This window comes from Ciconia boyciana, chromosome 1, assembly GCF_034638445.1.
Source record: "Ciconia boyciana chromosome 1, ASM3463844v1, whole genome shotgun sequence".
In the NCBI taxonomy this organism is placed as follows: domain Eukaryota; kingdom Metazoa; phylum Chordata; class Aves; order Ciconiiformes; family Ciconiidae; genus Ciconia; species Ciconia boyciana.
The window spans coordinates 9721216-10009573 of NC_132934.1; the positions used below are offsets into that span (position 1 = coordinate 9721216).

At 38.7% G+C, this 288358-nt stretch overlaps 1 protein-coding gene across 2 annotated transcripts; it reads left to right on the top strand.

Moving 5' to 3' along the window:
* Window positions 1–46691: 46691 nt before the first annotated feature.
* On the top strand, window positions 46692–200565 carry SEMA3D (semaphorin 3D). Of its 2 annotated transcripts, none has more exons than XM_072858402.1 (18): window positions 46692–46959; window positions 91497–91687; window positions 109850–110010; window positions 122849–122911; window positions 124650–124769; window positions 128964–129057; window positions 132359–132487; window positions 138556–138698; window positions 159224–159338; window positions 159760–159829; window positions 161163–161307; window positions 173496–173718; window positions 176786–176874; window positions 178717–178758; window positions 180002–180159; window positions 182344–182408; window positions 184671–184810; window positions 194656–200564. In XM_072858402.1, exons 2-18 carry the CDS (start codon window positions 91573–91575, stop codon window positions 195067–195069), a joined length of 2286 nt encoding a protein of 761 aa, XP_072714503.1. In that variant the 5' UTR covers window positions 46692–46959; window positions 91497–91572; the 3' UTR covers window positions 195070–200564. The 2 variants fall into 2 exon arrangements, with proteins under 2 accessions (XP_072714503.1, XP_072714494.1); XM_072858393.1 differs by lacking the exon at window positions 46692–46959 and adding an exon at window positions 46972–47267 and having other exon boundaries at window positions 194656–200565.
* The last annotated feature ends 87793 nt before the right edge of the window (window positions 200566–288358 follow it).

Consider the following 288358-nt stretch of genomic DNA (forward strand, 5'->3'; position numbering starts at 1 on the left):
TGCAGTGAAGTCAGTTTGCTGCCCTACCTGCAATATGGGAACCATGGTTCTTGCTTAAAGTGCTCTGAGATCTGCAGCTAGCTGTGAATGATTGATTTCTTTGTTCACTGCTCAAAAGAGCTCTTTCTCCCATTTCAAAACAAAATATTTTTTCTCAGATCAGCAAGTCATTTTTTGGCTCTATCCCCCATAAAATTCTTTTTGGGGGAGATTATTATTTATTTTCACTTATTCAAACACATGAAACGTTATATTAAATCTTTTCCAGCTCATCAACATTCAATAAAGTTTTTAAAATAAATTTAATTTACCTGAAGAGTCACTCCTTAATACAGTATTTCTATAGAAAATAATTTATTTCTTTAGAAAGGACAGGTGATATTTTATTTCTTGCCTCTCACTGACATTTTGACACTCTTCCTTCCCTCTACTCTTGCATAACATGGAATAACGCTTAAGAAATTACAGGGGATTTATTTACACTGAGTGATGAATTCATCAGTGAGGTGGCAATAGCCGCTCTGGTACTCATTGCAAATATAAGAGCTTAAACAAATTCCCAAATAGACAGCTGTGATGCCTACTGTCTCCAGCTGTGCTGCCCATGACTATTTTAAAGTTCATTTACAATATTCATGTAACAGCAAACTGTCACAATCTGCATGCAATGTAAAGGTTCCCTGACTAAACTAATAATATTCCATTACAATTCAAAAGTTCTATCAATGGTAGGGATTTGCATATTTTAAAATATCATTGTATGCTTAATTTGTCTTTCAAATTACTCCAAACATACAGTGCATCAGTAATGACCCTTTTTGACCCGTTTCTGCTATCTTGCTGAATTAATCCTGACAGCTTCATCACTGTACGAAATCATAGATTAGTTAGTTGGAGAATTGAATCTGTATTTAGTTGTCATGACTGCAGCTGAACACTTTTCAAATGTTTAAGCCTTTCTGTTACCTCTACACCTTTTCAGAAAAGCAACCTCTCAGTGTCCTCCAGAAATTAGCTATCAAAGCAAAGACAGTTACCATAATCTGGGGAATCATTGAAGCATCAATCAGGAAGCCTTTTTTCCCCTTTATTTACTTGTTACCTAGGAAGAAACCCCACTGTTTTTATGTTATTGATTCTTCCTTGATTGTTATCTCGATAAATAGATTATACACTAGTGCTCTGTAGGGTCATGCCATTCCTGCTGCTCATAATTTCCAGTTCTATTAAAAAGATACCGTCAGTTTTGTTCTAACTCACTAACACATGTGTTTCAATTTAAAACTGAAATCATCTCACACAGATGCAAATCTTCTTGTTGCCACCCCAGGGATTGTGTGAATTGGCATACACAATTTTTTTCCCCCATTGTAACCTCTCCAGCTTGTGTGTTCCCTTAGAGCAGCCGCTTAAATTCCTCCTTCCACCTGCAATATTATTCCCTTTAGAAAGAACTGCTTTCACTCCACTGGGATATGTCAGAATTAACTTAATGGAGGCCAAAGGAGTCTTACAAAATATTTATTATATTTAGATTTGAATAATAAAGGCTTCTATGTAAAACTGCAGAATATCTACAGTACAATTAGAGGAGAATCTCTTTAGCATTCAATAGTCATTTAGGCAGGAACTCAGCCACCTAAAGAAACTCCTTTCCACTTCATCATCATTCTGGGAAGCATGCCCTGAGACCTGTCCAACAGCCTGAACCCATGGAGTTACTTCTACTGGTGTAAAACTGGTGTAAGAGGAAAATCAGACTCAGAATTTTCAATTTTTCCAGCTGTTAAATGCCTTCGAGTTAATTTCCTTTTTACTATTAATACTGAAAAATGTCACTTCCCTGAACTTTTTTTCCCCCCTTTTCCATTTGGATAATGAAAATAGAAGGGTAAAACTCATGGCAACATTACAGAAATGAAATATTAGCACTGCTTTCAGTTTCCCATTCCTGAGCACCATGCTTCACTAGCTAATTTGTATATATCTGCTAAAATTATGTAAATAATATTAACACAGAATCCCTTTTTCTTTTTTTAAACAAAGTAATATGGAAACACTTATCTACTTTCAGAAATAGCTCACTTGATAGATTTCTTACTCATAAAAGCTCTTTAGAAACTTGACTGACTTTGAGAAAAATTAAGGAAGGATGAATCAGGATTGGGTCGTAGCTAAACTAGAGGTTTGTTTTCTACAGATCAGTTTAAAGAGGTTTTTTTTACATTTTTACATCAGAGCTCCTACCTATGCTGTTGATGATATGTTATGGGAGTAGCACAGGTGTTTGACTTCTGCTTCATTGAAACACAAGAACCATTTCCTTCTTCCTCAGGCCAATTATCTCATATACTTCCCATTTCAAAACCTACCAACTGAATTTACTTGCAAGAAAATAATCCTACATTAAAGGGTGTCCCTGTGAGTAAAGGCTACTCTGTGTAAGGCAGTGCAAAATCTGAATCCTTAAATTATAATGTTGGCATTTCAGCTCTTTGGTTTCAGACTCCCAAGAGAATGGTATAAATGTAATTTTCTTTTTGAGGTGGAAATATTAGTTTCTATTAGGATGTGGTAACATAATTCCATATACAGTGCATCTCAGGGAATTTTTAAGAAATTTGTGCAAAATCTCTTATTTGGGTCAGTAGGCATTGGGATGCTCTGATGCTCACTTTTCATGGTTGCTTGGAATTATCTATGACAGGGAGTTCTATTTTTTTTTCTCTTTTCTCATTGCAAACCCATCCTGATGGGTTTTGCAATGTACGCTACCCAGAATTCTTCTGCTGATTTAACATTCTCTGCTGCTATGCAAACAAGTTGAATAAACTGTAGCAATGGTATGCAGACAAATGTGTTCCTTTGTTTATAGCAATCACATAAATCTGTGTGTAATGATACTGGTGCAGAGGTCTCTGATGATTCTGAAAGAGAGAATTTGGGCAGGATATCAATCTCTTATGATCCTTAAATAATGCCATGGGATCTTTAACTTCCACTTGAACAAGCGCTAAAGGCAGAGAGATGGAAACTTGGATTAACTTCTTATCCAAGTGACACCTCTTGCAATGTTTTTGACCCTTACTTTAAAGCTGTCACCGTTTGCCTTGATTCATGGAAACACTATCCTTTTAAATCCTCCTCCCTCTTATCTCTGCAGGCAGTTTCCTGATTTGCTTTTCTTTTTCTTAGATCATCTATATTATTTCTTGACAGGGGCTGTGTGGACAGCCACACTTTCGATGGTACTCAGAAAGAAAAATGATTCTCTGTTTTCCAGAACAGAAGATATTATGGACATTTTTAGTAGTTTCACTCAGAAGACTCAAAGACTTTTTGTTTCAGGTTACAGAAAGAAAAAAAATAATAAAAATTTTAAAAAATGCAGAAAAAAATCACTGCAAACTCCATTTCATCTTACTCTAGTTTCACAAGCTAAGTTTCCCAGAAAAATCAGAAGTGTACTATAGTAATAGGATACTATTTCCATCATTCCAAAGAGCTTTCGTCAGTAATAAAGAACCTGTTGGGCTAATGCTGTTTCACCAACAAAAATAAAAGCTGGTCCCAGCTCCAGAGATTATGTCTATACTAGTAAATAGTCTAAAGAGCCATGACTAGGGAGCAAGTTGGAGCATGAGCACACCAATATCTATTTTATGTAACAGTTGCACTGCTCCCTCCCAGTGTTTTGCCTTGTGCCATTTAGTGTTCTCCAGACAATACCAGGGCACAATTCAGGAGACAGCACATGTCTGTGTTTCCTATGGGCAGTTTGGGTATTTTCATCCTGGTTTTCTTTGGAGAGAAGCTAGATGAAGTGTGTGAAGGCAGGCCATGCCATGTCATTGGAGGTCAGGAGCACAGAACAGTCTTTGTCCATTGTTTGTATCACAGATGCAGCCAGAGAGTCTGCAGCTGAAGCACAAGAAAAGTGGCAACAGAAGAACGCAGTGGAGTATCAACCTACAGGAAGAAAAATCCGGGGGACAGTGCGTCACCTGGAGAAACATTGTCTATATTGGCATAGCCTTGACAGTATTTAAAAGGAGCTTTTCAAGAACATGATGGTCAAGATGAAAGAAATAATGAAGCCTGCTTTAAATACTGAGAATAGGTAATAGGGTAGGATTGCTAGCTTTGCTTTTGGGGCAGAAATACACATTAGTTTAAAAAATTATAAAGAAACTACCATTGGCCATATTGTTATTATCCACTGCCCGTACTGGCGGCTTTCACATTTTCCATTGGAGAGCAGACACTCAAAAAGTTAGTTCAGCTCTCGTACAAAAAAAGGAGTGTTGAGGTGGGACAAGAATGGAGCAAAGCACATTTCTCCTGCTCCACTGGTGGCTGATCTCCCTTATGGAAGCCTGACCTTTGCTGGACACTCATTCACGCACACCCCATAAAATGTTAAATACTCTCTATTATGTTGATTTTTGTGCCATGGGTTGGGAAAATCTTAAAACAATGCCAGAAAGGTAATTTTGCAAAGAAAGATGGCTACTGGTAAATTGTTTACCATAAAACAGCCTTACGGTAGAGACTGACATCTCCTTTGGGATGTGAGAAACTTTAGAAATATACTCATAAGAGTTTGAAAATATGAACAAGCAAGTTGTACTTGGCAAAATTCTGAAAAAACATCCACAAAAGGAATAAAACCAGCAAAAAAGTGTAGAAAACAGTAAGTCAAATATATCACTTGAATTTGGACCAGTGGTCTTGGCAGAGTAATAACTTGAATGACAAAGACATTAAGGAGAAGGGTCAGACCCCTGCAATGTGAAAAAGAAAAATAAATCTACCTCCAGCAAAGTAATTTTCTTTCTGATATTAGTATTGCAATGTTCTTCTGCAAAGAGATTGAAACTGTACCACCATAAATATTCTACATAGAAAACAAATTAGGGACTTGTGGCCCAAAAACTGTAAGTGGATTCATAAGGTTTTTCCTGTTTGTTTGTTTGTTTGTTTGTTTTTAACATGAACCTGGAGTAAGTTTCCTTTCCTTTCTCCTGCTGCCCCAAACCAGCCAACTTGGGTAAGATCACAAACAAACAACCCAGTCCCAACAGGCCCCAAACATCCTGAACTTCCACTCATTAAAACTGGGCCTTAAGACAATACAATATGGCCTCCCCTAGAGGTATTTTTTTCCAAGAAAAAAAGAATAATACACTGAATATTTTAATTTTATTTTTTACTCTGTCTTGAGACTTTTGTGATAAAGCAGAGAAAGTGCAGCATGATTTCATTATGTCTTGAATATATATATCTATATGTACAGTGTGAATATTGACTTTTTAGCCATTAAAATGTAAACATAGCTTGCAGATTCCACAAAGCTTCAATACATGACCAGCATAGTTACTCAGTCTGTGGGTATTTTAAGAACATGCCAAGATTACAGCTATCAGGAGCAGATAATTTTACTCAATATATCTATTGTGGTTTTCTTAAATGACTTAAAACTTGCAAAGTTGAAGTCCTCTTTTTCCCAAAGTCAGTTTCCACAAAGCTATGGGAGAAAAGCATTTTTTTCCACATGAAACCCAAGTTCTTAAGCTCTGTTCACACAGTTGGGCATGCAGAATCAGCAAAGCTCTTAAAAATTCCCCAGGGTTGGCTTAGACCTCTGTGACTTAATGACAGTGTAACAATGGGATAGGGCTTGTCACAGTCTTCCCAGTAACTTACAAATAAAATAAAATAATAAAATAAATAAAATGAAATGAAATAGCCATTCAATCTTCTCTGACAGAGATAGTAGTTGCAATGGTATTAACTGGCAAATTTGTTCAGACCAAGACGTAACCCTCGCTGTGTTTACTGCACTGAGACCACTGCCACAGTCATTGGAAGTGTAGTATGTGAAAATTCTTCATTGTTTCTGCACTACTTTGTTCTGCTACAGTAGCTGAGGCAATTTAAAGGCCAACTCGTGGGAATTACTGCAGCACAAATGTGTAATGTGAACATGATGTTAATATCACAAGCCAGTCTACTTTAGCACTCTGCATCTCTTGAAGGCATAGTACTAGGTGGCACGTTGTCTCCTTTGAACTAAAGATATCCCTTTTCTTAATGAGGGGACAATTTTTAACTGATCACTGAGAGACATTTTGGCTGAATATTTTACATAATTTTATGGTTCTTACAATCCTGATTCTTTTTAATAGAGAAAAACTGGCTGGCTTCTTCATATGAATCGTTCTGGTATTGGGAAAGGGAAAACAGCCAGTAAATGTTACATAAAAACAGGAAGGGAATTGAGTTACAGAAGTACCCCAAAGCATTCAAAACAGTAAAACATATCACATATTATTCTTGAACAGTGCAGCCTCTTCAGAGGTACTGGACTGCTTCTCTGACGTCCTGTTTTATAGGTAATTGACAAGAAAACTACACCCCCTTATCTTGAAGCTGACTTGACTACTGAGAGTCAGGCCTTTGGCATCCACGGAGAAGCCTCCTTTCATCCTACCAAGACTGAGCATAGACAGGTCATCCTGTATCCGTTATCTCTTTCCTGCTGTCAAAGCATCAGCTTTTTCCCTATTTAGTTTGTGTTTCTGTTGCCTATCAGTCCAGTCACAAGTGACATAGCCTGGGGCGACGCTCTGTGCCACCCTTGTGCATTGATGGACATAGCTAGTATTTGCTCTCTCCTTTCTCCAGTCTCTCCTACGGTCATCTCAACTGTGAGGCCCACAAAAGACTTGATAACTATTAGACAGCTGGCATATATTGTGAGGGAGCTGTGAAAATAATAGAGCTGTAATTTGTTTATTTTACTTCCACAACAGAATCAAAAGGAGACAAAGAAGATGATATATGACTAGGTACAGGAGAAAAATCTGTTCAGAGCTGAAAAGGAAAAAAACTGAAAACTTGTTCTTTTGTCCAACAACCCAACCTAAACAAAAAGAGACAGACTTAGAGTTCTTCTGAAAAAAGTTACTACTGGAAAACAGTTTGACCCTCCTTCTGATTCCATACCCTGTCAGTATAGGCTATCAAACCCTTGGGCAGGATTCAAGGGTTTTTTAGGGTCAGGGCCACTTTCAGGTTCAATCCATCACTTTGCCTGAGGACATTTGAACCTACTTCCTCCCCCCTAGAAGAATGCAGTAAGTGCAGCTTCACGGCAGCATCATGGTTGAGCTCTTCCACTTTCTATAAATAAACCTTCACAAGAGTGGAGCACAGTTATCACTTCTCAGGTGAATGTCTCAAAAAAAGTGGGTGGAATAACTACTGCTAATATTTTTATATGGGATAATGTATATTTAGCTCAAAGTTCTCAAAGGAGAAACTGGAGGACACCTTCAAAATTTCTGACTTTATAAGATTGCCATATTCACTTGAAATCATACCCTGGTTTATTGAATGGTGAGAGGATTGCTGTGGGAGGTGAAATATTTGAATTAGTTTTTGTTAGAAATAAAATTTGATCCTGTGCTTTCCAAATTCTGGATGAATTCTGTGATTACTGAGTAAAAAGGAAACTGTTTCTCTTTCTCTTTAAGGCAGATTTAAGAAACTAGCCCTTTTCCTTCCAACCTCATAAAATTTTCTGGACACAGAACTCGAGAGAGCTACCATTTGTCAGAAAAGAAGAAGAATAAAAAAAGAAATTTAAAATTGCCCAGCTTTCACTGTAAATCTTGTTCCTAGGTTTACTCTAACCTAACCTAATCCAAGCCTCTCAATTCTCTCAGATTTCACACAGTTCAGGGTCTCATTACTGTGTCCACACATCAATATTTTGCCATTTATTTATTTTGAAAAGTCTCTGCATCTTCTGATTCATATTGTAGCCATGTATTTGATGCATGGGTTTCCTGATACAGTGAGGCAATAATTCCTGTTGGGAGGCACATCAGGATTTTCTGGGAATGCAAGAAGGGAGAAATCTGAAGAAGACCAATCAGAGAGTGACAAAGTATATATTGGATAGAGGCTTTTATTCTTACTGCCTGGTGATATCACAGTAAGACTGTGTTCTGCACTGCATCTTCTGTGATATACTTTATTTGAAGAAATACAACTCCCATGGTACAATGTTTCCTAAAGCCAAAATTGAATATACATATAGAACTCTGTTAGAGAGAAGCTTAACCCCAGCTGAACTAGAACAATGACCTACAATAACTAGGTGTTCCTAGATTAAATACTTGAACTGCTTATTTTGGAGATCACATCCCAAAGTAACATAGCTGCAGATCATGTTTTCCAAAAAGTAACGGTCTTGATCTGTCTTGGCTGGGCCATAAAATTGTTGTGGGAGGTTATTGTGGAGCACGTTCTTTCGGCAAATGTGTTCCAGGTTAGATCATTGGACTCTGAGATGAAACCTCTGCTTTGGCAGTTGGCAAATGTTTGTGTTCTTCAAAAAGATGCAAGTCCAAAAAAAAGCTTGAGGAAAGGCATTGGCCATGGCTTAAGAATCTCTTCTCCAATTCCTTTTTTTATGAGGGGCAGAAGGGAAGGCTGGAGGCACTGCAGAGACAGAAGGAAGTTCGATTGGGAGGAAGGGAGGCAGCAGAGCCAAATTATGACTTATGAATAATCATTTCTTTTGTTGTCATGAGGTTTTATTGCATTTGGCACTGAATGGCTGTGTTGTTATAGGAATTTATGTTCATGCCTCAATCAAATGAAAAAAAAACTGAAGAATTCATTTTAAAATAAAAAGAACATGCAGGACCATCCAGAAAGGAAAATGACCTCTTTCATTTGATCCAGCTTTAAAAATGTGTAAAAGGGGGACTTTACTGTCCAACTAGTTTGGTCAAATTCTGCTTGGTTGCCCTTGAGTTTTTTAGTTAGTAAAGCAGAAGAAGAAACCTGTTACTCATGTTTGAAACTGAACAACCATGGGTAAGTAAGATTTTAAAAACTCAGAGTACCTCCAAAGACTTTTTCACACAAGCTTTTGGTGCTGGTACTAGAATTAACTACAAGAATTATCCATCCCTATCAGAATTTATCTAAAGACTCCCTGAGAAATAAACACTGGGCAGCTTGTATTTTTAGAAGGGTTAGGTACACAGACTTGAAGAGCTAGTCAAGTGGAACCAGTGTCTGTGGAGCCTGGGGTGAGAAAACAAGATATCCCACCTCTGCCTAAGCTGGATGTTGTATTTGCTTCTTTCCTGTCTCATCTCAGAGGTGGACCTATCCAGTGGCTCCACATGTTTCCCCTGAACCTCCTAGGTTGCTTTTAAAGCTGAGTGACAGCAACATTTGCACTAAAAAGAACTAGAGTTAGGATTTGCTGAACCAAAGTCCAGTGTATGTGGGTGTTCTCCCCGTTAGACACTTGTGTGCCCATGGCAACTGACTTCTCATGATGTCCACTTTTTGTGTTGTTCTTGGATGGCTGAAATAGAGAACGCTTTTACAGCTATTTGCTTCACTTGACTGAGGATGGAATGGTTCCAGTTGTGTAAATAGCTCCTGGTGCTCTTCCAGTTTTTCTCCTCACTACCCCATGGAGATGCGTTTGCTTAAGCAGGGCATAGTATGAGAAGAAGATCTGCTGGATTCCTCCTTCCAAACCTTCCAGCACATCTCAGGCCTGAACTACACTATCTCTGTCAGTACAGCCCTTGACCTCTCTTTGAACAAAAAGAACCAGTTTTACCACATTAAGTCATGGTTTTGTCTAATGGACAGTTAAGAGGGATAACTAAATGTATGGGACTCTTGGTAGGACTTTAACTTAGGCCTCCAGAGATGATCAGTTAATATCCCAATCAACTACACATTTGTCTATTCTTATACAAGTCCCTTGAGATAACAATGGTATAAAAAGCAACATTATCTAATTAACACATGCAGTTGGAGTCTGATCTTTCATTTTCCCTTGGAATGTCAGCTGAAACAGCACTCACATCACTACAGGATTTATGAGGATTGCATAAAGTGCTTTTTCCCATACACATAGAGAGTATGAATTTCATCCATCAATGAAAGCTTGCATAAGCCCTGTGAATGAAAGGTTATGCATGACTTTGAAACCCTATCTCAAGCGGCAGACAAAATGGAAAATGTATAGAATACAATATACAATGTGTGGATATGCATTTTTTCTCACATATAGTTGTAATCTGTAATTTATGTATATTACATTGAGGCTGGAAGGTATAAGGTTTTGTATAATATAGTTTTCTTTTGTAAGCTTGATAAACTAAAAAGCATGGCAATTACAAACCATGTTTTGACATTCTATGTCTGAGTAATAACATCTGAAACTTACTGCTGATTTTAGAAGCTTACTTCCCTCAAAATATCCAAAGTTACAGAGGAAAAGAGTGAAAATTAGTACTTATAAGACCCCGGCTCCTAGTTTTATGGCCAAATGATTAGATGCTTCCTGGAAAAATGATGGAGAAAGGAAGGTGTCTGAGTCCTGGGCTGATAAAAATTCCTGTAGTTAAATTTGTTTCTGGAGCTGTGCTGTTGATGTCTGCTGAACATATGACACACTGTTAAAAAAGTGTTTAACAAAAAAAAGCATTCACTGCTGACTGGCAAAAATGACCCTCCTTCTCTACAGATATCAAACAGCACAGTGTGTTGAACCTGAAAAATCAGGATGTGAAGTTTACCATTACAGATCAGACAAAAGGTCCATCTAGCCTTTCCTCATCCAGTGACTATTGCGTGGAGCAGATGAAGAAAAAAAAACACCCAAAGAAATAGTACAAATACAAAGTGGTCCTTGCCCTTTTATAGCCTTTTAGCTTTGCCAAGGTAAGGTCTCATCCATACCTTTGAGAGAAGTGGAAGATACTCAAAGCTTTAGAGTAGACACCATCTTTCCTTGTTCTTTCTTTCTCAGCATTAACTTTCTTCTTGAGCCCTTCAGTACTCTTAAACCTTATTCCCCAAGGAAGTAGCAGTAGCAACAGAAAAAGGTCAGGCAGAAAAAAACATATTCTAGAAGCCACAGAGACAGGGTAGGCAATAGTATTCTATTCATGAACTGCTGATCTTTGGCATCCTTTGGCATTTTGTAGTTGCTTCTTCCATAGAGGTGGAAATTGTACCAGTTCTTGGATTCTTTACAAAACAGTGTAAAAGAAAGGCCAGCAGTGTCCTTGCTATCTTTAGAGGAGCTGTCTGAATGCAGAGAGAGCTGCTAATCATAAAATCAAGATGCCAAAAGAACTAGGTTTTGAGTCCAGCTTGTGTAACTTTAATGGAGTCCTAATTTGAAGGAGTGCTGAGCACTGACCTGGAAAATCAATTGCCAACACAGGTATCTAAGAGGTGGCACCAAAAATCTCCAGTTCGTTTTAACAGTTGAGGCTACAAAATGGAAATTGCATTGCCCAGAGAATCTCTAACAGATAAAAATTCCTGTCTCCTAGACTAGATACTGGTCAGGATGCTTTATTTGAATAATTTCTGAAAAATAAGACCCTATATAACATAATATATTTCCTGGTAAAAAGATATTAATTCTATTTGTACTTCATTCAGTCCAGCTGAATTAAGTTCTTGCTGAGCACATCAGACAGGTTTTATTTGCTTCTTGTCATGCTAAGTAAGAAGACATTTAATATTAGAAAATGGCTTTAAAACTATATAAGTCTTTGCAGCTGAAAAAGGACCTGCTCAGACTGAAAGTCCTTGCTTTTTAAAACAAACATACTTGCTTAAAGTGTTTTCAATCCAAATATCCAAAGTAACGTTTAACCTTTGTTGTCTTTTCTCCCCTCTTCACACATATCCTTGTTCAATTGTTGCAGTATAATTGATTTAAATTCCAGCTCTTCACTTGTTGCTCAATATGCTGAGTTTTAAGCATGGTAAAGTCCCATTAAAGCAAATAAATGTTTAAACTCCAAACCACACTCCAGCTTTGGAGCTTTGTGTGGCAAGAGAACTGATGCATGTCTCACTGTGGAGTGCTGTATAATAAAAATGTCTGGAAAGTTAAATGGACAAGCCTGGATCAGATATCCACTCCAAAATGCCATCATTCTGCAAACCTGGGAAGCTCAATAAGACACTTTACATGTCAAAAATTAATTATTTAAATGCATTGGGAGCATAGCCTAGACTTAGACAAGTCCAGGCTTTAGAATTTAACAACATACTGTATTGTTTATAACAATATATCTGACAGATATAAATTTGCATCTGTCTATATTTCTCATATATAGATGTAGACTTTATATTTTATTTTCATAATTCAGTTTTCATCATGAAAATGCTTCTGGATCATATGATCATCTAGTTCAAATATCATACCTCCATTAAAGAAATGTGACTCCTCATTTTAGAAAATGTGGAAATTTTGTGTGTTTACAAAGTCCATTAGTCTTAGAAATTTTTTTGACTATCCACAAATGGAATTACAGACTATATTTTGAAGAAAAAATCATGAATCATGAGGAAGAAGGATTGATTTAGCAAACAATTCAGTCACAAGTACTAAATGAAGAAAGAGGAGATAGTATTGCATCTGGAAACCATGTGTGTTAGAAAAGGATGCTCATTCCAAGACTAGGCCTCTGGCTAGGTTTTTCTGTTTAGTTCTGTTCACCCTTGAGGTGTAACAGGCATAAGCTTCATTGTTAACTCCAAATGCAGATACCAGGATTTATATAATCTGTGTGCAAACTGAACTACCAAAAGAGCTGGTTACTCCATTCCTAGAAAAGGTTTGATTACCTGAGTACTTGCCTGCAGTGATTTCTCATTCTCTATGTTAATGGAGACCCATGACAGCTGATTTCAGGTTGATTATCAGCCATCACCCAGCTTTTCTACTTTGATGTCACAAATTAGTTTTTCTGGCTGATATTAATCTAGGACATACCTTTCAAGTAGCAGCCAAGATTAAACAGCTAATCTAGTTTGTGAAAGTGAATTTAAGGAAAGACCCCGTTAGAATAAATAAAGAGAAAATGTGTCCTGGTTTTGGCTGGGATAGAGTTAATTTTCTTCCTAGTAGCTGCTCTAGTGCTGTGTTTTGGATTTAGCATGAGAATAATGTGATAACACACTGATGTTTTGGCTGTTGCTAACCGGTGTTTACACTGGTCAAGGCCTTTTCAGCTTCCCACGCTCTGCCAGGTGCACAAGAAGCTGGGAGGGGGCACAGCCAGGACAGCTGACCCCAACTGGCCAAAGGGATATTCCATACCATGTGATGTCATGCTCAGTATAGAAACTGGGGGGGAGTTGGCCGGGGGGCAGTGATCGCTGCTTGGGGGTGGGCTGGGTGTTGGTCAGTGGGTGGTGAGCAGTTGCATTGTGCATCACTTGTTTTGTACATTCTTTTATCATAATTGCTATTATTATTATTATTATTTTCTTCTCTTCCTCTGCTGTTCTATTAAACTGTCTTTATCTCAACCTGTGGGTTTTTTATGATTCTTTCCCCCATCCCACCTGGGGGGGTGGGGAGGGCGAGCAAGCAGCTGTGTGGTGCTTACTTGCTGACTGGGTTTAAACCACGACAAAATGTCAGGGGCACCTGTATACAGAATGAAAATTAACTACCGTGCCAGCTTCCTGCTGAATTTGTCTAAATATTCCTATATCTCCAATTGTTTTTAATTTGAAGATTTGAATTTCATTTGATGGGTGTTGCAATGTCATCTGTGTAAAGCTTTATTCATACAGCCTTCATTTCATGTCTGCTTTGCTCAGTCATGGCTTAGAAACAATGAAGAAATTTTTAAAATTAACAGGAACAAATTCCAAGGATGAGAAGATATCCCTCAGGAGTTTCAAAGGAACATGAAATGAGTAATATTAACAGGAATTCTATAGGCAAAATTAATTGTTACCATTTCCAAATACTTGAAAAATCAGTCATTGGCTTATGTGAGAGACTCAAAATACACAATGTTTTCCAAGCATGGTCTTCAAATATCTTTTATTTGATTTCTATTTTTTAAGTTGCTATGGTTTGAATTTCCAAGCTTTTCTCTGCCACAGGCTGGAAGCTGATGTTTTATCTACTTTTAATGGAAATGGATCTCACATGAATGCAAAGCTTGGAGCTGAATTTTCAGAAAACCTTCAACTGTTGTAAGATTTGAGATAATATGATGAGACTTGGTATCACAGAGACAGGTAAGAAGCCACCCACTTAACACTGAAAATCTACTGTATACAACATGCCATGTTATAAGATCAGTAAGACTGCATGAAAAAACCTTTTACAAAGTGCAAGGCTTTTCTGTGCAGTGTTTTGATGGTTTTCACAGGCTGGTAAAATGCCAAGAATGTCCTAAGCTTTTGGTAGCTGCATTCAACTCTCTTAAAAATATCCCCAGGTCTCTTTCATTGACCAAGTGAATAACTGATCCATCAGGTTGGCATTTGGTAGTGGGAAGCAGCATCTCATTTTGCTTCTCTGATTCAGAGATGGCTTGAGAGGTTCCCTTCCCAAATGACCCCAGTGTGTTATTGGAAAATCTAAGAGCTGTTCCACAAAAGGCTTGCTCAAAAGAGAGGACCATAAAAGTTTGGCAAAGAAGGGCCCAAGAAATCTTCTCTTAGAATCCTTTCTCAGACCTGGGTGCTTCTACATTGTGCGGGTTCTCTTACTGCAGTCTCACACATGGTTATTCAGGCAGCTCTAGCTGAGGGAGACAGCAGAAACCATGTTGTTATATAGTGCTGTGTCAAGGTAAGCTAATAGCATCACTTGCTCTCTCTCTCTAAGAGAAGAAATAAAAACCAGAATGTGTGAGGTACTACAGCAGAGTACTGCAAGACTGATGCTTGAAAAGCTCATTATATATGAAATGCATTGCACTTCCTTCATCAGATTGCAAGAACTGAGAATTTACAGTAATTATATGATGTCTTCCTTATCACACAGTCTTCATGTATTTATCTTCTTGACAATTTTCGGGGAATTGGTATTAGACCTTCCTGTAAGCTGGGAGACATGACACAGATTAGATTACCTTGGACAAGTCTTCAAAAGAGTTGGAACCTGGGCCATCACCAGACCACACACTTCCTCACCCAGCCAGGTGGAATTCACTTTTTGTTTCCATCTCACAAAAATAGAGCTCCTTATAATTACACTTTGAGTTAAACTGCACTTTTACTTCCTCTCAAAGGAGACACTAAGGTTGTAGAAGGAGTTTAATATACCTTTTATTTCTATCAGGAAAGTAGCCTGACTTTTTAAACTGACCTGCTGTGATTTCTAAGTTGAAGACAAACACAAAAGGATTTTATTAAAACCAAACTACTTAGCTTTTTTGAAACACCCCTGCTTGGTATTTGCTTTCTACACATAAAACCTGTTTTTCTTTTATCCATCCAAAACAGTTTGATGAAAAAGACCCTCAAGCCTTACTATTCAGCAATTGGGCCTTTAAAAACAAATTTTGGGTAATATGAGTTTTTCCAACACATTTATATATTTATTTCTTGGATTAGTGTATTTTAAGGGCTGTAAGGAGTTGAGGGGACTGACTGCTTTTTCTAAACCACATGGGGTTTTTTGGCATTAGCAAGGAAGCTGTTCTATGCCAGATAACTAAGGCTTATGAACAAAGCTTCTTTAAAAGTTCATGCACTGGTTACAGAAACACCGGTGGTGTGAGCAGGTTTTTTTCTCCTTGCCTCTTCTAAACCCTTAAACACCTACTTTCACAACCACAGCTAACTCCAACTAAGGGGCATATATATCCCTGAAGAAAGCAAAATGCCCGTGCTCTTGCTTCTCCAGGTGTGCTCAGTAAACCTGGACACAGGTCCTGTGGCAAGCCCTCATCTACTGCTTAATTCTTTTTACAGGCAGCAGGTATTAAGCAAGCTTCTTGCAGCAGCTGTTCTGGGAAACACTGGCACAACTGTAATCCTCCCAGCTGAAATACTCCTAGGTATTTACTGATTCTCACTGCTCACAGTTGAAGAGGCTCCAAGTCACTGGAGCCAAACTAACCCTGGGGTCTTAGTGTTAGTAGCCAAATGTAAAAATGAAGAAAAATGTATGTTCAGGATCTGAATTTTAGGTTAAATAGGAAAAATACCCAGATCAAAAACCTCTACTGCGGGGCACCCAGGAAGGTTTGGTTTAGCTCTTGAATCTTTTTCAAAACCTGTTTTTTTTCTTTAAATTTAATTCAGCTTTTGAAATGTAGAACATAATTTCAAACTGGAATTAGAAACATATTTGCTTATGCCTCAAAAAGATAAATTGATGGGGTTTTTTTCCTCTGGTTCTTTGTTTTAGTTGAAACTACTTTTCAGATTCTGTTTCATACTTTGGTAACCCTGAAGTTCATTTTCTTTCTTAATTTATTTTTAAGTAACCATAGAAATAAAGTATTTACTGAAAAGCATCACCCAGCACTGGTAAATTGCTTTGGAAGCAAATACAATGAAGAATGTTGTCAAAGAAAACACCGAAAAAGGAACTAGCAAATATCCTACTCCAAGGTGAACAGAAATATAAAGAATATAGACTTCAGCAGACAGATCAGTTCCTCATAATAGCCTAATCTAATAATCAGGCTGACTGATTTGTATCCTTTGGTGAAAAGAAGGATATAAGAAATAGCTGCATGCTAAAGCCCTGGTTCACTGGCTTCTCTCAGACACTTAAGTTTTATATTACAGCCTCAGGTGATTATTATTATTATTATTATTATTATTATTATTATTATACTAGGCTGCTTTAGCTTCCTTACCCAAAGACTAGAGTTTTATCGATTGAGCAGACAGTGTACTAGCTGCTGAAGTTAAAATTCTTCATGTCTTATTTTATAGAAAATCAGATCATTTTGAATGGAAAACTTTTATAATCTTTGTAACTAAGAAGGGCAAGGTGGACCTCAATATTTTCCATCCACAGGATAAGTAAGATGTTTGCATTTTTCTGTCTAACTTGCGAATGAACTAGAAGCAATTCTGATAGGAACATAGAGATGGTTGAGCTTTCAAAGACTGGATGGGATTTCAGGCAAGACTGGAGTGAACTGTTGCTACATTAATTCACTTATTTTTATGGAGTCAGATCATACCAGATCATACTGCTGGATATAGTAAACACATAGACACAATGAGGTTGTGAAGTAGCTTGTACAGAAAATCTCCCAGCGAAAACTATTCGGAGATTAACATTCTTTTTCAGCCTTCCCTGATTATTCTTCAGCACGATGTGGTACCTTTGAAGAAACATTAATGATCAGTGTTTCCTTAGGCTCGCTGTGCTATTGGATGTGCTCTTACTTGGCCATGGTTCTGCTATAACACAGAAGTTATCACTGTCACAGGCAGACTATGAATAGTTTGCCTTTCACAATAAGAAACAAAGTATAACCAGTGTTTGGAAATTTTCAACTTACTTCCATGCTATGGTGCTGCCTGACATTTCGTTCCCATTTTAATCCCTCTTTCTACTGTTTGAGTATCAGACTGCGTGCATTGCACCAGATGAGGTCTTACCATTGCCTTGTACACAGGCTTTTTTCCCCTCATTCTCTTTGGATCACGTATGCCTTTACACAGCTCTAGAACACTAGCGGCTCATAGTCATGCTGTGAGTCTTTAGCATTCTTTTCTTCTTTGTTACTTTCAAGCCCTCAGCATCCAACCCCTCCAGCAGAAAGTTTTAGTACTGCCTAAATGAATGTTCTCACTTTTCATATACTGAATTTTCTCCCATTTCTGTCTCTCTAACAAAAGGCCATCCAATTCTTTCTCTATGGCACCCCCATCTTTCACTACAGTGACAATGACTTCCAACTCTGTGTTGTCATGTTTCATTAGATCACTTCTGGGTTTCTGTGCCAAAGTCATAATGAAAACATTACATGAAGTTAGTCCAAGTTTGATCCTCGAGAAATTCCACTGCAATGTCCATATGATCCAAGGCTTCCCATTTAGATACAGCTTGTCATCTCCCATTTAAGCAAGTTTTTAGCCAAGTTCCAGTTCTTGTATTAATTGTCTACAGCCTGAGAAATTTCCCCTGTGACCCAGTCTCAAATACTTTACTGAAGTTCAGATATGTGACTATATTTACTGCATTTTCCTCATGAGAAATTGAAGTGTTTTATCAAAAGAAGACTGAGGATCTTTAATACAAGACATTTTGGACACTGTGTTTTTGTCATATTTTCAATTGACTTTTTTTCATTTTAATTTTGTTTGGATTTTATTTTGTCTTTTCTTCAAAACTTTCTTTAAGCCTTGAGTAATACTATTAAGAGTATAATTACCTTATATCTCTTATTTTTTTTAACCTTTTAATATAGTACTACTAGGTTTTCTAGTTTCCCATCATACGATAACATTCCAAATTGGCAAATGCATTAGAACTCCTTCATATCAGAGCTGTTATTTTATCAGCATTTTCTTTGTTTGGTTGGTTTTCCAGAAATCTTGAATGCATATTATTCTTTCTCTGCTAACTGCTCCTTCAGGTCAAAACACTGAGTTTTCCTTCCACTTCACATGCTATTTCCCATTTCAACAGTTGTACTCGATGATTGTAAGGGTCTTTTCCAACCTAAATGATTCTATGATTTCACTCTTACTTCCATTAGTCACTCCACCTTTATGAACACTGTCATCACTGAAGCATAAAGATTCACAGGGTTTGGGGTACTGTTCCTTTAATGTCAACTTAGTCTGCCCTGCACAGCTACGACTGTTCTTTCTTTGTTCCTCTGCATGGCTGCCTTGTGAGATTGATGCTTTTGCTATATCTTTGTTTCTTTTTTTTTTTAAGGTTGGTCTTACCCCATCCTTACATATTCTTACCTCCATGATTTAGCTTCTTCATTCATTGATCTTTTCCCCCACTCTTTATAGACTCTTGTAACATTTTTTTCTATAAAGTCCTAACAACTTCTACAATGACTCTGCCACTTTTAAAATCACAGTTATTTCTCTCTTGCTCAGTGTCTACTCTTAAAAACATCTGTTCACCGGAACAACTGGAACATACCAATAACATCAATAACTGTTTTCCAATCTGTATGGAAAATTAGTCTCATACAGGTGCAGTATTAGAAATTATGGCATTATTTAGAATAGAATAGAATATTCTCAGTTAGAAGGGACCTACAATGATCATCTAGTCCAACTGCCTGACCACTTCAGGGCATATATTTATTTATATTTCATATGACTTCTGGACTGGACTGCTGTTTTAGGGTAAACAACTACAGCATGAATACAACCAGACTTGTGTCACCAGTTCTCTGAGAGAGGACATTCAACTGGAAGCCTTGAGCTCTGCTTCTACTTGACAGCAGAGAATAACAGGAGTCCCAGCTAACTCATTTGTTTTAAGAAGGAATCAATACAACAAATTTTTGTGCCAAAACCTGATGCCACACAAACTCTTTTTGTGACTGAAATCCCGGCCTCCTCCTTAAGCCTCATGTGTATATTTTTTATTGTTGTCATAGGGCACCCCTGAATTTTCCGTCTTCATCTGGCATCAGTAAACTAAAATGATATTATAACTTGGCAAAACCAAAACACTACTGTTAGTGAGTTTGTAGATGAAGGATTTCCAGTCATGGGAAACTGGAAATTGTGTACTCAGCTGTAACACAAAAAAGGTCATTAGGTCACTGTCAGCAGTGATGCAAAAGATGGCATAAATTAGATCTGGGCTTTGGTAAAAATGCAAAATGAGCGTAATGTTACATTCAGAAGAAGGCAGTAGATATTCTTTTTACAATACACAGTATAAAGCCCACTTGTGATCTTTCTACTTTGGTTTACACAGATGGAGCTCAGCTGATTTAACTACAGAATTACTTTTGACCATCACCTCTCATGAATGCCCTGACCATGATAGGCTGCATACTTCTGATCAGATAGTTCACCCTCCTTACAAATACATTATTGAAAATTATACAGGTTTACAGAGATTCAGTATCAGTGAATAGGCATTTTTTCATCAAAGTATCCTAACCTAGTTTCTTAGAAAATTTGTGATTCAGTTCTTCTGGCCCACTCAAAACATAGACTAGAGAGGCACTTTCCAAGCCATCACAATAGTAACTTTGATGTATTTAGTTTGTTTTTATCCTGATGATGTCTCATTTCTTGATCTGCTGTAGAGAGCAGAGCACATGTCTTCTTGTATTGGGGAATCAGGAGCTGCAACAAACTCTTGGTCATTTTAACTCCTGTTAAATTGTCTGAAACCCAGAGCTAGGTGAGATGAATCCCATTCTTAATTTCTGATTCTAAACATTGCTGTTAATATGGAATAAGATTTGTTATAAAAGCTCATTTTAGTGGGCTTTGAGGATTTGAGGATATCACCCACCTTCACTGCCCTAGCAACATGTGTGTGATGACAGGTATGAGGTCATCTGGGTAGAATATATAGTGATATTTAATATCATAGGAGCCTAAGAGAAGAATTAATAATTTTAAAAAATCGGTGCTGCAGTGAAAATAAAAGAATGTTATGAATCTATTTTAGGGCAATTGATATTAGATTAGAACTAATCAATTAACTGTGCAGAATACATAATAGCCACTATACTAAGACATCATATAAAGGCAGTAGATGGATTTTTGAAAAGTACCAAAGAGAGTACCCAAATACATTGACTTCCATTATCTCCTCACTAAATCTTTTTATAACCACAGAGTAATTTCCTTGGCTGGCATACATTGACATGGTTCAGTTGAGCTGAGTGGAACTAAACAGATTTATGAGAGCTGACAGTTAATTCCTTACACCTCTTTTTCCCCCCCGTTCTGCTTACACAACTTAGCTTTTCTTGCAATTGCAATTTCTTTTGGGTGGCCTCTACATCTTATAAAAGGAAATTCCATGCAGAAGTTATCTTTTAAAATAAGGCTTTTTACTATAAAAGTTTCCTTGGTTGAGCATCTCCTTCCTCCTTTACACCTACAGTTGGTGATCTCTGAATTTTTTCACATCTGCCTGTAAGGTGAGGAGGGGACATTATTATTTTTTTGGTTTCCCTTCACAATATGTCATTTTTTTTACATTTTCTCTGAACGCTTGCACATGTGAGTGGTTCTGCTGACTCCACTATTATGTGGGAGCAAAAAGGCTTGCAGAGAACCAGTCCTCTGTGAATAGTGAAAAATGCTTAAAAGTACATTATAACCCCTAGTCATTAGACTCAAATTTCCGAATGAGTCAACTTGAAATCTAATGTGAGCTTCCAGATTTCTGCATCTAACTTTGATAATTTTAGCTGACATTCCTGCAATGAGGTCTTGCACATTCAAATACTTTATATAGCCCACCATTGTAGAATTGTTTTTTCACACATTTTCTCAATTCAAGCAGTGGGAAAAAACCCAGATTTTAAATTATTGATTTATTTAATGTTTCCCAGCATTCCTTTACTACTTCTTTATATACCAAACCATCACTAGAAATAGTGGGAAAAGTTTAAGACAATCAAAGGTGATTAAAGTCCTCATGGTAATGTAGCTATTGGTTTTTATGAAGCTGTCAAAAAACTACTGGCAAATGCAAAATTTCAGTATTAATGTCATAGCTTAAATAATTTTTTACTCTTTATTGTAACTCAAACACCTTTTGGATTTACATATCTACCAAAAAAAGGCGAATCTCTAATCTGCATTATGAGTGACAATTTATAGTTCTGTACTTTCATATAAAATTGTTTAATATATACATTTTAAAATAAGGAGTGCATTCTCCAGTGTTTGAGGCTAGTAAGAAAACTGTCAAACAGTGAACTATTAAGTCTGAGGAGCACTGCATTCTTTGAACATTAAAGCTGCCACTGGGTTTTTACATAGTGGTTTGCTTTAATCATTCTTAGCAACTATGTCTTGGATTGCTTAACATGATTTTAATTTATAATGATATTAACACATCAGTTTGTTGCATTGTTACTTTTGGGAACCATGAAATGAAACATGCGAGTTACTGGATTTGTTTGCACATGGGAAAATTTCATCATCACAAAAATAATTCTCTTGAGACTGAACAGTTCAGACTTGGATTTTTAAACTAAAACAGGATAGATATTTCAGTAAAAGTCTGTTTTGTATTGGAGCTTCTGTGGGAAGAAGAACCTTGAGAGGGTGAATTTGAATTTAAGTTTTATATTTGTTGTTTGTATTGATACAGAAAAATCGCAAGTGAGCACTGGGATCCCACTGACAAACCTAGATCCTCATATCAATCATTCTATCAGCAAAATATTTTTTCTTATTTCTCAGCCTGTGGAAATAGACTGCAGAATAAATCAGAGAAGTGCCCTAAGTACATCATGAGTATTGTGTGCAACTACAAATACATCTACAGCATTTCCTGCAACATAGGGACTTTCTGATATAAGGGTCATTTTTATGATTTGTTTTTTCATTTGTCTAATCCCTATTTTAATTCCTGTAGGCTTTTGACATCCACTACAGCCTGCTACAGTATATACCACAGTTTAACACTGCACTGTGTGAGCAGGTGCTTCCCTAACAGTTGGGACCTGACATTGGGTAATTTTTTTGATGTTTACTGTCTATTGCATCACAGGAAAGAACGAATAGTAATTTCCAACATGCTGTGATCAAGAGTAGCACAGCTAAACTGCGTGATGTGCAGATGCGATAAAGAACCTAAAGGACAACTGCTAGCTTCAAAAGTAACTAGCAAAGGACATTGGCAACCTCGCAGCTTATCTTTATGCCAGCAGCCTCACCCAGAAATATTGTTTGTTCAAGCTATTTGAGATTTTGTCACACTGTTCATGACCTCCACTTCCCTATCCCTTTATTCTGTCAGTACATTTACTTGTCAGAAAGAGTCTGTTCTTCTCCAGCATCATCATTCCGAAATTGTCTGCAACACAATGGCCTAAAGAGCTGGAATTCTTGGATCTTCTGCACACTGAGAAGGAGGTGAAAGGAAAGATCTATAAAACACATGGAATGATTTTGCGGTGTGTAGCAGAGAAGAGGCAGGTGGATGTTTTGGCAGTGGCATCTGGATGTTGTCAGGGACATGGGCTAGGTATTCCGCTCACAAAGACCCATGCCAGCTGGGTCAGCATGGCAGGCATATCACTAATTTCTATGAACATACACTCTGAATAATTTCCAGATTGTCCAGCCTGGCAAAGTGTAAGCACTTAGTGATGCTGAGTAGTGTTCATTCATAACATCTCCCCTGCCATTTTCATCCCTGTTGGGATGTTCCACTTGTCACTGTCAATGCAGAGGGCTACAGACAGGCGGGAGAGTCCTGAGAGCTTTGTGTGCCTGGTAACGGCTCTGCTCTTCCTCAGCTCAGTATGTCTCACAGGTTACCTGTGACAAATCTATGTGTATGCTGCAATATGTAAACAGCAGCATTGCCTTTCTCTAGAAATGTTCAGTATGTATCTGTTATTAGGATCAATTTTTCTTCACACGTTTTCCAATCTGTTTATTAATCTGTTGCTCAGGATACTTTGAAAACAGTAGTGTTTCTGATAGCAAAACACCCTATCATTATGAAACTTGACAAGATGCCAGTTTGACATGAGAATGGTTACAAAATGTTTTAGATGATTGTCATTGTAGCCAATTTGTTGTATAATCTATTATCTAGGCTTCTTGTTTCCCATTGCACGTTCTTGTTAAGTGCTGAGAACTCCACATAATTCCTTCCAGTACAAATTAAACTCTCTCCTTCTGTAGCAAAGGATTCAGTGTCAATCCTTCATGATAAATAATGTGACTACTTATTGACGCTTACTTGCTACCTAAACTGTTAGGATGCTTATTCAGTATCCTTACTTAATGTCCTATACCTAAGGAGTTAGGATAATTAGTATCTAAAATATAGGTAGTTATGTTTCCAAATTGGAAAACTTTGGATAAAATCTAGGCAAAGCTAATTATTTTGTCTCTCAGAATGAGATTCAGCTCATGGACTAAACCTAAATTTAGACATCTACATGTAGATACCTACTTGTGAAACTATGTGCTGAGGTTGTCACTGTAGCTGTACATGCAGATGTATCCTAGGGCACCTCAGATAGCACTGAATTCCTACATTTAAGCAGCTGTATTGAGTCCAGAGTACAAAAAACCTTGCAGATTATCCTACAATAGAGGCCTATATTTAATTTTACAACACTAATAATCGTGAAACTTGACAGTTCAAATTAGAAAGATTAGTAAGGTTAGAAGGAAGCATTAAAAAAACCTCAATTATAGCTTGTTTACAGGATGACGACACAGTTTAAAAGAACATGTTAGGAAATGAGCATTGTGTTCTATTATTTTGATACTTCTTTTAGCATCTGAAAATGGAAGTGTGATAACACGATGGTGCACTGGGACACAGCAACTCTTAGAGCATTTTAAGAACATTGAATAAAAGCACTGGGTTGAGTAAGTGAAAACATGCTGTCTAATTTCTGCTTTGATAGCTTATTTTGTAGTACTGCCGGGCAATATGTTATTTATAGACTTAAAACATTTTGAGAGAAAAAAGTTGAGATATGTTCCTTTCATAAGAACATCCAGCTACCTTTGCACAGCAGAGTGTGTTGTTTGTAGATGTGTAATACTGGAAATGCAATGGGCTCTGGACACATATAATCCTCCTCATGAAGTCTTTCAGGCTGTAGTAATAATCCTCACTGACTTAGATAAGACATTTCTTAAATAAGAAACATCTAAAATGATTTTGGCATTATATGGGGTCTGAATTTGGAAAATAAACTGCATGTTCAGTGTTTCTTCACCTATGTGATTTAGATGTAGGCTGCAGAAGGGGTCCTAGACTGAAGCAGATGAGCATAAAAGGCAGTTCAGGCTATCTGATAAGGGCAACTAAGCCAGCTCTTTCTGGGTTAGCACACCCTGCATCCTTGGACTGAAGATGTTGCTTTTGGAAATGCTGCTGCAGAAATGGGTGGTGTTTGCCTAGTGTAACAGTCTGCTTTGCACCTGGTGCCATCCACTCACAGCAGCTCCCATGCTGCAGCAAGACTTCTGCATTTAACAGCTTTATCTGCATTCTCCCTTTATCTGATGGAAGGAGACATTTTTTACATAAGAAAGCTGTTAATTAGTTCTTGACAAGATTAATAAGGACTTGTTTTGACATAATTAGAGCTAATTCCATTACTCTTGAGGCTAAGGCTGTGCTAGAACAGAGGCTGGCAAGCTTTATAGGTAAACATAGATTCAAAAGTACTCCATAAACAAACCTGTTTTACGAAGGTTTAGTAGACATATGCATGCAAAAGCTGTGTATACAAAGTGTGTTTTACAAGAACGTATTGTATAAAGGAAAAACAATTTTTCATAGGGTGTAATGGAGTATAGTGATAGATGTTATTTCTCACAAACTTCTATATTTCTAGGCTAAATCCCCTGCCTTTATACTTTTGCATATTCAGTGCTAGAAAGAAAGCAAATTAGCTTTTCTGTGGAACTCCAAAATTAACATTTTGCTAAGGTTAAAACTCTGCCTTCGAACCCCTATGTAAAACTGCCATTTGCTTGACTAGGTTATTTGGATGATTAGAACATATCAGGAGGTATTTATAGGTAAGTCAGAAAGAGGAGTAACTATCCATACCCTTTAAAACATAAAAATAATTGTTTAGACTCTTCCAATGATTTTTGATAAACTCCACAAGAATAAGTGCAAGGCAAGCCTTCATTTACCAGTTCTCTGAACCATTGCCTCTTCACTGGAGGAAACATGGACTTCAGAATCATAGAATGGTTTGGGTTGGAAGGACCCTTTAAAGATCACCTAGTCCAACACCCTGCCATTGTCAGGGACATCTTTCACTAGGTTAGGTTGCTCAAAGCTCCATCCAACCTGACCTTGAACACTTCCAGGGATGGGGCATGCACAACTTCTCTGGGCAACCTGTGCCAGTGTCTCATCACCCTTGTCATAAGAAACTTCTTCCTTATGCACAGTCTAAATGTACCCTACTTCAGTTTAAAACAGGTGCTCCCTGTCCTGTCACTACAGACCCTGGTAAAGTCTTTCTTCTTTCTCCATCTTTCTTATATGCCCCCTTAAGTAATGAAATGCCACATTAAGGTCTCCCTAGAGCCTTCTCTTCTTCAGGTGGAACAGCCCCAGCCCCAGTCTTTCCTCATAGCAGAGCTGTTCCAGCCCTCTGATCATTTTTGTGGCCCTCCTCTGGACTCACTCCAACAGGTCCATGTCTTTCTTGTACTGGGGACCCCAGAGCTGTATGCAGTACTGCAGGTGGGGTCTCACAAGAGAAGCATAAGTGAGGTGTGAATTAAATACAGAGAAATCATGGACCCAGTATACATTTGCTGGATTAAATTTATATGACTTAAAAATAGATACCGAGAACAATAACCACTATCTGAGTTTTGATCTGGTAAAAACTTGTTTCTAAAATTCTATACCAAAAGAGTATGTCATTAGGAATCTGGTCCAAACTTCACTGACTTTAAGAGAAATAAACATCACTTAAAGGTTTTCTTGATCTGAGAAGAGTGAGGTTTGGGTTTAGACAGCTGAATCTTTCCAAATTTAATGTACTTTTTTATTATGAAGTAAAAGAGATTTTTTGAATGTTTAAATCCATTTACAAAGTGCACATTCTAGATCCATTTCTAGATCTAACCAGCCTGCAAAAAACTTACTTTATTTATGTTCCTATTCCATGATCTCTTCTTACTTGCTCATCGTCTCTGATAGACCATTTACTTGAAAATGGCTGCAAAAATGCTTTCTATCTGTAAGGTGTTACCATAAAAATAAATTTTCTTCCTGAGACATAATTACCACTCATGCAGTTACTTAAAACTATGCTCTATTATACACTCAAAAGGTATAGGATATATTGAACATAATGTCAAAAGAGATATGGTCATACTAGAAAAAGTACAGAAAGGGACAGCTGATGATCATTCATTTCTGTATGAGAAGTGTCTGAACCTATTTGTCATGAAAAACAGAACACTGAAGGGAAGATTATCACCAAGTTCCGCAAAACGGTAATAGTACAGGAAAAGGTGAACAGGGAGTGACTGCTGACAAGTTACCATGATACATGAGCTTTGGGGCATCAAATACTTTAGCAAGATGCATGCTCAAACAATCAAAGGGAGGTGACTATTAACATATAATTAAACAATGGAACTCATGAAATGTTGTGGACAATCAGTTCAAAAAGCGCAACTGACCAATTCATGAAAGGAATGGACCGTAGGAGGTTTTCTCACATGAAGACACCACGTCAAACTTGAGGATGCCATTTTATCTGTGAATGAGGTCTTTGGCATTGGTTCTTCAAGAGTGTTCGTGCATAAAAGTACCACCTGCATGCCTGTTTTCCTGTGACTACCCACTGTTGGAGACCAGATACTGACACAGATGGGCCTTTGTTCTGTTCCAGGACTGTTGTTCTAAGGTTCTGGAGAGATTCTTTTTTTGTAATTAGAGATGGTATTCAATGTATTAAATCATAAGAGGCCTTCCTGTTCAGATAAGGTATGAAGGGTGGAACTTAAGCAGGGAAAAAGTCAAAAGTTTCCTTGAAATTCTGACTCCCTGGAGCCATATGGTAGTTTAACCCAACCTGTGAACTAAGTAAAACAAAGCTAGCCTGGATGCGGGCTGTTTGGTAGGCCAGACATGTCCTTGGGAACCAGCCTGAACAGATGGCCACTATGCACTGATGCCAATGGAGGAAGCTGGGCATTTAGAAAAGTTTCCTCCTGCCCTTCTTCCCAAGCTTGCTAGTATGTTTAGAGTTGAAGGGAGTAGGCCTTCTGAAAAGTCCCATTTTTGCATCCGTGGAACAAATAGCATGCTCTGACCACTTAACTATAATAGCTTATAGGTTCAGTGCTCCAATATGAACCACCTCATCCGGTGCTTTAATCTCAGTGCTAGAATAGTGCATTTGGCTTAGAAGGCAAGAACAAAAGAAAGTGTCTCGAGAGTCTGGAGCTAGGAAGTAACCACATGTAACATTTCTGAAGTGAAGCACATTTGTAAAGCTTCAGACTGACCTCTTGCTAAAAAGAGAGCACATTCTTGTACAAACAGTATTCCCTTCTTCTTAAACTTGAGTACAACTGTCCCAGCCTTGACCTTATCCAACTGTATAGAAAGTTTTCTATGTGATAAATATGACTTAAATTCAGATGTTAAACATTTCCCCTCTATTTTTTACAAGCCTTGTTTTTAACCACATATATGAAATATTAAATCTTCAAAACTTTATACCAAAATTCTGAGAGCAGGTCATTTTCTCATTAAATGGTTATAAGGAAGCACATACTCAGATTGAAAAACTGTGTGCCAGGAAAGTCTCTATGTTACTTGAAACAAAAATTTTGCCTGAAGTTAGTATTCACAGCCACAAAGAGATGACAGGTGATCTCAGAAGGCACTTTCAGCATCTGAATGCTGCATTAAGGATCCCAAGCCATCATTTAGGTGCCACTAACATTCATCAAATTCCCACCTAACCCTGTAGGTATCTTAAGTGCCTAATTTAACAGATTAAGGGGTTAGTCACAGAACTTTAGCATCGTGATGTTTTTTCTGTTCTTAATGGACAGAAAGTAGCTCCTACAGCCTGAATCCAAGTGGCTGCATTAGGCTTCTGCTCTGAAAAGCCCTGCAGGGCAGATCCTTTTTCTCAGCAGGGAATAAAAAAGGAATGGTGGACATTAGTCTCCCTCACGTTATCCTTTGTGATTATTCCACATAATTTCTCATGTGACATCTAAACTGAGAAACTCCAGAGCAGAAGAAGGTTCCTGATCTGAGAGTAAGTCTTAGCCTGTCCTAACTCTGCACAAAAGTGGGATTTAAGCAAACCCCAGACATCTCCCAAATCTTGTTTACTGGGAAAAGATAACCGAGGCACAGGCTGGCTGTCATCTATGGTGAACTTCTAAGAGGTCTTTGTTTTGAAACACTGCAGGGTCTTCTGTGGTGCAGAGCTAAAGGTCAGTTTAGGAGCAGCCCAGGACATTTGAATTTCTGTGGCAGGAAATGTCTATTTTGAGGATGTCCAGGAGCAAGGTGCTAAACTCATGCCTTCATCCTCCTGCATGACTTCATCCTCTTGTCTTGCCTAGTCCACCTGCATGACCTGACCCCATAGACCTGCTTACAGCATGTCTAACTCCAAAATAGAGCAATAAATACAATGTTGGTACCTTCCCACACACTCAGTATACTCTAGGCTGTAGATTTCCTTCTTCTGCCTAAGATTAAAACTCATTTTATATGAAATACTTGACTATTCATTTGAGCGGCAAGTGGAATGTAGGTTTCTGTACAATTCTGTCTGTGTCTTTGTTAGAATTGGCTATAAGGTTAATTAAATAATGAAGAGATGTGTCCTCAAGGTTTTTCTTAAAGAAAATTTGTTATTTAAATCAAACGGAAAGATTTCTTTTCAAAATTTCCTGCATGCTGGAAACACAAAGAAAGTTTTTCTAAAATTATTTTTAAGAAAACCTAGGGTCTTTCTAATGCTCTTTTTTTTTTTTTTTTTTTCCCAGAAAAGGGAAAGTTTCCTGAAATTTTGAAACTGCTCTTTGAAATTAGAAGGGGCAAAACTAGCAGCCACCTCTCCCCTTCCTCAGCACCTCCTAGGTGCCAGAGCTATTCCCACCACCCTCAAACCCCTCCCAAACCCTTTCCCCTTCCTCACAGGAATGCTCCAATGCAAAACTGTTGCTTCCAGGGTGTGCTGGTTTTGGCTCGGACAGAATTAATTTTCTTTATAGTAGCTAGTATGGGGCTATGTTTTGGATTTGGGCTGAAAACAGTGTTGATGATAACACACTGATATTTTAGTTGTTGCTAAGTAATGTTTACACTGGTCAAGGACTTTTCAGCTTCCCATGCTCTGCCAGATGCACAAGAAGCTGGGAGGGGGCACAGCCAAGACAGTTGATCCAAACTGACCAAAGGGCTATTCCATACCAAATGCTGTCATGCTCAGCATATAAAGCTGGGGAAGAAGAAGGAAGCGGGGGACGTTTGGAGTGATGGCGTTTGTCTTCCCAAGTCACCGTTACACGTGATGGAGCCCTGCTTTCCTGGAGATGGCTGAACACCTGCCTGCCGATGGCAAGCAGTGAATGAATTCCTTGTTTTGCTTTGCTTGCGTGCGTAGCTTTTGCTTTCCTTATTAAATTGTCTTTATCTCAACCCACGCGTTTTCTCCCTTTTACTCTTCCAATTCTCTCCCCCATCCCACCGGAGGGGAGTAAGTGAGCGGCTGGGTGGGGCTTAGTTGCCGGCTGCAGTTAAACCATGACACAGGGTGGGTTTTCCTTCCCTCTGCCCCTTCCAGGGTCCTTGCCATGAGACGTAAGCTGTCTCTTTCTGCTGGACTGGGGTGGCCCAGCCAGCAAGGTGGGCTGATCCTGCTTTGCCCCACAGCTGAGCGGACAGGGTGCTCAGCAGTGAGCTGGCTATTGCTCAGCAGGGAGGCTGAACAAGGAATTTTAATATTGAAACTTAGTGGTCCAAACATGCTGTTTGATGAACCTGAGCTGTTAATAAACTGTGTGATGTGCAGTAGTGAACTGGATGACTACCCTGGGTCTTTTTCTCTCCTATTTTCAAATATACTCATCCAGAGACAACTCAGCTTTTGCTGCTACCAAGGGCAAACCTGATGACAAAAGAACTGAGCAGCATTCAGGATGGGCTCCAGAGAAGTCAGGGACACCACAAACCTTGCTTGCTTTGAAAATTAAAAAATTTTACTTACCTATATAACAAACAGAACAAAGAAAAACAATGCAAGAAATCACCTGGCAAAACATTGCACAGGGCTTTTCATTCTCCACCTTGGCAGAAGACAACGGTGGAGATGACTTGCATATGAAAGCTGTTCATCATATCTAGAAATGGTTATAAAAATGTTGTCAGCACATTTTCATCTGAAAAGGCTGTTTCAGCAACAGTGATATATTTAAGTACAACACGTTACACTGTTTCCAATAGGAGATGCTTTGATCTAGAGAAACGAACATTTCATTTATCACTACATTAAAAAACATCCTTAGTAAACTGCTATGATTTTTCATCTTGCATATTAGTTTTGGCATAGCATTTCACACAATTTTGTAACTAACACATATGTAATTATGTAAAAGGTAATAATAAAAATTAAAAAAATCTGGAAAAAGTATTCAGGATCTTTCAAAGTTCCATTCAGGTCTAGCAATGCCCTTTAATGCACTTAGTGCATAGTTATCCTCGTAACTATACCTATATACAGGTAGATAAATAGCTTTTCTTATAATTGTAAACAAGTCTTCTACCACTGATTTTCCACCTCTTCCAGATCTTTCTTGAAACTTGAAAACTTAAACTCAATTTATCTTCTATCAGGTTTAGCTCCTAAAAAAACTTCTTGGAGAGGTTTATTCCATGAGGCATCAACTCTTGTATTTATAGTGATTTAAACTATATATTTTATAATTTTGTATATACAAAACTTCCTGCTTCTATTTGCTCAATTTCTTAAAGTTTGAATAGCTTGCTTTGTCTTTTATCCCATCATTTTCCTATGATTTACTTAAATTTAGTTAATATACTCTCTAACTTATGCCTCAGAGTAAAATCCTGTCACAGATTTCTTTTCTTATGGAGGAATTAGATGTCTTTTATGTGCATAAATTTAAGATATTCAAGAATCATCTTTCTTATAGGATTAGATTGAGAAATATAGAGTCTTTTCTTTTTCCCTTTCAAGGTAAGAAATAAACTTATCTCTTAGCAGTGAGCCAATAAGTTGTCCTGTTCTCATTGTGCTCACACATAATGAATTTTTAAGGTTTTCAATAATAATCTTAATGAACAAGTCAGGAAATTAGTTGGCTGTACAAGTGACTGCCATCAGGTCACTTAAAGGGTAAGACAATCTTAAAATTAGTGAGGCACTGGGGAAGGCTATTTAGAACATTTCAGAATATATGTATTGAGATATTCAGGAAACCTTTTTAACTCAATCTTTTGCTATAAAAAGAAGGTCTCCCACTGGCTAAAAAATGACAAACCATCCATATATAATTTAATTTGTTTTGTATAATTTTACACATTATTTTATTTGGAATAAAAGACACAAGTTTGCAGGGCTTCTCAGCAAGTCTCTACTTTATTTGAATTTCTGCATTTTGGTAGTGCACAGCAGGATAAATATATGCAGAGTTTCTTTCACCCTTTAAATAATGGAGACTGACAGTGGATTGGAAAAGTATATATCTATGAATAGTGCTTGGTGCAAGTCTTTTAGTCAGGCAGGTCAGTGGCATAGCAGAGTGACAGCTGATAACACCTGGTTGTGATGACAATAACATGCACAGCGTATATGTATGTCTTTCCCTCTCGTGGCTGCTGAGTCCACAGATGACAACCTACTGCTGCTACCCATGACTGGAACAAAATTGTGGCTTCAGCCAGTGAAGACCTCATTCAAAAGTCATTTTCAGACTCTGACAGCTTTTTTTTTCTCATGATCAAAACGAAATGAGAATCCTCAGGCTACATTTAATTTAACATTTTTTCTAGTTTTAATTTTTATATATGCTATGTCATTAACTATCAGGACAGAGGGTTAAATGTCATAAAGTATTTACATAAGAAAACTTCTGTGTGTTACATAGAGTTTTATTCTCATTAGTGGTATGTTTTTATGTTCCAATGGTCTACAGCAGAAATTCTGAGTCTTGTACACATGTGAGTGTGTGATCATAGAAAAATATAATGACAAAAGGCAAAACTGAGATGACAGTGTGGGTTTGTCTGACAAACAGAAGCAAAATAAAGCAAAGATAGGATCAAACTGGTATGTAACAAAAAACCATTATGGCTGTGAACACTTAAGAAATGCTTTTATAGGAACAAGAAATACATTGTAAACACAGCTGATATTCCATAATTGATTCTGTCTACTCACAGCTTGAAGAGGATCTGTGTAGAATGAAGGTGGTTCAAATTCCAATTCATTAATGAGGATGAAAAGCCAAAGGCTAAAATCATCCCAAGGAAGTTAAAGTTTATCAAGGTAAAAATGTTTCTGAAGTTTGTGTTTTCATTTGTTCTGAAAAAAAACCCAAACCAACCACCACCAAAACCCCTCTCACAGCAAAATGTTGATGCTTTTAAAGTACTTTACTGCTTTCACTTCCCATGTCAAACAAGGTCTGCCTACAGCTAACACAAATTAACCGTTCTGTATTGAAACTGATCTCTCTTAAGTTATGGCTAGTAACATAGAAGACTAACATGTTTAATGTACTTTAGCTCTAACCCACTCTTGCAATGGAAAATGAGTAATTTATATATATTTTTTAAATAAATCATTTCACCACTTGGTTTTTCAGAGAAAACACAGTGTATTACTTGGCATAAGCGGTAGGATATTGTGCAATACACAACAGAGTTCATACTTTCAGTCCATTGCAGTGTTTCAGCATAGCTTCACCGAGGTCAGTGCTGCTGCAAAGAATTACATCAGCCAAGGATCTGCTATTGAACTGAGCTGCAGATTTAGTGTGTAACATACAGAGACAAAAAAATGCCCTATTCATAATGAAAAAGTAAGAACAAAGGCTTGAGTCCCTAGTCAAAAAAAATCCTGCAACCAACAAATTTTACAGTTATTGTTGATTTCAATGGCTCACAATTCACTCTTCACTAAGCCATACTAGATTGTTGTTTTGGGGTATTTTGCTTCTATATACCAGATACAGAAAATAACATAGCTTAGGGGTCATGGAAGGGGCAAAGTGACATAATGGAACACAGAAATAGAGAAATCAGCAGAGCTACCTGGGAGAGCAAAAATACAACAGAAAACCTCACAGAAGTCTATTGTTCATGTCAGCAGAAAGGTTTGACATGAAAAAAAAGAAAAATTACAAACATTTTCCTTCTATTTTTTAAATAAAAAAGTATGTTTTCTTTAATCAGATCTAAGAATGTAAAGCACCTAAGCAAAATCCCTCTTTCTGGTTCCAGCAGTGTAAAAAGAATACAACTGTTCAAAGCAATAGCAAATCTTTTCCTCATTCTGGCTCCAGCAGATGCCACTTTCCTCAAGTTTCAGAGGAATGTGCAAGAATTCCTCTAAAGGATACATGCAAAATAATCTGCTAGAAGGGAAGCTCTGCTTGGAAAAATATATGCCATTTTTGAATGGTGCCCTCATTGAAAAATGGTAGACCTGAACCTTAAGTCTACTTTCACACATCATCTTTCAAAACATATATCAGACTATGAATGAAAAATGTTAGTGCCATTGTGGGGTATCAGTTAAGAAAAATATGTGAGATTTTTATACTACAGTTTCCTTCACAAATTGGTGAGTTTATGTCTGCCAGAAGATTATCTGCCTTTTGGAGAACATATGTAATATGACAGTTGTAAATTCTATCACATTTTTCTTCTTGAGTGTTCACGGACAGGATGCTGCACTTTAAAGAAATACTGTGAGACTAAAAATTTGAGGTCAATGGGTCTGGTTGGCTATAACTGAGTGGATTTTCTATATATAATTAAGTGGCTAATCCTGAGAGAATAATCATCTGCTGTTTCCACTAACCTGAAGATATGACTACTCAAGACTTTTAGAGTCACTCCCGAAAGTTGAGATTAGCAGTTGAAGAATCCATCCTGTCACTCATGACACCCCAGATTCAGCCCACCACAAGTCTTCACCTCCCTTGTTTGGCAGGGTAGTAGTGAAATTTGTCTGGTTATGGGTATTTTCCCCAGAGGTTTCTATCTTGCCTTAATTACTTTGCAGACTTCTAACCCCTCCATGTTCCCCTTCGGACTGCACAGGACTAACAGTGACATTCTGGGGCTATGGTACTCCCTGCTTAAAAAAAATCTTGAGGGCCCTTATCCCTCTGCTGCAGCTGTATCTATCTATGGTGAAAAAGTGCTATGCAGAGGTCTTGATACAAGGCAAATTTCTGCAGAAGCCTTGAGGGGGTCTCATAGTGCAGTGATTGCAAGGCAGAAATTCCCACCTTCATCTCTGTCCAGCTGCATGGTACACATGCTCCTTCCCACAACCATGCCTTTCAGTTAGTCCTTCTAGATTTGACTTAGGTGTTAGTGCATCCCCAGTTTACCACTTTATTGCAATGATGTGTTCTTCCACACATCCTTTTTCCTTACCCTCAGTACTATTTGTTACTTTACCCACTGCAGCCCTTGGTGCAAGGTAGATCGTTAAAAAATGAAATTAAGAAAACATGTCCTAGACTGAAAAACTACAGAGTGCTAAAGTTTGAATCTCTGTAATTGTTCTGTTTTTCTGGTGTTTCTTATGGATTAGGATGAAAATCTGGCTTTCTTGATTGTCCCTAGATGACAGTAAAATATAAAATTCTGTTCCCAGAGGGATCTTCCTTGGTTGTTTTTGTGTGTGTTTGTTTTTGCATTGAAAAATGATTATAATGACTTCTGCTCATTCTTTTTTTGTGTAGGGTTTGCAAAACCTCTCATTCTTCTATCCCAGAAATAAGCCTGATGTGCATGAGCTGCTTCTCTTGATGCACAGGACGTGATTCTGATGGCCACATATGAAAGGAGTGGAACTAATGGGCATTGTCCATTACAGAAATACTAGTTTGATACATGGGTTGTATTTTGCCTCGTCAGTGGTGTGGTATCACAAAACCAGGCTTAGTTTTTTTCAGTGAACTCCACGTTAACTGTTTTGGAAAAGGAAGAATGTATGTCTGTATAGGCATCCAAAGATATTCCATAAAGCCATGAGCACAGAACCCGTTTCTGCCGCAAGCACCACAAAACCCAGGAGTAAGTTGCTTCAGATCACTCCAAAAACCACCTAGATCCTTGCCAAGTCTGTTTTCCTTTATAGTTTAATTCTAGATTCAATAAACACAAAGAAAAGGCCATCAAATGAACAGAGGCTATGTAATTTACAATTAGAACATGTAACTGGTGTTTCATAAAAATATGGATACAGTTATGTCTCTGGGCTGAACTGAAAGAACCACAAGTTTTGACAACTTGCACCTGCAAAATAAATTTGCTGGATTTTTAGAAAAGTAAAATACTACATTACATGTACACAAAGTGCGTATTCCTTAGCTATGGTCCTCTTTTGAAACCTAGCTCCTGAACACTGTTGCCAAAAGAAACAGCTTTTGTGCTTTCAGACAGCCAACATCTTATAAAACCGGGCAGATGAATGATGTTATGTGTAAGGGATGAATAAAAATATCAAAGATCTGAAGTTCCAAAAAGGCTTTGCAGGCCAAGAAAACTGTATTAAAATTCACCCCATAGAAAATAAAAGCAAATAACATTGGGACCAACCTGAGCATTTAGTCCTGCTCCAGGAGCTAAAGATTTGTGAATGTTCCTGAGGCAGAATGATCTCTCATTCTGAAGTCAAATTTCCTGAGATTTTTGAAGCGTGTTGCTACACTGACTTTGTTAATTGAAGATAAAGATATGAGCCTATGGTTTATGAAAGTTGTATGTTGAATGGGTATCTTTATTCTTATCTGAGACTGACAGCATTCAGAACCATGTCTTGAATTTTGGCTTTTGAATTGGGGGGGAGTCTTTTACCATCAATGGCAGAAGACTGGGATTTCATTCACAATTAAAGCCAGAAGAAAGATTTTGATAACTCAGACTGACCACCTTCATAATTTAAATTACAGAAATGTATGCAAAAAAATCTATGCTTGAGTTAGCACCTCATAATTCAACTGCATGAATGTAATTCCTCAGTGATCTCTAGAGTTATGTCAGTGTACAACTTAAATAAAAAAAAAGAATTCCCTAATTTATGTAAATGAAGGAATCGAACCCAACATTAAATAGGCAAAGGCACACACTGCTTTTTAACTTTCTCACGTCAGTAAAATATGCAGGTGAAAATTTCCTCTCTGTTCTTCAAAGCACTTGCCAGTTCAGTCTGCTTCCACTTACATGTATGTAAAACATAAATATTGACACCATAACTAAAGACTTCAGATAGAGTTAGATCTATTTATCAGATGTTATACAAATGCACAGGAAAATTCATTCTTTTCCTAGGCTACACCTGATTTTAATCAGAAACTAGCTACTAACCATCAAAAATGATAAGAAGAATGGTAGTATACATAAAAAGGGCACCTGTGGGTTAGTTATGGGTGAGAGTTATCTCACCTGATTTTATATATCTGAAGATTAAAGTTCTGACAATGAACTAGTCACCATAGGTTGCCTTTGTGGGGCTCTTCCAAAGAAGAAGTCACCTGACCTCTCTAGAACAGGATCACGTATTCTTTGTAGGTGCCTATTTCCCTTCTTGGACTAATTGGTAGTCTCAGGTGACTGGATCATAATTAATGCCTTACTTTTCACTCACACTTGCATGATTTATCTTTCTGCATGACCAAGGAGTATCCCAAAGAGAGGAACAGAAGAAAAGAGGTCACAAACTGAATAATAGGAAGTGAGGAAATGAAAGTGTACTTTCACCAGTATTTTTAAAAAATGCCTTATTTAATGAGAATATTCCTCCTTTATTTTATTTTTTGGTCCCCACTAGAAAAGGGCTGGCCTAATACAGAGTGATTCTGGCAGTAGTCCTCGCTGTTACAGTATACATCCTGGAAGAATGTAGGAAGCTGGATCAGTCTCTGTCCCTCAGTCACATAAGTTACAGCTTGGATATATATTTGAGCTCTTTATGACCTTGCAGATGCTTCTATTGTGAACAATCACTTCATTTGTTTCACTCATTCTTTTTTATTTGTGTTTTATTATTTTCTATAGAAGTCCAGATTTTTAATCATGCTTTTTTTGTCTTTCTCAAAAAACAGTTTCACAAACAGCACAGTGTGATTCTTTGATCCCTTTTGACATTCAAATATAGGGTAGATGTAAAAACTCTCAGGTAAACTCAAAAGTTACCAGGTGTTTTGGTACTGCTTAGACATAACCTGGAGTTCCCCAACCTACATCTGGATCTGCTCTGTTTTTTGGTTTTGCCGACAATACATTAATGTGTGGTAAATGGTCTACAGGGTCTCATGTATTCAGAGACCTTAACATGCCAAAATAATTTGCTGTTGTACCTTTGCCTTCCAAAAATCAGGATGATGAAACATACTGCTACAATGGGGTTTGCTCTAACACTACTTTTAAAATCAGTCATCTTGATAATGATCATGGTTATTAGACATTGGAACAATTTCTCCAGGGATTTCTCTTCCTTCTAGTTACTTAGCTCAGGACTGGCATTTTTTCTTATGTATCTGTTCTAGCTCAGCCCGAGGTTGAAAGTTGAGCTCAGAGATCATCCACTAAAATTCTTGAGTCAGGTCAGAGATAAGTGATCAAATTGTAGTTTTGGCCTTAAAGACTTTCTTTATGTAAACTAAATCTTCTCATCTGACTGACACTAATGTGTAGCTGTTAAATAGCTTAGACTGCAATAATTAATAAATAATAATACATTATGGAAATATGTCTATTGATATCAGTGAGAGAAGGTAGCAGTTAAGCTTAATTTCCAATTTTTTTCTGCTGTCAATCTAATCAATATTTAACTATGGAAAAATTAAACTGATAATTTTTTCCTATGCTGAACAAAACTGTTGAAAAGTACCCGATTTGTAAAAATTGCAGTCTTCCTTTTTAATCTAAAGCACTGTTTTCCTTTTCTATTACTTTTACTTATGTTTTTTTGTGAACTGAAAGCACCTGGAGCTATGCATTGAATTGGTAGATAGAGCAGCTTTCCACATATAAATATACTTGGTGTGTAAGTCTGTTTTCAAAAGCATTCACTCACTGCAGCTTCTTTTCCATGGCCTCAGGTTCTGCTCTCATTGCAATCAATGACAAAAGCCCTCATTTACTGAAAGGAGAAGTCTGAAAGAGAAAATGTTAAAAGCTAACCAAACCAATCTATACACCACATTTCACTTCACATCTGCAGTTTGCTAGGACAGAAGATATCTACCCAAACCACAGTATCAAATGCTGACTCTTGAATGCACTGGGATCCTTCACATTTAAGTTCAAGTTACAGTCTTCTCAGCTGATAGAGCCACTGAATATATAAGCATTTTATATAGATGCACATGGTTTCAATGATGCTAAACTTATTAGTTTGTTTTTCTTTTTTTGTTTTTTTGAATTTTTTAAGCCATAGCCTTGAAGACTGAATGGCAGCCAGGCATAGCCACATCTAGAAATGTTGCTGATGTAAACTGAATTAAATCTAGTATAAAACCGAATAAATGATTTATACTGAAAGGAGAAATAAACAAAATTAATTAAAAATCTGTTTGTTTAGTTTGAATAAAATATCTTTCTGTAAGATTCTGAAGGTAATTTTGTTCAACAAGAAACACCAACATGTGGTCACTCTGCTTCCAGGTTATAATGCTGAGATGAATAGCACCTTTCATAACAGAGTCCTCAATAACCTCTGGACTTGATCCTGAAAACACTTTGTATGTAATTATGTTGGCTTCAGCTGTACTACTTCAGGGTGGGTTTTACTCACTTAACGTTAGCCATTTAGAAGTAGACATGTAGGCTCCCTCTGCAGTCAAAGGAGAGATATAGAAAGCATTAAGGAAGAAGTTGTGTTCCTTGTCTGAAGTTTGGGTTTTTTTTTTTTAAGTGATGGGATGCATCATCATAGAGGGAGATTGGCATCAATCTCTATTGACTGCATAAGAAGCCTCTCTGATTAGAAACCTAGGTTTTAGGAAATAAGTTTATTTGCAAATTTGAGTGCATACGTTTTTGATGAGCAAAGCCTGGGATCCGTACATCAGTCAACTGAGCTACTTGTGGAGAGAACCAATCAGTGCAATATTCATCACTTTATTTGTGTAAAGCATATATTGGTAATGACTGATGCCTCCTTTGGCTAGAAACGTGGTTATCTTAAGGCCATAGAGATGCTATAGTACAATCAAACCTGGATGCAGTTATGATGTGAATAGGAGTAGTATGCAAGAAGGACTCACTTCATCATATGGACCAGAACGACGGTAATGGGGTGAGGGGGCCACAGGTCCCATAGAAACCAGTTCATGCTGTAAGTCTCCACCTAACAACGTGGGCAACTGTGAGTTGTGCTCCTGTAAAAAGTGCCATTGAATTGTGAAGCAAAAAAAGACAAGAAAGTAGTACTGGGGTTTTCCCAACAGCTCCCCACAAAATACACTTCTAATTCAAAACGTAGCTAGCTGTGGATTGTCGAGATACTTAAAATATGACGATGTGTGCTGCAGGGATTTTGCTAAGCTTTTGGGATTTGGCTTCCATTCGCTGGGATTTAGATGCCTCACTAACCTCTTTTGGCTAGGCTAGGTTCCTTGTACAGAGAAACCCAGACCTAAACTTTGAAGTTTCCCTCCAGAGCTCCCCAAATCCACAACTTCCATGAATATATGCCTGTCTGCATTAGAAATGATGGGGCGATCTTCAAATTAGGAGTCCATTTCCTTCAAATCTGCTGCACAGGTACAACATGAAAGGATTTAACCAGAATCTTAACACAGAACAGAGGAGGTGTGTAAACAAACAGACTATACTGTTACTGTTTTCAACCTTCTGACAGTGCTGATAACTCCCATCTTCCAAACGAATTTTGTACTGACTTGGCCAGTAGTATATTATCTTAAGCTACTAACAATAATCTGTTCTGGCTGATGAAGCTATAACAAATTTAATGTTTACAGTTTAAGGGAGACAATCTTTTAATACAGTCAAAATAGCTATTTATTGAGGACAGTGAACATGAGCCCACATAATGTATGCTGTAAATCATTAAGGCATGTGGTTCCATTTAACACTATTTTGCTTGCAAAGTGATCACCTAGAGTTAAGGTTTGCCCTAAATTTGGTAGGAAACAAAAATATCCAAGAATAAATAATAAATAGGGTGTGTTTCGGACAAAGCTATGTTTTAGAGCCAGAAAGAACATTTCTATCTATAGAACCATTGCTTGGATGTTTGTCTTCTGTTAACCACAAGTACATATTTTCACTAGAAAAAAGTGACTTTCAGGCATTCACAAAGATTTGTTCAGGCTAAGGATAAACAGAACTAGATATCCTGTGTTCTGAGATAAGAAAATACATGGAACCATTTCTTGTAATAGCACTCATGTTTTATTAAAATGAGGGGGTTTTTTTATTATTGCTACAGCCACTGCTGAGGGGAACTGGAGTTCTCTGGGCACAGCTCAGAGCTGGTTTTATTCTTACCTTCCCCTTCTTGGTGCTGAAGCCAATAGATCAATACAGCAGTTGTTGCTATTCAGTGAGAGCAGGGTAATGCTTTAAACCAATTAGTTCAACCACTGGTTTCAATGGAAGTGGAGACAGGAGGTAGAAATGCCCTTCCTTAGAAATATAGAAGTTTAATTTTTATAAAGCATGAAAATGAGCTTTAGTTAATTTTTCATGGAAATTAATTTCTTGTCTGACTCATAAAATACATAGAACTGTGAGCTCTCAGGGGTTTCTTTCCTTTCCTATCCAGGACATACGTGGAAATACAACAAACCTTTTTCTTGTCATACTATTTATTTTGTAGAGACTGAATTCATATCCCAACCGTGATCTGTAGACAAAATTTTTATTCTCACCATATTTGGGTCAGATCCCACATGCGCTGTGCACCAAAGCTTGAACTAAAGTCAGTGGAAATTGTAGGTGCTTCATGAGATAGTTAAAGTCTTGAGAGGACAGAGACTAAATAGTGACAAGAAGGTACCTGGGATGTGACATTGCTTAATTCGTACCTAAGCCTGTGACATGCTGAACAAAGTTAAACATTGTGAACTCCAATGGAGTTTGAACGTGTTCAGTAATTCAGGATCAGATCCTTTATGACTAAGCTTTAATAATTAGCCAGGAATTTGGCAGCAAGATATGTTACTTTTACCTAATACTTTTAAGGAAGGTTTTGTTCCCTTTTAAGTAATACCTTAGACTTTTCTCTGCACCTTTCATAAAAGTTTCCCTTTGTCCCTTTTTTTTTTTTTTGGAATATCAACTCAGTGGAGACAGATTCTTTCTTACATCTTATAGCAATGAATGAAGTGAAATCTGCTCTTATTTGGGAGCTGTAAGGGCTAGAAATGCCTCCCTTTATGCACTCTCAGCCCCAGTAAGATTTCTTCTGATGCAATCTACAGTGCATGCTGAGCTTCTTCATGAACTGGTAGACTGAAGGAGCCTTGACCTCCTCTCTCTGTTCTGACTGCTTCTTGATCTGAATGCTTCAGATAGGTAGAACTTGGCATGATCAGGTAAAAAATAAAATTAAAGGGCTTACAGAAACCCTTGTCAGTAAGGGTTTGCAGGCTCAGTCAGTGTTTGCAAATGTACATTCCTCAAGCACAGTATGCAGTGGAAATAAGGATGCAATACAGATACCTGGTCTTCTGTGATGACCTGCATATATTTTTCCTAAAGGAAAAACCAAAACAAAAAGCTATTTAAGAAGAAATACTGATATGAATAAATCAGATTACAACTGCACTGTCGAGGCTCTCTCCAAGCTATCTTATAAAGAAAAGAAAGGAGCAGATCCCAGTCCTGGCTTTAAGGCTTGTTGGGGTGGCAGAAGACATGAAATCTGTGTGCACTACTCTGCAGGTGCTGCATTATGTTTACCAACACTGGAGTAAAACAGTTCTCCTCAAATTGGTGGGAGAGAGAGTGAGCAGAGTCCCTTGTCTTGCTCTGGAGACCCCTAAAGGTCAGCCTAGCTGAATCAGCACAGGGCAATGGGCAAACTCTGGCTACTCCCGTTCAGACAAAGCAAAAATCTGAGTTGCAGAAAGAGCACAGAAAAAGAGCCTTTACCTCCTGATGGACTGCAAGGAGGCAATTTGACGCCTCACTAATACTATTCTGTTTCTTACTCATCCTCTTTAAAACACCTGACTTTTAGTAACTCTATGACATATATATACATAATTCCCTCCTTCATCGATCAGTGCAGATCTCATTATTGTTGGTGGAAAAACACCTACTGTCTTCGGAGAATATTGATCCAGATTCTTGGATAGTGTTGGAGTCTGAATTTGACTGTTTTGCAAGTGTGGGACCCAGTCTGCCAATACACTTGCACAGTAGCTGTAGGTGCTTAGTGACCCAGTCCTCCTCAAGGAGGGACATTTGGTGGCTGAGTCACAAATACAGGCACTTGAGGTTGACTGGATGAGGTGGTTTCTGCCCCCAGCTGATTGCTCTCCACCTCATCTTTCCAAAGGCTTCCCCACTTGTGGATGAGCTCAACTGCACATGCAGCAGCTCCTTCACTGTTCCAGTTCACAACCCAGCAGATGAAAAGTCTTTATTTAACATGCCAGGTACAGAAGTTGCTCCATGTTTGACACTTTCATGTCTGCTGCAGAGAGCAGAGGCAGGGATGGGTGGCTGGCAATAAGCACTGCCAGACTTAAGCCGTCCAGGTTTTTAAGTCAACACCAAATTTCTTGATCTTGTTAGTAAAGAGTGAGAGGTTCCTTTGAAAATTTTCAGAGATGGACATGAGTTACAGGACCTTCTCATGAAGGACCTCAGAGACACCAAATGCATAGTTGTTCAATTGGAAAGGATTCACTAGGTGCAATTTAGCCTTACATTTGGAAAACAGTCTCTGTCCTTAAGAGATTTAGGCAACATCATTGCATTGCATAGTGCTGCAGGCATTTCTGTCACTACTTACAGAAGGAATAATAGCACTCAGCATAAAAATAAATGCCTATACTGTGGCAGCATGCTGCTGTCTCATGTTTTCCTGCAGCCTTTACTAAAAGACCATCTATCTGCTTCGACAATTTATCTCAGATGAAAATAGTTTTCTCTGAAATATGCCAGTTTGGCATTACAGCCTCTGGACAGTGTCCAGGCTTATGATCAAGGAGAAAAGGAAGGGAATAGAAAGTAACAAAAACAGCTTACCTCTCTTCCTGATTTTAATTATTTTCTAAAGATCTGTTTTTGTTATTTAATTAATGCTTATATTATTGTTTGATGAGAAAAGAAAAATGCAGATATCTGATGTTCAACTTCGGCTCTTTTATGAGCCACCAAGCCTTACAGGAAATTTGAACAGTTGCCCAGGGCACTGGGTGTGGAATTTGGTCTTAGAGGAACCTCAAATTAGCTAAGAAAGACAAAAAAGGAGAAAAAAACACTTTTCAGATTCATGTTTGTAAGAACCTGTTGAACATTTCTTCCACACAATATTCAGTGCCGTTTCTGCAGGAAAAATAATGTCATCATTATCGCCATCATTATAATCTTCACATCTTCAAAACATTGAAAGGAAACCTTCTCTTCCTATTAAACCTTTAGACAGTTTCTGTAGATTTGGCAGACATTCCTATAACTTTTGGGGCATTTCGAACACCCTGTAAGGGGCAAATGCAGTCCTGACCAAAAATGTCACTCAAAGAGGTAGCATTAATGCAGACACTGAGAAAAGTAAAATTCCTTCTAATGTCTCCCAGTGAAGCTACGCTTATCTACTCTGGAATTTTCTGAACAGTGTTTTAAAATACAATGCCAAGGAATGCATCAACTGATCATTTCAAATGATACTGTGCAGATGGTGAACGTCTCCTCAGCCTGTGTCCATGGTATGACCTTGTGTAACCTTGTTTTACAGCCTTAGTAACAAGGAATAAAAAGGCATGTTCGTTCTGTGCCGTCTGCGCAGAAATTTTATGAACTTTCGTAGTTTTCATTCAGCAAACAGCCACAAGAGGGCATCTTTTTTCTTGGTTTCTTCCACTTCAATAAATGAAGAGCTTAATTATTTCACAAATTCGTTTTTATAATTCTTGAAAGATGAATCTTCTGCTATATATTCCACCAAAAATATGTGTTCTCATGATTTGCAGGAAGAAAAAGTAGCTACTAAAATAAAACAATTTCCAAAACCATTTCTTTTACATTTCACAGAGTGCAGACTGGTTCCACAAATGAGGAAAGGGGACATTCATACTGATTTCTTTTTCACAGGAGTCTGAAACATCTCCAACACATGAAGCAAGCAGTACTTTTCAGCATGTTTTCTTTTTACCAGGATTCATGTTTTCAGAATACATCAAAGCCCAATGCTGTAGTTCTAATGAATGCTTAAAAAATCAACAGGGATTTCTCTTCCATCAACGTGCTCCCCATTTTCTCTTTTTTGAGCTTCTTCTGGTGCAGGAAGTGGTTACCAGCAGAGCGCCTGTGACGTTCAGTGAGTATCTGGGAACAAGGTAAAGTGCAAGAATCATTCCACAGGAATTTAAAACACAAACTGGGCTCTAATCTGCATCATGCCAATCACAATGATATTTTTATTAAACAGTGCCATCCAGGGATTAAAGCAATGGAAAGTTTTATTGATGATAATGAAATGAATGTGGAAAATCAGGTATAAAATCCCCTTTTGAAGGCCTTAAAACAGCAGAAGTCAATGGCTACTATGAAACAACCTGTCTTCAAATTCCTCCGTTTATTTTGTGGGAATATAAGACACATGTAGACAAGTAGAGTCTGTGTAACTGTGTGGGCAAAGTTTATAAAAACAACATCAGCTTGGTACTGTAGTAACAAACTGTTTTAAAAACCTAGATAAAAAAGTATAAAGCTGGCTTTTGGTGAACTTAAAAAAACCCCTTACTTAGATCCTGTCCTGGATACCCAGACCACCCATCTGACTTCTATGTGAATGGTAGGTGAGGATGAAGTTCTGCTGAGGTGGGTAACATGGTGGAAACTCCAATATATTCCTCTGGACTTCTTTGGTTCTCCTGTTATTTCATGGGAGCAACAGTCAGGGTCTGTTCTGCAGCCGAGTCGCCAGCTGAAGACTTTCAATCTGATCTCTTCATTAAGGGAAACACAGTTTTTGAAAGAGCCCCAGTGTGTCTTGTCTGGAAGTGTCTGATATTATCTGTGCCATGTGTTCAATGGCTCTCAGCCTGTGGGCAGAAAGGCTCTTCCTCGGGCAGCCACAGAAGGAAATATGTTGGAGAGAAGGGTTTGGTGTGGGAGTGGGTTGGTCCAGAAGAGAAACTCTGTCTTAGGAAGTGGTCTGCAGCATGCGAAAGCTGGAGAACCACCGATGTAGCACATTCCACGGGCAAAACAAATAAATGCAAAGGCAGATGTATCCCTGGCAGCCTCAATTTTGCACGTGGGCTACTCTTAAACGTGCACCAACCCCTAGCTATGGGCCACTGCCCAGCTGCTTTCTCCTTACCAGTAAGTGTGGGGAGCTTGTTTTTTTTTTCCACTCTCAGTCTACCAGGCAGTGGCCTGCAGTTCAGCCCCAGTGGGAACGTGTCAGGGGAACAACGTGAGTGGGCCTGAGGTTGCTTTAGACCTTACGATCTGGACAAGCACCTGTGCAGGACGACCACGATATTAGGTTGGGATGCCCTCCTGTGCGAACTCTGGCAGCGCAGGAGAGGTCTGTGGTCCAGAGGAAAGTACATGAGAGCAGGGTCCCTCTGTGCCCGGTCTCAGCAGGGTGGGCACGCTGCCGCCACAGCCTGTCTGTGTGCTTGCGGGTCTGTGTGTGCGCTCCGCTACTTTTCACGGAGTTAATGCTTCCTGGTGGCCAGGGCTGTGACCTACGCCGGCAGAGCAGCAGTGGGTGTGGGTCTGAGCTGGCTGACACACACACACACACACGCACACGCACACGCACCCGAAGCAGCCCATTTGCTGGAGGGGTGTGCATGTGCGTGCGAGGGAGTGGAAAGGGGTGGCGGGGATGGAGGAAGGGAAGCCAGGGGAAAGTCTGACACTCCGCGCAGAAGGAGCGAGACCCTCCGCCGCTGCCGCCGCCGCCGCCGCCGGGGAGGAGCCCGCCTCGCTCGCAACGCCTCCCAAAACCCGGCCACCGGCCCCGGCCCCGCACCGGCCTCACCCCGCACCTCGCCGCCGCTCCGGCTCCCCGGCAGGTACCAGCCAGCCCCCGCGGGGCCCCCGCGACTTTGCGCCGCTCCACTGCGCGCTGGAGCACTTTTCCGCCGCCGCGGAGAAAGGGCGGAGGGGGGGGGTGTGGAGAAGTGCGCGGGGTCCCCCCTGCTTGTCCCGGACCCTCCGCTCGCCTCGCCTCCGACAGCCGCCGGGGCTGCCGCGGGGCGGGTGCCGGCGCCCGGCACCTGGCGGCGGTCCCCGGGCCACCTGCCCTGCTGTCATCGAGGTGGTGAGCTCGGTGCGCTGGCTTCGGAAAATCCCTCGGCTCTGCCCTGGGAGCGCAGCAGAGGTGGGTTTGGGGGGTCAGGGGCGAGGAGGCGACAGTTTTGGGGAGCAGGGGTTAAAGGCTGGGGAGGTGGGAGCGGTGCGGGCGGAGGGAGAGGTGGTTCGTTCCCTCAGCCCCGGCACCTCTGCGCCTGCTTCTGCTTCGCCTAGGTGTCTCAGGGCGATGGGAAAGGCAGCATGGCCATAATCAGCCCATGTCCATCAGCAAAACTGTTGCGTGCTGGAGCGGTGGCAAAATTCCTCCTTTTCCACATAGTCCTCCAGCACTGCCATGAGCACGACTCCGCTGAACGTGCCCATCACTAGGAACCGCAGAGCACCTGGTTGGCCTGGGGTGCTCACTGAAATGGGATTATTCGTCTTCTCACACTGACAACCTCTACTTTGCTTTGTGCAATAACACAGAGGGTGGTAAAGCTCCTTGTTTTGCAGTGAATATTACAAAATGAAAGTTGTTGCTTCTAGAAGGGAGACATTCCTGAGCGCCTTAGGTAATTGGTGACTGTGTACTGAAGAAGCACAAAGCAGCCACCTATGTTTCCTTTAAAAAAGCCTCACTTTGATTTGAAATGGGAAAACTTGTCCAAGAACAATAGAGATCAATGAGGCAACAGCCTGACCATAAACAGAGCACTTTGCTGAGAAAGCAGCAGCTAAACGCTGCATCTGTGGCTCTGACAGAGGCCGTGAAGATGCAGGCAAGAACTTTTGCAAGAATTTTAGCATGTTGCTTTTGCTTTTTCTTTTTTACTACTTGCAAATCTACGGAACAAGTAAAGGGACTTGACTTCACTGTTTACCATTAAGAGGTGTTTAATACTATATGGCACAACATTTTAATACTGTTTTTCAAACCCTCATTAGTATAGTTGTTGTGATTTTCATCTTTGCCTTTTAATTAGTTTGTTTAGCTTATTATGGGCCTGATCCAGAAAAGCACTACTCAACATCTCCTGCAAGGTATGTAAGGGCCAAGGTCTTTACTAAATCTGTGAAACCTAGGTGTCTAAATAGCTTTCTAAAGAGAAATTGGGGTATTTTAATCCATAATTGTAATGCTACTATCAGAGGTACCCAAATTCTGCAGGTGTCACACCTCTTTTTCTTAAAGTTTGCAAGACAAGTCCTGCTCTCAGATGCTTCATAAATAGAAGCATTTCAGCCTTGATCAGGCTGAGCAGCTTGGCTTCACTTTTATTTGAACTTTATTTTGGCTTGGACATCCAGACTAGCCTAAGATCCAGGAACTAAATTTACTTTCCCTCTTCTTACCACTGGATCAATCCAACAGGGATTCTCAGGGTACGGGGAACAGAGCAGACTTCCCATTAGGTGCAGTGCTGAAGCACAGAAAGACGTGCTCCAAACTAGGCAGAAGCATTTTGAGCCAAAGTCTCCCACAGCCAGTATGTGGGCTCTGCCCATGGAGCGCTTTAACCAGAAATGGAAATAGCAGCTTCACCAGTATCCTCTGCCGCGTCTCAAAAACATAAGAATGACCGCAGTTAGAAGAACTGGTGTAAGATGCTTTCAGGACAGTAATCCCAGGAAGAGAGAAGTGCCTCCCAGTAGTGCTGAGTAAGGTGACTAAATCTCAGGAAGATACAATTTTGAGTTGTACTCCTGTCCTCAGCTTTGGTTTCGTGGGTAGCTGCTGTCAGATTACCTTGAAGAATGATACCCCTTTTGGACCCCGCTCTCAAGTACCAGCCTCCGCCTGCTTCTCTCCAGCTGCAGGTTGTGCCTTCAGCCGACCTTCCAAAACACTGTTCATAATAACCCTCATCTCACTCTACTTCTCAGTGGGTTTTTTTTCCTGAGAGGTGATGTTTTCACTGTAGATACCATTGTGTTCATTATACAAATTATACTGCACCCTTGAAATTCTATTGGGATTTTGCATTGGAATTAAATGAAACAAGGCCCTAGGAAAAAGAAGGTTTTAATTAAGCTAGAATATTAAATGGAAATAGATGTTGTTCATTGGAAAAGAGCCTTTTGAAGTGTTGGAGGATACTGCATCAGTATTACTCAGAGAGTAAATAATGATAATTAAGTAAATCAGCACTGTAAACACCAAGATATTAAAAAGTGAAGTCAAAGAATGAAACACTCCTAACAAAACCTGTCCCTATTTTGGTCCTAGCAGAAGGGATATACTCAGCATCTCTTTCTATGTTCTGTCACAGAACAAGTGGAGGTGCAAATGTCTCGCATAGTCAGGATCTTTACAGTTTAATCTGCAGAAGGCCATAATCATTCAGCGTCCCTCTGTGAGCATGCTGTCAGCTAGGGTGGTCAAAATAATGATTTATTTCTGGGTTCTTTTTGAATCCCTGTTTTGCTTTTTCTCTCATTCTTCTTCTTGCCTTTAAAAACACAGAAGTTGTAAACTCAGGTGTCTCTTCACTGTGCACCATTGCAATGTAGACATACCAGTTGCCTGTGGCTCCGGAGAGGCTGATTCATCAGCTGGGAATCAGCTGAATTCCCAGCACATGCCGGCATTTCTTTGGCTAAAACCCCCGGTGCTGGAATTGGCCACTGAGCCACCTCTATACTCTTTGAGGTTTCCTACATGAGGGAATCCTTCGATGCTGGTTAAGCAGGCTTTCCCACCGCACTCTCCTGGCAAGGCAGACTGCAGGATAGCTATATTTGGCCCATTGTCTTTTTAACCCATGGAAAATGCTTAAGGTGCATGCTAAGTGTCGTTAAATCAAATAGATGCAGCAAACGTGTGATGTGTTTGTTTTCCTTGCTTTCTGGATTTTCTCCAACTACAAACAAGCAACAGAGAAGCTCATAGTAAAGCCATGCCCGTGAGACGTGAAGCGTGGCAGCTGTATTTAAACTATGTATGAAGCAAATTTTTGCTCCGTGGGTGTGCTATTTTTATCTTTTTTATAGTGCTGCACCTCTGTTGTACTCCTTAACACAATCTCTCCCCCACCCCAACATTTCTGTCTGGGTTTTATGTATTTTATAAACCTAGCAATGGCAATGAGTCAGTGCTTAAATTATCCTTGTGTAAATCTTTAGTCCTTTTATCTTCTCCTTTCTATCCTTGTGTATTTAGAAAGGCCCCTCTCTGGTATTGTTATTTTTCACATCCTAGAGACATGCTGTGTGAACATCCACGTGTTGTCTGACAGTGAGTGATTAAAAAAAAAAGCAAAAAAAAAAAAAAAGCAGCCCTTCCATTCCCCTCTCCCCAGCTTTGATGCATCCAACGTCACATGGAGGGGATCCAGGATGAGTCAAGGAGCAGTGCTGTGGTCCAAAATTCCAGTTTGCATTACAGCTGAGAGGCAGCATTTAGCATTGTGTGGATTTATTTTCTTTTAACAGGAACTCCAAAATAATTTATGGAAGCCATATAGCCTAATGGGCAGAACAGATAACAGTAAGCCAAGAAGAACCTGGATTCCCATCTGGGTTGAATCGTTGACTCAGTTTGACTATCAGGGTGATGGGTATGGTATTTAAGCCTAGAACATTATACTGGCCTTAACTAAATCATTGCACTTCCCTGCAACGTAACTGGAAAATGTGATTAAGGTTCAGAGCTCTGCTGGTACCTAACATTATACCTAATAGTCAGCTTCACTGGTCAGACTAATCACAGTACACTAAAGGCATTTATTTGCAACCTTAATTTGCAGCACAAATCCTAAAGAGCTCAGGATATATATGGCTAAAGACAAATTCATGCTCTAGAGCTTATATGTACATGGAGACCTGTAACTCATGAGGACCTTCAGCACTGCATGAATTTCACACTGTATATATTACTCAGCTTTCAGTAACATGGATCCTTTTTGTACATCTTTGCATATTTTTCTTCCTGTATTATTATAAACAGAAAGAAGAGTTGTGTGAGCTTTTTCTTTTAATGTGGTCAGTTTAAAAGCAGAACAAATATCCATAATTAAATGGTTTCCAATCTAGTTGGTCAGTGAATCAGGAGACTTGCAGGAAGCAGATGTCATGCAGGAGAAGAGAGGCTAAAAAGTTCTGTAACATCTGAGCATACTCCAATGATATGCTGAGGTTTTGTTGTTGTTGTTTTTTTACTTATTTTTTTCCGTGGATGGGGAGGAGTGGATGGGGAGGAGAGAAGTTACCAATTTTCCTGGAATGTCCCCTTCCAAAAATCCTGGAGGCACTGCAGCCCTGAGTCTGATCTCATCTTGTGTCAGCATAACTCAGGACTAAATGCACTGGAAACAGAAAGCCTAGGATTAACTGAAAATTATACAAAACTAAGGCTGTCATGAAATGAAAGACTTGCGCCTGTTCTCAGTCCATCTGTACTTAGTGACTTCAAGGGACTTAAGCGCATGTTTAAAGATAGACTGCTGTGTAAAATGCTCTCTTGAAAGAGGGACTTTCCTGAAGTCTAAATCTAGAGTCAGATCAAGTCTTTTAAAAGTTAACTGCAGTCCTGAGGGCTGATGTGGCCAAATATTCTGGCTTAATCTTGGCTAGAATTTTAACATTTTGAACAGCTAGATCTAATGGTATGTGCCTACCTAGCTTCTTATATTCCCCTGGAATTTATCAATGACACACTCCATATAATTGTGGTTACTTTTTGTCCGTCTAAAATCCTTTTTTGGTTTTGCAAGGGAGAGACTGCAAAGAGGGAGTATGTAAAAAATTCTTTCTCAACCAAAAGCAAAAAGTTGATTTTTTTTTCCTTCCACAATGAAGAATTAAAACAATGTCTGTTGCTCTCATGCTTAATGTCAGAATCTCTGCTAAAAAACAGTAAGAAGAAATATGATGAATTTTTCATATGGAACTTATTCCCTGTAATTTTATAATGCACATATGTGAGGTTTTATGAAGACTTATACTAAAAGGCTTTAGAACAGCGTAATAAAGGAAAACTGTTCATAACATCCTTTGGTATCAAAAGAGCTAAACAGCTCCACTTTGAGAGAAGGAAATAAAATGAAGGGCAATGACAAGTAGTGATAGACTGTTGCAAATGTTTCTTGAAGATTTACAGAAAGAACCAGCCTTGACTGTAAGGTTCTCCACACTATTTTTCTGACTTTCTTCATAATCTGTACCTTTGAAAGATGTAACATTCCTATATCCATTCTCTGATTTCTGAAAGACATGTTCCACCTGCATGTAAAATACTAGTAATTTACTTAATTTCATGACTTATTTTCTTAAGCAGGTGACTGAAAACCTTTATTAAGGACATATATAAATCTTCAAAGCTGCTACAGTATGTCTTACTAACAGCGTGATCACATGTTACATCTCTGAAGATCCGTTGTTGCTTAATAGAAATCAGAGGAGACACATGAACAAATTTGTTTGTGTCTGTCTTCCATATTTCTTAAAAATCTTTTTTTTAGTAGGAAGCACGTATAAGATATGGATAGTCATGATTTATCACTTCTGTGTGTATAGTCATCAGTTACAAGCAGTGGACCTTTTCTCATTCAGAGAAGTTCTTATTAATTTATTTGCTATATTGCAGTAGCATCAGGAGGTCTCAGTCAGAAATGAAGGTTCTCTTGTGTTTGGCACTGGTGATGTATCCAATTAAACAAAAAACCAAAACCCACTTTCAACCATAATGTAGGGCAAGAGTCAGCAAGCACAGAAGACTAAGAGATGTGGGTTCCTCAAGAAAACAAGTAACAAAAACAATTTTATTTCATAGAATAAACAGAAGTCTCAGCCTGTTCTTCTGTTGTTGAATAATATAAGCATCAGGGCAAAGTTGAGTTTGTAATGGCATTATGAGATCCCCTATTGTGAAAGATAAATAGCAAATTTGGCCTAATGCCTCAATAACTTAATTACATTGAATTAACCTGACTTTTGGTTCCTATGATCTCCTTAGTTTAGCAGATTAATTTATGAACAATGCAGCTTCAAAGAATCCACTTTATTCTGGGGAGGTATATTATAAGGAAGTTAGAGGATTTTCTAGAGGCACAAAGTCTCCACATGAACAAATCTGGAATTCTTGGATCCATTGAGCCATGTAATACTTTGAGTCGGAGACTAAGCCTTTGTGTTTCAACTGGAGCAGAACTTTTGTCTTCAAAAGAAGGAAAAAAAAATCTGCTAGAAATACTGTGCAGAAACACAAACTTGCCAAGAAGGAGAAAACGTAATTCAGGTATTTTTCATCTAGGGAGCAGGCATACCTATTTTTACGTGATCTTCATGTATATCAGCACGTTAATAGTGGAGACAGTTGGTGTCATCCAGTTTGCTATCTAAGAGCAAAATATTATAAGCCATTAATTTGTAGAAACAGGTCAATTGAAAGGAACAGAAATCCAAGCATAAAGGGTGAGCTAATAAAAGCAGATAGCTCTATTACATCTATCCCCTTCCTAAAGCCGAAATGTAATACCGTTTTTTTGTAAGGAGTTGTTTTTGTCAACGGATCTTTAAATCTGCATGTCTTCATTTCACAGTTTTAAGTTAATAAAGTATACTTCCTGAATGGGATCCTTCAAAAGTAGTCCTGGGTGAGGGGTTTCATAATGATCATTTTAATGACAGGAAAATCATCCACAGATGGGTGCGTTTTAATTTAGCACAAGCCACTGTACACATCCCATTAATGTGATGCACTGTGGAGCTGAGGGGCAAACGTCTGCTACACCTTGTAGATAAAACTACTGCACCAAGGAAGTGGACAGTGTCCATGGGAATGATGGTAGCACACAACAGTTGTTATGTTAAAAAAAAAATCAAATTATAACAAGCTGCATCTTCAGTTGGTGTAAATTAGAGATGCATAACTGAAATTAGTGGAGCGATTTGTAATAGCTAAGGGCAGTCCTATGTCTTTAGAAGAAATGAGCAGCTCTAAAAGCTGAAAGAGGAAAGCAGAGTTTTAAGTTAGCGGTATGCACTGAAAGCATTTGGGGAGAAGAGTTGTAAAGAAGCTGGAGACTGAAGTACTAAGCAAGTGCTATTGCTTCTTGTGCACTGACTGGGTGATTGTGGTGGGATCCCCAAAAGCCACAAGTCATGAGGAAAGGCTGTGTAAGCCAGCTTGCAGAAAGTTAGGTGGAGCACTCTGCAGCTTAGGCCCTGAGCTGCAGATTTAAGCGCCTAAATTCATTTGGGATCCTCAGCCACGAGGAGATAGATACCTATCTCCCAGCAGATAGGTATCTGCGTAGGGTCAGCCTTTTCCTTGTGTCAAAATTAAAATTAAAATTAATTAAAATAAATTTTAAAAAATCTCTAGCGTATATTTCAGTGGTTCAGGTGCCTGCTCTCTCCTAAGGTGACCTGGAAGTGCAGTCTTTCCAGCGCGTGTCTCAGCGGTGTGTTGCTGGTGCTTGGGAGCATGGCTTTCTCAGCCAGCATGGTTCGACTTTGTTGTGAGTGCTGTGTTATCAAAGGCCCGACAGAAAGGGACTGTGGCTTGGCGTGGTTAGAGCATCATCTTTCAGGATAAGATTTCTCTTACTGGACCTGCTCCAATTAATGTTTGGGTATCAGTGCTGATATTTCCTATTTGATGCTGAACTACACTATTGAATTACTCATTAGGAGTCCAATCCTACCTGTTCCTGAAGGAGTGCGCTAACCTTGGGGCTGCTCGATAAAAGGTGTTGAGAGAGGTAGATCTTCTTCTGGTTTCAGTCTGTGGGAGAACTGGGCACGCTTGGAGCCCACCCTGGCTTTGCAAGTAAGGTGGGCAGAGCAATGCCTGTTCTTGAACACCAGAGGCACGGAACTGGAATAATCACGACTTTGTCGTATGTGCACCCAATGGCCCAGGTGCCATGGGGGACATCTTGTTAAGCAGGTTTGGCTACATGCAAAGCCTGGTAACAGCAGAAGACAGTTTTTATACTGGTCTCTAATGCTGAACCTGGGTGACTGAAGAGGCAGTTAAGATCATAAATCTCTGTTATTAATCTAATCTTTTGGCTAAAACAATTTTAATAGACAAGTATGCTTTACATAATTGCTGCCTGAATCATTGTGGTCTGTTGATCTGATGCCTTCTACAGTATATAATGTTGCCAGAACTGATGAAATCCAAGGTGTTTATTTTAAGACTCAATTTCTTATTTTGCAAATTGAACTCAAAGTTTTAAAGGCCTTAAGAAAAAGCTGACTGGATGTAATTTTTGGAATGTCAGTCCCACCTAACTGAGGAAAAAGTGAGAGAATTGATGCATCTAAGAGAGCTACTAACATTGTTCAGGCTTAGGGGTCTTTTAGGTCCTCTTTCTAGAAGAAAAGGTGCATTTACCTCTGCTGCTCTGTGCTGTCTATCTTTTTAAGATGAGTGTCCTGGGTAATACCATTTGCAGTGTACAGATTTGTTCTGGAGTTATGACTTGGTGTTTATAGTCCTCTAGTGACATCTACAAAAAGCAGACATATATTATCTCATAAAGCTGCGTCAAGTTGAAAAAAGTAGAACATGAATCTATGGCAAAGAAATATCTTTCCCAATATAACACCCTGACAACCCGTGTACCTTTCAGTGAAATTAAGAGAGTTTTCACATGGGAAGATTTTCCACCTTTAGATAAAATCATTATAGACTGCTTAGGCTGAAGATTGATTAAACTCACAAAATAAAATATATGTGAGAGGGGAAATGGGAAATATGGGAGAGGGGAAAAGACTGATATTCTTATGGTATCCCTCTGAAAATTCATATATCTGTGTTTTTTTGTTTGTTTGGTTTGGGTTTTTTTCTGAAGAGATTTACACTTTTAGGTACAGAGCAATTATTATGCAGACCTCATGAGCCTGAAGCTCCTGTGTCCTTTGCTTCCTGTGACTTTGCTACAGCTCATTGCCCTCCTAAATGGCAGCACGAGCACCGTTATGAAACTCATAACACAGACATTGATCTCCTTGGCAGTGCTTAAAATCAAATCCTGGCTACTTCGTGATAGATGAGTTATTGTGCTTTGGCTCTTATGATGATGGAAGGGTTGGGTTTTTTTTTCCCAATTTGTTGCTTTTGTACATTGATGTGTAAGGATGAAGAATAAATACTTAGGCACAAAACACTGCTGAAAGCTCCAATGCCAATTTCTGTACCTTTTCACAGCCTGACAGAAAAGCAGGAGGTACGTGCAGCAAACAGTGCAGGGAGTTTGTCTCTCTTAATCCCAAACATCTGGTTTCAAAGCAAAAAAAAAAAAAAAAGGCAGAATAAAATCATCTTATTCAGTTTAACACCCAAGGTGCGATTCTGCTTCATTTATGCCTGGCTTTTCCATTGTGCTGGGTCCATGCCGGCTGCTAGCGTGTCCTGTGGCAGAAGGACTTAGTCTGTCCTAGCCGGAATTGCCATCCTCATCTCTTTGCTACAGCAGTTCTCCAGGTGGTTTCAAGGCGCAAGACAAGCTGCTTCTGCCTCCAAATTCTTCTCCCCTTTGAAATTTCATCTCTTTCCTACAGTTTAACTCTCTCTTGTGCTTTAGTACAAACGCCAGGCACAGTTATCCTGTATCCTGTCAATTCCCAGAAATGGTCCTGACATGATGAAAAAACTTCCCTCCCTAGGGGTACTCTACTCAGCAGCAATCTTGCATGTGGGGTGTTAAGCTGTTAAAGGGAGAGAACTCAGACAGATTTCAGGTCTTGTGTCAGGTTTTCAAGGCAATGGTAAAAACGCCTCTGTGAATAGCATTTGTACCATCAATACGACAGGCACAGCTGTTCTGCAGTTGGTCAGTGCTGAAATATAGATAGTAATTTTCTTTGTAAAGACAGGCTTTATTTCTATTTTTATCCTAGGATATCACCCTGTTTTAAGGATAATAAAATCTGCCTTAATGAATAGTATTAAAAAAAAAAAAAAAGTACTTTCCATCCTTTCTGTCCTTTCCTTCCTTCCTTTCCGTGCAAACAAGGTAAATGCCACTAAAGTGATATGAGAAGAGCATTTTGGAATGTATTTGGATTCATTGTGTTTTGTTTTCCATGCAGGAATTCAAATGACACAACGGAAAGTGGGATCTGACACCTCCAAGATAAACTACTAGTTTATCTTGTCTATATAAAGTGATACATTCACCTTTATAAGTGAAATTGTATGTGAGGCCAGAATAACTGGGCCACAGTGACTTTGAATATAAGTACCATTATTATCTTTAGTGCAAACATCAGCAGAGATTACCATGGTCCGTTGTGATGACCCTGGGCGAATCTCACAAGACCTTGCAGTAGGCACTGTAATATCCCTACTGTCTATTTGTTTTCATTCTCTTCTCAACAAAATAGCACTTTGATGCTTGGAAGGCATGACCCATTTTAAATTGTGCTGTCTCTCTTCATTCTGCTTTGAGCCACATGGGAGAAGAGGTGTGAGCACAAGTGGTTAGAAAAGTTGAAAAGGTGCTGGTAGAGGATGGAAAAATTAATGACTAGTACTGTGGAAACAAAGGTTGTTCTATAGAGCCACCAAGATTCTGCAGGTGTTATGTTCAGATAGATTCAGCATCCTCACTAAGTGTCTCCAGTGCTTTCCCTTAGAAGATCAGTAGTTTTTTTCCAACTAGTTTTATTAGATTCCACTAACGGGATCTGGTCTGAGCTACAAATATGTTGGGTTACAGAAAGCTTCCCAGGCTTACTCTGTGTGTGCCACCACTCAGAAAGAAACCCGGTGACACTGTGGAGGCAGCAGCAATTGCTCAGAGCTCTTTTTGGACATGCTGATGTTGAAGATGTGACCTCAATCCCATGGATGTCTTTTCTTGTGTAGCTATCATTTCCACCTCCTCTTTTCTGTTAGGCTGGGAGAAAGTCCCAAAATAGACATTTGAGTTTTTTGGCAGTGTTTGCTGCCTAAGTACTTATTCTTCATTCCCTACAGAGATATGGTGGTGCGTGGGATTCTCTGGTTTGTGTAAAATTTCGAAGTAGCGTGTTCCTCCTGTGGTTCACAAGACGTAGGCTGGAAACCCTGACACAGAACAAACATGTTTCCTTGTTCTGAAGCTGCGTGATTGGGCAAAACTTTCTCATTTTGGTGTAGGAGTTTTATCTTTTTCAATTTCGGAAGATGAGCAAGGCAATTCAATGGAAAGGATGTTGCAGAATCTCATTTTCTTGATGTCCCCAGAAACCGAATCCTATTTGGACAATAAGGGCTAGTCCATAAACAAGCTATTGGATCCAATATAAGGGTAACTGTGTAAGGTTTCTGTGGTCTGTTTAACACAGGAGTCGATCAAATGTCCCTTTAATAATCTGAAGTCTGTAAAACCTTTTACAATTATTTAAACATGTTTCTTGAATGATGCATAATACTTCACCTGCATGTTTTCCACAAGCTGTGTATACTTTGTGCTTATAGTTTTAAAACCAAAAACATGGATAGCCTTTGATGATAATTCAAAGTTGATATAGGATTGTTTTGATTAGTTAGAGATCAAGGCTGCTGTCCTAGAAAGGGAATACTGCACTTGTGGAGTACCAGCAACAGTATTTTATCTTGCCATTTGTTTGAATAGTGTGAGACTGTCACCTCTCTCTCCCTACAGAAACTTGCTTTTCTGTGTCACCATACTGAGATAATTTCAAAAAAATTATCAACACAGATGAAAGGAATTGAGCCTATTTTATAAATTGACCCTTATTGCGACCCAGGTGCAAGTCTCAGGGAATTCAGAGGACATGCTTAGCATTCAGCAGTTCTCCCCAAGATTATTCTAAGAAACACATATCGCCCAATACTGGAGCCTGCTCTGGTCTGATAAGGTTTGTCTACATGCGGAAGTCAGCGTGCTGTTAAACTAGAATAACAGCGTGCAGTGTGGTATCTTCTTCACACTAACTCTCTGCATGATCAGTCGCAGGGTATATGTCCTAAGTCTGCTTTCAAAGTGAAGTAAGCTGCTTTCTAATTAAAAGCTTTCATGTATACACTTATGTGTGATGGGATTGCAGAGCAGTCAGTATGCTGCTAATTCACATCCTACTGTATGTGGACTCTCATGTTGACAAGCCCTAAGTATTTCAATTTTAAGGTCTTGGTCAGTTATTTCTATAAGTGCAACAGGCAATATCAGTGCACTGTACTGTGATAGGAATTGCTCAGATGCTACATTCCAGGGTAGGACTCTGTGCTCATTGAAGTGAATATAATATTTTCACTGATTTTAGTGAAAGATCCAACTTTATGATGGTGTTCATGTGTTTACTTGTATCACAGTGACACGTAAAAACCCAACCTGGGATTTTGGCCTCATTGTGCTATTACTGGTAAGTTAACATCTAAGGAGAGCTTAGAGAAGACCAATAAACATGAGAAGGGAGTCTTTGAGTCAGGTTTGATTTATGAGGAAAAATTAAAGGATCGGAGCATGCATAGCTTGTTTGAGTTTGACAAAGAAGAAGACATGACTGTAAATACTTCAAAAGTTTAATTCCAAAACCAGCAGAGGATTTGCTTAATGTTAAGGACATTCCAGCAGCTCAGGAGACCTGGGGTTAATTCCATGACATACGTCCTTAGGCAAGTAATTTCTGCTTAGATCCTAGCAAATTCCTAAAGGCACCCAACTGCCACTTCTTTGTCTACATCATTGAGTGTTAGTCAGCTGAGACTGAAAACCACTTAATTTAGACAATTAACGTGCTAAATACCTTTGCAGGTCTGGATCTTGGCCTCTACCTGTCTCAGCTATATATGTCTGTAAATGGGTAAAAACTACCCTGTGTCATAAAAAGAGTGTGAGAATAATAGATTTGGAAAATATGGGTGTTCAGATGTTGTAACAATGGAAGCCATGCAAGTATACTGAGTAGAAAAGCTAATTAAGATGGGATTTATTTCACTTGTCTGTAGTGTAAGGTGGTCACCTAATCTTCCTCTGTTTTCAGTAGAGATGAGGTACTCCAAAGGACAATGCACTCTATTCGGCGACAGTATCTGAGTTGGGATATGAATTCACCCCAGCACCCTCTCTGGAGGGATAGAAGACAATGCCTGAATTTTAGATGGTTGAAATTCAGCAAGATGAATGTTATCTTAAGAATAAAAGGATTAAATAAAATCAACTTAGCTTGATTTTAAGGGAAAAAAGTCTTTAATGAGTGTATTTGCTGAAATGCTCTTTTAAAAGTATTACAGAAACCTCCTCAAAGAACTTGTGTTTTTCTCCTGTTATTTCTCATAAACCATTCACAAAGTCTTTTATTAAAAACTAACTGCATGATAGAGCTCCCACTTCTCCTCTTTCTGTGAAGCAGTCCTTGTGCAGACTAGCAACATCCCAAAAGTAATATGGTGCACATACTACCAAAGAATGTCCTTGAAAATGGCTGATCCTCAGAGAAAATACAATTGTGGGCACTGTGAGTTCAAAGAAAAAAAATTATGTAGGGAAATGAAATTTATTCAGAGAAGAGCTACAAAAATTCTGGAAGCTTCTATTAGAGGTGCTGGAGATCCATGTGCAAAGCAACTGTAGGATGCTGAGGATCTAAGGAAAGGTTGAGCAATACAGGCTCATGAGGAAGACTGAGATGACCTATCTGAGGCCCCTGCTAACCCATGCAATTGCACAAGTTTGCATTTCAAAGAAAGATGAGCTTAATTAATTTATCCTGCTGTAAGCATGACTCAGTGATAGAGTCCTCCCTTGTATTATTACATTCGATACCCTGCAGGACAGCAACATCTCTTTGTGACTAGTTTACTCTTTTTGGTTTGCACTCTTCAAAGAAAAGGCCCGCTTTCAGGCTTTGTCCCTCTTTTTTGGTAGCTCCCACCTCCAGCGTCACCAGAGCTCATCTTCACATAGCTGGCCTCTTATTTCCCTCACAACTGCTTGTTACTTGCCTACTTCACGGGCTCTGCAGGGAAGGGAAGGAGAGAGTCCCTTTGCTATTCAGCCCTCTGTCTTCTGGCTCATCTATTGATGAAGAGATGGGGATGAGTGAGCAATCAGTCACTTCAGGGACAGGGACCTGGGGTCAGAAAGCCTGTGGCTACATCCGGTACTGGAATAGACTTATGCTTGGGAATGTCTAAAATATGCCGAATTCAGAAGAGCAAAATGTGTTTGCAGGAGTTCACGTTTATTGCTTTTTCTTGATCTTGCAGACCCAACACCTATTGCTTTGGGAAATCAGAGCTGAACTGTCCTAAGAACTTAGAGGGGGATTTAGTGTTCGCACAGGGGATTTAAACATGGTGGGGATCTTACCTGGGTGTGGAGCAACCCTGACTCAGATCAGGACATGAAATAAGAACTCCCAAATTGAAGAGGTGTATTTGGGTCACAAGGCTATAAGCTTAAAAGCCCATCTTCAACCTGACTGAGACTTAGCCAGTGAGTTAGATGGGAGATGCACCTATCTCTGGTTCCCCAGAGAGCCTGGACTTGAACGAGGTACTGTGTTACTGGACACTGTAAGGACTCTTGGCTGTTCTTGCTGCAGGAATGCAGATGCCCGAGGCACTTATATTCTGCACTGTCAATGTGTAAGGGAATAAAGGTGGAGATTATGTGAATTGCACTGAGACCAGCTTCTTGCTGGGCTTCCTTGACACCCCAAAGTCCTAATCTTTCCCATGAGTGCCTCCAAACCTGTGAATTCACATCATCTGCTTTATGCCCTAATTCAGGGGCTCTGCATCGTCCTCTGTAAGTACCTACCTCTTTCCTCTGGTTTACATCCTTGGAATCTCACCTAGATGCCTGATGTGGGCAGTGAAAGATACTTCCAAGTGCCCAGTGCTTCAGACACACAGAGGATGACGCTGTGCATGAGTGCTTGTCCACAGGTCACTGCAAGTTGTAAGACGCAATACAGAGGACAGAGAGAAAGCAGACAACAGTGACAGGAACACCACATTGCCTATATATAGATACGTAGATGTTGTGCGCTGCCTGTTACTGTTATTAACAACTATCTCACTTTTTGCTCCCTCTGACTTTTATCCATCTGGTGTCATTCATTATATACTTAGACTATAAGCTGCAAGGAGGAGAGGCTCTTGTATCCTCCTTCATAGTATGTGCAGCACTATGAGGTCCTGTCCCTGACTGGGGCCTCTAGGCACTATCCCAGTATAAATAATACATAAAAATAGATCAGCAGTGTAACATCCATCAAGAAAACCATACAGAGACCTAAACAGTGCTTTAGTATTGAATTGTTCTACTGTCTAATGTGGGGTTCATGCAATAGCTTGCTGTAGTTTTCTGAATTAGAAGACAGATCATACAAAGCCTTATATCTATGGGCAATATGCAGGGAGCTTGGGGGAAATCTATAACTACTAAAATCGGGAAGTGTGCCAAAGATGATTTACAAGTATGGGGAAGAATGCATCTTTTGTGATGTTCAGGACTTTATCAGGTTTATTTTGGAGGCTTTCCAAGATTAATAGCAAAAAACAGCCAAAAATTTTGAAGTGAAGCAATCAGACCAAATTTCAGCTGCAGCAATAGCTGCAATAGCCCAGGGGTTTGCAGCAGCTTCCGCTCTCTTGACACAGCACTGATTGTTCATGTTGCACCAGGTAGGATCACATTAAGCAAAACAATTTAACTGAGTGATACAAACAGCTATTGAGATGTGCAAGGCCAGTACACAACAGAAATGGGTATTATTAATATTGTCACCTGTATTACAGCCATTGTTGTAAAGTTCATCTGCACTCAGAGCCACACTGTGTACACAGAGCATGAGTTAAAACTCTTCTGAAAAAAGTTAACAAGTATGTTAGAGAACAAAGATGTACCTCAGAAATGAGGTATTACTATTCTCATTCAGCTTGGAGTCATGATGGTGTAATGATTTGCTCTTGCATAGTTGTAGATAATTGTTCCTTGCAATCAATTTGATGGGATTGCTGAGGGGGTTTTGGAAGGCGGAAATGGACAAGTCCATGGCCACTGAGGATTGGCTTCTTGTGGCAGCAAAGCATTGGACCTGGACCAATTCTCGGATGCTTTTTGAGAGAAATTGATTATAGTTATTATTTTCAGGCCCCCGATCCACTTTCATTTTAAAGATTCTTTTTTGCAAGTACTTTTCTATTTGACCTGTGACTCCACCTGTTGGAGGTTCATGACCATTTGGTAACCCCGATCGAGGGCTCTAAGGGGCAAGATCTAAGTATCTCAACTAAGATAGTCATATAGGTTCTCTGTCTAATCAGCAGAGAGGGAGACACCCAGCTTCCCATCCAAGAAATCTGAAGTGGTTTGGAGTATTCAGTCCCTAAAGTGTCTGTTTCGCTCTAATGACTGTAAATAGAAACTAGATGAACTGACACCTAGTTTTCAGATGACTAAATTTAGGATGAAGGAATTACAGTATTTCTTTAATTCATTTTAGCTGCTTTTGCAGACATTGGGATATCAATGACAGCAAGAGCTTGGAAAGCAGCATCTCTGACAGCAAACCCTGGTCCAAAATATGTAGTTCACTTAGGTTGCAGTGCTTTGAGGCAGTGAGCTGGGGTGAATCTCTTAATTGTCAACACGGGAGCCTGTTTCAGTGCCAGAAGGTTCAGTCAAATAACCTCTGTGCTACATTTCTTTTTTTTTTTTTTCTTTTTTCTCTCCCCTTCATCTTTGGAAAAACATGCTGTTGCAAACTTGGAGCAGACGTAGCATCTTCAGTCTCTGGTGCTGAACCAGGATGGGCTTCTATGCTGGTGGACCGGAATGGGCTTCCATGCTGGTGGCTGGTGGCGGCTGGAGCCGATCTCCCCCATTGTTCACTGACGGTGCTGCAGGAGTGTATGGTATTTAGTATAGGAAAACCACATAGGATTTGATTTAGGACTATCACCGCCACGGCTGTTGAGCATCTGGGTGGCTGTTTGTTGAAGGCAGTATAACAGCTTGCTGGGTGCTTTTATGTCACATCACAAATGACATTAATAAGTGAATCAAAAAGAATGTGATTGAAGAGACCGAGGCATTTCCCTTAACTTCAAAGAGTTGGATTTGGCCTATTAAATCCAAAATTGTGTCTACAGGCACAATATATACCTACAGGAAAACAAAGACAAACCTTCTTATTTACCTGCTTTCCGTAGCACTTGTGTTAGTCTTTTATGGTTTAGCTGGAGCCGTGGTGGCCATTTTCCTGCTGTCTTTCTACCCAGGTTGGAAGAGGGAAACTTCTCTGTGGCATCATATAATTTATTTTTGTTAGCTTTTTGGAGGTCCAGCATCCCTGGAGGTGTAAGTGCTGAGAACTGTGCAAGTCAGACTTTCTATATGAGACAAACTGGTGGCTCCTGATTTCAGAGTTTCTTCATACTAAACAAAGTCCTTCAGTTGTGCAGAAGACTTTATAAATGCATGTAGGGAGACTAAAAGTCTTTGGTTTCCACAGATCCAAATAAACCCATGAAAAGAGAAAGGTTTCTTTCATTGCTCTCAGGAAGAGTTAGGCAAATAACTTGAGCAGCAAGAGAAGAGGTAAGCAGTTGCGCAATCTCCATTCATATCATTCACACTCACGCGTTGGGAAAAGAATTCCCAGCTCAAGAGTGGGCTCAAAATTAAAAGAGAAACATCCTCAAGGCTTTTGGAATAGGAAAAAGAAAAGAAGCTGCAGAAGCTCAACTCTCATGAATTGTTAAAACAAAACAAACAGCTGGATGGCAGAAGGGCTGTTCTTTGCCATAAAACATTTCCTGAAACTCTTTCTTCCAAGATCCATGCTGATTATTTATTTGTTTTAGTTTTTCTTTCTCATGAATTGATTTGATTAAAAAAAATTAGGCATCTCATCTTCTGAATATGACAAGAGGTTGCTAGCAATAATTTAGCTAGTTTCTTAAGTGTGTTCAGTTATTAATCCCTTCTTCTGAGCGTGTGGTGGAAGAGAGCAAGAGATTCATCACCTATCCTTCTTTGTCTGTGACTCTATCATCTTAAAAGTTCATTTCCCATTTCCACTCTCATTTCATTGTGAGCCTTCTGTCCTCGGTCCTGCAGATCCATTTCCAGCAAGTACAGCAGCACTGAACTTAGGGTGTTTAAAGTAAACCAGACAGTGTGACCGCAGCTGAGAGTGACTCCGTGAACGGGTCTGCTGGCAAAAGGGAAGAGGTGGTGAGAAGTGGCACGAGGGCCGTGACAAGCACCGGAGATCAGTAGTGTCCCCTTGTCACAGTGCTGCCTGCATGGCTTTTATCGCCTCTCTTTCTTTTGGAGGTCTGTATCTCATGGAAGGTGAATTAAGAAGATCTGTGGAGAAGTCGGTGAACTTCTGCTCTAAAAGCATGTCCCTGAGCAGGATCTTGTAGGGGACAGTTGTGTGCACTGTAGTGGATATCAGCTGTTTGCTGTTTTTTTCCAAGTTTGTCAAAGCTTTTCTGAAATCAGAGAGTTTCAGTGATCATAAAAAACAGCTGATGTTTTAGCTTAGCACTGCCTTTTTTAAAACCAGATTTAAATTTCACAGATTTCACCTGTAATTTATCTGCCCACACCCTCACAAAACCTAGAACCCCCTTCTCTTTTTAATTTCTAGCTGATGGTCATGTTAGCCTGATTTGGACATCTGTATTCACACTGTGGAATATTTTGCATGGTTTTGCCATGTCTCATATTTTCCATAGAAATTACACAATGAAAAGCAGTATTTTTAAAGTGTCAAAACTTGATGGGATGCTTTGCTGGCTCTGTCACTGACTGCCTGTCTTGCTCAGCTGATGGCATTAGTGTCACATTTCGCTTGTGAGTGCAGGGACTCTCAAGCAGACCTCATGAGAGACAGATGGGTCCGTCTGTATTTGCAAGTTAAACAAGGCCAAAAGACGGTATTGACCTGCAATAGCCCGTGATGTTTGTTAGCATGCTCATTGGCCTCTTTTTTGCTCTTGTCAACTAGCACATTTCCAAACTGCCCTGTCATAAGCTGCGGGGATGTGGAGGGCTCCCAGGAGGCAATATGGATGAGACCACTCGGTTTTGAAGGGAATGAGGGTTTATCTGTACGGACAGAAGCTGTGCCAGGCTGCTCTGTCTCAGGATTTGCAAATAGAGTCTGGCACATTTTATTTATTGATACAGGCTTAGGCTTGGGGTCTGGAAGCTCAATTCAGAGCTGCACTGGGGGTGACTGTACCATATTCCTGTAATTACACAGGCTTTTCCTCCACCCATCTTTTGTTTGTTTTGTCTTCTTAGATGTAAGCTCATCAGGGAAGGTATTGACACTTGCTCTTTATTTGTAGAGTATTTAGTACCATGTGGCCCTGACCTGCATAGATTTCAATGCAAATTAAAAGTTGCAAGTTGAATCTGTTCTTGCCTGTTTGCTCGCAGCTTGCTATGTTTTCTCTGACTGTAACTTTACCGTTAAGGAGGGAACAAAGGGTAGCTACTTAAGAACTGTAAAACCTGCCTCACTTCAGCCCTGGCTATTTGATTTTGTAGGCTTATGTCAGACCCTTAAGGTTAAAAATGTTTCTTTTCTTGTCTTGGCTTGAACGGCACATGGAATGTTTCAAAGGAAAAAAAAAAGTCCATACGACGCAGGCCAGAGTGATGCAGCCTTGCCTGCTTTTCTTGATCTGAAACACTTTATTAGCTGGAGCGCAATATGGCCTGGCCATCTCAGTTTCCATCCCATTTTTGGATGGAAAGTTGCACACCAAACAGGAGCAGAAGCAATCATTTGCTCATGAACAGGCAGATGTTTGTTTGTTTTCTTTGCAGCATAACATTTTCTTAGTTAGACTTTTCTTCATCCTTTCCTCCTCCATGAACTCCCTCAAAACTGCAGAGTAAATAATTTTGGCTTACAATGAACAAAGCTCTGAGATGATAATGAGAAACGGTGAATAAGCTCTCCATGTCTTACATGATACAGACTTGAACTCTGCTGAAGGGGCTGTATGCAGCAAGGTCAGGAGTGTGATGAAGTATAAGTTTGGAAGGGGAATCTGCTGGAGAGATAGTATAACCCACTGAGTGATAAGTGCTGACAGACTGGCACCCTGATGTTTGAAGTGCTTTCCCTTGTGGCAGAAGTATGTCTCTGATCCTGTTGTGTTATGGCCAGACTCGGTCTGTTTTGAAAGCCTATACTTTCTTCACATGGAGACTCAGAAGGATTCAGGCTGAATGTATTTAACAGAACTCTGAATTTTGGGCCATGGTTAAAGATAAATTTTAAAGATTCAATATGGCCTTCCCAAAAGGCATTTGTAACAACAATTATAAGCATATGTCAGTACATTTATATTATTATTAGTAGTATATGTTTACATTAGTCTTTTTCTAATACTCCACCATTAAGTTACTGTGTTTAGTGCACTAGTTCATAGAGAATAAAAGCATTAAGTTATGATTTCAAAAGAATGATAAAACAATAACACTGGGGAATTTCAGTCATCTTCTAGTGCTTAACAAATTGGGAGCATTATTCAATCTGTCCAGGCAGGCTCTTGCGCGGTTCCTGTTCTTCTCTGTTTCTTTCCTGTGGGTTTAGCTTGTGAGTGCTCCCAGTATGGCCACACAGGGAGAGGAACTGAAATATGTGAATGAGACCCAGAGTGGGAGGCAGAAGATTAAGTGAAATGTCCTGGGACCTTCCAGGAGAAAGCTGCTCTGCTCTTTACCCAAACCTCAGTGACAGAAGTAGTATCAGAAGCTAGTCATGGATGCTTTGACTAATATGGGGTCTTAAGAAACAGTAGTGATATGTTTTCAGTTCCTTGAATCAGTTTGTTTCAGTTACATTTGCAAATTTATATATATAAAAAGAAAAGAATTACAAATTTTGTAAATAAAAAAGCTTGGGAGAGAGAAAAAAATAGATTTTTCTGGTTTTAACCTTTGGTTTCTAGGCTAGGACTGGGACAAGTTCCCCATCCCATTTATTTTGTCTCCAGGACAGCAATATTCTGTCACATTTTCAGATTTCTGGTACCTGACATGGCATTCTGTCATCTAGTCTGGTTCTTTGACAACCACTGAGCAGAACACTTCACTGCTTTGGAAGACAAGAGGAGGAAGGGGTATAACCCTTAATAGTATTCGGGACTAATCAGGCCTCTCTTTAACTACCTGAATACAGAGGATATATCTACATAGATAATAGAAGAAAATACTGATTTCATTTTGATTAATAACAATAAAGCACTAACAGACTTCTAGATATGTCCGTTTTCAGTGATTTGCAGCCATGCTCCCCTCCATTGGAAACAATGAGAAATAACTTGCAAGTGCTTTCATTATCAGCATCCCAGAGGATAACTGCCTGCACTTTCATTCCTTCCCACTCTCTAATGTATATGCACTAAGCTGCATTTTTTAACCATGCAATCAGAAAGCATGTGTTCCTCAGGACCTCTGGGTCATTCCTGCAGAGGGTGGACACTGAATGAGAAAGACACCAAGGAAGTAGAAATGTTGACTTGTTATTCTTAAATGAGCTTAGTAAAACATTGCCTTTATTTTCCCTCTGCTTCACAGACTTACTGTGTGAGGCAGGATCATGTTGTTTGCCATCACATTCCAGCTGTAGCACTGACATTTGTAACTTCTCAGTTCTTGGCCTTGTAATCTTCTCATTTCATTTATCATGGAATCCCTTTTGTCTAGTGTGACATTTTCTTTAATTTCCTCTCAAGCAAGAGTACTACCACAGTAAGGATATGTACGCCTAACATCACTAATATACTTTTCCTTTTTAGTAGCAGGAGGATAAGAGCCTGTTACACAAACATCGGAGGGATTAATTCCTTCACCTCCTACAACAGAGGACCATGCTCAGACGTGTCAGGGTTTTAGGATGTTTCAGCAAACGGTACTCAGTGTGGGTATTACGTGGGGAGTAACTATATGTAGATCTGGAAACGGAGAAACAAAAGTAATTGTTCTAGTAATGTTTTGTGTTGGTTTTGGAATCATTTACTTAGTCTGGGTATAGTCAAATAGATAAACAAGTGATAGCATAGACCTGCATGTTTTCCTCCAGTATAGGATCTGATACTTAATTAGAGTCAACAGAAGGCACTAAGCAGCTCAGGTTGGTAGGTTCACTTTCTGGTGGTTACTGTTTCTCTTCGTTCCTTATGCATTTAGCTTCGAATGACCAGGCTGCCAGCTTCTATTTTTCAGTTACCTAAATTGAATGGAGATGAGTCTGAGCCTTAGAGATATCATCAAATATTTATACACTAAATTTATTAAAGACAAGCTCTACTTCCATTCAAATTATCTGAATGAATGTGCTAACTAATTATTCTGTCAAAAGAATTCAGAACTGGAACTAAGGCAATAAATTTAATATTTGTGTACTAGTGAACACAAATATCATCAATATTATAGGGTCATGATGGTCATGATGGTCATGATCCTTTTCTACCTAATTACTGCAACTTCACTGACGTCAGTGGGCACGTGCCAATGTGTCCCTTACTGATTACTCTCTGCATTACTCTGATACAGCTCCATAGTGGAGACTTTGTGGTAAATCTTTATTATAAATCTCTGCTATTTTCACTAAAAATGTGAAGACATTCAGTAAAATACAAGGGAGTTATTGCTGGGAAAAGAATGAAGAAGGAAAATGAGAATGAATAATCAGATAATCACTATTTGCAGCTGTAAGATTTTCTAAAGTATTGATCATCATGATTTAGGCAAAAAAATGCGTTTTCACATTATCACATTTAGAAATTGCATGATCTCAAGAGGTTTGAATACCTTCAAAGGTATTGAACATGGACAATAGTATTACCATGGGTAATAGTATTCTTACCAATTTATGTATTTGATCTACGTAGAAATGTATCTTCTTAGAAAAGGTAAATTAGCATTCATCTTTAATGTCATGTGTGCATTTTAGAACATGGAATCTTCACTATTTATTTCTCTAAATTAGATTTAGTGCAAAGCTTTCATGTTTATTTCTGTGACTCAGAATCAGGAATTGCTCAGGAGAATCAGTTTACCTGATGGACACCTCTCGTGTTATGAGACAGCTATATGCCTTTCTAGAGATCCAGTTCATCTTTGTGAAAACAAAATTAGGCTGTCAGGATGCAGTTGTTTAAAATAAGCTCCACGCTTCACCGATGTGGTGGGTAAGATCATGGCATAGCTTACAGATCTACACAGGATTTTAGAAGGAATTCATAGGGATTCCTATGGGGCTTGACCTTGTTGACAGTGTTATTGACATAACTCATTTTCTTCTCTGTTACACAATGGAAATCTAAAACACAGCCTTATTAAATAGCCTCATTGAGTTGTAGAAGGGTTACAACTTCTTTCAACTTTAAAAAAAAATTTACATTCCTATTAGAGGAATTTTCTGCAGACAGAAATGAATCAACTATTTGATGCATCATGTGTGATTAAAAAATATTTCAAATTGAGGATTCTGGAATAAATTTCCTACTTTTTCTTGGTGGGGAGGGTGAAAGGAAAAAGTATGGGAGCAATTCTGTTTTTCATTAAGATGCTTCTGCTGTGACAATTGATACAACGATTATAAAAGCTCTATAGGAACTGAAGCTGAAAACTGCAGTGCAGAGAAGGTGATGTTCTTGTGCACTGTGACTCTTATGCTTCACATTTTCTCAGTATTGCAGAGCACAAATCTAGTGCACAGTTTAAAAACAAACAGGCTGCTGATCAGTGATACTGCTTGTGTTTTTCTATTCTTGTGAGTGCTTCTGAAGAATCACTAACTATATTATGAACATTATTTTGCACCAAACTTAGAGCCTCTGTAATTGATCACTATTTTGCTGGCTTTTTCTTTTTACACCAAAAAGAGCCATGGCCCTGCATTAAAAAAAAAAAAAAAAAGAAATTACATTTCAGATTATATTGGCTTAGTGTATTGAATGTGTTCCCAGAGATATGTCCCAGAATCTATCTTGTTTTGCAGTGATAGTTTATAATTAAACTTCTTGTTCCCTGGAGGGCCCTTGTTTTGGCTTTCTAAGAGTGAAAATGCAACGTGGTAGATGTGTCTTTGTTTTTTTCACCTCAGATGAATGGAACAAATGTCCAGATTCGCCTAAATTACTGCCAACACGTAATCTTTAAAAATTAAATAAAAAAGAGCTGTTTGCTTATTTGAAGGAATTCTGCCAGTATTTGGAAGCAACATAAATGCAAGAACAAATGGTTTTTTAATTATTTTAAAGCACTAGTATTGTATTTATTGGCCTATTGTTTGTGCTAAATTGAGCAGTTGTCATGACGTTAGTTTTCTTAATACAACACACAAATATGCAGTTAATATCCTGAGGATTTTTAAAAAAGATGTTGCCTTGTCAGATGTTGTCTTTCAGAACTGGCTTTGTTGTAACAGTTGTGTTAGCTTGTCTTTTGTTTGGGTATTGTTCCTACAGTCAGTTCACACAGGGTAATCAGCTCAGCACTTTTCCACTTCCAACTCTATTACACCTATTTTACCAAGTCTGAACTGTTCCTCCCTCCCCCTCCACTCCTTTTGCAGATGCTTTTCACAGAGATGCTCTGCAGCTTCCCGGTGGTGGCACTGGGCAAAGTCCAACGCAGCAGGGCTGAACAGGGCTGTCAGACAGATAAATCAAGGTCCACAGTTTGGCTGATCAGGTCGAATGGTTTTTGTGAAGACATGTTAGCTCAATACCTCACTAACGCATGAGTTCCCAGCCTTGGCTGTGGCTGATAGCATGTTACCGTTGGAAAGGCAACATTGCCTTTTGGTCCCCCTCTGAAAGCTTTGCTGTTATTTTGAATGCTCCAGTTAGTGGAATTAATGCATGAGGGTTTTACAGGCAACATCCTGCCTGGAACCACGTGTTGGACAAGACTGAACTAGAAGATACACTCAGGGTCGGGGTTAGTTTGACACGCAGGAAAGAAGGAGAGGAGTTGTTGCAGAGTTTCAAAATTTTCTGTCCTCCAACTTGGATATCGGACTGGGTCAGATCCCAGTGAATGTATCCTTTAGTTCATTACTTGCACCTATTGAATTTTAAAAATTAGAACAGGCTTTTAAGAGTGACCAAGCTCCTTCAGTAGTTTTTTTGTTTCTGTCTGTCTTTGGATATACCAGGGAGTCATAGCTAACTATCTTGCAGCAGTACCTTTCTAAATTAAACATCAGTTTAGAATTAGGTGCTTAACATGAGCATAGAGGTTTGGGGTGTCTTGTGATTGAGTTTGATAGTCTCCTTGGATAAGACAATCTGCCAGCTGTGTGCATGTTCCCATTCCACTTTTGTTATTTGGATAGTGAATAATTTCTGTTTCATCTAGGTGTTCCTCCATTTTTGAGAGGAAGACTAACAAGAGGCAATAATTCCTCCCATGACAATCACCATGGTGTCCCAGGCATAGGCTGGCCCCAGTCCAGCTTGACACAGCCGAATACAGAGGCAGTGGTGGTTTGGGGCAGCGCTTGTGGGAACAGGTGCTGGCCTCCAGGTTGCTCAGGAGGCCTCATCCTTTCTTGCTCTGGTCTACCCTTCATCTCTCCCAGTGCTCTTCCACTGTACAACAGCCCCAGCTATCCCCCAGACCAGGGCTCGCCCTTTGCAATGGCACATCACTGCTTTACGAGCAGCTTCACTCAGGACCCTGTCCTTCTCACTGGCTTCCTCTCACTGCTGAGGTTGTCCATGACAAATGGCAGCATTGTTTCCTAGTCTGGTTTCTGAGATTTCTCGCCATGCCTCCTGCCTCCAGAGTTAAGCAATTGCTGTTGCACGGCACGCTGAACTCTGCATGACCAGTTTGAGGGATTTCTCAACTGCAGTGTCCTGCGGTACAGCACCAGAGCCTGCCTCCAATTAGCTCGGGAGCAGAATTCCAGACATATGTATTTGGTTCAGCAAATGCTATTTGTTTGTTGTGTGATGATGTTTTTCTAAGCTTATGCTTTATTCATAGCATGAGTGACATTTCTGCAGGAGGTGATGATGTATCTCTAGGTCTTAGGTTTTTTTCTGGTTTTGGAAATATACATCAAACAGCTAGAGCAGTGCATGTTAGATAACTTATATATGAGTAAAATTGCAGTGATAACCAGGGATTTATGAATTAAATTAAACAAATATAGTCACTAGGTTTTAAAAACAATATGGCATTACCGTGATGAAATAAATAATTTTGATTCAAGGATGGAATAGATCTCATTTTTAAATTTAATTTGATGTTACTATTTTGTGATTATAATTGTTGGATTACTCATGGGATTTAAATGCACACCTTTTAAAACAAAATGTAGAAATATGAATATTTAAACAATTCATTTCAGGATCATTAGGTACATTATTACCTCATCTACAAGACAATTTCAGATTTGCTTTGATCCTCTTTGATCTCAAACAGATAGCAACCAGCTTTCACTAGTGTCTCTTCATAATGGTTCTTTTTCAATATTCCCATACCTTGGACTAAATTGCTTCCACTGAAGATGTTCAGTAGCCCAGATGACAGTATTTGAATTCTGAATTTGTTGGATCTCTCTTCCTGGTTTTTCTTTCTCACAGATTAATAATGTGAGAGTAGATAAGCTTCAGGAAAAAAAATAGAAAGGACGTATATTTCAGCATATTAGCCCAATAATACTATTATGCAGCACAAAAGAATAAAGCTGTGTGTTTCTCCAGTGCTCTGAGAAGAATACCTTTTTTAAACCCTTGCCTCTCAGAGATTTATATTCCTGTGGGAATGTAAGTGATACAAGGGCAGCAGTTTTTGAGTGCAGCTGTAGTTATCATTAAAAGAGATAAGTATTTGAAAGAATTTTGATATCTCAGCCGTGCTTTGATATCAAAGGTCTCTTGTGTGAAATAAGAACTATGGCAACAAAAATACAGATGAGCATTGATTGGTACTTTCTGCTTCATTAAAAAAAAAAAGCCTCTAAAATGCATTTTATTTTTAATATTTAAGAAATAAGATCGTAATAACTCTATATCTGAGTATGCACAAGTTACTTTTCTGTGAATCGTGCATCATTTATATCCTTAGACTATTATGGATATAACAACATTACAAATGACTTTAAAACTGCTTTTACACTGGCAGCCAGAAGTTTGGATCAAATACATTGAAAGAAATACAGAAAAGGGGGCGTTTCTGAGATTCTAGAGGTCACATATTACAAAGCAGTACAGTGTATATTCTCTGTATTTAACTTTCCTTACCTAGTAATATGAAATTATAGAAAAATAAGATTTTTATGTAAAGTCTAAAAGCCTAGAAAATTAATTAATACTTTGAATGAATGAATAGTACTGCCTTCAGCTTTCACAGATTTCATTGAGAAATGAAGAGTCACCACATCGAAGAAGATGCTCAATAGCCTCTGCGGGCTATTGAGCCTGCAGAGGACAATGAAATCTGTGTCCTGCGTACGTGATGAAACATTAAAACATAGCTGAAAGAAAGCTAATGTTATATTGAGAGGTGCAATGTTCATTGTAACTCCTGGTTCATCTATTAGATTTTCTTTTTTTATATAATTTAAGCTTTGCTTTTACCAAGTATCAGTCTTTGGACCCTACACTTTGACAAGAGGCAGTGGAGTAAAAGTGGTGGGAAGTGAAGCTTTAGCAATATCCTTTCTCCTTTTGCCGTTCTCCCAAAGCAAAACTTGGAGACTCTCTGAAGCCATTTCCCAGCATTTACTATTAATCTACAGCCTATGTCTACATTTCTTAAATTTTTTTTGAATTGTAGTCAACCAACTAGTCATATTAATGTCTGCTATCCAGCCATTATTCATCTAAGAAACAATGCAACCTAACTGTATTGTGTCTTTCCTATTGCAAAATCTTGTCTGTCTTTTTTTTTAATTAGTATTATTTTATTTTTCCAAAGGCAGAGTATATTCAGACACAGTACCTGCCAAACTTGGAGAGACTTCAGACATAGGTTCCAGTTTTTACCGGTCTCTAGTGCTTTGTGGATCCACATTCAGGCATTCTAACTTTGAACATGCTGATATTTTTTAACCATTTAATATTTGGGACTCAAAAGTCATATTGACATGGAGGAAAATACAGAAATGCAGTCTATAAGCCCATTAAAGAGTGTTGTTGCATTACAGCTGCTTAACAAGTTATCGTACATCAGCTGAAGTACTGTAATGGTCTATCCATGCACTTGAGCTTGCCCAGAGTGAGATAAACATCCATGTGCTCCAGGGATTACTCATTAAATGAAGCATTATGTTTTAGTACTGAGAAGTCTCCGCTGTCCTTCCATTATTTTCTACTTTAAAGACAAATTTACTCTCCGTAAGAGTAATCTTAATTATGTGGTTTGCTGTGTGTATATGTTGGATATTTTTTGATTGCTCATGCGGACTGTAGACAAACACATACATATTTGTGCACACAACATTTTCCCTGCTGTAATTAGGCATTTCTGGCACTTTGCAATAACAGGATCAAAGCCAAATTGTAGCTACCTTTGGAAAATCTTAAAAGTAGCTGTAATTGAAAAAGGAGGTGTAACTTTTCTGTTTTAAAACTTAACGAGGATTTTTTTCTCAGAAAGTGTAATGTTTCCGTCATCTTTTTAATGTTAGTTTTTGATTAAAAAAGTCACGGAACTTTTGAATATATGTATTTTTTGAAACAGCTCTGAAACTCACTAGGCAATGACAGAAATGTCGTTACATTATCGTGATCCACTGCAGATACTAACTTAACTTGAAACTTGACTTTTGATAGATATAATCAAAAGAACTAAATAATTTTTAATTCTAAATAAGTAAATAAAACGAATTTGATCATTTGGAATAGTTATAGTTTATAATAGTGAGTTAAAAACTTTATTGTTGTTGTAAAAGGAAAGGAACTTTTCTATAGGGCTCACTGTAGTATTTCTATGAGTTATAACCCATTTGAATATTTACTACACCTCATGATTCACTATGTGGGATATTGCTAAAGAAGCTGTATTCTGACAGGCCCTTAAATTAATGACTATGTATTTATGAAGTGTAAGTATGGAGTATATAAAGTACCATTGTTTTTTAGTATTGGTATTTGTCTACTGATCCACTAGAATACAACAAACTCAAATGAGGAATCCCTTTCATGAGCTGTAAATTTCAAGTTCTGACCTATTGACTTCATGAGAGTAAAAATTCTCCAGTGGGAGTAAGATATGCATCATGTCTTAACATGAAGTCTAGGAGTCAAGGAAACACCTGACTGGAATAAACAAGTAGCTCATCCAGTCTGCCATTCTGGCACCAAGAGTGGGTAAGACCAGATGTTTCAATGGAAGGCATAAATTTCACAATTTTACTCTTCTAAATTGCAAGATGCTGTTTCTTACAGCACTCACACCTTGAAACATGAAGATTAATAGAGCTTATAACTGTATTTCCACATAGTCAGTTTATGGCATAAATCTTAAAATACATTTCTTAAATTATTTATCCTATCAATTTTGAGAACAGAAGATTTTAAAGGTATATTATCAACTTGTGCAAAAGTAAAACCCTCCTCCTCCCCCCCCCCCCCTTTATTTCATTTATAATGACAGTAAAAGTTCTGCATGTGGGAAAACCTGTCCATTTCAGTACAGTAAAATTGAATTTGTTGCAGTGTGAGGGAGGCAGAGGTCCTTGTCAGGGAGAGAGGTGACAGAGCTGCCCAACTGCTGGGTACTGGGATGCATTTTCCATCCAACTGCCTGAAGGTATTCACCAAGAACGATGAGCGGGAGCCCTTCTGCTACTGGTATTGAGCCTCTGTTGTCTGTGAAACTTGGAGGGTTTCTCCTTCACTGATCTAAGCTATGATTTTGCCCCACCCATGTATTTGCCAACCTTGTCAAAAACTTCTTTGGTTGAATGTTCAAAGCTGGTCCTGGATTCTGACCAAAGATTTAGTTGTGAAATGTTACATCTCATCTTGTGCAGCGACCATAGCAAGATATTTTTCTTTGGTAGCTAACAGTCATTGGAGCTGACCACTACTATCACCTTCTTAATTTTCTCTGACCAATTTTCTCTTAACTTCCCAGCCACTCTGTGATTCTATTATACAAAGTCAAATAATGAAGTAGCTTGCATAATGCCTCTAATGTCAAAACAGTTGGATGATCATCACAACTCAGTCAGAATCTTCTTATTTTTATTGCCTAGTGGGATCTACTTTCTGGCTAACATTATGAAAGTGGTGGTATATGAGGGGAAATGAATACATTGTCACATTGCATTGTTGGTATTGGAAGTGGTTCTTCACACATTGGGTAGTAGACATACAAAATTGTTTGCCAGATGGTGTTGCAGATGCAAGAATTTTACAAGGGCTCAAAGGGAGGCTGGACAAGTACTTGAAAGTGATATCTGCTTGGGGGTTACAAAATAGACAGGCCACAATAGGCTCAGGAAATCTCCTGAGCTGAAAATAGATGGAGAGAAAGGGGAGCACTAAGGGTGGGGAAATATCATATATAAATGTTCTATTCTTATTCTTCCTTACACTTACTGTTAAAAACAGATTACTTGACTGGATGAGCTTTCAGTCTTGCCATTACAAACATTTTTATATTCTTATTTAAGTAAGGAGTTGTTGTGTGAGAGGGTTTTTCTGGAACAGGAAATGAATGTTGAAGGTGGAGAAAACCCAGAACTGCTTAAAAGGAGAAAATCAGTAATGTGTTTTGTGATACATATTGCTAAGGAAAGCAAAACTGAGAGAGAACTTTAATGTTGAAAGAAGCTCAAATATGATTACTTTCTCAGTTACTGACTGCATAGGTTTGCAGTCTTGCTTTTTTAGCTGTTACATTTCATCTGATATTACTGTGAGGAATAGATCTGCATTGTTTTCTTGGTGATTTCCCTTGGTAATTCTCCAAGTACATACAGAAGGCATTTGCTGATCTAGCTGCACATCTCCTACATCCTACGTGCTGCTTTCTAAACCTGTGGCCAAACTTAAGTACCATAACTTGCACTACAGTACACATATACTATTGATTAAGAAACAATCAGTTGTAGCAACTATGTGTGCTAAAGATGTTCCTCTTTTTCAGAAAGGAGATCGTTATGTGGAACAATTAAAAGGGGCATGGTCAATTCGTAGTTCATGAGTCAATTCAGTGACTCATAATATTGAAATTTATTATGCACAGAAGGCATTTATTTTAATCTTGTTTGTTTCATTTGTCTCATCCTTTGTTAAGATTGGCCTTGCATGCTGGATTCATATCTTTTTATTGTTCTGTGTTTTTTAATGTTTATACAAGCACTTCTGAAAAACAAGAATGTGGCTGAGGTGCCTCTAAAGGAACAGAGATGCCAAGGTTTGAGTAGGCTTTTTGAATTGACTCACTCTGCATGTCCTGACTGCCAGAGCTGGGTTATAACTTGTAAATGTCACGGGAAACAGCCTACTTTCTTATCAAACATAAAATTTAAATTTGCCTTTGGCAGAATTGTTGTTGCAAAAAAAGTTTTTAAAAAAAGTTATGGTTATCAGTGTTATTATTGTTGTTCTTAATATGATGAATATTAATGATGATGGTGAAAATTATAACTGTCCTTACTCCCAAAATTGCTCTACTTAATATTAAGAACAAAATTCTGCTGCAGTGTTTTTCTTTGCATGTTTTAATGTTTTGGCAGATGATATCAGCCACAGACTTGTATCAGCCATCTGAAATAACTGCTTGCTGATCATTAGAGTGATTACAACCCACAAGCTTATAGATACTCTGGAACCTCTCAAGAAAAAATGCTGTGAGAAGGTATTTTTCCAGAAAGTCCATCTGAAAGAAAAACTGCTTTTTGCCTCCTCCCAGTTTATTAATGGTGTGAGATGATAGCAATTTAGCAATAATTTTCTTGGTACAAATTGTTAGTCTTCTTTGTTCTTTTTAGATGATGCTTTCAGTGGGCTTTTTTTTTTTTGTCATTAATGGCACTTCTGTCACCGTATGTCTTAGTCAATCACAGATCTCCAAAATAACAAAACTCACAGTTTACATGTATGTGTCTATGTTTTTCCTGGGTTCTGGAGAAATGTGACTATTCTGTGTGTCTTAGAAAGGGAGTTGTGAGACCTCACCCTGCATTGCACATTACGAAGAAAGAATTAGCAGTGAGCTCTTTCTGTGCCTCAGGAGGAGCACAAAGCAGCTGTAGTGGGACTGAGGGTCTAGACAGCTGATCTCATTGAGGATGGAGGATGGTCGGCACAACAGAGAAAATGTTCGATAGCTTGTCAATTCATGACCCTAAGGTCTAAGAGACTTCCATTCCCTCAGACAAATGCTGATCCCCATTAATATGAATGGTTGAACTTCATTTGACATCAGTCAGTCCTGGGACTGAGTGCAAGTACATTATTCCCTGTGCCATTAATGCAAGTCACATACCCCAGCTGAGCAGACAAGGGAAGCAGAGTTTCCAGTAGTCATTGTTATTTTGCTTTTGCAGTACTGTGTGAAGATGGTCAATAGGTTTATTCTTCTGTAACCATGTTACATGCTTGAGTATCTTCAAGACATTTGTTGCATTTTATAAATTTCATTTTACACTTGTGCGTGTTTATTTAAAACATATGCTGTGTCAGGTAGCCCATTTGACTGGGTAGAAAGAAGCATATCATGTTTAAGATAGTGGCATTGATAATTATTAATAAATATAATCTCTTTCCACTCCTTATTCACTTCAAGTCCTCCTAGGATGGCTACTGAGTACATTTAGCATCATCTTCCCCAGCTGTGAAACTGGAATAGTAGGAGTACATTTCCTTTGCAAAGACTCAATAATGTATGTACTAGTTACTGTATATTTTAAATTGAACGTATGAAAGGTATTATGTAAGTTTTTAAAACTACATCTTATTAGTGTTTTATTCCTCTCCAGACACAGAAATTTTAGTTTTGCATTCAAGATTAAAAAAAAAATAATCAAGGATTAATTTGTCTAACAGGTTATTGCCTATGTCCTCATTTTAGAGGTGGTTACCGTTTAATTTTCTGAAGGACCCATGGAACAAGGTTCCTTTTGAACAGCCAATATCTAGTTTTTCTGATGACTTATTCCTAGTAGTTCTGTTTTTCTGGTTCCTAGTGAAAAAATTGCCCTTCACAGGGCCTGTCCATGTAAGGCTTTTATATAATGCATGCTCATTTAGTTAGTTGTTATATTTGTAAGGTCCAGCTGCAGCCATCACTCTCTAAATCTGTCATTGAAGGATTTTGTTTTAAGTTCTGCCTGGCTTTGTTTTCAGATGTCTCTGAATTCCTCCCTGTGTTGAGTCACAGCTGTGAAAAGAGAAATCTACCTTTTTAATTCAAGGGGTCAGTGGTTTAAAAGCACTAAAGCCCAGTGCGGAATAGTTTAAGGAAGATAGTTAATCATCATGATCCCAAGAGGTTTCATAAACTTACATAGGGCTCATCTGACATGAAGAGTCCTGGATATCTTCAAGCCGTGGTTTCTTCGGGGGGTGTCTGTTTTACCAAGGAGTGGGATCCTCTATAGAACAAGCACCTATGGTGGATGTTTGCCACCTGCTCAGCAGTGGCTATGGAAACACAACTTAATCTTCTCCACAACATCCCTTTTCTAGCTAAGCTGGCATAGAGGCCAAACCCTTTCTAGTATTTTTTCTCCCCACAACCTTGAGAAACATTTAATGTAGTAACTACAGTGGCTTCCACTTCTTGATCCATCTGGGAGCTAATAGACTGGCAGGAAGGAGTTGCTAATTTGGACAGAAAAGAGAGGTCAGTCTGGAACACACAGCTGATATTTTGTCTTCTGTCTGAGCAGAACTTGTTTGCTTGGTTTGAGTGTCAGCAGTCCATCCAGTGGTATTTCTCACCCAGCTTCCTCTTCTAGCTCCAACGGGGGAGTCCTGGAAGAAATCCCCTTCTTGTCTCGTCAGTGCAGACAAAAGCATTATTTCAAATACAGTGTCAAGAATTTTGACACTCAGTTCTGTGTTTAGTTCTCATGGGACAGGCAAACCAGAACTGCATAGGTGAACAATATCTGGCAGCCTTGAGATATTGGATTAAGTTATATAGCTAATGCAGTATGTGTACCTATTCTGTGCGTACTTCACTTGTCCTATGCACACATTGCTATTCTTGATACAGGGATTTATGATCTGCTATGAATCAGCTCTTGAATTACTGCAGCTTTTGGACAGTTTTATGAAAGGAAAGCATTCCTGATTTCAGTCAGATTTCAGTAGTAAAGGAGTTGATTTGTGAGCTGATTAGGTAGGCGTTGCCCTAATCAGAAGAGTCCTTGGAAAGTTAAGGGTGATCACTAGAGAGTAGGAAAAGCCATTTGATGGCTGTCAGAGCCTTAAGTTGATCAGTGGAAAGGCGTTGGGTGTTGCTGAAGACCTTTAATATGTGATCCAGTTCAGTTATTCCTCTGTCCATTAGCTGTTAAAAGAACTAATAGAAAAAATTGGGTTGGAAGGGACATCAGGAGGTCATATGGTCCTATCTGCAGCTCAAAGGATGCATAACTTCAGCTTTGGATCAGATTGCTCAGAGCTATGTCTAGTCGAGTTTCAAATGTCTGCAAAGATGGAGAATCCACAACTTCTCTGAGCCCTTGTTCCACTGTTGACCGTCCTTGTAGGGAATGAAGCCTCAGAACTCCCTCAAGATCGAGACTGCCTCATTGTCTTAGGGGACAAGTGTCTACTGGGGAAAAGGAAATTAGAGGTGGTGTTTTACATCCTACTTTTTTTTGTATTAATCTCTGGTTATGGCAACTCCCCAGTAACTAACTGGTTAACTGTCTAAAAAGCTTTGTTTTTCAGTGAAGTATTGATTCATCTGTGCACTCTGTGTCCTCACTTTGTCCTCACGAGACAAAGGAAAGTTATTGTGGGTTTAAACCAAAGTGGAAATAGTTCTGCATTGAATGGAGGAGGTGATGCCTGAATTCTTGTTTTCTTTTTCAGTATGGCTGTTTCAGATTCCAGGAACTGTCATGCTAACACCCTTCACAAAGCAGCTTAAAAATAGACCAGCAAAACGACTCTATTGCACCAAATATAAATTGATTTCTTCTGCAGCACAAGCAGAAAGTTCTCTTAGGGTCTAATAGCAGTGTGTTCTAACCCATGAAAATGGTGAAGTTGGTGATCAGTTAACACAGGACTGTTAAAGCTTTGATAACCTGCCATCTGAACATCTGGCTGCATGATACTCCTTATGCAGCTCTGTGAAGTTCTTGTTTATGGAAAATGAAATTGTGATTGCTTGTAATTTTCTGCAGTTTGCACAAGGGCTTAAATCAAGAGTAAAACACTGGAAGAAGTGGTATGTGAGTCATGGATCTCACCACAGGAATCACAGCCAGCAGTGTGTAGTCCCTGGTGAGAAGGGTGGCCGAGTGACTAAGGCACTGCCTGGACATCGAGGGGATGTGGGTACTGGTCCTAACTGCTGGTGTGACCTTGTGCAAGTGATGTCATCTCCTATGGTAACATTAAAAAAAATCAATTAACTCATAATGACAAGGATAGAGGATAGAGAATAGAGGCATTAAAGCTTTTAAACTGCTTGGGTGCTGTGGTGATGAGTACCTGAGGGAAACCTGTCAAGAGGAATAGGTCCACATTAAGTTAGTGAATTGTGTAAGCTTACAAATGGGATGTGTTATAGTGGCTCTGCTGGTTCCCTGTCACACATCCTCCAATGTAAATGAAATCAAACATTTAAAAAAACTGGGAAGAAAGCAAATGCATTCAGCCTAACAATATAATAACTGGGTTAATGTGCCAAAACAGATCACTGCACTGCAGTATACACGTTCATATGTATATCATTTTACATATTGGCTGCACAAAATGTTGATCCAAAATTAGTTGGACAATGGATATAAAAACCCCTCCTCCAATAGAATTCAAGTGTATAGCCATGAATTATTAAATCAAAATGTGTTGGAAGTGTAAATTAAAATCCTTCCGGCATGTCTCTCCCTATACTGTAGTTTATATATTAAAGCCCTGCAGACAGTGCTGTACAGAGTTCACTGACAGTGCGTCAGATAATGAGGCCATACGTTGATGAAAGGAATTCTATGAAAATATGCCGTTGGATATACAGCAAACATATTTGATCAAAGCCCAGCTGCCATATGAAGTACACATTTTTTAACCATCACTAAACTGTATTAGCCTGAATTCTTTTGAAAACTATCAGATCAGGCTTTTACACAGCTGACAATGAACTAAATAATACTGACAGTTAATGAAACATCCAATCAAGATTAGAACAATAGAAATAATTTAAAAAATGGTTAATTATATTAAGATGCCAACTGCAACATGCAGTTGCCTGTCCTTAATATTTGTAACATTCTAGTTTTCTCTGAGAGTCCCATAGGCAGCTTTTAGATACCGCTGTGCCTACAAACTTTTAAGCAAAATTCCCAACTAGTTGGCAATACATTTCTGCTTACATCAGATAAATCTAGCTACAAATTTGAGCACAATAAAGTATTTGCTGTGAAATGAAATTAACATTATAAATATATTTGTAAATATAAATCTTTGCTCCTTTATTTCTTTCAATTTTGGGGAGGGTTTGTTTTGTTTTTTTTTTTTTTTCTGGTTGGTGGGGTTTTTTTAGTAGGGTCTGCTGGGTTATGATTGTATGGACGGGCTGGGTAGCTGCGGGCAGAACCAGGGTATTTCTGCCAGCAGACGGAGTTGGCTGGCTGATGGTGCCTCTGATACATGTATAGCTGAAATGTGTAATATATTGTTGTATAGTATGCAATTAATGGAGCCATACAAGAGTAGGAGCTGGTTTAGGTCTGGATTGCTTGGATTAAGGACAGATGAGCCCTACCTGCTTGTATCTAAAGATATATCCATGCAGGCTGCTCACTGGCTATACACTTTCAGAGCATGTACTATTATTTACCTTGCTGCCGTATTGTGCCTAGAAGTAAGTCTGGACTTGATTCATGACAAATTTCACCAGAGTGCTACACTATCTTCCCGTCAAGCTAGGTTTTTCACAAACATGCAAAATACATGGTAGGGCAAGTCTCCGTTCAAGTAACTAATCTGTAAAATACCCCATTGCCACTAGTTACTGGTGACCCCAGAAATACCAGCCCGTCCAGATCTCTGGTAATAGAACTGTCACTGCTAGAGGACTCATGCTCCACCCCTGCAGATGTTGGAAGGTCTCCTATGAAAGGAGGTACAGAGAACAGTTTTTCCATAGCAAAACACTGGCAAGAATTCCTGGAGGTGAAAAAGAGACTGTAATCCTTCCTTTGAGTTGGCCATTGTAGGTATATGTTTCTTCCAGCAAGAATGGTAGTTGCAGGGTCAGTGGTTTATCTGGCTTGAAAGTGCTGCCTGGGGTTAATTCAGGTTTTAGCAGGACAAATGCAATCTGTTAGTGTTTAAATGTTCAGGCAGGTCTCCCCAAAATGAGTGTTTCTTTTCTCTGATGGCCATCATGACACTTTTCTGGCTTTTCAGTATTTTCTCAACAGCAGGCCAAAACTGTTCCACAGGCAAAGCTTCCTGCATGCATCCTCTCCCTGTCTACTTTATTCAGAGCTGAGCCAAGCCACCCCAAGTGCTGCAGGTGGTGACAGACATTTTAGAGGAAAATTCTCTGGCTCCCTTCAAAAACCTTCAGACGTCACGGTACTCGGCAGGAAGCGGTTTTCATCTAGTCTACCTTTTCATTAATGTCTCTAGGAATTTTCATCCTACTGCCTTTTTCTTTTCTTGGATACCAAAGTTACAAAACCCGTCTTAGAATTACTTTTCATAGCTTGAGGAGTTTTTTCGGTCTGCTGGGGAAACATGCTGTACTTAAAATAATGTAACATTGAGGTTTGGCTTAGGGTTCCTTTTGATTCTTATGTGTTGCTAAATCGTGCCATACACTGCTTTCTTCTTTGGCTTGTGTTTTTTCTTTTTCTGTTTTTTTTTTTAGTGATCAGACATGTAGGATGTTCTCATATTGTTCTAAATAAGGAGCCTATGGGAAGATGTTATTGCAGACGTAATTCTGAAGTCACAGTTCCTTCCACCAAAAAAAAAAAAATCCATCCGAGATGTGTATGCATCTAACTTTAGAGTGAAAGGCATGTAGATATTTATGTGTGGAAATTATCAGTTACGCATCTGACTGGTGGGACATTTTATTCATCTGCCTATCTCCTCTGCAATATCATTATCAGATGACAAGTTGCTTTCCATCCCATCCTTTTTCTTGGACAATATACATTGTGCTTGAGAAACAGGCTATAGAATGTAAAACTATAGGTCTGATTTTCTTTTTCTTTTTTTAAGGAGACACAATATACAAAGAATTAGGGTTAGAGAGTAACATTTGTTTTATTGTCTCTCTTGGATTTATGCATTATATGTCCAAAAGATACAATGAAGCAGATAAAACTTCTCAGAATCACTGTTTCTAGTGATATATAACATGTCTGTGTGCATGGCTGTCTGTCTGTCACATTCTGAAAGGATTTCTTCTACGTCTACATGAAATCTTTGGGTGTAATCCTGACCCCACTGACACTGACCTGAAAAATATCCTGGTATCTTTTCAGGATAAAGTGCTCATTTCCTATGTGTATAATTTTAAGTGCCTGATAGTAAATTTCATGGTCAGATAAGCTCTTCATAGCAGTGTGGCACAGACCACTCTAGAAAGGTTACTCATTCTTACCAGTATTTATCTCCAAACAGGCTACATGCCTTTTATAAATGCTTTTATTAGTAGACCAGCTTCAGAAAGATGCAGAAAACTATAAAAAATAAACCAAATAAGTGAGTTCCTTCATTCTTCTTCTCTCATGTTTTAGTTCCTTTGTCTCCATTTTTACTTTAGCTTCAGTTTATCTTTATCTTAATGACCAAAAAATCCAATGTAATCCTCATATTTTCTACCCATTGGAGAGCTTTATTTATTATCAGATCATTCTTTGCAATAAAAACAGATTTTTTGCTGACTCCTTGTTCCCTCAGTTGCATCTTCCTTGTCTCTCAGTCCCTTCATTTTTCTTTGCTCTACTTGGCTCTTCTCAAGTGAGAATCAAAGCAGAGGTTTTTCTTGCCTTCCAAATTACTGGTGTTGAATGGATAGGGTATAAATCCTCTGAGGAGCTTAGTAAAGGTAATGCCTGTAAAGCTTTGTAAAACTCATTATAAGGGGGGTTATGCATCATATCAGTCTTTACTATTCATCTGGATATTTAACAATAGCAAGGTCTGCTTTATGGCAAAACCTTATCTGCAACAGATACTCTAAAACCAATGATTTAAGCAAAACAGAACAAAAAAATCACCTACTGTAGGATCACGTAATTTTTTTGATTGTACCATTATCTTTTTATTCAGTAATTTTTGCTACTGTTGGGAAGTAATGTAGTACTGATCTGGGGGTTTCGTAAAAAGAAGTATTTTTCAGAATCCTGGAAGAGAACATTTGCTGCACTATAAACAGCACAAAAGCTGCTTAATAAATGGGAGAATAGGGATGAATAATACTGTTTAACAGTTCTTGGATGGAGTTAGCTTTAAACTGAGATTTCACAATGAAGAGAAAAGCCTCCTCTGCCAAATAATATATCAACAGACCGTCTATCTAAGGGGCACAAGAACATAGTTTCATTGTGCTTTGGATGAATGTCATCTTTGTTCTTTAAAAAGTAAGTTAAGGATGTTAAGTAAGTCTAATTTTATTTGTAGTCTATTTTATTTTATGAGTTATTAATCTGACTCACGTATGCTTGTAGTTTTCCCTCTTATTAACACAGAATATTCGGTATCCAGATCATGATTATAGTACAGTTTTGAACCACACAGTAGACAACCATAGTAATTTTCCTCTTGGAATATGTGTGATAATTGATAGATGAGACAGCTACAAGTAAATGCATTGGAAACATATATCTGTATATTTGCAGTTAAAGTAATGTGCTTTAAATTTGTATGCGTATATATAAAGTATGTGTACAATATGAGTAAACAGCTAACATACCTTTCAATACATTTGAATTGTAGGTGGGGAACTTTTTGTTTCTTTTTGCAGCTAACTAGTTTTAAATCCTTTAAAGCAATATATTTGTCTAACAGGCTAAACATGCTATTTGGTTGATGTTTGCAAGGGACATCTTTTACTCTCTTCTCACTCTGTGGAAAAATAAAATAAAACTCCAAGGTCTCAGACAGGGATAGCTGAGGAGAAGAAATAAAAACTTGGACATCAGAGATAATAGTTTACATACTAAGTGGCCTAGGTAACTTATTCAGCCTACTTATAAGTCCATAGTGACTATCAGACAATTTTCTATTCTATTCTATTCTATTCTATTCTATTCTATTCTATTCTATTCTATTTTCTAATCAACATGAACCAACTCAAAGGTTGCTTTAGATTTTCAGTACTTACTTGCTATTTGTAACATTGCTATTAGATTCAGTATAACTGAGCCATACCATTTGATTAATTGCTTTTTCTGTATTTGCTGCAGGCTCTTTTCATTGTCCTCTTTATTGGAGTAAAAAATTCACAATTTTAAAATGGCCTCGGAAAACTAGTACTGGAGACAGGTTTTAAATTATCGTCCAATTCTGTATAGGGTTTTGTTACGGAATTAAACTGAGAGTTACATGAACTACTGTTAAAAAAGTGTGTGTTTGCAGATGGGTCACAGTCCTTTCAGCTCTGGACTTTATGACTCCAGGAGAAGTTGGAAACCTACACATGAATGTGAGATTTTGCATTTAGATAGGTTTGAGCTGAACAATCTGAAAAAACTCCCATAAGCACCAAGCTCCCTACTGTCTGTGTGTTTGAGAAGGCTGAAGAGCTCTGTTTATTGCAACAAATGGCCTGGAATAAATTAAGTTTAGTAAATTGGCTCCAGGTTTTCCTGTTTCAGACAGTAGCTTCAGAGCAATCTGTTTTATAGGCTCCACTAAATCTGACCAATTGCAGGGAGGTGACACATCATTTCAAGGATGTGACATCACGCATGTGCCAGTTACGTCCAGCCACCTCTCTCTGGCAAGATGGCAGGACACCAGCAGATCAACACTTTGTCTTTTGGCAGTTTTAACCTACAGCCCATTATGAATTTATGAGTCCCGCAGGGAGGTCCTAGCAGGATGGAGCCAGGCTCCTTGGCCCCTCTTCAGCATCGCACCTCCCACCCCCGCGTGGGGTAAATAATAGCTCCTTTATTCCACTGGAAATACCCCTATTTCAGCGAGGTGTATGCATAGCTTCCTTCCCCAGTTGGTCTCGAAGGTGATAATTAACACAGTGCAGATATTTCCTAGCTGAAGCCAAGGTGGGAAAGCAGCTTTAGCCTCAGCATTTTTCTTTTCAAACTCTTTTTCCTCATTTATTTTGGGTCTGGTCAAGATGAGGAAGTTTTAGAGTGTGTTGGTGCTTAGCAGAGGTATCGAAGAACTAAAAGAAAGAATAAATTTTCCTCCTCTGACAAAACTCTTCTTACTTTTGAGGGGAGGAAAGAATGAGGGAGTTAGGTTTTATATTTTATTTCTGTTCGTGGGTCTGATTACTTCTGAGCAGCATGACTATGGCTCTTTTAAGCACAGGACACTGATTGACATTGCATATGTTACAGAGAGGAAGGATATTTCGTGAAGATTAATGGCCAGTTAGTTGGTCTGAAGTTCGTTAACCTGAGCTAGTCATTAGACTGCTGGAAGGACTCTGTGTAGAAGCTGGAACTGTATTAGGAGACCATCATAAACTAAAAATATATGTGACAATCTGGCCAGATTGCAATGAATCTAGGACAAGACAGGGTTGGCTCGAGCTCACAGAGCAGCTGCCTCCAGTGTAAACTAACCGCCTTGTGTCAGGACTTAAAGCAAATGGTTTTTCACAGACATCATTCGAATAAAAGGGGGAAGGAAAAAAAAAAGAAAAAAAAAGAAGAAAGGTTTCCATTAGCAAAAGAAGCCTACATGAAAAAATGAGGTTGTGAGGTATGGCCAAAAGGCCAAGCTTGGTGCTGGTCCTCAATCTGCAGTTAAGCAAATGACAGTGCGTTCAGGCAACTGTTTTTTTCTATAAGCAACAAATTTAGTCTTGATTCTTCATTGCACTTTGCCTCGAGAAAATGAGCCCCAAATCCTCTGGTGAGATCCCTATTGGCTGAAACCCAGACCCTCAAGCCATGACTTCTCAGCATATTTGCAGTGAGACTGGCTCCCTCTTAATTGCTTCTTTTTGAAGTATGGTTTATCTCTATCATCCCGCTGAAGATTAACAGGGTTGATGTCTCTTGTCTTAATATAGTTCTCCCCCTCCTCCCTCCCCTTCTTTTCCCCTTCTTACCCCGAAAACAGATTTCTTTAAGGCGATATAACCTTGTGATAGTCTAGTCAACAGCAGTCCTTCGTAGTCCAACCACAAATAGATGTACCGGCATGCAAGAAGTAAGGGTCTTCTCTCAGGATCCTATACTCTAATAAAGGGAAGGGAAAGATGAACTAGAGGCATTTCATGTTTGTTTTGTTTTCTTTCCATGTCATCTCATGAATATGTAATGGCACTTGGCCAAAAGTAGTGCATTCAGACACTGCATGTGAGTGTTGAGGAAGGGATTGAGAAGAAAGAAACTTAATGTTCTGTGATAGGAAGCATGCTTCAGGCGTTTTACGAATCGTTTCCCTCGCTCTTTCCCTGTCACGCCCTTCCTGCACGCTCCCTTGTCTTTTGCTACTGGCAGAAGGTCTGGAGGCTCAGAAAGCCCCGGCTTCATCTGAGAGAGGTCCTCTGGCAGCAAGAACTGAAAGGGTCCTCTTTCCAGTCCCTTCATGCCAGGAAGGATGTATTGCCTGCATCATGAGGTGCTAAATTGATTCTGGATGTCTCTACAGCTCGCAGAGGTGCTCTGGCAGTGAGCTTAAATGCCAGACCTATGGAGTGGCTCTGGGGCCACGAGCTGTACTGCATCTCTCATGGGCTCACATGGAGCCTTTTCCTTTGTGTCTGTGCAAGTGCTGCCTGATGTGGGCACTAGGATTACTCTTTTAATCAGGCGGTTTCAGTACCTTTCAGAAAAGAATTTTCATGGCAAGTCATGAGCCATTAATCTCGCTACTAACCATAACATTTCCTTATCCTTGATTTACAGCATTACTCAAACACTGACATTTGTCATTTCACTAACTATCTCCCTTGACCTCTGGTATCATGCACTTTTGCAGGGGAAAGGATCTGGTCTCACAGATATTTTCATGCTCTGACCTCTGTGATTTATTAGCCATCAAATTCTGCCTTCAGAACTCAGGATGACATTTCAAATAATTTCATATGCAAAAGTGGAGTTATTGGGCAAAAGGGATCCCTTATAAGTAGATACAAACAAGACACCAGGAGAACTGTTGCTGCTTTCTGTTCAGCTACTGGGGTGGCAGTGTGACCTTGAGGAATTAGGTTCACTGTAGTTTTATGATTCTGTTTTTGCATAGGGCCAGTAAGGACAGTGATAATTACTTGCATTTGTAAAACACTTTAAGATTTATGGAATATGAATGACTGTTATTAAGTGAAAAAGTGTTGCAAAGCTGGCTTAGTTGCACACTGTGCTAACAGTCCTGTATCAGCCTGTTGACCTCAGCATGACCCACTCATTAAAGTTTATAGGACATTTTGGTGGGTGAATTGAGGCAGTTATTCTGCTGGAAATATCACACTGAAAGCACATTTAAATCCATCAGCCGCATTGACTTTTTTCTTTATTAAAACTAAACACAACCGCTTGCTCTATCCAGTTTTCTTAGTTTATTTATGAAAGTTTATGATGGGTATGTACTTACTGTTAACTCAGCTTGTACACCCATGGTATCTGAGATACTACAGTTTATTCTAGTCATAGCATAAACATACAATAGCTGTTGTACTGAGATAAAGAGAGAGTTATAAAATATTAAGATATCCAGTGGAGCGGTATGAACTAATGAGTTGCATGGTCACTTTTGAATGGCAAACGTTCTTTTCATGGATACTGCATTAATTTAATTTGTGCTTAAACTTTAGCTATGCTAGACATTGGTGTTTGAAAAGTTCACATATTTTTCCAACCTCAAAGTGTGTAAGTTTAGTATTAAAGAAATGCATTTACAACATTTTGATTTATACTAGAGGAAAAAATACTTTTGTAGCAAAGGTGTAAAATGAGCTACTCTTTAAAGAGAGGTCTGGCTTGCTTTCAGAATTATTATTTATATAATAATGCAAAAAATCGACAGGTGTTTTCTTTTTGCTTCCAGATTAAATTTGGATTGTTTGAAAAGTGGGGAGATATTTCACCATAGTGCAAAAGAAGATACAGAAGAAGAGAGCACAATGAGAGCTTCCCAAGTACCACATGCCTGCAGCCTGTTATCTTTAGCGATGCTGTTCCTTCCAGTCACTGGAACGTCAAAACAAAATATCGCAAGACTTAAGCTTTCCTATAAAGGTAAACTTTTCAGCAGTTTTTCTGATTCTGCCACTTTTGTTTTGATGTGATGTTGCCAGCAGTTAATTTGTATTATTAATCAGGAAAATGAAATGCAGTTGTCCCTACAGTTCCCAGAAGCACGTGACAGAAGCCTTAAAGATGGAGGAATTCTGCCTAGGGACAGTATGAAATTATCTTTTTCGGGTGGTACATGTTTCTGAAATATAACTGAGTTTTAAAATTATTATTTCAGTTTGCTCCTAGAGGATATTAATATACCATACATAAATTAGGGGGGAGTCATTGCTTAAACATAGGCTTCTTAGTGCTATTTGAAACACCCTGAGGCCCACTGGAGGCATTCCCATGTGGCTGGTGGGGGTGACATAGGACATGGAGGACACTCACACCTTTCTAGAGCATCAGGGGAAGTCGAGAGAGCTGCCCCAGGTGTTTCAAATGGCACTGACCTTCTATTTTTGTAATAATTTTTTTCTTTATCAGTAAGTTGGTATGTGAAACTCTTGAAATGTTGGTGTTTTTCTTCTTAACTCTTTGAATCAGAAAAGCATGTTTTTCTGAGGACTTTCTTAACCTTATGTGCACTTCTTGTTGAGAATGTTACAGGCTGAGAGTTTTAAACACAGATGTATTTTTTAATTCTTTATTGGACAGGTTCTTAAAGAAGATAGTTTTATTGTTGCTTTGAATGTACAGTACACTTCCACAGTTTTTACAAGACACAGAAATACATTACTTCGATACTGTCTTCTTTAGCTAAAGCAAATGCTCTCCAGTTAGTTGTTTTTCAGTTATGTCAGCACTTTGCCCTTATGGGAGCTAATTCTGCTCTCAGTTTTTCAAACTTAGATCTTCCTATGCATTACAGAATGGTGTGATGGGACAGGAGGCTGTAAAGCCTTCATCGGTGGTTATGATATGTTTATCATGAGTTTAACACACACAGGAGTTTATTGAGTAAGCACAATGACATACTATTTATTTACAAGCTTCTCTTTTGCTAGATTTGTATGCCACTGTGTATGGGATTCCCCTGTGTATATATGTCTTTGAATGTGTTTGTGTGAGAGAGATAGAGGAAGAGAGATCAAGGGATCTTGACAACATTTTTATAAATTCAGGAAACAGTTGCACTCTCTTAAGCCAATGAATACAGAAACTGAAAGACCTGACATGAGTTATGAAAGTCAGCAATAAACCCCCCCTAACATATAGCCAGACTTTTCACAGCTAGGCCTTTTGAGATAATTCCCAATAGCAGCATATACCATATGGTGATGGCATTTATTGTGGATTTGACACTTATGCTTAGTGAATTCCTCTCAACTTCAAAAGCAGATAGCCTTTGGCAAAATCCTGATGGATGCATTTGGCAGGTAAGGAGGGGGAGAAAGAAAAATTATTGAGGTCAACACAGGAAAAAAAATCACTGAAATCTTAGTTTAAAATAGTGGCAGAGACCTGCTGGGAGTGGTTGGGAAAATGCCTGAGCCTGTTTAAAAAGACAATGAGTGGATGATTGATATTTAGGCCCTGACCCAAACTTTTATTAGCAACTTTATAAACTTTTCAGTTTGGCTTGAGGGATACAGTTTCCTATCCAAACTTATCCACCTATATCCCTGTAGGGAGAAAAAAAAGCAACAGCAGATACAAAATGGCACATAAATCTTAATTTGGAGAGCTGTGATGGAACTGAAAAGCCAAAGGAAAGAGAATTATCAGACTTTATTGTGCTTCCTCTTGCCTCTTTTTTCTTTTTTGTTGGAGGGGGATGGTGTCTTTTTCCACAGGGAACAAGAAAAAAGTTACTGCTTTGTTTTCACACTTTTGCTTTGTAAATGGTGCAGGTAGTGCTTGTCATAATTAAATCATGTTTTTGTTGTCGATAACAGCATGGCAGATGTGCTGACTATTTAATATAGTTGTCAGAATTAAGCTTACCTTCCTCCCCACCCCCCCCCACCCCACCCTAAGTATTTCAGCCAAAATAACTCCAAGGTTTCTGAGAATAAGATGTAGGAGAAATGAACTGTCTTGCCACTTCTCATAAAATTGTCACAGTCATGTCATTGACAAGTCCTGGCATCTCCATTCTTTGGAATTAAGACTTGAAATATAATGAGGAGGATAATATGGGACCCTTTTCCTTCTTTATGGAAAACTAACCAAAATTGGGCACATCAGGCAGCTCTGAAAACCTGGTCACACATGTGTGTTCATTTGGCTGCTAAAGATGTTGTCTTTCAAGGGAACGTTTCATCCGCTTCCAAGTGCAATGTGTTTATGGGATGGCATAGCTCCATCTTCCCAGAACGGCTGAGCATTTGCTCGAGCAGGAGAGCTGGAAGTGAGCAGGACTTTCTCCTGCAGTTACTTCATCTCACAGCTGCAGCCCAGCATACCTCAGCTGAGGGCTAGGAAACTGCTTCTTCCCATGCCCTGACAGTAAGGAGAAGAAAAGGAACACCAAGTGATGAATGCTGAGGATGAAGAAGTGTAGGGGACAAGAAGAGAGACAGAAGAAGAGGGAACGGTATTAAAGGAACCCAGAGAAGGAGAAAATTGAGAAAGAAAGAAGTCAGTGGTGGATAGAGGAAGAGGGAGAAGGAGCAGGGTGGGGTAGCTAAAAAAAGTGTCTATAACTGCAAGAGTGCTTCAATAAACCATAGTGCATCACAAGTCCTCTGCATTCAGACAGCAATTAAAGTTTTAGAGCTTGTCTGCATGGCAGTTGTAGGTTTTCATCTTCTGTGAGATAGCTTAAGGAGTGGAAATCTGTGCTGGGAATGTTAAGATACAGATATTCCAGTGAATGATGTGAGTATCAACATGATGTCATATGATGGATTTCCTTTACTGTTTGCCCCAGTTCTAAAAATGCATTCTAAAAAATCATGCACATATAAAACTACAAATGCACACAAGTCAATTAAAATATATTGTAATAAAGAGGCAAAGTCATGTATACTCCACCTGTGTTAGTATAATACACTGTGATCTTTAATTACATACCTCATCCTATATTCCCACATTTTCCCCGATTCATTAATTGAGTAATTCTTCAATATTTTTTTTATATTCTTCACTTAGACTTTAGCTTTTAGATATTGGTGTATGTCATTCATATCCCAGAAATTGTCACTGCTCTCATGATGCTTCTAGGGTGCTCTCACTACATTGAACTTAATTAATCTAGACCTCTTAGGTACTTTTACAAGATTATGAGGGGGTTTTATTATTATGTTATAGCTTTAATATTAGGAGAAGGTAAACAAACTGTCTTCTAATAGAAGATTACCATCTTTAGAAAACTAGGGCCTGATTTTTGAGTAATATTCCATATTTTAGTAGCCTTTGTATAACACTACATTCAGTCTCAGAGCAACAGTGTGTATTTATCGTTCATTTTCATGTAGCTGGAGGTACTCTGTGACCATCATCCAAACTGCAGAACTCCTCAAGCACAGAAGTGACATTCAGCTTCCCTAAGCAGCACATCCTCGTTGTCTGCTACCTCATTTAACATCCTCGTTCCAACCTCTACAGCAAATGCAGAAGATTTTCATATACCAGTCTCATTCAATAATGTCATTTACGGGACAGCATCAGTTCTGTTGCTGAAGAACGGAAGGGCCTGTGTCATATCATAATTCATACGTATGAATATGTTTAATTCATACAATGTAGACAGTCTTATTTCTGTCTATCTTTTTGGTAGTAGTCTTTACCTATTTATTGACAGGTACTTTTATACAGATTTTTTGTGTGTGTTTCTAGATTTTACTTTATAGGGAGAGGCAGAGAATAACCAGACCGGAAGGTTGATTGCCTTCTAGGGGGAAAAAAAAAATTCAACCTTTTTCAGTTTGTGGCCATCCTAAAATTTTCCAGTAGAAATGCAGACTCCTAATTGCAAATTTAAGCCTATTGATTTGCTTTACTTTGTTGCTTTTCATGGACATCTTAGAAGTAGTCTGTGCACTCAAAGAATACATTTATATTACAAAAGCATGCACCCTGCTTTCTTGGCTGGGAGGTGTGCCCCAGCTCAGATTTGGACATTATCCACATTGACATCCACAAACATATATCATTCCCATGTGGGAATGCGGCCATGCCCCAAAAGCAAGCCACGCTTGCTGTGACCAGTGCTGATTTGGTCAGAGGACCAGGATCCTGCATTGTGACACAGTACGTAGGAAAAGACAAGACTGAAGGCAACCTTTGGCTTTTAAAACAGGATTTACTTAACTCTGTTAAAAACAACTATGGCAGTAATTTAAATCTAATAAACAAGAACATTATTCTCAGCTGATTTTTTTCTTCTTCACATTGAATGAATTAAGATGCAGTCTTACTCCCACTACAGCCATGGCAAAAGTTTTGCCACTGAAGAAAATTGAAACAGGATTAAATTTCCACTCCTTCTCACTTTTTTCATCTTAAATAAGTAAAGAAATGCAATTCTGTCTCCTCTGCTGAAGGATGACAATGCTAAATCATCAGCTCCACATGGAAATTAGCCACGTTTAAGGATTGTTTAGCTTCATGCAGTGTTTTGCATACATGATTTTCTTCCCCCTCAGAATGATCCATTCTTACAACATGGTGAAAAAGCAAAGAGAGGATAACATTTTGGTGCCAGGAATTCTTTTGAAAACTTGACTGGATTAGTACATTTCCTTAATGTTCTAAAAATGATCCTTTGAACATGCCACTTTACAATGTCAGGCATCCTGTTTACTAAATAATTTTTGCTTTAAACCTGTTTCATTTTATAACTGATGAGATGCTTAACTGTTGCATCAGAGCAGTTCATTTGTTCTGTTTCAGTAAAGCTGGCTTATTTCCATGTCATGCATCGTTTAATTATCCATATAAAATATAGTTACAATTGTATAGCTCCACGAGCCTCCTTTAAACTGTCTGTGACATTGCGGTAATCTCAGTACCACGATGGGGGTGTTGCACAACTATAAATGGTTGGAACGTGGTAAACCGGTGATGTGCAAAAAAGCCTAGAAGTGAGCTTGCATTTCAGCAGCTGTGCTTGCTCTACAGGAAGAGGAAGAAAAATCAGTAAAAACATGCTTTTGTGGTAATATCAGCAGCTGTAATTCTGAATGCCCATGAAGATCAATGAAAATGTGCTGAGTGAGGAAGTGCTGCTTTTCTTGAATCCCTTGTTTGTTGTTTAATTAATTTTTGATGATTTGTGATTTCTCAGAAAAATCTCAGACTCCTTTGTAGAGTAACATAAAATGTTTACATGAGAGTTAAGATCCTAGTTTCAGATGATTGTCTAGTTATGAAATAGATTTTGCCTGTTTTGCAGGCAAAAAAAGCAAAAATGCAAAAATGAAAAGCAAAATTGAAAAGCAAAAATTGAAAGCAAAAATGCTTTTGGGAGGCAATGAACACTGAGTCTTAAAACGTACCCTAGGTTGAAGATGGATGGGCATTGCTGTCCGTGTGAGGAAAGACTCTTGTATATGCTGTAGAGTAAGTATAAACTGGAAGGCGTTTATTATGTTTTAGTAACGGGAAAAAAACCCAGCAAGTTTCTTACAGACATTTTTCCCTTTTTTAAACTAGTCGACTTGGAGGTCAGATCCAACTATAGGTTGCATTTTCTGTCATATAATTATCATATATATAATGTCCTGGAGAGCAGCCTCCAGTCAGTGACATCAACAGTTTACATAGCAGTTGAACTAAGAATAACCTTAGAGAACTGACCCGTATCAACCTCTTAACAGTGTAAACAGCCTGTAGCTCACAACAGTTTTCTTTTTTTCATGATCACAAAAGGGCTTCAATTGGATAAAAAAAGAATTGTGTTCACAAAATACCAAACTATTCTGCTGAATGTTCACTTGATTAAATCTCAGAAGATGAGAGAAAAAAACAAAAGAGTAAGACTTTGGGAAGAATGATTGGTCCTTTGTAAAAAAGAGGATGAGACAACACCAAAACCTGCTTCCCTAGAAGAAGAATGTGGGGAAGATACATGATCAGTGGCATCAGCTTCGAAGAGGGTACATTCAGAAATATTTGTCTGATTACACTTTTATTAAAGAAATTTGTAAAGCAAACCCAATCCTGAGTAGTTTCAAAGATCCCAACCTTGTTCTCTTTCTATGCACTAATTTGAGGGCATGATCCTCTTGACGTCAGTGTGTGTCTAGCGGTGGACATCTGTGGTTGCAGCGCAGGTCCTCGAGTCACATCCTATTTCCCTTTCCTCCCTCCCCATTTCTGCTGTTCCATTTATAGACAAGTTCCTCAAAGAAGGGCCGAGGGGTGCAGGGGACGTCTGTTCTGTAGTCAAAGGCCTTTGGAGAGAAATACACAAAGAGATAGCAGAACGAGACAGACAAAATTTCCTTTATCACACCAGAGCACTATCAGAGGTCAGAGGGATTGGCTAGCTGTGGTTAACAGAGGCATTTAGACAAGGGTGAGAGTGACAAAGGTACCTTTTTTCCACTAATTGGAGAAAACAGGTATTCTCCTTTGTGATCCAAATCCTGGCTGTCCCAGAGGAGTATGCTGCGTTGTACCACAGAGTTTGACTGCTAAGAGGTTACTGAAGACACCAAAATTTTATATTCAACTTATCTGGTGGCTTTGGGATGACTTTACAACTCCCTCTGAATCAACCATGCACCCTGGATTTCTTTGAAAAGTATTTCTCACTAAATGTGTAACAAAACAACAGTCTATATGACACCCACTGTATTTATCCAAAATAGATAAATACATGTAAATATTAATAATAAATAATATCAAAACCCCTATGCTCCACTATTAAATAATAGCTCATGCCTATATACTAATAATTGACAGGAGGTAATTGGACGGTGCATATGGTTGCCTTGTGCAGACACACATCTCTGATATCCCTTGCTCTGTAATTTTTAGTTAGTACAGACTTATCGCAACATTGCCTAAGTCTACAAGGCAGCTATTGGGTCCACCTGCACATCTGCACGTGGGACTCTGAATCTGATGGAGTTTGCTAGGCACAACTCCAACACAAACAGCTAACATATAAGGGAATTACTGCAGATATTCAATGACCTCTAGTTTAAAGGCTTAATAAGAACTTAACTTCTGTCAGTGTCAGAAAGTATAACTGATAATTGTATTTCACTTTGCCATGGGAGAACATTATGCTAGTCCAAGCTATTATAATGTGAATTTGTTTTATTTTCATTGCTGGAAGTGATTCTTTGCTATTGCCAGTGCAAAACTATTTTGAAAACCTACCTTCACAATAACCAATTGAGTTACCTTGCTACACTTGCTTGCTTTTTAATCAAATAAAATGTATCTGGAAAACTGGAAAAAAGAATATAAGGAGAAAAATCTTTGAAGTTTCCTGCAAACAATAATTCTCTACACTTAAACTAGATTTTCTTAGAGAATGTCCATCCTGTGCAGCTACCCCAGATAATGACTAAGTGACTTAAACAGTGCGTCCCTATAGCAATTGCATCTCTGTACTGCACTTCTGTAGCAATTTAGAGCAGGGCTATTAATTTTGCCTTGTGAGCTCAACCAGGAGTCATGATAGAAGAAACAGCTAAAATATTAATGTTCTGTCATTATAAAAATTCTTGTTCCTCATTCAGAGCATGGGAAAGAAATATTATCTAGCCCATGTCAGAGAGGGAACCCCCCTGCGGGGACAGGAACAAGCAGTTATGTGTGGCGAGGGCAAGCAGGAACCTCCTAAAGCAGGTTTGCTGCCAACAGAGGAAATGTCTGTTCCACTGACAGGTAAATCTGCTCGCAGAGGTCCCTGCCCTTAGCCTCCTTTCCTGTGCAGGCACTCCTCCCACTGCAGCCCCTTCAGCCCTGCCAAATGCTGCCTCTGCTCCCTGAGTAGCAGGTCATGCTGGTGAGCTGGTTATTGTTTCCCAGACCTGGTTTCACCTCCTTTACTGTATCTGCTCTGCCTCCTCTTCCATCTGGACCTGTGTTGGTTGAGTCGAGAAACCAGAAGAGCTTTTTGAAGCCAGTTATGAGGAAATGTCCTTGCCCTCGGGGGACTGTGGGAAGGGCGTTGAAGGACCATCAGCACTTAAGAGAACTTACAGGCTCTCTCAGACAGTGGTTTCATGGCAGCTGAGCCAATGTAACAGTGTGCTGCTTCTGGAAGGAGGACATCCCCCTCCCTGCTCCCTTCTCCTCAAACACACATAGCCACTTCTTTCCCCCTCATCTGCTCCCAGATGCATGGACCTGCCCTTTCTCTTGTACCAGCTCCAGCTCTTGTCAGCCCCTTTGGCAAGGACATATGCTATTAGTAGTCAGGACTTTATCTCTGTATCTTATTTAGCTTTACAGCCTGACCGTACCGCTTGTGTGGGCTCTGTTCCAATGCTTGGAGCCAGAGAAAAGAATGGTCCCCACGGCTTCTTGCTATACACTCAGGGCTAGATCCTCAGCTGATAAAATTATTGCAGGTCCCAGTGGTTAAACTGAGGGTCTGGCTCTGAGTCTTGATGCGAGTGCAATTGGGTGTGTGCCTGTGGAGCATGCAGAGGGTGGGGAAGGGTGGGACGTACAGCCGTTGAATGCTTTCATAAAAATCTGTGTTGCTCGCAGACACTGGTTATAACTTGTGCTTAGGATAAAATTACACTAGTATGGAAATTTCAAATAGCAATGATAGGCAACAAATCTGGATTTTTCTGTTTGTGAGCTGTTCTTTTAATTCTTGAAAACAGAGGCACTAATGAAGTAAATGAGCAAGCAAATCTATTTGGCATTAACTGTCCTTTGCACTGTCAACTCACCTTCTTCACGAGTAGCTCATGCTGCTCTGTATCTCTCCTAAGCCTGTTAGTATTAATATTTATGTGTTTTCCAGGCCCACGCCATCTGACACTTTTATTACAACAGAGTTGTTCATGCCACTGCAGTTCAAGGTCTCTCACCTTTTAGCATGAAAGCCTTGTCTACTTTGTTATGGACATTACACTCATTAGGAAGCTGGCAAATACATGTGAACCTGGTGAGAAAAATGTTAAAGTGAACGTTTTATTAAGATATCTGACCATTTTAAAAACAATATCTTTCATATATAACAGCTGTGGGCTCAATGGAGCAAGTCCTGGTGTTGGATGCACAGTCTGAGAAAGCAGGTCTGAATAAATTGAGTCAGACTCCCAAAGAGATCTGTCAGCGCCTATTGGTACGGTCAGACCAGCTACTGAGACAAATCCAGGTTTCTGTAGCCAATTATACCTTGGATTTACTTGAGAAAACTCCTTGCAGGTTTAAATCCTGGACACTGAGATCCACAACAAAATTCTCATTTGCTCCAAGTGTGAAACAAAGTCCACTTATCTTACTTCTTAAGGCTGGAATTTCATCAACAGAGCAAAAACTGAGTAAGGATTTAAAAATGTGTCATGTTCTGTACAGCTGCTACCAGATAGTATGGGCGGAAGAAATAGCACAACCTGCTGTTGTTTTACCAGCCCACAGATATATGGGCTATAAGATGTAGCAAAGAGCTCCTCTGTCCTCAGGGTGCTGTGTGCTTCTCCAAAGAATATCATGTTCTCAGAAGTTTTTCTGAAGATGCAGTCAGTAGAAAATTGCAGGTACAGGTGCTTGAAAATACTCTAGCCATTTTTGCATCACTCTGAAGAAAGTAAAGTCTGAAATGAAGGGTTGGTACTATTTTGAAGGCAAGTGCAATATAATGACAGTGATTTGTTTTGAAAGGAGGGATAGCACTGCATATAATTTTACGAACCATACTTTGACAAAGGAAGAGCTATGTGCCTTAAAGTGCTAAATATGATCACCATGTTGCATTTTTAACACTTGGACGTACTTGCAAAGTGCAATACACATTTCTATCCAAGCAGGAAAGAATGAGTCCACTGCTGCAGCGTGGGGTGTGTTCATTCATGCAAGTTAATGAAAGTTCCAGATCCCTGAGATGGTTTTGATGCTAGGCGTCTGCTAGGCACGACCTATTGTCACTGTATTTTGTTTGTGTTGCCTGTTCCTCAGAGTGTGGACTAATGTCCACACTTCATTCCCCATGGCTATGTATGTCCTTCATAAGATTCATACCTTTCTGGTTGCAGGTCACATGATTATGCACCTAAAGGTAGCTGGAAGGTTTATGAGATGAGATGGTAGACTAGTTGGAGCAGTAAAACTGATTCACAATCAGTGAGTTTAACTCAGCTTTTTTGAATAAGCCAGTCAAAGAGGATTTTGCCATTATTTCTACCTGAAGCCTATCATTGCTCTCTTGCTTTCTGTGTATTTGATTGGCTGATAGATTGGGAGGGACAAGAGGCTGGGAAATGGTTAACCAGGGCATGAATGAAATTATTTTGAGTCGCTCCAAGGCATCTAAAAATTGAAATTCTCTCTAGGGTGTGGGAGTAGCAGAATTCATTTAAAGTTGCCTTTTCTCAGGGTCAGTAAATTCATAGGCTATTTGTCACTATGGATCTAGTAATGTGGGGTTTTAGAATAGCTTTATTAATAGGTGAGTTTATAAGCCATCTCCCTCAGAATAGGGCAGAGGTTTTATGTCAGCTGCTTGACACTCAGGTTGGTGGAAGATAATTTTAAAAGACAGGGCTAGAGCGAGGTCTCTAGTTGACATTTCCTCATCTATATGGTTGAGAAGAAAGCTGGCCTCTGACTTCAGTAATGGCCTAAAATTTTACTTTGCTAGATGTAAGGAGAAAGTCTTATGTTCTTAGAGAGCAATATCCCCTCACCATTGGGATACTTTGAAGAGAATTTGAAATAAGACTGAAGTGGAAGAAAGCAGATTTCAGTCAAATAACTCAGATTATTTACCCATTACACATGAGACTGGCAGCCAGGTTGAGGATCTGTGAGAGGTGAAGGGAAAAAAGGTAAGTTCAGTGCTAACAATTGAAAATGAGGAAGTAGAGGTGATGGATTTGCATGTTCTGCCTTACATTTAGAGAGGAGATTTAGTACTTTTTAAGTCCATTGATATACCAGCTATTCTTAATGGACAGGTATGTGTGATGAGATGCCAAGAATTATCTACGCATTACCAAAGCTCATATGCTTGCCAGCCATTTATATTGAATTACGTTTGTAGTGTGTGTTATTTAAATATCCACAGTATCACTTTAAAAAAAAAAAAGATTTAATTTTGCCTTGGAAACAACAGTGAGTTGGCTTACTTTGGCAGTTTTGCAAGAAAGATAAACTACTTAGGAAAAGGAAACCTGTGCAAATCCATGGTCTTAGGTCTTCTTCAGAAAAAGAAATGTTTCACTCAGATACATTTTCAGTTGTGCTGTCTAAAGTTAATTATTTGGTTTGGCTCTGTGAGGTTTGTGAATTGGGCCTTTGCATTTTTTCACCAATAACATGAAGTCACAAAGCAGCGTTTAATCATCTCTGCAATAACACTTTACAAGTTATTTGTGCAGCTGTTTCACTAGTCAAATTTATTTGCAATTAAAGTGCAACTAAAATACACTTCCATAAACATAAGTGAGAATGGTTTAGTTCATGCTTTAACTGGGTGTAGTTTTGGTGGTAAGCACCTACCTATTTTGTTTTACAGTATTACCATTTTTGCAGATTTGCAAAACACAGTGAGGCAAAGACAGCGCTGTAGATTGATTATAACCCCTGGCTCTGAAACAGATTAATTAAATAATCTGCAGTAGTCTTAATTCTGATCTTGCAGAATCACCTCCTTTCAAGTGAGCTTTACTGATATGAAAGAGAATCAGGTTGCACAGCATGATGGCATGATGTACTTTTTTTTTTTTTTGTCTTTATGGGTGGAGTAGCCATTGTGAAGGTTGTCTGAAGATAAGATGATCTGTCCCTTCCCAGTGAAAGGTGTAAAAAATGTCTTGACAGCACTGCACAGAGAGTAACTATTGCTTAGTTACCATTGCCTGTAATGATGATTTGAGAAGCATAGTGCATAATGGAGCTACTTTAATTACTTACGATTTTTTTGGGTTGTAAAATACTGACAGATTTGAAATCTATCAGTAAGTATTTGCAAATAGAGATGTGGCAAATGTTTAGTTTGCTGGTTGCTGAGCCAGACCATAGAAGTGCCTGAAGCTTGAAGTTAAAATGCCCCGAAATGCCTTAAATCCTGCAGCAGACTGTCCCTGAATTTTGGAGCAACCTTTGAAAAAGTTCTCTTTCCAGTGTCACCTTCCTAGTCTGTAACAGAAGTGAACAGAAGTGCCTAACCCCCAAATATGTGGTAGAGTACAAGGTGGTTTTGGGTACTACTCAGAAAGAGAAACAAGATTTTGATACAATATTGTGCCAACAAGAAATCATGTTTTCTCTGTTCCCAGTAATCCATATCCTTTTGGAAAGGCCCTGCTGTGCCATGAATATGACATTTTCCTCCAGGCCAAATAAAATTCATTGTATAGCAATGAGAGCCATATGGCACGCACAACAAATCATCATTGTCCATGGTGAGATGCGGCTAGACAAAACATAACTTGCTTCTTGCAAGAAGTAGTAGAGTTTGGTAGTAGACTGGAACTATTCTCTTTGCCTTCGTACAAATACATCTGGGGTCAATTGTATCTTTTAAACTCAAAATATTTTAGGAATTAAGTAAATTGCTGTATTCATGCTATATTGACATGTCTTTATCCCAAAAATTTAGTTGAGGATTCACACAATACCCATGTAAATTGTCATGGGTATTTTCCAGCATGTGAAAGGACTTGCTCCTATCTAGAGGAAAATGATGTGACTTTTTCTTTTTTTTACTGTACATGAAAATTACAGAATTATACATATACAGCCTTTAAATTCAGAGTCCTTCAAAGGTGTCATTAGATGTAGCTGTTTTGAAACAGGTTGAGAGGTTCCCTTTCTACCAATTTAGGCATAGCCCATCATTACAAAAATGTCTGTGACTGGCCACAAAGGCACTTCTCAGTCTCGACCAAGCAGTTCCAGATGGCTGCATGCGTAGACCATGCTGGAGTCGAGGAATGACAGCACAGTCACTGCATATGTGACTTGAGGCTAAGAAGTCTAAATATGCTGTGTAAATGTAAATGCATGTTACCAGAACAGAATGACATTTTTTCATTTGAAGCCTTTATGCCATGGCTCTGCTGCTGGAGAGTATTTAAATAAGCAATGATCATGCTGTTGTGAGCCAAGTCCACTGAGATACTGTTCTAAACGAATAAAAACTAGTCACTATTCCAGCCTTTACCACTCAGCAATGAAATATTAACCCAGAAAGGGAGTTTGCTGAATATTCATTTAATCACCAGACTGGAAGAAAGTATTTAATTTTCAGTAAAACATCAAATACACACTATAAACTGAGTGCTGAATGTGTACTCATGAAAGACCATCCCTGTAACTAACTTTGTTTCTGTGCATTGTGAGAATGTTGTTTCTATATTAGCTTTGCTACAGAGATGCAGTGATCAAAATCAACAGCTTTCTCTAAGCTTGAAAATCATTGGGCAAATGTGCTTTTCATAGTAAATTTTTCCAGTGTAATATCCTTGGTGATATTTAATAATCTCACTGGGAAGGGCAATTTCAACCCATAAGATTGGATTGCTTTGCTTTTATGGAGCGAGAACAATGATTAATTTGGTTGTAATTTAATCAATTCTCTGTTAATGTTCACTTGACAGATTTTATTAGGTCATGTTTCAGTTTTAATCTTATCAGTGGCCATGTTCAGAGTCTTATTTCCAAGCTCTTTTCAATAGTTAGTAAATAACTGGCCAAACCTGATTCTTCACCACTTTGCAGCTTGTGTTGCCATTTGCATCAGTGAGAAATCAGTGTGCAATGCTGTCATTTCAATCTGGAACATTTTACAGATGTTTTCCTTATGATGCAGTGAAACAAATGACTGTACAAGGCACCAGGCAGGGCTCATTCCCACTTGGGCATTTCAGTCATGAGCCAGCTTTTTCCCTCTCTGTTGTAGCTGTCCTAGGTGGTTCTTTACTGAGAAATACTAGAGGTGTTAAGCAATAGATAACAAATGTCCTTTTGGGATGGTCACTACAGAGATCATTCCTTCCAAATAAGAAAGAAATGGGAGGTGGAGAGCAGTCTCAGTCATCTCCTTTCAGGTATGTGGAGAATCAGGTCTATATATTTTGGCAAGTGACACACTTGCAAAGGCCCATGGATTGCATGCCTCTACGCAATGAAAGTGCTTTAGAGCATTTGCACAAACGTATCATTTATACTTACTCAGATCAAATTCCTATGGCTGGAGATGAGAAGGAATTTTCCCTCATACTCTGCATCTTAGTTATTCATGTCCCACAGGCGAGCACTGTGATATGACTGGGAGCTTGTCATCAGAAGAGATTTAAAAGTAACAGAGGGTGATATGGATTGCTGAAATACAGTAGCCTGTGAAATTAATGAATCTCTCCTGTTTATTCCTGTAAATGCTTGTGAATAACTAATTACTAGATACTGTGATCCTGTATTCCTCTTCTTCCCTCCATCCTGTGTACTAGCTGGCACATAGAAATGTTAAATAGGGATTTAATCGAGACTGCAGAATTTATAAGGCATTTATTATTATACACAATGGATCAGATAATCTAGTAATGCAGCCCGCTCTTATGTCATGGCTGGAGAAGAGAGATAGATTACTCAGAAATTATGTGCTCCAGCAATGCTCAGCTGATAAACAGTATTTTAGAGATCAGCCGAGAAGAATTTGAGTAGCCCAAGGGAGCTAAAACCTCCTGCTGTGCTGTGATCAGCATCAGAGAACCCTTTCCCAATAAACAGCTCCATCATATCCAGTACCAAGAATTTCCAGTCAGAAAAAACAAGGGAGGAGGTTTGTACAGAGTATGACGTCTGAAGACACATCTACATCACACACAAAAATTAATAGCGTTTCACTAGAAGTGGCTGTCCTGTAACAGAGAACCCAGTAACAACAACTGTCAGGAGGAGTACATCTTTATTTTTTATTGGGTGAAAACACACTAGTGGAGTTAGCTAAGCTTCAGAAGTTCTGTGTTTACAGGGTTTTTCTTTTTCCTTTTTAAAATTTGTATTTATCACACTGGCTTGGCTATTCTTCAGCCAGGCTATTCATCAGCCAGCTCTACTGTAAGAAGTAGTTTGGATGGTACTTAGGTTTTTCTAGTACCATGCTAACCATAAGTTGTTCCTAAGTGATCTTGCTGTCAGTTAATAAGCAGGTCTTTTAAAGTGTTAGTAATTTAGAAAAAAAAACACCCTGACATCTTTATCTTTGCAAAAGATACATGAGAAAGGACAGTGCTGGTGTAAAGCAGTGTAGTGTTGCATTTAATTGGATTAAATGTTGAGAGCAATCCTCAATGTTGGATTTAATTTTGCAAGGTGAAGTAAGATTTTTTCAAAGTACTGCCAAATAAATCTCACCTGGGGGAATAGGAGCTGCAATACAAGACAATTTGTTTTCAGACTGTACCTTAACAACATTTAGCAGTGAGCCAGACAAAACCACATGAGCTTAAGTAGAAGTGACTGAGCCAAAAAATAATTGTCATAATTATATACCAAGTAGCCAGATTAATAATGATAAAATATCTTTTCTCCCACAGTGCTGTTTATTAGCCAGCAACAGGTCTTAATCTTTGCTTTGTCTGTCACATGTTTTGTGAGAGACCTTAGAGAAAAAAGTTTTGGTTTGGTTTGGTTTTTTATCTTTATTTTGTTCAGGAGTTACTCTACAAAACACTGGCTCTGATTTTCATCTTGTTCAGAAAGTGTAAATAACTTGTGCTGTAAGTCTGGTCTCTCTAGCAGGAAGGCTATATTGTCCATCCAGTGCCAGGAAAGTGGAAATACCCTTAATTTTATGTTCAGTTAAATACAGGATTTGCCTTTCTGTCTGAAGATTTCTGAATAGTTTAGCTTGGAGAGTTTGCTTGTGGAAGAACTGATTCACATGTTTGTTTTCATTTTCCCCAAATTAATGTCTACCCAACAAGACTAACTCTCATTGTGCTCTTTTCTATATGTTGTTTGTGTCCTCATCCAGAATTACGTCCACAGAGTATTCATTAAGCAAAAGGTTACACACTTTTTACTTTACAGCCTTTTAGCTTTTTTACAGGAGAAACATAGATTCTTTCATTAGTTTCATAGAGAAACATGCTTTTCTTAATTACCTTTTGAAAGAGATTGGAAGCCACTATTAAATCACAGTGAAACTTAAGTGTCAAATTTGTGCTTTTAATAGAGAAAACTTCCTCTGCAGAGAGGGCAAGGATGCAGGAACAGGCAGCCATTGCCACCTCTGTAAGGAAAGTAAAGACCTCAGGATCTTAGAGGTGTTGCTACTGGATTCTCTGCTTAATATGCCTCTATATTGCCTTCATTTCAGTACTATGCCCTAGGGATATATTTCTGCTTGATGGCTGTTGATTCAGACCTCAATTATCAATTGAAATAATAGTAATTGAAAATGTAATTGTAGCAATTCTCTATACTGCCACCAGGACTTAATATTAGACAATGGACAAATTGAAGCTTATATCAAACTTTCTATACACATTATGGTTGTTACCTCCTTCCAGTTCTTCTCAACCATATATGCCGCTTAACGTCCAAGTGGAAAACAATTATGAGTGGCATCCCTCAAGGGTCCATATTGGGACAAATGCTATTTAATATCTTCATCAATGGCCCAATCCATAGTGGGATTGAGTGCGCTCTCACCAAATTTGTGGGTGACACCAAGCTGAGTGGTGCAGTTGATATGCTTGAGGGAAGGGATGCCATCCTCATTTAATTGGACTAAATGATCTTTGAAGGTCCCTTGACAGGCTGGAGGCTGATGCAAACCATGTGAAGTTCAACAAGGCCAAGTGCAAGATCCTGTACCTGGGTTGGGGCAATCCTCAGTGTCAACACAGACTGGGTGATGAACAGATTGGGAACCACCCTGCTGAGAAGGACTTGGGGATACTGGTGGATGAAAAATTGGATATGAGCCAGCAATGTGTGCTTGCAACTCAGAAAGCCAGTCATATCCTGGGCTGTACCAAAAGAAGTGTGGCCAGCAGGGTGAGGGAGGTGATTCTCCCCCTCTACTCTGCTCTTGTGAGACCCCACGTGCAGTACTACATCCAGTTCTGGGGTCCCCAGCACAAGAAAGACATGGACCTGTGGGAGCTGGTCCAGAGGAGGACCATGAAAATGATCAGAGGGCTGGAACAGCTCTCCTATGAGGAAAGACTGAGAGAGTTGGGGTTGTTCAGCCTGGACAAGAGAAGGATCTAGGGAGACCTTATTGCAGCCTTTCAGTACTTAAAGGGGGCTTATAAGAAGATGGAGAAAGACTTTTTACCAGGGCTTGTAGTGACAGGACAAGGGGCAATGGTTTTAAACTGAAAAAGAGTAGATTGAAATTGGACATAAGGAAGAAATTTTTTGTCATGAGGGTGGTGAGGCACTGGAACAGGTTGCCCAGCAAAGTTGTGGAGGCCCCATCACTGGCAGTGTTTAAGGTCAGGCTGGATGGGGCTTTGAGCAACCTGATCTAGTGAAAGATGTCCCTGCCCATGGCAGGGGGGTTGGACTGGAGGATCTTCAAATGTCCCTTCTAACTCAAATCATTCTGCGAGTCTATGAAACCTGCCACGTCTAACCACTGTTTCCTGCTCCTAACTGTTCTTTGCTGGCATTGACTTTCTTTGCTGCTTTATATGTAGAGCACTAAATATGGTGAGATATTGATCCTTGATCATGTGTATCCATGAGTATGATGATATAAACATAAGTCAGTTTTCTTCAACAAAGGAAAGTTATAGCACATATTTTGCAAAGATCTATCTATTTTTGTTTCAAATTTCTGTTGAATTTCTGATTCCTTTATGTCATAGAGATAATTTATTAAGAAAATTTCATACAGAAAAATGCTTTGTGAAAGTAAATATTACACAATTTGGAAGTAAAATAAACCCAAAGAAAACTAAGGTTAACAGGAACTGTATTATGACCCTGGAAAGACATGCTCTGAGACTGCAGTTATGTCACCGGCATACTCCATGCTGGTTGCATATATTTATAAAAGACACCAATGAGTCATATGTAAACATTTTGATTATAAAGATTTTCTTCATTTTCCCACAGACTTGCTGCTTTCAAACAGCTGCATCCCATTCCTGGGCTCAACAGAGGGGCTTGATTTTCGAACCCTGCTGCTAGATGAGGAGAGGGGCCGGCTGCTAATCGGGGCTAAAGACCACATCTTCCTGCTCAACTTGGTTGATTTAAACAAAAATGTAAAAAAGGTCAGTTTATTTTCCAAAAAGTTCATCTCATAAGTTTGATTTTGTTCCTTTTTCTTTTTTTTTTTTTTTTTTCCCCTCTTCACTGGGTAACTGGCAGATTCATTGTGCAATGCTGTGTACCAGGATTTGATAATCTCACCTCCCATGGTTATACAGGTTATTTTTAATCAATTTAATTTCTCATGCTGTATGATCTCCTGTGAGACTGATGTCCTGCAAGAGATCAGCTACCTGGAGAAGCCCTGCAGTGCATGAAAGTAGTATGAAAATATCAGCAAAAAGGCAAAAATGCAGCTCAGAGTGTTTGCTTCTTAATTTCTCTGGTCACGGTCACCCTCCTCAAATAAAAACATTTGAAAGAAGATAATTGAAGACAGCTCTTTCCTTGCTTCCTGGCATCACTGGGATTACTTTACTGTGGTATTAAAGAGAGCAGAGGCAATTTGGATGGTTTAAATTATAGTAAAAATGTTAGTGGCAATTTTATTAACATTTGTATTAATATCTAGAATTACTAGTGATAGGAGAAGCTTCCACTGGGATCTGCTGTACTCCCTTGCCCATGCCCTATGACAATGTGTTAACTCCAGATAATAAGATGGCAATTTAACCTTCAGTATTTCAATCAAACATGATGAACTGGAGCTTTTGTAAGCACAGTTGACTACTGCATGTAAAAAACAGATGGTTGCACAAGAACACACATGAAAACTGCTTGCCTGCTTGTTCCAGATATGCTACTTACTGAAGAAAATTTAAATTCTCAGCTGTGTTTGATATTTTCTTTAAGCACCAGAAGGAGGTTTTAAATTACTATGTTCTGCTGTCGGCTCTGAAGAGGTAACTGACCCTGAATTAATGCAACTACAGCGCAGGGGCTTAACAGGTGTAACGGGAGACTATTTTGCCCCACATGTTTGAGCAACACTTGCTGTCGTTGCATAGGAGAGATACAGTACCAGGCCGAATATCTTATTTCTTATTTTGACTTCTGCAATGCTCCATATGCCAGTTTCTTTAAAACTCAGATTTGGAGCAGTTCAGGAAATTTGTTCCCTGGGATGCTTTATCAACCACTTAACTTGCCTCTGCCATCTCAGTAGTTTACTCAAAAACCAGCACCTCCTCAGGATATTGCGTTAATAACAGCGTTATTCATATTACAGATTTTCAGACTACAGATTGATTGCTGGCATGGGCTTTCTGTAGAAAACACATTTTGTTTGTGTGGAAAGCAGATTTCTGTGGGATGCTGCTTACCTCCTGAGAGATGCTGAGTGCTGTCACCTCCCGTTATGTTCAGCAGGGCTTGATTAGTTCAGAGTGTTCTGGAGGCGGCAGCACCCTGCGTGATCCTCCCCTCTGTCCAAGCTGGTAACATTTTGCCTTTAGTCAAACCACCACTGATCATTATGGATCTTGTGCTTTCCAAGAAGAGCAGAACAGAGACTGAGCCAGGAGAATTAGTGCGCAATCAGACAGTGCCATTTAATAGAGATATTGTAGAGCAAAGACTCACTTTATATTGGAATGAAAATTTGCATTTGGTAAGCTGAATAGAGAATGTATGGCTACATATCTGTGGTAACCTGAAAGAAGGGAATAAAATTCATAACCACTTGGATATCTGGACTAAAGAAGTTATTGTCTGCAGGTTCAAATACTTTTAATTCTTAGTTTTCATTCAGGTCATCTTTAACCTTTCAGACAAAACACTGAGGAAAAGTATATTTAAATAGCTAAAACCGACTGAAAAGCTCTGCAAAGCATCCTGGTGTGCTGATTTGCAAGATCTCTGTGGGCATTCAGCAACTTTATAAACTTATCCTCTTACGTAAATGCCCAGGTAACATGAGATGATATCACACAAGTGTTTCTCTTTGGTTCCTCTGTGCTGGGCTGGTAGAAACGTGTTTGGGGAGGGAAGGGATGAGATGAAGGAAGTTGCATGAGAGGTTGTGTATAAATCTCAGTCACTGATGAGGTTCCAATGCTAAAGGATACTCTCCAGTAGCAGCGAAGTGTCAGAAAGTAGTGTTTGCCGGCGCTGTGTTTAGACTGACTGTGGTTTGGGTTGGCGCCGGGCCAGGCGGCTCGCTTCCAGGCTTTCCCGGTGCGAGGAAACCACACATGTTGGGACTACAAGGGTCTGAAGTGTGTCCTTTGTACTCCTCTGCAGTAAGAGTCGTCTGGAAAAAAAAAATGTATCTATCTGCTTATATGCAGCCACTAAAATGAGAAGTAATTGATTAGAATATTAAGTTTCTGCCTACAAATAATGTATTTATTAAGGACTTGGAGGGAGGAGGGTTAAAAGGCAGCAAGTTGAGTGGGTAAGAGAGGTGTAAGAGCTTTGAAACTAGAATGCAAGATTGTGCATAGTTTGGGGTTTTCTTTCTCTAAAACAAAACTGAACATGAACTGTAGAATGCTCTGTGCTGGGTAGATTCAGATTACTTTAAAAAAGCTCTCAGTTTCAGATATTTGTTATATTAGGAACTACTGATGCACCAAAAAGCCAAATCGGGATCCCCAACAATTTACTCTCAGAAAATCCTCATCTGTGGATATAATTACTTGGCAAGATTCCATTGTAGAGTCCGATGCTCTATATTCAGATATTTCTGGAATACTATTCAAAGAAACATCCAAAGCATTGTATCCTTTTCCCTTATTTAATGTATACATATATATCATGTAATAACTTCCTTTTTACAACCCAATTATTTACCTAAATTAGTTAATTTAACTTGCATATATTAAGTTATGGCTTTATTTCCTGGTATATTTTTCCTGACGAAATAAATCAATAATTCTTCTGGAGTTCCAATTTCTTAAATCATTGTAGTTTTTATTCAATTTATTGTGTAATCAGTTGAAAACTTCATTAGCTGGCAGCTTGAAAAAATCCATCCAGTTTCCAGTGCTTGCAAACCTTATTATAAAGCAACAGTAAGTACCATAGTAAGATAGAAAAGTCCTCCACAATGAAAGACAAATGTGGAAATCTAAAATGGTTGCACTCCACAAATATCTAAAGCTTAGCAAAGGATAATCATCTTTTTGTAGCAGGGATATAATTTCTATGAACTTGTCCTGAATAGAAGCCCCTAGCTCCTATTGTAGGAATAGCATTATCAAGTGCCATAGTCTTTTCTTGAAAGATCCTTAGATGCTTGACAAGTGTTGCAAGCTATTTATAAACTGGAGGATTTGTGGTTCCTTCCTATGAGTAGAATATAGATGTTCAGCATAAGAAAGCAGAAGAGAGTAGCAACCTACATTTATCAGGCCATTGCAAATGTGGACAATAAATCTGAAGACAGCTATGCCAGTAGAAGTGCTGTGTAAAACAAAAAAACATGTTCAATAACATGGGAGGCTGGAAAGCTGGAGAAGAAATTCTATAGGAATCTTAAACTCTGAGATCCTGCTGGAAAGATTACTTTCGTACATAGAATTTTCTTGTGAGTTTGCCTAAAGCCTTTGTTATTTTATTCCTTAAACTAAAGAAAAACTAAATACAAAATTTTGTCAGCTGGGTAAACACTTACGAAATAGCTGCAAAGAAATGGTGCACCTTTCTGTAAGTCCTGTGCTCGCTAACAGCGCAAGTGGGGTTATATGTCAGCACTATTATCACTCTGTAATCCGCAGCGCGACCCGCCCATCTCTGCAGGAATAGGAATGCTATCAAGGGCTGACAAGCTTTTGAACAGCTGCCAACCTGCAGGAGCTGTCAGTGCTAGAAGACACAGCCACATGTGGGCCAAATAGATAAACATGTCAGATCCCCAATAGCAGCTTTGGAACAAGTTGTTTTCATCTGCCCCAGTGTGTATTGGCAGAGGGTCACAAATTGTCATCGCTTGGAGCATCCTTAGTTTGTAGTTGCTACTATTTTTTTGGCATTGTCAGGTGTAGCTGTTTTGTGACTTATCCTTTAATGCCCTCTTGTATTGATTTTTATCTGTATTTCACAGTAAAAAATACATATGCATATATATATATCAGCTGGGTAAATGCTTATGAAATAGCTGCAGAGAAATTCTGCACCTTTCTATAACTCCAGTGCTTACCAACAGTCCAAGTGGGGTTATATGTCAGCACTGTTATCACTGGGCGATATTTGCAGTGTGACCCACCCATCTCTGCAGGAAGCGGCACATGTATACAAATACATATGCATATTTATGTAAAATAGCACCCTCAAGAGATAGGAGCCAAATTTTACCTTCATTGCACTGGGAAACCTCCTGTCAGTCTATGTAAGCATCGTCTCAATTAGGAATGAACCCAGTGGGAATTTAGCCAGCGCTGAAGGGAGGGTTTGGTTCTTGCCATCAAGCCAGAGGCTCAGGAATACACATAGAGTCCAAGATGTTTATTGCAGCCTTGAAACACAGTAACACCAAGACTGGTCCTTTCTAACCAAATATGTGCTGCTTATTCTATATGTCAAAGGAATTTGGCTTTCTGCCTGTTAGCAAAAGCTGTACACTGTCTGAGGGTGAAGTTTTCTTGACCTGTCAGAAGAAAAAGGCTTGCCAGGAGACACCAGTGAAGGCCAAAGAGTCACGTGGAAACCGCTGGAGATATCTGAAGTTCTGGAATGGGGGCATGAGGACTGGGAAAATCTAGAATAAACCCAGTGGAACTGGAGGAGGATGATCATGAGCCCATCTGAGATCACGTTGGTTTGTTCTCAGCCACTGTGAATAGAAAAAGTTCTAAGAAAAGAAGTGAGGTGAGGCTGAGATTTGAGAGGGGCAGGGTTTGACCTTCTGCACATGGGGTATTAGTTTCTAGGTGTAAATGCATGCTGATGGCCCTGCTCTTGAAACAAAGGGAACTTTTCTGGATGTTGCCATTCATAGGATACCCATCTCCACCTGTTTTAGAGTATGTCCCTTCCCCCCAAAATTAATAGAAATAGAAACCATCTTATCTATAACTTACAATAAAACAAGACTGGTTCTGCTGGGTATCCATATAGTTTAGTGTCCTCTCCCCAAAGATGGTCATCAATGGGCACTGAAGAGTGTAAGAAGAAGCTATAACAGTGCTTCAGGTTAGGGACTTCCAGAGGCAGAGGGGATAACTTTGTGCTTGCTAGCCCTTGGAGGACTCTTATCATTGAGCTATGTAACTCTTGTTTTGAATCTCTGAAAACCTTTTGGAGTCCATAAAATCATTTGATAGACTTTAAATTTAGGCATCTGTGTAGACAAGGCGGAAGCTTTTAAACAGTGTTTACAGACACAAAACAACAGACAGGGGCAAGACGTGAAGAAAGCAGTAGGTAAGCAGAATGACAGCAATCCTAGGTGGAAGAGAGCGTCTCTGTTATTTCCTTTTGCATTGTTGCCATAAATTATGTTTCCATAAACATCCGCTGTCATTTTTATATTTTACCCATATGTTTAGGTATAAAGAACCGCCAGTATCCTGCTCTCTGAAAACATTTACTCGTATTGGGCTTTGACTTTTTCAAAGGTAGGATTTGTCTTCAGTCTGCAGCGATAAACATGTCAGGAGCAATGCCATTTACCCTAAAAATCCTGGTGTATGGTTTTCTTTTAGGAGAAACAGACGGTAGTCAGAAGTCTGCTGTGGTTGCACTGTGGAAAATGAAGTGTAAAAGCACTGAAGCCTTTCAAGATTTAATCCAGTGTAAATGAAATCAGCATCTGGTCCATTTTCTTTAAGCTTTCACATATGCTTATAATGTACACATGAAAATGCATTTTTCAGAAAACCCTTAAGTACTGAAAGCATTGGCTACTTCTTAAGTTGTGTTCGAGAGTGGATCACAGTTTAAGAGAACTGTGGCATGTGGAGATCTTGCTTTGTCTCAGACAGATGCAATATAAAAAGCCCATTTGGCTCTAATAAGAGGTTTCACTCTAACCGCCACCTGCCAAATTTAAGCTACCAAAAGTCTGTGAATATGTCATCCAAATACACAACTGTTATTTCCCTCTGACTTCCAGTGCTTTTTACTCAGTTTGACAGCACTGTGAAAATAAAGAATGCCATACACTGGCACTGGCACTTCCCGTAGTGTTGTAAATCAGTCTGAATCAATCCTCATATCCTCTCTTCCCCCCCACCCGCCATATCAAATTATATCTCTCAGAGATCCAATTTTCCACTAGTATGAAATAATTGGAGTTGGAAATTCCTGTCAAATGTCTCCCTGGATGTATATTTCAAGTATGGGAATTAGTGTGTTGGATGTAGGAATACCTGTTGGAAGAAGGAAGGTTGGTTGCGGATATAAAAGAGAGGTAAGAATACATTCCTAGCTTTTAGGGATCTCAAATTATTTCTGAGATAAAACTGTTGAAAAGAAAGCTAGATGAAAAATCTAACTCTAAAGACAGTCTGGTTAGGTTTCAAATACAGGGAGAAATTCGGATAAGGAACTAAGCTGTATTAACTTCCTTTATTTGCTGATGACTTTAAAATATTGAATTCCAGAGTACAGCAAGTACAGTGGGAGCCAGTTACAAGAACTTCTTAGGGTAACCTTCCTCTTAGGATTTGTATATGAGAACAATCTGTCCAGTTCCCCAAGTTGTGGACTTCCCATACCGGACACATGAATGCAACAGATGTGAGGTATTTAGAGAGCAACTGGTATACATGCATGCTACGCTAAAATCAGCTCATTTTCCCATTAATTAAAATACTCTTTGTTTTCAGCAAAATAATAGTAAAAAAGCATGACATTCTTTCCAGTGTTTGCTGGGAACTTTGATAAATTTCTAGTGCTTGCAGTAATTTTCATGAAATGCCCCAGGGTCAGTATAGAGAAGTGACAAATGTCCTAGTTCTCAGGAAGCAATCCATGAACACACTCTTACAGTATTGGGCTGTGCTAGTTACGATATTGTCTTATGCAGCAGTGTGACAGTCTTATTGGATCACTGTCGTATCTTTTCTCAGTGCTCCTTGATCTTACTGTTTTTCTTTGCTTTTCATTTTTCAGCTATGAATTACTAAGTTATTCAGGAAAAAAAGAAAAAAAGCAAGTCATATTATTGTCATTTTACTGGTGGGAAAATTGAGACCTGACTGTCACATATAGTAGGGCAATAGCAAAACTGGGATTAGACTGTCTCCTGGTTTACTTTGGTTTTTTTGGATCATGTTGCCCTCTTTACTGTACGTGCTTTATGGTCACATTGGGCTAAGTCATGAATCTTTTTTATTTTTTTTTTAATGCAGAGGAGTAGTTTCTCATGGAGACTTTTTCAGGGGGAGTATATTGCATATGCCAGCATGACAATGGGTTTACAGCTCAATCTGGCTTTGTTCTTTAGAAGCTGCAGTTGGGAGTGTCGTATGGGGAATTTACTCATGCCAATGAGCTTAAGATTCTGAGTTATGGTCTACATGATTCACAAAGCCTTAATGAGACATTTTGATGCCCAGGAAGCTGTAATTTTATTGCATGCCTTCCCTCAAGCATCAATATAATGAATATCTAGTACATAGAATAAAACAAGGGAAGAAAGCAGGCTTTCTCTTGCTGCATCAAGTAGCTGTTTAAAATCAGTGTATTTTCCTCTAAGTGCTTCTGCCACCTCTTATTCCTTCAAAATAGGAAGGAAGCAATGCCTTTCTTCACAGGACTCAAATTCAGTCAGTGAGTGTTACGAGACATGCTGATCAGCCGATGTCCTTCACTCCAGATACGGACACATCCTGCTGGTGCTACATGTACCACTAATAAAACACTTTGGGGTTTCTCGTACCAGAGACTGTACTGATAGAGAAGTGCTGAAGCACGTGTGCAGCGTCAAGCACGTGAGAGGCTCCAGTGAAACCCCCAGGGCTGCTGAAAGCCGTCAACCTCAATGGGGCACTCAAGTGCTTGCTACTGGCATGAGCGTGACTATCTTGGGGACATGAAACTGGAAGGAGTCACGCTGGTCAATTGGTCTCACTCCCTACTATCACCAGCAACTACCTCATGTAGCAGTTATTCCTTTCATAACCTGGTCCAAATTTGCTGTAAGGGGCCTTGTGAGGTACTTCATGCAACTTCTTTAGCAAGGTTGTTGCTACAGATCGCAACCTTGTTGGTCTGATGTTTCAGATTTGTTTATTTTTACTCTACAACCTATATTTATTTATGACCGGTTTATATCCATTTCCTCTGACTGTTTATAATTCTGGTCTTTGTAGTCCTTTGATTCTTCCTGCAAAATATTACCAGTCTTCATATGTATTAATGACGCTTCCCAACTCTGTGTCATCTGCACATGTTGCAGAGTGTTGGGTTTTTGCCAAGGCTACTGAAGGGTATACGAAATAGGATGAGCTTTGACAGTATTTCTTGAGGAACTCCATGGATAACTTTCTACCACAAGCTCTTTACTTATCAGACCATTTTTTCTTGTAATAATGCCTATTTTTGCCAGCTGAGCTAATCGGTTTCCATGTGGCAGCTTATGAAATACTTAATTGGAGCCCTGATGAAGAGGAGCTCTACCACATTAATGTAGTATGCAATTCAACAATGTTAGTAAAGAAAAGTACAATATTAGGGTGGAATAACAGCTCTTTACCAAGTTATATTGTCTTTTGTACCATACTCCATTTTCATTGGAAGCTTAAGTTATTCTTTCCCTAACTAAAAATTTGTTTTGAAGCCTTACAAACAGATTAAATAAGACCAATAGGTCTGTAATTTGCTTAGATATCTTGTGTTCCTCCTCTTTTGTATTGTGACAATATATACTATTTTCCACTCTTTTGGTAAAGCCCTGCATCATCCAGATTTAGTAACTTCATTAGAAATGATTTCTGGAAAAGCTGTAATTTCATACAACAGTTTCTTTGGAATTGGAGTTCCCTGTTTTATTTTTGAGGCATCACTTCCCCTAAGGATTTATAGTCTGTTAGCCTAGGAACAAAATTGGATAGAGAAAGATAGATACAGAAAGATGAGGAAAATACTTGCTTGTAACCAGTATTGTTAATTCATGATAGATGGCAGCTGAAATGAAACTCTTAGAAGTGAGTTCAGCTATTATTTATATATACATATAATGATATATAATTATCCATGTATCAATGTATGTATGTAAATAATCTTTTTTTTTTTAATTCACTTTTCCCTTTTAATTCCTTTCTTATAGTACAAATGCGTGTTTGGAGGAAGGAAAAATGTTACTTTTACAAATTACTCTACTCTTGATCTGAAAAGGACCTTTGTGGGTTTTAATGTTTTGTTTTAATCAGAAATCAATTTCCAGCTACCCTTTAAAGTGATACCTTATCTGTGCTACATTTATGTACAACTTAATTTTGTACTCCTGGGAGGTTTTCTTTCACTCTGCTAGCAGAGAACATATTAACTTGCATTTATTAGGAGAATTTAATTTCTTTCCTGTTGCTAAATTTAAGAAAATATTTGTAGAATGATTTAAAAGTAATGGTAATGTTTTTTGGTTTTTTTTTTTTTATTACTGGGCTATAGAAGATAAAATCAGGAAATCATGACAGTAACCGACCTTTGGAATTTTGATACAGACATTTGCGAGGAAAATAAACTGAAGATTAAGAGAAGAAAATAATCCTGTTTAAGTATTTTATTTATTTCAACTAGTTACATTCTTCCCTTAAATTCAGTAACCCCACCTAGGTATTCTAAGATTTCTCCAGACATTTCAGATACAGATGCAACAATGAAATATGTTATATATATAATTTGTGCTGTTTGTAACATAAAATAATTATAATTTTATATGTCAGTAGTGCTATCACCATTATTACGTATTGCTTGGTTGTTTGGGGTTTTTTTTCTTTCTTTGAGGTTTTACTTTTTGAGGAATTTAGGAAAAAGACGTTGTGAAATAAGATGTTACCATTGTGAATTCAGCCTGTGAACTGAAAAAAATTATGAAACAAAATTACCAATTTCAAAGCATCAAACCATCTACAAGCTCAAAGATTTGAAATATAAAAGAAACTACTGGAGCAACTAGTCTTACTTTTTGTATATTGTGAAACTAAGTAACTAGTCTGAATAAAATATAATACTAAGACTTAATTTCACCCTCTACAGAAAAGTCAACACAGATGCATGTAAATAAGCTTATGCATGTGAAAATTCAGTGAGACTATTTTACATGTGTAAAGCTACTTGTGTCACAGTGTTTGAGGGAACCAGACCTGTGGTACTGTTACACAGCATGTGATCTAATAAAAAAATAAGTTTATGCTTTCTTGCTCAGCACATTGTCTCGTTATTTATTATGCAATTTTCTTGACCTTCTATAATTTAGAACTGACAGTTTCTGGGAACCTCTTATTTCTCATATGGAAAGGAAATAAATACCACTTTAACTCCCCCATATATAATTGCAAATTGATTTTAAAGTTGGATCACTTAGCTTCATTTTTCATTGTCTAATGTGGCCTTATATAATGCTAAATACTGAGGCTGTTGAGTAGCCAGAAAGTAAAACAATTGATTTTTTAATGATAATTGACTGTGGTCAATTATCATAGAAAAGGGGGTGTGTATATCTCAGCCTTGCATGACAAACACTATTTCCCATGCAGGAGTCTGTAGAAGAATTGAGGGTAGAGTCGAGTCCCTTAATACGTGATGCCTTCAAGCAGATGTCTTCAAATGTAACTGGGCCTCCCAAAGCAGGGGTCCAGTTCTTCTGTGTAGTTGGCAAGGAGAGCTGAGCATTTTCAAAAGCCTACAGAGGGACATCTTGTCTACCTAACTGCATACTTAAACTTTGGCCAAAAATCTCCAAAAACCCTCAAAGACCCCTAGCCTTCTCCGTTACTGATACAGGAAACTTAGGCATAAAGTTTATGTACAAGAGAACTGAAGATCAGATCTCAGCTTAAGTCTCCTTGCCCAAATGTATTTGGAGATCCATCATCTTATATTTCTCCAGCTGTTCCTTTTCCTCAGCTTTTCTTCACCAGCACCTTTAAGCCTCAACTCTCCTCCGTAACCCAGTGGCACTTGCGCCAGACCAGTGCTACAAGCGAGATTCATCCCACTCTGCCCAGGCAGAGACCAGATGAGTTCACTGGTGCTACCTTCAGCTCTTCCCGATGGCTTTGCAATGTTTCCAATACTTTCCTCCATACTTTCTGGCATTGTACACTGTGTAATCCAGAGACACAGGCACAGCTGATCTCAGACTACGTTTTCATACCTGGATACTATCACAACATCACTTTGAGAAGATGCTCTGGGAAAGTAAATTTGTGCTCTAGTGCTGAAATGTTGTTATACTGCCTTATCTCTGACTTTAAGTAAATATTGCTGTAAAGGGTTAAAGTTTAAGTAACTTAAAATACATTATCTTTACTAAGAGCTTCTAATCAGAAAGGTAACTGTAAATTCAGTGGAGAGGAAATTAATTTCCTTGCGGAAAGCTAATATATCCATTTTCACTGGGAAGAGAAGAGGAAGAAGTGAAATAAAAGAATGTTTCCAGATTGAGAGGAAAACTGACTGTAGATTTTGGACAGTGATAAAGCTATTGGACACAGGGCAGTCTTTCGCTTTCCTTACCAGTGTGGGACTGAGCCTGTGTATGTGGCAAGCCACATCCTACAAGGTGCCAACAGCTGCGTGAAAGGGAATATTACAGCAGTTAACTCCTGCATGTGGTTGAGTTGTGCATCCTTCCTTCATGATGACTTTTTTCTAATGCATATTATAATAATTTTTTATTCCTCTATATTTCACTATGTAAGATTTTATAAAGTGTGATTTGAGACTCAACATTACTCTAAAGCATCTGTGACTACTAGTAATCTGCATACTGGTTCCTGGGACTTGAGGCAATTTCCTAACCAATATTTGCTCAAAAATTAGTGGTGGTATTATTATTAGTCATGAGAAATGGCTATAGCTTTGTCTTCTCAAAATAAGAAGGAAAAAAGATCCATGCTTAGCATGGTGATTCTGGAAGACTTTATATTTAGCTTCTATTTTGAATTTAATAGAATGAAACATACTAAATAATATCCAGTTTTGACTGTTTAATTGAAATCAATGAGCCAGAACCTAAGCTGTTGTTCATTGATACTTCCTCACTAACATAATTGGGGTTACAGTAACTGACAGTAATTTGTCATCTGGCTCCATCTACACCAAAACCTAGTTTATAGAATTCTGCAGTGCAGATGAAAAAAAAAAAGAGAAACAATAAACAAATAATATATGCTACCAATTATCTAAGGTATATGATTCTCCTGTAGAGTTCTATGTAATTTTCTCAGTAAACTCAATTAGCATTGATGGGTGACATTTTTAAACCATGCACTATTGATTTCTGTCAAATGTACTTTTTGTTCAACAAATTTCCCTTAAGCTACTTTTAGTTTTTTGAACAAAACTTCTTTTCATTTGAAAATTGGCAGTAACAGCTAAGTATTTTTTTATAAAGGCTTTGCCAAGTTCACTGGACCAAATTCATCACAAATATAGTTTGCCTTGTTTTGCAGTCAATTTAGTTTCAAGATGATTTGGCTCATCATATCTTTGAGAAAAACACACAATTCATAATGGTGACAAGGTGTGCTAGCCAGATCAACTAAGTACTTTTTAAAAGTACATATAGCCAATGAAGAAATGAACAAAGAACGTTGGTTTTGATTTAAAGCCACTTCACTTTTTGTAATGGAACCCTGTATTCGAAGTCATGTTCACTTCCATTTACATGCAAATTCCTTCAACGTGCATAAATCTGTTTTAACTGTTAATTCAAGGAAATAGTTAAACTACAGTCACAGGACAATTTATAAGATTCATAATCTTTGTCTAATTTTAACTATGTTACAGATTTACTGGCCTGCAGCAAAAGAAAAGGTAGAATTATGCAAATTAGCTGGGAAAGATGCCCATGTAAGTATGGTATATATTTTTTTATTATTGCTAAGAATATTGTATATTCATGTATTTGTTTCTAAATGCACAAAATGGGCTAGTAAGCTGTTGTTACACTTTTTTCCTGAACTAATGAACTAAGTGTTTTTTCTTCATTAAAAAAAATAATTCAGTTTTATTTTTTTCTTTAAATGTTAATGCTTCAAGAAAAAATGTTCAATATTGCAAGCAGGAATCATGCTAAGCCATCCTTGTATGTAATAACAGTGCAGCTGAGAGATGAATGGACTTTTCTCTGAATCGTATCCCAAGCGATACTCCCCTGAAATCCTTTCTTTCCCATCAAACTGCTTCTTTTTTCTTGGGAATATCCTGAATGTAACTTCATTATAATTCATTAATGAAACAGAGTAGCAGAGCAGAGTACAAATTAACTTAATTTGCAGACAGCTGCAGTTAAGGTTAGAACAAAATCTCAGACTCATTAGCTTTTCCCTGGAACTACAAATCTTCTTTAGGAAGTCTCTTTAGGAAGTGTATTTAAGGTGCATTCATATATACGATAAAACTTTCATATCTATTTTGCATAGCACAGATTACATCATGTGTCTAGAGCCCACTATAACTGTAAACATTTCCCGGCTGTATAATAAAATTTCTTCCTTTTCTTTCCACAAATCTTGTGGTTTCTATCCAGCTTGTCTGTTACCAAGGTGGACTCCAGCTCAAAACATTCTCTCAGCTATCTGCCTAAGGAATTTCAACTTTTTATCCTAACTTATTGCTACCCTTATCTTTACAGCAGGCAAAAACTAAACAACACCTCTGCTGAGCACTGGGAAAATTCTGATACTGGTCTATATGGAGGATTTGTGCTGCTCTATTTCTACGCTAAGACAAAAGGAAAAAGACTAGAGAGGGGAATATTTGTTTTGGACATAGATCATTAATATCTCCTTTTTGCTTCCTACATTGTCTCTGCAGCTTGCCTTTCACTTAGATGTAGGGTAGTAGCTTGGATATATGCATAGCTCTTGTGTATTCCCTCCGAAGTACCTTGTTATATGTATATGTATTTCTTTAATTTTGGGGAAGGCTGCAGCAAGCCTTTCCTGCCACCCCACGTAGCACCCTTTAGCACCCTTGCAGTGTGCGGCAGCCTCCTGTGCTACCTACCAGCAAGGACCAAGCCCAGCTAGAGCCAGAACTGACCCAAGCATCCCATAGGACTCAGAAATGCCCAAATAAAAGTGACCAGTAGGATGTGGTTGGTGCAAAGAAAATTCACTCATACACAAAACATACCCTTGGAAGTATGTTGAAGCCCTTCAGTCCACCACAATGATTTCTATCATGTAATCATTGGTGTTAAAGCTTGCTCAGAACCCTGAATTGGGAGCAAAGGCAGGAGGATTGGTAGCCAGACTAACCCAATGGCTCTCCGACCTCTGCACAGTTGTTGACAGAGGTTGTTTGCTACAACACAGGCTGGGCAGATATCCTCCAAACTGTGCTGTAACCACAGAGCTTCTCATGGCTGTAAGCATTACAGCAGGCTTGCAAGTCTGATGAATTGCCTAGTCGATAGCCACTGCAAAATTGTAGCCATCACAACTTTGAACTATTTAGTAAAGTCTCTGCTACAGTAGTTTTGTGTTTAAATACACCAATACTATGGCTATAACCTAGTACAATGTATAATGTGAAAGAGAAGAATAAACATGAAAATCAACCTTTCTCTTTCTTTTCCCTATAGACAGAATGTGCCAATTTTATCAGGGTTCTTCAGCCCTACAACCGAACCCATGTTTATGTCTGTGGCACAGGAGCATTTCACCCTCTCTGTGGATACATTGAACTTGGAACTCACAAAGAGGTAATTTATTTTCCTCACTACTCTGATATGTCAAGGAATAACCCTCATCTTGTTTAGCATTCATCATAGATTGGAAAATACTATGTGAGTGTGTAAAAAATGAACTGACACCAGCTTTCATAAATAACAGGGTAAATGGTGGATTTTGCAGGTCAGACTGGAACTCGTGTTCTCACATTTGATATGTACGTATCGCTTTTGAACAAAAAAGCACTTTCCTCAGTAAGGCTTAATACACAAAGTTCTTCAGAATGACACTTTCATATGATTGACTAAGTGAAGAGAACATTTAAACCAGGTGTCTGTCTTTCTAGTAAGTAATTTCTGCACATATTTTCTGCTTATGTACACACACACGCATGCAGAGTTCCAGATGACACTCGTAGTTCTATTTTTTAATGTAGAGATACCCTTGGTCCATGGAGATGGCTTCCTATTCCTTGCGCATGACAGTAATACAGAGATTGTAAATGGTCTCTGAGCCTGAGTCCAAGGATGGCAACTCAGGACTTTGCAGATAGTTTGCAGCCCTGTTGCTAAGTAGATGTTGGGTATCCTCCATCACTAGTGGCATATTCCTGAACTAAAATTAACAGCTGATTGGTCTTCATTTGCTGGTGACAAAGAAATCTCTATCCCAAGTGGCAAATGTTTGAGACCTAACCCCCACAACAGAAGCATTTTGGTGTTGTGTCAAGCAGCCACTTAGTACACAAGTCTCTTTTTAACTCCTAGATGTATAACACCTTGCCTATATTTATAACACTGGCTCTGTTCTCAGACGGTGTCAAGATGTGACCTGTCTGGCTGCTTGCCTGCGGTGCAGGCTTCCTATGCTGCTATAGAAATAGCTTTCTCTTTTCTTTGGGTCTCGGTGAAATTCTAGAATATAAGAAATGAGGTCTAATGATATGTTATTAAATGTTATAACCTGAAATATGTACACACTGGAGTTATTCTGACATATGGAATCAAGGGCAGATGCTCACAGAAAAAAAGAAAAAAAAAAAGAAAAAAAAAGAAAAAAAAAAAGAAAAAAAAAAGAAAAGAAAGGAAAAGAAAAGAAAAAAGTTATTAATGCTTGCCCAGGCTGACATCCATCATTATATTCCACACAATCTGGGAGTTGAGAGGGGCTGCCTATGCTACAGAAAACTGAAGCTGCCTGAAATCTGTATGGGGATGTTCTTTCCCTAATAAGCCTTTAATCCTCCTGGTATTATTTGGCGTATGCTGTATAATTGGTCTTGCAAAGAAATAATTTTGTAGGCTTCTTTGCTTCACTACTTTAAATATTCCAGTTAAAGCAACTGAAATTTTAGATCCCTTGTATCATGCTGATTTCTTAGCCTGAATGATCAAATACACAGCTGAATTGAACAGAACAGTTCTCAGCAAGAGTATAAATAAGGCTCTGGTTTACCTCTGGGTCATTAGCAAGATGCCTTATTCACTTTACCACTGCACCTTTAACTACTTCATTTGTGAAGGTTGTTTTCATCAGACATTATGAAATTATGGATTTGGTCTGATTGTTCAGTCCGGCAGCCAGTCTAGACGAGGGGTCTGTCTCAATTAGACGTGACCAATTACCTTATGGGAGGAAATGGAAGAAGAATCCCAGTATTGTATTTCCTAATCCCCTCACTGTCTCCCAGTCCTGCCTGTCCTGCATTCCTCCTGGTTGCTCAGCTGCAGTGGTCGACTGGACAGTGTTCAGCACTACTCATGCCTCTTCTGATGGTGAATCTCTTCTACAGCCTCCTGCTGAATTAATAGCTTTGAATGGCATCAGGCATATTTTCCCTTTCCTTCTTGGACCCCAAACACTTTATAGCCAATGTCCTCACACTGCCTCCCCAGATAAATGTGACAAGGCAGGAGGGTGCTGAGGACAGACCCATTGACATGAATTTGACAGACAGCAAATGAAAATGTCTCCTGGTTGTAGGAACTGAAGCCAGGAGTCCTATGTGGTAATTCAAAGCACTTTTGTTGCAGATCTGTTATTTCAGTCTTTTTTTTCTCTCCCCCCCCCCCCCTTTTTTTTTTTTCCCTTTTTTTATCTCTGGGTTATAAGAATGGATAATGGACATTTGGTAATTAGCAACCTCTACAGGAAGCTGTGGGATGCTTGGGAGAGCCAGGGCCTGAGATAGCCTCACGGAGGCTGTGAAACCAGGCAGTGCCCCGCTGACCTTTGAAAGCTGCTGGTGGATCTGCCCAGTGGTCTGCTGGCTGGTGACAGTGCTGTGAAAACAGAGGGGAAAACAGTGTGGATCAGGTGACTCAAAACCACAGCACACACTGCTTTTGAAGCAGTACAAATCCCCTACGGGATCACACAATTAAAGGGGATTAAAGTCCTAGTCTTGCTATTGCTGAAGTCACTGCCAAACCTTCTCTTGGCCGGTGAAGAAGAGGCTTGGCCCAGTTGGTGCTGTTAGCCACAGCTCTCCAAGGGATGCTCTTTTCTTTGAAAGCTTTGTCCAAAGTGAAAGCAAGAAGTTAATTCTGTGTGAATGCCTGGTAGTGTCCATTAGTTTGTCTGGGTGAAGTCTGAAATATTTGTTGTTGATCTATAAAGCCCCCAGTCCCCCGAGTATTGCCGGACTTGGAGACAGCCTCTTTGCATGTGATACAGCAAGGGTCCTCTGAGCAGCTCAGGATTGCACATATTAGAACAAAGGAGAACGGGACACTAACATAGCATTGGCAGAAAAAAAAATGCTGAATTTTTAATTTAGTTTTGTCCTTGGTGTGCTCTGATCCACTTTAGCCTGAGAATTTGGTTTACCTGATATCCCACAAGTTTGGGAAGATAACAAGAGTTGTTTGATGATTAAATTCTGCTTTGTATTAGGCAGGATTGCTGGAGGAAATTGAATTTATATTAATAGATTGGAATTGATTTTTCTTTTCTCTTAAGGAGCTTAATTATTCAATATCCTGGGCTTTTGTCTTCTGAGCCTAGAGAGTTTAGGAGACAACTCAATGAAATAGAAAGGTTTGGTCATTTATAATCTGATGTACATTAAAGATGAATTGAATTAATGTGTTGTGAAGTCTGATCCTATGTAGCCATCGTTGGGCATACTTAACTGTCGTTTGTGCTCTTCAGTCCTCTTGCAAGGAGGAGGTATAGAAACAAATAATTAAAGTTACTTCACCCTTTTTTAAGTAATTGTTTAAATCATAGAAGTGTTTTGGGTTTTTTTTAAACTAACTTCAAAAGTTATGTCTCTACAATAGACATTAAACCCACAATGATTTGATTCCTGAACACTAGTGGGATTTGAAATATCCCTGTAGGTAGGAGAGGATGTTAACAGTATGTCTGTAGGCAATCTCCCTTCTCTAACAGCAGCAGAATTCTGAAAATCAAGTCTCTATATCTGCAAAGACTTCTCTTTGCTCCTCTGAGCAATCAATTTGCTTTCAGAAAGACTCACTACGGGTTTCAGGTTAAGCGTGCTTTTAGGAAGCTAATGAAAGGAACAAGTAAAAGCATCCATTTTGGCAATTCAAAACTATAGTAAAACTTCAAATTAATGCTTACAACAACTGAATTGTTGATTGCCCACTGAAAGCATCAGAAATAGTTTTAAAATAATTTATTTTCTTTACCTTCCTCTATGCCCTTATTCTGTGATCCAGGAATTAATCACAATGTATTTGGGAACTGCAAGGAAGGATCTATTCTGATATCTCTGTATCATTAGCCTTGTTAAAAATAACAAGAGAGAGCATATGCTGCTTTCATTTAAAAGGGGCTGAACTGTGTCTGCCGTCAACATTATTCAGCAGTCCCTGGAGAAATTTAGGAGTCAGCCAGAATCCCTTTTGGATCTCCTGTTGCAACACACTCTATCAGCACTTTCCCAAATAGAAGCCAGTGCCTTTTAAGTACAATCCAGCTTTTAATTTGAGTAGAAATGAACAATGCATCTTTTTTTCGGAAAAGAATTGTATTTTTTTAAGATTTGTGTTTCACTATAGAGTGACCAGATATGTTAAAACAATGAGTGAAAAAAAATCCGGATGTAAAACAGAGGCACGGACTGTAAACATCAGTGCTGAGATGACAGCTGTATGATCTAATACACCTTCACTTCATATGTTAGCAGAACAGTTCGTCTAAGTGAGTTTTTCTCTGCAGCCGCACCAGGATAATGAATATGTGTTTATTCTCAGGAAACGGTATTCCGGCTGGACACTCAGAACTTGGAGTCTGGCAGGTTGAAATGCCCTTTCGATCCTCAGCAGCCATTTGCTTCAGTGATGGCAGGTAAGAAACCATCAGAGCCAGGTGCTTCTTTCAGACGTGCGATGGCTTCATACATGAGCTTGGGGTCAGAGGCTCAGCAGATGCCATCGTTGGAGCTCCTCTGGCACTAGTCATGTTTCTGATGCTGGTTTGTGCTCTCGGAGCTGAGGGAGCCTTCAGTCTGCAGACACCAAAGAGCTGGAAATGCAGCAACACAAACAGAGGCATCTGAGCAGCCGTGAAGCCTCTGCCACTTGAGCAGGAAGGTGGTTTCATCCTCACCCAGTCATTTCTCCTTTAAGAAGACAACAAAAAAACCACATGGACGGACAACATTTCAAGCGCTTCTGGGCCTCTTTCTGCAATTATCAATATGTTCTGCCCTTTGAAGTCTGCTGACATCCACTATTTCCATAAATACATTTTTGAGGTTTCTATTTACTCGAGTAGCCACTTCTGAAGCTGGAAGCCTAGGAACAAGATAGTGCAATCTGCCTGCTGTGTGCATCGCAGCACTGTGTGGTCTGACATTTGGTGCCGAGGAATGTCAGCTTGACCTCTGGATTTCAAATCACTATAAGAGCTACTTTTGTCATGGTTTGGTTCATAGCTTTGGACAATTTTCATTTAACTTGTCCATCAAGCATATGAATACAAGATAAGAGTGAAGCACCATGACGTTTTCATTTACAGCCAAAGAGCAGTGGTGACAATGCTTTGAAGTATCAGTCACTCTGTGTTATAAAAAGAATATGACTAATGTTCAGTCTTTATTCTCGGATAATAAGATAGATGATTTGTGATTCTGACCCAACAGATGGGGCAGGACTTCCTTTATTAAAAACAATAGATTAAAGCCAGTACTTATTCTTCTCAGGGACCCCTAGTACTGTTTAATGACCGTGAAGTCTATTTTTAAAATGGGATTCTAGAAACTTTAACATTTTTCTTTTTTTTTTTTTTTTAATGCAATAGAACTCCATGATTTATTATAGCATTGGCTAATTTCAGTAGCACTCTAGTGCTTTGAGTACTCTATTAAATCTTGTGAAATGAAGAAGATGCCATGTTTTAGCTAACTAAAACATGAACTTCAGTACATAAGCATTTTCAGGCTAGATAAAATTAATGGTCAGGGTATTCTAGTATCCCTTCTCTGACTATGCCTGGTGTCAAGTGCTTTGCAATAATGTACAAGGAGCATTGTAAAGAGTTACAGGCCTGACCAGGGAATGCGTTCTTGGCCTGTCTTTTGATGACTACTTTATTCCCAAAAGTACTAGGAAAGCAGTATAGCTCACGGATAAAATACTGCTCTGGGACTCAGGGGAGCTGAGTTCCCGTCTCTGCCACTGACAAGAGGAGTAACCTTTAGCATGTCACTTCTCTCTGCCTAGTTTTATTTGTCTGCTAAATGGCGATAAAGATTACTTGTACCATTCAGAAAGCACTTTGTAATCAGTTACACATATATGAGCTAAATAATATTTTATTATAATTTCACTCATGTATGTAGGTTAATACAAATGAGTAATTTTCATTCTTTGTAAAAATGGGTAATCGCTTTTTGAATTCTATACAACATTTCACCCCAAGTAAATTCCACAGATAAATTTGAAAAGATAGTCTTTTTGACTGAAAAATCACCTGCTCATCATCCATCTTCTTCTACAAATTACCGCTCACCAAAACTGTTCTGGAAATAACTGGAACTTGGAATGAGAGATGTGCTGAAAACGCCTTGTCAGCAGAGCCTAAGCAAGGATGGAGAATTGCTGTTAGCCCTTCAGATTTATCGATCACTGAGTGCCTGTCAGTTAGCAAACACCAATTACCCTGCCCATTCCTCATTATGACAAATACCTTTCAGAATGCACTATTGTTTCTTTACAAAGGCAACATGCTGTCTGAAAGATGTGCTTTCCAATACTGTCATGGAAATAACACATAAGCAACAATAATAATGAGGAAAAAAGAAAGCTGATAGATCTTCTTTTGCCAAATAAAGTGCTTGTGGATCGTGGGTTGCGGTTTTGTTGTTTTTTGGGGGTTTTTTCCCCCTTGATCTTATTTTTTTAAGCACATTTACATCTTCTGCAAATGAAAACACACAACATCTATGTTGAATGGTATTTATTCTGCATTCACTCTCAAATAAAAGACTTCTCTTTAAAAGATCTTGTGAAATGTTTCCACCCAGAGTGCCAGAAAACCTGGAGAAGGAACTCCTGGAAGGGGATTTTTATGTATCATATAGCTTTTTATATGTTTATCATTTATGAACATAAACCTTTTTTCTTTTTACAAACTCCAGTGTTTTGTTGTTGCAAGTCATTAAACAAAAACCAAACTCCTCCAACCAATAAAGCTGTCTTGTTATTTTGCAGAAAAAAGAGAATTGTAAAATGCACTATGCAGTAAAAAAAAAATCACAACGATACTGTTTCTTTGCTTCTTTGTAGAAAAGTACCAAGATCTGAAGGAAAACAGAAAATATTGTGCAATTCTTAAGGTTGTGAAGTTTTGCATTGCCCGCAAGGCTGTCAGACTAAATAGTAACTGCAATTGCAGCAAGCACACTCTACTGTATTATAGATATAGTTTCCTTGTGAGACAAATTCTGGCTACCTTATTCAAGCAAGAGGTCTCATTTACTTTAGTGGGACCACTCGCTATGTTAAAATGATCATGATTTGGGTCTGTAGCCATATTCTTACCATTAACATATTACATAGTTGAGAAGAATTCCCATAGTGCCTACATTCCTCTTCATGAATGAAGTGTTGGACGGAGATCCCTACACCAGGAAAGGGCCAAGCTGTGAAGTTCCCATAGTCAAGCATTCATTCATCACATTTACTAGCTCAAGCCCAGGAGCAGCAGAGCTGTTGGAGCTGTGGCAACCTGGGACAGAAGAACTAGCTTGAATCGATAGATGGTCATGTCCTCACCATGGCCCCCCAGGTCCATGGTCGGTGCTCACAGGGCAGGGTGCTCGGATCAAATAAACCTCTATACCCTTAAGAGCCCAGCACCCATTAAAGCCTGGGGGATTTACTTTTCTGAGTGATTAAAAGATCTGAAAATTAGACTTGGACTCCTTTACTTCTCAGACGTATAATTACAAATATTACCCTCATTTAAATGTAAGTAACTTCACAGATCCCAAAATCCCATTAAAATATAAACCAATAATATTTAAAAACATTAAATTAGTTCATAGGCCAATTAAATGCAGGTGTGGTTCACCCAACAAAACACAAATAATTTTAATTTTGTTTACTCCACAGCTGTAGAAACCCTATTTCTTTTTCATTTGCAGATGAGTATCTTTATGCTGGAACAGCTTCTGATTTCCTTGGCAAAGACACTGCTCTAACACGTTCTCTGGGCCCTTCTCACGACCACCATTACATCAGAACTGACATTTCTGAACATTACTGGCTTACTGGTAAGATCCCAAACATATGCTGTTGTCATTTGCGTTGTCCCTGCCTCTCTGAAGTTAATAGCCCCTTTCTTATATAAATATATGTCCAGTAACTATAAATATAGATATTGTATCATGGTATCTTTGGATTATGTAGGCATTTTTAAAAAAGCTCAGTGGAACAAAAATGCACTTGAGAAAAGTCACAGAGGTGGAAATGCTAATTAAGGAGAGGGTAGGGGCGTAAGACCTAATCATTCTTTCTGTCTTTGATCTATACATCTGTATATAGTCCTGTAATTGGAATAATATCATGACTTAAATGCTTCTATTTCCAGTCATCTTGGAGTAATTTTTTTTAAACTCTTTTTTCTGATCACTTGTTAAAAGCTGTTCTCTACAGCATGTTGCAATGACAGACTAGAAATTCCACATTTTTAGGTAGGAGGTCTTTTTTTTTTTTTCTTTTTCTTTTTTGAGGGGGAAAAATACCCTTTGTTGCTGTGAGGATCATTTTAAAACCACTAAGGGCACCCTAAAATAGCTTCCCAAGCAAAACACTGCTTTTTCTTGCCCGTTAAAAAACATTCTGAGCTAGTAAACCCTCTAAAAAACTGGCTGCATTTACACCCAGCCAGTCTCAAACCACACACAGAGTAACATGGAAAACTTATCTCACAAGCTAACCCTACTCAATTAAAGCATCCCCCTTTTAGCCGTCAACTGTCTTTAAAGATGTGGCAACACTGGCCCTGATTCAGGATGCCTGTGTAACTATTATGAGTGTATTGTAAAGCCAGGGCCTGCTGACCACAGGGCTAAGTTGTCTTCCCAGCAGACAACTTCTGAAGGGGATAATTTTGCCTCTTAACTCTTTGAGACCTCAACAAGAGGAAGTGTTCTTTTTTCTGTTATTTTTTTTCCCTACTCCTTCTCTCTCTTCTTCTAAGCTGCCGCCTTATGTGTCTGTCTAGATGTAACTCCATAACCTCAGGGTTTCTGCTGGGAGATGAGGAGGAAAGGAGAAGCCACTTAAAAGTCATTTTACGTTTCCAAATAGGAGCAGTCCTTTGGACAGATAGAGAAATCTGACATCTGACTATGCTGACCTATCCCACTTTCATCTCCTGTGCTCAAAACCTTTCTTGTCCCACCTTTCCTATCTCCTGTCTCTCATTTCCGCACATCCCTTGTGCAATGTAGACCAAAAATGGGCTGTAAACGATACAGACCAGGATGGGTCCTTCCAGCAGGCAGTTCTCTAACTGTAACTAAGCGTGCAACTGAATATCCAATTTTATTGCTGGTGGCCTGCTGATGCTCAGCATGAAAAGATGGTTGGGGTAGCCGCTTTCCTAAGGGATACTATAATATCCTAAAAAGAAAGATTTACTGCAGTTTGGTCCTGAGGAGCATCTGGTGTTACCATTAGTATAGATCCACCTTGATGAGCATTACAGGGTTCCAGTTCCCAGTCCAGAAGAACTTATAGCTTAAATATCCAGTTCCAAACATTTCTTTATGCTATTAATGTTTCTTCATGAGCAGTTTGAAACAAGGGAACAGTACAAGAACACAGGATAAACTAAAAGTTTGAGAACTGTTGATGTGTTTTAGTTTGGAGGCTGGGTGGGGGTGTCTGCCTTTCTTCTTTCTTTTAGATTGATTCATTTTTTATTCTGTTTTCACTTAAAGAGTCTGTATTTGTGAAAGTTTTCTAAGGAGAATAATATATTAATATGTCTGGGTTTGAAAAACAGCTTTAGTGTGTTAGACTGTGACATGAAAATTACCCCACACTGTATAAACACTGAAGACCCCATATATTCTTCAGGTTTACCTTGTTTCCAGACATATAAAAAACTACAGCCATGCTCTGTCTAAGACTTCGCATACACAATCCATGCAGTGTTATACTAAGTGGCATAGATATAAACTAGGTGCTTTTAATATTTTGAAACAGTCCTTTTAAGGTTGGAGAAAATTTTGAGTGCAACTTTAAATGATGGGATCATTTCTGCAATAAGCCATAGGGTAGCCAATATATTTCTAGTTTATTGTGTAACATTACCAACTACATACGTTTGTGCTTTCAGCTGATATTGGTATAAAGAAAATATTTACTTGATTTCAGGTTTAAAACTCCCCTCTCATTTAAATCCCCTCTTCCCTAAATCTACCACCCATTTACCAAGCATGTGTTAGACCTCCAGGAAAAGTTGTACACACTTGAGTAATTGTACAATTAGAAATAAATTATTTCCAGGCGTGACTCATGTTTACTTAGGATAAGCATAAAATGTATCACTTGTTTTTTTTTTCCAGGGGGCTGAGGAAGTTTTGCTATAATGCACCTTCATATTTTTAAAGTTTAGTCTTATTCTGTTCCTGGAAACAGGATTATCCTTTCCTGAGGGAAGGGAGGGAAAGACAAAGCATGAGGGAAAAATGCGTAGGATACTTTCCAGTTCCTTGCAGGGCATCTCTATCTTGACTAATTAAGACATGTCTTAATCTCAAAGACTGAATAGCAGCTCCACAATGGAGAAAGGGAGGAAGGCAGCTAATCTTTCCCATGACTCACGCTCACACAGGCTCATACCCCTGCACGCAGTGGCACTGAAGACAGAGGGGATGCTGCCTCTGCTCAGACTCCAGCCCTTCTCCTGCAGAGCTGATGAATCAGGCGCTCCCACAGCCGCTGACCGGAGCTGCCTCGCCCGTGGCCGGGCAGGGGATGAGGCGCGTGGGGCTGGTGGCTCTGCTCCGGATGGCAAAGCCGCCCACTGGAACCGAGTCTGCCCCGCTCCAGCCCGGCGGGCAGAGGAGGGCGTCCTGTGGCGGGATACCCGAGCCCTACATACAGGCATGCACTAAACAGCTGCACATTCCTCCCTCCTTTATAGGAAGCTAAAGCCATCGTTGGAATGAGTGCTTCCCTGAATTGCATTCATCTTCTTTTAATTTTTTTTTTCATTGAAATTTAGTTGTCTCTGCCAGGGCAAAGACTTGCAGGCAATGACTTCTTTATATCCTGTGAACTTTGGATGGGATTCAGCTCACTTAGCTCTAAAAGGCAAAGGCTAGCATCCTGTCTGAGCTCAGTCGTTTGGGTTGTCTCTGTAATTTACGGAGAGAGGTGACACATCCAGAGGGTGACTCACCCCACCTATTGTAGGAATCTATCTTAAAATAGGATTATTCATTGTCACTTTCTTCCTTGTGTCCATCCCTGAGAGAGGACCTGGATGAGTATAGGTTAGGAGCTTGACTTCTAGACGGTTAAAGGTAAATGAGGTGAGCGCTATCCTTTACATTTTATCATGCCACATATTTCTGGCAGCCCAACTACAAAGAGCTGCTGCCTCCCACTGTTTTGTGTTGCTTTTTCATTTCTTCATGTTCTGGGATTTGCTACTCATTTGCTGTCCTCTTTTTCTGAGCCTAATGGGTCTTACTTCTCTGTAGGTCTTACTAAGGCATGCACAGTTGCACTGTCTAAAACTACTGCTGGCGTTAGATGGGTGTGATAGCCGGCAAGTAACCAACAGCAAACAACGAAACCAGCAGTGAAGGACTAGGTGTAACAGCTCTTCCCACTGGGCCACAAAAGCATGTTTAAAAAAGCATGGCAACACCTGAATTTATTGTACTGTCTATTGTCAGAGTTCGTGATGCCTTTAATCCCCTGTTTGGTTACATACAATCTAGCCATGAAATTAATGTGTGGGGAACCTTCTATTGAAGCAATTAGGGGAGGACAACTGTCTGTATGGGAAAACGAACAGTAGTTTAAAGTCATCATCATCGTCATATAATGTTTCCCATGCAAAGAATCCAAAAACCTAATTCACAGTTGGTTTAAACACACTTTTCTATGTTGCATGGATGGATTACAAAAGATGAGACAAAGATCTCACTTGCAGAACATAGTGTGCTTTTCAGATCATGATCTCTTTCATTAAATTGTTTTCAGTCTCTTTGTCTTCCTATCTTTTACAGTGTATTTTTGTTTGGATTTAACTTTCAACTTCAGTGTTTTCGATTGTGATTTAAAATCATTAAATATTTGTGTTCCTTTAATTTGTTAGAGATTCTTCTGTATCTGTTGCAGGCATTGGTATTGAGACATTTGTTTTTGCATTTGGCTTGCCAAGTAAAGCAATGAAATTTAATTTAAAAAAACCATATATTCAGAGTTTTGTTCTGTGAATGTGGGTTAAAAAAAAACCTATGTGAAATTCAAAAGCATGCTATAGAAGTATTTCACAGGTTTTCCTATTAAATGGCTATTTAGCTAACCGCATATTTAAGAAACCATACTGGAAGCGTATTTATGTATTTATTCACGCTTAGAGATCTAATCTTCAAAGTAGCCTTCCAGGCCCTGAGGGGTAATTAAATATTTTCTTTAGGCTCATTTTGAAATCCTAACTTAAATTTACAGAGCTTGATGCCTGCATCATTTCATTTTTCTGCTGACGCCACTCTCTAGTGTCAGAAAGGTTTAAAATGGAAGCAGCGCTGTGGCTACTTTGACCCATAAATTTACTCTTCTGTCATGAAGGTGCACATTCAGCACTTAAACACATCCCATTTTGTCTCAGGCCTTTGACTGTGAACTTTTGAATCAAGGACCCTCCTTTTGTCCTGTGTGTACTGTAGAGTTCATGGTGAAAATTCCTCAAGGCTAATATGAAATAACAATCATTACAAAAAGGACAAAGGCATGAAGATACATTAAAAGCTGATAATAGTATTCCCCACATATCGCCAGTGTGGTCTATTTGCTCTACGATCTTACGCCATCCTCCTTACTGCTTTGTACTGCAGCCTGCCTGCTTATGGGGGACAAAGACTGTGTATTTTATTGCTGAAAGAATGTATTTTAGAGTCAAGGGTCTCTTTGCACCGTATTTGTGTAAGCACTTCTGTTTAAAGAAAAACATCTTTGATCCAAGTGCCCTCAGAAGAGCTCATCTATTGTAGCACATTGGGGAATGTCTTAAAAATCTCTTCCCCAAGTATCTATCTGGTCACTTGTGCAAGACAGTGTTGTTGCCTGCTCTGCTGCAGTCAGGGATCCCTGGAATTAGTTTAATTTCTGATTTTAGTGCAAAATTTAAAGAAAAAAAGAAAAAAAGATACCCAAAATAAAAACAAAAAACGCAACTGGTGAGCAGGTAGAGCAGGGCTTGAGATCATGGACGAGGGAGCTGAGGAAGACACTGAAGGACATGTATTAAATTCTTGGCCCAATAAGCATGCCTATAAGATGCAGGCAGAGATAACCAAGCTTTCTTTGGAACAGATCAGAAGTAATATAAAGGCTCAGCATGTCAAGGCAAGGCATGCTGTAGCATTTCTTGCAAAAAACAGATTTAAATAACCCAAACAAACTGTTACGTTGATATAGCTAATCTGTTTTCATGTACAACAAGGAACTGTGTCCTTAAGACTGACCAGTCAGTTGTGGAGTTTGTTGTGCTAAATTGGGAATCCCAACATGGCACTGTATTGGATTTGGTAGATATAGTCACTAAGACTGTTATAGCACAGATATATAGGAAACTTGTAACTTGGGAAAGCTGTCATTTATATTGAATTTTTAATCCCATGGATCAATAAAGGTTCTTTCATTCCTTTGCAAGCTATCTCTAGTAAACAGTAGTGTATTTCTGCACTCATAACTGCTGCAATGTGGAATTAAATTAATTTAAATTCTACCATGTGATTTCAGAAAATCTACTTAGCTTGGTATTGGTGGCAAGAGCCCTAAGGCAGATTTTTGTAGGCAATACTTTGTACTGAGAGTTATCCTGTTTTCAGAGAATGATATCCAGTGCTGCATATTTATGCAAGTGGTGGTAAGACATATACACAAAAACATCACACTAAGAGTAAATACTTCAGAATCTATGGTGGTTTTTGCTTGGAGTTAGTAAGAAACTTGTCATTACATGTCTCTATAGTGATATTTTTATTTCACTGAAAGATGCAACATAAATGCAAATATCGAAGCAGAAATTTAGTAGCAAGTATTAAGACTTTTCTTCATATTTGTAAAACCTTTTTTTTGGAACTTCTAGGAGCGAAATTCATTGGAACTTTTCCCATCCCAGACACCTATAACCCAGATGATGACAAAATCTACTTTTTTTTCCGAGAGATATCACAAGATAGTGGCACATCTGACAAGACAATCCTTTCCCGAGTCGGGAGAGTTTGTAAGGTAAGGACTCTATCTTTTTATTTTACTTAAAGAAAAAATTACCCATTGAGCCATCATAGTAATTTTTCTGAAAATAGATTACTAATGCTGTCTGAAATTTACTTGTCTGAAAAATAGACTTGATATTGACTGTGTACCTCTTTTTAAAAAGCGAATATGCTTATAAATTATAATCCTGTCTCTAAATGATAAAGTATTGACCTTCAGATATGCAACAGTGACCTGCTTTGTTTCATAAGCTTTCAGTGAGGAATGGCTTGTCGAAGTGTACACAATAGCAACGTATTTGGGTTTTTGTTGAAAGTGCCCACTGAATGGAGGGATATACAAACCCATCCCTTCAGCCTAGCTCAGTACATCATTCCTGGGCATTACTGAGAGCTGGGGTCAGTGTTTTGTTTCTGCACATTCCTGATAATCGGTTGGGGTGAGGGGAGGCTAAAAATGTGTATAGTTTCTGAGCTACACCCACATCTGCCTGGAGGTTTCCTCCCCTGGGAAGAAGTGCAGTCTTTGATCTGTTGACCAGGAGGACCTAGGGCCTGGGTCTGCTGCAGTGTAAAAAGTTTCATTTGTTTGGTGCCTGACCCCCTTTAAATGACTACTCCCTTCACTTTCTCTTTCATTATGCTTGGTTTTGCCCCTCATGAAAGACTTCTGCCCCTATGGTATTCATAATGCAGACTCAGATTTTCATGAGCTGCACTCTTTTTGAAGAAGCATCTCTGTCAAGGGCAGAAGCCTCCTCAAATGGTAATGAGAAGATAAACCAGTTCCTGCATATGAAGACAGCAGTCAGTGTAGAGTTTGCTGTTTAATAACCTGCTGGTTTTGCTAAAGTCTTCTTCCCACTACAGCAGAAGGGTCCATTGGCTTCTGTCAGACATACTTTCTATCTACTCCTTTGTCCCATAATACTATAGGAACAAAAGCAGTCAGTATAAGTGCTCCCATCCTGTCCTTAGGTCTTCAGTGAATCCAGGTACCCAGGAATCATTGGTAAAAGTCAGGAAAAGGGACTTTAAAGTTGTCTTCATATTAGTAAAAATAAGCTTTGAGCAAATGTTTATCTCATGTGGTGAACTAGATATCAGCAACACCATCACAGCAATCAATTTTGTTCAGAAACTTTCATTTACTTGCATTTTCTGAGCAATGTGCCTCTGCTGGCAGTGAAAATTATCTTAAGAAGCTTGAAAATTAGTAAACAAACAAAAGAGTTTGTGATTTGCAGTAAGATGTGTCTAGGAGAAGAGCACCCATTCTAATGGACACACACTGAGAAACAAAGAGTGGACACGTGTATGAATATGTAAATCTACAAGTGCTCTGCAGTCCAGCAAACTCCTAACTCCAATCGAGATTTCAGTGACCACAGCCATTTCACACTTCTGTCCTTGACCTAAAATGTTAAGAAAAAAACCACCTCATTCATAAGTCAGTTCTCTAGTAGGTTTTTAGCCAGACGAAAGAATGGATAATCTTTAGTTGGGTATTTCGCAGCAGTGTGATTAATAGCAGAATGGAAAGACAAACATATATGATTTGCTGCTAGACATGGCATTTGCTGATTATGAGGAAGCACTTAATGCATTAGGAGAAATTGGTAGACAACATTTTCAATCCAAGGCACATGAGAGATTATAGTAAACTAAGATATATTGCCTAGAGATCTCCAGCATCCTTTACCTAGACAAAAAAGGAGATAAGATATCATAATAAAAGCAAATGTATTGTAAGGAAATCCTAATGACCATGCATAATCATACCTCAAATGAGACAGAATTTCTAGAGTAATCATGTTACGGGAAAAAAATGTCTTGAATTTTATTTTTAATAGTCAAAGCAAAACAATGGAAACTGATAAGTAAGGTGATTATTGTTAATGTTAATTTTGCACTGTCTTCTTTATTTACTAAGCACTTCCAGATGGATGCAGAATTCTCTTGAAAATTCAGACTTCTGTTTTTTTGTACGTTTTTCTTGATTACCTGCCAATAAAAAATAATTATAATGCAAATTATTATAATGAAAATAGAATTATTATGGGTATTTAATATAAATTAAAATATGCAAATAGACTCCTCTGTTTATGGACCTCCTCTGGATCTGTGCTCTGATATGAAACATCTGCTATGTTTAATTCTCTCTTACAAGGGAACAATGTCTTTGGTTGCAACGGTTGATAACATAACAATTTCTACTTGCACTGTCTCATTAATGTGACCTGTACTGTGTGAAGTTAAGCCTTTGCCTTCTTTCCCTAGCAAGCAGAGAATAACAGTGGATAGGAGGAGCCCAGCAACTTTTGAAATCATTTGCTTGGTGTAAACCCATTTTTTTTCTACTGGAACTCAATTGCTCTCTACCTCACTGTTCCTTAGGGCTCCTGTACATTAATGCCAGAGACACATGCTGAAATTAGAATAGGCTTTGTTTTTAATAAGGAGGTTAGTCAATACAGCCTATTCTTTGGCTAATTTTCAATGGCTCAACAATATGGTCTCTCAGTGATCCTTTGCCTTAGGGAAAATCTTCTCTGGAAAGCATTCCCTTTTCCCAGCTACTTTCAGACCCAGATGATTACAATACTCTTGCTGGCAGCTCTTCGCCCAGAGTCAAACAGCTGTCACTTGTCCTGTTCATAAGACCATACTTACCGTCTCGAAGCACGCGTTGTAATAACGCAGCCACTGTAGCACTAAATAACACTAATTTAGATTTACGTCATCTGCATTCTGTATATCACTAGGGGATATCAGTATGAATTGGGAGGAAGTCCTTTCAACAGTCAGTTTCAGAACCAGTTGTGTAATTTATCATGGAAAACAGCATTTCCTATTTTTGGTTTGAGGGAGGCAGAAAAAGTATCATTGGCCTATCCGTAATACCTGATACTACTTATGGTATGTTCCTACCTACATAAAGTGTAATCTGTTGGGTTATTTACTTTCTTTTCAAGTAAGGTCATAAGTAAAAAGAAAAAATACTATTCAAGATTAGCCAGCAATGTTTATTTGTTTTTTAAAACACATACAGATACACATATGTATATTACATGATCATACAAACCTTAACTTCTTAAGACCATGGACCCATGTATTTCTATTTCTAGAAGCAAAACATAAGCTTTTACAGCTACATTGTCTTCAAGCCCACACTGCTGAACCAGTTTACATCAGCTAAAGCCACAACACAGTCATTACACAGAGCCAGATTTAAAAAAAAATAATTGCAGCATCTGTGCACTGTGCCCTCTGCAGTCAAGTAACAAATCAGCTACATTTTTGTATACATATCCACCACAAAATGATGACAGAATTGTAATTCTATTTAAGGACAACCTCACATATGCACAAATATAGCCCTAGAAAAGACCTAGGTTTCCCTCCTATTTTCCCCACTCAAGTAAAGTGAGAAATGAAAATCCTAACTTACAGGAGTCCACAGAAAGGTTTTGGAGAGGGAGGAAGTTTGTTGGGGTTTTGTTTGTTTGTTTTCTGTATAGAAACACATTTTTTCATAGTTACAACCTCATTCTATTGGAATGGAGTGGAAATTAGCCAAAAGCAGTAGTCTCTCTGCTGCAGTGTGAAAACCCTGTTTATTACAGTGGTTTGCATTTGCTGTGTTACAAGCTTCTCTTTAACAGTTTTGGTGATGTATTGCAAAAGTTACAGCACACAGGCTTAGAGACTGATTTCCAAGACCTCAACTGCCAAGAAATCGACCCCTGATGCTTTCCCATATTTCCCAAAGTGTTCGGTATCCAGAAGCGGCCTTTGTTCTAGTGGGAACAAGTGAGCTCTTTGTCTTTTTTTTTTGGTATGCCATTCCACCCTCATATATACCACACTGTACCTGGGGACAAAAATATAGCAATTAGGCACAGCCCTCTTGGTTAAACTGTACTTTCTAAACACACTGGAATGTAATCATTTTAAGAGCTCCTGAGTCAAGAGCCCAGGACACACCCTGCATTCCACCTTTGAGTAATGTGATTTATTTCCAAAGCCATGAACATGAGCAGAGTTCAAGGCTACGACCTTGCCTCCCATCTGGTGCTTTAAGGCAATTTGTATTCCCAGAATGGCAGGAGGGAGCTATTCCTCCATGACTCTGAGTCCAGGGTCTCTGGTGGGCTCTGCCGTGGGGCTGCTTGTGTATAAAAGTTAGAAGGTGTTTTTCTTGTTCTGGAAATAGTCTAGCCATGCCTTTACTGTGACTAGGGATAAGTGGTCATTAACATTCTTTGTATTTCTATATTGTGTAATGCATCACTGTGTAGATAATTGATCTATCTCCAAAACCATTTAAGTTGTCCGCATAGTGTAATGCTTTACCATTCAGCCGTATTAGCTTGGGTCCCGGAAGCGAAATAGCCATGTTAACATGTTCTCAGCAGGGCTAATTAGTCTGGGCTCAGAGCCATGCTCGTGCAGCTATCCTGCTTCCAGTTCTGGAGGCAGCTCATTCCAGACGAGATTTAACTTACTGTGTATTACATGCTTACATACTTCCTTTGTCACCATAATATTGCTTAGCCACAATGCTAACCATGGGCAATGTCTTTTTTTTTTTTTTCTTTCCTTTTTTTTTTTAATTTCTCCATGATAATGATTAAAACCACTTTGAAAATGTCATCCCTAGAAAAACTTTGGCCCTCATTTGCCTGTTGAGCATCTTTGCAGCAGTGGGTCTTTCAGCAGCCAGCTGCTCTTGGACTTCCAAATTTGATATTTGAATATTATGTGCCATTTGCAGGTTTTCAAATTATGTAGAAAAGCAGATGCTCATCAAGATGATTTCATTTTAAGGGCTGATGTGTTGGAGACAGGCCAGTTCCATATAGTATCTGCTTCTAACTGTGATGGATTAAGAGATATAACATCAGGCTTTGTCAAGTCTTTTGGTCCAACTTTCCTTATTGGCAAGAGTACAGGCATGAGTATAGGAAGTTTTGTATATTTTTGTCCCTCATGGGTGTGTTTCAACAATATAATTGGTGTTTTTTTGAGGGGGAAAATCATGATTTGCAGATGAAGCAAAAACATGTAAATTGTGCTTATATATAAAGAGGTGTAACTGAATTTTACTGAGCCTCAGGGAAAATGAAAAAGAAATTGCAGTGTCAAGATAGAGCTTTAAAAACTGGATTATGGAAATACAGCTGCACAACCTCTGAAGCATTCTGGAAATCATCCTAGTTGCCAGAGAGACTCATTGCAGAAAACATTGTCAGTAACCCACTGGCTTGGAAGTGGGAAGCCTGCAGAGTTAATTGGAATGGAGTTCCTGTGTTTAATCCAAAGTCCTTGACTTCAGAGTGGTCTGATTCAGATGTTCAAATATCTCTGAGTAGCAAATGATGACTTTGTGATTTTGGAAATTTTCTAATGTGATAAAATTAGCTTCCTTGTTTTTTTCCTATCAGTACATTTAATATGCAAATGTACCACATTTTGCTGTTCAGTCTTTGCTGTTGTTGATTGAGTACATTGTTGTAAATGTAGATGTTTCAGGATGCTAAATTCTAAAGGAATCTGCAAGATGTTGAGCTACCTTTTTTTTTGGTCTCATGCTTTTCCAGCTCTGAACCTGTGGTTGTGAATACTGAGGTCACACTGTCCCACACTAGACTTGAGGCACTTGGGTATATCCAAGCTAGGAAAGTAATTATCAGGCATTCACTTCAATCAATAAAGGCAGATGACTATTTTTTAGAGGAAGACTCCTTCTATCTTCAAACCAAATCACTCTTTGAAGGACATGTTTTCCACTGACTATAAAGAGAGCTTTGCCCTACTGGGTCCCTGGAATGTGAAAATCAAAGCGTTCTTATTTAAATAAGAATGTGAAATTCTGAATAGCAAATTCAAGTCTATTTGTTCAGAAAGAAACCAGCCTATCCCTGTCCTGCATCTCACACTGCTTCACTTTCGAAATATTCTCAATGCATTCAAACCATATAAATTCTGGTCTCCTATTTGACATTAATTGCATGATCCATCTAGTCACTTGACATGCCTGTAGCTTCATGTTCAAGAATGCTACATTTTGTAACCTGAAGGTTTTGTTGGTTTTCTTATCTGTCTTTTTATATCCTTTTAATATATTTATATCATATAATTTATATTAAGTATATATGAAAGTTCAGATGAGAGATAGGTAAAGGCAAGTCAAATACTCCGGAATAAACTGCAAAAAGATTATACTCAAAATTTAAGGTAGATTTTCCTGAGAATTCCTTAACATTTTTGATTAGTTCAGCCTTCACCCTTTGCTCACTTCAAATTTCCATTGAAGTTGGAGTGAACAGCCTAATGATGGATATAGTAGAGTACATCTACTTTGTGGCAGCCTTTGAACAGTTTGGGGGAATATTCTTAATACTAGCAAACCTGTTGGAGGTAATCTTAACAGAATTGCTGAATGGCCTTGCGGTAAAATGGTGCTTTATCACTTATAAGCTTAATTTTATTATTTCATTTGTCCCAAACCACATTCAAACTTGCTGTTGTTATCTCCCTGTCTTTACCTGAGCCTGTTAATTTCTGGCTTTTGTTTTTTTCATGGTATGCTTGGTGACAGTCCAGAATTTTTCTTTGCTGTATAGTTAGGTTTTCCAGTTTGGATCCCATCCAAAGATAATTCAGTAGAAACCTCTGGGTGTGATGTTTAAATCCAAAATAAAAACATTTTCCGTAGTCAACCAAAGAATTATGCATGCTTAATGTGAGTACATTGCCATTCTGAATGAAATAACAAATCTGCTTGAGGAGCAGGAACTCAAAGCTAAACCATTGTTTCTCACTCATAGTTCAGACAGAGGCCATTTCCACAGTAGATGTGGCCTACGCTCTTGTAGTTTTTGCTATGGTTTTCAGTTGTGATAAAGACCCTCTTTCCTATTGCCTTAATGCCTAGAAATATGTGAATGCCCAGAGTGGCATCCTTACCCATAGGTCTCATGTCAGCTTTCCAATGACATGGGGTGTGTGGTCAGGGGACTGGGTCATCTTGCCATATATTCAGCTACTTGAGCTTCATTCTGGTTTCATGCCAAAGGCTTCCCTGGTTCAGTCCTGCTGAGCATTTACTGATTTCAGCCAAGGAAGCCAAAAGCAGGCTCGACACTAGCCACGGCACTCCTGCATGCCGCGGACTATAGAAATGTGTGTCCCTCCTGCCTAATCCTGCTGTCTTGATAGGCAAGGACATGGGTTGAGACAAATGTTTAGCTTTTCTGTTTGTTTTTGAGATCTATATTTTACCCTGGTTGTGCAATCAACTTTGGATGTGCACAAAACCCGATGAATGATTTGATCCACAGCCTATAATCTTAGTCTGTAGAAGATAATACTTAACCTCTCCAATTCCTTTTGCAAGAAGCAGTGTGGTTTACACTAAGGGAATGAAGCCAGCCAGTACAGAGCAGTGACAGATTATGAGATCAGTAAATATACTGCAGTAATGATGAGGACCCTTTGGTCTTAGATGGCTCTGTCTCAGGATGGGGAAAATAAGCAGGCAGCCAGGACAAGCTGTGTCTTAGGTTCTGGACTGTGATGGACAATGATTTCAGAAAGGTGTTCAGAAACAACAAGTCCCAGGGACCAAAAAGCAGCTTGGGGTTTTGCACATCTGTACTCTAGACTATGAGTTTTCTGTTTCAAGCTGTGATGATATTGAGCTCTCAAGAAAGATGTGAAAAATGATTGTAGAAGGATTCTCTGAAAGCAGGTTTGCCTAGGGGAAGGCTTAATGTCCAAGCCACACAAATCTAGATGAACTTCTGATTATACTTTTGGAGGCGATGAAGGGTGTGCAGCCTGCACTGTGATGATCTGAGGAGCACTATAGAGATACCAGGCTGATGCATCACCCTGGGAATCAGGAGGGCTGAGTTTATTCCAGGCTTTCTTATTGAGGTGATGTGCAACTCTGCGCAGTTCCTATCAGGGGTCTGTGCATGTTTGCACCTTTAGTTCTGTTGTCTAATTACATGCAAATGCTACTGCAGTGGCAGAGCCCTTGCAAGGCACAGTCCGTAGGCTGGAGGATTGCATCATTCTGCCAGGCTAGACTTGATAAGGGACATCGCTGTGAGTAAGCATGTGGTACATGAGGCTGAGTCCCACTCAAATCCTCGTCTTTGGATCAACTTGTTCAAGTAGCAAAAGTATTATACACTAGCAATATCCACAGTGTCCAGAGGGGTTGGTGCCATCTTATATGAAGCAATATGCAATCCTACAATGAGAAGATTTCCCCACGAAAGGTTCTATAATCTCATAGAAACAGCAGAATTACTGAACAGAGACACCACTTTCACTGTCAGATGGGGACTGCAGACACAGAGGTGAATTGACTTTCCCAAGTTTACTCAAGGTATCCATAGCAGAGCAGTCAAAGACCTAAAATTGCATGTGCCTCCTTTCTCTTGTTTATATTGCAAGTGTATTTTTATTCTCTCTCAAGTCACACTTCATGTGTTGCTTGATGTTTTTGGATCTGACCCATAGCCTGCTGAAATCATGGGAAGAATCTTTCATCTGACATCAGTATAGTTTGGACAAGAAATTTTGAACCTGAATTCCTGAAGGATGAAATCTTACTTTCCTGTGTTAGGTCAGTACCTAACAAAACTGGGTAGGTCCAGAATATGCAAAGTAAAATGAAATAATTAAAAAAGAACTATGAATTTGAAGACAGAAGTCCAAAGAAGATTGTTGGCTGTTTCTCCATTTATAAAGTCTGGTAGAAGGGTTTTTTTCCGTAATGTAAGGCTTTGTCGCTGGGCCTGCCATTTGTTTCTGGTGGCTTTGTAATGTAGCTAGGCTTCACACAAGAGAAGGGCTCCATGGCCTTTTGCAGTTTCAGCGTTTTTCCCCCTCTGTTCTCCAGCATTTCCTTTTACTCAGACCAGGAATTCACTTTGGATGGTCCCTCTGCACATCTTGCCACTGGCTCCAATTAATAACCTGCTTCTAGAAATTCCACTCATTGTCTTTTTTTTTTTTTTTTTTAATTTAAGAGGCTGTTCAGGATAATTACTGGCTTTAAAGTTTTATGAATCACAGTGTTTGACATCTTTGATGTTGATTGATTTTCAGAAAACTGCACTTTTTGTTCTAATGTTCAATTTGTCACTGGTACTTACAAACAAATAAGAGATTTAAACCCCCAAAGATGCAGATGTTCTTTAGCTTTGTTGCCATCTGTTTTCCTGCCTACTGGATTCCAAGACTAACATTTATGCATTTTAATGAAGCTACATTTATGTAATATGTAAGATACCATAGAATAGAAAATAGATACAATGGAAAATCTTTAATACAAGTTGTTTTTTAAATCACTTGTTAATAGAGCAATATTTTTGCTGATAGTTCTTATTTTCATGATAAACTTATCTTTAACTAGAGGATTTGAAAAACCTCTTGTTTTGCTCAGTTACATAAAAATTGCAGATCAGAAAACTGAGACTTCCATGGAAGTCTCTCAAGAAAGGTGTATGATATGACCTTAATTTACTTCACAAATTTTACATTGTGGCATTTAAACAGCATTCTTCCTGGATGTCAGAAAGCTATACACTTACCTGTGCTCGTTGAAGTTGTACGTCAGATGCTTGAATTCTTAATGTACTTTGGTAGAAACCTGATTTATCACTCCAACAAATTATTTTTTAGAACATGCTTGTTGAAAAGGGTTGAAATTTTAGGATTTCTGTAGAATAAAAATCTGTCTGATTAATTAAAATCATATTGGATTACTTCCCCATTTATCTAGATAATTTCTGTATTTAAATCTTTGTGACTTTTTTGGTAATATTTCCTTAGCAGGTGACAGATTGAACTGCCCATCTTCTAGTTGTCAATTATCTAAATCTCTAAATCAGACAAACACAAGTAACCAAGATTTTACAGGCACTTCTTTCTGTTTAAAAGAAGGTATTTCAGGCAGAAGTGTTGGTATCTGTTACAGCCTGTGAGATTACAAAGTGGTAAATGCTAATTAAACCTTTATTTATATTCCAAAAGGAATATGCAGTCCTAAGTGCCTTCATCTCTACTATAACAAAGTTTACTATAAACACTGCTAATCCAGTGTGCTTAGAAGTGATATTTTGGGAGATAAGATTTCAGACACTTGTGGCTCCTCGTCTGTTTCAAGTAGATTAGCCATATTTTTGGAATGAAAGGCTTGCTCATGCTGCTTTCGCCTTCTCTCAACACTTAAATTTATCTCGTCTTCTTGTCTCATATCCCTGAAATATTTAGCATTCTTTGTCTTCAGTACCAGTATCTCTTGTCCAAAATCATTTCAGTGCATCCAGTCCAGCACACACTTCCAACAGGGCTGACGGAAATCCTTGCTTGGTGTAAATCAGTCCAGCAGTGTCGTGGTTTAGCCCCAGTCGGCAACCAAGCACCACAGAGACACTCGCTCACCCTCCCTCATGGTGGGATGGGGGAGAGAATCTGAAGAGCCAAAGTAAGAAAACTCATGGGTTGAGAGAAGGACAGTTTAATAATTGAAAAATTAAAAAAAAAATAATAATGAAAGCGAGAGAAAGAGAGGAACAAAACCCAGGAAAGAAAACAAGTGATGCAACCACTCATCCCCTGCCAACTGATGCCCAGCCCGTCTGCGAGCAGCGGTCAGTGCCCCCTGGCCAACTCCCCCCTGTTTCTATACTGAGCATGATACCATATGGTATGGAATAGCCCTTTGGCCAGTTGGGGTCAGCTGTCCTGGCTGTGCCCCCTCCCAGCTTCTTGTGCACCTCCTTGCTGGCAGAGTATGGGAAGCTGAAAAGTCCTTGACTTAGTATAAGCACTGCTTAGCAACAACTAAAACATCAGTGAGTTATCGACATTATTCTCATATTAAATCCAAAACACAGCACTATACCAGCTACTAGGAAGAAAATTAACTCTATCCCAGCCGAACTCAGGACAGTATCCAACCCTTATTCTATACCATCTATGTCATGCCCAGGTCCTATCCTTTCCAATACTTTCCAATTAATCACCACCGCTTTTCCTGTCTTTTGATATATACACACAGATATCATTCCCTTGGTCTACGGGCCATCCCTCTAAAATGTCCGTTGAGTTCATTTAGTCCATGACTTTGGGCTCCATCTGTCATAAAAGTCTTTCAGGGCCAGAGAGATGGTGTGTGGTGTTGGACTGTTGCAGCTGAAGCCAGTTCTGGTTCCATCACTGCTGCACTTTGCTCAGTTTCATCAAAGTTCATTCTTCATTAATCTGGGTGATTCTTACTGTAATACTGTTTGATATGGCATATAGCAACCATAAAAGGGATGACATACCATTTTGTATAGCAATTAACATCATACCATTCAGTTCATTGGCTATTCTCACCCAAAAGCAAATCCCCTTGAGGTACACATCAGATTTCCCCATCCTGCCGCATTACCCCCCAAGTGCACCCAGGTCCTTGAGCAAAAGCAATCCCACAGACGGGTTTGACTTTGCCCGAGGCAAGAGTAACCCAGCCTGTCTTCCCCAGCATATTTTTTATGTGCACTACAGGGACTTTATTCCCCTCCACAGTACGCAAAAGTTTTGATTGGGCAGGGCCAGCTTGAATGGCAGATCCCCCAATGTTGACTAACCAGGTGGCCTTTGCTAAATGTGTATCCCAATGTTTGAATGTCCCAGCACCCATTGCTCGCAGTGCAGTCTTTAACAGTCCATCGTATTGGTCAATTTTCCCAGAGGCTGGTGCATGATAGGGGATGTGATATACCCACTCAGTGCCATGCTCTTTGGCCCAGGTGTCTATGAGGTTGTTTTGTAAATGAGTCCCGTTGCCTGACTCAGTTCTTTCTGGGGTGCCATGTCGCCATAGGACTTGCTTTTCAAGGCCCAGGATAGTGTTCTGGGTGGTGGCCTGGGGCACGGGATATGTTTCCAGCCATCCGGTGGTTGCTTCCACCATTGTAAGCACATAGCGCTTGCCTTGGCGCGTTTGTGGGAGTGTGATGTGATCAATCTGCCAGGCCTCCCCATATTTATATTTCAGCTATCATCCTCCATACCACTTGGCTTGTTTGATTGCAACGCATGTTTCACATTCATGGATAACCTGTGCAATAATGTCCATGGTCAAGTCAGCCCCTCGCTCATGAGCCCATCTATACATTGCATCTCTTCCTTGGTGGCCTGAGGTGTCATGGGCCCTCTGAGCTATAAATAATTCACCCTTATGTTGCCAGTCCAGATCCACCCAAGGCACTTCAATCCTAGCAGCCTGATCCACCTGCTGGTTTTGATGTTCTTCAGTGGCCCAACTCTTGAGTACATGAGCATCTACATGATGTACTTTTATAACCAGCTTCTCTACTTAGGCAGCAATATCTTGCCACAATGCGACAACCCAGATGGGTTTGCCTCCGTGCTGCTGGTTGCTCTGCTTCCATTGCTGCAACCACCCCCACAAGGCATTTGCCACCATCGATGAGTTAGTATAGAGATAAAGCACTGGTCACATTTCTCAGTCATCAATATCTGAAGCCAGCTGGATGGCCTTCACCTCTGCAAACCGACTTGATTCACCTTCTCTTTCAGCAGTTTCTACAACTTGTCATATAGGACTCCATACAGCAGCTTTCCATCTCCGATACTTTCCTACAATATGACAGGACCCATCAGTGAACAGGGCATATTGCTTCTCATTTTCTGATGGTTTCTTGCACAGTGGGGCCTCTTCAGCATGTGTCACCTCCTCCTCTGGCAATATTCCAAAATCTTTGTCTTCTGGCCAGTCCATAATTACTTCCAAGATTCCTGGGCAACTGGGGTTTCCTATTCGAGCCCGTTGTGTGATCACTGCAACCCACATACTCCACGTAGCATCAGTTGCATGATGTGTAGAGGGGACCCTCCCTTTGAACATCCAGCCCAGCACCGGCAGTCGGAGTGCCAGGAGGAGCTGTGCTTCAGTACCAACCACTTATGAAGCAGGTTGAACCCCTTCATATGCTGCCAATATCTCTTTTTCACCTGGAGTATAGAGGGCCTCGGGTACTCTGTATCACTGACTCCAAAACCCTAGGGGTCGACCTCGAGTCTCCCCTGGTGCTTTCTGCCAGAGGCTCCAGGTAGGGCCATTCTCCCTGGCTGCGGTGTAGAGCACATTTTTTATATCCTGCCCTGCCTGGACTGGCCCAAGGGCTACTGCATGAACTATCTCCTGTTTAATTTGTTCAAAGGCTTGTCGTTGCTCAGGGCCCCATTTGAAATCATTCTTCTTCTGGGTCACTTGATAGACAGGGCTTACAATCAGACTGTAATTTGGAATGTGCATTCTCCAAAAACCCAGAACACCTAAGAAAGCTTGTGTTTCCTTTTTACTAGTTGGTGGAGACACAGCTGTTATTTTGTTAATCACATCCATTGGGATCTGACGACGCCCATCTTGCCTTTTTATTCCTAAGAACTGGATCTCCTATGCAGGTCCCTTGACCTTACTGTGTTTTATGGCAAAACCAGCTTTCAGAAGGATTTGGGCTATTTTCTTCCCTTTCTCAAAAACTTCTGCTGTGTTTCCCCACATGATGATGCCATCAATATATTGCAGATGTTCTGGAGTTTCACCCTGTTCCAGTGCCATCTGGATCAGTCCATGGCAAATGGTAGGGCCATGTTTCCACTCCTGGGGCAGTCGATTCCAAGTGTACTGAACGCCCCTCCAAGTGAAAGCAGACTGTGGCCTGCACTCTAGTGCCAACGGGATTGAGAAAAACGCATTAGCGATATCAGTTGTAGCATACCATTTGGCGACTTTTGACTCCAGTTTGTATTGACGTTCTCGCATGTCCGGCATGGCAACGCTCAGTGGCGGCTCGACTTCATTCAGGCCACGATAGTCTACTGATAGTCTCCACTCTCCATTAGACTTTCGCACTGGCCATAGGGACTGTTAAAGGGTGAGCGAGTCTGACTGATCACTCCTTGGCTCTCCAGTTGACGAATCAGCTTATGGATGGGAATCGGGGAGTCTCGGTTGGTGCGATATTGCCACCGGTGCATCGTTGTGGTAGTGATTGGCAGCTGTTGTTCTTCGACCCTCAGCAGCCCCACAACAGAAGGGTCCTCCGAGAGACTGGGCAAGGTGGACAGCTGTTTAATTTCCTCCATCTCCAAGGCAGCTATACCAAAAGCCCACCAGTACCCTCTCCTGAGGTTGTCTGTGCCAAGGATGCACGGAGCCTCTGGGCCACTCACAATGGGGTGCTTTTGCCACTCATTCCCGGTTAGGCTCACTTTGGCCTCCAATACAGTCAGCTGTTGGGATCCCCCTGTCACTCCAGAAATACAGATGGGTTCTGCCCCTTTATAGCTTGATGGCATTGGGGTACACTGTGCACTGGTGTCTGCTAGAGCCTTATACTCTTGTGGGTCTGACGTGCCAGGCCATCGAATCCACACAGTCCAGTAAACCTGGTTGTCCCCTTCCTCCACCCGGCTGGAGGCAGGGCCCCTCTAGTCCTGGTCATAGTATTCATTGCCCACTTCTTGTAAATATGAGTCAGGAGTTTCTTCATTAAAATCAGGAGTAAGATCAGCCCTTTTACTCTGTCTGGGGAACTGCCCACTGGAAGCTGGAGCAGCAATTTTGCTGGAAGAACCCTGCTGTGTGATTGTTTTTCCTTGCAACTCATGTACCCGTGCTGCTAGGGTCGAGGTAGATTTTCCATCCCATTTCCTCATATCCTCTCTGTGGTCACACAGGTAAAACCACAGGGTAGCCTGTGGTTTATATCCACCATATCTTCTCTCTTGATGGACACTGATTCCTAATAGATGAGATACTGGTTTGTACAGATGGGGAGCAGGACATATCCTCTTTGAGTTGCTGGAACTCCCAGGACAGTTTCTCGGCTAGCATGTCCGGCTGTTTCTCCACAGCTGAGATGCAGGCCCATAGGGAGGAAGAGAGACTTTCTTAATCTTGTTGGAGTTGGCCAGCCAATTCATCCACCGTTGGTTCCTCTCCATCTTTCCAGGTCATTACTGCCAGTGAGTACGTATGTGATAATGGTGTGCTCTGTACAAACTTCTGCCACATGGGTTGTGTGCACTTGACTTCATCGGGCTCTTTGGATAACTGCTCGTTGTCCAGGTCACCATAAATCACCTCCAGCACGGCTAATTCCCTCAGGTACTGGATACCTCTCTCCATGGTGGTCCATTTGCCTGGGCGATATATAACATCTTCCTTGAAGGGATATCTTTCCTTCATAGCTGACAGAAGTCACCTCCAGAGGCTGAGGGCTTGTTCCCCTTTTCCAACTGCTTTGTCAATGCCCCCTTCCCTAGAAAGGGGAGCAACTGATTCTGGCAAGGGTTGGTTCTCTGGTTCAGCTGCGGTGCCTGTTGGGGGGTTTGGAATATCTGCAGTTCCTGCCACTGGGGTTGGAGTACCTGCAGTGCCTGTCGCTGGGGTTGGAGTAGCCACAGTATCTGTTATGGGAGTTGGAGTAGCCGCAGTGCCTGTCATTTTATTGTCAGATCCAGAGACCTTCTCTTCCCCTTGAGGGTACTGAACAGCGTTGAACAGGGCTTGGTAGGCATGGGCCAGGCCCCAGCATGTTGCAGTGATTTGTGACTCTCTGGAGTTGCCAGGGTGACAGCATACTTTTTCCAAATACTTTACTAGTTTTTTAGGATTCTGCACTTGTTCAGGGGTGAAGTTCCAAAACACTGGATGTGCCCACCATCCTAGGCATTTGCTCATACTATCCCACACACCCTGCCACTCATAACTGTCCAGCCTTGGGGCAGATCTCTGGATGATATTCTTAAATTGCTTATTAACATTAGACAAAACCGAAATAATGTTCCCAAGAAATACCAATGGAAGTATCTTAAATACACAAGGATGTTCAAGATACTGAAAAGTTATGGTAGCGAAGGAGGAAACATCATAGAAGAAGGTAGTGAAGGTGCCATTCTGTATTTCCTCCATAAAAAACCTCTTAGAGGAAGAGACATAATTGCTAATTGTCTCCATGAGGTGGTACCTGAAGTACAGGAATGGCTTCAGTACACAACTCAGATACCACATTAAGCTCAAGGCCAGTGTTTTAATAACAAATGTCCCAGGCAAAACATCACTAATCACGGCAGAGCACAGCAAACTGCAAAAACCAACACAAATCTTTAACATGTACAGCAAAAAAAGAGCATGGTGCAGAACAGATCGATTAATATCAAGAACAGAAGAACCAATATTGTGACCTGCAATTGTTAAGAGATCTAAATTCCTTAATACGCTCTGGTTGATCTGTTATAATCTCAAACCCTTCATGCCCCACATTGGGCACCAAAAAGGACTGATGTGGTTTAACCCCAGCCAGCAACCAAGCACCACACAGCTGCTCACTCACCCTCCCCCCCGGTGGGATGGGGGAGAGAATCTGAAGAGTAAAAGTGAGAAAACTCATGGGTTGAGATAAGGACAGTTTAATAATTGAAAAATAACAACAACAACAACAACAACAATAATAATAAAAATTGTAATGAAAAGCAAAACAACGAGAGAGAAAGAGAGGAACAAAACTCAGGAAAAAAAGACAAGTGATGCAACCGCTCACCACCTGCCAACCGATGCCCAGCCAGTCCCCAAGCAGCGATCACTGCCCCCCAGCCAACTCCCCCCAGTTTATATACTCAGCATGATGTGATATGTTATGGAATATCCCTTTGGCCAGTTGGGGTCACCTGTCCTGGCTGTGCCCCCTACCAGCTTCTTCTGTACCTGGCAGAGCGTGGGAAGCTGAAAAGGCCTTGACTTAGCATAAACACTGCTTAGCAACAACTAAAACATGGGTGTGTTATCACATTATTCTCATGCTAAATCCAAAACACAGCACTATACCAGCTACTAGGAAGAAAATTAACTCTATCCCAGCTGAAACCAGAACAAGCAGTTTCCTGAGGATTTTGTAACTTTGTGTTAAATCCTTATTTCTTTTCACCTATGCACTGACTGGTCTCTGATTTGGTCATTTTCTCTCTTCTATCCATTTCTTCTTATCCACTGACTACCCAGCCTGCACACCTTATTATATTAATGTCATGCTCTGCATCCAGCTCACTGCATTGGAGCATGTTAGTGATTCATTACAAACCGATATTATTACATAATCTTTTCCACAGAAGAGACTGTCTTCTTTCTGTACCAACCCAGTCTTAAAAAGATTTTGGGCCAATATATCCTTTGACCAACCTCTCAGAGGCCAATAATCATGAACTGTGATGGTCCAAGGAATCTGCAACAGAGTAGGCAGATATGAGGCAAAACTAGTTAGTTCATGCCAACATGGTCTGAAGGAAAGGAGAATAATCGCATGTTCTCCTGCACCTGACGCCTCAAGACATGTCAAAGACTGACCTAATATGCACCAAAAAAAATAGTGTTAGGAAGAAAGGGGTGCACTTTCTTCACAAAATGGAGATTTCCAGAGCTTAATAAGACAACTACTACTTGAGATCCCAGGAGCAAAGATATGCCTATACTATTAATAGTTTTTGAACCTCCTTGGCCGGAGCTGAGCTAATTCTACCTGTAGATAAAATTGCCACGGCCTTTGTCAATTCCTGCACTTTCTCAGTCAGTGAATCCTGGGCACATACTAGGAAAGCAAAGGCACCGCATTATTCAGAAATGACATAAAGAGTTGAAGAGTATTATAGGGCTGCTAATAAAAAAAAAAGAACAACAAAAAACCACAAACAAAGCCACCCTCCTACTAAAATGTACATTTTGTTTCATTCACCCATGGCAGTAGGAAGAAGCATGCTGGAGGGTAAGTCAGCATATTAGATGTGCAGCTGTCTAAATCAGTGAAAGGTCTTTTCAGTCTCTCCATTTCTGCACCATAAATTTTTCAGTCTCTGGGTTCAAAAGGCCTTGGTAGATGATGGAGTGCTAGCTGGTCATTGAATTCCCCTTGCTCCTTTATAAACTGTACAGTGTTATTGGCAGCTTTTGGATATGTAAGGCACACCTAGTGAATGTCTGTTCTAATGTCTCTTAAATTCAAGTAGCATGGTTAACATTGTGTCCTGTCTTGAGAGTGAGGAAATATGGATACATCTTAAATCCAGTGGAATCTTATACTTCAAAGCACATAGCACTTGCTAAGTCTGCTTCCTTTGAACACAGTGTTTGGTTCACACTACTCTTTAGGAACTCAGTGGAACTACTGATATATTTAAAATAAGCATTTGCGAAAATGCTCCGTTGGATCATGCTTAAGGGTGGTAAAACACAAGTACGTACTTTCCCATCTCTTGCAGAAGCTCAATGCCTGTGATGACAGGAGCAGGAGCTAGACAAGGTGATTTTTCCATTCCAGCCCCATCACATCTTGCTTTCTCCCTGCTTTCTGATCCTAGCCAGGCAGTTAGAGACATCTCAGAGTCCTGTGATGCTGCACCAAATCCACCAGAAATCAAAGTGGAAGCCCTGCAAAGTGAGAATTGCTTAGCTAATTCAAATTGCCAGAGGAAGGAAAAGCTTAATGCTTCTTGCTTTTTAAGATTCTTTGTTGCATCTTTGTAATTGTTTGGGTTTAATTACACCACAAAGTTTATCTGCTGTGCCTTTGAACAGAACACACACATGGCAGAGCTTCTTTTTCCTATTGGCTTCAGGCTGCTAATTTTGACACCTTTGTCATAAATCTGTTGGCTAGATGCAAAGCTTCAGGCTTGGCAGGACCTCAGGAAATCAAGAGAGGAGGTAGCAATTCTTGTAAGAACAGGAGTTCCAAAGGCAATAGATTAACAGGAATCATTTCCAACTGAGCTAACCTATTTAGCAATAGCAAGTACATGAAAAGGGAAAACAGTTAGAGTGCAGTTACTCTAATGGTTAGAGAAGTGTTGCTCCTTGTGAAGTGAGTTTCAGCACCTAAAACCATCTTTCTGAATGACTGTAATATTTATCATACAGCCCTGAAGGGCCAAATATAATCCATGGAAATACCACATAATTCCCACTACCCAGTGTTTCCTACTAGCTGGTTCTATACCTTTAGAGGTGCAAAGGTAATTAAAAAAAAAAAAAAGAAAAAGGAAAAAAAGTGATTTCTCCTAATGAATCCAGAGGGGATGAAATATTTGTGACCAAATTTGTGGAGCTTAAATTTACAGCACAGTTCTCCTAGGCTTCAGAGTTTGTAAATGAAAAAAATCAGGCACCTTCATGGGGTAATTCAGAACCTATAGCTGGGAGACTACTGTTGGTAATAACATTTCTCTTAAGTGTTTGAATTCTTCATTCCTGCTGGAATATCATTGCCCTTACAGTTTTCAATATGAAAAAAATTGGGCCTAAATAGCCTTGTGGAACCTAAATAGATCTGTTATTTGGGGCCAAAGGGGACAGATAAACGTAATTCATTAGATTTTTCATATACTCAATGGAAGGAGGTAAGCTCCTAAGCAAGCTCCTAGTTCCAGCTTCTTAAAATTTAAAACTTTCTTTAAGATCCACTCTCCCCACACACCTTTTTTTTCTTTCCTGACAATCTTTTATTCTTGTTTTTGTCACATTTCTTCTCATAATCATCAGTGTTTTGAAACACTTCTGTCATAGTTTTTAATTTCCTTCAAAGGAACATTTTGGAAAATCCCCAAATGTTTTAGGAATATCTTAATTTCTTAAATGTAGTTAGATGGAATTAGTGTATCCTGTCTACCTTCCATCTACCCTTCTTTCCACCTACATAACTAAAGCATGTAGGATCATAGAATCCAAGCGTGTAGAAGGACACCTACCCTTCAGAAGGATTATTCAAATTTCAAGTGACCCTTTATAGCTTTTTTTCTTTCTCCAATGACTAAAGGAAATTTGAGCAAGTATGGTCATAACTTGGAAACCCATAGTAAAATAAATTTAAAACCAATCCCACTTGTGGAGGACAGACTGATATTTCCATAACAATGATTATTAAAATGATATGACTAATTTTTCCTGGAATGTATATCTCTCTGCACTATGTACACAAAACAAACAGTGCAGTATTTACATCGCCAGAACTGCTGATGAATATATTTTTCCTTTTTTGAGAAATCTATCCAAAATGTTATGTATTATTACTGGGTTTGTAAAGAATTCTTGAAGAAGAACTGATTGTAAAAATTAGCATCACAGGGAACAAGAAATCATAGGATATAGTCATATGTTTCACAGCATTCCAGCTGTAAAGCTAGTAAGATTTGGGTATAATTCAGAAATTTTAGTGCTCACTCTGAGCTGAGAAGTGACTATTTGAGATACTTATAAAAAGGCTGTCCTGCACTTTTTCTTGAAAAAAAAAAGAAAAAAAAATAGACTTTTTGTTTGTCATAGTTGGTGATAAGATCAAACTGGAATCAGACTGAAGAAGTACAGTCAATACCGTGCTACCATCAAATATCATATATTAAAACTCTTATTTGTTTAATATTTAAATCATTTTACTTTATTTTTATTAGAATGATATGGGAGGTCAACGGAGCCTAATAAACAAGTGGACGACTTTTCTGAAAGCCAGGCTTGTGTGCTCGATACCTGGTCCTGAAGGAGCAGACACACATTTTGATGAGCTGCGTAAGCTGAGTTATCTTTAATGGTTTATTTTGACATCAGTTTTGCTTGGGTTTTTTTTCTTGTTTGTAGAAGCACTATGTCTTGTTCTGATTTAGTTAATTTTCCAAACAGTGCTGGCAATATCTCTGTCTTTTATCAGCAGTCCCTGATTATAAGTGGAATTAGTCTGGTCAGAAATATGTTTTTTTTCACTTTCACTCCAAAAGCTGGAAAGTGAAAAGCTGATTCTGTGTAAAAAACAGACTATCTGCAAGTGGACAAACTTCAGAATATTTGCACAAATTCACATGGCAGAAATTAAAATTCAGACAAAAAATAAAGCTTTGATATATATTTACAAATCTCCAAATTATAAATAGTAAATGCAGAACTGGTCAATGGATGTTTAATTAAAAAAAACCCCACATTTTTCCCATTGCAGAAGATATATTCTTACTTTCTACAAGAGATGAGAGAAACCCGCTTGTATATGGAGTCTTCACTACAACAAGGTATGCATTAGGATCGTGTTTGCCTCTGGAAGCAAATGCTGAACATCTTACTCAGGCCTTTTATTAAACCATTCTGTTACTAGATCCTGATTCCTGAGAGCATTGAGAGACTGCTTCAATAAGGCTTGCAATATTGGGACTGTAGTCACTAAGGACAATATTTTCAGAAGTGAAAATATAAATTATGTCCCTAAATCTTTGTGTGTCTGACTTTTAAGAATGATAGTCAAAAATAATGGAAATTTAACAATTAAAAGCATGTTAGTTTATTTCAACCTAATCTAGCCGAATTTAAAAATTTTAATCATGTTTATTGAGCAACCAGTAGTTACTATTTAAGACAAAACTTTGTCGTAAAGCATTATTTCTGAAAGCAACAATTTGACATCAGCTGTTTCTTAGGATCAAAACCCACTATGCTCTAAAGTAATATTTCGGTGTTTTTATAGACAGAAGTTGATGGAAGAATAACCCATCTTTATCTCATGGGGTTAGATTGATTAATTAATGAACCTCTCAGCTGTGATAGTGAGGTACTTTATATAGAATTGTCAGGAAGGAAATAAATAATTCTTTCTTTTGTCTCCAGAATCTTTGAATTAAATGTAAATAATAAGGACTAGCCAAACGCTGAACGGTATGAGTACAATGAAAAATAGCCAAGGCACTCCTTAAATCAGAAGCAGCCACTACAGTGACTCCATAGAATATATAACCACATAAAATATTTAAAATTGAATGAAATGTTCCACAGTGAATGAAAGGGCATATGAAGTAACTAAAGTACATGCCTGGCATGGTATTCTTTGGAAAACTGAACTATTTGAGGTTTTCTTTGAGAAAAATACATTAAAAAAAGGAAAAAGACATAGAAAAAGAAATAAATGTTTATTTCTATCTCTTTTTATTGTCTGTCCAATGCAACTTGTAATTCTCGGACACGTCACCTGTAATATCACTAATATACTGACTTCCAGATGTGAACACAATGTAAAAGAATGTCCTTCATTTGCAGAAAATTCTAATCATGATAGCTAATACATGATAGCTGGAACCTGTCAGCCACTAGAAAAAATAGCAGTCTATCAAGTGGTCCCAGAGGTTAAGTCCAGGTTTCAACCGAGCAAAGCTTTAAACTGTAATAAAGTGATATTAAATATCTGTAGTTATCAGACCTGTCCACGCGGTCTGCTATTTAGCACCACTTATATCAACTCTCAGGTGTAGGATTGATCCAAACCCCATCAGACTCTGGAATTAATTAATTCACTGGATGAGGCATGCACTGAAGATGTGTTTACAATATACATATCAATCTGTCTTCTTTTTTCAGCTCTGTCTTCAAGGGCTCTGCAGTTTGTGTGTACAGCATGGCAGATATCAGAGCTGTTTTCAATGGCCCTTATGCTCACAAAGAGAGTGTGGATCATCGGTGGGTACAATATGAAGGTCGTATCCCATATCCCAGACCTGGTACAGTAAGTGTCTCCTTGATTACGTACTTCTATTTTTACTCAAAACCAGTCATACTTCACACACCACCCCCTGGATTGGTAATTTATATTTTCCACTCATGATGTTTCAAATTATCCTCTGAATCCTTTCCCTTCTGTTGACAGCTCAAACATCTACCTACCCTTTATAAGTTTATATATAAAAATATATGTTTTTCCATGTCTCTGAGATAACATTGTGTCCAGACTGTCTGTTTCCTGATTGTTTCTCATATTGTGGTGTCCTAAGTAAGGAGTTATTTGCTGGAGATTTTATGTGATGAAAGATAAGTGATAGGAAGAAAAAAGAAGTTTAATATCTGGAAACACTTCTAAATCCCAATCTCCTAGACTTCAGATTTAACAATTGGGCCAAAACAAAGAAGAAAATTTTGGAAGAGTTATTAAAAAATTCTTTCCCCACTTCTGTCTTGGTATTAAATTTGGAAAAGCATGGACCTGCATTGCAGCTGAGGAAGAAAATGGTATTTCCAAAAAATGCATCTGCTTTAAAAAATTCATCACAGCTCTGAGCAACTCTTTTAAGTAGAACGTAAGAGAAATGATTTAAGAGGAAGATAGATATTACCCAGGATAGCTTTACATTATCTTGATCAGGTATTCAGTGAACTAGTAATAGGCAGCTGCATAAATCCGGCCAAGCACTGAGCTACTGAGGTTGGACTGCTGCTGGTACCTTTCCTAGAAGCCATCTGGGCGTTTCTGCACTATTTCTCTGACATCAGCACTGGTGTAACCTTTGCTTCAAGCCAGATTATCTAGCTTATTTAGCTCTTCTTTTCACACATTTGCTTGTGTCTCTGTGTTTTCTTCATAATCCTTCCAATGGACCCAACTGCATGGTCCAAGCCCATGCTGTTTGCTGCACTCGGTGGTCCCAGGCTTCAGCAGGTCAGGCCCTGAGCTCTGATTCCCTCCTCTCAACTGCAGGCAAGTCGCAAAGGGCAGCTCTCTTTATAAAGAGTAAGGCAGCTCCAGAGACTGATTTGGCCTGCTTAGGATCTGCGCTGCTGGAGCAAATACGCTCCTAATTTAGACAATTTAGACACTGTAGGCTTGCGCATCTCTCTCCCATGCAGAATATATAGTGCCCCCAGAAAAGAAGATTACATTTAATTTTTTTTTTTTTTTTAAGCAACTCCATTACTGGTTAAGAACTGCAGCTGCATTTAGTTTTAAGTACAAAAATGGTGCCAGTGAGAACAATAGCTGGTCCCATGGCATCTAAAGAGATTAAAATAACTCTCTTTAAAAACTCAGAGTGCCCCATAAGGATGAACACTCTGCACAGATAGACGGGTCATAAGCTCATTGCATTTTTGAGTGTATTAGCCATCACATGGTTGAGCTGGGATTCACAAGGAAGGAAACATGTCATGCTGAAGCATGTCAATGCTGATCTTTATCACTGATTTGAATATCCATGCTTGCAAGTATTTTGAAAGTTGGAAAGTTTAAAGATAAATTGATATTGTCCACAAGCCGCTCCTTAACTCTCCAGCTGCTTTCTTTAAGCACCTGATAACAGCTGTGAGAAAATGGTCTCATAAAAATCCTTATGACCTTCATACCCAGTGGATTTCTGTAGGAGTTTATCTGACCAAAGACTGAAAAGGGAAGTGGATTTTACTGAAGAAAGCTCTCGGAAGAAAAATATCTGTTATATTTGCTATGTAGATAAGGTAAATGTATTGCTGCATAGTTATTTATCTTTTGTCTTAGTGAGCTGGCCTACTCTCAGACTTCAACATACTTCAGGCTTAGTTTAATATAGGCTATTGAAATAAGCAGATTCATGCCATGCTCTCATCTTATAATGGGCTATGCCAAACCTCTGGATACTAACAGATTTAGGCTGGGATCTGAAAAACTAGGCAGTGCTCAAAGACAAGGAAAAGAAGCAGCATGCTACACCCCTGCAGAACACTGCAGCGTGAATGTTGAAATGCTCTTCCTTAAACATTAATTTCATCATTTCTTGCCAGCTATGGGGTGGTTCAGGAATGCTCAGAACAAAGCCAAAGAGGGATAATCTATCTTTTTTTAAGTTACTAGAGCATTTTTGAAATTTAAGCTCTACCTAAGTGTTGCCTACCTAAGTTAGCATAGCCAACACTGCTATGCTGATTTTATATTTCATGTTTTAAGTTACTGGCGAAGTCTAAAAATGGCTATAGTAGGAAATTAGTTTCCTTTGATGTTTGTTTTTGAGAGAGGCATTGACTTCCTTTCAGCATTTATACAGAAGCAGGAGACTGCTTACCCTAATTTAACTTTCTGCTCAGCTGCCTTTATCTCCTAAGTAAATAAAGCTGTTCACTATAGAGGCTGTGACCACTTTGATATTGAAATTTTGACAAAATGCTTCCTGTGGCAATTTGTGTCGGAGATAAACTCCCAACATGACCATGATATCATGCCTTCGCAATGCTGAGCAGCGTGCAGGCAGCAGCAGCCCCTGCCTGCCCTGGTGCTGGTACTGCAGCGTGGTCTGCCTGCCCTCTGGCGTCGTCGGAAGCCCCCTGAACAGGGTGACTGGGGATCTCTGGCACGCTCCACACCATTGATGCTGCAAAACGTACAGCTCTTTTACCCTAACTTCTCCCAGCAGTATTAAAGAGCAAGTGGAAATAATGGAAATTAAACAGAGGCAAGGCTTCAAATCTATTTCAATTTTGAAGCTGAAAAAAAAGAGACAGAAAAAACATGCAGCAGGCAGCCCTGGCACAAAGGGCGATTTGAAAACCAAGGGAGCTTTTGCTCTATCTTCTTTAGCTGTTTAAAAATTGGACTTGCAAGTCTGCAGCTGTCCCCAGATAGCAAATCCAGTTTTCTTCCAGTCTCCGAGGGTTTCACCCAGGAAATTATCCATTGATAAAGAAATCATCAAGGACATTCTTTAAACTGTGTTCTGTATTCTGAAACAGAGTGTTCTTAATGCCCTCCCAGTAATCACAGAAGGAATTTGAACAAGATTTTAAGTAAATTAAGAGGAAAAAACATTTCTAGCCTATCTATTTAGCTGTAACCATTGCAGTATCAGAGGCGCTCACAGTGCCCATTTGGAAATTCTGATGGGATACAAAGGAGTCATCCTCATTTCACTGATGGTGAGTAAATGGCATTGAGGTCAGATTTTTAGAGGAATGTTAGTGTTTAAAGATGCAGATTAACTGTTAGTCTGATCTGCTGCAGAACCTAGGACTCTTAACTGCTATCCAAGGCAACACCAAATATTTTTGGTAGATCTGGGTATTTTACTAACTGATTTGCCAAAGGTTCAAAACAAAGCTCTGCATCAGCAAAGTAAGATTGTTGCAGTCTAAGTCACTTCTTAGCTGCAAAAGGAAACAGCCCAGCACATTGCTTTTGTCCATTTGAAGAGTTTTATGTCTCAGCTTTTTCCAATCCAGATCTGAATACGGCCCTGAGCTCCTGAATTCTTTGTGGTTTTTTTTTTAAAAAACAAGTTCCTTCACAAGCCCTCAGATTCTCCTATGATCTTTTTCATCTTTTACTCTCTATATTGCCTTTTCTCCCTTTCTTCAGTGAAACCCCTTCCTTTATTTCTTCTGCTAATCCACTGCACAGGCTGATTGAGATGTGGTGTCCATCCCATTGGGACTTGGCTGAGCCACAGAGGAATACTGTCTGCCAGAAAGCCTCCCCCTGTCCTCCCGTCTGGTTCGTTTTGCTCCTTTAATAAGTGTGTTCATAAAACTTTGAGGGTTGCACAGGTTTCCCTTGTTATTTTTAGACTTATCTTCCTCTTTCACCTGATCTTTTATGGGATAGACTGCATTCTTTGCTTCTCCAATTCCTCTCTCCTTTGATCTCACCACTGTAAATGGGGCTGCTTAATTAAGTGAAACGTTTCACTTTATGGGTTTATTTTCCTGAGAAAGCCTCCTCCACCTCCTCTTACTTACCAACCTGCTTTCCCCAACATGAATCACCTTTCAATTCATAGCAGCCTTTCGAAACGCTGCGAACCCAGTCACCTTTCCCGCTGGCAAAGGTCGGCTGAGAATTGCAAAGTGCCACCTGCAAAGTCAAGTTCACTCACCTAGCTGGTCTGAGCCCAGTTAGCCTCAGATTAATGCTCTCTTATGTCAGCCTTTTCTATCAACAACACAGGTGTGTTAAATAGAAAAGCAATACAAAGTGCTCAAGACAAACACTGGAACAGGGTAGCACAAATTTTGCATATCCAGTGGGATGCAAACTCTATCTTAAAAAAAGAATGGGACTTCAATTTATTTGTAGGGATTTTTTTGTTTGTTTTGTTTCTGCTTTTTGTGGCAGGGGTGGAGTGAGGTTGATTCCCTTTAAAAGTTGCGCTGTTTGTTTGTCTCCTGCAGAACCTGACTCATTCCCCTTTCCCCTGCCCTCTTCCAGGCCTGCTCTGCGTAGCTGCAAGGTTAGCCTGAAAGTCTCTCTGCTGAGTGTCCAGTCCTTCTGGCACAACCCATCCATCCTGTAGAGAAGCACTAAGGCTTTCTGCAGGCATGTCCAAATGCAAAATGTATTCTGCAGCTCTGATCAGAATACAGAGAAGAAGCCACATGGTATTTAGGCCACTCAGGAACCCAAGTTTCACCTTCAGAATGGCTTATGGTTGAATCTCCAATGGCACATGAGTGCCTACACCCTGAGAGTCATCTCTCAGCTGTCATCTAATCCACAGAAGATGATAAACCTATAAGTACCCCATTTTTTAAAGTACTTCTGGGCATCTTGGAAGCTCACACCAATCCTCAGTGTTACATCTCAGGACTCAGACTTTGCATTTCTTTATAAACTCTACAAATAAAGTTCAATGTGTTGGGTGTGTGGGAGGTCCCCATTTAATACAGAAGTGACTAGTTGAATGTAGTTCTGTTTCTCTGCTTTTTGCTTGATGGATCAGTGATAAGGGAACTTATTTAGAGTTTGGAAGACTTTACATTACATAGTAGGAGAATGCTGACTACAAGGCCATATCTCCTTGACAGTTAAATATTTGTTCACTGAGAGCTTGGGAGAAAAGGACCATGTGGTTAATTCATTCCCTCTGAGGGAGGGTCTGCTGCTCCAGTTCCTACTGCACTTAATATAAAATAGAGAGCTTTTCAGAGGAAAAGAGATCTCCTTTCCTGGTTAACATCTGAACAACATTCTTACTACTTTTGGCTAAGCTGAGAGGTAATTATCCCATGAAAAGTGAAACACCTTCAACAGGAAGGAGCGAAGAGCTCCCTGAATGGCTCTGGTCCATGCTCCTGGAATGGAGGGACACCTCCCCTAGGAGGGAAGCCCAGACTAAGACATCTAATTCCCCAGTATGGGAGAGATTTAAGAAATATTTCACTCCTTAATGTTTCAAACTGGCTACTTCAGATGCTCCCAAAAGACTGACTTGCTGGTGTGGTGCTTAGTTCTCCTTGTGAAACGCATAAGAATTCCCAGCCTGGACTCTGCAAAATCTGCCAAGCAGATGCCTACTGCACTCAGTATTATCAGGTCCCGGTTGTGTATCTAGCCTATGGGTGTTTGAGTCTCATTGTTAAGTGGGTCTAAGGCTTAATGTGACTTGAAATAGAAACCCTTTTGAAGCTCACAGGGAACAGCATTCTGTTTTAAAACTGTCAGTAGACAACAGCACTGCTGAACTAAAGATGCATCATTAAATGAAAAGGATATTTTTTCAGATACCTTATAGCTAGGTTCCCAAATAATTGTCACAATTTTAATATGTGTTAGATCCAGCAGCTCTTACTGACTTCACTGGATGGTGTGAAACACTATGCATTTTGGCAAATTGGAGGTTTATTTAGGAGCCTAACTTCTGGCACCAGCTTTTGAAAATCTTGGCCAGGGTTCCCACATAATGTTAACACAGTCACACCGTATGTCTCAGTATTGTGTGAGATCTACACATCCAGTGCTCTGCTAAGCTGCAAATTTAATAAGACAAGTGAAAAAAAGAGAAAAGCTTACATATGTGCTGTGTTGCTAAGTTAGTGTGTATTTGCTTTTATTTGAGAAAGATTAGCCTTAATTTACCACCTCCTGATTATATTTGGATACAAATAAAAGGTGAGGAAATAAAAGGCATATTTGTAGATCATCTAAGATCAGGACTTAGTCCAGGGTGATTATTGTCAAATCAAGCTCACACAGAAGGCACTGGAAAAACTTTAAGTAACTATTGAATTGATTCTTTAAAAGTTTTATGCCACAGAGTTTATATAGCAGTTGAATAGAGATGCCCTTAGCACTTCCAACTCTGTTTATGGGTTTTTTTGTTTGTTTTGTTTTGTTTTGTTTACTTTTCATTTCTTAACATGTGTATTTGTATGAAGTTATCATTCACGGCAGTGAAGGCCTAACCAACCTCAGAGGAATAAATTATATGGTGAATAAGTTTCTTGCAGGATTCTTATCTAGCAGTACTAATTTTACTAATTTAATGTGATTCATTTTTCTTGATGTCAGCTATCTAGAAGAAAAGCATCAAGTCTGAGCTAGTTGTTTAGAGTTCTGTATCAGAAAGAAAGAGATAGGCACCTCCTCTGTGCAGTTCACACACAGCCAAGATAAGAATCTAGGTCAAGTGAGATGAATCCCACCTTGTTGCAAAAGCAGATGATGCTGAGAGAGCACAGTGATGGTGTTATGAGAACTTTTATGGAGCCAGATTCTCTTGTAGTCCACATGAAACAACCCTGCCAACCTACTCCTGTGACCTCTGATATAAATGCAAATTTCTTATTGTCTCCAGTGGGAGATGTCACATATCTGAGACATCTGGTGCTGATGATGTGAATAAATGTCCTCTGTGAACTGGGCAGAGAACATTGATATCACTATCACGAGACATGCAACAGGATGTGAACTCACATTTTCAGAGTTGAAAGGCTGCTTCACTCACCCACTTGGCCATGCAGCCTTTACTATCATACATCCTATTGATTGCTATGAAAGGAAGCACAAGCCTACAGGAATTGTTCTGCAGTGATGGGTGGACACAGCTTTAAACAGCTGCCTGAGGACTTTGCCAAAGGGTGGCCAAAATGAATTTTTCATTCCCCTGTTCCATCCATCATGACACAGTGAGTGATGCCTCTGGAAATAGCTCCCTTGGCCAAGCATAACAGGGTCACCCCTGCCCAGCTGTTCTTGGTGGTCATGCTGTTTTAGGATGGGATCCAAAGCCCACTGAAATAATTGGAAAAGGCCCTGTTGACTCAAGCTTATCTTTGGATCAGACCCTTATTCCTTGTTTCTACTAAATTAGCTGTGCAAGCTGGCAAAGATTTCCCTATATCATGCATGGTAGGGTTTGGGCCTTTGGGATTACTGTAACAACTTTATAGTTCCATATTGGTAGACATTTCATCCTAGTGTTTTTTAGTATGTGATGTCATTGCTCTCATCTTCCTCTCTTGATGCATTTTTGGCAAAAATCTAGGACATCTTTAAGACCCATGGGGCTACTCCCATTTTTCACATAGAAATAGACTTCTGGGATTGAGCTGTGAATAGGTGAGCAATCAGTGAATTTCCAGAAGATGTGTACTGTAAGTCAGAGTAGTGGATGAGAATATGAACCACAGAAAATGCACAGACAAGGGAAAATCAGCCTCTAGTACACAGTGAGGGGGAAGAGAGTTATTGCATGGTTGGGGAAGAAGTGAATTTGTTTCTCATCCTATATAGAATAAATTGATGCAAAATTTTCATTCAAAGGCAATTAAAACACATGTATTCCTTTCTGCTGATTCCAATAAACTTTAGTTCAACCCCTGCAAAGATAAACATGCTCCTGAAATCAGTAGGGTTTTTGAGGTCTGATTCCGGTATAAGTGGCAAAGACACAGACCTTGGTTGTTCTAAAGGTAAGGAGAAATGTTCATTCCTGAAGTCCTGCTCATGTAGCAAGTGTGCACATGATTTGGTTTCTGTGTAGTTATTGTGCTGTCTGAATCATTTATCCTGTATTGTGGTTCACTTTATTTTTTACACCGAAGTCTAAAATCTAATTTTTTTTTTTGTCACAGCCTTTCTGTAGTCTCTTTTGCTATGTAATACAAAAGCATGTATTTCTTTGTGAAATTATTTAACTGATATTGTTATCTTAAAAAACCAAGCTGACGACAGCCCACCTCAAGGGTGTAACCTTGCAAAGACTTTAATTTGTGAAAGCACAGCAGAAAACAGAATGTGGGAGATCATACCCAGAGGGTGAAGTTCCTACAGAAATGTTGGCATAAAACCCCTAGGGACAACTCACTACAATGTATGTTTCCAGTTGAACTATTTTTTCAATAGGACTTTCCTCTTCTTCTTTTTTACTTGTATTAAAATGTATTTTCAAGGGATGTCCTTTGAGTAGTTATCACAGGACAACAATACAAACCCATGTTTTTTTTCTTGTCAGTCCTTTCACAGCTGTACATTAACTTGTATAGTGAAACAATATGACTGAATATGCAATGGAATATATCTTAATTCAAATTGGCACAGGTTTACTGTCCATGGAGAAATTTTAAAAATCTATTAGGTGATTCAAGAGCCTAAGACCTATTTTCAATAAGCAATTTCAGAGCCTTTATGAAGATGAGGATGCCCAGGCTTAACTCTTATGGATTGAAACAACGCTAAGCAAGTGGGCACTTGCACAAAATCTGTTAGGTCTCTAGATAGCCATAAAAATCAGTCCAAGCAAGGAATGGAAATAGGTTGTAGACTCTTAAATCACTCGGGCTACAACTCTGTTAAATAAAACCAGAGGTCAGGTTCCCTCCCTGTGGCAGTGTTTGGGGTCTAAGGTAGACCAGAAACTGTCCCCAACAGGCATTTCAGATGTGGCTGTAGATGTGGATGTAGAACATCAGCTGGTCTGCGCTTCACTGGCCTGTTTTGTTTCTGAATATCCAGGTAGTCTCTGATACTTTTGAGAATGTTATCTTCAGTCAGAAATTTTTGTTTAACTAGTTGTTATTGTCTTTGCATTTAGGATATTTATACAGGTGCGTGTTCACATAGAACTGTATATGATGAAAATAATTCTGCATTGTATTAGCTGTATTTACTGCATGAAGAATTCATCCTTAGGCCTGTGTACCCAATACCTGTATGCACTGGGCAGAGGCTATGTTCCCTTTTTAGCAAGCACTACCACAGGATGTGCTGTGTGCTTCCCTCAGCCCAGGAAGAGAACAGGCGGTGGAAACCCAAGGGAGAAAAGGGTCCAGGCTGGTCCTGAGCCTGTGGGGATGGGTTTGCTGCTAGTGGCTGGTGTTGTGTAGCTGTGAGAAGAGAGTTTGGCAGCAATGGAGGGGGGACATGCTCAGCCCTTGGCGCTGTGTGTTTTGTTCCTAATGCAAATGTTTTGGATAATGCCAAACCTTACATAGTGGAACAAATCCTAACCGCAAGCCCTTAACTGGCACCATAGATTGAACACGTCAAACTGGAGATTTGGGAATGTGAACTAAAGTCTCCTCTGTTGAAATTAGCCATGAAGAATTGTACAGCAACTTCACCGCAAATCTTAACTTTCTCCTGGCAGACTACAAAGGCATTATTTAATCACATTTCTTTCTTCACAGACTGTGTTATGGCTCCACCTGGCAGGAAACACAGGGATTACGTAGTTAAAAATAGTGTCAAAAAAGATGCAATCAATAGTTTATATGTAAAAGGATGTCGCCAACTGGAATAGTGTTTCCAGTTAGTCTTACCATTATCCAGGCTTTGTAGTGCCCCATTAACACGTCTAGATGTCTCCAGATTCAAAAGAGAAGCTTTCTCAGACTCAGATTAGACACCAAGTGTAAAACAAGGGACAGAAAAGAGAGACAAACAGCCATGGGGAGGAAAGCAGAGATAGCTGAGCATGAGAGATGATGGGTCACCAACATGACTGACCTTGCAAATATGTTCCTGGGCTCACCTCGAAAGGCACAGAAGCAGAAGGGAAAAATTTGAAGGAGGTTGAAGAGATAGGTTTGTGGGTGGTCTTCAAGCAAGATGTGTGAGAACCAACTTACTTTGTGTATGCCAAAGAAACAGCTGAATTGATTAGTTTACCAGGATGGGTCTAATAGAGGGGGGAGCCAACCCCAGCAATAAATGAGTGATACTAGGGAAGTGTCTGAGGGAGTAATCGCTGTAGCAGTTGTCTGGACCAGAAGAGGAAGAGACTGTGCTGTTCAAAGCCAGAGAAAAGGATGCTGCAGCAGCCGAGCTGTGGGCTTGGGCATGAGTTTCAGCTATGTGGATGAGTAAGGAAAGTAACTTCTGAGAAATAATGAGCTACAGCTACATTCTTGCATCTGGAGAATCTGCCTTTTTTAGAAAAAAAAATAAATGGGAGGCAAAGAGGAGCAGTTCACTGAAAAGTTATGGCCTCTGATTGCAGGCCATATACAGGGAAAAGATAGATGTGGGTGTTTCCAGTCTGGAAAAATGAACATGGTTAAAGCATTTACTAGGGGCCTTCTGCCACAGTAACTCTGAGCGTATCTCCTAAGAGAAAGCAAGCCCTTAGTCTAACATCGGGGCATGCTGGTGAGGATTTTGCCTAATTCTGTCTCACTGCATCAACAGGGCACAAACTCAGCCTCAATAAGAGGAGCAGAAATGCAAATAGCAGAAAAACTTTGATCTGTGAGAAAATCCTGCACTTTAAATACTTGAGATTATCCCATGGTAGCCACCAGAGGGCACTCGAGACTTGCTGTTGAAAGTCCCTTACACTGATACCTGCACTAGTTTGTTCAGCGTGTAACAAATTTAACTGCTTGTTGGTACCTGTGCCTTGCGATGAGAGCTAGACAGCATGACAGGTCTCCTTCACTGCAGACTTGATTTCCTTGTCTTTGTAAAATATCCAACGTGATAAGGTGCCCATGAGTATGGCAGGGAACGAGGACGTGAAATTCGTTGCAGAGGTACCGAGCCCATCATGAGAATTTCTCTAGTTTTAAAGCAAAGCTTTGAAAAAATGATGTAATGGTGACCGAATGCTGCTTTGGGATGAGAAAACCTGATTTCTTACTGGCTTCACAGCTCTTTTCACATAAAATTTTATTTCTGCTTGAATATGGATTGAATTTGTGACTTATTCATAAGACCAAATTTCCAAAGTGGCCTGCACTGATAACATCTATTATGGTATTATATATAAGTAGTTTCTAAATATTTAAAGAAAAATTAGATATTTTCCTATATTATTAAATTGTTTATGGCTAAGTTTTGCTGGCTCCAATATATGATTAAAAAAAAAAGTTCAAAGTGCATCACAGTACTGAATGTAGTGCTTGAATGTTAACAATAATAATGTATTTTCGTTATTGGTGATAGTGGTATGAATATTAAGGCATGTCTCATACTCTCTTCAGGAACACTGCTAGATGAAGAAACATAAAGGGTCTTGGTTATGGTCTTAAAGACCATTTGGTAATAAAACTCAAAAAATTTATGTAGCTATTAGAAGTTTGTGTTTACAGATATGTTAATACAGTATTAATTAATTCACATTTTATCTAACATCAAACTTCATGCTGTCTTCTTTTCCTGAGTATCTTGGAGAAGCTAAGGAAGTTCATCTCCCCTCTAAGTTTTAATTTAGGTTATCAAAATCTCTGACTGAGAAAGAAGAAAAGCCTATAAGAATTTTTCTTCAAAGCTTTCATATATCTATAGGTAGTTGCCGGTGTGGACATATAACTAACAGGAATGGAAGGCTTATAATTTTGAATAGTAGTACAAATGAGTGAGATGAAACAAATTAACAGGTTTTGGGTGGTTTTAAAAGATAAAGGAGAATAGGTGGGAGCAGGATAAAGGAAAATAAAGATGAGGGGGAAGAGCTTTTGACGAGAGGTAAAAATTAAAAGAGAAGAGGAGAGAGTGGAGAAATGAGGGAGAAAATGACCCTTTGAAGAACCAGAGGAGCACACACCACCAGTGTGTTCCCATGCTTTCAAATCAACGCTGAGCTTTTTCAATTGTAAATCAAATTACCAGCCACTGGCAAATGTGCTTTACAAAACGAGATAGCTGAGGTGGACCAGGCAGCTTTCCTACTAGACAAAGAAACCTGCAGGTTACTTGTACTTTTTCTTAACCTCTCATCTTCCTGTTCTCTCTCTTTCATTCAGTGTCCAAGCAAAACCTATGATCCGCTCATAAAGTCTACCAGAGACTTTCCCGATGAAGTAATTAGCTTTATTAAACGCCATCCACTGATGTACAAATCCGTTTACCCAGTGACGGGAGGACCGGTATTCACTCGAATCAACGTGGACTATCGTCTGACTCAGATTGTAGTGGATCACGTCATGGCAGAGGATGGGCAATATGATGTTATTTTCCTAGGAACAGGTATGAGAGAGGACTTCCACTATCATTCTGCACAAAGCACATCCTTTAGAACACTTTTACTCCAGCAGGTCCTGAATAAACCTGTTGATTAACACATTTTTCCTACACATGCAGCTTTGGGAAGCATTTAGATGCTCATGATTCTGTACCAGGTCTTCATGCAAATGCTAAGATTAGATTAATTTGTCAACTCAAGAGATTGCTACTATTGGGATTTTAATGCTTCCTGGTCCCTAGGTGATAAACCAGTTAAGGGTCAGAGTACCTGGACTTTCTTAGTCTCTGAGTACCGTTCAGTACCTGTCTTTACATTACATGGTAGGCTGGCTCCAATTCCTGCTGGCAGCACATCAATAACCAATTAAAAGAAAAAAAATTAACCTTAATAACTTCAAGGAGTACTTCCTATTATCAGTAGTGACATGGTGCTTCAGCATTAAATGTCATGTGACATTGAACAGCTAAGAAAGATTTAAAATTGAGCCTAAGGCAACAATTCCACTTAAATACTTTTAAAGATATAACTTAGCAACATGAATAGTGCCAAACAAGAGGACCAAGATTGAACAGAGAGGTTAAACTACTCAGGGAAGAAACCTGCTTTGCAGGTTTTTTTATGGATAATTATGTATCTATTTACGTTTTTATGATAGTTATATGACTTAAGGAAAAAGTCTAGTTTTACCATAGTAGTTAAATTTATGAATCACCCAACAGCATGGTTGCTAATAAACATTAACATACCTATTCATAACATTTCTGAAGTAATAATCTACCTTCTTACTCCACTGGAATTTCTTGTTCTTAATCCACAATTTGATGTTCTCTCAGTAGTAACAGGTCTTATAAAGCACTTCTCACTGGTAGATCTGAATGCTTTAATAAGGATGTCATTGCCATCACCCCCATCTCACAGCAGGTGAAACCAACGTACATGGAGGTGAAAAGGTTTACCCAAGGGCAGTGAATGAGCTACTGCCATGAGCTGCAGGGAAATTAAGATTTCTGTTTGAATCCTGCCCCAGTGCTGTTGGGTTGCACAGCATTTTATCTGGCCTATAAGCAAATTTGGTGTCATATAGTGTAGTTTGATAGGCGTGGATATTCTGAAGTGATTTGGGGAAAGGAGTGGATTGTCACAGAGCATTGCCTCTTATAAAGTGTGGTTTGTCTCAGCCTCCAAGAGCTTCCCAGCTGCATTATCACACACACAAGTCCAGAGATAGCCTCTCTCTTGGACCATTCATGTCTTTCAGCTCAATCCCTCTCACAACTGTTGTCTCCCAAAAGAAAAGATGGTGTGGCAGTCCCTCTATGATCCCCACAAGTCAAGTACAGTAGTGTCAGAGAGAAAAGCACAGTTTCATAAAAAAGAGCATTGAAGTGCTGTTTGCCCCCCTGCTGCCTGAGAAGGCTGGGAATGAGCTTTAGCCATGATGACGGAAAATCCTCGTTGCTTTCTGAGTGCAATCTTTAATATACTCAACAGAGAAGGAAAGGGAACACATTCCCAAGCTGTAAGATGCCTAGGATATCGGGGTACTCACTAAAACTTACTTTTTTTCTGATAACAGTGAGAAAAAGTAATTTAAAACTTAGCTGTTCAAAAAGATGAGTTCACTAGTTAAAATGTACAAAATATTATTTTAGTGGCTATAGAGGCTGCTTTCAGATGTTTGCTATCCTCCACTATAAAATTTGTCATAGGAATAAAATTATATTGAGAGACCAGCAACTCAAATACTCCCAGGTTAACTCTTACTACCCAGCACCAATGCTAATTCTTTCAGAGTAAATCATCCGGTTTAGAGGTGTCAAGGCCAGCATGTACCATGCAGTCACTAGGTGGCACTCCATAATATGCAGATATTTATTTATCTGCAGTGCCTTCCTTAAAAGTGAGTTTTCTTTTCCAGAAGCACATGTTTTTGTTCTATTTTATCCTCTAAACTAGTCCTATGGAAAAAAATAAACTCAAAGATGATATTTCAAATATTATATAGAGAGACTGAACACAGATATACCAAATAACCCAGGAGATTTTGAGCAGCAGAAGATCAGAAGCTTATTATATGTTTGAATGTATGCAACCAACTTGTACATATGCAGGCTTTGGCAATTATGTCAAACAAACAAACAAACAAAAGCTCTAATACATAAGGCAAACCGAAATACTTTTGGCTGTGGTTGGTAATATGATCTTCAGTAGTTTGGGAAAACAAGACTGAAAAATCTCATTCTTTCCATTATAGTGTATTATTTTTCATCATTTCAATACTATGCATAGTGCTTAAGACTAAGCTGTGCTGTGTCATTTCTATGCTGCACATCCCAGCACCCAGCCCACTTCCCCTGAGCAGTTTTTAAGGTTCTTTTTAAGGCCATTCAAGATTCACCAATGTGTAATGGTCTGAGATGAAATGAGCAACTATTTTTTTTCACCAAGCAGGAATTCAGGTTAAAATTGATGAATAGATTTAACTTAAAAAAATTCTCTAGATAACTCCAAGGAAGCAATTTCTGTAATGACTAAATTGAGATTTTGATGTTGAATGGAGATTTTGTTCAAAAATTTCCCTAAACTGAAAAGATAAATGAAAAAAGTGCATTACTTAACTCCCCACATTAAAATGAAACCTACTTAAGGTGCTATACTGGATGAAAATTAATTCTATAAAAAAGAGAAAATAATTTTCTGCCAATTTAGCCCCCTAAGCTGGATCTCTTTGGGGTTATATGGGCCCCAATTCTGGCTCAAAGAAATGTGCAGAAGCTTCTCGCTGGCAGCATGGATGTGCTTGTCTGCGTTTGCGTGTGTGTTTGTGTAGCAGGAGAGTTAGACCATCCCTTCCAGAAGCAGCCTACCGTTGTGTTAGCTCAGCCATGCAGTAAAAACCATAAATGTGTTCTATAGAGCTATGTAGACAGCAACAGATGCAGATAGGGGTAGATGTTGCTTGAAGGCTACATCCTTGATGCATTAGCTTTATCTTCAGAGCATGAAATGGAGTAGCACATATGTACTGAAACATAACTGTGGGTTTTACATGATAAACATTTGTTTCAGACATAGGCACAGTCCTGAAAGTTGTGAGTATCACAAAGGAGAAGTGGACTAAGGAGGAGGTGGTCCTGGAAGAGCTGCAGATATTCAAGGTAAGCATTAACAGCCACAACATCAGGGGATTTTAAGGCCCAAACTGGTTTTGTCTGTCTGGTTGGTTGTTTACTGGAGCTAGTTCAAGTTTCCAGAGGGACACTATGTAAATTTTTAAATGCCTTGGTATTCTTTGGGTAAGTCAGTTGAAAAAAGTCCAGAACCAAACAGACCATGATTTTTCAAACTCATAGAAAGCCTCATTTATCGTGCCTTGTTCTAGTTTGAAATCTTATTATGAGCCCAAATTTTTTTATGAGTAGAATTTTATTTTTAATCCAAATTTTTCTATTCTCTCAGCTTTGGGACTATTCTTAGTACAATTATAATTATTTTTAAAACAAACAAACAAACAAACAAACAAAATTCTGCAGATGCAGAGAAATTCTTTAAAATAACAAATTTAGAAATTGAAAACATAAAGAAGATAAAACAAAGTTAGTTTTGATTATCAATGTGTTTTAATTTATTGGCGAAGGCTGACTCAATGTTTTTGACCATTTTTATTTGGTTATTCTGGCTGAGTGATAAAGGAGAAAAGTAACTGGAGCCTTGCTAACACCAATGACTTTTTCATAAATAGAGCTTGTAAAAAACCCAACCTCCTTTCTGTTGCACAGGCACAATTTCTGATTAACCTCATTGCTGGTGAGGGAACTGACATCGACATAGCATTACAGTAGGAAAATGGAGACCTGTGTCTTCCCTACTGATTTTCTTTTCCATTTAGTAGTTTCTTCTTCATTCTTTGCATTCTCACTTTGCTTTATTCTCATGCTGAATAGCTCGTGTTCAGTTTTCACCTTGCTTTTTCATCAATTTTATCTGCATCCCTGGCATTTTGATTACTTTCTCTCACATCCTCTCTCCTATGTGCTATACAAGGCCTTAGCCAGAATTTCTGTCCATACTAAATAAATGAATTTGGGACTTAGAGACAGTGTTTTCCAATTGTAAGGACAGGATCTTTAATAATTATTTCAAAGACTATATTTCTCCATATGCTTTTTAATATGTCATGTGTATGATGAAACTTTGATTTCAAGGATCTCCTTGTCATCTTCCCACTGTCTTGGACACCAATTATAAATATCACTTTGAAAATTTCAAGATTACTCAGTGGCCTGCCAAGTAATCAGCAGTTTCAGTATGTGCACCAATTTGCTGCATTCTTAAAATATAACGTCAAGGGCAAATGTACCATATCATATTTAAAACACAAAAAAGGTTATTTTTTTTTCCTGCTCAGCAGACATTCCTTCACATTTTTATTGAATTATAACTGTTACCTCTATGTTTTTGAATCTAGAAAAATGAAGGGGGTGAAGGGCTGAAAAAACATCCCTTATTTCCTTGAACTGCATTAACATTAAACAATAGGCTTAGATTAATCATCTTCTATTAGGTGATAGATAATACTCAGAGCTTTGTCCTGTTCTTACATCAGTCACTGGCAAAAATTTCACTGTCTCTCATAGCAGTGAAATACATCCTGGTGCAGAGGATCTGCCTATGTATCCCTTAAATGCCATCTAAGCCTTTCAAATAGTGCTTAATAAGAACTTAAGTTGATGTGAAGGCTCATTGCCAGTCTCCAGGATGGGATAGATTGCAAACTCTAAGAATTAAAGTCTGTTGCCTCATAAGCAGCAGGGAAAATTTATGGGAGGTATTTTTGGAAGCATGAATGTGGTGTTTCTGTTTTTTTGGTTTTAACATTTGTTTAAACCAAGAAAATGGATCTGTAATTTTATTTACTTTTTGTATGTTAAGTTCTGTGCTCTTTTTCATTAAGAACAGGGAATGTGTAAACTAATGCACCTTACTAATTTGTTTTTCAGCACCCTTCGTTTATCTCGACCATGGAGATTTCTCAGAAGCAGGTAATCACAAGCTCGTTTAATTAGGATATATGGTACGCTGAACACTTAGCTTGTTATTTTCAGATGATGCCTGTTACTGGCCAAGCTTTCCATGGATTACTCTTAAAAAGTATCTGGAAAGAAGGAGATATGTTTGAGCTTGTTTGCCTGCCTAATTCACGTTTGCTTACAAACAGTAATTTGTGTACCCAAGCTGGTAATTATTCATGGGAACAAATCTTTAGTCATACAGTAGTGGCATTTGTGAATGAAGTCAAGGCACATTCATTTTCTGGACACCAGAAATACTTGTCTCTTTACAATCTAGTAACAAATTATTATTACTATTATTGTTGTTATTTTTATTAGTAGTCAAGAGAGATCAGGGCCTCATTGTGCTAAAATTTGTGTGCACATAGACTGGAAACCAGTCCCCTCTAAAATTGCAGTATAAATGTGGGTGGTCCAATCCTGGCAGTCACTGGGGCCAGTCCCAGTTGGGAATCTCCCGATGGGAAATGGTTTTATGGCAGCTCCGAGCTCTATGATGGCTACGTGCACGTTCGGGAGGCAGCGTGACACCAGAGCCATACCTCCCTGCCCCGCAGAAGTGGCCGGAGCAGCTCCGGCACAACACGCCTTCCTCACGCGGGAGGAGGTATTTTGCCGTTCCGGCACGCACAGCACAGCTGGGCCCCATCTCCCCTGAAAAAAGGTGGCAGGCCAGCTGGAAGTACTGCATGAGCCAGCTCCGGCTCAACTGCAAGCACTTGGACCACCCTTGTCTCAACAGGCAATCTACTCACACGTTGGGCAGAGGGCAGTAATATTATCCTCATCCTACCTAAGGATCAGAAGCAGAAGATGAAGTTTTATTCACACAAGGTCATCCCTAGTTCCCAGATTCTTAACGTCACGGCTATCCAGCCACTTGTTTTTAAATGTGTTATTAAGCCATTCTTTCCATGGTTTGCTTCTGATTTTTTATTACAGCACAAATCTAAAGGTGTAAGGGTGTTGAATGCTGGTGTTTTTCCAGGACTGCAGCCCCCTTCCCTCTCTGCTGTATTGTCAGGGATTGATGGGGACTGACCAGTTCACACTGAGCCCTGAGAAACATTTTATGGTAAAGGAGGAATTCTCCCTCATTTTGTAAAATCTGGGACAAGGTTGAAAGTCTGCAAGTGTGGCACTGAAGAAGGGAACTTTTAAAATGGGCTACTTGGAGAACGCTCCTAATGCATTCGCTTTGCCTGATTTGCAGCAACAATTGTACATTGGTTCCAGGGATGGATTGGTTCAGCTCTCTCTGCACAGATGTCATACGTATGGGAAGGCTTGTGCAGACTGCTGCCTTGCCAGAGACCCATATTGTGCCTGGGATGGAAACTCATGTTCCAGATATGCCCCTACTTCTAAAAGGTAAGAAAAAAAATGCAACGTGCTGTGAAAGATCTTGCTGCTTGAAGAATTTTAGAGGTTCCCAATCAGAACACGTTGCCTTGTTACTTAGCATATCATTTGCCTTAAAATTTGATCATACTCTGGCCATGTTTCATATTTCTGCTCAAAGAGCTGTGAAGACAACATAGCATTGTTTAAGTGCGTGTGACAGTAACTCAGCTACTGCAGCTAACGTCATAAAGCCATCACTTTCCTTTTTTATGCAGAATGCTTTAAGGCATGAGATGCTCAGACGGAGGTCCAGGTTGTGGCTGACTCTGCCTGAGATGCAAGAGCCTCTCTTAAGCTTCTGCCTTTTGCATAGGGCACCACCGTAGTTATAAAGCGGAGTTTAACATAGTATCCCAGCATGGTCAGTAATAAAACACATTTAATTCTCTGATCTAAACGAACAAGCTTCTCCTGTCTGATTTAACTAACCCAGATAACTTGGCTCAATGAGTGTCACTCTCATCGATTGTATTTGTGGTCTAGCCATGAGAGGGAGACAGAGATTTAAGTACTGTGATTTGGCCACATCGGGAGCAGTTTTTCCCCAGTGAAAGAAGTTTCATCTGAACTTTCTGTACTCACCAGCTAGGACAGCAGCATGAATCTGCATGGAGGGAGAGCATTCTGCAGGCTCTAGCAGTGCAGTACCTAAGTTGCTGGATGTGTCTCTTGGAGTTTTTGGCTGATTTAGCCAGAACTCTGAGCTCGCTCCTTGAGTTAGAGTCCTTCACAGCCTCTTCATTCCCCTTTGGACGAAGCCTTCCTAACGAAGCCTGCCATTCTTGCAGTGAGGGTCAGAAGTTGCAGACTGAGCTTAGGCTCTGGAAAGAGACTTTCTACCTTAGGGGCTGCAGGACTGGGACCTGAGCAATTAGACAAACCATTGAAGTTAATGACTCATAAGTTATCATGTCATGGTGTCAAGGAACTTTATGTGTTTTCCCTCAAAGCCAAAGCAAACTAAATTCAGAGAAGCATAAATGAAAGGAGAAAAGCAAGTGTTCAGGCTCACTGCAAAGTTAGTGACACATGAGGTTTGCTGAAGCCCGAGGTGGGCTGGGACACGGAGATTGATGGCCCATGCTTTTTAACAGATGTGCAGTTTGGTGAGAAGGCCAAAAGTCTGTGGCTCCAAAACAGGGGATAGGTGACTGGCCTTGGGAATCCTCCAATAGATCAGTTACTTGAATATTTTTCTTCTGTGTAGCAGCCTGTGCTTCCAGCATGTTTACAGCTTTTACCACAGTGGACAGCTCAGCCTTGGGAACCTGCTGTCCTGCCGCAGGCGTTGCTCTGCACATAGGAGGTCCCACTCCTGTTATCTCTGGTGTGGCTGTGAGGGAGGAACCAGTTCCTCCCTGGGTCTCCAATTCTTCTACTAAAAACTTTAATTACAAACTTTTGTTTGTAGCTCCTCAGAGATAAATGCAATCATCCACAGAGGAAGAGTTTACTTTTTTTTTTTTCCAAATGCTATTAGACTGAAATTACACTAAATCGCAGTGAGTTTAAGTAACACGCCCAGAGATTAGCAGGTGAGTTAGTTGTGGAAGGGAACAGACCACCTCAGACCATTGTCTCAAGCTTTTTTTCTGTCCATAAAGATGAAAGATAATCAGATTTGTCAATTGTTAGTTACCAAATTAAAACATACGCTTTTCTCCCTTCATTTTAAAGGTTGGTTTACTAGTCAGTATTGCCTTGGGCTGATCCTAAGCTCAAGTTTGAATGTCACCTATTGAACCTCAGATCTTTTCCATGACATACAACATTAAGGATGTTTTTAGGTGTTTCGAAGACAGTCCACCCCACCAGGACACCCGTGCCCCATGCTCCTAAAGCAGGTTTAGGTGCTCTTTCTGTCACTATATTGCACGCTCTTTAGTCTAGGCGGATTTTTTTCTCTCCCTTTTTCTCTTTCCCCTCCCAGTGGTTTTCCCAAATCACAGGCTCTTCTCTTGATGTCAATTGTACAAATCTCTCTAGGCCACATGCTGCTTTGAGGGTGAGGCTGGTTTTAGTTAAGACTGTAATTGTCAGCAGTGGGGTGGGAGCAATGCGAGTCCACATCTGCTGAGCTCCTCTGTATTTTGTTGTTGAATTCCAGCAATTATGCCTCCAGTGTTACAAGTTTGCATGCTCTTCCCATAGGCGAGCCAGAAGGCAAGATGTCAAATATGGAGACCCCGTTGCACAATGCTGGGATGTGGAAGACAGTGAGTATTTTGCACCTTTCTTGCTTTTTAGTCACTTTGACAACAGAGTTTGCTGTAAAGGTCTCCATCTGTCTGTGAAAACCTGCTGAGCCCAACAGAATAACACCGTTAAAGCAGTTGCCTTTCACAGACTTCATATACATTACCCCTCCCACAGTTAAATTTGAGGAGCCAGGGCTGATAAGGGGCAGCCAGCATGGGACAGCACCCTCATGTCCCTTACAAGTGACCCTCCTCAGCACTCACCCAGGGGAGGAAGATGTGCCCATGACGCACAAACATCACACACATCCCTACAAGTAGCTACCAGGACCTCTGTTCATCCAGAAACAGGGGAGATAATCCCGCGAGGAAACCCGCAGGGGTGAACAGGGAACACACCATCTTTTCCCCTTATGCCGCATACACTTGACACAAGTCCCAAAGCCCAGCTCCAGCTGCCAAACCAGCCCCTTCCCCTCCCCACAGCTACTTAAATACTCCTATTATTAGCAAGACCCTACCCCCCCTTTCCCCGTCGGCTCCCCCCTCCCTTTCCCACACCCTCTTTTCAGATGCCAAAGGGTCTGGCTTGCTCCTTTGGCAACTGCAGCACTTCTCTTACAGCGAGCACTGTCAGTATGAAATCCTGCGGTTGCGGAGCAATCTCTGTGGCAGCGTAAAATAAATGAAAAGCATTCAAAACCAAGCTTGGGTTTGTCTGGGGCTCTTCTAGCTGCTTATTAAAGTGAACAACCCAGTCAAAACAGTATTGATTGTATCACTGCGCTGAACATTTGATTCGGGGCGAGCCACCACTTTCCATTGATCTCTGGTTATTTTTGTGCCGCTGTGGTGCTGGATGCCTGCCGCAGATCTCGGCGTGAGTCACTACAGAAATCAGAGCTGCTTGCCATAGGATCAAAGACTTAAGTCTGTTGCACAGTACAGAGGGCTCTGACTGTACATGTGTGCTTGCAGACATAGTTAAAAAGTCACGGTAAAATCTCATTTCCATTAAAGTCAACGACAAAACTCCTGTTCATTCCCAAAGGTCCAGAATTTCCCCTCTTGCTGCTTACCATGGCTCTCCAAATAGTGGTATCTGAGACTGTGCAAAGCTCAAGGTTATAGAAACCTTAACAGGAAGGCTGACAATGTCACATTTTCCTGGAAGGATAAAGAGATACTGGAAGAGTTGGCTTTACTAGACAAACGTAAAACGACTTAGCACAGAAAATTGTATTAATCCTTTGCCCTGATGTAGCACCACCAATAGAAATTTTATCCAGCTGGGAATGACCCCTGTGTGCCATAAAACCATGAAGCTGACTTGTGCCACTCCAGGCTCTTGGCTTATTTATGCCATTTGCGATAATTAATAACATTATGGCCCCAAAACCTATTTAAATTCAGTGCTCCACTGTGTGAGATTCCCTCCCAGAGACTTCATTGGCTGCATGAAGTTGTTTGGCTCTACTGAAATCTCAGTGGCACAGTGAAATAAAAGAAAAGCATTTAATGCAGAGAGCTTGAATTTCTATAGATCTCATATAGGTACTTATTATATTGAAAAAACAATCCAAAATTGTATTCATTTTGTTGTTGAGCTAACTTTGGATTTAGGAGACACCACTGCTTTCTGTTATTCCTTCCTTTCTGTTATTGGCAGGGCGTAAGAAACAGCTTTAGTCTGATGGTAAGGCAGATAAGACACAGGTAAGACAGACTGGAAAGGGAAATGGGGGTGCAGAGATTAGAAATTACTTACTCAGGTTTACAGAAGGGCAAGAAAGGAGCCCAGATCTGCTCATGGCTCCTTCAGTGTTTGGTCTGAAACATACTACAGAGCATTTAAGATTATACTGAAGAAAGGTAAACTTCAGTTTACTTTAGCCCTGTGACTCCTTTGAAGTGTTTGGGATGAACAAACCAGACCGTACCATCTACCTTTAGCAGCTCTAGCTCAGTTTTAGTAGTTGTGTTACTTAAAGGGAAAATACAAGTCAGATTTCAAATTCCTCAAAGGTGAAAGCCTCAACTTTAAAATGGAGCAAGCTCGTGATATAGATTTTATTGACCTCCTTAAAAACCAGTTGCACTGAAGGAAGGTTAGCAGCCGCCTCTAAATCCTCATAGTTATAGTTTAAGCTAAAAGTTAAGTTTCCTTTTGCTTTTTTATAATTCACTCACTCTTATAGCATCTGTTCTGAATCAGGCTATTTTCCCATTGCTTTAAAAACCAGGTCAGGGTTAATCTCCTGTACCATGTTTGCTTTCCAGGCATTAGTCATGAAACTGCTGATGAAAAGGTGATTTTTGGCATTGAATTTAATTCAACTTTTCTGGAATGTATTCCTAAGTCCCAGCAAGCCTCTATTAGGTGGTATATTCAGCGCTCTGGAGAAGAACATCGAGAAGAGGTAAGTTATAGTCATCAAGGCAAGTTTCCTCTATAGAGAATTCAGCTGAGCATTGAAAGGCAGGAGTTATTGGGATTAGTTGATGTTTTACTTTTCCTTGCCTCACCTTAGGTATCACATAGCATTCTGGTATCACCATTTGGGGCATGCAGTGGGGAAGAGAGAAGCCATTTGCACTGTGTCATAAGCAGATTTAGATATTTATTTTGACTTACATGCTCATTCTATTAAAAAAAAAAAAAAAGATGAATTAGGCTTTGAATAGTGGTAAAAAATCAAAGGACTGAAAAAAAGCCCCTTTGTCCATTAATTAACACAACAACTACTTCTGTAAGTAAAAGTATGTTGAAAACCCTTTGTTTTAATAAAATCTCTGCTCCATTTAGTGTCTGATTGCATTCCCTTATCATGTTAAGCAGTGTAGCTAAGAATTGCACGTATGGCTTGCTGCTTCTCTCCATCTCTCCCCAGAGAAGGAATGGTCTGTGCAGTAAAAAGCTTTTTATTTGCTTTTTTCTTGTTAGTGGAGTCTGAGAATTTTTCTTAAATGGCACTCTGCACTGATACAGAGATGTCAGGTTAAAGAATTGCACCTTGCATCTGGAGTAGAAAGTGGTGAGACTTGTGATGGCCCTTAATTCCTGCTGGAGGCAGCTTTGGGGTCCTCACTGATGGAGAAGCCCTGGAGAAGCCTCCAGGTCCTCGTGTACCCCCTGCACAATTTCCTGCTGATTCCTCTCTGAGCTAGTGACAAAGGGGCCCTCTGATCTGCGCAAAAGTTCAACAAGCTGGGACGGATTTGGACTGGGTTTGAGTGAGTTTCAAACCTCAGGAGTTTTCATGGCCTTTCTCTTACATGAGTGATTTTGTGTCTGAGGCCAAGTCCTGCTGTGATGGCAGCCATGGCAACGGGGAAGGAGAAGGGAAAAGAACTGCCCTTTCAAATGAGCTGGTCCCAGGTGTTAGATACGCTTTTTTGTTAAATGTTCATCCGAGACAAAAATTAGTTTAAATGACAGGAACTATCAAACACCCAACCAATCCTCCACTCTTAATGATAATTCATCCTATGAGACTTTCTGAGCACAGAAAATGTGTTGGGTCTTTCTAAAGGCGGGGAGATGCAGGCCAGGGCAGGTGCCCATGAGAGCATCACCTCTGGGTGAGATGTGACTCATGGTAGTAGTGCCAAAGTTGCAACCCTGGTTATGTCTTGGCCCAGAAAGCCAGAGTAAGGGGATACAAGGCACTTGTGATCTTCCACCAGCTAAGACAAAAAAACCTGCAAGGCTTTATGTTGACTATGACACTGCAGTACTTTTAATTTACTCCCCTTCTATTACTCATGCTTTGGATTGGCAAAGATTCTTTCCTCTGCTGAGAATAGAAACTTCATTAATTTATAGACACAGTGCTTCCCACAACATGCACTGAACACCAAAAGAGATTACTGGTTTGAAATACCACCTCTAACCTCCATTACAGCTCACACTTGGAAAAAAATGTGATCTTCTGATCAACTGGCAAAGCACGCTCTCAGCCACAGGTGGTTGAAGTGAAAATGGAGCTAGGAGTGTATCAGCCTTTAAAGACCTATGGGCATTCATTGTTTGTGCTTTAATTGATTTACCTTTAACTGTCCTGTACAGAAGACTCTACGCTCTACTTCCCTAAGGCAGCAGTCTGTAAATGCACTTACATATTTGATCAGGGAAACAAGTAAAGTACTTGCTTAATTCTAACCATGTGCTTAAGACTCATTTTTAAGTAAAATTAAGCAGATAGTTAACTGGTTTTTGGGTTTGGTTTTTTTTTTTTGGTGTGTTTTTTTTCTTTTTTCTGGACAAGAAGTTATGTCAAGTTTTGAGGAGACTCAATCATTTTTTAAAACAATGTATTGCAACTATAGCATGTGCCCGAGCGTCTCAAAAAGAGCTACAAACTTTGTGTAAAGCATCCAGTTCCCTGTGAAGAATGTAATATTTCTGTATCATAAGAAGTCTCACTTTCAAGATTTGAAAGCCTCTTTTGAAGGGCTGCTTTTATCTGTGTCAATTTAGGGGGAAAAAAAAAAAGTTGATTTTCTCATAAATCACAGGTTCAGATAGGCCTCTGAAGGTCAGGAAGCCAAGCTCAAGCTATCTTTCTTATTTGATTGTAGAACAAGCTGCAGGTCAAACCAACTTTCGAACAAAGTTAGGGCAGGCTAACTTACAGCCTAAGTTAAGGCTATATTATTTTTTGCCACACTTCGTATTTCCAAAAGGTTCATTGTGGCAGTGACCTGGCCCCTGCTACTTGTTCTGGGCCAAATGCCAGTTACCCAGGCACGGGAATGTCCAATACTGCAGGGCTGCCCAACGTGCCAAGGATGTGCACGTTGAGAGAGAGTAAGGGGATGCGTGCACACGTGTGATGGCGTTTGAAGCTCCAGCAAGGACACAGCATACATCTTTGCACATTAGCAGCCTTCCACAGCAATGTTTACTGGGCTTGCTCTGTGTAAACAGTCTGACATCTGTTTGTATGAGAAAAGTAAAGCTTTGCTAAAAGGCTAGATTAACCTTTGAGGCAAATTTAGAAGAAAATTTGAAGGAGAAATCTGCAGACAGATTTTCTACATTATGAATGCTAACAGTAGGCAAATAGCTTTTTACCACATATTGTCCCTAAAGCCATAGCAGTGTTTCTGTGATCTAGCTTTGATAAAATAGAAGTTGGAGCACATGTTCCGCAACTCCTTGGGGTGGTGGGGTTTTTTTGGTTGTTTTTTTTTTTTTCAGTCTTTGAAGATAACAGCCCATATAAATGCATATGCACACATTGATGATTACAGGATCATATCACTTAAAGATAGTGTATAGCTATTAGTTTTGTTTGATTCCTGCCAGAAAATGCTTATAGTAACAGAATTTCTAGTATTTTGACCCAGGTTAGTTCCAGGGTCCTAAGAACTTGAACTCCTGAGCAAACTCAGCTTGCACATCTTGAATCATCATACCAGGAGATATCATTTTTAGAAGGAAAAAAAAAAAAGCTTTTTTGATTATTTTTTAAGATAAAGATATTAATCTAGAAATGTCATGTTTTGAAATGCATGTACCTAAAATTAAATTCCTAATTTCATATATGGGTGCTGAAATAAATGACCGGATATGTAGAGATGCTGAACAATCATTCCTCCTATTAGATAGGATAAGGGTATTTGCAGGTTAAAATGTTAATCCCTTGTTAACTTGGGGATTCAGAAATTGAGATTTTCAGGTTTTTGAATTTGACTTATCAGTGAAAATGAATTCATCAGTATTAGAGCCTAATTGGAGGCCTTCCTAGAAAATCCAAAGATCAGCAGAGTAATTGACTTTCTTTTCAAAGTACTTCAATTTGACAAAAATACCATATGTGACAGAGACAGTGTGGTCATGTTTAATGTGTAGCTTGATCTTTGCTCAGCCGATGCCTTACCGCAACTTTTCCCATTACAATTATATTTTCTGCTCTCTCTCTCCCTTCCTGCAGCAGATTTCTCAAATAACACTGTACATTATTTTAGTGCACGTCTTAGCGGTGTAACTTATTGTGATGACGATACCATGCTTTGCAAATCACTCTGTGCACCTGGAAGTTAGGTTACGGACTTTTAGTTCCAGGGCGGGAACTGTAATGTCTCAGCAAGTCTTTAAACCTGTCTTTACAAATAGATGGCTATGCAGTGTCCCGGACATGCACTACAGCTTCCTGAGGGAAGGAAAAGGGCAAAATCCAGACTAGATGGGAAGTGTTTGGCCCAGCAGGATGTCCCTGACATTTCACCCTTAGGGTCATGGTTCAGAATGTGACTTCCAGGCAGAGCAACCTGTGGGGAGGGACAGGATCTCCTGTGGTACAGGAGCTGTCACCAGGTCATTTTGCTGCTAGTGGGAGTACATTTCCCTATAGTTTGGGGCCATATTAAGGTCAGGAGTCAAATATCTAGTGCTTTTGTGTTTAGTGTTGCTCACGCAATTGGTCACGTTTGTTCCTGTGCGTGCAGGGTTAGTCACTGAGATGAGGGAGAGTGTTTCGGTGGCTGGAGTTCATAAAAAAAAGCAGGGACATCATCTGTTCGTAATCTCTTAAACTACTGAAGTTTTCTGAAGCTTAAAACAGATATTTATTTATTTCTCAAAAAAAATTCCTATGTGTTATGTTATGTATATAATAGGTGTCAGGACTGCAAAAAGCAATTGCATGGCTCCCTACAAAGCCATTAGTTTTGGTGCCCCATGGCTCTGAAAAGCGTTAGCTCCCCTGCTTTAGGCTGCCCTTCACCCCGAGTCTCCTGTGGCTCCAGGTCTGCCAAGCTGCCACGTCCCCTTGCAGGGGACAGAACAAACCATATGGTCTGAAGTAACAGAGTAGGTGCAGATCACTTTTAACTCTCTCCTTTCTGCTCTATTCATACCTGGGGGTGAAAATAAATCCACCAAAAGGCAGCAGGGCATTCCAGTTTCTTCTTCAGCAGTTCTCGTCTTTTCCTTATTCCTGCCCCACAGCCTGGGCTGTGTTTTTTTGACGAACCCAGCTTACTGAGCATCTGATATTTTGGTAGGTACAAGAGTGTGACCCACTCTTGGACAGGACATCTTGCTAGGCATAAGAGTGTGACCTAGCTCTCCCATCGGAGCAATGAGATGTTGTTTCCATTCCACATGTTAGCCAGACTGAGAAGACATTTTTCAGTTTATTCAAGACATAAATTTCCATATCTTTTTGCAGCTGGAGATTTTTGCGTCATGATGGTGATTTTCTTTGTTACAAATATCTGGTCAGCAGTATCTTGTGAAAAAAGGTCACAGATTCAGTGCCAGCCCTAAAATCTAAGACTTGGATGAGAGCTGAGTAAGGAAGAGAACATACACCAAGGTCTGAGTTTCCAGTAGTACCTTCTGTTAGAGGAGGGTAGTTCAGTGTTTGAATCCTTAGGTCAATGAGAAAGACATCAAGAGGGGGACAAATAAGAAGAGATCCATTCTGCAGCCTAGGGACAACTTATAGCTCTCATGCTTTCACTCTTTTATGTTAATATATGACTCATTCGCTCCCCCCCCAATACCTTGAGATTCTTAAGTAAGATTAGTATTTTGGACAGTTTCCTGGGGAAAGAAAAGAAGTAACTCTGAACTGAGATACAGCACGTGACATTTCTGCTTTGATTTGGATATACTGGGGGGGTAGGAGTTTAAAATTTAGTCTCAGAATAAGAAGTTAGCTTCACCTTCAAAATAATAGGAATCATGAGTCTCCATAATGGCATTGTACCGGCAACATGTTCTTCATTTTTCCTGTGGCTTCTTGGTAAACAAAAAAATATGTTAAAAAAAAAAAAAAGAAAAGAGAAATTAACTCTACAGCTGTGTTGGAGTTAAATGATTATTTTCCCAGTACGAGAGAAACAAAGTCATGTGTAACAGTAATGCCAAGAAAACCCGAAGTGATCTTTATTTCCAGTCAAATGATGAGGATGAAGAAGAAAACAATAGAAAAACAAAGACGAATGTGAATTCTCAGCAAATGTTCCTCATTTTTCTTTCTCCTCCTCTCAATTTGTTCAGGGGTTGCAGCTAACCCATGATTAGTCCAGCTTTACCTCTAACATTTTTTTCACATGTTGATTAATGAGGGAAGGCAGGCTTTGAAGCCACTTTCTTCTCCCAGACAGGTGCAGTGTTTTAACTGTGAAAGAGTTGACATGTGAATTATTTGTAAAGAGGGAGCTATCTAAACACATCATTAGCAAAGGACAAAAGGCATTGACCTAACCTGGTGCCACAGCACTTTCAAATCCTTGGTTGTTTTCCAACTTACTGATTGTTTAAAGATTTGCCATCATTATTGGCAATGCCTATTTTTCCTCCATTGTTAAATTCAGGTTGTGAAAATCAAGTGTTTGATTTGCATGGAGATCTTTTCCCTTTGTCAGATACTGCCAGTATCTCTGGCATGTGCCATAATTCAGGCAATGTAATTTTAGGCAAACTTATGTGCTTATCATGAAGGATGAAAAGTACAATTTGTTGATAAAATATTGTCAGAAATCTGCTCCCACTCCACTAAGAAAAGAAAGTTAATGGTAATCAATTGCTTCATTTTTGTGGTTTATAATTTGTTCCCTATTGAACAAAACTATGTCTCTTATGTTTAATTTTTATTGTATGCTCAAATTTAAGCACATGTCAGCAAGCTTTTATGAATTAAAGCCTTTGTGCTTCTGAATTGTTAAATCCTATTTACAAATGTTTTAAGAGAGTTATTGATTATGACATATTGCGGGGGGGAAGCAGTGAATCCACAACTGACCAAAACAAAATGATGTCTTTTATCTAACTAGTCTTTTCATTTTCCTCAAAATTTAATAAAATATGTTTTACATCTATAGGTCAGGAACCAAAGAGCACATTAAGCATTCAAGTGAAAGGTTAAAGATCTACTACCAAGTAATGAAATGCCAGGTGTTTATGAAACTCCAGAGCCCTGTGGGGGGAAAAGTAGAGAGGAAAGACAGGAAGAGTTCTGAACCTATGGGTAAAACAACATAAACAGGATACCAAACAGAGAAGTGAGGGGGGAAAACAGTAATGAAGTGTTGCTCAATACGTGTGAAATCGGAGCCATAATTTCATCCTGCCAGAGGATAAGAAAGGAATGAACAATGAAGGCACAGAGAAGGAGGAGGTGACAGTTACTGTAAATCAATATCCAAGGTTAACACAGGACATTCTGTAAGAATGCTGCTTCATTAAAAATAGGAGTCGTGATGGGCTGGGATTAAGGGACACAACCAATTTAGACTCTGTTAGCTTTCTCTGCAGTATCCCAAGGCAGAGGGGAGGCAACTCCATCAGTTAACACGTTTACAACTAGAAAGTGACGGCTGCTACACAAATGGTAAATAGTTAGGAGTAGCAGGGTGCTGGACTTGGGGGTCCAGTGATCTTTTCAAGTCTAGAATTGCCATTATTCTGCCTTCCTTTCACTGAAAATAGGCGAAGCACTAGTGAGGGCTCTTTGGACTGGCACCCAGCCAGCTGAAACAGCCAGCTGGAGATCTTCCAAGTGTAGGAGGTACACAGCTGTCAAGACGCTCTAGACTACAATACTGGCAGAGCCACCGGTAGGCAGATGCTACTGCTGCAATTGCATCAAGCCCTGAGCTCAAAGAGATCCATCCTGTTTTCACTCAGACAATGTGGGAACTTGGTCTTTGCGTAGTGCCTTATGAAACCCAAATGTCTGGAAATTATCTGCTTCTTCCCATCCTTTTCCCTAAATTTCTCAGACTTGGGTCTTCATGTTGATATGAAACCTTGGCAGAAGAAAGATGGGCTTCCTTGTTATATTGCAACAGCCAAGCCTCCAAGCACTTCTACCTGGCCCCTGTTCCCGCATCTCTCTGTGGAGTACAGCACCACAAGTAAACACCTGCCCTAGACATATTTCTGCCTACAGCTACTTATTTGTGGATTCATTTATACATTTTATGCTCCTGTTTTTACTGTAAGAAAGGTATACTTAGTTGGAATGAAGTGTCACTAGCTGATAAAACTGAGGACTACTGCCCTATGCTGTAGGTTCTGGAAGTGGAAAAGTGATCTTTTCTCGTCTGTCTCCCTGCTATCTCCTGTGTATGTGCTTGTGGCTTGACCATAATTTCTCTGGTTTAAACTCAGTGTAGTAAATCAAAAGTAGCTTGTGCTCATGTAGCACCTGTTGTCAGGACAATCGATTTTCCAGGAATTTCCTGAAATTAGTATGATTTCACCCTGCTGGTGCCAAGTAGGCATGCTTATATACAGTTCACAAACAAGGAAACTAGAGCTCAGGGTAGACCCAACACCATCAACTGGTGGCAGGAGTCAAAAAATACTTGGCCACAGAACCAGGCAGCCAGAGCCACGTTCTGACCAGGCTTTTGTAGCAGTTGATTTCTTGTCTCTGCTGCAGTCAGATCAATGTTAGTACACAGGCTTATGTCCATCCATCCGCATGTCTATCTATCCATCTACCTATGTATCTACTTACCTACCTACCTACCTATCTAATCTATATGTTACTGAAGACTATTACAGCTGATACAGTAGCAAGCCAAAGTGTCTCTCTCTCTCTGTGCATGTATTATATATATGTGTATTGCTTTTTCTGGTGATCTCAAAATGGTCTCTCAAATTATTTAACCCTTCCAAAGTCTTTATCATAGAAACTTAGAAAAGGGTAAAGCTAAAAGCCCTCAGGTCATCTCATCCATCTCTTTGCTCCAAGAGGCCCTATTACAATAAAGTACTAGTGAGTTAGAATTATAACAGATGGAGAATCATATGTATGTATACATTTTTTCCCATGGACTAGAAGAGGGAATCATGTGCAGATTTTTTACATAAAGAAACAGTGTGTAGCTTGCCCACTGTGAATAAATCTAATTTAGTCATCTTTATGCCTCCCTGATCTTCATCCTCTGAAGTTTGCTGGAGGGTCAGATATGCACTCTGGGAAATTTTCCAGATTCTGTGTTGGTTCTCTCTGCCTCCACTCCCCCCCTTCTCCCCGTCTTAACCCCACTACTCAGCCTTGTGCTGAAGTTTTTCTACATTATAACAATGCCACCAGCAGTACTGAAGCTGCTTTTAAGGCCCTGGCTTTGCTACGGGCTGAGCAAGCAGCACGCCAGGTCCTTTAGTGCCGTGTTGTGCTACAGCCTCTGTGTGGCAGCAGAACATAGCACGCCTGGGAGGTGACAGCTTTGGACTGGACCAGGATCATTTTCAAAGGAAATGCTGGTGTTGGACACTGGGAGTTAGGGCTCTGCTTTCTACTTCCACCTCTGCTACTAATCTTTATACGGTCTTTGGCAAATCACTTACCTTCTGTTTTCCCCAGCTGCAAAAATACTTAGGTGCCCAGTGCCCTACCCTGGATTTTTTTTTTGGGGGGTATGCTTTTTTTTAGTCTTAGGTTATTTTGGAAATAATTTTCAGATCACCAGATATGTAACTTACCTGACGGTGTTACTACTTTAAGGTGCACCTTATTTTTAACATGTGAGATCATGCTGTATTTTTTGAAATATTTCCATTTGTAAGTGAAACTACAGTTCTACTCTGACAGACTTCAGCTCTCACTTGCAATCTCATTTCTTTTCTTTGCCTTTTTTTTTCTGTAAGTTCTTCACAGATCTTAAAGTCAAAACAATAAAAGAATTGTACTGGGTTGTATTCATCTAACCTCATTGGGTGCTTATAATCACTTTTCAATGAGTCAAAGCCAGGGTCAACTTCCTTTTGTAAAACACGGTTGAAGAAGATCAGAATCACAGCATTTCACTTCACTTCAAAAATCAGTAGTAGTATTTTTTTCAGTGTAATAGAGCCTCAGCACTCCAGATATATACAAGCACCCTCGTATACTGGGTGCATTACGGACACGTCAAGAAGTGCAGATAAAAAAAATGGATGGGATTTGTGGCACTAAATAGCTACCCTTCCTTGGAGAATTTAGTCTAACTTGTTGCATTGTGGTTTGATGAGTGTTACTGTCTGTCCTTTCAGCTGTACAGCATGTATGTTTTACTACTGCATGCTGAAAAGTCAGTGATACAGATGCTATAGTTAGGAGCAGAACTCAGACTTTGAAAGGATCTCCTGGTATCTGTCCCAGCTCTATATGCCCCACCACGTGCTGGCACCTGAGGGATGGGGCATGCTGTGTGCCAGCCGAGCCTTTTCTCCACCTCAGTATTGTGCTGACACGCACGTGTTCTGGCTTTGCTGATGAAACTCATGTATTGCATTCTTCTTTGTCCAACCCAACAGCTGAAGGCTGATGAAAGAATCATCAAAACAGAGCACGGGCTGCTGATCCGCAGCTTGCAAAGAAGGGATGCGGGAGCCTATTTCTGCAAAGCCCAGGAGCACACCTTTGTCCATACCATCGTGAAGCTGAATTTAAATGTCATTGAGAATGGGCAAATGGAAAGCACTCAGAAAACTGAGGACGAGGAGGGCCGGGTGAGGGATTTGCTGACGGAGTCCCGGCTGAGGTACAAGGACTACATCCAGCTTGTCAGTAGCCCCAGCTTTAGCCTGGATGAGTACTGTGAACAGATGTGGCACCGGGAGAAGCGGCGGCAGCGGAACAAAGGTGGTGCCAAATGGAAGCACGTGCAGGAGATGAAAAAAAAGCGAAACCGAAGGCACCATGAGCCAGCCAGGCCACCGTCTACGTAGTTTGTAAATGCTATTTAAAGAAAGGACATTTTCCATGAAAAAAAAAAAATACTGTGTTCTAGTTTTGTGCATCTTGCCTATGAATTAGTACTGCTTCTTATTGAAATCAGATAACTCACCATCACTATTAATCTGTATGAGACTGTACAATCGGATTCAATACCAAATGAGATGTTCCTTATTGGAGTACCACACACCAGGCAATAGTTTCAAATGCATTCATTAAAAAGAAAAGATGCACACTTTTAGGTAATTTCTGGGTAGCCTGAGGCTACATGAGCTGTGTTCTGTACTTCCTGCATAACTTCCACATAGGATTTAGTGTCCGTGTTCCCATGTTAGTATTTGCTGCCACATTCCACCCCAGAGGTGGCTACATTTCAGGGCAGGGCAGATGTATTTCTAGTTCTTTGGCATCTTTCTGAATAAGAAGCATGGTAGAAATGTGTGACAGATCTGCAAAAATACCCACTAATTTACCCATTGGGCTTGTATACAGGCACATCGGTGGGGTTTGCTAGCACAGAGAGGCACAGCAAAAAATCAAATTAAGTATTGGCTTAGGGACAACATTCATTCTCCCCATTAAAAAAGAGAAAGCATAATCATAGTTTAAGAGAGGGGAATTATCAAGCGTTACTCATTAGAGTTTGAGTAGCCACCAGTTTGCAGTCCATCTGCTGAAATGAAATGTTGACTCTAATTGAAACTGCCACTGAGATGCTTGGGAGTAAATTTCCTAAGTGGTCTGTGGGAGGTATGTGCACAAATCCTATTAACAAATAATGGGATTCCTGCCTGCACCTCTCCTATCTCTCCAGAGGTTTGACTCTGACTGTTTCTCTGGCCCTTTGCTAGCTTTGTTTTATGCAGAGGAAAAGAAAAATAAAAGACAACAACAAAGCTAAAATGAAAGACGATGAGGGAAAATATTTAGTGGCTGAGACCAGTGCTCTTGACACAGAGCTGACATTCCTCAGATGTGTGTATTCTTTGGGATTTTCTCCCAAAGGTCTTATGTATTTTTAAGTTGAAAATTTGCATTGTTGGAATTAATACTTTTATTATAATTAAATAAAACAAAAGATGTCCATGTGTAAATAAAACTTGTAAGTTAGAAATATGCTATATACCATAATTTCATTTGTAAAGTGTTCCTTGTTCCTTGGTTCATATTTTGGTTTTTCCTTGGTTCATATTTTGGTTTTAATAGTGTAAATTTTTCCATATAAGCAAGAAACACTGGCCTCATTCTTGTCTATTTTACATCAAAGTGATTTCAGTGATTTTATTCCTGATATGCTGCAACAAACACAAGCTCAAAATCAGGCCTACTGTCTCTTCTCATGAGTCACAGCCCCCCTTGCCTCTCTTCCATCTAACCTCCCTCCGTTTTGCCTTTCACGCCTTTTTGAGTGTGAAATGACAAATTAGCCACTTCCTCACATGGAAGAGAGCTTTGGTGGATACCGAAACGACAGACTTTACTTGTTTCTCATGCATTCTGCAGATCTTGAGAGCAAAGTCTGTGGGAAACCCGTGTAATTGGTGTGCACCTCATTAAGGAACCGAAAACGTTGGCTCTGAAAATTGTAGATTCGCCCTTGCCCATGCTAGTGTTTGTGTGCGCGTTCAGTCCCTGATCGATAATTGTGTAGATCCAATTTGCATCGTTGTTCATTTCCTCTCTATTGAAAGTCAGATATGGTGAAGTATTTGTCAGATTTCAGAAAGGAATCTCAGCTTACCCACGTTTCTTGTAAAACCTGAAAGCTGAGTTTGCATGTGTTGTATAAAAGCCAGCGATACCATATGTCATTAATTTTAGATGCTTTTTTATCTGATGATGTATGAGTTAATTAGGAGATATTAGATAGCATGCGTACAATGCTTTGATAGTGTAAAGCACTGAGTGCTAAATATTATAAAATATGTCTGTGGGGAGGAGGGAATTTCTCAGCACAGGACCTTTAATCAGCAGAGAGACTGATGCTGAAGATACTAACCAGTCGTACAGTACTTTGAGAACACGCAGAGAACTTTTTGGTATTTTTCCTGCAAAATAACATAGGCCAGGCATTTCACAAGAGGCTCGTCATTTGGGGTACCTTGATTTTAAGGCCAATTAAGACTTCTTAAAGGAGGTATGGGGGGTATTAAACTACTACATATAAAGCACCCTAAGACAGGGATACTCAGTATTTTGGCTGGAAGGTTATGCTGTCAGCATACAGAACCTGCCCAACTATTCCTTATTAGATTTTTATCAGTCCACAAAGTCCCATTTCTCTGACTTGGACATTAAGTAAATGAGTGGAACTACACCAAGGCTATGGAATAACAGGTGGTCTGCATTCACATGCACTGACAAAGAACCTACTCTTCTCCCCGATGGTGACACAGTACTTCAATTATTGCATTTCAGACAACTCTCATCACATGTTTGCCTACTAAAAAAGCAAATCAATTTCTTCTCCCATATTTTTTCTCCTCCATGAAAACTAAATAATCTGATTTATGTTTAGATATGATTGGGGGTATGTATTCTACAAATGAATACCCGCCCCCCCCCCCCCCCGACTTTAGTAGAAGTCTGGGATGACTAAGGGTCTCAGTGCTGGGAGCATTAGATTTAAATGGTTGAATTAAAATGTTATTACACTTAAAACCAACTTTCATTTCTTTTATTTCAAATGTTGTTGCAATGAGATTCTTCTTAAAGAAATGACCTCATCAGTCTGGGGTACAGTGGTAGCGTAAAACCCCAAGTGAGATATAAGGCCTCTTCCATCATGGGAAATAAATTCAATATCCTCCAAACCAGTGTGCTGTATTGGGTTCATGCCACCCCAGGGAGCATATTTAATAATACTGCATAGATAAAAGTCTGTGTTTTGATACACTGTGTAAGATGTATGCTATAGCTGTCAGGGCTAGCACAGCTCCTCATGCACAGCAGGTATTACACATGCAAGGAGGCTGGAGGACCTTGGAGACCAGGGAATGAGAGGGACAGATCAGGGATCACTACAGGAGGTAAGACAGGGTTTTGCTAGGCAGGACTCAGCAATGCAAACCCAGGAGTAGGAGCAGGAGGAGCAGCGGGTCTTTCCACAACAGTCCCAGAGAGGGGTTCGGAGGATGAGCTAGCCCAGAAACTGTAACAGGAGAGGATCCCCCTCTTTCCAAAAAGTTTCATCTTCTGTAGAATTTAAAGGCTCAACTCTAAGTCTGCTTAAATTTCAAATCAATGATTTGGGGGTCAGCTGGGCTGATGTGAGCTGTACTATGAGCCACAACAGGCCCATAGTTAAAATGAAACTGAGCCTTGCCTCCTTCAAGAGCTCCATAAAAATGAAGTTAAACGAAGTCTTGGTCCAGAGTGGAAAAAAGTTGACTACACCTTAATAACTGTAGGTTTTAAACAGATCCCTTAGCGCATATGATGCAACATAGATATTTATTTACATATGCATTCAACCAAGAGTCCAATTATTAATACATTATCTTTTCCTTCAACAAAACCTTTCCATTGACCCTCCTTCAGCAAAAGGTCAGTGTTGGACTGAACTGAAGTGGTTTCAAACAGATTCTTAGAATAACCAGCACAATGTGAGCTGTAGTTATAAAAATGCTGAAAACTGACATAAGCTTTAAAGCCCAACAGGGCCCTAAATTTTGTAGCGATCTTGCAGTCAGTTAAAATAAAACAGAAAATGGGATTAGCAGAAAAAGGAATAACGTATTAACACTTATTGTGATAAACTAGTTCTGTTACTGGAAACTGTTCCAACAACAGGTGTGAATGTGTGTTCATGCCATAAGCAAATACTTTTCTCTCCAAGCAGTTAAACTTACATTGCTTGAGGTATCTAAGAACCTGAATACTTTCCAGTTCATACGTAGATTTTGGACCTGGTTCTTATGTCACTCATAATGAAGTAATTAGGTTAAATGCAACAGATTTCCTCTGGTTCATGTGTTTTTGAGATCAGAAGATCCCTACAGTTCAAATGCTATGAACCCTTTAATCTAACCACTCTGGATATTGATCTGCATTTAACATTTCAGATAATGAATAATTATTTGTTATTATTACTCATTATTCATGTAATGAGTCCATGTCTCATAATAATGTCTCAATATTTAATAACGACTAATGGAAATTGAGTTTGCTAATGTTTTGTCATATGAGCATATGCGTATAGGAGTGCATATACAAATGTCTTATTTTCTGTTCATTCTGTAACAGACGTTAATTTGCAAAAGGCAAATGTGATTTCAAGAGTTAAGGTTCAGCTCAGCTTCCACTGACAGCAGAGATTAAAATCCTTCTGGAACTGAATCGTAGCCTAAGTAGACCATAATCTATTTATAGTCTGGTAGTCAAACACCCAAAGCTATGTGTTGTTCTGTAGAGTATATTGGCCTGCTTCTTCTTGCACACAGTTGTAGATGAGACGTGGAGGTCTAAGGAATTACATCTGCATGGATGGAAAATTAAGCCCACATGTCTCTCTAATATATTCTGTTACATTTTATAAACTTTTAATGCTCTCTATTGTAATATTTTACCACAGTGTTGCTAATATTACCCTGAACTAGGCTTCTGTCGTTAGCTGAAGTGTGACATTCTTTGCAGTTGTAATCCAGATTTTGAGGTTTGTAAAATAAGTTCATTACAGTAACAAAAAAGAAGGCATGGGAAAAGAGTTTAATTATAAATTCTACAAGGCAGATTTGTAAGATTTTATTTCTATATATTAAAATAGTGGTTATCCTAAAATGTGTTAGAAACACCAGTATTTGTTTTCCTTTTCTGGTCAGGTAAGGATACATAACAAATTGTAAACTTGAGTTTATAACTTGCCAATGTGTGGCTGAAACATCTGGTCTGACAGCTGTAGCAAGACGTGGTTTTTACTTGCTTGGTTTTTTCTTCCACTAGTTAAGCCCATTGTCTCCTGCCTTTGAGACTTTCTGGTCTGTCAGGTAACCCCACTTTTATATGGAGGAATACTTCAGGATCTGGTGTTTCCTCGACATATAAACATCCCTACAAAGCCATAGTTTCACAGTCTGCCTTCAGACTATGACTTTCCTAAGCATTAGCTTTTGCATTCAGTTGCAGATGAAAACCAAACACTGTGAGGTAAATTGGAGACCAGATGGGGTTTTCATTTACAAAGAAAATTTTTGGGACTGTTGCTTAGAGCTCTCCTTTCCCTTTTTGCTTATGTGGTTGCTGTGTATAATTCTCCAATTTAAAATCAAAGTCTTTTGTGCTTTAAAGCATAAGATTTTCCATGTGATGTAAAAAAAGAGAAGAACATTTCCAGGTGATTTTTTTTGATTGATATGGACTGCTGGTTAATAGTTTCAAACAGTACAAGCCAAGGAAATAATCTGTCCAGTCATAGATGGTTATATTTGTAAGGAGCCCAGACACAACTCAGCTTTGGGGGTGTTTCATATTCTATTCCCTTTCTCTTACAGCATATAAGTGCTGTGGCTGGGTTGGTTTGGTTATTTTGGGGGGGGTGGAGCGGGGTTGTTTTGGTTTTGGTTTGGGGTTTTTTGGGGGGGTTGTTTGGGCATTTTGTTTTTGTTTGGTTTGGGGTTTTGGTTTGGATTTTTTTTTTTTGCATGTGTGTGTGTGTTTGGTTTGCTTTTTGTGTTCTACTCTTTTTTTTTCATGTTATTTCTCCTACTAAAAGGAACCATGCCCAAAGACAGATGCTTTCTGGTGGTGCAACATATGACAAAGCAGTAAGAGGAACAGAAGGCTTGGGCAGATATTTTGGTATGGAGACAACATAGTACATTTGCAAGGGGCAAAGTCTTATGGCTTAAATGACTATGCTGAGAGTATAAAGACCGGTGTGCCATTTCTTTGGCCCAGGGAGAAGTTGAGGGTAGATTTACAGAACGTATATTTTTTAATTTCTAAAATATTGTCAATATAAACAGATCCAGAAAATCTAATCTGTTATTAGGCCTGTTATCTATACTTGCCAGAAATATTGAAATAAAAATACATGAACAGAATTTCACAGATTTCCACTTTCTAAATTTATTTTAATATTTAAAAATGCTTTATTTAAAAAAAATGCTGTCATTTTCATTTAAAAATACGTTTATTAAAAATGTTTTTCACTAAGAAAATATTTTTCCTTAAAATACTTTTAAAATTTGCACTTTCAAGTCTCTCTTTGCAAAAACATCAGAAAAAAATTGGAAAGTTGTAAGTGGAAGTGGAAAATATTTTATATTTCCGTGTGTTTTCAAGAAAGACAAAGAGAAAGCAGCATCAGAGGTTGTTCATGTCCTCTGTTGGAGACTTTATGTGACTTTCTTCAAGGGCGTTTTCTGTAGAAATGAATTGTAATAATCACATTTTAAGACTGCCTGTGAACATATGTTGGCGGTAAAAACTGGATACAAAGCATATGAATTGATGAAAATACAAATGAAAAAAGAAAATAGATTATCTCCAAACATTTACATAATTTTTTAATTTTTCATGATGCACGCATGTCCATTCCCCTCTCCCTCAGTGACTATCTCAGGATGTATATTGGCTGGGAAGAAAGGAAGAGATTACGAAAGCTTATAATCTCCAAATTCCAAATTCCAAAATGAAAAGTCACACTAAATGGACGGGTGCAAGGATTTTGATTAATACCTCACATTTGACCAGTAAAGACTATATTTTCTCCTGAGGTGAAATTCAACACTCCTTCAGAAGCCCAGCACAGGAATCGTATGCCATATACCTTTTTAATTTGTAAGGCATGAGTGGTACTTAGGTTGACTTTGCAAGTGAGGCTGATATTTTCACTCTGTAGTATAACTATTTATAGAGTAATAAGACTGAAACATTTTGATAAGAATATCTATTTGTAAATGGTGCAGCTCATTGAGTTGATATGATAACTGAAGTATAGCTTAAATAAACTGTGTGTTTGCCATGCCTGCTGTTTTACTAAATATTTCAATCTTATATGCAAAGGTAACTGAAACAAATGTATATTTCGTTTGTGCTATAATAAACAGCAAATTCTGAGTTTTTGCTTCTTCTTTAAACCCATGTCAAACTACAGAGTAAAACATGAGATTTCAGAGACACAAAGTCTGCAGCATGTCATGGAAATGGCAAGGATATTACTGCAAGGTTCAGTAATCTAAAGTGTCTTACTTCAGAAGTCTTACCTGAGTAAGGACTGTCTGAGATTCACCCCTCCACTGAGGATGTACCTAAGACCAACAGAGTGAGTCTACAGAAACAGCTTAGCGAAGCCATGGGCCTCACAGTGATTTAGATTAATACATGCAAAGCAATACACAATAGGCAGCTCTATAATTATTAATGTAAATTCAATAATAGCTTTTTAATGCACGTGTTTTGAGATAATTAGCAACTACTGTTGTCCTTAAAGACTCCACTGACATTGTGTTTTACAGTTACCCTCAAGCCAAATTGATCACCTTGGACTGCCTCAGGAGCACCTTTGGCTCTAAGGGAGTGTGACTGCCTCCCACCCCTCAGAGTGTTTTTGGGATGGGGATAATTGGGGAGGAGGAAGTGCTCTTCATTTTTTCAATCAGGTATTGCTGCCTCTGTCCACAGTTACAGCGAGATGGAAATTTTGGAAAAAAAAAAAAATAAAAATCTTTAAACAGGAAAATAAATAGGCTGACTGGTCCACCTCCTCTTCTAGCCTTCAGGACAGCCCCCTGTGTTTCAGGGGATTTATTAAAGGTTAAGGAGGCTATTTTGTTAACAGACGGCCAGCATGTTATTTCCAAGGACATTCGCACTGGTGCACTCAAAGATGCCTGCTTCCCAGTCCCATGCTGTGTCCATTAGACCACGAAGATTCTGACCCTTTGCTGGGAAAGGTCCCAGGGTACTGCCGGCCTGAAAGCTGACACCAAATCCCAACTGCGGCAATAGCATTCTGCTCACCTAAATTCCACCTGCAGTTGCAATTGGATATGGTATTCTTCATTTCCGAGCCTGAACTCTTGTTTCTGTGTTACCACGCGCTGCTAAACAGCTGCTGTGTTCCCCTACTCCCTCCCCACAGGTGGCTGCATTTGATAATGTCTCATGTAGGATCAATCTTGGTCCCATTGAAGTAAGTGGGAATTCTGCCAGCATGTCCCAGATCTGGCCCTGCATCCAGCTGGTAAAGCACTTCCAGCTCCTGCAGGAGAAGAGGTGCTCTGCACAGGCTGGCTGATTATCCAGGTTCGTTAGCAGAGGCGGGTGTCAGAGAGAAAAAAGAAAGAAATCCTTCAGCTTCTTTCTGCCACTGCTTGCTCAGTAAGAGCTTAAATGCAGCACTGTTCTGTGTGCACTCAGAGAAACAAAAGCTAATTAAGCTGAAATCTGTCATTTTCTCTGTAAGGATTTAGCAGGGTCAAACTTCAAGACAATTAGTGATGAGTCTCAGGAAGAAGCACACAAGCTCTTCTGCAGTTGCTCAGAAACATTTCCAGAGTTGATTGGCTTCCTGAGCTCTCTCTGCTCCACTCATTTCAGTGCATGGTGCCTCTTTTCAGGCCCTTAGAAACCAGAAGGGCTGTTAGCTGAGGAAGTCTGTGCTTAAAGTAAGAGGTATGAGGTAAAATCCGGCCCTTCATGATTCAAATGGCGGGAAGTGTTCTGGGATGTGTTCACACGCAGAGTCCATATGTACTGTGAAAACAAGCGACTGGGAGCTAACAGCCTGTTCATAATCATTTATATTTCTGCAAAGTAAAACACGGTGTAGAGGATACTCAAGGGTTCATATATTTTGCACCACTGCGTCCATGTAGTCACTGCGTAGAGTAATAACCAGATTGGTGCAGAATGACAGAGTCTGCAGTTCCCAAGCACATTTCTGCAGGAATGCTCATCAAATACTGGACTAAAATGTACACCAGCTTACAGAGGACAATTTATGAAATGCTAATACACATTATCTCTCTCCCTGGTTTTGCTTAAAATTCTTTATAACAATTTGTAACTGAATATATAACGGAAAAAGTTAGCAAGCATTTTTAAGAGTTGCTAGATGAAACTGAAGTGTTGTTAAGACAGGAAATGACAAACCTTGACTCTTTGGCCAAAGTTTGATTCTTTACCTTGCAATAAAAGTGTTAATGGCTATCATTTTTTACATCTTCCAGTGTCGCAACTACATTACATTACAATTACGTCTTCCAATGTTAGATGTATTTCCACATGCAGGAAAGAAAGTCAGCAGCAAAAGAGCAAGCTGCTCCTTTTCTGCTCCCCTCTTACAGGTAGGTGTGGTTCCTAACTTCCTCCCAGGAAAACTTGGCTGTTGTTTTTTCCTCATAAAGAAAACAACCACAAACACTCAGTGTTTGGACTGTATCTGCTAACACATACTAGACTTGCTTCTCTCTGTGGCTGGGATTATTCTCAGTGATTTCAAGTTGAGCACAGGTGTTGGCATGTGCAGCACTGAAACTGTTGTTTTAGCTTTGGAAGTTGACAGCTTGGGCACATAGGAGGCTTTTTAAAAATACTCGCATGAGAGTCATCATTGTCATTAAAGTTTATTATTTAAAGAAACACAAAATTTTGTTATGGAATCAAAGTAATATACATTTTGGGTAATGCTGCATTACAAGGAAGACCGGTAATGCAGGAAGACCGGTATAAAGTTGTTGCTCCCCTTAAGGGAAAGCCCTTCAGTGTCAGCAGCTAAGGTAAACTTTGCTCCATTCCCTAAAACACAGCAGTGGACCAAAGCTTTTTGAAGAGCAGGTTTCCAGATAAGAAAGTTGCAAGAAACACTGATAATTCTCCTTTAATGGAGGAAAGACTAGAAATTCCCTGTCTTTTAATCTGATACAAGTCAATGTTCAGAGTGTGTCTTAATTTGTGTCTTCAAGCATATTTTTAAGGTAAGAAAGGTAGGGTATGCATGGTATACCTAGGGTATACCAAGGGTATGCATGGGCTGCGCTGTGTGAGAGCTACTTTAGCTAACAATGCCAAACAAGAAGATGTATCTATTACTGGTTGTTATTATATCAGAAAGGTTCCACTGCTCCCAGTTACATGGGAAAGAGTGATCTGGCCTTGATAATGTAAAATTACAGATTCAGTGCCAAGCCTTCTTCTGATTCTCCAGGTACATATCCATGTAAGGCAGCAAATCTAACGAATTGGAGACAAGACGTGCGCTCAGAAAATCTGTTGGACCTGAAACAATTGCGTAAGTGACCCACACAGGCTGCATGACTGCAGCATACACAAGGATTTGTGGATTTGTGTGTCAGTGGGGCACTGAGAGTAGACCCAACATGGCATGGTACAAGAAAACTTACCAGCTGCTTTTCTAAGCAACAAGCAGGATTGCCAGTCGTTGTTAATCTAACCGTCAGCTGTTCCCCCCCACCTTTTCCAAGACCTTTTCAGCTTTTTGTAGGCAGCCCAGTCATAAAATCCAGAACAAAAAAATTTTATTCTGGAAACTAAGCAGATAAAGCTCAGGAGCTGTGTCACAGAATGGCAGCGAGTCTTATCAAGGATCTAGCCCTAAATCAGAAATTTAACATTTGTGGTACTGAGAAATAAGTGAACTCTAAACCTTAAGACATTGGCTAGCAACCTAGCTATTGAATTAACTTTTTTCTGTGTGTATCTGCCTTTTATTGCAAAGACAAATTCTGAAAGTGTTTGAGCTTCAGTTGAACATTGCAATGTCATCTGCAGGATGCCACTAGACAAAGAGAAGGAGGATTGCTTCAATTAGATTGAAATCCAAGGTTTTAAACAGGGAACAAGTTATAGCATTTTTCAGTTTTCAGAATGGTCAGATTTTTCTGCCTGAATGAAGTTGTGGAGAAAGCCAAAAACATGAGAATCTGTTTATCCAGCATTAAGTCAGTTTCAGAAGGAGATTGTCTGAGTCTTTGCTGACGTACCTCTTGTCCACACAGAAGGTAATGGCAGTAGAGAATATGCTGTCAGGTCAGAAAATTGTAATTATATTCTCATTTTGGATAGAATGGACTATGAGTAAAGTATGTTGCACAAAACAAGCATATTGCACCTTTCATTTCAAAAGACTTTCTTTTGTGAAAAGAAAATTGTAGAATTTGAATAGGCAACAATCAACCCTCCCGAATCTGTGTATTGTTTCCTTTGTCTCTTTTCCTTCCAGTATTTTTATTTCCCTCTAAGTATTTTTATTTCCTGTTATATTTTTTTCTTTCTTATTCCTGAGGGGATGGCATATTCTCATGTGGAGCATGCTTCAAAGTGCATTCCTGACTATAGGATTTAAGACACGGTGAAGAGGGTAACAATGTTTTATTTCACTTAATACAATCTAAACTCCATTTTGTAGAGGTGCCTTTATCTCAGGAATTCACAATTCACTTGTTGCATACTTCAGCTTCCCTCCTTGGTCCTTTTCGATGTCACTAAAGCAGCATATGAAAGTCCTCTGTGATAAATGAAAACGCTCTGGAATATAAGTCGTAGGAAGCACATGCTATTTTACGCACTAATGCAACTCCATTCTGTTCCTATTAAAAGAATTTTTTTCATCATGAGTGCTCTTGTCCTTTTTCTCCACACACGACACTAAATCTTCTGGGTTTTATTTTCTGGCTTTTGTTGTTTGCGTTATATGTTCTGCTTTTGTTTAGACTGTAAGGAGACCTTTTTTATTCATAACAGAATGTAGGATTACATTTATGGATAGAAGTTATTTGAAAGAGGAAAACATAATACTAAGAAACTGCCAAAATTTCAGACATAATATGGGAAGCTTGTTTTATGCAATGTGAAGCCAGTTGGCTAAATGAAATGACTGGAGCTCAAAGTATATGTGGAAGATTGCTGTATGTCTTATACTATATTGCATTTTGTCATACACCATAGTTTTTCAAAGATGAATCTTTTTTGTTTGCATAATACAGACTTACATTTAATCACAAATCTGAACTTTGGCTGAGGTATATATATAAATAATTACAGTAACAGGGACTGTTTAAGAAACATATTAACAGCAATACATGTGTTAAGAAAGTTGAGAAGATTTAAGTAAATCTTAGTCTAGAAGAAACAACCAATATTTTAGCAGTCACACCACCATCTTTGGCAGTGATTTGATATGTGATACCTGTAGGAGAGAGAAATCCAAAATATGGAATCTTGATCATAGCTTTTTGGGAACAATGAGAGATGTATGAGTGACATATAATGACAGTTCCTAAAGCATATTAGGACAAGGTAAGTCCTAAACTAGCTGAGTGACTAGAACTATGTTCTAGTGAGTGTCATAAGCATCATTGTTTCAGAGGTGGCAGAATGAATAAAAAATCTTACACTGAAAGGAAAATAATAGCAATTTTCCCTTTCACTTGATAAAGAACTAATGGAAATGATAATGTGTTTTCTGGTTTGTATTATTTTTGGAAAAATACATCTGTGAACGTGCTGAGTGTCTATTCGAAAAAATAAATAATATACACAGATGTTGCATATTTGTCCCTATGTCTTTGTAGATATTGTTGCAGAAGCACAATATTTAAAAGGAAAAAATAAAAATCTTTCAAAGCATTTTCTGAAATGCTGTTTTATAGCCCATACACAAGGATCTTATTTTATTACAAAAGATATTCTATCAAAGGCTATTGGCAAAAGCCGTCATTATCTGGCTGTGTCATTTGTAGCTTTTCTTCCTATTGAAGTATGGGATCCATCTGCTCACTGATCACAGGATAACAGCCATCATTCCCACTTGCTTACCATAAATGATATATCTGAAAGTACCAGAAATGTGATGGAGTGCAATACCAACCCCTGGTCATTCCCTTAAATCATTCATAGTTAACTTAATTTAGGCCAGGCTGCTATGCCTCCAGCATATTGACTGAATTCCAGCTTCAGTAAACTCAGTCTGATCCACTTGAAATTTCCAAGGCATGCCTAAAAATCACATCCTCCTTTATTTCTTTTCCTAATAGCCTATTTAAATTTGTGCCCCATTTCAGTGCTGCGTTGGTACCTTTGAATCTGACCCGTGTGCTTTAGCTTACCGCTGTGCTGTAAAGACAGCTTCGCTAAACCTTGAAATGAGTGTATCACAGTTTGAAGAACCATAGCTATGAAATTTGGCACACTAAAGACCAAAACCATGACTTATCAACTAAATGGAAGTTGGTTACAGACTAAATGAATTTGAATGTCACTAAAAACCATGTTATTTCTCTATAGGCAGGTTGATCTGTTTTCAAATTCCAAGTGGCCTGTATATACCATTTTCTAAATAATAAAACTTTATTTAAAGAGTCTGACTTAAGAATATGGAGTCAGCACAAAAAATCTGGTCTTTTGCACTCTCATTGGTATAGGTGATATAATAAGCAGCCAGGACCCAAACTGCAAGGAGAAAAGTTTCCTAACCATACTGTGTTTCATAGGTTATCTGAAAGTTAGTCCCATAAATGGATCTTATTCCACAACCATTAAGCCTTTGTCCCTCTTCCCAACCAGTTGCCCAACCTTGTAAATAACCTAAACTCCTGAATTTTAAAAAGGCATTTTGGAGCTCTGAAGAGTCTTTTAGATACACCTATCTCCAGCTTTAATTCTATTAACTGCTATCAATATAAATTTATCCGCTCTGCCTAGCCAAAATGTCTATTCAGAGTTTATTCACTTGAAAATTCACTTCTCCTGATGAACCCACCCATGAGGTGCCAGTGAACATTATTCATTCACGAGTGGTACATCTGCCGAGAATGGCCAAGCGCTGCTACCTGTGGTTCCCTATGAACTGTACACGATCAGTGATCTCTCTAACTCCATACCAAAATTGCCTAAACCGTACATTGAGGATAAAGGGCTAAAGACATGCCCTTTTATTATTCAAAATTCCTTCCAAATCAATTGTTTGAAGTGATTAAAAGAGCTAGTAAGATATAATAGACTTGGAGTCCCTATCTCCTGCTTTGGCAAAGAGAGCGCTCTTCTTCAACCTTAATGCAGTATGTGTCAGCAAAGTACAAAATTATGTGTGCTACTGAAAGATTGCTGCTTTGTTAAACATTCATTTAACACATAATGTTAAATGTGCATGGTCATAAGTTGGGCATGGGCATGGTCATAAATTCATTTTGCTTGAAAATGGAAAAAAAAACCCAGAGCTGCACAGTTATTCCATGTGACTTGACCAAAGACACACTTTCACTGCATAATTTTAGAATCCCATTTTGCTGTCTGACCTGTGCTAAGTAGGACTCTATTAAGTGAGTTGTCTTGTTGAAATCTTTTGACCTTTCCATGATTAGTTAGGAGATGATGTAAGCAGCGTTGAAGAAATGGCTTGTAAGTCATAGTCTGACATTATTCCTCACTAAGCAGCTTCTGCATCAGAAAATAATTCAATTGATTAAAATGAAGCAGCTTCTGTTCTATACCGGCATTTGAAAAGGCTTGGGGAAGTTTCAGCTAAACTTAAACCTAGAGTTAGCTGTGTTATTTCACAAAGTGTAGTAGATACATCTGATTTTCATTTGAAAGCTTCAAATGGAACTATGTAAACATAAAATTAAAAAAAAACAAACCCAACTTCCTTGATTTTCTGCCAAGTATTTTAAATGTTTTGCTAAGTCACTCATTTAATTTTGCAACTCCTATAGAAGGCTTTTTAAATATGGTGTGTCTCATTACTTCAGTGTTTTAAATGTCAATGAGTCTAAATATCAAACAGCTCCTGTGTTGCCTGGGATGAGCTGGGGAAGAAATGACAAAAACCAAACAAAAACCAAACTCTTATCTGCCAATCAAAGTGAAACTTGCTTTGAAATACCTTTTTCATGTGTTTGTTTAAAAGCAATGATTTAGTATTGAACACGGAATATTGCCATTTGTTTGGAGTGCAAGGATAAGAATCCAGAGAAATTATTTGTTGATTTACGTTAAGATATTGCCATAAACTGTGAATTCAGTGTTTCCAGGGAGTCTGACTTCAAAGAAAAGATTTTCAGAACTGTGGCATTAAACAATTGCTAACATGATCATGAGGAATTGACAGAAATACTTTCCTTTTTCTTATTTCCAGCTAGGAAAACACTGCTAAGCATCATTCCAACGCTTTGTCGAAACAGATGGTATGCGATAGTGAAAGACTACTTCAGACTAAAATATGCTCCCTCTTTTTTCTTATCATTCTTATCATTTTTTCCAACTGTCCTTCATTATAGTAATTTGTGTGCATATTTTCTATGGAGTCTTCTTTCAAAAACATAACCCAGACCTTTAACATTTTCTATGCTTCTGTGCTGAATCAGATCAAACCTGGGTCACCAAAGGAAAGATGCTTGTATTTTCTGTGTGTGCATTTTGCCACCCTGTTCATATCATTTTAAAAATCTAGTTAAATCCACACAGACTGATTTCATTTGTGCATTTAACCTCTGCAAAGGTAAGACCAATAAAGATCATATCCAACTGTCACTGTGTTAGATCAAGATCTCAGGCTAAACATATGGTACAGAAAGATTTTGGTATATAACCCTTGAATCTGGATTTGTGGCATAGAATTTCTGTTCTTACTTGGTAAAAGATGTGACTGTCAACAGTACAATTTTCTCAGCTTATATAGCTGGAAGTCTGGCATGACGATATATCAGTATATATTATAAATAGAAAAAGACCAGGCTTTAGTATGCACTCTCTTCAAATGCCCGTCAGTACCACTGAATAATGTAGTAATGAGACCTGTCTTTATCCAATATAGAACAATTTTACTAACTCCTACTACCCTTGCAGGACAAATGCTGATTGACAGCAGAAGCCTTTTTGTTGTTTGTTTTCTATAAGACAGTATGGAATAGTAAAGTGCATTTCTCTTGATTTCCTCTACTAGACAACTCAGCTTCTGGAGACAAAGTATTACGTCAGGATGAGTGGCTAATCTATTATAGTATGGCAATACCTATGAAAATAATAATCTTTCTCAAGTTAAATATAAAAATAATTTTTAAAATAAAGCTTAAAATTACACTTTTTTTTTTTTTAAATATCCTCCTTTCCTCTGCCGTCTCTACCAAAACCCAGTACTGTGGCTGTACTGGCAATGTAAAAGAAAATATTAAGAAACAGATCAGGGGGAAAAAAAGGAATTAGAGCAAAAATATTTTTTACTTAAGTTTTTTTTACACGCTTAGATACTCTGGATTTCTACCCTGTATTATGGCCCTTGGGGGGAGAGAGAGAGAGAGAGGATGTACTAGGACAAGACTCAGTGTACTCAGAAAGGTGGTATTTCAGAGGAAGAAATGGCAAATTCTGCTTTCCAAAAGGAATCAAATTTAATGTTCATTATATTAACGTGCCATTATAAACAGCAAAATCTTTCCTTTACTGATACGTGTATGGCTTTTCAGGCTGATTTTTATAACAAGGGAAACATTCTTATTTGGGGATAATTAATTTCACTCACAGATTTTTTTATAGATCACAGGGTTTTTTCTGTACGTCATGTTATTAATGTAGATTCCATATTCCACTGTGAACTTGTACTAAGTTGAGTAACTATTTAGATAACCCTTTAAGGCAATACTTTCCTGCAGACATTTGACTATTGTGGTATGAATCATTAAAACAATTTACTTTAGCAAAAAGTGAAAATAAAGCCCATTTCTGAAAGAGGAGAAGTTTTCATTCCCATGCTGTCTCAGAATTTATTTGCCTATTAACGATTCCATAATAACCTAACTGGTCATATTGCATTCCTGGTTCATCCAATAACTTTTTTGAAAGTTGGAAGGCTAATTGCAAAAGTGATTATTTATAATATCTGAGTGCTTTATTCAGGGGACCCATTAAAAGCATAAACAGTGGGGACAGAGAAAGGTTACAACTGTTTTAATGAAAAGAAACATATGAAAGTTTTATACAAATATCACTCCTAAACTCGGCCAGATTTTAAATAAAGACTTCTAATGAAAATAATGTTTTCCTTCAGAGGATCTAGTATGTTTTATACTAACCAAAATAGACTATTTTACTCCCAATATAGCTATTCCACTTTACTTGCCAGTGTGGTTGTCCAGATTTTCTTATGGTATTCCCAAAATCAGATGTTTTCTTAAAGCCATGCTGTTTAGTGAATTAGTGAGAATTTCAGCTTGCACTTTTTAAAAGAAAGGCCCCCCAAAACACTACTCCAACATCAAGTGATTTTTGTTTGGTTTGTGGTGGGTTTTTGTAAAGAATCTTAGTATTGGTAAATCAATCTGGTGACTGTCTGGGATCAGAATATTTTACATTAGCACTGTTAAAAATCTGTTTAATATAGCAAGGGCCAGCAGGACAAGTGGCATTGTACACTGTCTGCTGTTCCCTTGCACAGACTGAATCATCCAAAAGTATTTTATTTGCCACAGCCATGATTCATGTGCTAAATGATGAACTGTTTGGAAATAATAGTTTTTACTTTCACATGTTTCACTTTTTACATGATGTTAAAAAAACCAAACCAAAACAACTGTTAGGTCCTCATGCCAATTGTTCCCAAAAAGATAGGTAACACTTTTTATTATTTTTTTGTTAAAATATGATAGTTCATTAAGACAGAAAAGCCCTGGTATTCAGTTTCAAACTATTTCAGTTTTAGTTTCACAAAATGTGATTTTGGATGGAAAGAGAAAAGAAAGAAGAGGCTGTTTAACCCTCCTTTCTTTGTGCATAATGGTCTTGTGCATGAATGCATAATGACACTGAGCAGGGATGAGACCTAGGTTTAATCTGCCTGCAACAGACTGATTTTGCAGAGCCGGAAAGATGATTTGGGAATCTGACTATTTCATATCCCATGTTAATGCCCTATATGCACACTCAGTTCAGACTAATGCTTGAAATCATCCTCTGAGACAAGATGTTGAAGATTTCATTTTCAAAGTGTTCTTTTAATACAATTTAAAGTTTTGCAGCTTTTGTGAAGTATTGTTTTCTTTTCTAATGAAGAATAAAAAGTTGTGAACAGTATCATGAGAGGCAATTCCGATCCCCCATGTAGCCCTAATCCTGAATATTTCCTACCCCATTGGAATCAATTATATTTTGGGGTATTCAGTGACTCTAAGGTATTTTTATGATATCATTTTCCTAATAGATAAGAACATGCTAGCTAGTGTAGTTTGCTACAATTTTTCCTTAATTTAACTAGAATTCTAATTTTTCTACCACTTGCTGTTCTAAACCATGATCTTTCTCACTTCTTTCTTTCACTTCCCAGTCTTTGGACAATATTCAACTTGAGACATTGTATGAGCAAGTCAGTCTTTTACTTGGCATTGCCAGCTCTGCACTGTGTCAATAGACAGAAGTGAGGGGTATATGGAAACGGTGAGAGACTAGAAACTTTTGTGGATGGATATGGGAAGACAAGGACGTTGCTTGACAGGGCGTGGCAAGCCATATCTGCAGCACATCTCTCTAAGTGTTTTATGATACACCCCTCAGACTACATTAGTGAAATAATCAAGACTATGGCACGTAATGCCAATGTCAATGTGGGTATGGTCTGAATGAGGATCCACATCTGGAATGTAGATGCCCTCCTGCAGAGTTAGGTAGCCCAGACATCTGTATCTGGATACGTCCTGGAGCAAAAACATACCCTTACATGGGGAACAGTGCAACGTCTTGACCTTGGAAACATTCATTATGGCTGGAGAGGGATTTTTTAGACAGAATGTTCTTACCAGCTCTAATTTTTAGTTGATGGGTAGGGCAGGGGATAACTTGTGTTTGAAGTGGTGAAGAGGAAGCCATGGCAAAACTCTCCACTGAGCTCCTTCTGGGACACCAGGAATGAATTACATGTGACAGATGTTAGTCACTTAATGAATAATTGGAAGGCCCTCAGATACAACAGTGATGAGAGCACTGTAAGAACCCATGGAGAATATAATCATGATGGTAACAAAAGATGGGGGAGTGTCTAGCTTCAGAGCAACATGCCAAGAACGTGATCTAAGATGTTAAACTGGCTAAAATATCAACAGATCAAACTGAGCGAGGCTGAGACATAATGTCATCCTTCAAATTGCAGATTTGGGACTGAATTTGCACTTAAATAACAGTGTGATACTCTTCCCACTGAAATCTGTGGCGAGCTGCCAGCTGACCTCAGTGGGAACAGACTTAGGCCACAAGCTACTGTGCAAGAAGAATTCGCAAAGTGCTGAATTGGTACATTGGAAACAAAATTCACAGTTTGCATGCCAGAGAATGCTGGGGACGGGGCAGGGGCAAACAACCACAAATGGCTAAACCAAATGATAAAGGACAACATACAGTCCAGGACAGAGAGTCAATGGCAGCAGGTAGTTGACGAAGATAAGGTAATAAAAGATGGACTAGAGAAAGAGAGTGAAACCAGCACCAGCATCTACTTGTAAGAGAAGGGACTGGTCTTCAACCAGTCAAGTGGCATGGCAGAGATGTTCTGGCTGCTGACAGTGGCAATCTGGTGCTGGGGCAGCCCTGCACAACGTAGGTTGAACGGAATACTAAAACCAATACATTCTACTTATTTTTGTTAGTGTGGGCATGCATGAGAATCCAAACCATGCTGATCTGATAGGGAACTCTTTACTCTTGTGGACTGTAGATTTAACCACAATAATCATATATTAATTCAGAATAAAACATCTGCCTATCTGAAGGAGTGTACAGAGCAAGGCAGGTTCTGGAATCAACTATAATACTGAAGAAAACAGCAATATGAAAACCAAAGAATTTATCCATTTTGTGAAGAAGACAAAGTGCTAATGTGAAATGGAGCTCCTGCACTGATTTCAGCTAATGATGTGACCTGCACTTGGAGGAAATCAGCAATGATAGAAACAACCTCAATGTCCTGACTAAATAACAAATTACATCTAATGTGATTTGATTGAACAGCTTAAATTAAAATGTCACATTCCCAACAATCTGTGCTTCTCTGAATGAATGTGTTAGGAAATAGTCACAATGGATCTGCCTTAAAACATAACATCACAAATGGTAATCACCCAGAACATTGCCATTGTTATTGCCCATGCAAAGCATTAGCTTCTTGACTTTGATGTGTGTTTGAGCTCTTCAGCTTATTAGCTTCCATTGCATACAAGTGCCAAAGCATTCCTAACATCAACTTTTCATGCAAATCTCACTGGTATGTGAGATCACTGGAGCATGGATCACCCAACACTGGAGCATAAAACAAGGTTGCCAGAGCTAGTGGAGATCCGTGCTGACCCAGCTGGTACATCAGGATGGCACAAGCTTATTAGCTCTAGCAGCATGACTGTGGCAGCTGTATTTACTCCACTATTGGGGCCGGAGTCCTTAATCTGGGTCTCCTCTCTCATCAGAAGTGGGCTAGCGCAGAATCTTGCCAGCATACAAACCACATGTTCCTATTGAGCTGCATTTTTTATTAGCAACCAAAATTACTAGTCGTTTGTAATGTTACTTATGCTCCTAGTAATGGCAACTTTAACATTGAAAATTTAAAAATTTGAATGTACAAGATATTTCCTCCCCCTCCCCTTGTAGGAAGTTCAGAGTTTTTGAGTGCAGGTTGGGGTTTTTTTTCAACTTGGTTTTAGAAGAAAGTTTGTCAGCGTTCTTGGTAAACTGAAGGCTGAAAAAATATCTTGTTGTCTTCAAAATATAGTTCTTTCATTCAAAAACAATGCTTCATTTCCAAGGTATGTCTGACATGTACATTCACCTCACTTTTGTTAATATACATATCTGAAATCAAATGTCTTACTGATTTGAAAAATAAAAGTTTTCCTTTGAAACCAAGGCTTCTATTTTTTTAATGTTTTAATATTTAATGTCAGTTCTTTTTGTCGTTACCTAAGACAGCACAAATCTGCAACAGGCTTTAATCCAAAAAATACTTTTTTCATTTTTTTTTTTCTGTCTGAATCTAGATGGGATCGGCAATAGCAGAATCATCATTAACAGAGTTTGTTCTACAGAGGTGACCTGAACTCTACAGGATTCAAACTTGCCTGTGACTGCCTGCTTGGTTTCTGTGAACTCAGTTGTCTGCTTATCATTCATCAGAGTTTCTGTGGGCAAACAGGGGAAAAAAAAAGCAAGAGAAAAAAAAAGCATTATTCAGTTTTTTGCATTGTGGGTGAGCTGACATCAGTTGAAATTGAGGTATCTTTTTCTATAATTGTTAGACTATTAAATCTGTCTTTATAAATCTGAAGTACAGAAACATGACAGACATCTGTAAGAATGGCAGATAACAAGGTGAAGGTTCTGAGGCTTAACCAATTGCTCCCTGATGTCAAACTGAGAATCAGCAGAAATAATCATTTTGGCATCAGACAGGAAAAGTCAAAGGTCAGGATTTAATACTGTCACAGAAGGATTCTTCAAATAAGCCAAGCAGGTGCTTACTAAAGCATGATTATTTGTTGTGTTTAGGGATCCAGAGCAAAGCATGATGTGAATGGGAATGCAAGGTCTCCATGGAAAAACTGGGAGAGCTGTCTTATCTGGAAAATCTTTCCCACAATAATTTCTTTACCTGAACAAGTACATAGAAAGTAGATGGGTAGACTTCTCTTTCCTACTTTTCTTCTCCTCAGCTAACAAGATTTTTATTAAAAGGATGTAATTTTTTTGCAATGAAACAAAAAACCAATGTCCTAGTTCACTGAAAACTGGATGTGCTGGTGAACAGCAATGCAAAATTGCTCAAGACCCAGCCTGTCAGAGCAGAAGCAATGTCTTGGTTATTGTTCCACTGCAGAACAGCAAAATGTGACTCCTGATGACTCCTGTTGTCGAGGATGCTCAGCTGCAGAGCACCAGCAAACCTGTTGGCTGGATTACTATCCCCTCCTCCCCTAAGAAGGTGTCTATTTGTGCAGTCTTGCTTCTTATCAGTGGACACATTAGTTCCAAGTCAAGCAAAAGGTTGAAGTCCCTGGATTTACAGGTCCGTGCTTAGGATGCTGGTTCCCTGCAGAACCTCGGAACCTCAGTTGTCAACTTGACAATCTGATCAAATAATCGCCTCTTGCAAGTCCTCTAAGTATCCAAACTCCTTTGATAGGTACAAAAGCTGTGAGCTTGCTACATCTACTTAATTAAAAAAACTGTTATCACACATTTCCCAACAGATTCTAATATATTTGACCATCGGGACTACTGGAGGAAATCGAACAGAAGGGTGGCAATGAACTCAGTTCATGCAGTATAATTTACCTATGTCTGATACCAGTCTTCATGCTGACTTTTCAATCAAAGAAAAAAGTCAGAGATATGCCATCTCTTGAGGGTTAGGGGTAATGAAAAAGCAGACCTAGCTCAGGTTAAAACTGGTTAAAGTATTAAACATCAAGTCTGATACTGATACACTGTTGTTCAATGATGAGATTTTGCATATGTCTTACTTATGAAGTTGTCCCTCATTCCACAAAGTGCTTAGGAGAGAAGGGAGGGATTTGGGTAACCTCATACTGCTTCTACAGGGCAGGATAAACTTTTGAGGACAGAGTAAGAAAGCTTTCCTCATGCTGTTGACTACATCTTGAGAGTTCCCCTGATTCCTTTCCCCAGCCTTATAATACAAATCGATGTGTATGTGCATGAGTATGTGCAACCTGTGTGATCAGGTGGAGATTTCAGAAGTTGAACTTTTTGCCACCTCTTGGAGAAAGTCTCAAATTCATCTCCCCGCCAAACTCTAATCCCATTGGAGATAATATAACAAATTCTCTTTAAATGCAATATCTAGTGCACTGAATTCCAGGAGATCAAGAGGGGAGAAAGTGAGAGTACAGAGACAGCAGCTGGAAAGTTAAATAGAGAGTGAGACTGCTACAGGCAGCATTGGCCATGCCATCAACCTTGTCCTCATACTTTTTACTAATTGTAATTTGGCATCTAAATTTTTAGATCCTTGAGAAAAATCTTCTTTCTGCTTTCTTAGATGTCCATATGATGCACATTTGGAGCTCATGCTTTAGTATTTGAATCTTTTCCATAAGATTTCTACTTTTTCTTTAACCTTTTTTCCTGTATTTTTGCTTTATCCTCCCTACCCCCTATCCCTTTATAGCATATTTAACGCACACTGTAGATGAAGGGATGAATTTGCAGAAGGATTCGAACACCTGCTGTTCTATTGACACTAACTGGAGGGTTTAGGTGCTTTGCAAATAAAGTTCCTACTGGTTTCCAAAATTATTGAATAAAATAACAGTTTCCCGTTTGCCATGGGCTAAGCAAGGAAGTCCCCTGATTCCTTGTCATGGCTTGCTGTGCTGTGTATGTGAGACACCCGAGTTGGAGCTGCTGCAATCCATTGCATGAAATGAGTCATCAGGCTAAGGGAGGAATATAATAGCAGAGGAACTGCTTTAACAGAGTTATCAATAATCCATCTTATCCAGCATCTTGTCTCAATTCTGGATACTTCAGAGGAAGGTGTTAAACCCACTTAGTGCATGTGATTTTATACCATAGGGGATATTTCTTCCTTACCCCATCTGGTGATCAATTTATACCCCAAGGCTTATGGATTGAATTCACATTGGAACTGTTCAATACTTTCATTTTCAAGACCCAGAAAATGTATGTTTCTAAATGCTGCTACATCTGACTACCAGATACAGCAAGTCTGTAGTTGTAAGCAAACTTCTTATATTGTTTTGCTTAAAAAAAAAAAAAAAAAGTAACCAAAATCAAAATACAGGCAGGCAAACAAGAAAAACAAAACAAACAAGCAAGCAAACAAACAAAAATACAGCCAAAAAGGAGAAATAAAGGCATGGAGGAAAAAAACCTTATAAGCTAAATTTTCACTAGTTTTTTCACTTTGAACAAAATTGCAGCTACCCTAAAACATAATTTTGTCTGAGTACTAATGCCAGGATTAATTTCCAAGTATTTCAAGCTGAAACTCTCCATAGTGCTCTTTTACCTAACACTGTGACACTGAAGTTTACTTATGCATGTTTCCACTACTTAAAAGAAGAATAAAGGTTAAATGTCACTGAAGATGTTCAACTTATTGGGTGGAATCAGGACATACAATGTTAACTTTTTCTCATTATTCTAGGGCCAAAAATTCAGGAATCTGTTGCAGTTAAGAGTGCAATCTGCTCAAAGGTCTTCCTTCCTTTGTTCTTTGTGGCTAAGATTTTCAAAGGGGTGGAAGGATGATTGTGATCTGGTTCCATTCAATTCCTTTAGTAAGTGGTTCCCAGGTCCTAACATAGCTTTTGAAAAGACTGCTCATTAGTTTATCTACAAGGATGTATTCCCAAACCTCACATCAATTTTCATTGTTACAATTTACTGTAATACTTGACCTAAGAGTGGGCTCTAAAACAGTTTTCCAACCCATGGGAAATTCTGACTTTTTGACATTTGTTTTCCTTCTGAATTGTTACAAAATATCAAACACTTTGAAACTTTATGTCAAACAAAATATTCTGAAATATTTCTGTTTTGACATCATTAAAATGTTTTAAGGTAGATTGTATTTTAAAGGTTACTTACCAAGATAAAGTAAGCATTCTGATGATTTTCTGAAAAAAAATTGTTGATAAAAATGTCATGTTCCTCTGACACTTTGAAACTCATCTAGTCAATGTTTTTGCTGGAAAACTGCTCCTTTGGAAAAAAATAATGCCTAGTTTTTCTGTGACTGATCATTGCAGTCTTCGACTGTCAAACTATGGGGAAAAAGTATAAATTTATATCGCTATTGTCATGGATATTCTTATTAAATACAGATAACTTGAAACTTGACTAATCAATCATAAATCTGAATAGTCACTTCCAGTAACATAAGCAGGACTCGACTCTCCTTTCTTAGCAGTTTCATAAAGTATCGATGTTGCTGATATCCAGTGTGGTTTGAAACTAAAAGTATTCTGCATTTATCTGAATTGATGATAAACATTTATCTGAAATGTTAGTTCAAATTCGACTGAAAAAGAAACTATGCCAAAACATAAAGCCTTTCAGCTAATTGCAGGGGTTGTTTTTCAGGACTAGTGTTCTTCAAGTGGCATGTGAAAATTTAATTATTTTTAAGCCTTCTATTCTATATGGCGTAATCCATTTGCTTCATCCCAGCGCAACCCACAGTGACATCACTAGGAATGACGAAAGTGTGAAAAGATGAGAAAAATGCTCTTATGCCCTACAATAAGGTTTTAATCAACTTGTAAAAGGTGTATGTTGTCCCACTGCAATGAAAAGGAATTACACGAATGGAGAACTTTGCCCTTACAGCACAAAATACCACGAAGGTGCATGTTAAAGGAGGCAAGATTTTCAGGAGCAATCAGCACAGGGCTAACACAACTTCTGCTGAAAGCAAAACAAGCAGGTTTGGCCATAATCTCTCATGTCCTTTCTTAATAGCAAAGTGTCAAAATTGAAAAACTTGATCTGAATGTCTCCATATTTCACGGACTCAGAGTTTACCTTTACATTCTAACAGTAATTTAGACCAAGCCTTCTAAAATTGCTGTGCATTTTCTTGAAGGGGAATAAGTTACAGATGGTGTGTTACATACTAGAATATTCCCACGTGAAGTTAAACGATACTCTCCACGGCACCCAGTTATGCCATTTTGCAGTTGGTCTTATCTTGAAAATGCAGATTGCTCTCCAAGAGGCATTCCTGATCATTCAAGTCTGGGCAAAATCTCACATGATCCAGAGGGCGCAGGTTTGATTTATGTCTGAGATACTCTTTTACACTCCATTACTCACACACTTTAATTGCAAAACACTGCATAAGCACATGTGTTGGAGGACAAGACTCATTTACTACACAGTCCAAAGGGGAAGCATCGAGTTTTCTGGATTGATATTTAGTACTTGAACAATGAAAAATGTTGTGTCAAAGCCAAGGAGCTGGAATGACTGTCAGCTGGTGTCATCTTTGCTCTGGCTTTCAGTCACTTTCTGTAATTAGATACTAAATTTTTGTGCAGGGTACACTTGATACTCCAAACATGTCTGCTCTATTACATTAAATACAATCCAGGAGGGAAATGCGGAGAGCCTAGATATTGTGGCCAGCTTTGAAATCAGATGATGTAGCTAAAAGTCTTCATATTTTTACAATTTTTTCTTTTTTTTTTTTTTTTTTTTTTTTATGAAGGATGAAAGTCAAATAGCTCACAAGTTCCTGGGGACTGCTGAGTCAGTTGGAAAGTTACTGAATTATGTTCTTCAGTCTGGTGAATTAGTAGATGTGGATTAATGGTTCCATAAGATCTTCAAAGACTGACCTGCAGCTGAGAATAGTTTATTGCTGTATCTGCTGACTCAGCTAAAAGAAATTTCCTGGTTTGAGTCTCAGAGTTAGACATTTAAATATGCATTTTAAATGAATTAAGTTAAGAGTCTATTGCTACCTGTGATTCTAAACTTGTAAAGTGGGAGCTTTAAATTAAAAAGCTAAAGCAAGATCAGATCTACTGCCTTTTCTGTCTCAGTCTCAGTCCTTTAAGTTTTTACTAGCCTACCCAGATTGAGGCTGAGAGTGCTCAAACCTGCAACTTAAATATTTTTAACAATATTCTGCCTGTTGTATACCTTTATATGATATGTCTGTACTCTATCATAAAGTAGGTTTATTTAAAAAAAAAAAAAAAGACAGCTCAATCATTTCCAGAGAAAACATTTGATGCTTTACATGAGGTATTGATTCTTATAGAAATTATAAAACACTGTTGAAGCCATTTGCTTTTCCAAACTTCTCTGTACACTGTAAAGCTTTAAGTATATAGAGCTTCTGTCTGAACTAGCTGTGTTTCAGCAGCTAGAAATAATCAGGGAACAGAGGCAGAGATAAATTAAGATGAAATTTACTGTAGATCCGGTCGTGAATCAAAGACAAAAGCAGGGCTAATAAAATGTTGAAGACAAAATCCATGAAATCAGGAGAGTTTACACCACTTGAAAATCTGACCTTTCATCTACTTCATTAAATAGTGCACAGTTTTCTTCCATTGGTCCCACATTACATTCACATTTTTCTTCCTTTTTAATTTGCTATTGTTATTAATTGCTACTCCTACTATTACTGCTGTTAACTCTTTATTAAGCACTGATTGACCTTAAATAAACTTCAAGAAAGGACTTCTGAAACTCAGGTTTAGTGTAGTGAAGTGGTATTTTAACTCATTTGATTTCCTGATATATTTCAGTTTATCAAATAGTTTTATTTTACCTGTTTATTTATTTATTTATTCATTTATTCATTTATTTATTTAATCTGAATGAGGGCTCAGTATGTGCTGCTTGGTGTTTTCATTTTTGAAATAAATAAAAAAGAAGAAAAAGGAAGAAAAAGAGAGAGAGCACACCAAAACCATTTTAGTGGCCATTCAAGATTCCTACTAGATTATTCGGAAGTAAATATACAAACTAAGCTGCTTTATGCTTTAAACACGTATGGAAAAGAGATATTATAACTGACTACAGTACTTACAAAAGTTATTTTGCAAATACACGGGCAGTTTGGGGAGAAGACAATAGGAAAGGTGAGTGAGAATTGCAGAGAAACACTGAGACACAGTTCTTACTTTTTAATAAGCTTCACAAATCACATAATATCCTTTAAACAATGGTTACACCTTGGACTCCCGTCGAGCCCACCTCACCATTGATATTGCAAGCGTGACACCTCTTATCCCTTTATTAACCTCTCCATTTTATGATCTGTTAGTCATAGATGCACATCTGCTTCACAGTCCATAACAACACCACCTGCCTAAACATCTTAAAAACAAGGTGTCTAAGTACATAAGCAGGACACGTGCTACCCGGCAATGGGGAGTGTAGCCTGGTGGTAGAGCCAGCGGAGCAGCAACAGCCTCAGCTGCTCATATGGTCCACACTTGTGGTCGGCTGGCATGGGGCTTGGCGGAATAGTGAGAAACTCTCAGGTTCAAACAGTTGCAAATTATTTAAAGGGAATAGGGGTGTGAATTTGTTATGTGATCATGTAATGGAAGAGCCTCTCACAATATATGTGTGCAAGCCACAGGGTCAGGGTTGTGAACATTAAGCCTGAATCTCTGTTCTTTCATGGAGCAGTACAATATTGTAGCTTTACATTAAGTAAAAATAAACTCTGTAAAAGTTCAAATGAGTTCTCTTATTTAAAGCTTGGGGGAAATAGCTTTGGTGTCCTGACTGTTCTAGCAATCAACCAGTCCTGTAAAGGAATGACTTCTAGCTTTGAATGCCTCTGTCCCACCTCTCCTCAGATACTCCAAAAAAGCCAGCCATTGCTCTGATGTTGAATGAATATTCTTGCTACGAGACCGTCCTAGGAAATAGCTCCTTGGCAGCCAAGCATTGGAAAGAACCTGTCTGCTGCCCTTTCATTTATTTGTTTACTTAGCATAGGTGTCCCCCGAAATTGTATTACGGTTCTTATATATGATAAGTTGAATTAATATTATGAATATGAGGAACGCTTCTCTCCATATTCCTTTTTTTAGACGCAAGTGTTGATCAAAGGCTAGAGAGTAGGGACAGAAAAGCTACACTGCTGAACAAGCTCCACCAATGGCAGTTGTGTTTTACAAAAATGCAAGCCCTGTTCTCCAACCATGGTTTGTAATGGTGTAACTGGGGAGACAAGTCTGTGCTAATGTTTGAAGCAGGAGAAAGCTGGACCCTGATCTCACCACCTATGCATATTCCTGAAGTCAGTGGCTGGGAGCAGGGATGGGTGCTTCCTGCTTGCAGTGCAGCCTGCACCAGGGATAACTGCCTGGAGACAGAGAAGTGACCTCGTATCACCCTTCATCTGGAACGAGAGGCAGCCTGGCATTGACCTTGCAATCTGAGTGCTTGTTTGCACCGTACAAATGTTCCAGCAATTTTGCTCATAAGCTGCTGTGTGTTTCCCGCTCTCAGCGTAGCTCCTTCCTTACCTGCTGTTATGCTGTGTAGAAAGCCCAATGCTAAAATTGGATCATGCAGAAATTTTGAAATAATTTTTGTCTTGTGGATTAAATCAGCATGATTTTTAATAGAATCATGGTTTGGTCAATGTTATTTGTTGGTTTAGAAGGTATAAACTTGAGAAGAAAGGCAAATGTAAGTTTTCCAACAGTGAGGTTTTGAATGGTTCTCAGTGGAAACACTACTGCCCTGCAACCAACAAAAGAGTTCATTTAGTTTCTGTCTTTTTGGGAATCCCTTACCTGACTTTAATTACTAAAACACACTGAATGAAATCCTGGTCTTTCCTAAAGCTATTAGCAGCATTCCCCTGGACTCTGCCAAGGCCAGGATTTCACCCGCTCCCTCACATTCCTACTTTGGCCTCCAAGCTTTGTAGCTGAGAAATTTCATAACTGAATTGCTCATCTCAGCCCACAGGGCATGGCTGTTGACCCCACTTTTACACAGCTGGTGTGGAATACAAGGACATTTCAGGAAATTTCATCTGCCAAGAGGTGCTTTCCGCCACACTATCTATCGCCTTAACAACTGCTGGGGAGCGAGTACATAATGTGCTTGACATTAGCACCTGTTTTTATAACACTCCAGTTAAATACCAGAGGCCAAGACTACTGGGTCTTATTCAAAATACTGCTTACCCTCAAACCAGATTGTTTCCCAGAAAATGCTGGAGAAGAAAATTATTTCCCAAAAGAGAGTCAGCCTCTTTAATCTACTGGGGTGATTGCTTGTGAAAAATCACTGATTGCACCTCTAAGTTGAAATTAGTCGTGTTTAAATGTCACTGATTGGAATACCTGACACTGTAAACTTAAATGAAGAAGAGATTGACAAAATATTCTAATCAGGAAAGGAGAGCATTAAATTAACTTAATATTCTAATGTACTTAATGAATTATACAAAGGGTGATTAATTCAATTCTAAACCAAATCAGTAATGACAGGCAGTGGATTTTTAAATTCTTACTCTACTCTCTACTTAAAGGTTTGTGTGGCAATGACTTTGATAAAGTCTCTACCTAGTTCTTCATATTAAGATATCCAAACAGAAAAACCAACAAATGAAAAAAAAGGAAGGAAATCGTCTACCTCATTTGCACCAAACAGTGAAGGTAGCATCATCTTCTCAGAGAAATGTAGCAAGGATGAATCCAGTGTCTCCTGGAACTATGAGCAGAAGAGGAATTATGATCATGTGGTTCTATTCTTGATGTGGCACAAGCTATATCATTTTACCTAGTAATTCCCCTGCAAAGCTCACTGTGTTCAACCCAAGAACATATTTTGCTCATCACACCTTATATTTAAAGTTCTGGTAACTTTACCATAATCCTAGTAAAATTATTCTGGTGACAAATAAACTTAGTATTTGTACTGTATCCTAGTGTCTGGTCATTGTATTATGGTGTTAATGTATTTGCCTTATAAATAAAATATCCTTTTCTTAGTTTAAAGCCCTGATTGCATTGATAATTATGGATCATAATATGACATAAGCTTTCCAATTATTAAATTGGATAGGCCTTGCATTCCTAATGCTGTTTCAGTACTAAATTGTACTCGAAGTTTCATCATTCCAGAAATGTCCTGTAAGCAAAAGTTATATACATTTATGTTAATGAGATTGTTTATCTGCTACCTTTTTCCTGCTATTAAATAACAGAAATACAGCAAAGTCAGCTTACTGCCCATATTTTCATGTTAAAAAAAAATTAAAAAATATTTTTTACACTATCTTTTGTATATCTAACATTTATGCATGAGAAAAAGAGAAGATAGAAATCTAATCTTATTAAAAGATGTAACATGAGTAATAGGACACTCATCCTAGACTTGTATAAATAGTCAAAATGCTATATGCCCCCATTGACAAATGTCTCTGAATTCACATCCATGAGTGGTACATGGCCACTGTAGACTTTTACTGAAGACTACATAACCTGTTATGTGTGATTGTTTAGATTTTCCTTTCTTATTTTTCAAGTGAAATGCAATACTAAGAAGCTATCATACCTGTACAGGTGAAAAGAAACCCATAATTTTGGTGTGCATCCCTCACAGATGAAAAAAACTGACAAAATGTGACCCTCTTTGTCTGACCAGGTTCACCCTAGTCTTGTGATTAAAATATCACACAGTCAAACACAATTAAATTGTCAAGGAGTTCAGCAGCAAGGCTAAGATTTGTTGCCTCTTCATTACTTCACATAACCCTTAAGATGTCTATTTGTTTAAATACAGGTGTTTGTGGCTATCAATCACCTTGGAAAATAAACCTCTAGGCAAATTTTCACTGGTTTATTGATGGGGTGAACACATCTGCCTGCAGCTACTGGTTAGCAAGCACATGTAATTCAGGAAGAAACAGTTGCTATTGTCTGTGTTGGAACATTAAAATTATAAGTGTTTACACTGTTGGAAGGGTTTATGGGCAGAGGAGAGAGATTCAGCAAATGATTTCTTATTGAAAACACTTTATAAGGAAGCAAATTACATCTTTATTTCTGTGTGTTTTCTAAGGTATATAGTTCTTTGTTTTGTGTCTCTGGGAGCTGTAGTCCATCCCAGAAACTCTAACAGTACCTTAGATGTGGAACAGTGTTGGATAGAATATTTAGCAAGACAGTATCTGAGGCAGGGAAACTCAGTTTCTGATTTCTGCTTCTGGAGCTAGACTACGTAAAAGTCAGGGAGCAGAGACCGAAGTCCAGGTCTCCACTTCACCCAAAGACTGTCTTAATCACTGTGTTTAGAAAAGGATAATCCCTTTTGTTCACTGGATCATGAATCTTTTTCGAAGAAGTGGAAAAAAGTAAACATTTTCACCTGAAACAGCTCACATACAGTTCTCCCCTGCGGGAGTGAGAGATGTGGATTTGAAATTAATCCTTTTATGAGCAGATGAGCTTTGAACCCAGGTTTTCTGATTCCTCTACAAGTTCTCTGGGAAGGGAGATAAAGTATAGAAGAGATTATATTGTGCTTTTAGAAATTGACATCTTGGGTGTCCAGCCCCAGGAAACAAACCTGAACTCTGAACTCTAGTGGAACATTATCATGAACTTTATAATGAACATAGACTCTGAGCCTCCTAAGAAGGAATAGGGATCCGGTGCTCTTTTTCTAAATATCTCTTACTGTCTGTTTTGTTTGGTGATCTCATATGGTTTCTGCACTCCACCTTGAGGAGCACTGTACATGGAACTCAAATATTTAACCAAAGGTCTAACCACAGACTGCACTGTGGGCAAACATGAGTTAAGCATTGTACCAGTAAATGTAGTGATCTGAAGTTAAGCATCGTACCAGTACATGTAATGATCCTTAAGTTCCTTTGCAGATTCAGATTTTAACTCACTTTAATTTCTAAAAACTGGTCATCTAGAGCTCTTTCCATTATCCATGGAGACGAATAGGCAACTCCAGGGGGAGACTGACCTCATCCCAAGATAGCTGTGCTATGCTGGAGGCACTTCCTTCAGGACATTCTTCCTACTTAAAGTAGACTTTTTGTTTGTGGGTTTTTGGTTGCATGGGTTTTTTTTTTTCCTTTCTGTTTTTTTATTTAAGATTTCCCCTGGAAGGAAAAATCTATTTCTGTTGACTAGAGAAGCATAAGTGATCAATTCAGACTAAATGCCTAACTTTCAATAGGTGGAACCAGTTAAATGAATCCTAGCCTTCATTACTTACTTTGCCATCTGTAAAATTACAGCTGTTCTCTGCCTCACCAGGAGGCTGTAAGGCTAAATACATTGAAGATTGAGAAATGTTCAAAAATTAAGGTTGTGTATGATCTATGAACACAGAAGTCAGCAGGAATTTTGCTACTGACTTCAGTTGTGCCAGGATTTAGCCTGAATGATTTAACTTCTATTTGGAGGAAGCTTTTATTGTTTTTTATGTCCTAGTATTCCTAGAACAGGTAAAAAAGCCAGTATTTGATGGCTTTCAGAAAACCAGGCTTTCTTATTATGAACTGCTTACAAAAGACAATAATAGAACTCTGAATAACAAGGAAGGCTTAAATAACCTCTTGACCATATCGCCTGTATTATGTTTTATAACATTTCTAAGTATGATCACTTTTGCAGATGCTGGTTGCTACGGTTCTTGCATGGAGACTTCAGCTATTTAGAGATGCATGGATGTATATAGCATATTGTTTCACTGAATGTCAGCTACTGAGCCACTAGACACACACAACTAGAGAAAAAATGTTTCACCATTATACAGGAGGGTGATAAATTCACAGAAAATTTTTGGTGTTGATAATCTCAAAACAGTAACAGCCTTAAAACCATTCTTATATTTCCTTAAGCAGTAAAGATGCAGAGCAGACATGATTATGTTCTGCCTAATATCATCAGATGCTGGAGCAGTTCCCAGTTCCTGCACCTAGCTGTGTGCCCAGTTGTGTCCCAGCTCCATACCAGTCAGAGTACATCAATTTTTCTCCCCTACCTTGTGTCTAGGCAGGGGAATGGGTCAGTAAAACCCTCGGTGCACTGTAAAAAGTTGGCCAATGGAGTATAGACACAGACTTTTGTGTCAGAGGTTGTTTTCTGTTTTAATAAAAGTCAAGCTTTTGCAGACAGGTCACCTTGGCTACTGTTACGCTGATGACTGCTGATTGCTTCTCAAGGAAGCCTTCTGTTACTCTTTCTCCAAAGTTTCAGGAGAGCTTGGAAACACATGGGTATCTAATAAGATAGGGCATATGAAAATACCTTCTCATGTAGATTTAGGTACGCATTCAAGCGTGTAAAACCAGACTCTGCCAAGTATTAGGAATATCCTAGACAGTCTGTTCTTTCTATGGCAACTATAGTGTTGGTTCACTGCACTTGAAGGATGACATCTTAGCAAGAATATGTGTAGGACACTCAAAGTCTTGCAAGGTGTCTAGAGGTAGCTTAAATATTAATTAAGTATTTCAGCTAAGAACAGAATGTAAATTGTCTAGTGGAATTGTATAATAATAATACCTTACGAAATGATCAAAGAAGCAAAATGTTCCTTTTACTGCAAAACATTTCCCAAAAGATCTTGTGAGATAATAACACTTGGCTTGCATGAAAATAAAAGGAAAATAAATGTTTATATTTTTCCAAATATAGAGAAATTACACGTCTCCCTACAAAACTCAGCAGAACTTGTGGAATTTAAAAGGCAAACTCCTCTACTTCTGGAGTTCCAGAAAAAAAAAATTCTCAACAATAAGCTGCAGTTTGCCAGCTCTGACCTCCAAGCTTTTGGACGTCCTGTGTTTTCAAACCCTCACAATCCACAAGAGAAAGCCTGGCAAAGAGAGAAGTGTGAGTTGCTAAGAGAGTTCTACAGCAAAAAAAGACCACATGCTAGCTTTGTGAGAGGGTAACTCCTAAATCACACACTGGAGTAAGCCCAAATTTCAGCTACTTATGGGTCAGCAGAACAGAATAACACTGGCAGCTTTAGAGAGAAACCTCTGATGCTTGAGCAGATGTGAAGTGGAAATAATACTAATTTAAGGACTGGAAAGCTTTTATCTTTAACCTCTTGTTTACTGTTGCAGTAAGTCCAAATCTTATCCAAGCTGAAAGATGAACTTGATGTAAATATTACATAGTTATTGGAGGATGACGGTTGGTATCACCTTGATAGAGACCCCTACATATGACTCAGCAAAGTATTAAACTCGGTTGAGTTGTTCAGGCTGAGCCCATTTGCCTGGAGTACCTATAAGCTATTTGTTCAGCAGTAAATTAAAGTAAATCTTTCTATAATTGCCTATGCCTGTCATATGAAAGCCTCTATTCCCTCCTCCTTCTTTTGCAGAACATTCCCCTTTTTCAGACATATTAAATGCATGCAATTCAGCACCAGGGAACATTCTCAGAGTTATGTGTGAGCCTTATATACACCTCCATATTGTTTTGTTTCAATACATGCAGGAATATATTCTGAAATGCCTATGGCTTGTGATGTCTTGTAAACTGAAGCATTTTTTGTAATGTGGTGAGGTTAACCTAGTTGAGTCTTTATGCAAACATCTGTCAGTGACATGAGAAAAACAAGAGTCTTGACTATCTGGTAGCCATCCATTATGCGTACATGTTGGTAATAATAAAAAATGATCTGTCTGTTTGGCCCAGGAATAAAAGCACATATGGAGTTTATGGGCTTAATCTTCAGTGTTATGTATTCTGAAAAGAAAGAACAATTCAAAGCTTAATGAAGAACCTCTAACCTTTTTTCCCCTTCCAACGTTTCTGTGGGAGAGCATCGTTTCTATTAAAGGAAAAAACCAAACAGAAATATTGGATTTGAAAAACTATTTTACATGGTATTTTAATTGTTTCAGTGTCATATTCCCAGAAACTCATTTATAATATAGCAGCTATCTTCTTCCTGTAACACTATAATGATTTTGGATTTTAAACCAGATTCAAATAGCCACCACTGTTCTTTTCCACTAATTGAAAAATGGAGTCACAAAAGGTAGATCAGGGTAAAAGAATTGTAAAATAGCTCAACAAAGAGGAATAGGATCTTTTCTTTACTTAGTGGAAAACTGATTTAAAAGCTGTCTGGTTCACATCAAAATGTCTTCCACAAAACTGATTCATTCTACTTTCTAAATTACACAGAACTAAAGGGTTTGGGATTTTTTTCTTTCTTTTTTCCTTTTTTTTTTTTTTTACAATGTCCAAGCTACTCACATAGAATGTTTTACAATGGTGATCAAATTTGATGCCCAGAAAAAGCTGTGGGAATTGAGGTCCATGAAATCTTGTTTCAACTGCTTTTTTATTTGCTGTTGGAGATGGATATCATTCTCAAAAGGAGAAGGGCGTTACTTTGGCTCCTAGTGTATTGCTGATCCCTCCCTTGTGTGCTTGTCTCAGGAGAAGCAGGAACAATTGTATAGCTTAGCCCTCAACCAGTGATCAGTAAAACTATTTATTGGTCATCACCCTATACTCAGAAACAGTATGGTCTGGGAGCCTGTAAAACCAGGAAAGAGTTTCCCAAACTGGAAAAAGAAGGGCAGTTATCTGCCCCAAGCCCCTTATTATTATACTTTTTAATAATTAAATAGGTTGTTGGGGCTTTCAATCATTTTACCCTAGCACTTTTCTTGGACTCCAGAGGAGGGAAGTAAAGGTAATACTTCAACAGTTTCAAGGGAGGAACAAAGCATTTATCTGGGAATAGATGGACCTGCTATAGAAAGCTCAGGTATTCATTAGCAACTAGCGACCAGCACTTGAAATTAGGGAGGAGGACAAATATCTAAAAGCAAGAGATGCAAGAGCTCTTTGCATTATTTAGGGTTTGTGATGCATGCTGAGTACTTTTTTCTTCAAAAGTAGGCCATTGAAATTATGAGGGCTATTAGTGGAACTTAGTACTATTTCTTGTGAGGAAGAGTCTGACTCATGGTTGAATTTTTGATGGCTTACAATAAAAAGAAATTATCCAAGTCGTCTGATCATTCTATTTCAAAGCCCAATATACCATAAAAGAGCGTTAGTAAAGTTTTTTCTGTTTAATTAAATATTTTAGTGTCTTTATTTTTGCTTATAGTGTAATGTTCCTCTTCTACAGTGGCTGCATGTAACATGCTTAGTTTTCTTTTTCTGAATTGACGTTGGACATTTTTTGCAATTCTCAGCAAAAAGCTGTAAAAGGGTTTTAAAAGTAATTTTCTAAAAGGGTACTATAGAAATATAGTGTAAATAGCTGCTATTGCACAACTTCGGAAGCTATCACATATTCTGTTGTTGGAAGCTCCAACGGAAGGTTGTGTTGTAGAAATGCAACAGTTAAGCAATCTATGAGGATATGGGTTTTTCTAGCAAAATCACTTAGAACTATGTCTTCTAACTTGGGAATGTTTACATTTTAAAAAAAGCACTGATCTAATTAATCTGTGGTCACTGTCAACAAAACTTAGAGCAATAGTCACTGTGTGAACCGGCACAAAGGAAGCAGTCAGATAACCCAGAAACAAGCTGCCTAGCCCAGATGGGTGGTCTTGCAGATTGTCATTTGGTTTGCCCTTTCTGTTTACATCACTTAGTTATTTTTTCCATTAGAGAAGGCCTTCAGATGCAGGGCTGATTGGTGTGTTTTCTTAGTTTCATACCCATCCATCATGTTCTAAATATTGATTCTGCAGCTAGAGTCCTGTGTCACTGAAATGCTGGTTACTCGAATCAATAGAGGATATTCTTGTTACTAGGCTGATAGGATCTGGATGTCTGTGACAAGGCTTTTATTTTCACTGTTAATGTCATCACTATGTGAGATAAATTTTCTTGTGAAGGACCTCATTTGTTTTTAAGATACCTGCACACTCAGAATGAACCTACTATGTTCAGAGTTGAGTGAGAAACACCTTTTTTGTTCCTCAATCTGAAATCTCTTTCTTCGGTTTCATCCTACAGATTTCGCGGAGGCTTTGAGGAAAAAAGGGACTACAGCTCACATCCTAGGATAGACAGTAACCTAGGACATGCAAATCAGAAACTTGGAACTTTCCACATGCCTGCTTCAAGTACATGCTATTGTTTGTAAAAATAACATTAATCATATGGTTTGCAGTTACATTGTCTACGTGCCAGGTTGCTTCCATTCCACAGTGCCTATTGTGGAGTAAGTGAAGATCTTTCTTTCCCTCCCACATACACACATGCACATTCACTCACCTAATATTATATTCAGAAGAGATTACTTCCAGCTTGGACTCCTAAATGTTTCCATTGGGAGACAGTAAATACTCCATTTGTGTAGCATGAGAATTCAGTGTATGTGCAAACACTGTTTAATGAGATAAAACACAAGCTGAAGGTCTGAATCGGTCTTGGATATACTTAAAAATTAAACACTGTACCATATGTCTAAGAAAAGAAGCAAAACTTCACTGTACTGGAACAGAAACTGGGCAACAAAAATATGACAAATCTGTGTTTCAATTCTGTGATGTTTTTTAAGTGGATGGTTACTAGTAAACTATATTTCACTCAAAATTAAGAGACCAGTGCAGATAAATATACATACATATATGTATGTATATATACACATATATAACCCGTGAATTGAGTTACACAGAGAAATGGTCCCTTTTGAGGGGAATGAAATTGCAAAGATATAGTTTTACCCGTAAAAGAAATATTCATAGCAAGAAGCTGAGAGATTTGGTTATGTTAAACTGCAACATCAATAACAACAAAAACCTACTCTGTAGCTGCCCTAGGGTTGAGCTTTTACCATTTTCATCCAAAACATTTAGCTATTGATTGAGATACTGACTCATTGTGAGTACCAGGGACAGGAGAGGGCCGGTTAGGATTGCTTGACTTGCTGACCAAAAAGAAGCCACTTAACAGAGTGAGAGAGAAGGAAAGGAGCGGAAAATTTCAAACTGGTTTTAACAGTTAAAATTTAGTTTTGTGTGTAAAAAGCCAGTTCTTTTTATAAAAAAAAATTTGAAAACTTTTCAGCCAGTGTTCAACAGCTTTTTTTCTCAAACCTAGTGGCAAAATTTTTCATTAAATGAAAAATCATTTCATGTTAAACCAGTTTCCTTTTGAAAATACCATATATGTTTGATAAAAATTGATCCTTCTTGATATGTGTAAATATAAAGAAAAACAACTTTATATTTTCAAAGATTTTTAAAATTGAATTTCTGAAAGGAAAAAAAGTTAGAGATCCACATGAGGGCATGCAATACCAACTAGGGGCCTACAATCAAAGTTTAGAAAAAAGCAGAAAGAAAGGATGGAGACAAGCTTTTTGTAATAGTTCAAATTTTGGACTGAAGCCTTAGTTTGGGTGTTTTGTCTGAATCAGTTCACTTGTCACTAACTCATTTCTGTACAGTGAACAAATGAATACATTTGCTTTTGAGTACTGGTATGGTCAATATGTGATCATTCTTGTTGATAAATGGACTCTTAAAAATTAAGTGAAAAACTCATAAGTAAAAGCTGAGTGTTTGAGAATTCAAATAAATAATTTGTCAGGAAACTGTAACCATCTGTCAGTTCCTTGCACTGCTAGGCTTTTTCTTCTTTTTTTCCCAGGCCACTAGAGAAGATGACCAAACTGCCAAAACCAAATAAAGAACATACCTTTTGGGCTTTTGATCAAAACAAGTGAGAAGATGAGCAGTCACATAAAGGCAAAATAATTAAGAGCATAAAGAGATTACTTAGATTGTCAAAATGAATCACAGATTTACACTATAAAATAGAGGCCAAAAATACATTCCTGAGTTATTCTATGTCAACAGCCATTTTAGATGGCAAGAATCTTATTCTCCAGCTCTATTCCACAATCAGCTTTGAAAGAACTAAGGCCAACACGGAAATGGCAGGTGTTTGATATGAAACAGCTATTTGAAAATACTGGCATCTCATTAAAAAAGACCTGACTTTCCAAGGTGTAGAGCTGCATGATAAACCACTCAATCCCTGGTTCCTTTAGAATTTAGATGCTATATCCTGCTTGGAAACTACACCAGCTCCTGAAAGGTTGAGTCTGTTTCTCCACTTTGTTACTCACAGAAATGATAAAGACAATCTATGATGTAAACAGTCAGCATAGACCAGCTCAGTTTTAACAACGCTAACTCAAATACCAGAAGCAGCATTTTCACCAAGAAACAGAATACAGTAGCCTGCATTGGCTTATTTCAGCAAGCAGACTTCTGCTACCCAGGGTAGGAACAGTCTCATCTGCTGCAGGCATCTACATTTCCTCCTCAGATACTCCTCCTGGGGTCATGGTGATGTCGGAGGAGAGAAATATGCACTTTTAGGGACTAATTCGCCTGACTTATTTTAGACATCTATTTTAAGAAGAAATTAGGCATGTCTATGCTTAGGGAATGCACTGGGTATCTAGAGAAAGGTTTTCTTAAATCTTACACTCTATATGCTGTGTGGAGATTCACTGAACAGGGAATCAGCCTTCTTGCCTGTAGGCCATTAACACATCTAAGGAAAAGGCTGCTAATTGCAGTGAGTCTCTGTTGCAATTAGAAGTTTCTTGACTTAAGGTTGTGGTTGGTTTATTATTTTTCTGCTTTCATTGCTTTTTCTTTTTTCCAGTCAGATCCACAAAATACCCATGTGCTGGATATTTACCGGCAATGTATAATAGCTGGCCAGTTAACAAAATTCAGAGTTGCCAGACAAGACAATAATTACAGACTTTGTGTGGTCTCTTCTGCTTGGCATATACTCAGGCTCCCTAAAGACATGAAGCTGCTATTTCTAATACTGCAGACCTCTAATACTCTACAATCTTTATCATCCCCACTGTAAGCATGAAACGTTCTCAGATTTTCAGCATTTAGAAATCTTTTTAATAAAATAAAGACTTTTAAAGTAATTTTTCAAGGTATAGAAAAATTATGTTGTATGGTTTTTGAGTCTTTGATGTTTGCTTCTGATTAGTAAGGAGAGAAAATTACCTCTGCCTTGTCTTACTCCATTTTCCTCTGAGTGAAAAGTGAGATTCTTGCATACCTCTCAGTTTTAGGAGCAGCTTTCTTCAGCAACTAACAATTATCATGAGAAATGAAGTAAAATCATGAGAACTGGCAAGACTGTTTCTCCCCAATACAACAAGATTGTGTAGAGAAACCACACAAAACTTTAATTTTCTGAAATCTCTGCTTTGCTGTGAACAATTTAAGTATGCTAATGTAAATCATGTACAGAACTTCCTTGTGATCCATCTGTTAGAATATCTTCAGCACATTCTTAATGTTCATTAGGAAGCCATAAATAGAAAGAATAGTGCAGAGCCAGTTATTTAGCTTAGAACATTTTTAGTAAAATATTTATTCTAATTGTCTCCTCTAGCTTGTTGAAGTGATATAGGTGTTTGAAGATACAGGAATAATGTATTGTGGAGCCTCTGCCAGTTAAACCATTAAGATTTTCAAAAGCATGCTCTAGGATAACATATGGCTCAAGGAAGCGTCTAACTACACGTAAAATGGAGATTTTTTTTTAAATTGGCATCTCAACTGTCCACTATTTTAAAGTATTTCAATGTGAAGGCAAGAGGCTTGCTTTCTTCTCTCTGAACTTTAGGGCATCACATCTGAGAAAATCACCCCATATCTATTTAATTTACATTCTAGATCTGAGATCATTGTATATGGGCACCTCTCTGATCCTATAAATAATGACTTCACTTTCAAATGTGCCATTTCCAAATGTTGATACAACCATTATTTTTCATGATCTGTTATTGTGACGAAATATCGCTCAGCCCTGGCCTCAGTCCCATGGATAGGAAAATATTTTAAATTTCTAGGCCTGCTAAAAAAATAAATATAGGAAAAGAGAAATATTTTGTGGAAAGCTATGTGGAATAAGCCCTAGTTCTTATAACAGGCAATATGTAAACCCAACAAAATATGAAATACAAAACATTATATGATACAGTATCTATCAGGTAATTACCTTACATAGCAGACTATGTAACTCCATTGAAAGCATGTTGATTTTCCTGTAGAGAGTATATTTCAGAAGCATTCGTGGATTTTAAGGAAAAAAAAAAAAAAGGATATACCTAGCAAATAGATGTATCAGACTGAGATACAAATTCTTGACTCTGACTCAAGCTTCACGTGCAATATTTGGAAAATTAGGAAAATAATGTTACTGTTCTTACGGTGTTACAACCCTAACTTGCCCATGACCATGGCTGCATGAACACCCCAGTATCACACTCAGCATCCAGGTGTGGGAGCGCTGGCTGTCTCCTGAGGTCCAGCCAAGTTCTCCTGTCCTGGTAGTCTCACAGGGTAGAATGTGAATACAGTGTCATGGCCATGCTTAATGGCTGAGGTGGTGCAGTCTCTAGATTTAATTTTTCAACATTTAAATAAAATTTCCTGTCCTTTTTTTCCCTATTTATATTTTGTTTTGACTTTGCTAAAAAGACACGGAGTAAATGTCTGCATTGTTTTGCAAAGTGCCTTTTGGTGCCTTTCTTACTTAAATATTGCTGCTAAATTTTTTTATGTTACTTAAAGTTGGTGTAAAATCAGTTCAGAGACAAGTTGAATATAGTAGATTTTCTTCATATCATGGCTACTGAAAAATAGTATAAAAGACGTCTGCTGAACCACTGGAAAAAACTCTGCAAACCATGGCTACATAAATAGGTATGTGCTAGTAAATTCTAAGTTATGCATCCTTTTTATTACTGTTTTGTATTAATGTCTAAAGAGTGTATGATGTTTGTTATTTTGAGCATAGCCAGATTCCAGTGCATTCACATGGAGAAACATAATAATTTCTGTTTCCTTTAAGTGCTCCAGTAATTTCTGCCTGACAGTCAGAGATGAGCAAACTAAATGGCAAAAACTTGAACTGGTTTAATAGTTTTCCCTCAGGTAGTATCTGAGGTGTTCTATGGCCAACATTTCTCCACCTTCAAATCTCCCCTGAAGATTTTCTCTCTCCTGGAGAAATCATTAACATTCTCTGTACTGTTCGACATCTCTACAAACCTTGTGCAGCAATGTGGATTAATATATCAGCAGGCAATGTCGCTGGCAATTCACGATTAGCTCAGCTCTGTATCAGACAGAAACTACGTCTCCACCTCCCTCAGAGCCAGACTGAAACAATAAAGTGCTTTTTAAAAGGGGGGGGGGGAAGGCAGGAAGGCAAGAAGGCAGGAAGGCAAGAAGGCAGGAAGGAAGGAAGGAAGGAAGGAAGGAAGGAAGGAAGGAAGGAAGCAAGCAAGCAAAAAAAAGACCAGTCAAGGGAGAAAAGAACACTTAGGAGAAATTGTTTTCTCTGAACTTCCAGTCCTATCTGGAGAGCTGCCTCATGATGAAGTCAGTGACAAAATGGGAATCCTTCCCGACAGTGCTACCGAATGCCTGAAAAAGGCAGTTTCCATCTGCATGGGCTAGAGTACTGTCTCTTCTATAAGAACACAAACCTGACTCTGCTGGTGCAGAAATTCTCTCTCTCAGACTTGACTAATGCAATTCTCCATTCCCAGTCATGAAGGAATGAAGTTTCATAAACCAAGAAAGCCACTATTTGTTTGAAGCACAACAGCAGGCCCTGCTTAGCAACGTGCTATCCTGAACACACCACTGTGATTTTCTTCTCTGACCACGCTGATCACAGGGGGGGATTTAGGACCTCCCTCATGAGGTTTTGGTGTAGATGTGTAAACCAATAATTGATTTTTTTCTAATTATTATAATTTTCACAGGCAATCAATTGGTTATAACGTACCTAAGACTACTTTTAGTCCTTTTCCAAAGTAGGGACTATAATCTCTTAGGGAAGATGGGCAAGAAGAGACTGGAGAAGTGTCCGGAAGGACACAGGAAAACTCCCTCATGATGAAGGGGACATGTTGTAGCAAGAGGTGCTGCTTTACCTCAGAGTATTCTGCCTAGCTGCAGGACATTCCTTTGGGGCTTATGTCCTTTAGCCCTCTGGAATAATTTCTAATCCCTGTCTATCCCTCAGCTCAAGATATTTCAGTGAAGCACTATTAGCAAGGTGAGGGGTAGGAAGTGGAGCTGGCCAGCAGGAGCTGGTGGACGTGACTCACTGCTGAGTGGATGTGGCCCAAGCATGAGCAGTCTGGGAGAGAAGATACATGTGTGCAGCTCACCCCCTGAGAGAGCACGGCTGCAGGCCTCATCACTTTTGGAGTAAAACAGTGCAATTCCCCTATTTAATTTATGGCATGTCTATTCTACAGGCCACACTGGAGAATAGGATTAGACCAAGGTAGCTGTAAAGGAGCCAATTCACGCACAAGACAGCATGACCACAGCAGGATGCAACTCAGAGGTATGAGCTTTGCTTCTCAGAGGTGCGTAACAGCCTGACCTGCGCTCCAGCCTTGTTTGTTTAAAAGCTAGTTTGGGTATCTGTAAATTATTCTTCAGGAAGAGCATCTTTTTCTCCCCCCTCCCCCCCCCAAGCTTTTACTCACGCTCACAGACTGAAAAAAATAAAAGCCAAATAAATTAATCAAACTGTGTCCTCTAGACTGGGAAGACAGGAAATAAGAGAGAGAGATTTATTGGTTTTAATTTTTCAGTCTTGGGAGGTGCTCAGAACCTATGCTGATGGGACCATATAAGTAGCTAGATAGAGACAGTAAATATCAGGAGAAGCAATGATAAATCTCACTCATGTTTTTATTGGGACAAATCCTGAGTTTATATAGCTGAATTACGTGCCAAAAAATTTCAAAGTTGAGTGTCTAGAAATAAGTACCTATATCCATGTGGGAATCAGTGAGAACTGTGAATTCTCAGTACCTCTGAAAATTGCTTTCACATAGATACAATTTATAGGACTACCTTCAGACACCGAGCTTTGAAAAATTTGGCCAGGATTCCTACCTATTTATTGTTTCCTGGGCCAAAAAGAGTGATGAAAGTAGCTGGCTTTTTATTATTATTTCCATATGCAATATATTTATAAGAATATTTATGCAAGGAATGTTACAGAAATTCCATGCTTTGTTTCCTTTGTGAAAGATACCTTCCTCATAAGAAACACATTATGCTTGGTCAAATATTTCTCTCTATGGGAGGATTAGATCCACAGAACTGCGGGGTTCTCATTTATCAGAAGCACTTAATTTATCACCTGGCTTTTATTAAAAAAAAGAGAGAGATCTATTCTGTTTGGACAGCCACTGTACACTGGATTTAGGAGATTAAGGTTTACTCTAGAAAAGTGTTATTGTGAGATATGATATGAATAACATGACATCATTTCTGGCAATACAGTATCAGTGAGTGAAAGGAAAAAAAAAAACCAACCAACATGCAGACAGCTTTCCAATAAAGGGAAAGAGTTCTATACTCCTTTCAAAATTTACTATGTTTTAAGATGGTGTATGCCATATACCAGTCTAGAAATAAGAATAGACAAAAAAGCAATAAATTCTTCAGAGGGCATTATTTGAAAATATATTGATGTTTCTAATTGTGGGAGAAAGAGGACTTTAGGGTAGATTAAAGAGGAGCCAGTGGGCTTGGATATATTTTCTTATGAGAAAGCTAAGGATTTCCAACTGTTACTTTAAATCTTTGTATGGATACAGTACTTAAGATTTAAAAAAAATAACCAGTTATATGTCTTTTTTTGACCAGCTATATGACCTTGTTCTAACTTGCATGACATCATGGGAGGACATATTTACTCAAAAATTAGTTCATTATAATCACGGTATTCTCCCCCAAATCAGGACAAACTTTTATTAATTAATTTTGGTTATTATACTTGACCAATTAATTTGCATGGAATATATAAATATGAACTACCTATTACAAAGTACATTTAGTTAGACAAGATTCTGTTCTAGTTAACAAAATTTTAGTTTACTTATTTTTGTCTTTGCTATTCAATTTTTATAACATATTTTCCCTACTTTTAAAATAATTTAGAATCACTGCAGAAACATGTGTCAGGATATTATCTGGTTTATCAATACTAAATTCCACCCCCCAGGTTTGGTGGTTTAGATTCATTGGATTTAAGGTGTATAAGATAGTGTCATAAACAGTACTGTTACTGGGTGGTCTTAACAGCAGAACAGTGAGTGCAAATAAGGAAAAAAATACATATCTTTTCCTGAGCTTTTGGACTGGAGATATACAAGTAACACTGTATCCTTAAAAGAGCTGAGAGGTATCATTGGTTCAAACTCCAGTGCTAAGAGGTGTAATAGGTGCACTAAGAGATATTCTACGCCCCGAAGTTTTTAGGAGAAAGTTTAGATATGAGACTTAATAGTTACAAACTCAAAGGCAGACTGTTTTTTGCCAATTTCTTAGTTTCAATGTCTTAATTACTAGATCACTTTGCATATACTCTGCACCACAACACTGACTTTTAGTTGTTGAGTTTCTATTGTCATACAAGTTTGCATTATGTTCATAGATTTCACTAGATTTAGCTTTACATGTCTCTATTGTATCCCCTAAATGAGTCTTTCTTTACTGTTTGCCATCCTTGAGCTTAACAGCAGACATGTAGTATGTCTATAAAGTATTCTTTACAAGAAAAACTTGTAGGTATACCTCCATCCCTGCAGTTCAGTTGAGCTCTTTAGTTGTAAATGATTATTTATATCATTTCTATATCAAGTTATTCTCCTATATCAAAATGACGTGAAACGATTTTATATGTCCTATGGTCTATTTATCGTTGTATTCACCCTGTATTTTAGCAATCTTTGACAACTTCCTTACGTTCCTAGGATTAGTTTATATATTGCTTTGTCTTATGTTAATATTTGCAATCCTTTCCGTTATGTCAATTAACTGCTAGGACATCTATCTAGACACAGTGTACTCAAGTATAATAAAGAAAAGAAAAATACTTCAAGATGCTAACAAATTATAACCATGCACAGATATAAACCAGATGTATGAGTGATAAACACAGAGATACAGAATTGTCACCACCCTTCAAAATCACAATTTAAAATGTCTCCACCTTTGACCCGTGGTAATAAGCTTTACTAGGACATAACAAAGATGGAAATCTAGCTTTGTGTTTTCTTATTGAGTTTTTGAAAAGTTTTTCATTGTTTTTTCTTTTTATTTTCTTGTTGCCTCTTTAGTAGCAGCATCTCTCACACTATCCCTACAAATGCTAACAAGAGTGGGGAAAAAGAAGTGGCTAATGGAGTTGTGGTTGCTTGTTAGCAGTGCTCAATGCAAACATGTGCTTCAGGTTATGAAATGGAGAAATGCTCTCACTACCACACAGCCTTTTTCCTTCACTCACTATTTCACAGCTGTGTTTAGTGCTGGAGAATGTATGTGCTGATATAAACCAAGAGCACACATAGGCCAAATACATTTTATCCATGCTATCTAGCAACAGCATAGTTCCTGAACAGACCTCCAACTTTGGAAGACTGATTAATTTCTAAAGACAATTTTGTCACCTTTGATTTGATAGCAATGGAAGTACACTGACTTTTCATTAGCAGTCCAAAGAAAACATATATAATTTAGTGAAAAAAGATATTTTTTTCTTTTTAATCTCTATGAAACAGTTCTTCTGAAACATGAAGTCAAGCAATATCATCTGGATTTCAGGCTTTTTTATAACTGTAAAATGAAAGCAGATTCTTTAAATCAAGATCGGTTTGTTTTGTTTCCTTTCCCCTGGAAGATGCATTTTAGTATAGTGATTTTCAACCTGTACCCTGTGTGTCCCTGGTGTTCCAAGGAAAAATCATAAGGGTTTAGAAAGGGTGATTGAAGAGAGCAAAACCCACTCTCAGAGGGCTTTACTTCACTGTACTTCTACTGTAGTCACTGGGGTCTGAGTCAAAAAAGATGTCAAAGTTTTAGTTTGAGCAAGAATGTTAATCAGAAGTCTTGAGGTCTCTGTTGAGCAGGCTGGAGATTCAGTACCTTCCTTCTGACCTTTCAGGCTGTGAGACTTGGCTGTGCTTCTCATGACCTTGGACCAAATTTCAAGCATAGCAGTTCATACTTCTACAAGGAAATCATGAAATTGACTCATCTAATACAAGTTTTCTCAAAAGTGAGAAAACAATAAAAGCTTTTTTTTTTTAATCAGAGCTTAGCAATGGGATAGTCTGGTTGTACTTTTGGATACATCTGTGAAGAATCTGCATTAATATGAAGTATGGCAAGAAAAACAAACAAAAAAAAATCAAAACAAAAAACCCTACTGTGAGCTGAGGACAGTATGGTTAATATACATTTCATTCATCCAGTGAGTGCTATGGATAAATGCAGTACAAGATAATTCTATGAAGGTAAAAAAGCTGATCACAATTTTACTTGAAAAAATTAGTCTTTGATCAACTGTTTGATGAGCTTGCTCAAAAGAGTCAAACTAAATCCCAAATTCTGCTTTGAATGTTGAAGAAAATGAATGAATTCAAATCTCAGACTAACAGTGATTGAGTTTTATGTGCAATGCAAAGAAAAAAAAACACTGATAATTTTCAGGGAAAGTTGCTAAGTATTAGCCAAATGGGAGTGTTATTAGCCAGGTAATTCCTTTAGTACATGAGATACTAAAAGCCAGAAGGGATTCCTGTCTCGAATACTTGTATCATATAGATGCATTTGCGTTTAGGACTTAAATCCTCAAGAGGCAAAGAGAGGATTTCAGATGCACGACTCACATTAACATTTCTTATTTAAAAACCCCGTTGCTCAGCAGGCTGGCCATTGTACCCTGTTTTATTTACTAGCAGAGACATCACAATAGTGTCTGGTGCCTATATGTCTGGATGAAGTGGCAAATTTAAGCTGGAGCTCCTGAACGGAATCTAGATGCTGTCAGCATCAACAGGCTGCCAACACAGGCATTGCATATCAAAGACAGGATTAGCTGTAATTTCAAAAAATCAGCAAAAACGCTACAACTTTTAATCCTTTAAAGGATGGCTGTATCATTTCACCCAGTGCAGACTGCACATATCTATTGTTCAGAGGATATTATGTAAACTACCAAAGTCCTCGTAACACCAGGGATAGTTAAATGTGTAAACAGAAATAATTCTATATTTAAACATTATAGTTCTTCTGGTTGTTAAACTATCATTAGAACAGGATGGAAGCTGGTTTACAAGCTCCACTGTTGTATTTCTACACTGTGGGTGGTAGAAGCCAAGCCATTTTAAGACAATAAAATTTCTTTGTCAAATATACTGTAGATGACTGTTTATACATAGCAAGATTTGCCTCTCACCTTCTGAACCTTCAGGATAGAGCATGGATGAAATGGATATGTTGTTTTTAGTTGTTGTAGCAGCCTGGAAAGTCAGGACTTGAATCTGCTGACATGGCTGTTATTTGCCAGTTCTTTCCCCCTGTTGGAGAATTAGCCCTACTTTCTTTCTGACTACATAAGTCATGCTGAAAGATGTCTCCTTTAAAACTAGAGTGAGAAAACAAAAAGCTGGAGCCCTGCATGGACATACAGGTGCTCTGCTGCCTAAAAATAATATCAGTTATTGAGAAAATAATTTTTTTGCTATATAAAATAAGTTAGAAACCTACTGAAGATATAGTTAGTGTGATGACAGTATTTAGCATGTTTCTGTGGTCCCCAAATAAATGTGATATTTACCATATAATTTACACCTCAACTGAAAGCAAAATTGATCAATATATACTGACAAAATCTAATCCTATTAGTAAGATGTTAAGTTTAAAATCCAACAAAATTTCAACTGTCATGTATCAATGGTTAGGTAGTAGGCTGAGACCCTTTGAAGAACTGGGGTCCCAAATCCACAGAAGGATTCAATCATTTTATTGTCATTTAAAACAGTTTCTTTTCAATAGGAATCAAACAAGCACCCTTGTGGATTTGGGCCAAACTACCTTCACAGTTAGTTGCACTAGTTGAATCTCAAATTCACAGAGGTGTTCCACCTTGCTGTGTAATTCTTGCAGAGTTGCCTTTTGAAGACCATTCAGGAAAAGAGAAACATCAGCAGAAATCCAGCTCAGATGTGCCCCCAGCGACACAATGCATGTGCCTTGATTCCTTCCCCTTTGGTCCGTGCAGCCTAACAGGATATAGGAAATAGGAGTAGAGAAATTTCTCTTGAGGGAAGAGAATTGCAATTAAGTTTTGGAAGTGCAGGCCAGGATGTTTATTTTAAAATGTGTTATCAACCTGTCACTTTACTCTGTAATAGCGTGGTGTTTAGTGTCCTTATCCAGCACTGAGACAACGAATTGATGCCCTCCTGACCAAATCCTCGGAAAATGTGCTGACGTTTAAGGGCTGTTCTGAATGGAGACATTCTGCTGTGCTGGGTGGAGCACTCTGCAGGAAGGACTATGGGATTTGTGATGTCAGAAGAACAGCTAAGAGGTCACTGACATGGGAAAAAGCAGTTCTGGACACCTGCCTTTGCTCACAGATTTATCTCTGCTCTTTTCCTTCCCCCCTTACTCCCTGATAACTGTAATGTAAATTACCAGCAATAATTAATTATAAAGCATTTGGGGAGATTATAGTATTTCTGGGTCTAGTTGCTGGATCCAATGGAGAAAAATAGAAATTCTTTTTTTGGAGTTATTTATTCATGAAAAACAAGGAATAAAGTTTTATTTTAAGGAATGTTTTGGGAAAACACTTAATAGATTATGTATTTTTCTTATAGGCATAATTCTGTTTCCCTGACACGAACAGTATTATTCAAACAGGGCACTGTTTAAAATAGCATTTACAGTACTTTTCAATTTATTTCAGTGCTTCTTTATTTTTGATAGCTTTAAATATACAACTGACATAACTCTAATTTAGCCTCTAGCCTAGCAGATTCAGTACTTGGGAGGTTTCTGTGATCTATTCAAGTCTATTTATAAAAGACAAGTATCCATTCCACTGCTATATCTAAGGTAACATAAATACCATCATCAAAAAAAAAGAGCAAGCTAGGGTTTGAAGAAAGCACATCAGCTCCTTTCCTAATACGTATCCTGGAAGACGCACATAATCACTGAATCAAGACACACTGTTCTTCATACAAATAATGCATATCTATTTTTGGTGAAATCTTTTGATAATATCTGAATTTTTCTGAAAAATCAACAGATTTCTCACATGAAGTTTGAAATCAGGCCAGGGCAAGTTTGCTTACTGAAGTGAAATATGAATTCAAGTATTTGTGAATTGATGTATACAATTAAATGAAGCTTTTTATGTGTTTTCAGCTTTTTCATGATGTATTTTCAGTTGCATCGAATTTATGACCTGATCATTTGTCAGCAATTCATTATTGCAACTTGTATTTGTTGAATTCATTATCTCATAAAGTTCAGCACATGTAAGATCAGATTGCTCTCATTTTAAGACTGCATTGTTAAAATTTTTAAACACATTTGAAAGAAAACTAAATCATATTCAATCATTGAAAGATCCTCTTTATCATTCCCATCTTAGCTTCCTAAAAGAATTTATAAACTGCATTACCAGCAAGTTTTCAGTTACTGGGTATGGAGGTGTCTTTTTAGATAGATGAAAGTCTTCAATATTTCCACTCCTTTTAAACTGATTTTGGTTTGTGGGTTTTTATTTGGTTGGTTGTGGGTTAGTTTTTTTCTGGGGGCGAGGTCTTCTGAATGTTTTTATAAAATGAAGAATAGGAATGAAAATGTGGTTATCAAATGTTGACCTATCAACCTATCTGATCGATCTCAGCATAATTTGTTGACTGTGCAGTGTACAAACTGGTCAGTTAGCTGGAAGAAAACATTTATTTGTACTGTTCCATTAATTTGTACTACATTCAACACATATCATGTTAATGATAACATTAACATTATTGGATCCAAATTAGGCAAGGCTATAAAGATCACTTTAAAGGTCACGTGAAGACATTTGATTGTAGGTTATTTGGTTTTGTTTCATTGAATCCAACGTGGTCACTCAAAGTTTAGGCTAGATACGAAGGCTGAGGTACCAGGCTGCTGTTTTTCTGGCATGCAAAGAAGCCAAGCTAAAAATACTTATGACTCTTTCAGGATTAGCAAGGAGAAGGCACTTTTTGGAAATTCAGATTTGTCTAAGGTGAACTGGTAGCTGAACAGGCTTCTTAGTTTGAAATTTATGAAGTTCACCTAGGCTTCATTTTAAGTGCCTAAAATCAGTTTTGAATGTAGGCAATGATCATCCCACATCTGGCTGGAGTGCCTTTGCCAGTCTGGCAGCGTGTACCTGGTGTCCATGCCCAGGTGTTGGCAATGAGAGGTTGCAGGGGTGGCTCTTCTGAGGAGAGGCCAGGGCTGCCCCATGCCAGACACAGCTGGTTCCAGCAGGCTCCAACGGGCATAGCTGAGCCCCTCAGCCAAGTGGGTGGCACCTCTGTGGAAACATGTTCAAGAAAGGGCAAAAAATGGCACACAGGCAGAGGAGGAGGAAGCGAAAAGAGTGAAAAACAGCAGAGGCATTACCAAGGTCAGAGGAGGCAGGGGAGGAAGTGCTCCATGGCATCAGTGCAGGTGTCCACCATGGCCCATGGAGGCCCCCACATCACAGCAGTTGGATGTTTCCTGAAGGACTGCAGCCCATGGAGAAGCAGAGGAAAAATGTGAAGAGGAAAGGAGAGGCAGAGAGAAATGATTATGTACTGACCGTAACCCACTCTTCCCCATTACTCTGTGCTGTTCAGAGGGGTTGGAGGAGACAGGATGAAGGAGTTAAGCTGAACCTGGGGAAGGAGGCAGAAAAGGTGTTGGTTTAATGTTTGACTTTTCATTACCCAAGTCTATTTTAATTGGCAATAAAGTTAATTTTCCCCAAGTCAAGTCTGTTTTGCTCATGATAGTAACTGGTAAGCGATCTCCCTATCTTTATCTTGACCCATGGGCTTTCTCTTCCCTGTTCTTCCTATTTTCTCCCCCCTCCTGCTGAGAGGGAAAGTGAGTGAGCAGCTGGGTGGGAGTTTAGCTGTTAGCCAAATCTAACCCACCACATGCAGAAACAGAGATGACTCACTTATATGCATAGTCAGCATCTGAGAGATGAAGATGGCAGTCTGACATAACAGAAAGATGCTGTGGACTTGGAGGGACTGTGACAATATTAATAGCAATACGAGTGGAAGATCTCCAATTATAAAAAGGCTTTGCTCCTACAAGCACACATTTACTTAAGATTTCAGTGCTTATCGCCGGAACACAAATTTGTCAAAGTTTGAAGCACACTAATAAATAGAGCTACAGAGACTTCAATCCTATTCCCAGCTGTGCCATGCAGCTGCTTTAGCAACCTGGGCAAATCACTTGATTCTTCTTTCAAACAGAGTTTGCTGACAGTAGTCAGACTGCTTTAGACCAATGCTTATAAATGCTTACAAAAACAAGTCAAGGTTTCATACATGGAAGTGTAGTAATGTTATAAGTTAAATACAGGTTGTTATGCCTCTGCTTCTCCTGCAAGACTTTGTCTGTTTAGTCTATTTAGCTTATATGCCCTTGAGGAGGAGTTGTCTGTATATAGTGTTTAGAACAATGATATTTAATCCAACTGTATTACCATGCATAGTTTTAACTACAGGAATGGTCTCAGGGAGGCCATTTGCAAATCCATTTGCAGAATGCTAAGCATGAGCACAAGCGTTTATGGGACTTGAGCCTCCAAATGCCTGAAAAAGCAGTGTAAAATGAGCAAAATTTGGAATGGGTATATTGAGATTAGCTGTGAGTTGGTTCCGTGTTAAAGCAAGGATGAAAATAGTTTTTTTAATGAATCAAAAAATCAGGTCTATCTTGAATTGCTAGTGATATGAATGTTTATTAAGTCACAGGTTGGTGGTTCTACAAAATCATATGGAAGTTTTTGAATGTGTTTGCTTTTCATGATATTTAAGCACATAACAAGGGGCTATTGAGCACCACATTCAATATGCAGTTTAAGGTAAATCCCATTAAGGTCCAAACATAAGACTTTTCAATTAACACACCTCTGCAGGCTAAGAAACCTTTTAAAATGGAGTTTACATAGGGTTTATCACCATTTTTTACTTTCCTTTCATATACAGTCACTGATTAGTCATAGAAACTTAGCTCAATGGTATTTTCCATTTGCTTATGTTTAACTCAGCTGTTATACTCAAAAAGTTTTGCTGCTGAAACAAAGGTGATTCTGAAATACAGCATTTAGAGGAAAGTTGTTCTGTCTTTGATTTCTGACACTTGGCTATACATAGATGTATAACAGGAATCATCCATTTTTGGAAAGTGTTTCTTATAAATTTGGGAAGATAAGCTTCCATTTAAGTCAGAATTATGATCTTGTGCGTTTTCTCATTTCCCTGAATAAAATCCCTTGATAAGCCTTTATCAGGAGAGGTGTCGCTGATTTGGTTGTGAGATGGGCAGAAGGCACTGCAGACCATGAGTGATTAGACCGGGAGGTGAGAAGCGTGGCACTGCTGGTAACTTGGTGCTTGCTTGTAGGGATTGTTCGATGTGTGTCAGAGGTGAAAGCAAATGCTGTGCTGAGAAATATAAACCAGATTTCCTTTTGTTGGCCTGAGGATAGGAAGTGGAAAGAAGAAGAGAGAGGGGGAATACTGTAAATTGAGGCTGAAGTGAATTTTCCACAATAAGACTACTATATGAGCTAGTATAAGCTCCCTGAGGGTGAAATTCACTCTTCTGTACTGGGGTAACACATGACTGGGGTTGAATTTAAAATCTCTTTTGAAGACTTCAGGGCAGCTACATCTCTGTTCATATAATCCACTGGCTACTAGCCCTCACTTCCCTCTCTGTGCTTGATTTACGGTGCTCAATCCCCATGTGTTTGATGACCACCAGTCAAGGCAGCAAATTCTGCACGTTAAGAACTAGAAAAAAATATGCTCTATAGCTTGAGCCAAATACTGAATCTTTATTTGTTGAGATGTTACAAATCTATATCCTTTGTGCATAGTGAAGTGGGGGTGGTGCAGAGCTTGCTTTCTCAGCAAACTATATTAGTATTTTCAAAGACTGAAAAATTAATGGAAAAAGCACAACTAGAAAACCTCGTAATACAAAAGCAGAGCAAGAGGGATAAGTGAAAGAAATTTTTATCATTCATTAATGTAATGCATTAAACTGTCTCTTGCAGCAGAAAATCCCCACTAGAACCAGTTGTGTGGACTCAGTGTGACAGACAGAAGAATTTGGTCAAACATTTACTTTTGTGCCTATTTTTTCATTGCAGTGAGTCATTAGAGACATATTTTCCCTTTTAAAGAAAAAATAATTTTAAAAGATAGCTTTAATAATGAACTTTATGTATACTTTCCCAACGGTGCTGTGTTAAAACAAATTGTATAGTGAGGACAGTTTCTGTGGTCACCTCTTGAGTAAACATAGCAATTTTATTTAGTATTTATAACACCTCCATGGGCTTGATTCTGAAAGCATAAATGACAATTCTTAATAGCACTATAGATTTCAATGAGGAGCTATTAATCAGCCTGAATAAGAAGAACCAAAATCTACATTCTTAATTTCATTTGCAATGTAAGAAGATGCTGTATGATCTAAACTATAACATAAATGTTTCAATTAGCTCTAAAAATATGGCAGACTTGGTTTTCCTTCCACTGCTTCCTTAGCAGTTAAAATTCATGACCTATTCTCCCTGTGAAAGGCTAATGGATGTTTTAAATTCCTTTAACACCAAACCCCCAATTTGAGGAATAAATGCTAGTGGGCGGAATGATGCTTAATGCTTCCTTCCTCCTCCCCAAGGTGTTAACATACCTCTACCTAGATGGTCACCTAATGTCTTTATTTCTCAGTTTTCTTGTTTTATCTCTTCCTCTTCAGTTGCATAGCCTGCCATCCTCTTGGCATTTACCTTGAATTTATTATGTAATTGAAGGGAAGGTCTCCTGCTTTATAGCTGCTGTCAGCCCTCCCCTTCTTTTTTTTCAAAGATAGCTCAATTCCAGAATTAAGGTGTGTGGGTTTTATTTGCCTTTATATCATTTTTCACAGTAGGATTAATGAGAGAGCCATTTAGTGAGGTTTTCCAGGTAGGAAAGTAGTTACTAAAAGGGAATGACAAATATTTTAAATTCATTGCCTTATTATTTAATGACACAATACCATTCAACTGCGTCAGCTGATATCAAGACTTTACTGTTCTAGAAGATGTGTTTGTGCTTCACTGATGTGAAAGTATCTTTTGTCATAGTCAATCACCTCTGTTTTAAACTAAACTGTACAAAGCCTTTCTACTCTGACACAAACTAAGGTGTTGATAAAGAATAATGTCAAGGGATTTGTACTACTGCTTTATTTCACATCCCACTGAGACTTTTTTTCTGTATATATACTCCATTTTTCCAATCTATGTTTTAGTGATTTCTAGTGTATTCTGGATAAAAAAAGCAAAAAAATAGTTGTATAAACAACACCAAATCAAGATGGTTGTCCCCTGAAGAGGCTAAAGGTGTTACAGGATCATGTTTTGTTTTCTTTGTTTTCTTCCAGGCCCTGTTTCTTCACGTCCCTTCCCCCTCTGCCCTTTTTTCTTTTTTTAATATAGTGATTAATCGTCAAGTAGACGTATCTAGCTAGTACATCCAGACAACTAAACCTATAAACCGACAGAACACCCTTATGGAAAAAGGAAAGTAGATTCATCCATCAGAAGTAGATCCAGCCTAAAGGAAGCTGGGTATACGACTTCCTATAGGAGTGATCTAACTTCGTCTTGCTAAAAAGGGAGACAAACCTATCATTACCTTTTTCTCCATATGTGGTTGTCGTGGTTTAACCCGAGCCAGCAACTAAGCATCCTCCTGGTGGGCTGGGGTAGACAATTGGAAGGGTAAAAGTGAGAAAACTCGTGGGTTGAGATAAAGACATTTTAATAGGGAAAGCAAAAGCCACGCACGCAAGCAAAGCAAAACAAGGAATTCATTCACTCCTTCCCATGGGCAGGCAGGTGTTCAGCCATCTCCAGGAAAGCAAGGCTCCATCGTGTGTAACATCTCTGTATTATCAACACTGTTTTCAGAACAAATCCAAAACATAGCCCCATACTAGCTACTATGAAGAAAATTAACTCTATCCCAGCCAAAACCAGCACACTGATTGTGAGAGAAATTAAGTTGCTGCTGTACTTTTCTTTGAGCTCAGTGCAGTCGAGGCAGAATGGATTTACTTTGTGCACAGTTATTTGAACAGTTTGGGAAATACATTTGTAAGGTCGAGTATCTGAGCAGTTACATAGAATTTTCAGTTCCACTGTAGTGCACTTTAGTAAGTTAAGTTGTTTTGGGGAAGGAAAGAGGTCTTTTTCTTAAATGACTTAAATATAACATTTTCTCAAGACACCTTACAGCTTTGAAGGCATAAGCTGTGTCCGCTCTTCTCAGTAGTCTGGTGATCACTTAAGTGACAACATTAAACTTCTTACTGCTGACATTCAGCTAATGATTCTGAGTATCCTCAACTTAATGTAGTGCCCATAACTTCTACAGTGCCGCTGGGAGTTTTCTATGACAGAATTCTGAAATGTTTTTGCATGTGTGGCAGTGTTTCAGAAATCTAATTTAATATCACCACCACCTAAGTTCTAGAGTATATTTTATATTTCTTAAAATTTTAATTTAAAAGTGACAAGTGTGTTGCTACTGTATAATGCTGTAAAAATTCTAGTACACTGAAATCTGCATACATGAAGTTAAACTTTCTGTTTAACATCTTGTTCATAGATGCCTACTCATTTGTCTCATTTTTTATACCTACTTTAACTCATAATTTATCCAGAACACTTGTAATACTAATCCCATATACTTAGAAGTTGTTCTGAATAGGAGGCATGATTTTCAGAAGCAGGTAAGGATAACCAAGGGATCAAGCCCAGCCAGCATGGGTTCAGGAAAGGCAGGTCCTGCTTGACCAACCTGATCTCCTTCTATGACAAGGTGACCCGCCTAAGTGGATGAGGGAAAGGCTGTGGATGTTGTCTCTCTAGACTTCAGTAAAGCTTTCGACACGGTTTCCCACAGCATTCTCCTGGAGAAATTGGCTGCTCATGGCTTGGACGGGTGTCCTCTTCACTGGGTAAAGAACTGGCTGGATGGCCAGGCCCAAAGAGTGGTGGTGAATGGAGTTTACTCCAGTTGGTGGCCGGTCACAAGTGGTGTTCCCCAGGGCTCTGTGCTGGGGCCAGTTCTGTTTAATATCTTTATCAATGATCTGGACAAAGGGATCGAGTGCACCCTCAGTAAGTTTGCAGATGACACTAAGTTGTGCGGGAGTGTTGATCTGCTTGAGGGTAGGAAGGCTCTGCAGAGAGATCTGGACAGGCTGGATCGATGGGCTGAGGTCAATTGTATGAGGTTTAACAAGGCTAAGTGCAAGGTCCTGCACTTGGGCCACAGCAACCCCATGCAATGCTACAGGCTTGGGGAAGAGTGGCTGGAAAGCTGCCTGGCAGAGAAGGACCTGGGGGTGTTGGTTGACAGCCGGCTGGACATGAGCCAGCAGTGTGCCCAGGTGGCCAAGAAAGCCAATGGCATCCTGGTTTGTATCAAAAATAGCGTGGCCAGCAGGACTAGGGAAGTGATCGTCCCCCTGTACTCGGCACTGGTGAGGCCGCACCTCGAATCCTGTGTTCAGTTTTGGGCCCCTCACTCCAAGAAAGACATGGAGGTGCTGGAGCGTATCCAGAGAAGGGCAACGAAGCTGGTGAAGGGTCTGGAGCACAAGTCTGATGAGGAGCGGCTGAGGGAACTGGGGTTGTTTAGCCTGGAGAAAAGGAGGCTGAGGAGAGACGTTATTGCTCTCTACAACTACCTGAAAGGAGGTTGTAGAGAGGTGGGGGTCGGTCTCTTCTCCCAGGTAACAAGTGATAGGATGAGAGGAAATGGCCTCAAGTTGTGCCAGGGGAGGTTTAGACTAGATATTGGGAAATTTTACTTCACTGAAAGGGTTGTCAAGCATTGGAACAGGCTGCCCAGGGAAGTGGTTGAGTCGCCATCCCTGGAAGTATTTAAAAGACGTTTGGATGAGGTGCTTAGGGACATGATTTAGCGGTGGTCTTGGTAGTGCTAGGTTTATGGTTGGACTCGATGATCTTAAAGGTCTTTTCCAACCTATATAATTCTGTGATTCTGTGATTCTGTAAATAAACCTAATTTTCCATGTATTTATTTCATATTTTCTGAAAAATGGGTGTACTTTAAATTGGATATCAAAGTTCCCAGACTTTTCTGAGGAAATTTTCAAATTTGTTGTTATTCTATTTTGTATTTAAAACATCTAAGTTATGCACTTGCAATACTTGGGATATTTTCATTCTATTTCCTTTAACTACCTCCTTTTATATAGTAATTGGAACTTTTGAAAGGTTAACAATAGTAGACACTAAAAACTGTTTTAGGGATTAAAATATCAATTAGAGATGGATATGTAGTAATTGGAAACAGCTTCTCAGGTGGTGAATGAATCCTGTTTCTCCTTTGCATCCCTTAAGGATTTGCTGGCAAACTTATCTCTGACTAATGTAGCCTTTTTCTAATGGGTATTTTATGGCCTGGGCAAACCATCATGGTAATTAGCTTACAATTTAAGGCTGAAAGAAGTGCATTGTTTTTGTGAGGAGCCCAAGAACCAAAATAATTGGATTAAAAATAAGATGATTTTGCAACACTGAGTTATGCTAAATACTGTGCTGGGAGAATGGTACAAGACTCATTCTGACTACCCAGAGAGAATTAAAACTGAGAACCTTACTCTCTGTGATGTTGATTATTTGGAGCTGGGGAATCCAGTTGAAAGGATATAGCTGCAATTTAATGCGATTAGCCTGACATATCAAGTCATTGGATAATTGTAGACTTTGCAAGACACTGCTCTTATGGTGTTGATATGCACTGGCCTCTGGGAGCACTGATTGAAGAGGGATGATGAGAGTAAAATAGATTCAGATAAAATTAGAGACAACTGGGGCAAACAGATGCGGATTTTCTCATTTTAACACAAAAGAAACCTGGCTTAGGTGAAATGGAATCTGGCTGTAATATGCTGAAAAGCTACTTATCACAACTCCCTCTGGTATATGCAACAAACATATGGAACAAGGTTGAGGCTTAACTGGTCTACTCAAGTTCATATGACAGATTCATTATTTTCTGCATTAGAGAGAGAGAATGTCAAGATCAAAAGCTCAGTTCTGATTAGCTGGCAAATGTGCAGCATTGTAGTACAGAGCATGTATTAATGTATAACTACTTTGCCATATTTGGAGATCAATTTGTTTCATTTCTATTGAGGCAGTACTACAGTATCATTTCACAAGAATGAAAGGCCTCAGTTTAATTGCTGGTCATATGATTCTGAACTCTTGTTCATCACCCCTACCTCCCACAAAGCGTATGTCGACTCCACTGCTGTAATTCTGTTTTATTCAGAGATTACACCACTTTTGATTCACAGATACTCCATGCATACCATTTATCTAAGGATGGAACAATCCAAAGTTCATCAAAATAGGTGATTAATTTGATAGTGTAGATACAAGCCACTGATATTGCTACATATGCACAGCTCTAGTTGAGGGAATGGAAGCTGTGCTTTTGAAGTAAAAGCAAATTAAATTTGGGTTACTATTTATAATCCAAACTTTACAGTTATTTATGCAACACTATAAAAAGCAATATTAATTCCCCCTACAGTCCAAGGGATTTAACTTGCTTAAGTGTTTTTAAGGATCTGTGCCCAAGTCATTCATGTTTTTTATTTATGTAACACATTATGAATCACCCACAGTCAATTAATGACGAAGAATCTAGATTAATGGCATCATACAAAAGTGCTCAGTGTTAAAGAACAAAATTCAATTCTTATGATACTAAGAAACTGTATCTTGCTACTTTTTCCTTTTCCAGATCATTGCATCTGAGAGAATAGATTCCACTGAAAACCAAAATCAGAGTTTGGCCTGATTTCATAATGCAGTGTCATAGCAATATTTCATTCAAACTTGCAAATTATTTTAATTCAGGATTAAAAAATCATGGTGTAAAATAATGGAATCATAGAATCATTTAGGTTGGAAAGGACCTTTAAGATCATTGAGTCCAAAAGCAATCATTGAGTCCAACTGTGTATGAGCATGATAAACTGTCATGGTAAATTTTTAAGTGTAAATAGACCCCGGAAGCCTCCTGTGCTAACACTTGCTTAATTCAAATGAATAGTGATTGGAAGTTTCATTTTATTATTTCACCTCAGAATAAAAGTAAAGATTTTATTCTTATTTGTATTTAGACATGGTGCCTCCTCTGTCTGTACTGCAGTAAAGGTTATAGATTATTAGTTGTTAATGTCATATATTGTATTAAAAGTTCTAAAATGAAAATATTCTTCCTAAGGTGGAGACTTTGTATGCAAGGAGTGTAGGAAGCTCCTTCTTTAAGTTGAAGTTGATAATCTAGAGTGCAAAAAGTAAAAATAGGAAATTCAGCCTATTTTCTTGTAACAAGAAATTGCAGATAACTGTATAGCAAAATAGTTTTTTGTATGTTTTATTCTTTACAGCACGCACACAAAAATATACTTATTCTCCCAGACATTTCTAAATAAAAATAAAAATAAAAATAAAAATAAAAATAAAAATAAAAATAAAAATAAAAATAAAAATAAAAATAAAAATAAAAATAAAAATAAAAATAAAAATAAAAATAAAAAAAGTTGTTATGTCTGGAACTGTCTGCAACTTCCTAAAAGCTGCCAACCCTAGCTAGTGGTCATGGATTTCTGTCAGAGCAGGCATCAACAGCCTATACAAAACCAGGAGATAATACATCTGCCAGTTAACTGCAGTTCACTGTCTTGTCAGAAGCAGTCTCAACTGAAATAATTATAATCAAAACTTAGCCCTATGAACAATACTCTAAATTGCTGATGACCACAAGCTGGGAGACTACAAAGGGAAGGGTCATTCAATAGTTTCCATGTTTTCTATGAACTTTCCGTATTTGTTTGATGGACATAGGATGACCCTTTAGTCACTGATTAGAACTCTTAATTGGTTTTAACCTTTTCAATGGTTTTAACTGATAGTGATCTTTCTGGGGTGTATCTTTCTACCCAGCATCTTTTTCAGTTTTTATTGGATCCTAAATGTCAGGTTTGAATTCTTTGTTTTTTTTTTTTAAATCCACACGAAATTTCTCAGTCTGTTCAGAAATTCTTATTGTGCACAAGTTCTTGAAAACTACCCATTCAAGTTCTTGAGAGTGACTGTAAACACAAGGTTTATTAATAGATTCATAATAAAATTTGGAGCATAATGAAAATATTTTATTTCATATTGAGCCTGTTCATAATTTGTTCCATAGAAAATCTGTTTTCCCAAAAGACATTCCTGAGAATTTACATAGAACTAGAAAAACTGGTATTCATACATTGTGATTTCATTTTGTAAGGAATTTCATGTCTCACTCTATACAATTCTCTGTGTTTATTTTTTCAAATTTTTGGATGTTGTTCCACCAATGTAGAACTGACTGTTAGTTTTACTTTTGCATCAGTTGTTTTTAATGAAATCACTTTTACAGTTGAAACTATTCATCTTGAGACTGAAGCTGTCTCTATATCAGCATATTAAATGTGAAGAGATCATTCTCTAGTCCTGAGTCCAGACTGCATGGAATGACTTCTATCCATACTACTAATATATCTCATTATCTTAAAGTACTTGACTGTAAATTACCAACAGGGAATAAGGCATTACTTTGTTATCTTTTGAGCTATGCCCAGGAAATATCTGGGACAGTGCTAATTGGTCCATGTCAAAAGTTTTGAAAATTTAACAGTATGAATGGTGAAGCTTCTCAGTGCTTGGAAACGTTTCTTAGTACCATTTAATTTATCGATATAGTTTTAGCCTTAGAGAGAATAAGTGGACTGCATTTCAGGGGTCTGCAAAAGGTGATTAGGAAAAACAAATTCTTAAATGCTGTACAGTAGTCTACATACATTAAAATCCTAAGAGAAAGGAGCTTATGCTTCCCTTTGAAAAAAGTTCATGGGTACACATATCATAAAAGTTTGTAAACTTGTGTATTTAGTTAATTATCTGGAGGTTTTCCAAACCTCAACTTCCTTCATTTTCGATGAACGATATTTTAACTACATATAGTACTATTGTTCCATTTAGAATCAATTGCTTGGTGTTCTGGTTTAACCCCAGCCAGTAACTAAGCACCGCACAGCTGCTTGCTCACTTCCCCCCTGGTGGGATGGGGGAGAGAATTGGAAGAGTAAAAGTGAGAAAACTCGTGGGTCAAGATAAAGACAGTTTAATAAGGAAAGCAAAACCTGCACATGCAAGCAAAGCAAAACAAGAAATTCATTCACTGCTTGCCATCGGCAGGCAGGTGTTCAGCCATCTCCAGGAAAGCAGGGCTTCATCACGTGTAACGGTTACTTGGGAAGACAAACACCATCACTCCGAACGTCCCCCCCTTCCTCCTTACCCCAGCTTTCTATGCCGAGCATGACGTCATATGGTATGGAATGTCCCTTTGGTCAGCTGGGGTCAGCTGTCCCAGCTGTGTCCCCTCCTAGCTCCTTGTGCACCCCCAGCCTCCTCGCTGGTGGGGTGGGGTGAGAAGCAGAAAAGGCCTTGACTCTGTGTAAGCACTGCTCAGCAATAACGAAAACATCCCTGTGTTATCAACACTGTTTTCAGCACAAATCCAAAACAGAGCTCCATACTAGCTACTGTGAAGAAAATTAACTCTATCCCAGCCAAAACCAGCACATTCTCCAACCCTTATTCCATACCATTTACATCATGCTCAGGTCCCATATTATCCAATACATCCTCATTAAGCACCACCCTTCTTCCCATCCTTTGATATAATACACAGATATCATTCCCTTAGTCTATGGACCACTCCTGTAAAATGTCTTTAAAATGTCCACAAAATGTCCATTGAGTTCATTTAGTCCATGACTTTGAGCTCCACCTGTTATGGTGGTCACTCAGGACAGGAGAGGTGCTGTGTTGCGTGGAGTTATTGGGCACCAAAGCCAGCTCAGGTCAGGTCACTGCTGCACTTGCCCTGCTTCTTGTAAGGCTTGTCGTCCCTTGGTTCAGGTGGTTCCTGCTGTAGTAATTCCCATAACATGCAACTCAAATCATGGGTTACAGCAATTTAAAGGTATTTCTGTTACAGTCTCAACCCCTGGTCCCTTTGGACCAGACCATCAGGTTTAACATTGCAATGAACTCCTCCCCTTGCCCCTGCAGTCTAAACCTCCCCTGGAGCAACTTGGCTTGGACTTATCCACAGACTGCAGTCCCTTCAGGGGTAAACCTGCTCCAACGAGGCCTTACCCATGGCTGCAGTCCCTCCAGAGGAGTACTTGTGCTGTTGTGGGCTTATCCATGGTGACACACTTTCAGGTCCAGCATGACCTCATGCACAGCTGTTGATGCTTCAAGTTGTACCTGCTGCAGCATGGACTTATCCACAGCCACAGGTGCTTTGAGGTGTACTTTCTCCAGCATGGACTTATCCTTGGGCCACAATCCTTTCAGAGGTATACCTGCTGCAGCACAGACATAACCACGGCCACAGACACTTCGAGATGTATCTGCTCTGGCATGGACTTATCCCCGGCCACAGATGCTTAGGGATGTCCTGCTCCCACGTGGACTCATCCACAGGTCACAGTCCCTTCGACTCAAGTGCACACTGGAGTTCCAGCCTGTCCAGTCCAGCAGCACAGAAACAGGAGCGATGCCCTGGCCATCTGCCAGCCCAGGCACGTGGCCATTGCTGTTAGCAAATTGTTCCCAAGCACAGCAGAGTCAGATGATCAGCAGTACAGCAGGACAGCAAGCAGCAAAAACAAAAAAGCAGCCACTAACGAGCACTAGGTTCTAATATACAGTAAGGCAAAAGCCCCATGGCAAGAACAGAAGCCTGACAATTAATAGCTAAACAGCAATAGCAGCTATAAATTCGATCTAACACATTCCAGTCAAATCTGTTGTTATCTCGAACCCTTTGAGCCCCACATTGGGTGCCAAAAAGGACTGTTGAGGTTTAACCCCAGCCGGCAACTAAGCCCCACACAGCCGCTTGCTCACTCTCCCCTGGTGGGAAGGGGGAGAGAATTGAAGGGTAAAAGAGTAAACCCATAGTAGCTCATGGGTTGAGATAAAGACAGTTTAATAGCAAAAGCAAAAGCCACGTACGCAAGCAAAGCAAAACAAGGAATTCCTTCACTCCTTCCCATCGGCAGACGGGTGTTCAGCCATCTCCAGGAAAGCAGGGCTCCATCACATACTTGGGAAGACAAGCGCTATGACTCCAAACGTCCCCCCCTTTTGTCTTCTTCCTCCCAAAACCAGCACTCTTGGCTATAGATCTGTAGGAAATCTTGTGGTTCTTACATGTTTTGCAAACTTTTTATTTGGTTTTCCTCCAAAATCTTGGCCTACCATCTTCATATTTCAATTTTCATATTTGAATGTAAAACCTCAAAGCTAAGCTTGGTCAAATCTGAAGTGTTTCTTCTGCATTTGCGTCAGATCTATGATTCTCAAATTATTTTATTGCAGATTAGAAATCAGATCTGTTTTGTTTGAAACTATATCTTATTACAGAACAAGAGGGTGTTTAGATTTCATACCATTTTACATATTTTCTGCTTTATGGAAAAAACAGGGACATGAATTTTGCGTGATATTCATTTATAGATCAAAATCATATTTTTGTAGGTGCTCCTCCAAAGCCCAGATATGAACACTTAAAAAGAACTTAACAAACTTTTTGCAATTCCTTCACAAAATATGAATTTTAGTATTAAAATTTTAAACAGTATTTTTATTCTCTTTTCTCTTTATTTGTGACACATATAGACATCTGTAAAAGATCTGGTATTAAATTCTTCCTTGTTTGAAGCCAAATACAAAAGTCCTCGGTAAGACTGAGCTTTACTCTATATCTTACCAGACTTCAAAAAGCTACCTTATGACTTTAAAATAAGTTTCTATAATTATTTGTGTTATTCTGCAGCTCTTCACTCTTGTTTCAAGGGAAGATGTAAAGGGAACTGTGCTTACGTACAAATGTACGCAGGAGAACATCAACAGTGAAGGTTACTGAGGTTAAATTAAAAAAAAAAACCCCACACTTTGCTTTAGCAGTACCGGTCTAGAATAGTTAATATCTTAATAAGTTAATTAAAGGGTTATTCAGATGCAACAAGTATCTGAATTACTTTTTAAAAAAGGAGCTTTTTATATGCAACCAATAAGGTTCACAGATTTTTGTCTTCAGTTCAGTTCTGCATTTCTTTCAGAAGATAACACTAAATATGCAAAAAAGGTTTGTAGAACTAGCATGCTTTTCTATGAAAGGACAAAGAAGAATAAACCTGATGTTTCTTATGAGCTATTCTAAAACAATTAAAATTTAGTTTCTAACTCCAAAGTCACATTTCTTAATTCTGACTTTACAAAGCTGAATTGTTGTTCATCATTTTATTGTTATTGCTTTTTTATGTTTTGCAGTAAACTGGCATTGCCAATAACTTAAATTCAGAACAGATATAAATAAAGTCTCTCATGTCAACATATATTAAATCTAAATACATAATAAATATAAATAGTACTTAATAAGAAAGTAAATTGTATTTCAGTTTCATACTATGTTCTTGGCTGAAAGATATCTTGGTAATGACAGAAGAGATGCTGCACATATTCTCACAGGCCCGCTTTAGCTCAATGACTTTGGATATCCTTGGAGAGGACCCTGAGGAACCAAGACTCTTATAAACCCTGAGAAACCTCTCCAAATAGAATAAAGAGTAAACTAAAGTCTCACAGGGACAGCAAGCACAACATGGACACATTCAAAATTATTAGTAATCTTCTAACATCTTTTAGAACATTTAGTAGAGAGAAATTAATTTAGTAGAGAGAAATTAATTCCAGGGTAAAGGTAAAAGATAAGTGTACTTACTGAATCCTTAATGCCATGGTTCATAGTAAAGTAAGTAGTGATGTCAAAGACCTTTGCATTGTCCCTGGGCTTTAATGGATTTCTTCCATAATGATCTATTCTTCCAATAGATCTCTGGTGAAGTAGTACCACGATCAGATGCACAGAATAATGATTCCTGTGTCTGGTATTCAGAATGCAGCATGACGATGGTGATTGATTGGTTTCTTACTTTCACATTCTGTTACAGTTGTAATATATGTGTTATCTTCATTGTCCCAAAACTTACACATTTTTGCTGTTGATGTTTAATTTTTGCTGATCAGAATACTGACACTGATATGATTCAGTAGCTTGACAAAGGTCACTATCATCTGCCTCTGCTGTCTAGGGTATAGGATCAATTGCTTGTCCAATGACAGTGATTCCTTTATCCCACCAAACTGATGAATATATTTGGTCTGGAAGTCCTGCCTTAAATTTGGCCTCTCAAGCTTGATGGATCTGGAAGAATACTAATCCAAAGGGAGTTATTGAGCATTGTAAATCATAAATATCTTGAGAAAGAGGAGAAATGTGTCAAATTTGGAGCAGACATGAGTTACGGCATGATTGTCTTCATAAAATCAAGTCCTCTTCAGTATATTTTCTTCTACTGTTTCAGTGTGAAAGCACCACTATCCATATCTAACCTGAAATGCATGTTGTTGTATTTCAGTTTTATTGCTATTTTCACCCACCAATAGGAAAAAAATGAGATTTTGTTAAGGTCAAGAAATGAAAAAAGTACATTTGAATGGAAAGTAATAGCCTATTTCTATACCAAAACTTAGATGTATGATTGAAACATATACGATTGTTTTCAGCATAGCTATAATCTGGCTGTAACTTGTCAGTAACTGCTGTAGTATTGCTGTAAAAATGTACCTTACAACATGGCCTGAACCAAATCATAAATCTACTGCATGAATTTACTCGTGTGCTGAACCCGATACTGCTGAATGAGATTTTTTACCTCAATTTGCTAGATTAAAGCTGTGTCAGATGTGCTAGAAGCACTGATTTCATGCTCCTCAGTTGCACTATTAGGATCCTCCTCCCCAACTGGATTATGTACTAGGTAAGAAAATCTAGAAGAAAAAGAATCAGATTCTGTTCCACTCACTTTCCACAAGAAAAAGGTCACATCTATTAATTGTTGTGAGATTTTATCATGTTATTTAGGAACAATAAATGTATTTGTCTTGTTTTAACCAAAATACCCTTCACTGTAGGTAGCATGGTATGCGGAAAGAGTATGGATGTACTGCTGTCTGGGTAGGCTTCATTATAGCGATGGCAAAAAGTTACAAGGTAGACCCACAAAAAATTTAGCTAAATATTTAACATAGCTTCCACTACCAAAGCATGCAATGGTCACCAGAAGATGTTGAATTCACAGCATCCATGTAATTTTGGAAAACTATTATGCCCTTAAACCATTATGGCAGGTTGTGAACTCATGAATGTCAGCTCTACTTTTTTTTCTTTTAGCCAGCCATTTCTCCATCCATCATCACAAGAAAGGGAAATAAAAGGCACAAAAAATGTGATCAAGTGTAAAAAGAGCATCTCAGTCCCCTGCATAAAGCTTCCAAACATGTCTTAAAGCACACATGGAAACAGACAAACATGAGTCATATTTTTATCCATATAGTAAAGATAAAGTGGTAATGATTGTTCTTTCCATTTGAATTAAGGACTCACTAACCTTACATGACAGAAAAAGAGCTACTGTAATTATGCATTCCCTCTTTCTTTTTGTTATTAAGTAACCAGTCCTGCTGCTCTGATTTTTCTTTCTTTAAAAAATAAAAGCCTTTCAAAGATACCCTCTAAACTCTTCTTTCTTTTTGTTCCATGTATTTGCCCTGTTGCCAACATCATCCTGTTAATTAACCTTTACCAACCTTTTTTAGATCTCTTTCCTAAACTTAACCACCAAATAAGAGAACTGTCCATAGAAAACTTAGGGGAGAGTTGACTGAAACAAAAGCTTGAAATTGTTTTCAGTAATGATTTTCGCACTGGAGTATTCAACTGAACTTGAAGAGATTTAAAGTACATTTTTATTTTCCCTTGTTTAAGTTGTCTTACTTAGATATAGTGCAATGTCTTGGTTTAGCAGCTGTTGTTTACACCTGAAGCTATTGCAAAAATCTAGGATCTCATCAGTTTGGGTTTTTTTTCCCATAATTTTCTTGATTTTTTTCTTGTGACAAATGAGGCCTTTATAAATTAACTCAGCTGGTGCACATTTGACCCCAATTTTTGAATGTATTCCCTGGGTCAAGTACTTTTGTATGTGAGAATAGAGTCATTCTTCCCACCCTGAGGCAATCAGAGTACTCATGCATTTAACTTATGATCAACACATTTTTAATCGTAAATAATTTTCTACAAGTTTCATCTAAACAAACAAATTTAATGCTAAAAACAATTAAAGGCAATTACAGTTTATTTTCTAGTCTCTGCTTACCCATATGAAAATATTTTACTGAATAATAAATTAAAAATAAAAATCTGTTACTTTAGGATAGCTGGTATGTGGGTGTTTCAATATATTTAAGTGAAAAATTATTTTGCTCTGAAAAATCCAACAAATCTTATCTTCTGATTTTTATGTAAATGTAAGAAGGATATTGTTATATTTGTATGTGATTCTCTCTCTCCCCTGCTTTGTCTTATCAGTTCCTTCCGTTGCCGGGAGTTTTACTTCTACAACCTAAGCACCAACATATGGTTGCATTCTGTAACATGAACTCATAACTAAATCTATGAAGTTCATTCTTTAGTCTCCACCTTTGGGACATCAGTAGGTGGTAATCTTAGCAACCTGGATGTGATATCACCATTGTGGCATTTTCATTGACACAGCTCTGCTACAGAGACCCCTTGCCCCCAAGTATAATTCCTGAAAAATTAGCCTCTCATTACAAAACATTAAATCTCTTGTCACTCAACCCTGTAGCTTGATGGAAGTGTTGGATATGCAGTGAGGGTAAAAAGCTCCCCTAAGGATTAAACTTGGCACTTCCTTGCTTGGTGATATGGGCTCTGGATGGGTGGTCCCTCTGGATCTCCTTTCAATAACAGGTTCATGGGCAAGCAGACAGCAGCCATAGAGAGGATTAGAAAGCTTTAATTCAGCAAGCCCAAAATTTTATGAGTTTTGAAGTGCCAACTAGATTATCCTTATGCTTTGTTACACTGGCAAGGGGAAAGGATTGCCTTTGATGAGAGAGTAGTTTCTTATTTATTATCATAAAATATCTTATAAAAGCTTCCCTCCTGGGTGGTTTGCCTTTCCTAATTTAACTTTCTAGTGAATGTTTGAGTTGCCCCTTCTTTCCTCCTTGTGGTGATTCAGGTTTGGTGAAATCTAAACAATGTGTTTCATATTCATTATTTGCCAAGAGAGACTCAGGGCCAGGCTGAAAGCAAGCAGTGCTTTTGGTTAACATCTCCCATGAAAGCAATATATCTAGAATAATTGTCCTGGGAAAAGCAAGCCAAAGAAATTTGCTCAGCTGTAGACTGACTGGAGAGCTCAACGATGTGATAAATGGCTTACCTTATCTGAATACTGAATAATGTCAACCTGTATATTGCAGCTTTGATAACCATGCAAATTGTTATCACATTTAGGTAAAGAAGAAAGTTCCTCTAGGAACGTAAATGTTAAAAATATTCCCACTCCCTACAAAACACTAGTAGTTAGGGTTGAAGACGAAGAAATAAACATGTGTAGTGATTATGTTTACATAAATTCCTTCTGGAATTAAAAATTTATAAAAGAATTTTAATAATGTTAATAAATATTTTTTCTGTTTTAAAAAACTAGACAGTTGAATAATAGTAATAATCAGCTATCATTAACACAGAAGTTAGCCGAGACATGAGATAACACATACAATGTTTTGTTCATGGTATCATCAGGAGATGATAATTTAAGACAGCATTTTTAAACATTGCTCAAGAATTTTTCAGAAAACCTAGCCAAAGTCATTGCTATCTCATAATTTGAAATAAACCACATATTTTGTTAAGCAAATGAATGACTGTTAAAAATGAGACTCCTTTTTTTGCATTTGAATGGTAAATTTTAATGACAGTTTAGCAGATCTGCCCCACCATTTTGAAATCTGTTTTTACAGGCATATTTTATTTAAACTATGTGTTAAGTGTGCAATAAATCACCACAGAAAATGGAAAGCACAAAGAACCCCAGTTTAAGTCAACTAATCAGAGGATTCAGTAACTAAATGACCGTATCATGGCGGGATTACCTTTGGCTATAGTGTTAGTATTTAGATGCATCACTTATAAGAATTAAAAAATAGGAGTTTATTCACTTCAAAGGACATAAAAGAACCTGCTGAGCTACATTCACTATAGTTTTTTTATACTGCTCTCTGGAGTTGAAGGGCACTCTTCATCTTCTCCTTATTTGTGGTTTAAATTAGAAGGTCATACAGCCCACAGTAAAAAAAAAGAAAACAAAAAACCACAACCTCCCTTGTATTTCTGGCTTCTGTTGCCTATTGGCCAGCCTAGTTTGAAGTAGTGCTTGGAAGAGATTCATTCCCTTGAGGTATCATGATCATTTTTCAAGTACAACCACTGTTCATTCTCTCTGGAGACGCTTTGATTCATTTTCAGCCTATCAGCTACATATGTAAGGTACCTTTTCAAAGTATGTATCAGTGAAATTCTTCTCCTGGCTTTTCACCTACTAATTGCAAGCAGGGAGCTAGTTCTCCTTTTTCAAACAAAGCCACAATTTTTAAATCTTCCCTCAGTTTAACTATGGTTGTAGAGCCATATACTGCATAAATTGTGATCATGATAATGTGAAGCTTTCATCTTAGCTTGAAATAGCATCTGTCTGCTGCAACATCTTTGAAATCTTGATTGATAAAGGATTTAGACCTGGTTTTAATTATTGTCTTATGTACTTGGCAAAGGTTAATATTTTGCATAGGGAAAAAGATCAAGCTATAATTCCTGGATTTAAGGCAAGAACTCCAGAATTTTGCTTGACTATGACTTCCAATGCTAGAGAAAATATAATTTTTTGAAATGAGGAAATTTACTGTTTGTTTGAGAAATATGGAAGGTTTTTTCATGGCTTGTTCAGTTTATAAACAGAAAGCTTATTAGCTCAACATAATTGGGAAGAAAAATAATTCCATATGCATTTGTTTAGTAAATCAAGTTTTTAAAGTAAAAGAAAAGTCCCACATTAGAAAACATAATATAATTTTTCTGTTCAGTGTTTCAAATTAACAACTCATTGGTCCTAAAGTTAAGGGAATTATGCTAGCTCTCATTTGGCCATATTTTTCTGATAAACTTAAGTTGATCAGACCCAACCATACACCAAATCAAAGAAGTTTGCAAACTCACTTTTGTTTTTCCAACTGCTGCCAATTATGTGAAACAGACAATTAAATCTTACTGTGTCATATTAATGCTTGTGATGCCATATTTTAGGACATGACCAGCATCTCAAGATAGATATCTTTTTATTTCAACTTTCAGCATGTCTGAGTATTTTTTTTGGTGGTATTTTTTGACAGCTGGATCTATAATCAAGTACTAATATATGGCCTGGATGGATATTGCATGACATTAACATTTTAAAGAAATAGCAAACTCTAAAGTTTCTAAAACAGAAATGGAGTTTTCATATCATTGTAAAGTCACACACTGAGTTCATTTTGCTATACAAAATGTACAAATTTTTTTTTTAAGTTTATGAGAATCATGTCCTGTGTTTTTAAAATGTTTCTTAAATTCTTATGGCTAAGAGGAATGATAAAGTGACTGATATTGAATTCATAGGTTTCTGGTTTTATAATTTAATCAATATCTCTCAATACTCAAAGTTATCATCAAGACTATATGACTATCATATCCCATTTCTTAATCCTTAAAAGGAAGTAAATGCAAGCTAAATTAAAGTACAAGCTAGTATTATCTTCCTAGTCTCAGTATAGAGCAAGGAACAATTTGACATCAAAACTGAAGTATCTTTTCTTCTGTAAAGATGATCTGTCCTGGTTTGAAGAGAGGAATTTTGAGAGTTTAGTGTGATCAAATTGGAATCATCATGAAATTACTTCAATAAAAAAATGAATTACTACAATGTGGAGTGGATGGAAGAACCACTTCATACACTATTTAGTGTGTAATATGATGTCTTTACCCCAAATCTTCAAACTGACTTGTGCAAGCTAGTGATACTAGTCAGAGACTATAGACTATTTTCAGATAATTACAGTAGGAATGTTTGTGATCTACTGGTTAAAGAGCTGTGTATATATATATATGTTAGTTTATTCTTAACATTGAAAAAACTCTTTAATTCAGCAAATATCTGTTTTTCAGAGGCTTCTCTGAATCTTCAGAACATATGAGGTAGGCTTACACACTCTGGAAATTATCCAGTCTTTGTGGTGTTGAACATTGGGTTGATAAAGTCTTTGGTTTCCAGACTTAATTTACTTTTTTTGTTTCTAAGTCTTCCAGAGTGACAAGCTTATATAATTCAATGATTTCACTTCTTTAGCTTTTGATTTTCATCAATCCTTCTTATGCATCATGTGATATTATGCAGAACACACCCATAAAGTAATTTTTTGTTTACTTAAAATATGGTATGCATTTTTTATGCTTTCACAGAAGATGTCTTTGGCTGTCTGACAGTTTATTTGAAAGCTGTTTTAACTACTGTATTAACAAACAGTGCTACTTACAATCATGGCAATATGTTTTGCATTTTCATTCCCCATTTTTGTATTATTCAGATGTAATGAAAACAGTATATCAGGCTAGCTTTTAAGTATTTATTTTTAACTACTGTTTATGTCTCCAAATTCATTCCTTGTGTAAGATGGGCCTAGAAAGGCAATGAATATGGATGAGATTGACCCATGTTCCTATATTTTCACATAATTTCTGCAAAAGACAGTTGTCTGTGCTAGTCTCTGTGGGAGAACTGTATCATATGCTAACTTTGAAAGAGGATTAAGGAGATGATATAATAGTTTTTCTAACTCCAGTTCAACGATTCTTTATGATGTGATTATGAAGTGAGCAGCCAAAAGATAAATAAAAAAAGATGAGCTTTTAAACCCAAGGAATAGCTGTTGTTCATATAATTCTTTCATAGAATAAAGAAAGAGGAATCAAATCACTTCATATATACATGTCAATTCAAGAGAAGGCAACAAGCTTCTCTTAAATGCCAAAGGAGTTTGTGGGATTCCATAATCCTTATTTGTTGTAGATGTGTCCTTTGCTTAAACATACATTTTTCCAAATACTATGGCATGCCAGCCTACTATGGCAAGGAAAGTCTCTCTCATGCAGAAACGTCTGTTTTGCTGCAGTTAAATGACGAATTTTCTACCCATGAGCTATTAGAACATGATTTTTTTTCCTCTATACAATGTGGTTATAAATGATTGAAGACTGGGAGATAGGGGCCTAATTAGAACAAAAACAAAACACAGGGAATTAGGAACACAATTTGATTGGCTTTCACTGTGACTTTTGGACTTTTGAAGATTCCCCTCAATACTCCCTTCTTAAAAGTTGAAACGTTTTCCATGAAGCATCATTCGTTAGTCCAGGTTCCCCTAAGGTTAGCTGCTGCCATTCTAAATGTATTCTGCTAATGCAAAGAAAAATGATCATTCCAATTGTGTGGTCTTCTGTAATCTCTGCTGTGAGGCCAATAAACCTGAAATAAGCATTTGCAAAAATGTACTGTAAAACACTCCCCCAAGCCACTGGTGCCAGCTAAAAAGACATTTTTTAGTCTTTCACAGATAAAGAAAAGCACTTAAGGAATGAAAGGTTTAGTTTGCTGGTTTTGTGCTAACTAAAGCTTGGCTCTAATGGCAAATATTTTAACATTGGACTGAGCAATAGAAAGACATTTGACACTTAAACTTCCATAATAGAGCTATTTCAGGGATGAAGCAATTTTGTTTATTACACAATAGGAAAATCATATGGAAATAACTCTGCAGGAAACTGACAATAAACAAGATATGCACATACTATCAGTATTTCTTCAATATATTGTGGAATTAGAACCACCCCACAATTATCATAGGTTTGCAAAACTCCCATAAAGTAATGTTTAGTTATAATAAAGTCTGCTTGTGTGATGATGTCTTGCAATGTGGTCTAATTACAGCTAGCATAAACAAAACGATGGTTAATCTGCACAAAATGCCCAACAGTTTATAGGCTTTGGCTTCAGTTTTACATTCTGAATGTGTAGGAGCTTTCAACAAAGACCAATCTTGCTGCAATTCCCCACAATTATCTTCTACCCCAGTGTATATACAGTGACCTACATTTTGCAGTAAAATAGCTTCTGCTGGAGGACCCCACATTTGGAGCATGTTCTCCCTTTTATGGGCACAAGCAAAAATTTTTATGTGGCTCATGAGGAGAAAGCAGAGCAGAGAGCTCCTGTGTTGTGTTTCATTCTCTCTGGTTTCCCTGGGTTAAGTATGACAGATCAACATTTCATTGAAGTTGCTAATGTCCATGGAGATGTGAGCTTTGTGAACAGGTATAATACTATTAATACAGGCAAACTCTCCCTTAACCACAACTAGAGATACGTAAGGGTTCACAAGAGGAAAGCTGCATTTGAAATAGTTTGTCTTCCTTTTGTGACTTCTGTGATTTACTTTTTATGATTTTTGTAGTTTATATTTTTGTGTTCCTTTTTTTTATATTCATCTAACAGCTCCTTCTGGTCAGACATGCAATGGAAAAGCTGGTAAAAGACAAGAAATTAGCCTCTTGAATTCTATACCTCATCACTGGATTTAATTAGATAACAGATTTTAATGTACAGTGTTTTATACTGTTTTAAATGAGTAAAATTTAGTGTTAAGAACAGTGTACTTTTACTCAATAAATTACACTGAGAACACAAATAAAGATTTATGTCTGAAGACTTGCCATCACCTAGTATTTTTTATCATCTCAGTCACCAGTAGGTTACTTTTATTAATAGAAAGTATTTGGGAAAACCAAGCAGTAATAACTAACAAATGTAGATTTTTTTTCATTTCTAATTACAAAGCAGTTAGAATTAATTCAAGCCATATATAGTTACAGGGATAGTATGTAAGATTATCCATCCTATTGCTGTGTTGGCACAAAAGAATATGTTCAGAAGATAATGAGCTTAATAATTTTCATGATAGGCAGCTGGTAATATTTGCCACCAGTACGAGAATGAATATCACAGGGAAAACAAATGGGAAAACTGAAAGGGAAAATAAAGATGAAGAGACTAGCTGAATTAATTTTTTTATGTATGTCAGTTCAATACATTCTATCTTTGTATCACATCTTTTAAGTGATTTCTCCCTTGAGAGTTGAGAAACCAATGTATTTAACTGATTCTTTGATTACTTTGAAATTCATTTGTAGTTATTACTGAGATATATTCTTATTTATTATAAGATCAACAAGTACAAGCTTATATGTAAAAATATTTTTTAGTTATGTTCTTGTACCATTTTTATATTTCTTCATCCTTTCTCACCATAATATGATTTTCATATTGTTGGATCTTTGGTTTAGATTAATAACTCATTATTTGACTAGCCTGAAGAAGACTTAGACTCTATTCTTCCTAACTGCTAAAGAAATTATAAATAACAAAACAAAAAAAAGAAAAAGAAAAAAGGAAAAAAATGCAAGCAAACAAAAAACCCCCTCTTCATCAAAACAAAGTGATGTAAAAAAAGAAAGAGGACACAATCTTATTTCCCAAATAATAACACAGATGGTTATCAGGCATTTGTAGAAGGAATTGTTATGCACAAGGAGGTTATGAAAATATTGATCCACAAGAACAAGTTAGAAATTTCTTATATCAATTACACATTTTTAGTGATTAATATTTATAGGGGTAAAATATATAATCCAAAAGTTATGTACATTGCAAACTGTGTAAGGTAGTAGACTAGAACTGTTCAAACAGAATAATCATGGGCAGTTGAAAAAAGATGATGTTGCAAATGTCAAAAAGGTAATTAAAAATATAGCAAAATAGATATGATTGATAGAATTTCAGGATATGTATATTTATTCAAGCACTGTCCATTGAAAGGATATTTTATGATGAATACTGGATTACTTGAAAAAACATTAAGTAATGGAATGCTAATAATTTTTTATTTTAATACAGTGCTTTTTTGTCTTTTTATACTAATTTAAAGAAATTACGTAGAATGAGAATAAGCCCACTCAGGAAATGAATATAAGCTGAGGCTGCTTAGCAAACCTACAGATCAGATCCTAAGTAGGAAAATAGGTCGTAATCCTATAATTATACATGAACACAGCTTCTTTTTGCTTGCAGTGGGACTCCCAACTTATTTTAGCAATTTAAAATTTATCTTCTGATAGCACCCTGGGACCCTCTTATGGTCAGTAATGGAGCCAAAACCCAAAGTTTCTTAGTCCTCACTCTGCTGTATTCTCATTAGGGTTCATGATTTACACTGGTCATAGTTTATAGCAGAGAGGAACTGAGACAGTGTACCATTAAGGAAAAGAATTAATTTATTTTTTTTTTAGCTTGTCATGCACGTCTTTTAAATGCATGAAGTGATTCTTTCCACCACATGTAACCTCTTCAGCTTTCATAACCTCTCTACAGCTTTGAGCAGAAAACAGTGCTTAGTTGATTTAAAGAGTGTGAGGGGGAGGTGGAAAAAGAACAACTACTGTAAATATAACTCAAAAAATCATGACAAACTGGGTAGTTTAATGATTCTGTGGTTTCAGTAGAGGATGTTTTGTCTGGTGAAAAGCTTTGGCAGAAGAAACCTGTTACCACATAGCTTGTGGAAATGCCTTTCACTCTATAAGTATTCTTTTTTTGCTTGTTGGTTTGGGTTTGTTTTGTTTTCAAAGATTGTGTGAATTATATTCATAGGCAGACCTGCCCAAAGGCAGCTGTCACTCTACCTGAAAAAAAAGCTGGCACAAGCAATGGGAATACTCTCCCTGAATCTTATGTTGGCTTCAACTGCAGGTTAGTTTAGGTCTCACAGAGGTCATAAAAGTTTGTAGACTGACATTGACAAACACTTAAGTGCTCAGTTTAAGCGCAAGCTAGCCACAGCAGGAACTCTGCCTTTTCTCACCTGGCAAGGGAGACACCATAATCAGGAAGGTGACTTTCCCAGGTTAGGACTTCCCTAACACTCTGGATGGGCTAACCCCTCTGATTTCCCCTGCTGAAGAAAAGCTGACTGCATAATTCTGCTACAGGGAAACTGTGGTGAAAAAGTTGAAAATAATGTTTTTCTTAGATACTAGGCAGCTATGGAAGCACAGAAGTAATATAATAACTTACTTGAGAAAGAACAAAACTGATGACTTATAACGCTCAATTTCTGATGTAGGAGCAACCATAAAAGTGATGACATACAGTATTATACAACAATTAACATCATACCATTCAGTTCATTGGCTATTCTCACCCAAAAGCAAATCCCCTTGAAGTACACATCAGATTTCCCCATCCTGCCACATTACCCCCCAAGTGCACCCAGGTCCTTGAGCAAAAGCAATCCCACGGATGGGTTTGCCTTTGCCCAAGGCAAGAATAACCCAGCCTGTCTTCCCCAGCGTATTTTTTATGTGCACTACAGGAACTTTATTCCCCTCCACAGTACATAAAAGCTTTGATTGGGCAGGGCCAGCTCGATTGGCAAGATCCCCCAGTGTTGACTAACCAGGTGGCCTTTGCTTAAATGTGTATCCCAATGTTTGAATGTCCCAGCATCCATTGCTCGCAGTGCAGTCTTTAACAGTCCATTGTATTGGTCAATTTTCCCAGAGGCTGGTGCATGATAGGGGATGTGATATACCCACTCAGTGCCATGCTCTTTGGCCCAGGTGTCTATGAGGTTGTTTTGGAAATGAGTCCCGTTGCCTGACTCAGTTCTTTCTGGGGTGCCATGTCACCATAGGACTTGCTTTTCAAGGCCCAGGATAGTGTTCTGGGTGGTGGCCTGGGGCACGGGATATGTTTCCAGCCATCCGGTGGTTGCTTCCACCATTGTAAGCACATAGCGCTTGCCTTGGCGTGTTTGTGGGAGTGTGATGTGATCAATCTGCCAGGCCTCCCCATATTTATATTTCAGCCATCGTCCTCCATACCACAGAAGCTTTAACCATTTGGCTTGTTTGATTGCAGCACATGTTTCACATTCATGAATAACCTGTGCAATAATGTCCATGGTCAAGTCTGCCCCTTGATCACGAGCCCATCTATACGTTGCATCTCTTCCTTGGTGGCCTGAGGTGTCATGGGCCCTCTGAGCTATGAATAATTCACCCTTATGTTGCCAGTCCAGATCCACCCAAGGCACTTCAATCCTAGCAGCCTGATCCACCTGCTGGTTGTTTTGATGTTCTTCAGTGGCCTGACTCTTGGGTACGTGAGCATCTACATGATGAACTTTTACAACCAGGTTCTCTACCCGGGCAGCAATATCTTGCCACAATGCAGCAGCCCACATGGGTTTGTCTCTGTGCTGCCAGTTGCTCTGCTTCCATCACTGCAACCACCCCCACAAGGCATTTGCCACCATCCATGAGTTAGTATAGAGATAAAGCACTGGTCACATTTCTCAGTCAGCAATATCTGAAGCCAGCTGGTTGGCCTTCACCTCTGCAAACCGACTTGATTCACCTTCTCTTTCAGCAGTTTCTACAGCTTATTATATAGGGCTCCATACAGCAGCTTTCCATCTCTGATGCTTTCCCACAAGACCACAGGACCCATCAGTGAACAGGGCATATTGCTTCTCATTTTCTGATGGTTTCTTGCACAGTGAGGCCTCTTCAGCATGTGTCACCTCCTCCTCTGGTGGTATTCCAAAATCTTTGTCTTCTGGCCAGTCCATAATTACTTCCAAGATTCCTGGGCAACTGGGGTTTCCTATTCGAGCCTGTTGTGTGATCACTGCAACCCACATACTCCACGTAGCATCAGTTGCATGATGTGTAGAGAGGACCCTCCCTTTGAACATCCAGCCCAGCACCAGCAGTCAGGGTGTCAGGAGGAGCTGTGCTTCAGTAACAACCACTTATGAAGCAGGTTGAACCCCTTCATATGCTGACAATATCTATTTTTCAATGGGTGAATAGTGGGCCTCAAAGTGGGCTCAAATAGTGGGCCTCAATAGTGGGCTCAAAGGCTTGTCGTTGCTCAGGGCCCCATTTGAAATCATTCTTCTTCCGGGTCACTTGATAGACAGGGCTTACAATCAGACTGTAATTTGGAATGTGCATTCTCCAAAAACCCGCAACGCCTAAGAAAGCTTGTGTTTCCTTTTTACTAGTTGGTGGAGACACAGCTGTTATTTTGTTAATCACATCCATTGGGATCTGACGACGCCCATCTTGCCTTTTTATTCCTAAGAACTGGATCTCCTGTGCAGGTCCCTTGACCTTACTTTGTTTTATGGCAAAACCAGCTTTCAGAAGGATTTGGGCTATTTTCTTCCCTTTCTCAAAAACTTCTGCTGTGTTGCCCCACACAATGATGTCATCAATATATTGCAGATGTTCTGGAGCTTCACCCTGTTCCAGTGCTGTCTGATCAGTCCATGGCAAATGGTAGGGCCATGTTTCCACTCCTGGTGCAGTCAATTCCAAGTGTACTGAACGCCCCTCCAAGTGAAAGCAGACTGTGGCCTGCACTCTAGTGCCAACGGGATTGAGAAAACGCATTAGCAATATCAGTTGTAGCATACCATTTGGTGGCTTTTGACTCCAGTTCGTGTTGAAGTTCTCGCATGTCCCGCATGGCAACGCTCAGTGGCGGCACGACTTCATTCAGGCCACGATAGTCTACTGATAGTCTCCACTCTCCATTAGACTTTTGCACTGGCCATAGGGACTGTTAAAGGGTGAGCGAGTCTGACTGATCACTCCTTGGCTCTCCAGTTGACGAATCAGCTTATGGATGGGAATCGGGGAGTCTCAGTTGGTGTGATATTGCTGCTGGTGCACTGTTGTAGTAGCAATCAGCACCTGTTGTTCTTCAGTCCTCAGCAACCCCACAACAGAAGGGTGCTCTGAGAGACTGGGCAAGGTGGACAGCTGTTTAATTTCCTCCATCTCCAAGGCAGCTATACCAAAAGCCCACCAGTACCCTCTCCTGAGGTTGTCTGTGCCAAGGATGCACGGAGCCTCTGGGCCACTCACAATGGGGTGCTTTTGCCACTCATTCCCGGTTAGGCTCACTTTGGCCTCCAATACAGTCAGCTGTTGGGATCCCCCTGTCACTCCAGAAATACAGATGGGTTCTGCCCCTTTATAGCTTGATGGCATTGGGGTACACGGTGCACCGGTGTCTACTAGAGCCTTATACTCCTGTGGGTCTGACGTGCCAGGCCATCGAATCCACACAGTCCAGTAAACCCGGTTGTCCCTTTCCTCCACCCAGCTGGAGGCAGGGCCCCTCTAGTCCTGGTCATAGTATTCGTTACCCACTTCTTGTAAATATGAGTCAGGAACTCCTTCATTAAGATCAGGAGTAAGATCAGCCCTTTTACTCTGTCTGGGGAACTGTCCACTGGAAACTGGAGCAGCAATTTTGCTGGAAGAACCCTGCTGTGTGATTGTTTTTCCTTGCAACTCACGTACCCATGATGCTAGGGTCGAGGTAGATTTTCCATCCCACTTCCTCAAGTCCTCTCTGTGGTCATGAAGGTAAAACCACAAGGTACCCCATGGTGTGTGCCCTCTATATCCTCTCTCTTGAGCATAACAACACTGACTCCTAAGAGCTGAGATACTGGTTTGTATAGGTGGGGAGTAGGACCTATCCTCTTCGAGTTGCTGGACCCTCTGGGACAGTTTCTCCACAGCTGAGACGAGGGAGGAAGAGAGACTTTCTTCATATTCCCAGAGTTGGCTAGCCACTTCATCAACCATTGGTCCCCCTTAATCTTTCCAGGTCAGTATTGCCAATGAGTTGGCATACGACCATTGTGCTCTCCATACAAACTTCTGCCACATGGGTCACATGCACTTGACTTCATCTGGCTCTTTGGATAACTGCTCATTGTCCAGGTCACCATAAATCACCTCCAGCACGGCTAATTCCCTCAGGTACTGGATACCTCTCTCCATGGTGGTCCCTTTGCCTGGGCGATATATAACATCTTCCTTGAAGGGATATCTTTCCTTCAGAGCTGACTGGAGATGCCTCCAGGGGCTGAGGGCTTGTGCCCCTTTTCCAATTGCTTTGTCAATGCCCCCTTCCCTAGAAAGGGATCCCAGCTGCTTGGCTTCCTTACCCTCTAATTCCAGGCTACTGGCCCCGTTATCCCAGCATCGGAGCAGCCAGGTGACAATGTGCTCGCCTGGATGACGGCTGAAATATTTTCACATATCTCAGAGCTCACTCAGGGACAGGGATTGGGTGGTTTCCATCTCGTTAACGAGTTCTTCCTCTTCCTCTTCCTCCTCCTCTACCCATGATGGCCCTGCTTTTTCATGATCCCTTTCTAAATGAGCTGACTTTCGCTTCCAAGATTTCTTCTTGTGTATAGGGGTGACCGATACCAGCATGGGTTGGTTCCCTGGTTCAGCTGCAGTGCCTGTCATGGGGCCACTGCAGTAACTGTTGCCAGGGCTGGAGTAGCTGCAGTATCTGTCACTGGGGTTGGAGTAGCCACAGTGCCTGTTGTTTTGTCATCAGATCCAGAGACCTTCTCTTCCCTTTACGGGTACTGAACAGTGTTATTATTATTATTATTATTATTGAATTATTATTATTGAAAAGGAAAACAAAGAGAGAGAGAGAGGAACAAAAGCCAGGAAAAGAAACAAGTGATGCAACCGCTCACCACCCGTTGACCAATGCCCAGCCAGTTCCCAACCAGCAATTGCTGCCCCCTGGCCACCCCCACCCCCCCCAGTTTCTATGCTGAGCATGACACCATATGGTATGGAATAGCCCTTTGGCCCCTTTGGGTCACCTGTCCTAGCTGTGCCCCCTCTCAGCTTCTTGTGCACCTGGCAGAGCATAGGAAGCTGAAAAGTCCTTGACTAGTGGAAGCACTACTTAGCAACAACTAAAACATCCCTGTGTTATCAACATTATTCTCATACTAAGTCCAAAACACAGCACTATATCAGCTACTAGAAAAAAATTAACTCCATCCCAGCCGAAACCATGACATGACAAACAAAGCTACTTAATTTATCTCTTTTCATTTTATTGTGTAAAAGCTGTTTGGTGTGTGATCTGTTGGAAAAGTTGGTAGTAGAAAGTAGGAAGGATAGTTACCTTTGGTCTCAAGTATTGCCCTCTGGGTCAAGGCAGCCCCTTGGAAGGAGAAACAATTTGCTTATCCTCAAAGATCAACCAAGATCAGCATAAAAAACTTCCTGAGCCCTGCAGGAATGTCCTGTATGTGTTGTCACAGTTGGAGGGCAGAAGGCATGTGAAGGCATGAGATAGCAAACGAGGAGCTTGCAGATGAAGGGCAGAGACAAGAGGGTCTTGAGCAGAGCTGCACATGCAGAAGGGAAGAGCTGCATAACCAAGCTTCAGTGGCGATGGGAAAGGAGGAATTTCCTTGTGACCCTGGGGGAGGAATGGGACTTGATGGAGTTTGGCCAACCCACAAATCACTGAATGTGGCTGGACTGGAAAGAGCAAAGGAGACGTTGCATCCTACCATAATTCAATTAGTATCTTTGTTTCCAGGCCTCTTGTTTTGGCTGACTCATCCTGCACAGCTGATTTTTTCCTAATTACCAAGCTACCTTGCTCCTATGTAATGCATTGTAAAAAGTTAACTCTAGAGATTGGAGGGTATGCCTTCATATTTGCTCTTCAAGGAAAGAGGGAGCAACTCTACCTCTCAGTTTGGAGTCCCATCACACAGCAATATATTTAATAATACTTTTGCAGCTTCTATTTCTTTCGATTTGGTAATACATATTGGCCTTAATAAAAACCTGTGAAGCAATTAGACCCATGAAGATTAGATTTTGTATATTCACTCTTCCCCCATCTGCGATACAACACCTCAATGAGCAACTGTATTCAGATTAAATAGAAATTTTAATGTAATTTTATTTCAACAAAAATATGCTACAAATATAATCAAGTTTTTAAATTTATATACAATATAAAAATATTATATACTTTATAAAACATAGATTTCACTCAGTGACTTGAATAGGATTCAGATGAGGAAATTTGATTAATTAGATTGATTCATTTGGTCTATTTACATGAAGCAAAAGCCTGCAACTTTGGGACAATCTCCAAATCCTGAAAATTGTCGGACACAGTCACTCTGGATGCTATTCTTTGCTACTGTGAATGGGTGGAGCCAGCCAAATTTTGCCCAGGTTGTGATGAATGATGGTGACTGATCCACTGTACAGTCATTCCTATAAAAGAGGCAAAGAAGACCTTTCCTTGATATATCTCATAATTAGAAGCATGGACTCCTTTGTACTGCAGACATTAGCAAAGATAATTAAAGAGTCTTTTTTCTACCATCATTTGTCCTACAGAAGTAAAATGAAACCTTACAGTTCAGATGCAGCAATGTTTGTCTCCTCATTATTACAAAAGAATGCAGGCACTAAACTGATGACTTTTACTAACACAAAAGGCCTGTACTTGCATGCATTATCCTGTTGGTTTCATTGTGCTACTCATACAGGAGGGGATATGCATGATCAAAGCAAAGGATCATTAATTTGCTCTGAGTTATTTATGTTCTTTGAAACAAGATGCTGTTCTTCGAACAGATTTTTGTGGCAACAAGAAAAGCCATTTTTTAAAGTGCGTAGTGCAGGGTAGAAAGAAAAGTTATCTTTCTCAATTTACCATTAAAATCCTTTTAATCTCTGCAAACACAAGAAAGATAACACAGTTAAGCCTTGGATGTTGATGACTGGAAGAGAAAATCTCAGTTAAATTTAAGTTAGCGGACACAAACTTTGAGAATAAATCTACCTACAGATGACAGTTTAAAGGAGTCCAATTATTCTAAACTTCAGAAGGTGTCAGTAATATTTTAACAAACTTAGAGCGCATGGTGACATGCAGTATAACCGTAGATTAACGCATCAGACTTTAGGATTGAAAGATTTATTATACTTTTTTAAATTGACCTGACCAGGAAGAGAACACACTTGCTATGAATGTTGAACTATTTATAATAATCCTAACCTAGAATGGATTGTATTCCCTATGTACTTTTATGGTGCTTTTTTTCCCTAATTAAAAGTACATGCCTGAATAATCTGAATTAACACACTGACATTTTCTAAAGACAGGCTGATATCATTTCATCCCTGGAAAGTGAACTAGGTTAAATCCATAAACTAATATGTGTCGGGACAGATGCAGCATGTACTAAACAAATCTGTGTGTGCTGCTTGGTATGTAACTAGGTTCTTAGCAATGAAAGTTGTAACTCCAAGTCTTTCCCAGTTTGTAATTGGTATAACTTTAACAGGTTCAGCCTAGAGCAAAATCCGATTTTTGTATTTTAAATCAGTTGTAAATTTGTTTCCACATGTTTCTTCAAAGCATCTGTAACTTTCAAGTATTTTTTCTTGGTGAATTTGACAACAAATGATCTATGAAAAGGCTTTGAAGAACACATCTCTAAACTAAAGTTTTAGCACGTTGTTTCCGTTCTGCTGTGGTGTACTTTTCTTTCTGTTCCCATCTATACTGAGAATTGCACCTCTGGAAGGAAAACAAAATCAGATATGCATATGTCACACTAAATTACACTCTTCAATGGTATTGTAGAAAAATGCTACATAAAAACTAAAGGTCCTCTACTGCATGCAATAGCTCATAATTCATAAAAGGACTAATGATGATTCTACATACATGAAATGAGAAAAATCAAGAGTCCAGGCTTGAAACATGGATCTTAACTTATTCCAGTTAAACAAGAGGTGGTAAAGCATGTATTCATTTACTCAGCAAATGTGACTGGTATTGAAAATCCAAAGTTAGCTGACTAACATCAAACCAATTCAAAAACAGCAAGCAAAGCACCAAACAATCCTAAGACAAGGGGACCTTGACATCAATTTACTGTTCATCAGGGTAGGTTGATAAACTATTTTGAAGAAAATATTCTTCTGAGTTTGGAGAAAATTAATTTGAAAAAAAAAATTAATATATTGTTGTGATTCATTGTGGCAGAAGGCAGAGAGTGAGCGCTGGAGAAGCGGATGAAGAAAGAGATTTTCTCTATTGCTTGTAATGGCCTTCAGAAATCTACTGGGAACAATTTTGTTTTCTTAAACTAACTGCTCTAAACTGCCTGACTGCCATCCCAACCTATCATCATAGCAACAGATAATGTCATAACACAGATCCATCACAATTTATTATCTAAATATATTACATATCTTTTTTTCTCTTTTCTCTCAGTGTCCTCCAGTAGTCTGAAGATGCTTTTGATGACAGTTCTGGAAAATGAAAAAGTCATGGAATGTGTGGGAACCAAGAGCCTGGGACACTACTAAACTGTCATAACTTAAAAACTGTGTCATCTGTGAAATAACACATGCCCCATTTTATATTGTACTGTTTAGATTAGAACATAAACTGTAGCACATGGAAACTTTTCCAGGCCAGTGCCTAGGATTAAAGCTGGAGGCTCAGGTCTCTAAGTTTGGAACTAGGAACCTCAAAATCCCACTCAGACATCACCTATCTCTCCTCTACATTTTATAGGAGAACTCATTTTTTTACACTGAGGTTCTCCCGTTGCCTGAAGCTTAATGTCTGTATAATCCAGAAACTGGATAGCCCACGGTGCTTACATGTTTCTTTTATTTTAATTATGTCTGTTTTGTTTAACTAAATAAATTGCAGGTTGAAGACTGTGCAGTTCTGAATAGGAAGTCAGAGTCTGTAAATACTATAATGGGGATATAATGAAGTAACTGTTAATCACTATATATTACTAGCAGGAAAGTCTAGTGGTAACTTGAACAGAAGTTAGAAATCCAAAGATCTGTTTTGTATTCTTATCATTAGCCACTGTTATATTTGTGACTCTGGATAAGGCACAAAGTCCCAATTTTTCACAGGAGCTGAGTTATAAAATGTAGATTAGAGTACTCCTCCACTTTTGAGAAACTCTGTGAGGTCACGTGGATCAAAAGCACAGAAAATTTGTAAGTAGTTTGGAAGGTGACACTTCAGGTCAGGATTGTGCATCATGCATTCTTAGATGCTTAGAAGGCAGCTTGATTTTAACTACTTGAAATTTTCATTGTCAGGCCTCAGGATGAAGTTTTCAACAGATAATTATGGCAGAAATTGCCCAGCTATTTCTCATTCTGAGACTGAGAATTAGAATCATGTGGAGATCAGAAATTACCTTCAGGAAAGGATTTTGAGGCATTAAAATGGGTATCACTGGGAATCACAATCATCCCACAGAAATGCTGGTATTGTTTGGGAAGAATAATAAGGGATTATTGTCCTTATGTTTTCTGGTTGAGAAGTTCTCTGTTGTCAGATTTCATCAGGAAGGAATGTTTAATCACTGATCATGTCACTTCTTAACCTTCAATTTCAGAAACTAAATTATTCTTCTGATTTTCTTTTTTTTTTCTTTTTTTTTTTTTTCCCTGTAAGAGATGTTCTCCAGTCCTTTAATCATTTTCCTGGACTTCTCTGAACCTTTTATAATTTTTCATCATCTTTCTTTGAACACATAATTAGATATAATAATCTAGCACTGATGGCTTCAGTGCCAGTACAGATGTACTATAACCTCTTCACTCATACTTGGCATTTTCTTACTAAAACTTTCAAGGACTTTTGTATTCCACAATGAACACTCATGTTCAAGTAATTATCCATGCTGACCTCTAAGTCACTCAATATTTCTCTCATTCCTTAGAATTCCCAATCCTGAAGAATGACTTACATTCCTTGTTCATAATTATGTTCTTTCCACTTGGCAATGTTGAAACACACACCATTTTCCCACACTATGTTTACCAAGAAACTGAGTTCATTCTGCATATGTGACATAGTCTTTTTGCTACTACTGATTGTCTTGATCTTTATATCATTAGCAAATTTTATAATAATGTAATCACATTGTCTTTCCTCAAGTGATTAATTAAAAAGGTTAAATAGTGTGTACTCAAGAACTAAAATCCACTGGCCGACATTAGAAATACTACCTTATGACAACAATTTTTTATTTTTTTAAAAAATATTTAGCTTGTTTTAACCTTTAAATGTGTAATATTGCCTATCAATTATAAGAAGCTTATCATCCAACCACCAGACGTACTCTAAAAATGTGTAACAGTTTGAAAAACATGTTTTAAAAACTGTAAATCACATAGATATATAAACGGTAGATTTCTCTTTGCTTCCCTTATAAACCTTTTCTATTTATTTCCTATGTTTTGCTATATATTTATGACTATGAGCTCCTCCTCTTTTCTATCATAATTATTAGTTAATTAATTGATTCTTTCAGTTTCTTCTATGTCTGTTTTAGCTAGCACAGCCTTCTTCCTCAGCAGAAATTTTGACATTTTTGGCGCTTAAGGAATTCCCAATTATCAGTCACATTTAATTACTTTCTCCCAATAGACTTTGCTCATAATTGTTATCAACTTCATGAAGCTAGCCTATAAAATTTAAATGAACTGTAAATATGGTGGAGGTTGGGGCTTTGCTCTGCACTCTCAGACATAATTGACTCATTATTTCTTGTACTGTACTCGTTCTTAATTTTTTCTCTGAGATTAACGCTTCTTTACATGTGGAGGTAAAAAGCCTGCACTTCATCTATATTAGATGTCACATTTTTGTTTCAGATTATGTCTTATAATTTTAGAAACCCTGAAAGTATTGAAGGGCTCCCTGCATGTGACTTCCAACATGTGTCAGTAAGAATTGAAATCCCTGACAATAATGCATCTTTTTCCACCTACACATGATATATCGGTCTTTAAAAGGTTGATCATCCTGTTGTCTAGTAATCTGCAGCTCCACATCTAGTGCTTTATTTATTACCACAGTAACTCCTAATTACTAAAGTTTATTTGTTTCACAATGTTGGCAACTTAGAAACAGTTAAAGTTATTTTTAACATATTGTACCATCCCCTTCTTTTTTTCCCCACTGACTTCTTCCTAAATAGGTTATAATCAGCAATGGAAAGACTCCAGTAATGTGAATCTTATGGCACAATTTCATTTAGGAATTACTGAAATATTACAACCCAAATTCAGTAATTCCAAAGTAGGTCAAACTCATCTCAGACATTTTAATTTGTTTACTACCTAGACTTCTCACAGTAACATGTAGGAAATTATATAGTTTCTCCTTTGTGTCCATCTGTGACTTGGTTATACAGGATCCTGACTTCATGGTTTAGTGCTAAGTGTATATGTATATTTTTTCACCTTTTCACTTCCCTTTTATGTTTATCCCTCCCGGCTACTTTAGCCATACTATTCATGGAAGATTGATTCCAGGAAGCTCTAACAAGGGCATATCCTTCTTTTGCTGTACAAGAAGGTTATAACTTCTTCTGACCCCTGACTGCTTTGCTCATGACATGGGATGAATCTCTGGGAAATGCTTTAATGTTCTTCTCCTTCAACGCCCCTTAGAGATCTCCAGAGTCTTTTACAATTAGTCATATATAGCGCTATCAGTTATAGCCATGATCATGCTCTTAGGACCGCTTTGAACTACAAGACCTTTTCCTGACTACCTATGAAGCAAACTGGAGTAATTTCAGTCTTGTAATTGCATCTTCTGTCTTGGCTCCAAGGGGAAAGCACAACATCCTTTTGTTGACTTGCCCATCACAATATGCTTACTATGTTCTTTGTAGGTCAAAATACCAATGTCGGGTGTTTTCTTTCCTTGGATCATTGAAGACCTTCCTGTGTCCTTTAAAAACAGCTTCATTCCTGTTTGTAAACCCCAAATTCCAACAGTGGTGAAGGTTTACAAAGATCTACCTTCAAGGTAAAATGTAGTGCATTGTCTGAATTGTATATTTTAATGAGGCCCAGGGACACAAGTTTAACAATGAAAAAGTAACGATTAATTGATCAATACCTATTCTGAGCAATAAATGAGACGTGTTCTGTGGTAAAAATAAAAAGTGACAGGAAATCCACACATAAGTATTTATGAATACAATTCAGATAAATATGGGTTATGCTAAAGACTGACATATATGTACAAGAATAAGCAGTAAATTGATGGATTAAAGTAAGATAATCTTATTTCTGCATTTTAAAATTTTCTATTCCCTAGTTTAAAAGTGTTAGTGGTACTAAACTGTAGATTTTACATTGTTATTAAATATTACAAGTAATTATTCAAAATAAGTTGTTGTCATTGTTAATATAGTTTTAATCATGATCATGCTTAGTCATTTTCTTCTAGAATCATTCCTCATCTCGGGGGAGTGAGTCAAAACTACGAAAAGTACAAACTACCTTGAGATCATTAAAAAAAAAAGGAGAAAGAAATTAAATATTTTCATACATGAACAGTTCTCTGTGGACTTCAAAACTCCCTTTCACCATCTAGATCCTCTAAGGCTTAGCATTTCATATCCTTTTCTTTCATTTTATATGGCTAAAACAGTGCATTGCACTAGAGAATACTCCGTGATTTATCATTGCTGGTTTAATCAGGGAACTGCTCTTTCAGATAAGCTGTTTGCCTGAAATGCTGTCCCTGCTGGACCATTTAGTTAGATTGGAAAAGCAGTGGCAGATTCTGCGGCCCTTTTTAGGTTAAAAACCTGATAATTTACTCTTTCTTTTTCCTTGTAAGTCCTTTATTAATAAATTTCTGTGTCTGCTTCTCAGATTACTATCCTGCTTAGCATATTGTCCTAGAAGAAGGCTTAATTAGCTGATGAGCGAAAGAACTGAATAGGCACCTAAACACAATTTTATATTCAATTCCAGAATGCTCTCTAAAAGTAGGCTTGCCATGTCCAGTCTTGCCTGAAGTAAGATTCAGGTATTGAGACTTAAGGGTACAGGCTTTGAAACTTTAATTTTCTTCTGTAGATAAGGAAGAATTTTGCATTTTTGTCTCCCCGAATCTTGGGTAGAGAATGGAACTGGGAGTATGGCTGCATACTTGAGGCATTTTTATAAATGTCATATTTTTCTTAGTGTGACAACTGCCAGAGAAAGATCAGTAGAAGTACATTTGTGAGTAAGATACCTTCATCAATCATTGGTAACTAAATGCCTGTGTATCTTTGTGGATGGTCACAGTCCCTTTATGCATGCTACTGTTGACTGCTTTGAAAATCTCAAGCCTCCTAAATATTGATGGGACCATAACCTTTTTCCATCTTGGTGTATGCCCTGTCCTGCTTAGCCAACATCTGATTATGTAAAGACAACAGAATGTAAACTTTGTTGGTTTATGTTGTTTTTCCTTATGTCCAAATTTGATCTGCTGATACATGCTCACTAAAGTCTTATATTGAACGTAGTCCTGATTTTCTTTTCCTTCGAATCAATACAAAGCGGGTTAAACTGCTCATATAGTTTTATTTCTTTTGAATTCAAAAATCCATTACAAACACAATTTTCTACTTTTACTCCTGTAAGTGCTTCAAAAATTTCAGTTAAATGGTTAAGTAAGCTCTGGCCCTAAAATGTTTCTTTAAGTGGACAAAATTAATGATTGGTCAATTAAATTATATAAAGGAGAGCTTTGAAAATTTCCCTTATTGCTTGTGAGTTTCATCTTGGTTCTGAAGGCTGTCTCAGTAACAAGAAAGTTTACGTGATCCTCCAGGTAATGAAGCTTTTAAGCCAAATTGTTAACTACTGAAGTCTGGGAAACAACTTGCAAAGCCAAATAAACCCAACTGACTTCCAAATGCACACTCATATCCTCACTTTCACTGGGACTGACTTTGGTGTTAGAATTTAAATGAGTCCTACTTTTCTAGCTCAGCTTTTAAAAGAGTTCTTTCAAATTGGTACAAGTCCCCTATGTAGATATTTTTCATAACGTTTAACTCTTAATTAAATTGGTTTAGATTGAAGCAGTAAATTAGGAAATTAAATTGCTTAAAGGAATGACAAACTCTTTTAAATATATTTTCATATGAAATTTCACTATGAAGTTTTAAAACCTAGTTTAAAATGTTTCAGCTCTTCCTGAATGAACAACAGCTAAATGAGGTGTAACTTTGTGGCACCTAGACCTAGTCACACATGTGACTGATTTATGATCATAATGAAAAACACTTGAATTTACTGTTATTTTTGGTTTAGACATTCAAGAAAATACAGAAAATATGCCTCATCAGAAGCACAAAACGTGCCAGATCTTTCATGTTGTGTTGCACAGAAATCAGGCAGCGTGGCTTTTCCCAAACCTCCAGTAGCATGTCTGCCACCCAAATTAAAAAAGTGTGTGTTGTGATATCATTTTGGACAGCAATGTTTTTGTCTGTTGAGTATTACTGTCTGGGAATCAGTTTCAATGATGCAAACAGAACGAATGTTAATAATAATAAATGGGGGGGGAGGGTGTTTATTTTTTAAGAAACTGTCTGTCTAAGAGATGCTTATGTGTCTCCTGTGTTATCTCCTGCATTAATGTTCAGTGAAATAGTTCATCTGAGATGGTCTTGAATATAAATTACTCTTGTCAGCAAACGAAGCTGTTGCTAAGGAATGGCAAAGGTACACAGGGGGATGTGAAGCCAAGCAAATAAGGATTTGGCTTTCTGTCCTAATAGAATCATAGAATGATAGAATCATAGAACAGTTTGGGTTGGAAGGGATCTTTAAAGGTCATCTAGTCCAACCACCCTGCAGTAAGAGGAGGGGAGTTGGTTGAAATTGGTCAAAAGTAAAATAAGTTTGATGGAGTCACAACTTTATAAATGGATCAAAAAACATGTTCTGAATTATGCGGGAGGATGCCACACTGAAATTCTGCATGGAAATTGAAGTTGGAAGATAGTTTGTAGGACTAACTTCAGATATAGATGGCTCTATTATACAAGAAAAACGTCATTGATCTAAACACAATTATACCAGATCTGAAACCAGTGATAGACCAGAAGTTATCAGCAGAATATTTTGTGAGAATATTGATTCTTATAAGATTTTAGTATTAAACACATGAGGAAACTTGTATTTTTCTTAACATAGTGTTCTCTGAGGGCTTAAGGATCCTCACTATACTATTAACTGTATAAGGAACCTTAGACAGAGTGAAAATAATTAGGAAACTCCTTTTCTTCTCTGGGCTTTGGGTTTTCATTTCAATGTCCTTGTTCCCACTAACACTTCACTGAGGAATATTGTGTGACTTCAGTGAGCTGTGAATCTGGTGCACCAATTGTAATATCCTTACAAGCATATTCTTTGCATTAACCTCCATAATCACCTCTGGACAGGTTTTTTCCATACTTTGCCTCCTAGACATTCCCTATCTGTTCCAACAGCACTAGAAATACAACACTTGTCAAACTGATCTGTGAACATAGTGGTAATGTAATCAGGGACTAATAATTTTGGATTGCTACAAATAACACTGTTTACTAAAACAGAAGTCTTCATTAAAAAAAAAAAAGAAAGAAAAAAAAGCTATTTAGTTAA

Bases quoted from the DNA above. Each gene is read 5' to 3' on its own strand.
- SEMA3D (XM_072858402.1), top strand. From the start codon at position 91,573: ATGAGAGCTTCCCAAGTACCACATGCCTGCAGCCTGTTATCTTTAGCG. The intron at 173,719-176,785 runs GTATGAGAGAGG...CATTTGTTTCAG, and splicing joins TGTTATTTTCCTAGGAACAG to ACATAGGCACAGTCCTGAAA. The intron at 178,759-180,001 runs GTAATCACAAGC...CCTGATTTGCAG, and splicing joins TGGAGATTTCTCAGAAGCAG to CAACAATTGTACATTGGTTC.